Source organism: Esox lucius, chromosome 13 (assembly GCF_011004845.1).
Source record: "Esox lucius isolate fEsoLuc1 chromosome 13, fEsoLuc1.pri, whole genome shotgun sequence".
NCBI lineage: Eukaryota > Metazoa > Chordata > Actinopteri > Esociformes > Esocidae > Esox > Esox lucius.
In genome coordinates this window covers 8,409,401-8,667,964 of record NC_047581.1, presented here as the reverse complement: position 1 = coordinate 8,667,964, position 258,564 = coordinate 8,409,401, and the positions used below count along the sequence as shown (strand labels likewise).

Here is a 258,564-nt window from a genome sequence, read left to right as displayed (position 1 = left end):
AATGCAGAGTGGAGCCACAGGGACCTGTGGGCAGAAGAATATGGACAAGAGAAAGAGGAAAAAGGGCTATTTGTCTGTATTTAGAACGAAGACATACCACATGGCGTGGTCACTGGGATAAAGCATAATACCCTAATGCATATTTATGACTGGCTAGCCACTTAAGTATATTCCTCTGGGGTGAGTTTTTGTTTAGTGATGTACGATTGTCTGAGCGGTAAGCGATAATGTCCTGCGACACAGCAACACAGGATCAGACACTGCAGTACTCAGACTCAGACAGAGCCTCGTTCCAATCCGATTTTCTCCCCATGGTAAGGTTTGGCACAGCCAGCCCCGATTCAGATTCCCTCCAAAACTACATTGTGTACGCTCACTGTAGCCGTCTCTGGGTTTTGGGCTGAGTAAGTGTGAAATCAGAAGTATATAAAGAAACAAGAGAGCTGCCAGAGCTGAATCGAGGAGCTGAGCTGAGCGGAATCGTTCCCTCTGAATGCCGCAGCTCCAGAAATAGCCTAAACTAATCAGAGAGGGTTCTTTTGGGTGATAAGTTTCCAAGTCTTTGAGAACGCTTTCTTCTGCAGCCTTCTCTGCTGCTAATGGTTGGCCTAGATACCACTGTGGCCTTGTGTTCATCTACAATCGGTCGTCCCCACTTCTGTCCCCTAAGAGAAAAGATACACACTGAGAACGTCCCTGCCACCAGGATAAAGGGAATATATCACACCGGCTTCAGCCCCCAGTCAGATTGGAAACAGAGCTGGAACAGTCTAAGCAGGCAACTTTTAGCCTCTATCAAATGTCCCATAAACGCTCGTGTCACAAGCTGTTCTCCAAGGTCTTATGCTGTTGCCATTAAACACCCAATTCAACTGGGTGTCAGGGTTTCATTCGGAGCATGGCCTTGCAGTTTTCAGAACGGATGTGAAAACAAATACTTCACCATGACTTCCTTTTAGACTTGAGCTGACGGGATGTGTAGCTTAAAGAGCTGCTTTGGGCCCGTTCATCTTCCTTGCAGACATTTTTAGGAGCAGCCTGGGATATTGACAGTAGAAATATACATCAACAACATATTTGTCCATGACAGGAAATATCAATGCACAATAGCAGACCCTAAATCACTAAAGCTATGTCTGACCAACAACCATCAAACAACAAATCCATTGTTCTCATGCCCTCTCCTGGTCAAGGGCCAGGAGTTCATTACGTGTGAAGGTTGGTACAGAAGGGGTAATGGAGAATGGGCCGATCAGACTGCAACTATTTTCCCGGAGTAAAAGAAAACCTTTTCTCTCCTGCCATCACAAAGGTAGGATGCGGCCAGCATTTATATTGGCTGCATTGCACAGCTACTGCACAGCATCAGTCTACTGAAGTCAAACTCAAATCAGAGTGGATAACTCTACTCTACTAACTCTACTCTACCTTTATCAAACCCTTTTTTTAAAAAAGGGTTTGATAAAGGTTCTTTAGAAAGGGCTGATTTAAACCCTTTTAAATCTGTGGAGTAAGCCCTGTTGCGTTTGTTAAAATAGTGTGTGAGCAGATGTTAGTGGTTAACTTTACATTTTAAACTTATTACACGATAAAATGTACTATTAATTTCTACAGTGTTTTGTTGAACTTCTCTTATAGGACTCTTTAAAGGATCCATTGCAATATTGAGGAATTGTGAGACATAGGCTAAGAATTACTTTTAGATAAGTATGAAATCATGTCTAATTTTAGAATATTGTCATTTAAGTTCCTCCTTCCCTTGCCTTGCCAGTAGGATTCAACACCCTCTCTCTCTCTCATTTAAAGCATGAACACCTGTTTATTGTTGCCAATGTCCTCACCTGTGTTCCTTGATCACCATCCATATTTAAGTTCCTCCCTCCATATTTAAGTATTTTCTGGTCATTATTTTGTGTCCTGTTCAGTTGATACATTTTGTTCTTGAGTCTTGTTTTGTGGTTTAGAGTTTCGTAATTAAAGTCCTCCTTTCTCCCTGCACATGTCTTTCCCCACCCCATTTGTGAAAATTATTGTTCAAGTTAACCTAAATCATGGTTAGATTGTCTAATTAGTTAGACAATCTAACCATGCATTGTCTAACTAATTGTATAACTACGCACCAATAAAATGTAGTTTGACATGTTTAAGTGAAATTCATATGAAGTGTTCAGCAGAAGAAAAATGTAAAAAAAAAAAAAGTAAATTTTGCATGTGACCGTATCTATTTAAAGTGTGGGATTTATCAATATGCTTGCTTGTGAAATTTCATGAATTTCCACACAGCCATGACCATGCTTACAAATAGTGCCTAGTGGTGGAATTAAGGAACTGCCTCTGAAACGTAGACAATCAGTGTAGAAAACATATTTTTTAAATGTGCGATTTACAATTCCTTTCACGTCACTTTCCTGTAACATTTCTGAACAGGCTGTGGTATTTAAGGTAATTTGACTACAACAGTTAATTTGTATTAATAATAATCCATTTATATACAGTACAGCCATTTGTAGCCCATGCAAAACCATTGTTGAATAATGATCAGTCTGAGATAATTAAAAAATGTAGTTCAGGTCTGGATCAGGTCTATTCAGCATTGAATATCTCTAAGGGAAGCATTCAAAACGAAATAACTAATGCCTAAGCAGGTGGACAGATGTGTATTTTAGACACACTAAAATATTAATTGTGAAGAAAGTGGACCTCATTGCCGATGTCTGCAGTTGCACAGAAATTGGACAGAATTGTGAAGGCAGCAAACACATTTTCGGATCTGTGAACTAAGCATAATCAGCCCATGTTTTAGGTATAGGCTCCTTTCATTTGCAACATCTAAAGAAAGTAGAAGTGTTTAGTAGATTTCAATTTCTTTGATTTGTCATATGTATTATGAAATTACAGACTCATTGTATGCATGTATGTACACATTTTTGTACTAAAAATGTCTTACAAAAAATAAAACAGTGTATGGTTTGTTACAAAATCTGGTTGAAATACTTTGTTTGAGAGTGGTCACATTTCTTCCAACCCCCATGTCCACGGAACCTGGTTATGTTCTGTCACTGACACTCTGCTGTCACACACTCAGGATTGCGGCTTCACAAGTTGTACTGTATACATGCATTTATGTATGTTCGTTTGTTTTGCCTGACATAAATACAATTGATGTCTTGTGAGTATTCATCTTGTATGCAACCATCCATACCGATGCCTTAAGAAAGATACCCATTTTGTTTTGTGCAGAAAAAGTCACAATTTTGTCTTCAAAGTTATTTTGGATTCAGAAAATTGAACAGTTGTATAATCATTCTAATTCTAATATAACCACAATGTGTTACCTTTATTTCGGTGATATGTAACACCACTGGTATGTTGTTCTGTTTCTAGGGAGACCCAATAATACCTTATGTTTTGGAGTTGATTAGATATTATTAATTTTGATTAATGAATGGATTCATAGTGGGAGAATGTTTTTAAGACGTTACTTTCTGTTGATGTTACAGGGTTCTCAATGATAACATGATTGACACAGATCTCTATGCCAGAATACAGGAGGCAGAGAAAGATATCATCCAAACAAATGCCCTGTGTGTGTGTGTGGCAAACTCCTCATGAACACCTGATAGGTGTCCTCTCTGTCCAACAAGAGGATTGGTGTTAAATTACCTCCTCTGTGTAACCTCCTAATTTACAGATAAGCCACTCTCTTTGGCCCTCTCTTTATTCACCCTCCATAGGTTTCAGTTTGAACTCTTATACATTGTTAAGCTTACTGTGATTACATTTCAAGACTATAATATCCCATGTTCAATGCCCAAAGGAACTGTCCAAAATCCCTTTTTGAGAGAGATAGAGGTCTATTTTTGTATTGAAGCCAACATCTTAATTTAAGTTAATAGAGTATATAGAATTCTCTGGGTCAATAATATAATCTAACTTTGTAACATTGGATGCCAACAATCTCCATAATTTTAATAACCTATTTTTAATGTAGGTATGTTCTGTATATTTAAATATCTTATTTTATTTCAATTATTTGTATAATTATTCTAGTTATTTGAGTTTCAGTGAAAGTGGTCAGTCAGTTAATATGGGATTAGAACAAATATAAATAATCTAATGATATTCTGAAAGTATTTTCTTTTGATGTATCAAATGATGCAAATGAATTCGATCAAATTGCCTACTGTGCATTGACTTCTTCTTTGTTTAAAAAAACGTATCCACTTCCAAATCACACTATTGTGTATTACGTTGGCTAACTGTAGGACTTAAAGAGAAGAAAAATGTAGTATGTTATATTTAAGGAAATGCTCTGATGGATATAGGAAGAAACCTCTAAAGGTGAAAGGATTCTTAGGTTAACCATTTACAAGAAGGACCATTTCAGTTTAAAAGGGATTTTGGTAGAACCCGCCAGGGGAAGATCTGGGACAAAGTGTTCAATGATAAAGAAGTTCATGGTAGAAGTCTTTATAGAAGTTCTTGGTAGCACCCATTATACAGAGTTCTAGGCAGACCCCTTAATTGTGAGTTCTATGAAGAACCATTTAAAGGAAGATCTTTGTTAAACCGAAGCTAGAGCTTGGTCCGCATTGCCGGCAGTAAGTCAGATTTGTTCCCAGTGCATGTTGGACTCCGGCAGGGCTGCCCTTTGTCGCCGGTTCTGTTCGTAATTTTTATGGACAGAATTTCTAGGTGCAGCCAGGGGCCGGAGGGTGTCAGGTTTGGGGACCACACGATTTCGTCTCTGCTCTTTGCGGATGATGTTGTCGTGTTGGCCCCTTCAAACCAGGACCTTTAGCATGCGCTGGGACGGTTTGCAGCCGAGTGTGAAGCGGTGGGGATGAGAATCAGTACCTCCAAATCCGAGGCTATGGTTCTCAATCGGAAAAGGGTGGCTTGCCCACTTCAGGTTGTTGGAGAGTGCCTGCCTCAAGTGGAGGAGTTTAAGTATCTAGGGGTCTTGTTCACGAGTGAGGGAAGGATGGAACGGGAGACTGACAGAGGGATCAGTGCAGCTTCTGCAGTAATGCGGTCGATGTATCGGTCTGTCGTGGTGAAGAAAGAGCTGAGCCGCAAGGCGATCCTACTCTCACCTATGGTCATGAGCTTTGGGTCATGACCGAAAGGACAAGATCCTGGATACAGGTGGCCAAAAAGAACTTTCTCCGCAGGGTGGCTGGGCGATCCCTTAGAGATAGGGTGAGAAGCTCGGTCACGCGGGAGGAGCTCAGAGTAGAGCCGCGAGAGGGGGGTCAGCTGAGGTGGCTTGGGCATCTGTTTCGGATGCCTCCGGAACGCCTTCCTGGGAAGGTGTTCCGGTCCCGTCCCACCGGAAGGAGACCCCGGGGAAGACCTAGGACACGCTGGAGGGACTATGTCTCCCGGCTGGCCTGGGAATGCCTCTGTGTCCCCCCGGAAGAGCTGGAGGAAGTGTCTAGGGAGAAGGAAGTCTCGGCATCTCTGCTTAGACTGCTGCCCCCGCGACCCGGCCCCGGATAAGCGGAAGATGATGATGATGAGGATCTTTGTTAAACCCTTCATGCAGTTCTACTAAGTACCCCTTTGGGGACAAATGAAAGATATATGGTTCTATTTACATTTTTAATACTTATGGAATCACGTGTTATGTTTAATATTTCTGTATTTTCTTCAAATATTAGTTGCAATTCATGTTTCCCTCGAAGAATGCTACTTCGGTCTAAAATCTGTTTATAATACTGATTGCTTGCATATAAATTCATTAAAGATTCCTGTTGATAGCTGTAGATTTTTTCCAAGGTTTTAGTGTCAAAAAAATGTTTACTCTGAAAATTCACTGTCCGATAATATCTGGCTGCATCTAATTCGAGGACCAGCAGAATTTCACTGCTCAAAAGCTCTGTGCCTTAGCGTATCAAACCAACAACACCATGGAGCAACAATGGGAAAATGACAAGATTTTCCACATTAACTATTGCAATGTCTTTTACAATGTTATTTAATATTCCCAAATCCATCAAAGTTGTTGAATCATGTGAAAATATGTAATTTGGTCATATAAACAAAAACCTTAGTAGCTAAATAATTATTTGAAATATTAATGTGAGTTAAACATTGCATGACAATATCTTTTCAGTAAGATATATTTTTGCCATAAATAAAATACATTTTATGAACGATACCAATCACTGTATTTCCACTTCTCATTTATTTGTTTGATAAGGGTAGCTTAATTGCTGTGGAAATAAATGTTTACAGTTCAATTATTGTTTTACTTTCATGCCAATTCATTTTTTTTATTAAAAGATGTTCCACACCCCCTGTCAAAAAAAAAAACATCCTGCCACCTCTGCATGCCAGTTCTTGTTTGAAGTGCTTCTCTGGTATTTGGGGAGTTTCCGACGTTAGAAAGCAGGAGGAGAGGTAGGGGCGATATATGTGGATGTGTGTGAAAGTGGAGAAGAAAAATGTTTTTTTAAAGAAAACAACTCCCGGTGAAAGACAAGCAGCAGCGAAGCAGGCACCCCAGTACTTGACTCTAGATTTTATGCCTCTAAATAAAGCAAAGGTTTGCAGAAGTTTTAAACACTTTGAAGCCATCAGAGCAAAAATATGAAGTGGAAGACATGTTTTTGGTGTAGTGTAAATTAGCATAGATGAAGTGGTATGTGTAGGTGATTGCAGTTCTGTTAGCACAAGTGGGTCAATTAATGGATACTGTTATGATTATTAAATATTTCACTCAGACCCTTGGAAGTGTGGCGATCATGTTAACTGCCAGTTATTTCATGTAAACAATACAATGATCAACTCAAATTGATAACAATGGATCCACCAATTGTCCATTTAAATAGCAAATGTTAAGCATGTATGATTGACAGGGCTGGCCCTCACCTTCCATTTAAAGGTTTAACAGGCAAAGCATTGACTGGCCAATGGCTACTACCACTGGTGCACATATTTTGCTGCAGCATATGTTTGAGAAAGACTCTCTCCTCTACCTTTCTCCACCATCTCAATAAATAAATAAAGCATACATTTGGGATGCACTGACATATCAGCCATCTTTAATAATCTGCTTTAAATTGGCAGATTATTTCTGACTAGTTTTGCTTTTGTTTGATTGGGTGTTCAACATGCTCCAGTACTTTTTATTATAAATTCAATATTGTGTTCAACTGTCCAATTGCAAAACTGAATAATTTATTCTGTTTTGCAGTTTTGTTGATAAAGTCTATTGTTATTAAAAACATTTCTAACCAGTAAATATATCATGTAAAGAAAGAGAATGTTTATTAATTATGTATCATATCAAAATGCATACTGTTTTTATTCAGTTTTTAGGATTGAATTTACATTTGTTAAAATTAGAAGCACCATCAGAAGTAACATTTATTATATGCTTATGGACACAGGTAGGCCTACATAAATGACAAAACATGAATAACATTAGCTAGTTATCTAAATCTCTGAAGTGACTAAAACGCAAATATTAGCCAACCGCAAACACAACTAAAATGTATAAACAAACAATTATGGGAGGTGATAGTAAAAAGCACTTGAATATGGATTGTTTTACATGACAATTAATAACACAAAAACACAAATATACCTAAAAAGGAAACTCAGAACTGCCCTCCAAGAACTGCCACCTTAACGTGGTGGAGGGGTTTGAGTACCCGAGTGACCCTAGGAGCTATGTTGTCTGGGGCTATATGCCCCTGGTAGGGTCTCCCAAGGCAAACAGGTCTTAGGCGACGGGTCAGACTAAGAGCGGTTCAAAACCCCTTAATGAAGAATACAATTTTGAGTACCGTGACGTCGCCCGGTATGGCGCAGCCGGGGCCCCACCCCGGAGCCAGGCCCGGGGTTGGGGCTCGAATGCAAGCGCCTGGTGGCCGGGCCTTCCCCAATGGGGCCCGGCCGGGCCCGGCCGGGCTCAGCCCGAACGGGTGACGTGGGGCCGCCCTCCCGTGGGCTCACCACCCACAGGAGGGACCATAAGGGGCCGGTGCAAAGAGGATCGGGCGGCAGTCGAAGGCAGGGGCCTAGACAACCCGATCTCTGGACACGGAAACTGGCTCTAGGGACGTGGAATGTCACCTCGCTGGCGGGGAAGGAGCCTGAGTTAGTGCGTGAGGTTGAGAGGTTCCGATTAGAGGTAGTCGGGATCACCTCTACGCACGGCTTGGGCTCTGGAACCACACTCCTTGAGAGAGGATTGACTCTTCACCACTCTGGAGTTGCCCATGGTGAGAGGTGGCGGGCTGGTGTGGGTTTGCTCATAGCTCCCCAGCTCTGCCGCCATGTGTTGGAGTTTACCCCGGTGAACGAGAGGGTCGTTTCCCTGCGCCTACGGGTCGGGGATAGGTCTCTCACTGTTGTTTGTGCCTACGGGCCGAACGGCAGTGCAGAGTACCCGACCTTCTTGGAGTCTCTGGGAGGGGTGCTGGAAAGTGCTCCGACTGGGGACTCTATTGTTCTACTGGGGGACTTCAACGCCCACGTGGGCAACGACAGTGACACCTGGAGGGGCGTGATTGGGAGGAACGGCCCCCCTGATCTGAACCCGAGTGGTGTTCAGTTATTGGACTTCTGTGCTAGTCACAGTTTGTCCATAACGAACACCATGTTCAAGCATAAGGGTGTCCATCAGTGCACGTGGCACCAGGACACCCTAGGCCGCAGGTCGGTGATCGACTTTGTTGTCGTCTCATCTGACCTGCGGCCATATGTCTTGGACACTCGGGTGAAGAGAGGGGCGGAGCTGTCAACTGATCACCACCTGGTGGCGGGGGAGGAAGCTGGACAGACTCGGCAGGCCCAAGCGTACTGTAAGGGTCTGCTGGGAACGTCTGGCCGAGTCTCCTGTCAGAGAGATCTTTAACTCCCTCCTCCGGCAGAGCTTCGACTGGATCCCGAGGGAGGTTGGAGATATTGAGTCCGAGTGGACCATGTTCTCCACCGCCATTGTCGAAGCGGCCGCTCGGAGCTGTGGCCGTAAGGTCTCCGGTGCCTGTCGAGGCGGCAATCCCCGAACCCGGTGGTGGACACCGGAAGTAAGGGATGCCATCAAGCTGAAGAAGGAGTCCTATCAGGCCTGGTTGGCTTGTGGGACTCCTGAGGCAGCTGACGGGTACCGACAGGCCAAGCAGGGCTGCAGCCCGGGTGGTTGTGGAGGCAAAAACTCGGGCCTGGGAGGAGTTCGGTGAGGCCATGGAGAAGGACTATCGGCTGGCCTCGAAGAGATTCTGGCAAACCATCCGGCGCCTCAGGAGAGGGAAACAGTGCCCTACCAACGCTGTTTATAGTAGAGGTGGCCAGCTGTTGACCTCAACTGGGGATGTCGTCGGGCGGTGGAAGGAGTACTTCGAGGATCTCCTCAATCCCGCTGACATGTCTTCCATTGAGGAAGCAGAGGATGAGGGCTCAGAGGTGGACTCGTCACCCGGGCTGAAGTCACAGAGGTGGTCAAGAAACTCCTCGGTGGCAAGGCACCGGGGGTGGATGAGATCCGCCCTGAGTACCTCAAGTCTCTGGATGTTGTGGGGCTGTCTTGGTTGACACGCCTGTGCAACATCGCGTGGTGGTCGGGGACAGTGCCTCTGGGATGGCAGACCGGGGTGTTGGTCCCTCTTTTTAAGAAGGGGGACCGGAGGGTGTGTTCCAACTATAGGGGATCACACTTCTCAGCCTCCCCGGGAAAGTCTATGCCAGGGTTCTGGAGAGGAGAATACGGCCGATAGTAGAACCTCGGATTCAGGAGGAACAGTGTGGTTTTCGTCCGGGCCGTGGAACACTGGACCAGCTCTATACCCTCTACGGGGTGTTGGAGAGTTCATGGGAGTTTGCCCAACCAATCCACATGTGTTTTGTGGATTTGGAGAAGGCATTCGACTGTGTCCCTTGCGGCATCTTGTGGAGGTTACTTGGGGAATATGGGGTCCTGGGTCCTTTGCTAAGGGCTGTCAGGTCCCTATACAACCGAAGCAGGAGCTTGGTCCGCATTGCCGGCAGTAAGTCAGACTTGTTCCCAGTGCATGTTGGACTCCGGCAGGGCTGCCCTTTGTCGCCGGTTCTGTTTGTAATTTTTATGGACAGAATTTCTAGGCGCAGCCAGGGGCCGGAGGGTGTCAGGTTTGGGGACCACACGATTTCGTCTCTGCTCTTTGCAGATGATGTTGTCGTGTTGGCCCCTTCTAACCAGGACCTTCAGCATGCACTGGGACGGTTTGCAGCCGAGTGTGAAGCGGTGGGGATGAAAATCAGTACCTCCAAATCCGAGGCCATGGTCCTCAGTCGGAAAAGGGTGGCTTGCCCACTTCAGGTTGGTGGAGAGTGCCTGCCTCAAGTGGAGGAGTTTAAGTATCTAGGGGTCTTGTTCACGAGTGAGGGAAGGATGGAACGGGAGATTGACAGACGGATCGGTGCAGCTTCTGCAGTAATGCAGTCGATGTATCGGTCTGTCGTGGTGAAGAAAGAGCTGAGCCGCAAGGCGAAGCTCTCGATTTACCAGTCAATCTACGTTCCTACTCTCACCTATGGTCATGAGCATTGGGTCATGACTGAAAGGACAAGATCCCGGATACAGGCGGCCGAAATGAGTTTTCTCTGCAGGGTGGCTGGGCGATACCTTAGAGATAGGGTGAGAAGCTCGGTCACCCGGGAGGAGCTCAGAGTAGAGCCGCTGCTCCTCCACATCGAGAGGGGGGTCAGCTGAGGTGGCTTGGGCATCTTTTTCGGATGCCTCCGGAACGCCTTCCTGGGAAGGTGTTCCGGTCCCGTCCCACCGGGAGGAGACCCCGGGGAAGACCTAGGACACGCTGGAGGGACTATGTCTCCCGGCTGGCCTGGGAACGCCTCGGTGTCCCCCCGGAAGAGTTAGAGGAAGTGTCTGCGGAGAGGGAAGTCTGGGCATCCCTGCTTAGACTGCTGCCCCCGCGACCCGGCCCCGGATAAGCGGAAGAAGATGGATGGATGGATGGATGGAAACTCAGGAAAATTAAGGGTACACGTAAATCACACAGTTTCCTGTGACTCCCAGAACAGTCTCAAGAGCACTGAGGAGATACCAGGAGACGGACCATTACACTAGGAGCTGGACAGGGCCATAGAAGGGCATGAACCCAGCAGCAGGACCGGTATCTGCTCCTTTGTGTGATGAGGAACAGGGGGATCACTGCCAGAACCATACAGTGACCTCCAGCGGGCTACTGGTTTGCATGTTTCCAACCAAACTGTCGGAAACAGACTGCATGAGGGTGGCATGAGGTCCCAATGTCCTCTAGTGGGACATGTGCTCACAGCCCAACATTGGATTGGCATTTGCAAGAGAACACCAGAATTGGCAGGACCACCATAGGCGCCCCGTTCAGGTTCGCACTAAGCACATGTGACAGATGTGAAAGAGTCTGGAGACGCCGTGGTGAACGTTATGCTGCCTGCAACGTCACCCAGTATGACCGGTTTAGCGTTGGGTCAGTGGGAGGCATATCCTTGGAGGGTCACACAGACCTCCACATGCTAGCTGACTGTTGTTAGTTACCAGGATGAAATCCTCAGACCCATCATCAGACCTTACGCTGGTGCAGTGGGCACTGGGTTCCTTCTGGTGCAGGACAATGCCCAGCGTCACGCTGTTCCTGGATGACGAAGGCATTGATGCCATTGATTGGCCCTCATGTTCCCCAGACCTGAATCCATTAAAGAACCTCTGACGTTACATACAGTATCGGCATCCACCAAGTGGCGCTACTGAATGTCAAGGAACTCACTGAAGCACTGATCCAGGTCTGGGAGGAGATCTCCCAGGACACCATCCACTGTCTCATCAGGAGCATGCCCAGAGGCATGTGGCCATACACATTACAGTTGCTGTGATGAAATTCACACAGGTTGGAACAGCCTGTGATTTCAATTGTTTACTTAGATTTATGGGGGGTGGGGGGCAAGGGGGGCAGTCACCCCCTGGCACCCCCATGTCAGAAAGAAACTTTGCAAATGTTCCCTCTAGGATGCCCCTATGGTAGATAAAACATGATAAGGTGCCCTCTATGATGCCCCTATGGTAGATAAAACATGATAAGGTGCCCTCTAGGATGCCCCTATGGTAGATAAAACATGATAAGGTGCCCTCTAGGATGCCCCTATGGTAGATAAAACATGATAAGGTGCCCTCTAGGGTGCCCCTATGGTAGATAAAACATGATAAGGTGCCCTCTAGGATGCCCCTATGGTAGATAAAACATGATAAGGTGCCCTCTAGGATGCCCCTATGGTAGATAAAACATGATAAGGTGCCCTCTAGGATGCCCCTATGGTAGATAAAACATGATAAGGTGCCCTCTAGGGTGCCCCTATGGTAGATAAAACATGATAAGGTGCCCTCTAGGATGCCCCTATGGTAGATAAAACATGATAAGGTGCCCTCTAGGATGCCTCAAAGGGCTAGAAAATGTGATACAGTGCCCTAATGGACACCCTTCCAAAGGAGAAATTGTGATGCAGTGCCCCCTAGGATTCCCCTATTTGTGAGGAATGTGGTTAATGTGCTTGTGACAAATAGAAGGACCCGGGTACCGAAATGGCCAGTCTGCAGTCCAGATCTTTCACCCATAGAAAACATTTGGCACATCATGAAGAGGAAGGTGCGACAAAGAAGACCTAAGACAGTTGAGCAACTAGAAGCCTGTATTAGACAAGAATGGGACAACATTCCTATTCATGAACTCGAGCAACTTGTCTCCTCAGTCCCCAGACGTTTGCAGTCTGTTATAAAAAGAAGAGGGGATGCCACACAGTGGTAAACATGGCCTTGTCCCAACTTTTTTGGGATGTGTTGATGCCATGAAATTTAAAATCAACTTATTTTTCCCTTAAAGTGATACATTTTCTCAGTTTAAATATTTGATGTGTCTTCTATGTTGTATTCTGAATAAAATATTGAAATTTGAAACTTCCACATCATTGCATTCTGTTTTTATTCACAATAGTACAGTGTCCCATCTTTTTTGGAATCAGGTTTGTAGACTGAGAGACCATTTAAAGGCCTTTGCAGGTGTTTTGGGTTAATTAGCTGATTAGAGTGTGGCACCAGGTGTCTTCAATATTGAACCTTTTCAAAATATTCTAATTTTCTGAGATCATGAATTTGGGGTTTTCATTAGTTGTCAGTTACAAGTTTCACTTTTTGAATGGAATTACTGAAATAAATCAACTTTTTGATGATATTCTAATTTTATGACCAGCACCAGTATATACACTGCTACATTTTTTTGAGGAACAATAAAATCACACAACGGGTCTCGATGAACAAATTATATTAAAGATCAAACTCTTTACTGTACATTGTTGCGGACAAAATGACGTAACAACGGTCATTGGAAATCAAAAACAACAACTGATTGAGGGCTGGATTGAAATCACAGGCTGTTCCAACTTGTGTGAATTTCATCACTGCAACTCATAATGTGACATAAAGGGCACTTCATCACATTTCCTCACAGATATGGGCACCCATGAGGAAGGGCACCCAGAGGGCACTTCATCATGTTATTTTTCACATAGGGACACCTTTCGGAGAGCACTTAATAGAGAGGCGAAGGGAAGGAAAAGACATGATAGAAAAAAGTGTACAAGCAATAGGGTTAACCGCACCCTGGAGAGAATTGTGAAACAAAACCCATTCAAAAATGTGGGCGAGATTCACAAAGAGTGGACTGCAGCTGGAGTCAGTGCTTCTAGAACCACCACGCACAGACGTATGCAAGACATGGGTTTCAGCTGTCGCGTTCCTTGTGTTAAGCCACTCTTGAACAAGATACAGCGTCAGAAGCGTCTCGCCTGGGCTAAAAACAAAATGGACTGGACTGCTGCTGAGTGGTCCAAAGTTATGTTCTCTGATGAAAGTAAATTTTGCATTTCCTTTGGAGATCAGTCCAGTCCAGTATAAAGTTTCCACAGTCAGTGATGGTTTAGGGTGCCATGTCATCTGCTGGTGTTGGTCCACTGTTTTCTGAGGTCCAAGGTCAATGCTGCCGTCTACCAGGAAGTTTTAGAGCACTTCATGCTTCCTGCTGCTGACCAACTTTATGGAGATGCAGATTTCATTTTCCAACAGGACTTGGCACCTGCACACAGTGCCAAAGCTACCAGTACCTGGTTTAAGGTCCATGGTATCCCTGTTCTTAGTTGGCCAGCAAACTTGGCTGACCTTAAACATATAGAAAATCTATGGGGTACTGTGAAGAGGAAGATGCGATACGCCAGACCCAACAATGCAGAAGAGCTGAAGGCCACTATCAGAGCAACCTGGGCTCTAATAATAACTGAGCAGTGCCACAGACTGATCGACTCCATGCCACGCCGCATTGCGGCAGTAGTTCAGGCAAAAGAAGCCCCAACTAAGTATTGAGTGCTGTACATGCTCATACTTTTCATGTTCATACATTTCAGTTGGCCAACATTTCTAAAAATCCTTTTTTTTTATTGGTCTTAAGTAATATTCAAATTTTCTGAGATACTGAATTTGGGATTTTCCTTAGTTGTCAGTTATAATCATCACAATTAAAAGAAATAAACATTTGAAATATATCAGTCTGTGTGTAATGAATGAATATAATATACAAGTTTCACCTTTTGAATGGAATTACTGAAATAAATCAACTTTTTGATGATATTCAAATTTTATGACCAGCACCTGTATAGGCAATCAAAGACAAATACTAACTAGAAGAGTTTTGGTGATATAAACTGTTTGAGGACTGGGCACATAAATAGTAAATAGGGGATCTTGCTACATTACAGATATAAATAATAAAGGCTTCTGCACAGGTTGAGTAATAAAAAAGGTTGGTGTAAAAGGCTGTCTTGGGATATCACACCGCAAAAGAGCATCTCATCACACATCCATAGAGAATCCATTTAGAATTAATTAAACAAAACACAATGAGTAAATGGGTATTAGACCCTGTTTATCCAGTACTCTTAACACACACCTACTTTAATAAAACTCAACCCTAGGTCAAGTAGCCTATTCTCCGTTCTCTCTGTTATCATTTCAGCTAGCCAGGTAGCTAGCTAGCTATGTCTAAGTATTAACTAAAGAACAATTATATGTAAATACACAGAGTAGACCTTATTAAAGCATTTGGTGTGGTTTTTTGAATTTCGTGGTGCCTTGGATTGGTCTCTGTAGGACCTACAGAATGTAAGAAAATTACTAAACCGTTATGGTTCAACTGAATCTAAAAATGTAGTTGAACAAAGCTCTGGCTGTCAGTGGCAACTCGAAGGATGAAGAATTGCAGGTGTTTCAGATTAATAAAGAGTATTGTGGTGTTGGGCTGTCAGATTCAAAATAAAACTCAGCCCTGAATCAAATTGTATGCGAAGAATAATCTCAGAGGAAAGGAAACAGAGTTTTCACAATAATGTTGGCCACTTCAGAGCCTCAAATATTTAACTTTGACAGCAACAATTACCTATTGATAGAAATTACTTGGGGTTTACATAATGTGGTTTCTACCGTTGTGGGGCTTTAAGTTACTTTAGTCAATCGAATGAATTGGAAATTCCTTCAAGTTATTTTAGTTAAGGTTGGGTTGGTGAAGTGGAGTAGAGTGGGCAAAAACATTTGTATTGTTACTTGAAAGTGTGACACCCGGCATTGAAGGTCTTATGGGCCTCCTTGGTGTTATAACTCACAACTAAATGCAAATGAACCTGAGCAAACCGCAACAGGCCGTACAAATGTAAGCACTTTTTAATGCAAAGATAATACAGTGCATACATCACCCAGCCACAGCGCTCATTAAAAGTCAATCACCTCCTAAAGAACGTGGCACACAGAAACGCACTATTCTCTACCCATTTACCCAAAGTTTGTGTTCCGCCTAAGTGTTCATCAATCAGCCTTAAAATGATACGTCTGGTCATTAGTGTTTGTGAGCGCTGGGTATTGTGATCTCTCTCTTTCTCTACACCTCTCTCCTGGTCTCTTTCTCTTTCCATGTCTGATTCTCTCTCTCTCTCTCTCTCTCTCTCTCTCTCTCTCTCCTCTCCCTGTCTCTCTCTCAAATCTCTCCCTGTCTCTCTCTCAGCTTTTAAAAAACCCATACCACATCTGTCCCATGTATCTTCCCAGGCGAAATTAGACTGACCGACTGTTACGCAACTCGCTGTCAGAGAAAAGTTTGCCCTAATGGAATTTCCCCAGCCCTAAGCTTGTGGTTTGGGATTTGTAAGAAAAAGCAGCAGACAGGCACACATTCCAAATACTAAAACACACCTCAGGGGTAATTTTTTCTTGATGGAGCATGTTTACCCTTTAGCTCTGTAAGGTTTTTGGGGAATCATAAAAAAAGTACCAGACAGTGATCCATCCAGAATTCTAATTACATCTCTGTCTGAGTTTAAAGTTGTGAAAATCAGGGCAAATTTCCCCTTCCATCAGTTAGCTGTTTACACAGACCTTTAGAAGGGAGCCATTTTGACACAACATCTTCAGTTTGCAGGCTGAGATGTTTTCCTCCTGGCAACCCAGTTATGGGACTGTGAGGAGCTATCAATAGGAAATTAGCAGGAATAGAAACTTTGTTCTTGAGCTACCAATTGTTCTTGAGCTACCAATTCTTACTTTCAAAACCCTCTACAAAACTTGAAGTTCAGCAAGACATGTAAGGTGAGTTTAAATCAAGCCGGGACTAATGCAATTAAATCTTTGTCCAACCACTTTGGTCGTCATTGAGACAATTGAAACCTTTCTCACTATCTGGGTTCTCCTGTCAATAAAACTGTAAATAAAAAAGTGTGCTCACAATGGACTGCATTCCCTTCACGTAACAGAGACTTTCCAGAACTTTTTCTAAAGTGTTTCACTCTCTTATACATTATTGTTGAGTCAAGGCCTTGCTATGTGCTTCTACTGTATATGGAAATAGCTGAAAATCCCAATTTCCCCTGTCTCAAATCAATTATTCCCAGCTGCCTCTTGGGAAATTGAGTTTTGGCAGTTCCCTGATTGGATTCTGAGAGGCTGATTCTAAGAGGTAGAATCTGCCTCCCCCATCCACCCCTACCTCACACTGCCTCCACAAGCGTCTTCCCAGCCTCATCTCTTCAATGAGTGCACACCGCTATGGTAGACGGTTCTCCGAGAAGTCTGCAACAGCAGATATGAGACTCGCGCAAAGTCTTCCTCCCGGAGAACTGTTGTAATCCCTAGCTGACTAGCTGAAAACGTGCAAATAGTGAATAGCGTTAGGCTTGAGAGGTGCTGGGGAAGCTTTTAGGGGAGGCCGGGAGTAAGGCACAGTAACAGAACGATCCAGCAGCACCATTATGTAAAAGGTCTCAGCCAGAACACACTGTAAAATCACACCTTCTGCAAGGAGAGGTACATATGAAAATGTTCAGTACACAGAAGTGCAACATATTAGACTGTGTGTGTGTGTGTGCATGTGCTTTGATGTGGGCATGTCTGGGCATGTATCCTGCATTTCCTGCATCTGTAGCCTCTATCCCTCCAATCTTGGCACATGCTTTCCTGCTCCCTTTTGGCAAGAGAGCTTGTCCACAAGTTTCAAACTATTTGCATACCCCTGATCCTCTGCCAGTGGTAGAAAGAACAAGTGGAAGGCCAGTATGTGCATCTTCTACCAGATCCAAGTGCTTTCCCTTTATTATGTAAGAGGCTCCTGCAAATTTATTTATCCCACAACAACTCATACCCTGGGTAGACCGGTGTGGAGGTTGCGTTCCATTGGCTGCACTCGGGTTTCATCTAAATATAACCACTACACATCCAAGAAAAAAGATTTTATAAACTGCTTGCTTCTCATTTCTCTGAAGTATGATTCAATCTAGATAATGATTTTGCTCTTGCTACCTGTAGTGGACATCAAAAGGGGAAAAAGCGATATATGAATTTTAATCATGAATTCAAACTTTAATCATGACTCACTGTGTGTTTGGTTTTGAGGTTCAAGCTTCCAGCTATCTAGTCAATAAAATGTGAATGCTAAAGTTAGGAGAAATGCACTCCGAGATCTTGAACATACCAAATGCGTTGTTTATTAATTTGATTTGTAACAAATCATATAAACGACCAAAAAAAGTATATTCTTATTGTTTGTATAATGTTTTTCATATGTCCAAATATATAATATGAAATGGCAAGGATGTTACTCACAACTGGTCAAAGTTGCTCAAAAACTCTGGAGTCTATTTTTAATTGTCTTTCTACAGACTCGTCTCCACTGAGCCATTTAGTACCACCACCTGAATACAAAGCACATGGCTTGCTCCAAACTTCAGTGTATGTGTGTGTGTGTGTGTGTGTGTGTGTGTGTATATATGTGTGCACGCATGCATGTGCACGCATGCATGGGGTTGTTCCGCTTTCTGTGACTTAATACTAACTTAGCATGTGCAGTGGGTATAGAAAATACCCCCCCCCCCCCCCCCCCTTTAAAATAATCAAATTGTATTGCTTTGCAGCCTGAAATGAAAACGGACAAAAAAAAAATACAACTTTACAACTTATAACATCCAAGTGAAAGATATTATACCAACTTGTCAGAAAATAATAAATTACAAATAAAAAAAAGAATCTCTGAGTTGGATAAGTAATCACCCCCCCAACCAGGTGTAGTTAATCACCTTCTCAATAGCACACAAAGCCAATTGACTGTCAGCTGTGATCAGCTGTGGTCATTTTGATTAGCTCAGCATGAAACAAGCTTTTCCTGAAGCATTTCAGTCCTTGGTAGTGCAACTGAAGAAAACAATCAACTATGGGTGGCAAGGCATTGTCAAAAGATCTCCGGGATAAAGTTGTGGACAGGCACAAGTCAGGAGATGGATACAAAAAAAGGCTTTATCAGTGCCTAGAAGCACAGTGAAGTCTATTATTAAGAAGTGGAAGGTATTTGGTACAACACAGACCCTCCCTGGGTCAGGACGTCGCTCCAAACTGGATGAAAGAGCCAGGAGGAAACTGGTCAGAGAGGTTACCAAGAGGCCTCTGAAGCAGTTGCAGGAATTCATGACAAAGAGTGGTCATTGTGTGCATGTGACAACAATATCACAAATTCTCCACCAATGTGGTTTGTATGGGAGGGTTGCAAGAAAAAAGCCACTCCTCAAGAAAGGCCACATGCAGTCACGACTGAGCTTTGCCAAAACGCACCTTGAAGATTCTAAGGCCATGTGGAAAAAGGTGTTTTGGTCAGATGAGACTAAAAATGTTATTATTTGGCCTCAATGCCAAACGATATGTCTGGTCCAATATAGCTCATCATCCAAATAACAACATTCCTACAGCTAAGCATGGAGGTGGTAATATCATGTTATGGGGTTGTTTCTCTGCAGCAGGGACTGGAGCACTTGTCAGGATAGAAGGAGTAATGGATTGGGCAAAATACTGTCAAATTCTTGAGGAAAATCTGCAGTTCTCTGCCAGAAAGTTGTCAATGGGAAGAAGATTTACCTTCCAACATGACAATGACCCAAAACACACAGCAAAACTGACAACACAGTGGTTGAAGGAGAAAAAGGTGAATATCCTTGCATGGCTTAGTCAGAGCCCGGACTTAAACCACATTGAAAATCTGTGGAATGACTTGAAGACAGCAGTTCACAAACGGTCACCATCAAATTTAACTGAACTTGAGCAGTTCTGCAAATAAGAGTGGTGAAATATTGCAACGTCTAGATGTGCAAAGTTAGTAGAGACATATCCCAACAGAATAAAGGCTGTAATTAAAGCAAAAGGTGGTTCAACAAAATACTGACACAAGGGGCGTGATCCTTTTTCCAACTCAGTGATTGTTTTTTTTGTTTTGGTGTTATATCTTTCACTTGGATGTTATAAGTTGCACTGAGTAAATACAGCTAAATGAAACAAAAACTGTGTCTGTCTTCATTTCAGGCTGCAAAGCAACAAAATGTGATTATTTTAAAGGCGGGTGATTCTTTTCTATACCCACTGTAACTTGATCTAAGCCTCTTAAATGTTAGTACCCCAGATCTAGGGTACTAGAACCTTAGAACCTTTCAAATATTGCAGTAGTTGCTTATCTTCCCTCTCCGGCAGAGTAGAACATCTCTGCTATTGGTCTCACAAACTTTAATCGGCAAACAGACTTTTATGACCCATCCCCTCCTTAGCATGTGTCTGGGCTCATGCTGGCACAGCATGTCAAAGTTTCATTCGCAATGAAGCCAGACACTCAATCGATCATAGGGACATATATTTTGGATGCCTGGGACTTACCTTAATCGATCCAGCCATCTGAGGCGCCATCTTTATTGGAAAGTTGAACACTTTTCTCTTAAAGTGTAAGCTCTAGTTTCGTCTGTGCTTGAGATAAAGTGTCCAGTTTGGTACCAAATGAATTGTTAGGTTTTTCTAACCTCAACCAGCCTATTGGCAATGTTATTTGATCATGTATGACTGATAAAACATTTCGATTGCGTAATTACGCATGGATACCTTAGTTTCGTGAAACGTTCCGTTATCCTTGAAGCTAATGCTAAGTTAGCATCTTTATCGATCATCATTGTGCAATAGGTCGAAGGTCGCATGAAAAGTCACTGGGATGAGAATGTTGTGTTTTTATTGTAAATATTGGGTTTCTATACTAAACAAATAGCATTTAAAACATTACAGATCTATATAAAACAGTGGAATTATGTAATTTACAAATTTACATTTGAAGTAAAGGGACACTTGGAAATGTTTTTTTTTTGTTTTTTGTTGTTGTGTGTTCTAGTTTGTGCCTGAAAACTTTCTTTCTTACAATCTACATTCGGCTGAATTCCTCAATCTACCATGTGTATTTTATACAGAATACCTTCATGGTGCATGTCCTGACAACATTTGTGGACATAAACTACAGTTATAATGGGCAAGGGCCCTATAGGCAGAATTCTCAATTTCTTCATTTACATTCAAGAGGCTAGAAATGTAAGTGTAACAGAAAAATAATTTGGACATTTAGCAATGCGTCATCCTGCAAAGGGTTTTTTCAGCATAACCCAACCCTACATACCACATACACACACGTTTCTGCACAGCATGACATAGCTAGCATTGCCAATGCGAGAGAAAGTTACTGGGCCATAAAGAAAGGCCAGGGAGATGCTGGTGATTCATCTAATTTCTAAATTTTGATGTGGCTTCCCTGAGCTGGCCTTCTGCTGCTACTGTAGCACTCATTTATTTACATTCACATTTTGGTCATTATCTAGAGTGACTTACATACAATATTGATTGCGTACATTTATGCAACCCCCTTCACTCTCCTGTGGAATTGGGATTTGATGTGTAGACTATAAGGAAGAGTGCCCCCTACTGCCCCTCCAACACCACTTCCAGTGATCTGTGGTCTCCCTCCTTCCACCAACCCTGCTTAGTTTCAGAGGCATATCAGCAGAGGGATGCAAAGTGCTGTACTACACTACAAATGTATGAATCACTGCCGTAGGGTTTATAACCCTGCGAATAAAATGTGCTGTTGCTCTTCATGAGTGGCAGAGGTGCACACTGACAGACAGTCCAACTCTAAGTCGTGGAGGTTTAGGCACAAACAGAAACATTTTCAAAACTTAATGTTCCCCTTTACTGTCTCCTCAGTACTTTTGATCCAATAGAAACAATACATTGCAAACCAGTCCAAATACACTGCTCCGAAAAATTAAGGGAGCATGTAATCATCACAGTATAACACCAAGTCAGTTAAACTTGAGGGATATACACTCACCTAAAGGATTATTAGGAACACCTGTTCAATTTCTCGTTAATGCAATTATCTAATCAACCAATCACATGGCAGTTGCTTCAATGCATTTAGGGGTGTGGTCCTGGTCAAGAAAATCTCCTGAACTCCAAAATGAATGTCAGAATGGGAAAGTAAGGTGATTTAAGCAATTTTGAGCGTGGCATGGTTGTTGGTGCCAGACGGGCCAGTCTGAATATTTCACAATCTGTTTAGTTACTGGGATTTTCACACACAACCATTTCTAGGGTTTACAAAGAATGGTGTAAAAAGGGAAAAACATCCAGTATGTGGGAGTCCTGTGGGCGAAAATGCCTTGTTGATGCTAGAGGTCAGAGGAGAATGGGCTGAATGATTCAAGCTGATAGAAGAGCAACTTTGACTGAAATAACCACTTGTTACAACCGAGGTATGCAGCAAAGCATTTGTGAAGCCACAACACACACAACCTTGAGGCGGATGGGCTACAACAGCAGAAGACCCCACCGGGTACCACTCATCTCCACTACAAATAGGAAAAAGAGGCTACAATTTGCACGAGCTCACCAAAATTGGACAGTTGAAGACTGGAAGAATGTTGCCTGGTCTGATGAGTCTCAATTTCTGTTGAGACATTCAGATGGTAGAGTCAGAATTTGGTGTAAACAGAATGAGAACATGGATCCATCATGCCTTGTTACCACTGTGCAGGCTGGTGGTGGTGGTGTAATGGTGTGGGGGATGTTTTCTTGGCACACTTTAGGCCCCTTAGTGCCAATTGGGCATCGTTTAAATGCCACGGCCTACCTGAGCATTGTTTCTGACCATGTCCATCCCATTATGACCACCATGTACCCATCCTCTGATGGCTACGTCCAGCAGGATAATGCACCATGTCACAAAGCTCGAATCATTTCAAATTGGTTTCTTGAACATGACAATGAGTTCACTGTACTGAAATGGCCCCCACAGTCACCAGATCTCAACCCAATAGAGCATCTTTGGGATGTGGTGGAACGGGAGCTTTGTGCCCTGGATGTGCATCCCACAAATCTCCATCATTTGCAAGATGCTATCCTATCAATATGGGCCAACATTTCTAAAGAATGCTTTCAGCACCTTGTTGAATCAATGCCACATAGAATTAAGGCAGTTCTGAAGGCGAAAGGGGGTCAAACACAGTGTTAATATGGTGTTCCTAATAATCCTTTAGGTGAGTGTAAATCTGTCCAATTAGGAAGCATAAGCGATTGGGAATCCGTGTCACCTGTTTTGGTGCAAATGAAAGTCACAACAGGTGCACCGGAGAGGCAACAGCAAGACAACCCCAAAAAATTGAATGGTTTTGCAGGTGGTGGCCACAGACCATTGCTGTCTCCTTATCCTTCCTGACTGATTCTTCTTTAACCCTTTGACGCGTACGATCACACCAGTGTGATCAGGCTAGAGTGGTCCCTGAAGCGTACGATCACACCAGTGTGATTAGAACGTATTGTTTAGAACGCACCATTAGCACGCCTAGGTACAAGTAACGTAACAATGGCTGGTCAGACCATGCTGTTATTTACTCACATTTAGCTCAAACAATGTTTATAATTTTATTTCCTGATTGTAATTGTTTCAATACCACACTATGATATTAATCAGGTAGCAAGCATTCAAATCTGGAAAAGAAGTGTTACTTACGTACCAACAAACAGCCAACACTAATACACAAAAACGTATGATATTAGCGACTACTATAGAGCATCTTAACATTTCCTGGAAGAGCTGACAACCGATCAAAACCATTACAATAACCCTCTAAAAGTTATGTTACCCATTGTGGGCACCGCTATGCTTTCTATATAGTTTATTCATTTTTACTGCACTAAATTACAGGTCATGCTTTGTTAGCTAGCGGTTAGCTGACGTTTGCTAGCTAGCTACAGTTACACATCAACCAGTTTTTTCAGCTCTTTGAATTCGAGTCAATGAGAGAAGCTTGCAATGCAATGTATGTAGTGTTCCTTACCTGGCAAGGTGACTATTCAAATTCTGGAACTCTGAGTGAGTACTGAACTAAAGCGCAAAACAACTAACGCTGGGGGGCCGTTAAGGAATATTTGAAACTCACGTGTGAAAAGGCTAGTTTTGCTAGTGTCCCTGTCACTACTGGTAGCATGAGTCGAAACCTGCAGCCAATTCAGGTTGCACAGGCAGTCCAGGTCCATCCAGGATGGCACATCCATACGTGCCATTGCAAGAAGGTTTGCTGTGTCTCCATTGGTGCCCAATTTTCTGGGCATGTACAGAGTGTCTAGGCATTTCCTGGATGACGAATGCATTGATGCCATTCACTGGCCCTCACATTCCCCAGACCTGAATCCAATTGAGAACATCTGGGACGTTATTAATTGGTGCATCCGACACAGACTGTCCAGAAGCTCACTGATGCAATGATCCAGATATGGTAGGAGATCCACCAGGACACCATCGGCCATCTGTGACGGGGACTCGCGAGGGAGACGCACGCTCTCTCTCCCGGCGTGGTGTTCGGCGTGCGTTGTCACCAGCCTTCTAGTCACGCCGCCCCTCTTCCCACGGCACTGTCATGTCTTGTTATTGCACACACCTGGTGTCCATTCCCTCGTTAGGTAACCTGTATTAGTTCCTGGGCATCTTTGTGAGGTATTGTTCTATGTTTGGTGTTATGTACCAGTGCTTGTTGACAGCACCCCATATTTGCACTTTCCCCTCCTTTTGGGGTTTATCCATGCTATTTACTTTGATAAAAGCATTAACTACCTACCTTCCTGCGCTTGGCTCCTTGCTTCCCCTGCACACCATGACGACACCCGTTCTGACACCATCTCATCGGTAGTATGTCCAAATGTGTGAGGAGGAAATGTGGCAAAATGTCCTCAATGTGCAAAAAAGTAATGAAGTGCTCTCTGGGTGCCCTTCCAGTGGAGAAAATGTGATGCAGTGTCCCCATGGGTGCTCCTACTATATGTTTGAGATGTGATTAAGTGTCCTAGTGGGTGCCTTTCCAATGGAGATCATGTGATGCAGTGCCATGTAGGCTGCCCTATATACTAGAACATTTCAATAGGATTGAGGTCAGGGCTTTGTGATGGCCACTCCAATACCTTGACTTTGTTTTCCTTAAGCCATTTTGCCACAACTTTGGAAGTATGCTTGTGGTCATTATTCATATGGAAGACTCATTTGCGACCAATCGTTAACTTCCTGACTGATGTCTTGAGATGTTGCTTCAAAATATCCACATAATTTTCCTTCCTCATGATGCCATCTATATTTTGAAGTGCACCAGTCCCTCCTGCAGCAAACCACCCCCACAACCAAGGGCATAGGAACAGGGGAGGACAGGGGGAACAAGTCCCCGCCAATGTTTGAAGCAGATAAATTGGTCCCCCCCAAAATAATGACATTTAGCAAGCATTTTAAATGTCCCCCCAAATACGAAACTAGCTCCTACGCACTTGCCCACAACATGATGCTACCACCCCCATGCTTCATGGTTGGGATGGTGATCTTAGGCTTGCAATCCTCCCCCTTTTTCCTCCAAACATAATTTTTGTTACATTAGACCAGAGGACATTTCTCCAAAAAGTATTATCTTACTACGTCCCATGCGCAGTTGCAAACCGCAGTCTGGCTTTTTTATGCTGGTTTCAGAGAAGTCACTTCTTGCTTGCTGAGTGGCATTTCAGGTTATGTCAATATAGGACTCGATTTACTTTGGATATAAATATATTTTGGATATAGATATATTTTGTACCTGTTTCTTCCAGCATCTTCACAAGGTCCTTTGCTGTTGTTCAGGGATTGATTTGCAAAGAGGCGCTGAGTTTGAAGGTAGGCCTTGAAGTATATCCACGGTTCACCTCCAATTGACTCAAATGATGAGAATTAGCCTACGGCACAGTCAACATAGTGCATGTAAACTTCTGACCCGCTGGAATTGTGATATAGTGAATTATAGGTGAAATAATGTAAACAGTTATTGGAAAAATGTCTTGTGTCATGCACAAATTAGATGTCCTAACTGCCTTGCTTAAACTATAGTTTGTTAACATCTGTGGAGTGGTCGAAAAATAAAACAGTTTAAAATCTTAACCAGGGTTTGGAACTATTTTACCATAAATACACACATTTCTGTGCGTTGGTATCCCACCACATGCAGCTGGTGCCCTTTTAAAAAAAATTGCCCCCGCCCCTCAGACAGCCTGAGTCCACTGCCTCAATTGGTTGGTGATTTTGGTTTCCATTGACCATTGTTATGTCATTTTGTTCTCAACTAATTACACAATGTGCAGTAAAGATTTGGATCTTTAATATATATCCTTCATCGAGACCCAATGTGTGATTTAAGTATTCCCTTAATTTTTTGGAGCAGTGTATTTTAGGTAGCACCAGACACAGGTTTTAGTCAATTTCCCTCTGGAGAATAAGGCATATATTGTATACACTATTCATATTAGTGTACATAACTTTAGATTCAACAACATGTCAGTCGTTGTTTTGTTTGGTTTAGGTACTTCAATAAATAGGCAGTAATGATACTGAGTCTGTCCTGCTAATAGACACAGGCTGCTTTTACAGTTGGATTTCAATCCGTTATTTCCCCACTAATTGATGTTTTTCAAATTGGATCTGATTGGTCAAAAGGCAAGTTAGAAACTGTAAATCGGGCTGTTCGTGTATATGCAACCACTGTGACATAATCAGGTGCAGTAAAGCTATTCTTACACAGGCAGGCCAATTGCATATTTCTGGCAAATGTGTTGATCTGATCGATCTAAAGACCAATTTGTGGGAAAGGTTCAGAAATGGACTGTATGTGTAAATGAATACAACCATTGTTTCTGAGCTGATCTTTGAAGTGACTAACAACCCACTCATCTATGAATCCGCTGCAGTTACACATTATGTATAGGAAAAACAAGGGCAATCGCTACCACTACTAATTACAACAAATAGTCTCATTTTGTTTCCCAAATGAATTCAAGCCTGAAGCTTGCCATATGATATTCTTAGCATTCTGCATTAGGCCTGTGGGATTCCAAAAACATTCTTATTTTTCTCTCGCCTTGTCTCTGTCTCTCCCTCCTCTATTTGGCTGAGCACAGCAGCCGACTTATGTGTTTATTGTTTTCTGTTGACCCACTTACCTTGAATAGAGCTTGTATGTTGTCTATGGACTGTAGTGACTCAACAGTATGTAAAGTATTTCAGTGGCCACAGTCAAATAAATTGTTTAAATGCTTTACAAAGAGCCCCAGTCAGATTTAGAAGGGGCAACAAGCTATTTGCGATAAATCACTGAATCCACCATAAGCCTCACAGATCTGTCCTTGAATAATTTAGTGATGGAGCATGTGAAGGAAACTGAACTGCTGGATACAAACGGACGGAGTCGAAACGTACACATCCAGTTGTTGGACGAGAAGACATTTGGTGCTCAGGCGGTGCTCTGATTTGTTGACATCCCAGTCACCACGGCAAGACTTCCAGGGCCTGGTTTTGTCCAGTTGTACGGTGAGGTGCGGCAAGGAATGACATAGGTCAATCACAGTTGGTCCAGGACAGAGAAGCGCGTGTGGAACGTCGACGCATGGAGGGGGAATGTCGATGTTCATGGCTCTCCACTGGGTCAGAGCGGAAAAACATTTGATTACATCATTGCTGGTGTCTGCGCGGGTATAGAAGTGTTGAGAGTTCTCAGCTCTCCGTTCAGGCTGTTAAAACAGTTAGGACCCACATGAGTACCACACAAGGCATGTAACCGTGCGTCTCACAGTCCTTAAATGATTATGTATTATGTATTTTATTATGATGAATCATGGTTTCAGCAGGTCACTGGTGTAACCCTATTGTGTTTGTTCCGGTTTATTACTGTAATTAATGCCCAATCGGATATTGATTGTAATGTTATGTATGTTTCCATGAACTGTGCACTTAAAAATATATTTGAATATGTATTACGCTTTGTTATATTCTGTTTGGACCCCAGACAGAGAAGCTGCTGCCCAGACAGCGGCTGATGGGGATCCTAATGAATACTGCTGTAAACACAAATCAACACTTGTTAGCCGTTAAAAACATAGCCAACAGAGGAAAGTGAAAGCCCTCTGCCTTCAAAGACACTCTGTGCTTTGTCCCCAGCAGGCAGAGGCTGTCTGATGCATATTCAGGGGAATGGAGGGTGCCCAGCTGGGACCCAGGTGCCCTTGTTGTGAACGGAATCATTGACTTTTGGCGGGCTGGAGGCGATGGCACCAAGTAACCTATCCAGATGGATGAGAAGACTATTCATTCGCCCATTTGTTTGGCACCTTATTAGTCCTGCACCCCGATATTTTAGTTTTTGCTCACAGCACCCAATAATAATAAGCCATCCGATTAATCTCAGTCTGTTTTCTCATGTTTGCTTTCCTCCTTGGGTGTCCATCATCCATCTGTCATCTAAAACATATATTCTGCTTAACTTGAGGTTTGGGTTTACTCTTCTGTAGCGCCAGATAATTTAATTACATTTTATCTGTTCCAGTACACCCGGATCTGGTACCCGGTCCACTTCCACTACAATCCCATGCAACCTGTGTCAATAACTGACAAGTGTTCACATCCAATTATCTACACAGATGGACTCAGAGCTGCTTCCTTCCTAGTCACTGGAAATCAGCTGTTCAATCTGTGCTGCATAGTAATATTACATAACTGTAGCTCAGTACTATAGAAGCTAAACTCTCTGGGGCGAAAATATTACCCAACAGGGTTTTAGGTTGTCCCTCTAGAATAACTCTTTGGTTTCAGGGAAAACCTTTTTTTGGTTCCTGGTAGAACACTTTGGGGGTTTCAGGTAGAGCATATGTGTTAAAGAAAAGGGTTTAACATGTAATCCAAAAGTGCAATCTGGAAACAAAAACGGTTATTTCTGATACCAAAAGAAGGGTTGAGCTAGAATGTGTTTACACAGGCAACACTATTTTGATATTTTGTTTCTAGTAATTGGAGGAAATGTAACCAAACCAATCAGACCTCTCACATCAGACTTTTTTCAGAGTCAATCTGGTTGGTCTACAGTAGTACTCTCTGTTTTGTATACATAGTTCCACATTTTTATTTTCAAAACCTATCTATACTATCTTCGGTAAATAGGCTCCTTTGTGGGGAATATTGATGGATAAGTGTTATGTATATTATGTTTGGTCTTTTTTAAGCCGTCATGGCTGATGAGTCTTGACTCTTGCAACATACATCTATGTTGCAAAAACTATTGAAAGAAATTAACAAGAAAACAATCAGAACTTGGCTGTCTTGTTTCATGATGACAGGGGTTTGCATCCTGGTTAGATACCTTGGTGATAAGGTCACACACCTGAAAACTTAGTTGTGGAGGTATAGTTGGGTAATACATTATTTCAGTGCTTTGACAAGAAAAAGCAATAATCCGGAACGAATTGGAAGGGGAGAAAAATACGTTCCATTGTAGGAAGGGTTTTAGATGGAACCCGAAACAGTTATTCAAACATTTACCAAGTGTTAATTTCATCAGCTATTTCATCAGGCCTAAACATGTATTTAATTAAAAAAAATGTATTCACTAAAATGTGACTGCTAGTCATTTTAGTCATTTTTTTCAATTAAATAATGAATATTTAGGGTACAATACCTCTTAATTCTATCATGAGAGCAATTATATAGCCCCGTCCAGCTACAGTTGACCTACACTCTCCTAAAGGATTATTAGGAACACCATACTAATACTGTGTTTGACCCCCTTTCGCCTTCAGAACTGACTTAGTTCTACGTGGCATTGATTCAAAAAGGTGCTGAAAGCATTCTCTAGAAATGTTGGCCCATATTGATAGGATAGCATCTTGCAGTTAATGGAGATTTGTGGGATGCACATCCAGGGCACAAAGCTCCCATTCCACCACATCCCAAAGATGCTCTATAGGGTTGAGATCTGGTGACTGTGGGGGCCATTTCAGTACAATGAACTCATTGTCATGTTCAAGAAACCAATTTGAAATGATTCAAGCTTTGTGACATGGTGCATTATCCTGCTGGAAGTAGCCATCAGAGGATGGGTACATGGTGGTCATAAAGGGATGGACATGGTCAGAAACAATGCTCAGGTAGGCCGTGGCATTTAAACAATGCCCAATTGGCACTAAGGAGCCTAAAGTGTGCCATGAAAACATCCCCCACACCATTACACCACCACCACCAGCCTGCACAGTGGTAATAAGGCATGATGGATCCATGTTCTCATTCTGTTTACACCAAATTCTGACTCTACCATCTAAATGTCTCAACAGAAATCGAGACTCATTAGACCAGGCAACATTCTTCCAGTCTTCAACTGTCCAATTTTGGTGAGCTTGTGCAAATTGTAGCCTTTTTCTCCTATTTGTAGTGGAGATGAGTGGTACCCGGTGGAGTCTTCTGCTGTTGTAGTCCATCCGCCTCAAGGCTGTGCGTGTTGTGGCTTCACAAATTTTTTGCTGCATACCTCGGTTGTAACGAGTGGTTATTTCAGTCAAAGTTGCTCTTCTTTCAGCTTGAATCAGTCGGCCCATTCTCCTCTGACCTCTAGCATCAACAAGGCATTTTCACCCACAGGACTGCCGCATACTGGATGTTTTTCCCTTTTCACACCATTCTTAGTAAACCCTAGAAATGGTTGTGCGTGAAAATCCCAGTAACTGAGCAGGTTGTGAAATACTCAGACCGGCCCATCTGGCACCAACAACCATGCCACGCTCAAAATTGCTTAAATCACCTTTCTTTCCCATTCTGACATTCAGTTTGGAGTTCAAGAGATTGTCTTGACCAGGACCACACCCCTAAATGCATTGAAGCAATTGCTATGTGATTGGTTGATTAGATAATTGCATTAATGAGAAATTGAACAGGTGTTCCTAATAATCCTTTAGGTGAGTGTATGACAGTAGTCTAATAAAACTAAAACAACTAAAACCTTTTAAAAACAGACCAAATTAACAATGCATTATAGAGAAAACAGAAAAGGAACCAGGCAAGCCTAGTTCAGCCATCCCGCAATTAAATGGTATAAATATTATTGCCACCACCGGACTCAAACCCAGTTCGCCCACATGATAGGCAGTGTCCTTAACCACTTTGCCCATGGTCAGTATAGCATCTGGACATTTTATCATTTTGTCAGGCATTAACCTCACGTCAAGGTTGAATATTTTGACAGACACCATGAACATAGTGTTAAGCTGCCTCACATTTCTTATTAAGTTTACCTCCACCACAAATAGCATCTATGAATTGTATTGCTTTAGCCACTGGCCGTTTTATTAGCCAGTAATAGCCTTACTAGTATCTACTAACATACTACTTGGAATTGTCATAAGAATTGAACAATTGCAAGCGAGACTAAAGATGAGCTACACACTGCCAAAGCTTTTTCATTTCATGGCACAAAAACATTTGTTTTTCTTTCATTCGTGAATTACATTGATACAATAACTATAGATATAGGTGATGATAACTTTTTCGTCGGGTGAAAAGACAAAAGAATCGTGGAAACCAGAGGCGGAGCTTCAATGGGTGCGATGGGTGCGCGGCACCCATGGCAGCCAATCACAGGGGCCCCCAAGAAGTTTATCTTAAAGTTGAAAAATTATAGCAAGTAGAATAAAATTATATTATGATTAATTTGCAACATATTATTTAGTTGACATTGAAGCCATAAACATATATAAATGGGCGAATTAATAGTTTTTATGATTCCGTAATGTATTTCAACCAATCTGTGACCGCGCGTGAGTGTAACTGAACAGTGGAAAATTAAGTAACAAAACATAAAAATGGAAAGTAGATATGTCTCCCAAGAAAAGCTAGCAGCAAAGTTTTGTAACTGCCGGGATGTTTTGTTGTAGCCTAATAACAAGCTTCTGTTTATTATGGTACTTGAAATGTACATACATTTTTGGGGGAATAGTATTAAATATTTAAATTATGTGCCTATCTTTTAGGCATACTATAACATGGCTACTGAAGGTTATAGCTAGCGAATTGTTTGTCTATCCAGAAACAAATATGAATGCATAATTTGCAACCTATTGTTTGCAGGTCCGCGTCTCTAACCATCACGCTATTTAATAAGGGTCTGTCAGTCACATTCGCTCTTCTTGGCCGGCTCCGCTGACACGGTCCAGCAAAAAAGAAAACATTTTGGAACATTAAACCACTAAGGAATAATTCACAACCACAAACAACAGCAACATGGTGTACTGGCCCTATGAAAACAACTTTGGTAAAACAAATATTTGCAGTGTGTAAAGTGGATTCTTCATTCTTGCAAGCCTTCTTCCCCAAACTGGATGATAACACTGTGGTCCGGGTAAAGTGTGGGCACAGCCAAGGTCAAAGGAACATTGATAGTTCTAACATTCCTCAAGGAGATTCTGAGAACCATAGACAGTTTGTAATCTCCACCTCATATACCCAGAACCCAGGCTGGTTTTCTTGAAATAAAAAGATGGATGTTCATATGACATAAGAACATTCAATGATAGCCTAGTAAAGAAATCCACAAAAGAAAGTGGAGAAAATTGTCCTTCAAGATGAAAATACCTCAGCTCTGAGTGAAAATACCTTATTCATGCTCTGTGTTTCCTCTCTCATCCACAGGATCCTCACACCAGAGAGCGTGTGGGTTAGAGGTTGTTTCCACCCTCGTGGTTCTATAGAGAGCTGTGCTGTATGAGTCAGAGCTGTTTTCTCTCACAGTGAAAGGAAATGGGATGGGTAGCTGTAATCACCCATTACATACAATGGGCTACCCTGAGTGTGAACTGAATATCTAAATAGCTGGTAGGAAAAGGGGCTCCAATACATCACGATAATCACTAAGACAATGAGACTTTTTAAATTTTCAAAAAATATATTTAAAATGTCCATCAAGGCCTACAACCATCTGAGATTCATTTAAACCTTCCGAGGTGTGTTTTCCTTTTTATTTGTTCAGTTTACCTTCTGACTGATTGTGGCATTGGTTATACAAGCAATATATTTTTTTAGAAAGATTAGTCAACAAATTGTCGAAGATGTGCAATCGTAAATCCCTAAAATAGAGGTGAAAATGTATTCAGCACCACCCAAGGTGGTGGAATATATGATTGGAGAGATGCCTTGGCGTGAGCGATTATGGTGGTATGGGCACCTGAAAGCTAATTATGGTCGTTAGACCGACGAGCAGTCTCCTCTGAGCATGCTGGCTCTGGCTTACATCCTGAGCGGGGAGTGTGATAACAAAGAGAAGAGGTGAGATGCTTGGGAGGACACATGTCCTGGTCTTCAAGTCTCCCAAATCTGCTCAGAAATGCAATAATGAAACAAGGTCATTATCATGAATCAACGATCACGAAATTAGAAGAAAAAATGGGATGAAAAGGAACAAGGTTTCAAAATCTGGCAAGAGGAAATTAAGTCTGAGTCGGCAGGGAAACTGCATTCCCTTCTCCTGCTGTGCTCAGCCTTTGTCTGGATGTGCTGCTTGGTGCAATGGGAAACAGAGGGACAGTGAGAGGCTAATGTATTTCTGCCTGTCAGGAGATCTCATGCTGCTGTCTAGCGGAAAGACAGAAATGGCTTTTCATTAGAATGAAATAGCACCCCTGCCCGTGTCTTACCTTGAAAACGTCTTCCCCATTCCCCGTTCCAGTTCTTAGAGGAGATTAGAAAGGCCCAACAGCCTCCCCATAGACTGAGGTAACATAAACTATCGACCTAACATCCACCCATCTCTCTCTCCCTCTATCTATCTACCTACCTAACAAGGAATGCCTGAAGGATGTGGCAAAGTTCTCATTAGGTTAGACTAGACTTTATCCAGGAGGATTTTTTATCATGGTCAAAGAGATTTTGCATGATTGTTCCAAGGTTCTATATCGTGAAGCTTTGCCCATAGGGGCTTCGCTTCTATTGGTTTACCCTCTCTGCCAATCGGCAGTCACTGAAAATTGAAATATGCAAATAGCACTGCTCTAGGCCATCTTCCCCATGGCTATAAAAGCAGTGCTCACACCCCAATCGGCCTCCCTTCTTTCTTCACGAGAAAGTTTGTTTATGCGATCTGGTGATTTTCTACAAAAGTCAAGGATGACTTCACCTTCTTCCGCCGCTGGAGCGGCTTTTTCGATGACGGCACCTCGGCCGCTGGCTTCACTGTCAGCCTGCCGTTGCGACGAGCTGGACCTGGCCATGGACACGCACACTCTGTGTTGAGCGTGTTTGGGGCCACAGCACGCTCGTGAGGGTGCTTCAGGGGAGCCCTTATGCACCGCCTGCTCCGTCCTCCCCTTGTCGGTGAGGATGGAGCGGCTGGCATATTTCACTGAGGAGGTCCCACTCGCTGACGTCCTCTCTCTCCTCTCCAAGGAGGACTCCTTTCAGGAGTCGGGGGCGCCGGCTGAGAAGACCGGCCTGGTGACGGCTCCGCCCACCTCTGGAACTGCTCCCTCCCACTCGGCTGAGCGGGAGCGGCGGCGTTCTAGCTCTTCCGCTTCCTATTCGGAGGAGGTCGCCACCCCTGTGTTGACCCCCCGGCAGTGGCCGGTGCCTGCGCCAGAGGAGGGGGATGACCTGTTTGAGGCTGCCCAATGGACGCGGGCCCGCCACACGGAGCCATCGACGGCGCCAGAGGTCCCCTCTCTGCGTAAGTATGCAGAGGAGGTGTGGAGTGTGCCTTTTACGACCAGGGGGACCGTGAAATCTCACCTCGCCTTCACTGCTTTGGAGGGGAGGTTGGAGACGCTGAGTAGGGGCATTCCGCCTCTGGAAACCTCTCTGGCGTCCTCACTGGTTCCAGGCCTGAGCACCTGGTCTGACAAGCGCCCCGCCCTGCCTTCAGTGAGGGACCGTCTCTCCACCAGCCTGGCGGAGAAACAGTACGCTCTCTCTGTGCAGTCCCTTGCGGCCTGCAATAATGTGGGCCTCTTGGCTGCGGCTGTGGCCAGGATGACGGAGGGCCGCACCTCTTTGTCCCCGGCTGAGGTCAGCAAGGTGGCGCATGCTTCGGCAGCCATCCTGAAGCTGACCCAGGCCAACTCCCTGTCGGCTGGCAGGGTTATGGCTACGTCAGTGGTGCAGGTCCGGCACTTGTGGTTGGCCTTGACGTCCCTGAAGGAGCCGGAGAAGGTTCCTTTCCTGAATGCTCCGCTTCAGGAGGATGCCTTGTTTGGTGCAACAGTCACCAAGGCTCTGGTGCGCCAGAAGAGGGAGAGAGAGGAGCGTCTCCGTTTGGGGCCCCTCTTGCCCGTCCCCTCCTCATCGGCGGCATCCTCTGCTCCTCCTGAGGCTTCACGGAAGCCATGGGGTCGCCTACGCCGCCGGCTCAGCATCGCCGTGCCAAGACAGCGGGGTCAGCTGAACAGGACGCGTCCTGCACAACAGGAGGTGAGGGAACCTCGCCCCAGAGGGCGTCCCCTCCTCCTCCTCCACGCCAACAGGCCGACGGGGGTCGTAAGGCTCCGCCGTTCAAGAAACGGCGTGCATGACTCTTTGAGGGGGAGTGTCCCTCGGACGCTTCCCCACCGTGTGCGTTTGGTGGGGTGCTTTTCTTCTTGTGTAAATAAAGCTGTGTGTTCACTTTATTTATCTTTGATTGAGCCTTCATTGCAGACGGCCAATGTAGGCCTGGGTATGGTTAGCGAGCGGGCTTCCCACCCTCAGTCTCTATCTGAGGTTGGGGATGTCCGGCTCCATAAGTCTGTGACCTCCCTCCCGGTTGACCCTGAAGGGGCGGGCTGGGATGGGGGTCTGGGCAGTTTTCCACTGGACAGGGCAGACTTTTCTGCCCGTCCCTCTGTGAGGTCAGGTCAGCTATGCTCGGTTGCGCCGCCTGCTGGAGCCTCTGTCTCCTTGGTTACAGCTGTAACCGGTGGAGAGACGGACGCCTCTCCCTTTCGGGGTGGCCCCGCCTTGGGCGGGTTGGCTGTTTATGGACAGCCCTCCATTGGCGGTCGGGGCAGAGGACGCGTACAATCAATGGTTGACCACGGCCCCTCAGCTGTGTGCTCGCCCACTCTATCTGTTCTACTCAGAGTGGCGTTGGGTTATGCACTCTGCCGGGGAGGCTGGACGTGACGCTGAGAAAGGGGTACGCGCTGCATTTTCACTGTCAGCCTCCCCCGTTCTCGGGGGTCGTGGAGACCGTCATGACATCTCCTCTGAAGGTTGCGGCCCTACAGGGGGAGATTGCGGACCTTCTGGACAAGGGGGCGGTGTTCTTAGTCCCGTTGGGGCAGAGGGAGAAGGGGCTCTACTCCCCTTACTTCCTGGTCCCCAAAAAGGCGGGGGGCATGCGACCGACTCTGGACCTGCGCGTTCTGAACAAGTGCATGTCAAAGCGACCGTTTCGCAATGCTCACGACAAACCGGGGATTTTTGCGTCAGCATCGATTTGAAGGATGCTTACTTTCATGTTCCTGTTCTGCCGCGCCACAGGAGGTTCCTGCGGTGTGCCTTTCAGGGCCAAGCATACGAGTACACGAGGATTCCGTTCGGGTACACGTTGGCTCCCAGCACATTCACCAAGTGCGTAGAGGCTGCATTGGGACTGTTGAGAGGTCAGGGGGTCAGGGTTCTGGCCTACCTGGACGACCTGTTGGTTCTGGCACACTAGGCAGAGCAGGCCAGGGTCCACACGTTCCGGCTGGTGACTCAGCTCACTCGCCTGGGCTTTGCGGTGAACTGGAAGAAGAGTGCTCCTCAGCCCAACCGACTGGTAGTGTTTCTGGGTCTCCAGTTATCTACACTCTATATGAGGGCTCGGGTGTCGGAGGTGCGGAGAGAAGCCACTCTGCGGGCCTTGGCACATGTCCAGCCGTCACGCATGGTGTCGGTGTACGCCATCACGTCTCTCCTGGGTTTGATGTCATCAGCCCACAAAGTGGTCCCGCTGGGTTTGCTACACATGAGAGGCCTTCAACGCTGGTTTGCACGCCTCCGTTTGGACCCGGTGCGTCACCGGCGTCGTTTGGTCAGGGTCCCGGACTCTCTGGGGCAGGACCTGGCATTTTGGAGGGACCCGCGCACTCTGCTATGGGGGGTTCCTATGGGCAGGGTGTTGGTTCGAGTCCGGTTTTTACGGACGCATCCTTGATGGGCTGGGGCGGGACATGTCAGTCCCGCTCGGTCAAGGGCGTGTGGCCTCCTTCGTAGCGCCACATCAACTGGCCAGAGTTGGATACAATCCAGGCCGTGTTTCTGCACTTCGCACCGGTCCTACGTGAACAGGCAGGGCGGGGTCAGATCTCTACCGCTTCACCTGTTGGCGGTGCAGATTTGGGAATGGGCTCACGTGCCCCTCAGATCTTTGAGGGCTCTTAACATTCCTGGAGAACTCAATGTGGGCGCAGACCTGTTGTCCCGGAGGGGTCCCCGGGACGACGAGTAGCGTCTTCACCCCGACATTGTGGCCGAGCTCTGGAGGCGCTTCAGGAGGGCGCAGGTGGATTTGTTCGCGTCCTGGGAGGACAGGCCCCCGTTGGGCGTGGAGGCGTTGGCTCATCAGCCGTGGCCGAAAGTACTGTTGTACGCGTTTCCCCCTCTGCAATGCATTCTCCCAGTCATGTCTCGGGTGCGGTCGGAGGGGTTGTCGCTCATTCTGATTGCCCCCTTTCACCCGGGTGCCCTGTGGTTTGCGGAGGCGGCCCAGATGGCGGTGGGGACGCCGTGGCCGATCCCTTACCACCAAGGGGCGTTGTCGCAGGCGAACGGATCGATCAGGGCATTCCCAGTGCAGGGTCAGCTGCTGCGGGCTTGGTTCCTGAGAGGGCCAGGCTGCTGCACCAGGGTCTGACGGTGGACGACCATTCAGGGCGCGAGGGCAGCCTCGACATACTCTAGCCAATGGGGTATCTTTGCCTGCTGGTGACAGGGCGAGGGGGTTGACCCCCCCTGCTGTGACGTGGGCAGTGTCCTGGCGCTCCTGCAGAGTCTCTTTGCGCAGCAAAGGTCCCCTGGCACGCTGAAGGTGTACGTATGTGCCATTTCAGCGTGTCATGAGGGTTTCAATGGCGTGTCTGTGTTTAGTCATCCCTTGGTTAAACGGTCTCTTGCCGGGTCCCGCCATCTCCGGCTGGTGGCCCGGCGGACGTTGCCTCAGTGGGATTTGGCGTTGGTTCTGGAGGCGCTGTGTGGCGCACCATTCGAACCTATTTACCGGATACCATTGAGAATGTTGTCCCTTAAGACAATGCTTTTGTTGGCTCTGACCTCTGCTAAGAGGGTCAGTGACCTTGTGCCATTAATGGTGATGGCAGCAGGGCCGTGTTGCTTCCTAAACCGGCTTTTCTGCCCAAGGTGACCAAGGTGTCTTTTCGCTCCATGAGGATGGTGTTGTGGGCGTTCTCTCCCCCTCCCCATACTGGTGTGGGGGAGGAGAGGTTGCATCGTCTGTGTCCGGTCCGCGCGTTGGCACAGTATGTGCAGCGCATGGCCAGGGTGCGGACCGCGCCCCAACTATTTGTATGTCACGGTGGCCCCAAGGTGGGCCAGCCGTTGTCAAAGCAGTGTCTGTCTCATTAGTTATCTGGCCTACAAGTCACGTAGTGTCCCTACGCCTGGTGGGTTTGGGGCCCCTCCACACGCTGAGTGGCGGTCTCGGCCGCGCTGTTTAGGGGCGTGGGGGTGGAGGACATTTGCACTGCCGCGTCCTGGGGGACGCCGTCGCCGTTTGTCTGGTTTTACTTGCGTGACATGGCCGCGGGCACGTTGGCCAACTCTGTGCTCGGCATGGCTGATTCTGGGGTGTGAGTTGGGTCTGTTGAGCTACTAGAGCGGCTCATTTGACATGGGGCCGTTCGCTGCTCCGGGGTGCCTGTGCGCTTTTGTGGGGGACGCTCGCTTTTTGTGTGCTTGAGTGTCCGTTTGTGCGCCAGGCCCGGGTCTCGGCGTGCTCTCTGGGCTGGCCTCGGACGCTCCGTTTCAGTCGAGACTGATTGAGGAGGTACCAGTTGGGTTGGTGTTGTGTGTGCATTCGTTTGGGGCAACTATGGGCGACGCTCCACTCATAGAATTGGGGAACGAAAGTAACCATCGGAATATTCTCTGGGATGTTTGTGCTGTTCCCTTTTAGCATCCAGGACAGCATTGAGGGTAATTTTAGGAACATGTCTGGTTCTTTTAAGGATGATCTCAGGCCTTTTGTTTTAATAGTCCGCAGGACATTCTGATAGAGTCGCAAGGGAACGTTCTCTGAGGGCTCTTCATGTTGTTTCCCAGTATGTCACCGTGGACAGTGTGAGAACCTTTTCAGGATGTTGTCAGAACTTTCATTTCACTACCCATTTTACACATAACATTCCATTCATTAAGCAGATGCTCTTTTCCAGAGCACAAAATACATTTGTATTAACTGTCCCGCTCAGAAAGTCTGATTTTTCACCTTGCTCATTTGGGGACTCGATCAATCAACTTAATCACTAGGCTATGTGCTACCTAGCAAACACAAGTAAAAAGTATGTTCCCAATGTGGGCAGTGTGTTGTATTATAGTCACAGCATGAGCATTTCCAGTGGTTCAGTACACTTAATATTTTAAGCACAACTGTTTCTGCTGACAATGTTAAGGTACTGAATGAACAGAGTAACAGGAGAGACATTAGATATTATGTTGAGATCCTGATATTTTCTTCCTAAAGGCAGCAAGATTGTGTATGTCTAACAAGAAACCCACTGAGTTTAATCTGGACAGATTTTGTCACAAGTTAAAACTCTCGCTTCGCTTATTCCACTCTGGCTGCTGTCAGTGCGTGCACCTTTCTCCTATATCACCCTTCTCCTCTGCACACTCCACTGGTTTCTGGCTGAAGCTTGCATCCACTTACTATAAGTCGCTTGGATAAGAGCATCTGCTAAATTACTAAAATGTAAATGTTCATAGCCGGAAACCGTGACTGCTCTTGCCAAAATCATTCAGAAGTTTTGTCCAATATTACTAGAGCTGCATTTTTCTATCTTCAGCGGATTTATAGACATTTTATTAAGTTAAATGCTATTTTCAACTAGTGTACTTTTGAGTCACTGTTTTTTTGTTTGATAACAATGTTTAATTTGCCATGCTCGCTAACATAGCTGATAACTTCATCAATTACTTCATCACGACTAGACAATTCTCAAAGGCACATGAAAAACAGAAAATGAGTAAGCTAATTAGAAATGTGCTTCCAAGGTATGCTGCAATTGTGTGTGTGTTTGTGTGTGTGTGCCTGTGACTGCACGCAGCAGGTCTGTGTGTACTTGTTTCCTTACCTTTTTTCAGAAACAAGATTCTCCAAAATGTCCTAACATTACATAATTACAAGACAATTCTTAAAGGTCAAGGGTTAGGGACATTTTAAAATGCTTTTGTAGGCATATGGGTAAAGTTTAGGCATTGCGGTTAGCATAGAGATTAAGGTAAAGGATTCAGGTTAGCATAGGGATTAACGTTTAGGATTGGGGTTAGCATAGGATTAAAGGTTAAGGATTGGGGTTAACATAAATTTTAAAGTTTGGGATTGGGGTTAGCGTAGGGGTTAAGGTTTAGCATAGGATTAAAGGTTAAGGATTGGGGTTAACATAAATTTTAAAGTTTGGGATTGGGGTTAGCGTAGGGGTTAAGGTTTAGGATTGGGGTTAGCAATGTTTAAGAATGGGGTAAAAGTTAAGGTACATAAGGCTAAAAATTAAGGTACCTAAATAAACAACAAGGTTATTGGGGTTAAGGTTAAATTAGGGTTAGAGATTAGTTTAGGAACAATAGGTTTTTAAAATAAACCAGAAAAGGAACCAGGCAAGCCTAGCTCAGCCAGGCCACTATTAAATGTGATAAATATTGTTGCCCACAGTGGACTCGATTCTGGGTCTCTCACATGAGAGGCAGTGTTCTAAACCACCATGCCACAGTGATACGCTGTTTCCCACTGTCGTTATAGAATCTCAACATTAGATAATTTTGTCACGAATTAACATCTCACCAAGATTGAATATTTTGCAAAACACAATTAAGCATTGTGTTAAACTGATTAACATTGTTTTCACTGTGACAAGATTCAAACGTGGGACCCATTGTTTGAAGGTCCGCATGTCTAACCACTACACTGTTTGACGTCAGTCGGTTAGTCGGTCGGTCCTGTTATAGTGTCCTCCATACATTGACAAAAGGCAGTAAGTGATATTTTTATTGTAACAGAGAGAGAAAGACACATATTGTGCATGTCAATCATAGTCAAATCCATCTTAGTAAATTCTGGACTGTAAATCAATTTTAGATTGATTCTAAACTCAAACAGTTCTAATATTTGAAGGCCTTATAGAAAAATTATAATAATAATATCTGCATTTATTATGAACTTGAATATGTTTGCTGAAGAAAAAAGAGAAACACCCAAAATTGTGAAAATCTGCTTTGGTGATGTTAGCTTGGTTAGCAATCTGACAGTTACATGAAAATAAAAGAGAGGGGGTAGAGCGAGCGTAGGGAGGATGGATTGTTAGAAAGAGTGAGAGAGAATGATGAGAGAGTGAAAAAGGAAAAAAGGTGGCAGAATAAATCAAAATGTCAGAGTCCACAGAGATCTCCAGTTATCTATTCATACATCATCTCCTATTTGATGTGCGGGTTAGAGAATGTACTGTATTACCTTATTTACACTTATTTAAACTAATTCCAAATGTTGAGGTTGAGGGCAGATCACTATAGACCTTTTCTCTAACCTCTGATATCTGACAGGACCGTTGGCTATGAAACATCCATTGTTTTAGTATTCCATGACATTTACCTAAACTTGGGTTCATATTTGTATATGGCTTTCAGGTTTTAGTTGTATCAGCAAAATTCAACCAACAATACAAATGTAACTGTAAAATTGTAGCCCAGAGCTAATTACCACTAAACTACTAGACAAAATGCAGGAACTACAGTAGTCTGTTTTTTTGTTTTTACTGCAATTTTGAAGTTGCTGCAAAAATGATTTCAGGCACAGGCCGTACACCCAAATGTTCTCTCCCTGCTAACCGTCCAACACACAGAAGAAAAATGATTAGGCTTTTTCAGCTCTGTCTGGCATCATGCAATATGCAGATTATGGATTTTTTAGATCCATTTTGTGTAAATGGTGCTCTGAGGATACCACAGTACTTCCTGAATGGGTGTGCAATGAAAATATACAACATCCTCTTTTCAAGATAAGACAGTATTTTCTCTATTACCATTGGAAAGTAGAGTAGTGGAGAAAGATATTGGCACCCTTGCATATTTTTCAAATAACTCACAGCTGGTCTCTCAAAAAATGTTGAAATAGATCTCCATTTTTTATTTCACTATTGATATTACAAAAGCTTTGTTTATGATTAAGAACTTAATATATCTGTTAAATCAGAAAATGAACAGAATTGGCTTTAACAAAATGATTGACATCTGAAGTGATGTCTAATCAGAACTATTGGGGACTGGTTAGTTATGTATAGCATCTTCATACCCATATGGGGAGATGTGAGCAGAGTAGACTTTTAGCAACTAGTGTCAAGATTGTAACTCTGTCTATGTTAATTATCGACTTAACAAGTTACTAAACTTACACTAGCGTTCAAAAGTTTGGGATCACTTAGAAATGTCTTTGTTTTTTGAAATAACATCAAATTGATCAGATATACAGTGTGGACATTGTTAATGTTGGAAATTACTTTTGTAGCTGGAAACTGATGATTTTCAATAGAATATATATGTAGGCGTATAGTGGCCCATTATCAGCAACCTTCACCCCTGTGTTCAAATGGCACGTTGTGTTTGCTAATCCAAGTTTATCATTTTAAAGGCTAATTGGTCATTAGAAACCCTTTTCAGATTATGTCAACATTGCTGTACTGATTTAAAGAAGCCATAAAAGTGTCAATCTTTAGACTGTTTGATTATCTTCAGTATTAGCATTTGCGTGTTCGATAACAGGCTTAAAATTGACAGAAATAAAGAACTTTCTTCTGAAACTCGTCAGTCTATTCTTGTTCTGAGAAATAAAGTTTATTCCATTCGAGAATTTGGCAAGAAACTGAAGATCTCATGCAATTGTTTACTACTCCCTTCACAGAACAATGCAAACTAGCTCTAAACAGAAAAGAAAAAGGAGTGTGCTACTGTGCAATAGGATAAATACATTAGAGTGTCTGGTTTGACCCACAGGTACTCTACTGGCAGTTTCATTAACTAGTACCCGCAAACACACATCTCTTTGGAACACAGGAGTGATGGTTGCTGATAATGGGCCTCTGTTCACCTATGTAGATATTCCATTGAAAATCAAGTGTTTCCAGCTACAATATTCATTTTTAATATTTACAATGTCTACACTGTATTTGTGATCAATGTGATGTTATTTTAATGGACAAAAATGTTGCTTTTCTTTCGAAAACAAGGACATTTCTAAGGGACCCCAAACTTTTGAATGGTAGTCTAACTAAAGCCGGAATACCCTTCGAATGATCTCTGTAGTGTCAGAGAACAGCCTTTGCCTGAAATAACTGCAATCAAGTGCCTACTGTAGTCAAAGATGAGTTTACTACTACTACTACTGGCAGTTTGGCCCACAATTGTGGCCCATTATGGTCTAAACAGCTCCAGTTCCCACAGATATGAAAGGAGCCTTGCAACCAGAGCACATGAGCGGAGTGGAGCGGTGAGAATCTCAGCTCATCGCTCACAGAACTGTTCACCCCTCCGCTCCCCCGCTCAAAGCCACATCAGGCCACTCCGCTCATTATCGCTCAGCGCTCAATGCATTTGCTTCGCGCTCCACTCAAATCGCCCCCCGCTCACACCAAAAAAGGAATAAAATCTACATGTAGATTTCCCTTTTAGCTCAGACCACAACCTTTTTTTAAAATGCTACATCCAGTTCTCTTTTTCTCTCCTTTGTTATTGTTGGGCCTTTGCGCACAGTGAAGAAACTTTTGAATTCCTCAACCGTTTTCTTTTGTTTCTGCTGCTCCTCCTCTCGCTCTATTAAATACAAATTCACAGACGACACAAATTAAATAAAACAAACCATTAGGCCTACTTGAATGACAAAACGAATGTGTTTGAATATTACACTATATTGACAAGTTAAGTATTCAATTTGCTAACCTATTGCTGTCTTCCCAGCGTGTTCACGTAGCACACTTTCGTGTTTTCGAGAGATGTCTTTTTAGATTCCAAAATGAATCTTTACTTACAAAAACGATGTCTCCACATTCGTTTTCTTGTACCACATTATCATTGTTAGTTTGTTTTATTTTAATACTACACCTGGATGACTTTTCTTTTTTAAAGTACTTTTTGAACTCCATTTTGTCTACTGTCTGTTGTACTGTGTGTTGATGACTTTGCAAGACACAGATGGATTCTGGGTCAGGCCCGACTGAGCATGCTTAGGCTCGCGTTTGAGCGGAGCGGGAAATAAGACGCTCGCTCCGTCCTTTTAAAAATGCCGCTCTGCGCTCTGTCCAAAATCCGCCCGCTCCCGCTCAACTCCGCTCACATGCTTTGCTTGCAACTGCCATTTTCAGATCTCTCCACGCGTTGTCAGTGGGATTTGGATCTGGACTCATTGCTGATCCCTTTAGAACACTGCAGGTCTTGAACCATTCTCGGGCACTTTTCGAAATGTATTTGGGATCATTGTCTAGCTGAAAGACCCATGACCTTGGACAGAGAGACCCTGCATTCTGACACTGAGTTCAACTTTATGTTCCAAAACGCCTTGGTATTTTCCTGATGGTGCCAAATGTTTAAGCCCATCTGTGTGCTTTTGGTCTCAAAGCTCTAATTTGGTCTCATCTGTCCACAGGAGACTGTGCCAGAAAGATTGTAGCTTGTTTAGGCGTGTTGCAGTCAAGCTTGCTTTTGTATCTGCATCAGAAGTGTGTCTCCTACCATGACCTTATTTTACTGAGTTGGCAACGGGTGGTGCAAGTTCACATTGGCATAGCTGTCTGATTGTCTACTTGAATCTTTCACATAGGCGTGACTGTCTGATTGTCTATTTGAATCTTTCACATTGGCATAGCTGTCTGATTGTCTACTTGAATCTTTCACATTGGCATAGCTGTCTGATTGTCTACTTGAATCTTTCACATTGGCATAGCTGTCTGATTGTCTACTTGAATCTTTCACATTGGCATAGCTGTCTGATTGTCTACTTGAATCTTTCACATAGGCGTGACTGTCTGATTGTCTACTTGAATCTTTCACATTGGCGTAGCTGTCTGATTGTCTACTTGAATCTTTCACATTGGCGTGACTGTCTGATTGTCTACTTGAATCTTTGACATTGGCGTGACTGTCTGATTGTCTATTTGAATCTTTCACATTGGCGTGACTGTCTGATTGTCTATTTGAATCTTTCACATTGGCGTAGCTGTCTGATTGTCTACTTGAATCTTTCACATTGGCATAGCTGTCTGATTGTCTACTTGAATCTTTCACATAGGCGTGACTGTCTGATTGTCTATTTGAATCTTTCACATAGGCGTGACTGTCTGATTGTCTACTTGAATCTTTCACATAGGCGTGACTGTCTGATTGTCTACTTGAATCTTTGTAGCAGTTGATTGAGTTGCTTACACCATTCGAACAATCCTTCACTGTGATCTCACATCCAGTTTTCTCCCGGGGCCTCGTCAAGTGAGGTTGGTTGCAGTAGCATGGGCCTTAAACTTCTTGATAACATCATACACGGTGAAAACAGGAACATCAATGTCTTTGGGGATGGCTTGGCTAGAGACTAGTGTCTGATGTCCATAGAAAATTATCTGGTTTTCTCTTCTCCTTGCCCATCGCAGGACTCACAGTGAAACAAAACAGTTTCCACTATTCAAACTAGTTGAATTAATGGTTTTCATGTTATAGACACACGAGACTCACAACAGTTCAATTCCAAAGTAAAGTAGAAACCCCTGTTTGAAATCTAATTATTTAGATTGTAATTACTTGTAGAAGGTGACAATGATATTGTCCTGGTCATTTTATTGTGAAACAAGATATGATTTATTGCATGTGGATACCAAAAGATTTCAAGACAATATTGTACATTATTTAAATTGAGTACAATGGTACTTTTGGCCCCGATTGTTCATTTTTTAAGGAGGTTAGGCTACATTCAGGATATGTTGGTATTAATTGGTTATGGGTTATGAGTTTGTTTTGGTTGAAGAAAGATCATATCTTCAGATGGGTGTAACATGCAGTGACAAACCTTCAGCATATTCTCTCTACGGATGGTTTTGTATGATTTCTCTTTAATCCTCTGAGCCTTTCTCTGTTTGTGCTTTGTCTTTTTAGTAGCCATACCTTGTCATTAAAGACTTGTTCTATGTAATCATTCATTTTTCAACGTTAATTAAATATTTGCCTTTGACAGACAACTCAGATCAATTCTCACAGTAAATTCATTAATTTACATTGCTTGCTTGTACATCTATATACTCTACCTTTTCTAATCATTGGAGTCAGATTACTTTTTAATAAACTTTGTTCATTAATTTGCATAGTCATATATGGGTCACAAATGAGGTCCGCACTGTTATTAAATAATATTGGACTAAAGTAACCCATCGTTTTTTCTATTACAAAACACAATGGAGACAGGGTATTTGGCTACGCAGTGAGCATGCATTCATTTATCAAAAATGACCATCGTACTTTTGACTTTTTTTTTTGCTTGCTATGGTAGTATTGCATGTAGAAAACAAAAAGCACAGTTTTTTTCCATCAGGAGTGCATGTTCAGCACTCGTCCTGTATTTACTATTCACTCCGCGAATGACTCCTACACCATCATTAAGTTGGCTGACGACTTGTCCCCAGTAGGCCTGATCCAGTGACGACAAGGTAAGAACATCACTACCAGTTTCTCTTTAGGTGCCTGAAAAGATCTATCCTGGTAATTTATAACCAGATCTATTCAGAACTCAAAGATTTACACATACTAGACTCTACCCAAACATTCTTATGATCCAACACACAAACACACACACACACACACAAATCCTGTTAACACAAACGCACATCCACTCATCACATATTGCTACTGCATATTACAACCCCATTTTCAAAAAAGTTGGGACGCTTGTGTAAAATGAAAAGAAAAACAGAATGCAATGATGTTCAAATCATTTAAACCATATATTCAATTGAAAATAGTACGAAGACAACATATCAAATGTTGCAACTGAGAAATGTTACTGTTTCTTGAAAAATATATGCCCACTTTCATTTTGATGCAATCAATACGTTTAAAAAAAGCAGGGACAGGGGCAACAAAAAACTGGAAATGTTGTGTAACGTTAAAAAAAAATAAACTGGTGGAACATCTCACAACTAATTAGGTTTATTGGTTATCAGTAACATGATGGATATAAAGAGCATCTCATTTAAGATGGACTGAGGTGAAGTAAAAAACGGTCTAGTTTTTTGGAATCATGGATGCCATGTCCTCCGGACTAAAGAGTAGAGAAACCATCCGGATTCGTTATCAGCGCACAGTTCAAAACCCAACATCTGTGATGGCATGAGGCACATTAGTGGCATGGGTGGCTTGCACATCTGTTAAGACACCATTAACGCTTAACAATACATATAGGTTTGGAGCAACATATGGTGCCATCCAGACAATGTCTTTTTCAGGGAAGGCCTTGCTTATTTTAGTAAGACAATGCTAAACCACATTCTGCATGTATTACAACAGCATGGCTCCGTAGTAAGAGTCCAGGTGCTAAACTGGCCTGCCTGCATTATAGACCTGTCACCCACTAAAAACATTTGGGTGCATTATGAAACCAAGAATATGACAAAGCAGACCCTGAACTGTTGAGCAGCTGAAATCCTATATCAAGCAAGAATGGGAAGACTTTTCACTTTTAAAACTACACCAACAGGTCTCCCCAGTTCCTAAACTTACAGAGTATTTTTAAAATAACAGGTGATGCATCACAGTGGTAAACATGCCAGTCCCAACTTTTTTGAGACGTGTTGCTGGCATTAAATTCAAAATGGGATTTTCCAAAACCGTAACATTTCTCAGTTTCAGCTAAATGTTTGTTGTCTACTATTTTCAGTTAAATATAGGGATGATTTGCACATTGCATTATGAATTTATTTGCATTTCCCAATGTTTTTGGAAACAGGGTTGTATGTTTCTAAGACTACCCCAAGCTACAGTGGGTATAGAAAAGAATCACCCCTCTTTAAAATAATCACATTTTGTTGCTTTGCAGCCTGAAATGAAGACAGACACAGTTTTTGTTTCATTCAGCTGTATTTACTCAGTGCAACTTATAACATCCAAGTGAAAGATAACACCAACATGTCATAAAAAATTTAATAAAAACATAATCACTGAGTTGGAAAAAGGATCACCCCCTTGTGTCATTATTTTGTTGAACCACCTTTTGCTTTAATTACTGCCCTTAGTCTGTTGGGATATGTCTCTGTAACCCCTACCTGCACCTGTCACCTGAAAACTGGTGCTAAATATCAAATAGGAAAATGAGGGTTGACTTTAATTCTAGATTCGATGAGGAGACTGCTGAGCTTCACCTGCCTAATTGTTGATTTAGAACTGTGATATCTACCCCAAATAACACACACAACAACAGACTTACAATTTTAGGGGAAGTATATTAAACTCAGTAAATCATAAATCCTTCACAACGCAATATCTCAACAAGGTAAGTAAATTAAAGTGAATACCGCACTATAATACTTCAGTATCTATATCATCAACTCAATGTTGGATTCACAATCCACAGTTATTTTAAGTACCTCTGTTGATTTTTATATTTTGGACAAAAAAAAAAAAAAAGCCTCTGATCTCAGGCATGCAATAAGAAATGTTCCCGAAAGTTCAAATTAATAAAATGAATAAAAAAAAATAAGAGTGAGGGAAAACATGAGTGCGCTCAAAGTCCTACCACCCTCTTCCACAGTGAATGTCCAAGGTGAGTATTGCAATGGTAAAGATATGGAGATGTGGACGTGGATGATCCCTTTTCCGAAGGTGAGTAGCAACCAGGATGGAGATGCAGATGGATGACAGCAGAAGATGGTGGAGGAACCAAGGACTGAGGACCCAATTGAAGGGCTCTAAAAAAAAACAGCCAGGCAAGATAATTATTAATCTAATCCACAAAAAGGTCCTTTTGGATATACTAAAATAAATGTACTGCTCTACATTGCCCATTTTACTTCGTTTTACATGAATTCTTAATAAGCATCATAACTCACAGTATACATAACATGAATTCACATAAACATTTCAAAAAATTGTTTCCTTAATAAACAGTTTATACTGTAACCTATTTACATTAATTTTACATCACCCAAAGAATTAAACCCACTTATCAATCAATCAAATTTATTTATAAAGCCCTTTTTACAACAGCAGTTGTCACAAAGTGCCTTACAGAGACACCCGGCCTTAAACCCCAAGGAGCAAACAACAATAGTGTTGAATTTCAGTGGCTAGGAAACCTAGAGAGGACCCAGGCTTAGAGGGGTGACCAGTCCTCTTCTGGCTGTGCCAGGTGAGATATTAAGAGTCCAATTGGAATAATAAATACATTTCTCTGGGCTAAATCCAGAGTCTATTTGATTTTAGACTAGGTCAGAAATATGACCAGGTGGACAAGTACAGGGACAGCAAAGGGCCCCCCAAACCAGGTAATCCGCAGGTGTGGACCAGGACCTCATCTCCTCCTAAAATTTAAAACTGGAGGAGACTGAGAAAAGTTAGTAGTGCATTCCTCATATCCCCCAGCACAATAATATAGCAGCGCAACACCTTGGAACCTTGGAACTCAAAAGTTTAGCTGCATGACATTTCTGCTGGCCTAACACTAGCTCAATACCTAATTAGCCTGCACCAAGCAGTTATCAAGCATTTCACACACAGTAATAATTTGAATAACAACACAAGATTCATAAAGCACATAAACACAGGCTTCAGACATCAAAGCTTATCCCGACTGGTTTTAGTGAGAGTACTAGGCTCATCTTTACGTTTTAAACAGCGTGTAACACTTTGCTAGCGAGTTAGCATGCTAATGTAGCATGGCGATCATTACTCACCGGGAAATCAATTGTTTATAACTCTAACAAGTTCTACGGCATCCTACTTGAAGTCGCAACTCATCAATCGCCTCTCCTACATCCGTGTTGAACTTATCTGTCAGTTTTCTGACATCTGACCTACTTTTCTCATCTACACACACCAAGCATCAGTCGAAGGGAATGCGCAGAGATTGGTACCCAGGTAAGATGAACACTACTATCGGTTTTTGCACGCTGAAAAAAACACCTAACAACTGCCTGTTCAATAAAAGGTACAGTAACACATATACAAGTTATAATTTAACTTAAGCTTAGGAAGAACTACTTTTGGTGCTTTCTTCTCATGGAAAATAATAATACATTTATAGTTTTAAATTAGGGAGACATTTAGAACAAAAACACATTATATGCAGCTAAATTCTTAGAATAAATTAGAAATAACCTGGGGTTTAACTAACCACGGTTACATCTCTACTAACTTTGCACATCTAGACGTTGCAATATTTGACCACTCTTCTTCACTCTTCAAGTTCAGTTAAATTTGATGGTGACCGTTTGTGGACTGCTGTCTTCAAGTCATTCCACAGATTTTCAATGGGGTTTAAGTCCGGGCTCTGACTAGGCCATGAAAGGACATTCACCTTTTTTTGCTTCAACCACTGTGTAATCAGTTTTGCTATGTGCTTTGGGTCATTGTCATGTTGGAAGGTAAATCTTCTTCCCATTGACAACTTTCTGGCAGAGAACAGCAGATTTTCCTCAAGAATTTGACAGTATTTTGCCCCATCCATTTTTCCTTCTATCCTGACAAGTGCTCCAGTCCCTGCTGCAGAGAAACAACCCCATAACATGATATTACCACCTCCATGCTTAACTGTAGGAATGGTGTTATTTGGATGGTGAGCTGCTTTGGATATTCGGCCAAAAAATTCAATTTTAGTCTCATCTGACCATAACACTTTTTCCACATGGCCTTAGAATCTTCAAGGTGCGTTTTGGCAAAGCTCAGTCGTGACTGCATGTGGCCTTTCTTGAGGAGTGGCTTTTTTCTTGCAACCCTCACATACAAGCCACATTTGTGGAGAATTTGTGATATTGTTGTCACATGCACACAATGACCACTCTTTGTCATGAATTCCTGCAACTGCTTCAGAGTTGCTGTAGGCCTCTTGGTGGCCTCTCTGACCAGTTTCCTCCTGGCTCTTTTATCCAGTTTAGAGCAACGTCCTGACCCAGGAAGGGTCTGTGTTGTACCAAATACCTTCCACTTCTTAATAATAGACTTCACTGTGCTTCTAGGCACTGATAAAGCCTTTTTTTGTATCCATCTCCTGACTTGTGCCAGTCCACAACTTTATCCCGGAGATCTTTTGACAATGACTTGCCACCCATAGTTGATTGTTTTCTTCAGTTACACTACCAAGGACTGAAATGCTTCAGGAAAAGCTTGTTTCATGCTGAGCTAATCAAAATGACCACAGCTGATCACAGTTGAAAGTCAATTGGCTTTATGTGCTATTGAGAAGGTGATAAAATACACCTGGTTGGGTTTACAAGTCATTTTTTTCCAACTCAGATGATTATTTTTTCTGACAAGTTGGTATTATATCTCTCACTTGGATGTTATAAGTTGTAAATACAACTGAATAAAACAAAAATAGTATTTTTCCATTTTCATATCAGGCTGCAAAGCAACAAAATGTGATTATTTTAAAGGGGGGCGATTCTTTTCTCTACCCACTGTACATGTACATTAACCTACACTACTTTGTACACTTGAACATCGACTCAGGATTAGCACTCTACGTGCAATATAGAACGTAGCTTAGCTGAATAACATTTTCTTACATACTGTATTAATAATTGAGTCATTACAACAAGGTTTTGTACATAGTCCCACCATTTTAGGGTGACAATTGTGTTTAGGAAGGTTATGTAAAATACAGTAGTCATGTTTGTACTTTGCATATTCTCTGCATGCAATGACGGCTTGAAGTCTGTGACCCATAGACACCACCAAACAATCTGCATTGTCTTGGTTGATGCTCTACCAGGCACCTTCAGTTGCTGCTTTTTGCCGGACCGCGTAAGCGGAGCCGGCCTGGAAAAGCTAATGTCTCTGACTGACTGACTAAAATAAAACAGTTCTTGTGGATATTAGGATTTGTTCAGGCTAGACAAAAACTTCGCTGGCAACATGATTCTCTCTTCTTTTAACTTGACAAAAAAGTCTAATTAGCTAAAATGGCCAGTGGCAAAAGACGATTTGTTCAGGAAAGACAAAAACCTTGCTGGCTACAACCTTCAGTAGCTATGTAATGGGAAGCCTAAAATAAAACTGTTTTACTGTTATATTGCGACCATTTCTGATGGATTTTCAAATTATGTCTTAGGATAAACAAACACTTCGCTGGCTACAGAATTCTCTTGTCTTTTCACTTGATAAAAAAGTCCATTATTGTCACGTATATTGATACAATAATTATTGGATCAATGTCATTCACGAATGGCTTATAAGCTGTTAATTCAGTCAGTGACAAAAGCCATACAGTTCATAGATGCTATTTGTGGTGGAGGTAAAAACGTTAATCAGTTTAACACAATGCTTAATGGCATCTAGCAAAATATTAATTGCTAATAAGCTTTTAAAACGGCCAGTGGCAAAAATTCATACAGTTCATAGATACTATTTGTGGTGGAGGTAAACTTAATAAGAAACGATACTCAGTTTAACACAATATTTAAACTGTTAGTAATGGTGTCTAACGAAATATTCAAATTGGGCGTGATGTTAATGAGTGACAAAATTATATAATGTCAAGAGGCTATACTAAAACCCAGCAAATGTACAGCTCTTTGGTGTAGACACCGCCTATCACGTGGGAGCCCCGAATTGTGGCTCTGTATGCCACCACAATGGATTTGAAATAAAACAACCGAGATGCAAATGAAGTGCAGACTTTCAGCTTTAATACAAGGGGTTGAACAAAAATATTGTATGAAACACTTTCCTGTTCTTTTAGGTGTGTTTCATGCCATCCTGTTTTTCAGGCTAACTAAAGTTGTTTGCATCTTGCTGTATGATCTGCTGGTGACGTTTTTAGCGGATGGTGTTGACATTACGTAGCTCCTGCATAATGATTCTGGTCTGCCTGACAGTTGTTTTGTCTTACTATCTTCATTATGCTGAGAACTCTTTGGTTCTCCACTGTAGAGGTCTTCCTTGCTCTCCCAGGTAATTAGCAATTTTTTAGCTCAATAGTGTTTTTAACATTTTGGCAATGTCTCTGACCAATTTTTGTAGTTTGGACTAGCATGTGAAAACAATGTGACTGGAGTTTTCTCCTTGTAATTATAATTGGAGGGCCATTCAAGTTTCGATCTAGCATTCTGTGTTGACTAGCATCTCTTTGTGAACTTTTTTTATTTTAACATGTAACCAAACCCAATCCTTCCCACTTGGATTAGTAATTTTCAAGGCTTTTGTATAGACACATTTGTATAAATACACAGGTTTTATTGAGCCGTCATACCTAGCCATGTATCAAAAGAAGAGGATTATTGTTGTCTTTGCTGCATCTCCGGAGCGTTAGCCACTGAGTTCAGCAAATCCTACTAGCCCGGCACTAGCATGGGAAGTAGTCTACTACTGCCTGGTTCAGGAGGTTCGCCATGAAGATGCACTTTTCAGCAGGATTTCAGACTGTCCAAACATCAATTTGATCAACTGTTGGTGCTAGTGGGACCCCGGATTACAAAGATGAACACCCATCGTCGGCAGACAATTTGTGCTGCTCAGCGCCTCGCTATTTGTCTACGTTAGGCTAAATATGTTCACATGTTGAACGAAGGACCCACAAGACCCTCCCTTGTTTATGAAATACTCTAATTCCATTGGATAAACGACTCGTGTTAGCCGGATTCATTTGCATAATATTGATCGTGGCATTCCCGAGAGGCTTTGCACAACCGTCACCGACGCCTTGACACTATTCATAATAAATGTATTGTGTCCGTCAGAGGCAGCGGGCCCGCCAGAACAGTGGACATGCACCGTAAAACTAGCAAGTATAGAGAGTACAGAGATATTGTTAGAATATATGTGTCGCCATCAAGTAATTGTCTCTGGTCCCCTCCCAGCGAGGGGTAGTGATGAGATCTTCAGCAGACTCGCACAACTCAATTCCTGGCTAAAAACAGCATTTCTGCCCATCGCAGGACTCTCCCAGAACTAAGACCAAGCCTGATCTGTAGAAGAGCAACACACTCCATCCTAGCTGGAGTGGTGCTCTTCTTTTATTTAGGAACAGAGACACAAGTCTCACTCCTTTAGCCTCACCATGAGATAGGGTGCAGGACAGGATGCAGACTGTTAGCTAGCCTGTTAGCATAGTGGAGTCTGTTGATAGCATAGCCAGAGCAGTTAGCATATTTTTGAGACTGTAACTCAGTCCAGGCTCAGAAAAGTAAAACAAGCCAGTGCTAACAATAGCAACCTTATTAAGATAAAGCCATCCACCACCTCGGTCACAAATACAAATTATTATATGATCGTGCATCTCAAAATGAGTCTCATTAATCTTAGATCCCTTGCTTCATAAACAATTTCAGTAAATGAATTAATCAGTGATTATAAACTGAATGTAATTGGCCTGTGTGAAACCTGGCCAAAGCCAGATTAATGTATAGCTCTAAATAAGGCATCTCCTCCTGGCTGCACTAATGATCATATCCCCAGTGCATCTCCCAAAAAGGGGGGGGTTGCTAATATTTATGACTCAACATATAAATTTACTCTGAAACACATCACATTCTTTTGACGTTTTACTCTTGAAAGCTAACCAGGCTGATAAATCATTTTTTATTGCTACTATTTACAGGCCCCCCGGGCCATACACATGTTCCTCATTGAGTTTCCAGAATTCTTGTCTAACCTTGTAGTCGTGGCAGATAATATTCAAATTTTTGGTAATTTAATATTCATATGGAAAAGTCCAATGACCCTCTTCAAAATGCCATTGAAGCCATAATTTACTCAATGGGATTTGTCCAACATGTCTCAGCACCTATCCACTGCCACAATCATACCTTAGTCTTTTTCTTTATATCTATGAACTGAGCTATATAAATAAACTTGCCTACTTGCTTGTTAGCTAGACTTAGTCTTGTCATGAGAAATCGATATGGATCTAATAATTTTTTATCATAATCCTAGAATATCAGACCACTGTCTTACTACATTTACCGTTACAACAAGAAACCCACTTTCTCTGACCCAATTCTCGGACTACCAAAATATTTTTTGATACCCTTCCAGGCTTGCGGTTCGATGCCAGAGTAAATAAATCTGCAAATGATTTTATCTAGGATCTAAACTCAACACTGTGAAATACCTTAGATATGGTTGCACCACTGAAAACAAAAGAAATGCGCAACAAGAAACTTGCTCCCTGGTAGACAGACATTACTGGAGCATTCTAGCAAGCCTCAAGAAGGTTGGAGCGAAAGTGATGCTCAACCATTTGGAAGTATTTAAACTAGCCTGGAAAGACAGTATAGTGTAATACTGAAAAGCACCCATCTGCTTGATCATCTTCTTTCTCCAACCTGATTGAGGTGAACAAAAACAATCCAAACTTTCCCTTTGACACAGCTGCAAAGACAAAAAAGCAATGCTCAAAAAGTGAAGTGGGTTTTCACTTCAGCAGTAATTAATATATTATATATAGTAATAATATATAATTATTTAATGAAAAGATCATTACCATTAGAAAACAAACAACAGACTCCTCCTTAAATAGGTATAGTCATCAACTGCTATCAATGCGGACACTTGCATTTTTTTATCCTCTGTTGTTAGACACATTCACCAATGGTCAACAAGACCTGATTCTAACTAAACTACTTAAGGAGTTACACCTAGGTAGGTCAGCCAATGTGAAATATAATTCATTGCTCCCTATCCTGTGGATCCGTACCAAACTCACTAAAAATAGCAGAAATAAAGCCTCTTCTGAAAAATTCTAATCTGGGTCCGGATATATTAAACAATTATAAGCCAATATCAAACCTAACGTTCCTCTCAAAAATCCTAGAAAAAGGCGCTAAATAAATGCCTTCCTGAAGACAATAACATTTATGAAATACTCCAGTCCAGTTTCAGACCCCATCATAGCACTGAGACTGCACTGGTGAAGATGATAAATGACCTTCTAATGTCTTCAGACAAAGGTTCCCCATCTGTCCTATTGCTTCTTGATCTTATTGCTGCCTATGACACCATTGATCATTCCCTTTTCTTGGAGAGATTGGAAACCCATATTGGGCTATGCAGACACATTCTACTATAGCGTGGTTTAAATCTTATTTATTTGAAAGATATAAGTTCATATATGTGGATGGCATGCCCTCTGACAAATCGAAGTATATTTTGGAGTTCCTCAAATCTCGGTTTTGGGACCACTGTTGTTTTCACTATATGCTGCCTCTGGGTGATGTCATCCAGAAACACAATGTACATTTTCACTGTTATGCTGATGACACACAGTTATATATTTGGATGAAACATGGAGAAGCCCTAAAATGAGTTACTTTGGCGGTGTGTTTCAGATAAGAGGAAGTGGATGGTGGATAACTTTTTGCATTTAAATTCAGGAAAAACAGAAATGCTCGTTTTAAGACCCAAGAAACAGATCTCACAGTGAAACTCGACGGTTGCATGGTCGTATCCCAAAAAAGTGTGAGAAACCTTGGTGTTACTGTACCCTTGACCCTGATCTCTCCTTTAATGAACATATACAATATATCTCAAGAGCTGCTTTTTCCATTTTCAGAACATTGCAAAATCTGAAACAAAATCTGAGCCTTTTTTAAAAAACTGATGCAGAAAAATGTATCCATGATTAGATTACGGCAATGTTCTTCTCTCCAGTTACCCTGATTAATCAATAAATAAACATCAATAAGTCCTGACCACGGCTTCTAGAGTCCTAATTAGAATGAATTAAAAAATATGAACACATTACTCCAGTATTTGCCTGTCTACACTGTTAAGGCAAGGGCTGATAAGATTTTATTGTTAACCTATAAATCAATACATGGATTTGCTCCTACTTACCTTGCTGAATTGGTCCAGCCTTACATACCTACACGTAACCTATGATTGCAAGATGCAGGCCTTCTAATTGTACCTAGAATTTCTAAACAAACAGCCGGAGGCAGGGCTTTCTCCCATAGAGCTCCACTAATGTAGAACAATGCTGATTCAGTGCAAACCTTCAAATGTCTACTAAAGACTAATCTGTCCAGCATGGTCTATGATTAAGTATAGTCTGGTCCAGGGGTGTGAAGGTGACAAAGGCTTGATACTGTCCACTCTTGCTGTCTTCCCAGGCAGGCTCTCATCTCCCCTGGGATGCCCTCTCTCCAGTGCCATTCAGGGATGGAGTCACTGGCTTACTGTTGTTTCTCCTTTGCGGCCTCGAGCAATGGGAGTTAACTCTGTGGGCGATACTCGACTCTCTTTCAGGATGGTTGCGGTTGGTTGGTGTCCCTTTGGCTGATGCTTTGCAGTGTGGGTGGATTGACTTCCTGCCTGTTGGGCACTGTCCAGGGCCTACCCCAGATCCCACAGTGTCACTGGACCCCCCTGTCTCAGCCCCAAGGTTGCTGTAACACTGCTGTGTTTTAATGCCTGGGGAGTAGGGTCAGTTCTCCCTCTCCATTGTAAATCCTTGTTAATCTAAGGAATGCTCTAAACTTTCTTTCCTACTCTGTCTAAACATACAGTAGGAAGAACAAGTATTTGATAACCTGCAAAATCAGCAGTGTTTCCCACTTTCAAAGCATGTAGAAGTCTGTAATTTTTATCATAGGTACTCTTCAACTGTATAATCTAAAACAAAAATCCAGAAAATCACATTGTATGATTTTTAAGTAATTAATTTGCATTTTATTGCATGGCATAAGTATTTGATACATCAGAAAAGCAGAACTTAATATTTGATACAGAAACCTTTGTTTGCAATTACAGAGATCATACGTTTCCTGTAATTCTTGACCAAGTTTGCACACACTGCAACAGGGATTTTGGCCCACTCCTTCATACAGACCTTCTCCAGATCCTTCAGGTTTTGGGGCTGTCGCTGGGCAATATGGATTTTCAGCTCCCAATAGAAAATATTTTCCACTTCTTAGTTGCCCTGGCTGTGTGTTTTGGGTTGTTGTCACCCATCTTCAATGCTCTTACTGAGGGAAGGAGGTTGTTGGCCAAGATCTCGCGATACATGGCCCCATCCATCCTCCCCTCAATACGGTGCAGTCGTCCTGTCCCCTTTGCAGAAAAGCATCCCCAAAGAATGATGTTTCCACCTTCACAGTTGGGATGGTGTTCTTGGGGTTGTACTCTTCCTTCTCATTCCTCCAAACACGGCAAGTGGAGTTTAGACCAAAAAGCTCTATTTTTGTCTCATAAGACCACATTACTTTCTCCCATTCCTCCTCTGGATCATCCAGATGGTCATTGGCAAACTTCAGACAGGCCTGGACATGCGCTGGCTTGAGCAGGGGGGCCTTGCGTGCGCTGCAGGATTTTAATCCATGACGGCTTAGTGTGTTACTAATGGTTTTCTTTGAGACTGTGGTCCCAGCTCTCTTCAGGTAATTGACCAGGTCCTGCCGTGTAGTTCTGGGCTGATCCCTCAACTTCCTCATGATCATTGATGCCCCACGAGGTGAGATCTTGCATGGAGCCCCAGACCGAGGGAGATTGACCGTCATCTTGAACTTCTTCCATTTTCTAATAATTGCGCCAACAGTTGTTGCCTTCTCACCAAGCTGCTTGCCTATTGTCCTGTAGCCCATCCCAGCCTTGTGCAGGTCTACAATTTTATCCCTGATGTCCTTACACAGCTCTCTGGTCTTGGCCATTGTGGAGAGATTGGAGTCTGTTTGATTGTGTGGACAGGTGTCTTTTATACAGGTAACAAGTTCAAACAGGTGCAGTTAATACAGGTAATGAGTGGAGAACAGGAGGGCTTCTTAAAGAAAAACTAACATGTCTGTTGGACCCGGAATTCTTACTGGTTGGTAGGTGATCAAATACTTATGTCATGCAATAAAATGCAAATTAATTATTAAAAAAATCATACATTGTGATTCCGTCTTGATAAAAATGACAGACCTCTACATGCTTTGTAAGTAGGAAAACCTGCAAAATCGGCAGTGTATCAATTACTTGTTCTCTCCATTGTAGGAGGACATGAGATCTGGGACCACACATCCAGAGACCCAGGCTCGAAAAATGTGTAGTTTCCCCCGTCCAAAGTCCTCCTGGTTGTCAAGAAGATACCTGACGATTCCAGCTACCACTCTGCTGATCATTCCTGCACCCCAGATTGTCCCTGTCCTTGTACATCTGGTCCTGCTTTAGGGACTATAGACACACACCACATGCATGTATTAATTACCACAATTTGTATTTTTAATGATCACCCAGCACAGCCAGAAGAAGACTGGTCACCCCTCTGAGCCATGTTCCTCTCTATGTTTCTTCCTATGTTTTGGCCCCATTTAGGGAGTTGTTCCTAGCCACTGTGCATCAACGCTGTTGTTGCTTGCTCCTTGGGGTTTCAGGCTGGGTGTTTTTTAAAAGTGATTTGTGACAACTGCTGATGTAAAAAGGGCTTTATAACTGATTAATCTGATAGGTCAAAAGAGTAATTAGTGAAAATAGATCTGAAATTGAACTGCCTGTGCTGTTTAAACAGTCATGTGGACTGGAATCCTTGACATTAACTTGATCAGGCAATCAGTGATTCAAATTAAATTCTATGCAAAATAGGTTACTTTGAAATAAGAGGCACTCAACCAAAAAATAGAAAACTCAAATAGAAAACTGCATATCAAGCTGAACAATACATTTAGCAGACGCTGTGATCTAGTAGTGATTGCAGACTTTTTTATACAATACTGAACTACAATGACAGTTTTTTTAAGCTGACTTGAGTCTTCAAACAGCACACAGTGATAAGGTATATAATTTTGTTATTGTTTATACTGCTCTGTGACCCATCTCTAACCATACCCACCTGCCCACTGCATAGTACTGCCTCTCAGGGACCTTGTTGCACTATTCCATTGTACTACTTGTCTAACTCGGGAACCTCATTGCTGCTATCCCTACATTTCAGTTGTACATGCCACCTTGTACCTTCAATTTGCTTGGTTGCACAGTCAGAATTGCCATTTTTACTTGCATTTGCCTCATTGCAAAACTATTCATTCCCACTTGTACATACATATACTTAATACTTGTAAATGTGTACATTTTCTGCCCCCCCCTATTTGCCTTCATTGCTCATTTAGAATTGTCATTTTGCAATGTATTTGCTCTCATTCCACTTGTAACATACACTTAACACAATACAGTACTTGTACATTTCCTGCCCTCTTCTATTTGCACTTCTGGTTAGATGCTAACTGCATTTTGTTGTACTGTACTCATACTGTTCCATGACAATAAAGTTGAATCGAACCTAACCAGTGGAGACATGAAAGGATTTTCTAACATTCAAAGGGTTTAATATTTTGCTGATTTCTCTTTAACGCTGCAGGTCATGTAGCCATTTTTACGCAGTGTGCAGTGCGTTTCTGCTCAATTCTGTGAGAAACATGTCCCACATGAATATGTTTGAATATCAAGGCTTTAATCAAGTGAAGGTAGCCTGCAACTTTTCTTTTATTTAACACAATTAATGTAATATTTAATAATAGTTCTGCTATTCCTCATAGTTGCTTTTGAATAAATAAAAATATCTTTTAACTGTAGCTTTGTAGACAATCGTCTGGATTTTTCTGCAAGTCCTTCTTCATGTTTTACTCTGACTACAGAAAGCTGTTTGTATTATTATTTTTTTTAAATCTTTTCTATCTTTGTAGAAACACTGTGTGGTTGTGACTAGTACTGAGACTGTTACAATGTTGATTGTCTTATTTGGTTGTGATAGTGTCATGACCACACCACCAGTGCCACCACCAACACAACCGGTATCTCCCTACAGACCTTCTCCACGCCCGAGACGGTCAGAGTCCCCAGTCTACTTGATCCACCACGGATCTTGGCAACAACACTCCCAACACTCCACAACAGACACTATACACCCTGGACTTTAATGCAGCTAGTGTGTTATTGTGCACAGGTGTCTGGTATTTCCCATCGGGAGGTGTATTTAATGTGTTCTTTTTTCTGCTCAATGAGCAGTATCGTTTGTAGTGTAGGTGGTTTTGCTGTTCTCTAGTTGTAGCAATCATACTTACCTGTCCTGAAACATCTCACCTTGTTTAGCTATTTCCTTTGTTTTTGTGTGAGTTCTTGTTTTTGATTGGTGTTGCTTCCCTGGTTAATAAATGCCTGTGGCTGCTTCCATCATAGCAGATAGAGAAGGTAGTTCTGTGTTTTTTCCTCCAGTATAATAACTTAAAACAGCATTACATATAGTAATTCCCCCCACCAACTCCAAGGAAATCGTATAACCGCTTCCTGATTTCCCATGTTAAAGATTTAGGTAGATAATATACATTTTAAACACTATCCTCTTTATAATTCAAGAATGTTTCACCTACCATGATGAACAGAAATGTATTAATATTTTACAACAATTCATATCTGCAGTTACAAAGCCTTGCTATATACTCGCTATATATATACGCTATATACTGTGGGCCCTGGATCATCCACTGTCCTCCCCACCTTTCTAACTTGACGCCATCATGTTGCTGCTGTCATTGTAACATTCGGTCCAACTTTACAGTGGATGTTTGCTAAGGGCACATATTGCTTATTTTGATCATGTTTTGCTTTTCTTTCCTCTTCTGAGTGGTAGATATATCTATGTTACATTTTTATGAGTTTATGCATTATGGAATGATTTATTAAATTAAGATGTTTATCACTTCGATGTCAACACACTGTACGCATTCTTTTAACTAAATAGTATATAGCAAGTATATAGCAAAACAATATGATTTTATTTTGCTTGCAATAGTTTTTTTCAATGATAAAAACAAACATTATGGTGGGCCCCTCTGATTGGCAGCCATGATTGTCGCGCACCCATAGCTCTAACCCTCTTGGTGCTGGTATGTGCAGTTTTATTTGAAGGTTCCTACTCACCAATGCTAACCAGGCACGGTGCTACACTGGGCCCGGGGGGCTATAGCCACATTACATCTGCGTAGCCTTATTATTTCTTTATTTTTTTAATCAAAATGCTTATAAGCAGATAGAAAGATGGTGGTGGTTATGGAAAAAAGGTCAAGAAAGAAAGCAAATAGTGGCAATGCCGGACAGGAAAATGGAGAGTTAGAGAGGTCAATGAAAGTATTGGCAAAATCACTTACAAAAATGGGTGAATCCACATACAAGTTGTAATGGTGGTATGTATAGTTTTACTTGAAGGTTCGTGCTCCACAATGCTTTGGTACAGACCCTGTCTGACCAGCAATTGGAGAATAAACACATACAGGGACCCCTAGTCTTCACACTGGGCAGTCATTTCAGATTTCTCTCAATCTTTGACCCTATTGTTGGAAAAAGGCTCATAAATAACCATTTCACTGTATATCTACACCTTTTGCTTGTGATGCATGTAAGACATTTCTTCAAAGCGATCAAAGGATATCTTTTTTTAAGTTTTTGAACCAATTAGCTCTGTGTTTCTATTGTTATTTTATGGGAGCCTTCTTTGATCATATTTAAGGCACCAATAAATGTGAACTACAGTGTATATAATGTGCAGTGATTCACCGCTGTTCTTTCTGAACATTTAAATTGCATTTTAGTAATTAAACATTATCCAGACTGCCTTACAGTGAAAACATTTTCTTTCTGGTCCCCCATGTGAATCAAACCCACCACCCTGGCATTCCAAGCATTGCTCCACCAACTGTCGCACTGAATTAATTTAACCAAAACAATTTACACACACACACTGTATCATTTCATCATTTTGTGATTACAAGCACATACACACACAGAAAGAAAACCACACAGACACATACAGTATGATTGGACAGCTGTTGGCTTGGAATCGCCCCAGCATAACAATCACTGCTACATCCTTGTACACTCACTGACAGATGCTGCTGGATAATAGAAATCCTGCTTTTCAAAATGTCAATTTGTGTTCTATATAGAACATATACCGAGCACTGAAGTTAACTGTTATTTATCAAGATTTTCTCCCAACCCAAGGATGCGAAATGGCAAGGACATTTTCATACTAGCCCAGACTCCCCATACATAGGGCCCCCGTGTATCTGCAGAGGACATGATGCCAAGGAAACGTTATATATTGGAGCATACTCATTCAGGGCCTTTGTTCCCAGTATTCATAGTCGTCAACTACTAAAATATTTCATCTGTTGGTCACTTGCCGCCATTCATCCTGCGGGAGCACACAATGCAGTAGCCATTAGAAACTAAAAAAACATTATTTTACTAACATTTGATACATCTCCATTCTATTTCTTTCATCAAAGTGACTAGCTATCACGACAACGAACACAGTGCCCAAACATAGCGGCAGCAACCAACGGTGCAATGAGGAAGTTGCCTGTCCAAGCGAGTGCACATGCGTTTCAATTTTAACGAGCTCCGCATCCTGTTGTAGTCATTGGTCGCCTCATTCAGGTGCACTTGGAGGTTCACCACCGAGAGAACGGGTTAATGCGGATCACAGAAACACCTTCTGAAACCCAGCCAGAGTGTATGCTTCAGCCACGGATTTCTGTAAGTTCAATACTAACATTGCATGTAGTTAACTAACCTGTTTCAGTGCCACTTGCAGTATATACTTTGGGAAAACTTTATTTTGAGAGACCCAAAGGTGTGCTTGTGCTTGCTATCTACTAACACTAACCCTTACCTATATCCTAACACCAACCGTTATTCTACCTTAACCCTTACCCTAAACCTTATTCAAAACCTTACCTTAACCTTAGCATGCAGTTGTTTCAACCGATAGTTTATGCAAAGTTTGTTAAAAGTTTGTTGATAGTATTACTATCTATAGAACATCTACAGATGGAAATTGGGAGTATGTAACCCATACTTTTAGCTACATTTATTTAGCTAATGAGTGTTTAAAATTAGGTATATTTTTTATTGCCAAGTTCTTGACTATTATTGTTGTGGGAAAAACGCACAGCTGGAGGGCATTATTTGATCTGTCACGTAACAGACTCCACTGTCTTACCATTCTACGGAGAGTCTCGTCTGCAAAGGCCTGTGAGCTCACTGACATGTTGAAAGGGCCAAGACAGATGAGAAGTAGTGCCATGGGATATTCAGCCTAGGCAGATATTCACCACCTCCAAACTGGCCCTGAGCCCAACCTCACCAGGCCTCGCTTTAGACCAAATCCAACTCGGTCTGGCTCAAACCGGCCTAGCCCAGCAGCGCAAAAGGGGCAGGCAGTGTGGTCAACAGCATCCTGTGGCCCCAGGTGGTCCAGCTGTGGGCCAGATGTAGAAATCGAACATCTGTCACACATGACAGTGGGGTGGGCTGGTTGGCAACTGAGGCAGACAGACTGTCATGTCTGGTCACCGAAGTGGCAATGATGAAGGTACTGAAATGTGGAAGTGAAGAAGTGTGTGTGTGTGTGTTTGTGTGTGTCGGAGCATTCACTCAGTCTCACACCTCAACAGGTGTCGCCTCTCTTACTTTCCACCTCCTGGCCATCCCAGCCAGAATAGCAGACACATCTCATTTATCCAAGTCACCCGCTAATTGCCCTTCCCTTCAGGTAAATAAACCAACCTGTCACATCATCATGCTAACATCTACCGAAGGATGTGTTTGCCCTTTTGCAACACCTTGATGGCGTTTCATCGGCTCTCATGTCAATACTCTCAATTGGAAAAATTACAATACGCAGGGAGGTCACTAGGCCTATTAAAATATGAATTACACCCCCTCCCCTGAAATAAATCAATATATCAGTCAATATACTTTCTCTGTGATTTCTTTTTTTCGTCAAACTTTCCATCACATCTAAACTTCTTACAAATTCTATAGAACTTGTATAGAATCATGTTCATTTGGCAGCATGTTCGGTTGAGTTTGATGTTTTGAACGTAACCAGCTGTATTCGTGTAATAGCAACTATTTCTAGTGGTTGGAGAAGTAAATCCTCTCAAGTTCAAAATGTAATAGCACTGAAAAGCAATGGTAGATTTTGCTAATTAATATAACCTTTCAGCTAGCCCTCCACCATTATTTTATAGAAATGTATGGAGGTCAAAAAAAATATGAGATGGTAAATATGTCATGTATGTAAATTGTTTAGACAAGTTGCAGTTCATGAAATTCGACTTGCGCGACAGAACAGATGTCATGTAAGTGATCTGTCTTTTTTTTCTCTACCAAGTGGCAAGAAAGCTAGCTTCAAATTTCTAGTAGACACTTCAGAGAAGACTAAGATCTGTCATTTTTAATAAAAATAAAAATGTATTATCATGTAATTCAGCAAAATAGTAAGGTGGCCAATAATTGGGGACAGTGGCCGATAATAGGGGGTCATATTTTTTAGCAACAACACTAATCTTCTTCTGAAAATATGAATATCCCATTAGTGAAATCTCGATTAGAAACAGAATATACTGTATGTAGATGTTCATTTACTCTAACTATAGTTGACAATAGTATTTTGGCTACATACAGTAGTATAGTCATTTATGTGGCTTTTGTTGGTGATGGATGGATAAAGACAGAGTGGACTTTCATTTATTTCTTTAGATAGAATTTAAGTCATATTAGATCAGTATCTAACACAAAATATGAGACAGGTATACTTTTAGCCAACCTTGACCAAAAATAAGATTTTACACCCATTGTTACTCTAAAAATGCCCAGACCCCCCCACCCAAACGAGGCTTCGCCCCCCACCCATCCATGATTTTCTAGTGATGTCCCTGACCTGACGACAGGAGACCCAGAATCATGTATTTCTTAGTGGTAGATGCTAAAATGTTTGATTCTGACTGTTACCACTCCAAAGGAACTGGCAATGTTTATACTTGTCATGTTCCATCTGTGTGTGTGTATGTGTGTGTGTGTCTGTGTTGGGAGACCGTATTTCCCTCTGTGATGATGAAGCTGGATTTACTGCTTTGTTTAACCCCTTGTCCCAAGATGATAGATCTTCTTTTAATGTGTTTAAACTGTATGGCACAAACACAGTCCAATTCTCAACTTCAGATTGAGCCCCTTTGATGTGGGAAAACATAATTAGAAATGGATTTCATGAAAGACAGCATTCAATTCAAACAGAGTCAATTACCCCTCAGAGGGTAATTTGTGACTGAATACATGAAAGACCTTTATTAACCTTGAATATCCACCACATAATTCACAGTAATTTATTCATATCAATCCTCATTATAATAGCAGGCAGGTGTTATAATTAATTCAATTTTTTAAAATCCATACAAATTATATTGCACTTAGTGCATGGGGTGTATATAATTAAAAGATGAATGTGGATGGGTAACTGAAGCCATAACAACCTAAGGGGAGGCTGAAAGAATTACAATAAAAAAGTTAGTAATAATGTATGATCTTTTACACAAGATGTCCCTGGCCCCATCTCAGTTCATTTCCCTTTCCACAGATACAAATGATTTAATAACAAGAGCATGTCTTGGTACATGACAGTTAGCCTTTCCTGCTCTGCCAGACACCCAGAAATTGGGTCGTCAGGTTCACTTGGGGTGATGATGTCTCATAGTGATTTTTTTGAAATTCTTTGGCACTAGGGTTGGAAAATGTGTGTTATCATCATTTTATTGAACGTTCAGGTTAACAGTACTTTGAACTTTCCGTATTAGAATCATAGAAGCTTAAATTTCTTTAAAAAGAAATGAATTCATCTTTGATTACATCACTAACCATGGTCACAACTGTGTTTTTAATCAGTAAAATCATGTAATTAGGTACATTACATATAATCCCAATATACTTGGTCACCTATGAACTCATAGGCCTTTGTCATGACTTGTGTACATCCTTGTGTGGCATGAACAAAAACAGTCCTTCTATTTTCATTTGATTGTCAAAAAGTCGCTACCCACACATGTTTGATGAATGAAAAGGGACATCTGTTACAAAAAACGAAATGTGTAATGACATTTGACAACAGCCACTTGCATCACTACACTTTCAGCCTGAATTGATGCATTCACTGCCATGCAATATTTAGCGTTCTTGTCAAACCACAACATTTCAGAAGTTATACTGTCCATTTTCTAGTCAATTTGCTCATTTTAATGCAGCTGATATGTGGTAATGTGAAATAATGATGTAATTTTATTTAGTTTTAATTATTGTTAATGACCCCCAACTGTTCCATTCGGTGGGATGCGCGAACCAGTGCATAACACCATGTTCTCAACACCGATTGTGTGAAAGAATAATGAGAGGGAGGGATGAAAGAGTGAAAACACGAACTTTCCGACTGCTGCAAGGCCATTACATAGTATCTTGCAACTCTCTGGACCTTCAAAACATCACTGAGACCTCGTCGCCCCTACTGAGCCTAAACGACACCCCCAAAGTAGAAGATCGAAAGTGCCTTTCGTCTGACCTTCTTCTTTAATGTGTTTTTGGAGAGGGAGGCAAGAATAGAGGCTGAGAGGAATTAAGGAAAGTTTCAATGGCAAAGAGCCTATTTGTCAAGCCTGTCTGGTAAATGTGGAGCTTATGGAGACAGGCATGTTGGGCCATTTCCCCTCTCATTTAAATTCCGCCTGCAGAACACCTCGTCCTTGGTCTCCTGCGTTAATTGCCATAAACAGTGAAGACGCAACTCACTCACTTCCTCTGTTTGTTTCGCCTATAGCCTAGCTGTCACAGACAGACAAACTCACCCACACACACAAACTACGCCTATTTCTCATCCGCGTATGTTTGAGTGAGTGACTTTTTTCGCCAGCCGGTTAGTCTGTACACCCACAACCACTTTCTGTCAGCAAATATTTGAATGGTGCCTCTGAGAAGGACTGCTTGGATTGTGTAAGTACAGTGTGGGATCCATAACTGCATTCATGGGGATTCACAAATTAGCACATTAAAGGACATACGGAGTACAATAATTCTGTAATGAATTACATTTGATTAGAAGTAATATTATCTAAAGAATGTGGGGTCCAAAGACAATACGAACAAAAGTCGAGGTTATCGATTGATAAAATGGCTGCAGTCTTCTTCATTTTTCTCCCTCAGCCCACTCTGCATTCCCACTCACGTGAGTGAACGGTGTGTTTGTTGCTTCAGTGGGTTTCCTGATCTGCAGAGGGTGGGTGTCTCTTATTCAGGGTGCTTTCCGTCTCTCTCTCGCCCTCTCTCTTTCTCTCTCATTTTGTCGGGGGAGTTCTGTGGAAAATCCCCATATCTGACTGCCGAGTCATTAAGATTCTGAACACCACCCCAGCTGAGAACTCAGCAGAGGAAATTCTCCTTTTCTCGTTTTCCTCGCCACATCTGTCTCTCCTTCTCGTTATCTGTCTGTTGTTTTCTCATACCTTTCTCCAGTTTTCTGCTCTCTCTCTCTCTCCATTCCCTTTGACTTATTGTCCATCCTTCTTTTCTTTCTTTCTTTCCCTCCCTTTCTCTCTACTCTGCATTGTATAGACACTACCCCCCGACACCCCCCGACACCCCCCGACACCCCCCGACACCCCCCAACCCATGCTTATCATTATTACATACATCATATACCAGACTAGATACATAAAAATATTGCAACGTTTGACTTCTGATAAAAAATTGACAATGTCCAGTCCGCACTGAATTATACAGCACGACTGAAGGTGTGTGTATTTTCTGTTTCAGAGACAGAATCAGGGCTAGAAGTCCTAACAAGGAAAATTCTTGTTAAAAAAAACAACAAATCTTCCTTTTTTAGGGCATTTTGTTTGCTTTTGGGTTATGTTTAGTCAAACTTACAGTTTGGATTAGTGTAAGAATTTGGGTTATTTTTCCGTTTAGGCATTATAGTTTATGTTTGGGGTTACTGTAGACATTGGGTTTCAGTTTAGGCATATGTATAGTTTAGATTTTTGAGGTATATACACATTTTGTTGTGTTATAGACTGAATTCAAAATGTATATATATCTTTTTTGGGCCATCAATCTAAACACTATGCAATCTTCAGGTCTCCTCACAGATGTACAATCCGGTTCAGGTATGTGCTTTGGCTAGACCACTCAAGGACATTCACAGACTTGTCCGGAAGCCATTCCAACATTGTCTTGGCTATGCGCTTCAGATCACTGTGTGAAAAGATTAATGTTCACCCCAGTCTGAGGTCCTCTGCTCTCTAGATCACATTCTTTAAGGATCTCTCTGTATTTTGCTCTGTTCATCCTTCTTTTAATCCTAACGATTCTCACAATCCCTGACGCCGAAAAGCATCCCCATAGCATGATGCTCCCACCCCCTTTCTTCAACATAGGCATGGTGATGAGAGTTACTTTGTTTTTGCCAGACGTAGCACTTGGTATTCAGGCCTAATAGTTAGATTTTGGTCTCAGCAGACCAGATAATCTTTTTCCTCATGCTCTCAGAGTCTTTCAGGTGGCACAATATATCCCTTTTACTTAGGAGTGGTTTCCGTCTAGCCGCTCTACTATCAAGGCCTTATTGATAGAGTGCTGCAGAGATTGTTGTTCTTCTGGCAGGTTCTTCCATCCATCTCTGCAGAGAAACTCTGAGGCTCTGTCAGACTGGCCGTTGGATTCTTGGTCATCTGACAAAGTCCCTTCCTGCTCAATTACTTAGTTTAGCCGGATGGCAAGACCTAGGCAGAGGTGGGTGGTCCCAAACTTCTTCCACAATGATTGAGCCCACTGTTCTCCTGGGAACTTTCAGTCATTTTTATGATGTCATTTATTTTATGAGCTTCCCCATCTATGTCCTGACACAATTCTATGGGCTCTACAGAGAATTCCATGGACATTTCTTTTTTGCTCTGACATTCACTGTAAATAATGGTAGTTTATACAGACCAGTGTGTGCCTTACTAAATCTTGTTCAATCAATTGAATTTGCCACAGGCGGACTCCAATCAAGTTCTACAGCCATAACATGGCAATGTCTGACTACTAATTTACATGAAACATTTCAGTTTTTCAATTTCAATGAATGGGCACACATTTCTAAAATAACTTTCTTGCTTTGTCATTATGAGGTATTGTGTGTGTATGTTCATAAAAAAATATTTAATCAATTAAAATGATGTCTATACCTGAACAAAATGTGGAGAACATGAGGGAGTCTTGTTGGTCTATGGAATATACCGTACAGTGTTTATACATGAGATTGTGAGAATAACAGAAAACCTAATTTGAGTGGCATTGGAGTTTCTTAAACTCAAGTGTGTGTATTTCTTACATATATTTATTTTAACAGTTTAGACAATGTATATAAGATGAGATCATTTGAAAATGTATTCAGATGATTTATGTAAAAAGGAAAATTGTTGACTGTAGTTCAGAGAAAATAAAATGTGCTGAATGAAATAAATTATTTGGGATATTTTATTCTGGAACATAAATATTTTATACTAAAGTAATTCTATTCTTTTTTAATATGTTCTCAAATTAGGTACCTCTATTGACACATTAAATATCTTGGGTAATTTCTGAGGAAAGTTTCAGCTTGTTTGTTGGTCTTTTTGGGATAGAAGTCTGAACATCAACATGAGTAATTGGAAGATTAACAAGTTTGGTTAAAAGATTCAGGTATGGTACGACACTGCTCACATCGAGTCTTGAATGGAATATTTTAAAGATCTTTACTGTACATTGTGTAATTCGTTGAGAACAAAATTACGTAAGAACGGACAATGGAAACCAAAATCATCAACTGATTGAGGACTGGATTCAAACTCACATCGAAAATCGAATTAAACAATAAAAATCACAAGGTGTTCCAACTTGTGTAACTCATCATGGCACCTCATAATGTGACTCAGTAGTGTGTATGGCCCCCACGTGCCTGTAAGCACTCCCGACAATGCCTGGGCATGCTCCTGATGAGACGGTGTCCAGGGGGATCTCCTCCCAGACCTGGATCAGGGCATAAGTGAGCTTCTGGACAGTCTGGTGCGCTACTTGGTGATGTCAGATGACACATAGTGTCCCAGAGGTTCTTAATTGAATTCAGGTCTGGGGAACGTCAGGGCCAGTCAATGGAATCAATGCCTTCATCATCCAGGAACTGTCTACACACTCTGGTCACATGAGCCCGGGCATTATCAAGCACCAGGAGCAACCCAGGGCTCATTGCCCCAGCGTACGGTCTGATGATGGGTCTGAGGTTTTCATCCCAGTACCTAACAGCAATCAGGGTACCGTTGGCTAGCACATGGAGGTCTGTGCGTCCCTCCAAGGATATGCCTCCCCAGACCATCATTGACCCACTGCTAAACTGGTCATGCTGCATGATGTTTCATGCAGCATAACATTCACCACAGCGTTTTCAGACTCACATCTGTCACATGCTCAGTGTGAACCTGCTCTCATCTGTAAAGAGAATGTGGCGCATGGACAGTTTGGTCAGAAACATGTACACCAGAATCCCGCTGGAGGTCATTTTGTAAGGCTCTGGCAGTTGTCCTTCTGTTCCTCCTCGCACAAAGGAGCAGATACCAGTCCTGCTGCAGGGTTGATGCTGCTATGGCCCTGTCCAGGTCTCCTCATGTAATGGCTTGTCTCCTGGTATCTCCTCCAAGCTCTTCAGACTGTACAGGGAGACACGTCAAACCTTGCAACGGCAGGTATGGATGTCCTGGAGGAGCTGGACTACATGTACAACCTGAATGGGCTGCAGGTATCGACTCATGCTACAGGTAGTGACAAGAACACTAGCAAAATGCAAAACTAGAGAATAATCTGTCTGGAAGGATAAGGACAGAGCAACTGTCAATGGTCACACCTGCAAAACCATTCCTTTTTTTGGGGTTGTCTTGCTTTTGCCTCTCCAGTGCACCTGTTGTCACTTTCATTTGCACCAAAACAGGTGACATTGATTCACAATCACAAGCTTCCTAACTGGACAGACTGATATCCCTGAAGTTTAACTGACTTGTTGTTATACAGTGATGATTACGTGTTCCCTTAATTTTTCAGAGTACTGTATTTGGACTGGTTTGTAATGTATTTTTTCTATTGGATCAAAAGTATTGAAGAGAGAGTAAATGGCAACATTACATTTTGAAAATATTTCTGTTTGTGCCGAAACCTCCTTGACTTAGAGTTGGACTGTCTGTCAGTGTGCACCTCTGCCACTCATGAAGAACAACTACACATTTAATCGCATGGTTATAAAACCTACGGCAGTGATTCATACATTTGTAACATTTGTAAAGGGTTTATAAAGGCTACGGATATAATTACCTTATTACGGGTTATTGAACAATTTTTGAAAACACTGTTAGACACTATGTCTAAATGGTTCTAATTGTTAATAAGCTAGTTAATCACATTTAAAATAAAAATTGTAAGAACTGTTCAGTGCGTCAGTACTTTCCTCCAGTTGTTACTTATTAATGCTGTTTTTACTAATCCTTATTCTATGAACCCTTTCACATCATCATGCAATTTTATTTTTATTGGTTAAATAGTTGACATTAGTAACTCGGTCACTTTTCACAAAGGTTTGTTTTCATTAAACACACAAGAAAGTGTTTTTCTAATTTAAAAGACAGGCAATCAAAACGGAACACTGATAAAAATGATTTGAAAAACAGTATGAAAAGAAACAAAACTTCAGCATCAAAGAAACACCAGAGAAACTAATATATAATATAATTCAAAAGCTGCTGGTGTTTTCATGTTGCAGTTTAAAAAATGATGTGTTATCATATCTAAGTTGGTTTCACAGCATTGTCAACACAGAAGTACCATTGCTTGGTAGAGTTCTCGAAATGAAAAGGTCAAATTATTTGACCACTTAACCCAAATGTACAAGTAATATCTCACAAGTGAAAATGTAGCATGATCATAGTGACTAAACGATTTTTCTGTAATATCTCCTTCCCAAAAAGTCTTATGTTGCGTTGCAGTGAGTGAGAATGGTGTATAATCTAATGATGTTGCATATACTGCTGGTGTACCAGTGAGGGAGGTATATATTTAGACAGACTTTTCAACAGTCAAGGTGGTTTAGAAATGTATGCAAATTTTTGAAATTGTCAGTATAATAAGTAACTGCTGGGTGCCGTCACTACTGTAGCTTAGCGCTATTGGTACTGTTTCTATGCTTATCAGTAGTGATATGTGATACACACCTTATCAACTGAGCGGATGAAGAGATAATGTACCAGTATTCTTAAGGAGGCTGTTCATTTCACTCAGTGTAGCATTTGTAGAGAAAACACAGCTTCTCAGTTGAATATTATATTCCTATCTTCCATTGCAAAGAGTACAAGGCTGACACTAAGGAGAAAAAAACTGTGTGTGTGTGTGTATACAGTGGGGAGAACAAGTATTTGATACACTGCCGATTTTGCAGGTTTTCCTACTTACAAAGCATGTAGAGGTCTGTAATTATTATCATAGGTACATTTCAAATGTGAGAGACAGAATCAACAAAACAAAATCCAGAAAATCACATTGTATGATTTTTATGAAATTAATTAGCATTTTATTGCATGACATAAGTATTTGATACATCAGAAAAGCAGAACTGAATATTTGGTACAGAAACCTTTGTTTGCAATTACAGAGATCATATGTTTCCTGTAGTTCTTGACCAGGTTTGCACACACTGCAGCAGGGATTTTGGCCCACTCCTCCATATAAACCTTCTCCAGATTCTTCACATTGTATGATTTTTAAATAATTAATTAGTATTTATTGCATGACATAAGTATTGGATCACCTACCAACCAGTAATAATTCCGGCTCTCACAGACCCGTTAGTTTTTCTTTAAGAAGCCCTCCTGTTCTCCACTCATTACCTGTATTAACTGCACCTGTTTGAAGTCGTTACCTGTATAAAAGACACCTGTCCACACACTCAATCAAACAGACTCCAACCTCTACACAATGGCCAAGACCAGAGAGCTGTGTAAGGATATCAGGGATAAAATTGTAGACCTGCACAAGGCTGGGATGGGCTACAGGACAATAGGCAAGCAGCTTGATGAGAAGGCAACAACTGTTGGCGCAATTATTAGAAAGTTCAAGATGACGGTCAATCTCCCTCGGTCTGGGGCTCCATGCAAGATCTCACCTCGTGGGGCATCAATGATCATGAGGAAGGTGAGAGATCAGCCCAGAACTACATGGCAGGACCTGGAGAGAGCTGGGACCACAGTCTCAAAGAAAACCATTAGTAACACACTAAGCCGTCATGGATTAAAATCCTGCAGCGCACACAAGGTCCCCCTGCTCAAGCCAGCGCATCTCCAGGCCCGTCTGAAGTTTGCCAATGACCATCTGGATGATCCAGGGGAGGAATGGGAGAAGGTCATGTGGTCTGATGAGACAAAAATAGAGCTTTTTGGTCTAAACTCCACTCGCTGTGTTTGGAGGAAGAAGAAGGATGAGTACAACCCTAGAACACCATCCCAACTGTGAAGCATGGTGGTGTAAACATCATTCTTTGGGGATGCTTTTCTGCAAAGGGGACAGGACGACTGCACCGTATTGAGGGGACAACCTCCTTCTCTCAGTAAGAGGATTGAAGATTGTGGCTGGGTCTTCCAGCATGACAACGACCCGAAACACACAGCCAGGGCAACTAAGGAGTGGCTCCGTAAGAAGCATCTCAAGGTCATGGAGTGGCCTAGCCAGTCTTCAGACCTGAACCCAATAGAAAATCTTTGGAGGGAGCTGAAAGTCTGTATTGCCCAGCGACAGCCCCGAAACCTAAAGGATCTGGAGAAGGTCTGTATGGAGGTGTGGGCCAAAATCCCTGCTGCAGTGTGTGCAAACCTGGTCAAGAACTACAGGAAACGTATGATCTCTGTAATTGCAAACAAAGGTTTCTTTACCAAATATCAAGTTCTGCTTTTCTGATGTATCAAATACTTATGTTATGCAATAAAATGCAAATTAATTACTTAAAAATCATACAATTTGAGTTTCTGGATTTATTAATTTTTTTAATTTTGTCACTCACAGTTGAAGAGTATAATAAAAATTATAGACTTCTACATGCTTTGTAAGTGGGAAAACCGGCAAAATCGCCAATGTATCAAATACTTGTTCTCGCCACTGTATGTGTGGGAAAACAAATGTGCCTGTGTGTGTGTGAGAGAGAGAGAGAGAGAGAGGGTAAATAAGAGTGCAAGAAAGGGATGTTTCTGAATGTAGAACCGTGCATTCATACAACACTGAGGCAGGAGTAAATGGGCCAATGTTTAACCACCCCAGATCCCTCCTGTTGGTAAATCTTAATGAATAGCTGAACAAAACCCAAGGCCACATCTCTCTCGTTAGATTTTAGTTTCCTTCCAATTAGTTCATCCCTGTTTCCGCTGCTTCGTACAAAAACGCTCCCCTCCCAACTGATGTATTTTTGGGGTAAACAAATCTAAATGTGGTTGTTTGAGCAAAAGGAAATAAACCATAATTGTGTGTTGGTACTAGAAGCATTTTACCGTGGGAGAAGATTACGATGATGGCAGAATCAGTTCGGGGAGAAAGGGATGTGAAAAAGCAATGCCCAGAGCTTTTACGTTTCCGGGGGTGTCTTTTTTCCTCTCTCTCTCTCTCTGACACTATTTTTAGAACCAATGTTCGCCATTTATTTTTCTGTTAAAGGATGAAGCAAACTGTCTCTTGAGTACTGACCTATTCGTTCTGGCCGGATTAATGACAGACAAAGTAGATGATAGCTTCACGTTCTTTGTATCTTACAGAAAGCAGTGGTTGCTGTCATTTATTGAAAAAACATAAATATCTCTAGCATGGAGGCATGGAGCTTGTGAAAATTACTTACATTTCCATCTTTGATAAGATTGTTTGGTCGTTCTTGTCACAAGTGTATCCATCTTAAACACAATGACATTGGTTCAATCCATTGACACTGGACTGTATCAGTCATTTATATAGCAGTGGTGAGTCAAAGACGTACAGTATATGTAAATCCTCTGAGTACTGTAAACCGCCATCCAAAATTTTGTAATGTATTTATTTCTGCAGCAAGGCCTCTGAATTGTATATGAGAGGGAGTAGTATGTGTGAGGGAACCATAACCAGCATGTTAGCATGTTGAACACAAACAGCATTTGTGTGTAACTTTGCTGGCACCCTCAGTGTTGCATGAAAATGAAGATAATCAAGCCTCATTATGTTTGCGTTAAATTCATTATATTCAGCTCTCTGCAAGGACAGGCTACTGGAGTGTGTAATAGATGCATAATTGAATTCCCTGTGGTCTCGCTGCTGAGTTTATCCCACCCTTTCCCACTCCACCATTGTCCTCCTATATAATATCACAGTGGAAACAGCTATACTCACACACAGCACCTAAAAAGAGTGAGCTCAATTCTCTCAGGCCTCAAAATTGAATGTAGTCATATAAGCTAAGGCATAGTTAATTTTTTTGTCATATTATCTTGCAAAAAAACACAAGGAGAAGATGCGTCCCAATTTGCACCCTACTTACTTCATAGTACACTGCTTTTCACCAGATCCTAATGCTCCCCAGTCAAAAGTAGTTCACTATAGGGAATTGGGTGCCATTTTGGATGGCTACTTTCAGTGAGGTTTTAACAGCCAGCTCCCATTGTTACGGGATTGAGAGCAACCGAAGAGAGAAATATGGTGTGCATAAATCTCGTCACATGGGGGGTGCAGGATACTGACTAGATCTTTTAACGACAGTGTGAGCACAGTCTGTAGGTGGTGTCATCTCTACTGAATAGTCTGGCTTCAGATGGTGGATGTGGGCCATGCCCCCAAAAAAATATGTGTAGCGGATTTTAGATGTGGACAGTAGTACACAGCATCAAAGTATTTGGGTTTCAATTTTATATTTTTGTCATTTGAGAATGTGTATTTGTATTAATTTAGACACATAACACACAGACACAACTTACATACAACATTTACCTAATACAAACAAATTACATACAAAACACCGACCACATACATACAATTTACATAAAACATTCAGACTGCTTACATACAAAATATAGACCAAATAGTGTGAATACAACTTACATACAACAAATTGACCACATACGTACAACATACACTCACCTAAAGGATTATTAGGAACACCATACTAATACTGTGTTTGACCCCCTTTCGCCTTCAGAACTGCCTTAATTCTACATGGCATTGATTCAACAAGGTGCTGAAAGCATTCTTTAGAAATGTTGGCCCATATTGATAGGATAGCATCTTGCAGTTGATGGAGATTTGTGGGATGCACATCCAGGGCACGAAGCTCCCGTTTCACCACATCCCAAAGATGCTCTATTGGGTTGAGATCTGGTGACTGTGGGGGCCATTTCAGTACAGTGAACTCATTGTCATGTTCAAGAAACCAATTTGAAATGATTCGAGCTTTGTGACATGGTGCATTATCCTGCTGGAAGTAGCCATCAGAGGATGGGTACATGGTGGTCATAAAGGGATGGACATGGTCAGAAAACAATGCTCAGGTAGGCTGTGGCATTTAAACGATGCCCAATTGGCACTAAGGGGCCTAAAGTGTGCCAAGAAAACATCCCCCACACCATTACACCACCACCAGCCTGCACAGTAGTAACAAGGCATGATGGATCCATGTTCTCATTCTGTTTACGCCAAATTCTGACTCTACCATCTGAATGTCTCAACAGAAATCGAGACTCATCAGACCAGGCAACATTTTTCCAGTCTTCAACTGTCCAATTTTGGTGAGCTCATGCAAATTGTAGCCTCTTTTTCCTATTTGTAGTGGAGATGAGTGGTACCCGGTGGGGTCTTCTGCTGTTGTAGCCCATCCGCCTCAAGGTTTTGCGTGTTGTGGCTTCACAAATGCTTTGCTGCATACCTCGGTTGTAACGAGTGGTTATTTCAGTCAAAGTTGCTCTTCTATCAGCTTGAATCAGTCGGCCCATTCTCCTCTGACCTCTAGCATCAACAAGGCATTTACGCCCACAGGACTGCCGCATACTGGATGTTTTTCTCTTTTCACACCATTCTTTGTAAACCCTAGAAATGGTTGTGCGTGAAAATCCAAGTAACTGAGCAGATTGTGAAATATTCAGACCGGCCCGTCTGGCACCAACAACCATGTCACGCTCAAAATTGCTTAAATCACCTTTCTTTCCCATTCTGACATTCAGTTTGGAGTTCAGGAGATTGTCTTGACCAGGACCACACCCCTGAATGCATTGAAGCAACTGCCATGTGATTTGTTGATTAGATAATTGCATTAATGAGAAATTGAACAGGTGTTCCTAATAATCCTTTAGGTGAGTGTATACAATACCACATACAGACAGCTAAAATACAATATGTACAAATTGATCCATACTTACACAAAAAACATTGTTACTTTATCCCTAAACGTAATGAATTGAGCTGTATTCAAACCCCGCAAATGACCTTTGCGCCAAAGCAATCTTTTTTTATTCATCTTCACTTGTTTTCTCTCCACAGGTCTTATTGAGGTAAATTGAAACCAGCAGAGGAGCAAATTCCAGAACAGTCCATCTTGATGAAATTCCCCAGCAGAACAAACTAGCCTGGCCACCAAATGCCACCCTATTCCCTCCCTAGTGCACTGGTTTTGACAGCTGTTTAGTGGGACACTTCAAAGTGAACAGGGTGCAGTTCGGGATGTTGTCCTAGTCTCTGGTTTCTGGCTCTCGCTTTCAAGCTGACAGGTTCTGGTATTGATAGGCCTTGATGAAACAGCTGCCTAATTAAATTCACGTGGTAATGTCGTCCCTTTGGTATCCACACCACCAAGTGGGGGGGTCTGCGGAAGATGATTTTACAGTTTTCCACCCTAAAGGCATGTGAAGATAATTGACTTTTCAGCACCGTCTCCCTCACTTCTGACAAAAACAGTTGGTTGAGCCATCCAGTATTTCCGTATAGGCTAGCCTGTGCAAGGAAGGGCATAATGGCCTTGGGCACAGTTTATAGGTAAACAGTAAGTAGCAATTCTCAGAAGTCAAATAACTATGTTGTCTATGTTTTTCTATGCTAAAATGCTAAACCACAGTCAGACATGCGATACCTATTGGGTGGCTGTATGATCAGTGCATGTTTCCAAGTGCACTAATTTATCTCCCATCTCAAAAGCTTCAATGGCATTAATGCGCCAGATGCTATTGTTTAAACAATAGAGGAATGTCTGAAGGGGCGGTCATTCAGGAACAATTATTTCCTCAGTGGAGCAGCAGTGAATTAACTTCTGTTAAACATTTCGTAAGTGGCTTTTCAGAGCAATATGAATGAACGTGTTTGCTTTTGTGCAAACATTTTCTTTCAGATCCCATTGATCAATGTGTCAGATAGGACTGTCTGTGTACACAGGAATGTCAGATCTGTGACTAATTGCAATCTTTTTTCCAAATTAGCAAAATGAAAGGCTCATTATATAGAATGTTTGCACTGTAATATAAAAAAAATATGAATTACACAATATCTCTGCAGTAATAGTAGAATGTTAGTCTTTAAAGAGGATATCCCAAATGTTCTCCCACTGTGTGGACCTGTGTAGAAACAGTGCATTCAGCTACTTTCACTTCTGGTTAATCAGCATACAAATGCTGGAAAAAATATATTTGGGGATATTTAGATGGCTTGTTTGCTCACTTGAATAGAAATGTTGTGAACTGTTTTGTAGTTAATCAACCAGGACAGTGATTTTGCTCCTCTCTGTCCACCACTGGAGAGAACTGTGTGTCTTGTTGATTTCAATGGAAGAGAAGGAGGGCACTGCGTTTCCTTTCACCAACAGAAGCCAGTGCACCTTCGGTTAAAGGCTAGAAATTCAGCATATTAAGATGTGCATTTTTTTATATGGCTTTTATATTTCTATTGATTTCATTCCAACACTTCAGTGTGTCAACACATCAGTGTGACGTTCCAACTACTACCAAAGACAACCTCAACAGAAATGGTACTGCAGACCTGTTATAATATGTATGACATAATGAGCAACAGTAGTTCTAGTTCTTTGGACAACAATTTCACAGGTTGGCATCACTCACGTTACACAAGGGGAGGGGTTTTTGCTATTCTTAGCACATATGGACCTAAAAACGTATTTAAGCATCCGACCAATTACACAAAATTGTGGTTTTGAGTAAAGCAATATTTACTATAGTCCCTCCATACACATCCACACATTATACACCGAAACACACACATGAAATTTGTGGAGATGGCTGCATATCGACATTCAATGATTTGCTCCAGGGTATGCTGACTTGTCGGTAATGCTTTAACCAGGCTGAACACACACACACACACAAATACAAAAATGCGCGCGCACGCACACAGACACACACACACACAAATACAAAAATACACGCAAACAGGCAAACAGGTTATAACAGGCCTTAGAGGCAGCTTGTAGCTTGAGACATGAGAGGACTAACAAATGCCCACGCATCAATGGAAACACACAAACAACATTACATCGAGTCTATTCACTCAGCGGACTAACAAAACGTTCTAAACAGAAAAACTGAAACCAAGCAAACAACTAGGCTGCCCGGTGTGAATTGTCTGTATAAGCGGGCACATTTCAAGTCCAAAGTTCCTTTCATAGGATATGTTTCAATGTACAATGATACACCCCCATCTCGTTTACTTTCATGTGTGTATGTTAATAGCTAATACCGTGCAATGATTAATAAATGAAAAGGCATCATTGTCCCAGACATATGCACATCACATTGCATTATTCCCTTTCTCTCTCTGCCTGCATCTGTTTTTCTCTTTCACTCTCTCTGTTTCACTCTCAATCTGTTCTTTCAATACAACTCTTTCCTACCATAAGCAAAAATCGGGACGCTCTTCAGTTCATTGACTTTCAGACTGAGGGAGTTCTCTCCTTTAATGTGAGTTACATTCAGGTGGCACAGAGCAGAATGTCTGCCACTCACACAGAAACCCCAGACAGTTCATAATGAAGTGGCTACATTGACTCAGCAGCGGGAACAAGCCAGTGTACATACGGTTCAGACTCATGACGTCAGCAGAGAGACAGGAGGAGAAAGGTGTGATGAGACAAAATTGGAAAGTTAAAGTCTTGAGTTATAACTAGGTCACTAATCACCAGAGAGAAAACCATGTAGAAAAATGAAGAGGTGGAAATAGTTTGAAAAAGGAGAGACAGGTAGAGAGAAGTGAGAGAGAAAAGAGGAAGCAAAGAGACATCAAAGAGAGAGGGGGAGTGAGACAAGGAGAGAGAATGAGAGAAGCAGAGATAGAGAACAAAGTAAAAAGAGACTGAGAAGCAAAGAAAGACAGAGCAAGAAAAGATGCTAAAAGAGACAGAGAAGCAAAGAGAGTCAACACTGGGTGAGAGAAGTGAAGCAACAGAGAGAAAGAAGCTGAGCGAGAGAGAGACTGAAGGAAGCAAAGAGACAAGCAGAGAAAGACAGTGTCAGGGACACAGAGTGGGAGAGAAAGAGAGAGACGGGGGTGGGTAGATGAAGAAAACTTGGAAATGTGGATTCATGTACAGGAGGAAACTGCGTGTGGCAGAGATGTGGCATTTAGCTGCCAGCCTATAAATAGTCAAATAGAAAGAAACACTTTTGGACCTGACAGTCTGAGTTCTGTTTCCTCAGCTGTTCAGAGCACATGGCAAGAAAATAATTTCTACCCTGTGTGTGTGTGCATGCATGTGTGTGTTTTTGTGTGTGCGAAAATGCATACAAGGTTGCTTGTATGTATTACTTATGTTGAACAGGAAGCCAAGCAAGTGTGCCATAGATGCTTATTGTTTTGCGGCAAGCAGCAGAGAAGAAGGAATAGGTCAGGGAATGAACATGGCTACCTGAAATGATATCACTGGACAAGCACTGCCTTCTGTGGTGCATTCTGTTAATCTATCCGGCAGTTAGATAATACTACACAATCTAGAAATCAACAAATCTACGAACACAGCAAGCTGGTTTACTTGGACTAAAACGTCACCGGTTTCCCATCTGAATCTTCACACACAAAGCTTGCTGGAGTAATTCCAGTATTTACTGTATCAAACCGTCAGTAAAGATTTCCATCGTAGTACTTTAAATGAACTCTGCATCAGAGACTCAAGTCAAATTGCAGAGATGTGTGCTGCAGAGAACTTAAGGCTGTGGTTCTCTTTATCTTGTTTATGGCTGATATATTTGGATCCCCACTGAGTCCAGCTGAATCAACAGATACTATTCCTGGGATCCAGACAAAACAAAAAACAAATTACAACAATCTGACACTAATTTGACCAGAACAGTCACACATATGTAAATTAAAGCAAAAGAGGCATTTCATTAAAAAAAGAAGAAATTACTTAATTAGTCTCCCACCAATCAAAAACCAAGCATGGCACAAAACGACATAATAATTACATATTGTGAACATTCGTACACATTCCCGACAATACCATGGGTGGTACAGCATGAAATGAGACTCTGAGATGTGTCTTCAACATAAAAGTAGATTTGGAATATGCATTTTTCTTTTCTTCTTGGTTTGTGTTCTTCTTCCAACACTCCCAGATAAACAAAATTAAACTGTTCAACCCATGGTGATACAAACAAAACACAAGAATAATGGCTATCTCAAAACTACCATTCGGTACATAAAGCAAAACAGATTGTTTAACCAAACAAATAACACGTAGGTCACCTATCCTTATAGGCTTTCTATTCCTTTCCTGCACAGCAGAGGGGTTCTAGGTTCTGCCTGGCTGCTCTGTATTCTTCAACAGGTAGGTACATCAAGTACAATGTTCTTGAATTCACCATCAACTCCAGCATTAAAGTCTAGTCAAGTCTAGACTCTGCACTGAATTATGGATCAACTCTTCTGATACTGTTCATTGTTGGCTAGTATCTTGGTGGCAAGTCAAGTCCAGCAGTAGCTGTAAAATCATAATATTGGGTTGTGATTTGACCGGCTGAAAACCCAGCATCTCAGGAATTACGTTTATATACAACTAATTTGTAAACCACAATTACCTTCAGTAGAAACACAAAACAGTGGAATTAGCAAACTTAATTCCACAAATTAATGTTCATACTGAACATAATCACAGTTTTAAAATGAGTAGTATATTAACTTAATTCTTGCGCTGTACGGTTGCCTGCTGGCTGTACTGTTGGAGTACCTGGAGGAACATGGTCAGACAAGGGAAACATTGTTTTATTTTGAGTTGTGTTTATTCTTAGGCCAGGATCAGCAGATATAATACTGATAGGGAGGTTCAACAGCCTCGTGAAACACCACGGTAGAATGGAGGGATGTCCTGTAAGAAGAAACAATAACACAATAAAATACTGGGAAAGATAGGCGGATATGTGGACACTGATATGTGGTTGGAGATCGATTGGTTTACTACTGAACGATGGATGGCTAGAGAGGTTGTTTTTCTGTTTTTCTCCAGTTTGGTGGAATGGGGAAATTAGAAAAAAAAACATAAATACAGGGAGAAAATAGCTGCAGAGTGTCCTATCATTTTCACTCACAACCTAAATAGTTTTCAAGGAGCCACAAAGTTTATTAAACCATGACAAAAGAGTTTAAGCCAGTCCTGGCTTAGGGGTAAGGTTTAGGCTTACCCCTAAGCCTAAACCCCTAACAAGAAGTGGGGTTATTATTAGGTTTAGGCACTTGGTGTTAGGCGTTTTAGGTTAAGTTTAGGCTTGAAGGTTATACACAACCTAAGGGCCATGTTAGGCTATGAATTAGAGTAGGGTTAAGGAAACACATATGTATAATCAGTTTTCTGGTCCCAACAAGATGCTTTTAGATTTTCTTAAAAGTTATTTCCTAGAGTAATTGAGGGTGCAAGGGAATTCCATGTGATCATGACTGTGCAGTTGGTTTTTGAATTGGAGTGTGGAGAGACCAATGGTGGCACATCTTGTATGTAAGTGTGTCTAAATTGAAAATATTTGATTACATACACAATTTGGTCTCATCATTACAGTTTAATTTGAAATAAAAACTAGAAAAGTATCAGTCACTCTCATCAACTCTCTACAAAGAAAGATTATGATGAAGTGCCTTCAGAAAATATTCCAGACTCCTCCCTTTCTCCACATTTTGTGCTGTTTTAGACTGAATGGATGAAACACATTTTTGCCATCAATCTACCCAAAATACCCCATAATTACATAGCAAAAACGCATTATATATGCCACTATTTTGAAAATACTTATGTAATGCAATAAAATGCAAATTAATTACTTAAAAATCATACAATGTGATTTTCTGGATTTTTTTTTTAGAGTACACAGTTGAAGAGTACCTATGATAAAAATTAGACTTCTACATGCTTTGTAAGTGGGAAAACCTGCAAAATCGGCAGTGTATCAAATACTTGTTCTCCCCACTGTAGATGCATCCAGGCTTAAGTCTTGATGGTCATAGTGGCAGTACAGTGTTTGTTTGACTGTGTAGTTCTGATGGTCCATCTAATACTTACATTATTCACTAAAGAAAAACGCCAATTGATTACATTTCACAGTGGACACGAGTTCTGATGCTATCTGCTTTAGAGGGTTTGTAAGCTTATCAACCAAAGCAAATAGAAGGTAGGTATTGTTGATATTCTTGATTATTCCTGATAAATGTTGCTGCCTAGTGCTGCATCACTCGAAGTTGAAGCTACAAAGGCTTTGTTTATAGATGTCATAGTGGATTTGAAGTTCAATTTTCCTTCACTTATGTTCTGCTTTCCTACATTCTCTTCTCAGGGGGCTTACCATCATGGTGGTTCTTCATGGTGTTTTCTGTTTGCTCATAGTTTTCTTTACCTTTACCTGTGCAACACGATCCATGACATTCAATATCTTGGTGTTAAAATTTTCCAGGAGTACATCAACTGACTCAGCACTTATTGATGGAGAGATTGCTATGGCCTTCATAAACTGAGCATTGGTACTCTCATTAATGTACCTTTTCTTAACAGAAAGAGTTTACTTGAACATCCAGGATGATCAGTGATTCAAAAAAGACACAAATGATCAGACAGGGCCAAGTCTTTAATCATGACAGAGGAAATATCGAGACCTTTGGAGATCTATAATGGCCTTGAGTGTGCGTACGCTCTTTCACATGTTGAGTAGGATCAAAAGTGTATTAGAGCTGCCTTTGACAATATTGATCACTCACTTCTCTTAGAGAGACTGGAAATCCATATTGGGCTAAGCAGACATGTTCTAATCCATCTTTGGAACATTACAAAAATCAGAAACCTTTATCAAAAACAGAAAAACAAACCCATGCTTTTCTTACTTCAAGATTAGATTACTGCAATGCTCTTCTCTTTGGTTACCCTGATAAATCAATAAATAAACTTCAATTAGTGCTGAACACAGCTGCTAGAATCTTAACTAGAACAAAAAAAAATTGACATATTATTCCAGTACTAGCCTCTTTACACTGGCTGTCCAGAGCCTCCCCCAGATAGGGCCACAGTGTCCCTGTCTCAGCCCAAAGGTTTTACACTGCTATATTATTGTGCCGGGAGAGTAGGGTCAGTTCTCCTTCTCCAATGTAAATCCTTGTAAATCTAAGGAATACACTTTTCTAAATGTTCCTTCTCTCCTGCTCCGTTTAAACTTAGGAGGACATAAGGTCTTGACCCACACCTCCTGAGTACCAGGCTCAAAAGGTTTGTTGCTGCTCATGTTGCAGATCAAAACGATACCTGACGATTCCAGCTGCCACAGCCCACATGCATTTATTAAATAGTACAACTTGAACTCTTAAAGTGTTCACCTGGCACAGCCAGAAGAGGACTGGTCACTTCTCCGAACCTGGGTCTTTTTTAGGATTTTTTCATCATTTTCAGCCCCTCTTAAGGAGTTTTTCCTAGCCACTGTGCTTCAACACTCTTGTCGCTTGCTCCTTGGGGTTTCATGATGGGTCTTTTGTCAAAGCACTTTGTGACAACTGCTGATGTATAAAGGGCTTTATAAATACATGTAATTGATTGATTGAATACATGCATTCATCTCCTCCCGCCTAGACTATTGCAACTTTCTTCTTTCTGGCATCAACTCTTCATCTCTCCATAAGTTACAAATGGTCCAAAACTCAGCAGCCATACTTCTCACCCAGACCAAGTCCTGGTACCATACTACCCCTATCCTCTGGGAATTCCACTGGCTCCCCCGTCCCTTAGTGCATTGATTATATTTTTCTGCTCACCTATAAAGACCTCCATCAGCTTCTCCACCCTACCTCTCTGATCTTATTCCCCAGTACCAACCCTCTCGGTCACTCCGCCCCCAATCCAGCTACAGAGCTTTGGAGACAGAGCTTTCTCTGAGCTTTCTCTGCTCTGCTCCAAGGCTTTGGAACATATTCTCCCATACCATCTTCTTCCGCTTATCCGGGGCCGGGTCGCGGGGGCAGCAGTCTAAGCAGGGATGCCCAGACTTCCCTCTCCCCAGACACTTCCTCCAGCTCTTCCGGGGGGACACCGAGGCGTTCCCAGGCCAGCCGGGAGACATAGTCCCTCCTGCGTGTCCTAGGTCTTCCCCGGGGTCTCCTCCCGGTGGGACGGGACCGGAACACCTTCCCAGGAAGGCGTTCCGGAGGCATCCGAAAAAGATGCCCAAGCCACCTCAGCTGACCCCTCTCGATGTGGAGGAGCAGCGGCTCTACTCTGAGCTCCTCCCGGGTGACCGAGCTTCTCACCCTATCTCTAAGGGATCGCCCGGCCACCCTGCGGAGAAAGCTCATTTCGGCCGCCTGTATCCGGGATCTTGTCCTTTCGGTCATGACCCAAAGCTCATGACCATAGGTGAGAGTAGGAACGTAGATTGACTGGTAAATCGAGAGCTTCGCCTTGCGGCTCAGCTCTTTCTTCACCACGACAGACCGATACATCGACTGCATTACTCCAGAAGCTGCACCGATCCGTCTGTCAATCTCCCGTTCCATCCTTCCCTCACTCGTGAACAAGACCCCTAGATACTTAAACTCCTCCACTTGAGGCAGGCACTCTCCACCAACCTGAAGTGGGCAAGCCACCCTATTCCGACTGAGGACCATGGCCTCGGATTTGGAGGTACTGATTTTCATCCCCACCGCTTCACACTCGGCTGCAAACCGTCCCAGCGCATGCTGAAGGTCCTGGTTAGAAGGGGCCAACACGACAACATCATCTGCAAAGAGCAGAGACGAAATTGTGTGGTCCCCAAACCTGACACCCTCCGGCCCCTGGCTGCGCCTAGAAATTCTGTCCATAAAAATTACGAACAGAACCGGTGACAAATGGCAGCCCTGCCGGAGTCCAACATGCACTGGGAACAAGTCTGACTTACTGCCGGCAATGCGGACCAAGCTCCTGCTTTGGTTGTACAGGGACCTGACAGCCCTTAGCAAAGGACCCAGGACCCCATATTCCCCAAGCACCCTCCACAAGATGCCGCGAGGGACACAGTCGAATGCCTTCTCCAAATCCACAAAACACATGTGGATTGGTTGGGCAAACTCCCATGAACCCTCCAACACCCTGTAGAGGGTATAGAGCTGGTCCAGTGTTCCACGGCCCAGACGAAAACCACACTGTTCCTCCTGAATCCGAGGTTCTACTATCGGCCGTATTCTCCTCTCCAGAACCCTGGCATAGACTTTCCCGGGGAGGCTGAGAAGTGTGATCCCCCTATAGTTGGAACACACCCTCCGGTCCCCCTTCTTAAAAAGAGGGACCACCACCCCGGTCTGCCATCCCATAGGCACTGTCCCCGACCGCCACGCGATGTTGCACAGGCGTGTCAACCAAGACAGCCCCACAACATCCAGACACTTGAGGTACTCAGGGCGGATCTCATCCACCCCCGGTGCCTTGCCACCGAGGAGTTTCTTGACCACCTCAGTGACTTCAGCCCGGGTGATGGACGAGTCCACCTCTGATACCTCATCCTCTGCTTCCTCAATGGAAGAAGTGACAGCGGGATTGAGGAGATCCTCGAAGTACTCCTTCCACCGCCCGACGACATCCTCAGTTGAGGTCAACAGCTGCCCACCTCTACTGTAAACAGCGTTGGTAGGGCACTGTTTCCCTCTCCTGAGGCGCCGGATGGTTTGCCAGAATCTCTTCGAGGCCAGCCGATAGTCCTTCTCCATGGCCTCACCGAACTCCTCCCAGGCCCGAGTTTTTGCCTCCACAACCACCCGGGCTGCAGCCCGCTTGGCCTGTCGGTACCCGTCAGCTGCGTCAGGAGTCCCACAAGCCAACCAGGCCTGATAGGATTCCTTCTTCAGCTTGACGGCATCCCTTACTTCCGGTGTCCACCACCGGGTTCGGGGATTGCCGCCTCGACAAGCACCGGAGACCTTACGGCCACAGCTCCGAGCGGCCGCTTCGACAATGGCGGTGGAGAACATGGTCCACTCGGACTCAATATCTCCAGCCTCCCTCGGGATCCAGTCGAAGCTCTGCCGGAGGTGGGAGTTGAAGATCTCTCTGACAGGAGACTCGGCCAGACGTTCCCAGCAGACCCTTACAGTACGCTTGGGCCTGCCGAGTCTGTCCAGCTTCTTCCCCCGCCATCGGATCCAACTCACCACCAGGTGGTGATCAGTTGACAGCTCCGCCCCTCTCTTCACCCGAGTGTCCAAGACATACGACCGCAGGTCAGATGAGACGACAACAAAGTCGATCATCGACCTGCGGCCTAGGGTGTCCTGGTGCCACGTGCACTGATGGACACCCTTATGCTTGAACATGGTGTTCGTTATGGACAAACTGTGACTAGCACAGAAGTCCAATAACTGAACACCACTCGGGTTCAGATCAGGGGGGCCGTTCCTCCCAATCACGCCCCTCCAGGTGTCACTGTCGTTGCCCACGTGGGCGTTGAAGTCCCCCAGTAGAACAATAGAGTCCCCAGTCGGAGCACTTTCCAGCACCCCTCCCAGAGACTCCAAGAAGGTCGGGTACTCTGCACTGCGGTTCGGCCCGTAGGCACAAACAACAGTGAGAGACCTATCCCCGACCCGTAGGCGCAGGGAAACGACCCTCTCGTTCACCGGGGTAAACTCCAACACATGGCGGCAGAGCTGGGGAGCTATAAGCAAACCCACACCAGCCCGCCGCCTCTCACCATGGGCAACTCCAGAGTGGTGAAGAGTCCATCCTCTCTCAAGGAGTGTGGTTCCAGAGCCCAAGCCGTGCGTAGAGGTGATCCCGACTACCTCTAATCGGAACCTCTCAACCTCACGCACTAACTCAGGCTCCTTCCCCGCCAGCGAGGTGACATTCCACGTCCCTAGAGCTAGTTTCCGTGTCCAGAGATCGGGTTGTCTAGGCCCCTGCCTTCGACTGCCGCCCGATCCTCTTCGCACCGGCCCCTTATGGTCCCTCCTGTGGGTGGTGAGCCCACGGGAGGGCGGCCCCACGTCGCCCATTCGGGCTGAGCCCGGCCGGGCCCCATGGGGGAAGGCCCGGCCACCAGGCGCTCGCATACGAGCCCCAACCCCGGGCCTGGCTCCATCTCTCCCATCTCTGCAGAAATCCTTTATAGTAGCCACTGGGTTTTTGTCATTTCTTGGCACAGCAGGTCTGCCATTCCAGTGGAATCCAAGGCCCTCCTTGTTTGTTATTATTACCCTCACTTGCTTTCCTTATCACTGTCCCTATACAAATTCCTCCTTCCCTAGTGTTTCAGTTAATGGTTGGTCTCGTCCATATGTTACATTGTTTTGTTTTCTTATATTGTTTGATTATGCCATATGTATATTTTCTTTTTTTAAGTCCTCCATTTTCCCTGCACCTATGTCCTGTCTCCTATGTCAACTTTACATGGGTCACCTCCATGACCAAAGTAATCTCCCCGGTTACTTAGTTGGGCCAGACATCCAGCTATTGGAAGTGTCTTGGTGGTTCTAAACCTCTGTGCTTCTGGGAACTTTCAATGTTATAGCATTTTGTTTTTTATAAACCTCACCAGAAATATGCCTTAAATGTACAGAGATCCTTGGTGTATATTGGCCCTGACATGTATTATGTAATGTGGGATATTATGCAGACAGATGTGTCCTAAATAATTTCCAATTAATTGAATTTGCCAGAGATGGACTCCAATTAAGTTCCAAAGACATCTTAAGGACGATGAAATGACAAAGGATGCATCTAAACTCAATTTAGAATGCCATTGCAAAGGGCCTGAACATTGATGTGCATGAGATATTTAGTTTTTCATTTTCAATACATTTGCACACATTTCTAAAAAGGTGTTTTCACATTGAGGAATTATGGCGTAGATTAATGGCAAAACTAGATGTAATAAATAAAATATTTTGTGTGGAAAAAGTTAATCAATCAATCAAATGTATTTATAAAGCCCTTTTTACAACGGCAGTTGTCACAAAGTGCTTTTACAGAAACACCTGGCCTTAAACCCCAAGGAGCAAACAACAGTAGAGTTGAATTTCAGTGGCTAGGAAAAACTCCCTAAGAAGGCCGAATTTTAGGAAGAAACATAGAGAGGACCCAGGCTGAGAGGGGTGACCAGTCCTCTTCTGGCTGTGCCGGGTGAGATATTAAGAGTCCAATTAGAATAATTTATAAATACATGTGGGCTAAATCCAGAGTCTATTTAAATTTAGACTAGGTCAGAAGTATGACCAGATGGACAAGGACAGGGACAGCAACGGGCCCCCCAAACCAGGTACTCCGCAGGTGTGGACCAGGACCTCATGTCCTCCTTAAGTTTAAAACGGGAAAAGACTGGGAAAATTCCTCATATCAACAACGATTTATAGTGGAGAAGGAGAACTTAGTGGGGAAGGAGAACTGACCCAATCCCCCAGCACAATAGTATAGCAGCGTAAGACCTTGGAACTGAGACGGGGGGGTCCGGCGACACTGTGGCCCTACCCGGGGGAGGCCCCGGACAGGGCCCAACAGGCAGGAAAACAATCCAACCACATTCCCAAGCATCAACCAAAGCGACACCCACCAACCGCAACCACCCTGAATGAGGGTAGAGTATTGCCAGCAGTGTACAGCCCAATTGCACAAGTGCGCAACAGAGAGACAACAACAAGCCAGTGACTCTTCCCCCGAAAGGCATTGGAGGAAGGGCATCCCAGTGGCGACGAGAGCCCGCCTGGCAAGTCAGCAAGGGTGGACAGAATAATTTCCCAAAGCACTGTAGTTCTACAAGTATTGTAGAGGGCAATTATTGCTGCTGTCTTTTAAGCTAGCTACTACCTTATGAGTTCTTTCATTACCACACCAGATCATACTTCTGACCATACACCTGGATGAGACAAAATCAGTGCCTAACCAGTGTTTGTGCCAAAAATGCTGAAAATTGTAAAACAGACAATGGACATGAACATCATTTGTGCAGGCAAAAGGTAGCTGTGAATATCAAGCCTTGATGTTTGGCTTTGTATTTGCCTTTGGTGTGTGCTCTAGAAGTCTGTCAACATGATGTCCAATGGAGGTGTCAATGAAAGCCAAGGAATGCAAAAAATTCCCTAACATTGGCAAGACTTGAGACTTACCAAAAACAAGAGTTTGTAACATAATAGAAAAGAATGAAAGCAGTAGATGGCCGAAGAATGCTCACCATAATGATGTAAAAATGTTTAAATGTAAGACAGGCTAGGAACGTTCTTGAGGAATCATTTAAATGTTTACATTTAATTCATTTAGCAAATGCTCTTGTCCAGAATGTATGAATAATTACAATTAGGTCTGGAAATAACTGGACACTGACACAAGTTTTGTTATTTTGGCTGTTTACTAAAATACACTGATCAGCCATAACATTGTGACCACCTGCCTAATATTGTGTAGGTCCCCTTTTGCCGCTAAAACAGCCCTGACCCATTGAGGCATGGACTCCACTAAACCGCTGAAAGTATACTGTGGTATCTGGCACCAAGACATTAGCAGCAGCTCCTTCAAGTCCTTTAAGTTGCGAGGTGGGTCCTTCATGGATCAGACTTGTTATCCAGCACATCACACAGATTCTGGATTGGATTGAGAACTGGGGAATTTGAGAAAAGTCAATACATTTAACTTGTTGTTTTTTTCCTCAGACCATTCCTGAACTATTTTTGCTTTGTGGCAGTACACATTATCCTGCTGAAAGAGGCCAAAACCATCAGGGAATACCGTTGCCATGAAAGGGTGCACGTGGTCTGGTTAGGTAGGTGGTACTTGTCAAAGTAACATCCACATGAATGGCAGGACCCAAGGTTTCCCAGCAGAACATGGCACAAAGCATCACACTGTTTCCACCAGCTTGGCTCCTTCCCATAGTGCATCCTGGTGCCAAGTGTTATCCATGTAAGAGACGCACACGCACCTGGCCATCAATGTGATGTACAGCTGTGCTCATACGTCTGCATACCCTGGCAGAAACTCATTTTGAAAAGGAGTTTATAAAATTCTATTCCTATTCCATACAATATATTAGATTCAACTTTATTGTCTTTGAACAGTACGAGTACAGTACAACAAAATGCAGTTAGCATCTAACCAGAAGTGCAAACAAAAAGATATTTACAAGTATTAAGTATATGTACAGTTCTGCTCATAAGTTTGCATACCCTGGCAGAAATTGTGAAATCTTGGCATTGATTTTGGAAATATGACTGATCATGCAAAGAAACTGTCTTTTATTTAAGGATAGTGATCATATGAAGCCATTTGTTATCACATAGTTGTTTGGCTCCTTTTTAAATCATAATGACAACAGAAATCACCCAAATGGTCCTGATCAAAAGTGTACATAACCTTTAATGTTTGGCCTTGTTACAAGCAAGCAAGTTTATTTATATCGCACAATTCAAACATTGAAGCAATTAAAAGTTTACTCAAATGGAAACAACAAAGTAAATGAATACATCATAATAATACAAAAATACAATAAGAAAACATTTAAAGATTAAAAGTGGGAAGCTATAAGGCTAAACAGTGTGGTTAGGTTTAAGTGCTCAGTCATAGGCACGTGAAAAGAGAAGTGTTTTTAACCTGGATTTAAAAATGGATACGTTTGGGGCACACAAGTTGACACAAACAGGTGAAAATGGCAATTAACGGTGAATTTCTTACACATGTGGCTTTTTAAATTGCAACTAGTGTCTGTATATAAATAGTCAATGAGTTTGTTAGCTCTCACATGGATGCACTGAGGAGGCTAGATACGGAGCCATGCGGAGCAGAAAAGAACTGTCAAAAGACCTGTGTGACAAGGTAATGGAATTTCATAAAGATCGAAAAGGATATAAAAGATATCTAAAGCCTTGCAAATGCCAGTCAGTACTGTTCAATCACTTATTAAGAGGTGTAAAATTCACAGATCGCTTGATACCAAGTCAAGGTTAAGAAAGATTTCAGCCAAAACTGCCAGAAGAATTGCTTGGGATACAAAGAAAAAACCACATGTAACGTCAGGAGAAATACACGCTTCTCTGGAAAAAGATGGTGCAGTTGTTTCAAGGAGCACAATATGATGATCCTTGAACAAAAATTTGCAGCATGGTTGAGTTGCCAGAAAGAAGCCTTTACTGCACCAATGCCACACAATATGCTCGACAACACCTTGACATGCCTCACAGCTTCTGGCACACTGTAATTTGTAGTGACGAGACCAAAAAATTGCTTTATGGTCACAACCATAAGCGCTATATTTGGAGAGGGGTCAACAAGGCCTATAGTGAACAGAATACCATCCCCACTGTGAAGCATGGTGATGGCTCACTGATGTTTTGGGTGTGTGTGAGCTTTAAAGGCACATGGAATCTTGTGAAAATGTATGGCAAGATGAATGCAGCATGTTATCAGAAAATACTGGCAGACAATTTGCATTCTTCTGAATGAAAGCTGCGCATGGGACACTCTTGGACTTTCCAGCATGACAATGACCCTAAGCACAAGGCCAAGTTGACCCTCCAGTGGTTATAGCAGAAAAGGTGAAGGTTCTGGAGTGGCCATCACAGTCTCCTGACCTCAATATTATCAAGCCACACAGGGGAGATCTCAAACGTGCGGTTCATGCAAGATGACCAAAGACTTTGCATGACCTGGAGGCATTTTGCCAAGACGAATGGGCAGTTATACCAATTCAAGGTCTCATAGACAACTATTACAAAAGACTGTCATTGATGCTAAAGATGGCAATACACAGTATTAAGAACTAAGGGTATGCAGACAAAAAAAAAATCTTTGTTGCCATGTTTTGTTTTATGATTGTACCATTCTGTTATGACCTAGAGTTGAATGTGAATCCCATAAGAAATAAAAGACATGTTTTGCCTGCTCACTCGTGTTTTCTTTACATATGGTACATACAGTATATTATTAATTCTACAAGGTTATGCAACATTTTTAGCACAACTGTAAATGCAAACGGGATTCATCAGACCAGTCCACCTTCTTACAACAAACTTACAGACGCAGCCCCATACACAACAAACTGCGATGCACTGTGTGTTCTAACACCTTTTTATCAGTACCAGCATTAACTTTTTCAGCAATTTGAGCCACAGTAGCTCGTCTGTTGGATCGAACCACACGGGCATCAATGAGCCTTGACCCTGTTGCCAGTTCACCACTTATCCTTCCTTAGACCACTTTTGATAGTTACTGACCACTGCAGACCGGGAACACCCCACAAGGGCTGCAGTTTTGAAGATGCTCTGACCCAGTCATCTAGCCCTCACAATTTGGCCCTTGTCAAAGTCACTCAGATCCTTACACTTGCCTATTTTGCCTGCTTCTAAATACAACTTTGAGGACAGCATGTTCACTTGATGCCTAATATATCCCACCCATTGACAGGTGCCATGATAACGAGATTATCAGTGTTATTCACTTCACCTGTCAGTGGTCATAATGTTATGGCGGATCCGTGTATATTCAAGTTAAAGTTCAATAATGAACATGGGCTTAAAGTGCAGTCCCTCACCTTTAATTGGAGGGTATTCACATCCAAACTGGAGGAATGGATGTGGAATTACAGCTCTTTAATATGTAGCCCCCTCTTTTTCAAGGGACCAAAGGTAATGGGACAATTGATTCAAAAGCTGTTTCAAGGACAGCGGTGGGCTATTCCTTCATTATTTCTTCATCAATTAAGCAGGTAAAAAGGCTGGAGTTGATTTTAGCTGTGGCATTCACATTTGGAAGCTGTTGCTGTGAACCCACAACATGCGGTTAAAGGAGCTCTCAGTGCATGTGAAACAGGCTATCCTTAGGCTGCAAAAATATATATATACATCAGCAGGAACATTGAGTGGTCAAATCAATTCTGAGTAAAAAAGAACGCACTGGTGAGCCTTAATAGACAAAAAGGCCTGGACGTCCATGGAAGACAACAGTGGTGGATGATCATAGGATCCTTCACATGGTAAAGAAAAAACCCCTTCACAACATCCACCCAAGTAAAGAACACTCTCTTTACTTGGGTGGATGTTGGCATAGGCATATCATTAACTAAGTCTGCCATGAAGAGAAGACTTCACGAGAGCAAATACAGAGGGTTCACCACAAGGTGCAAACTATTCATAAGCCTCAAGAATAGAAAGGCCAGATTTGGCAAAAAAGCCAGGCCAGTTCTAGAACAGCATTCTTTGGACAAGGTGAAACCAAGATCAACCTGTACCAGAAATGGGAAGAAAAAAGTATGGAGAAGGCTTGGAACGGCTCATGATCCGAAGCATACCACATCATCTGTACCATCATCGATGGATGCAGTGTGATGGCATGGGCATGCATGGCTTCCAATGGCACTGGGTCACTACAGGGTTTTTCCTGCATAGAGGAATTTCTGGCGCCCCCCAAACAGGTTTTAGCAAGCGCCAAAGGAAAATCACCAGCGCCAAAATAAGAATTGAAAACAAAATTGCATTTCAAATCCTCTCCAAACGTGTTGAATGGTAGTGATATCCTCTGACCGACATCATTTTCCCATGTCGGTTATTTTGGTTTTTCCTGTTAATACTTTCCCCTTGAAAACATAATGCCGCATGTGTCGTTACGTGACTCCACCCTGCCCAGTCAGCGGCATGGAAGAAACATGGAGGAGAACTCAAACGTAGGGTCAACTCAGCAAATGAGAAAACGCAGTGTCTGTTGTTTGGACACATTTTGGCTCCAGTAAAGATTACACCTAACAAACTGAAGTCAAATGTAAACATAGAAAAACCATTTCAGCGACCAAAGGTAATACCACTAATCTGTTTCCATACTTGGAGCACAATCATGTTACCGAATATGAACAGTCCATATTGGCTCCAGTAAAGATGACACCTAACAAACTGAAGTCAAATGTAAACATAGAAAAACCATTTCAGCAACCAAAGGTAATACCACTAATCTGTTTCCATACTTGGAGCACAATCATGTTACCGAATATGAACAGTCCATATCTAAAAAAAAAAAGAGATACTGACAAGGCCCCAGCAACAAGTGACTCCAAAAAGCAGGTGTCGATAACACGCATTTCCAAATGATACACATTATGAAGAGGATTCAAGAAGATGGAAAGAAAAATTGACGTAATTTGTTACTGCATTACGAAGGATATGGCTCCCATAGCTACAGTTGAGCACAGTGGCTTTAAACACCTCGTTAAAACTCTCGACAGAAGATACACTGTGCCATCGCAACCATATTCCTAAACTGAACTGCCCAACATGTACAAAACATGTCGTAAAAAGGTAGCTGCAAGAAAATGCATAGATTTCTGTCATAAGGTATCTCATTACCTTTACTGTATGTGGACCGATCATGCTTACTGTCGTGCGTAGTCACACCCCAAAGGCCCATTCTGAGCCAGAAAAAGGAGTGGAACATTCAGCCATGGCCGAGTAAATCACCTGATCTCCACATGATCGAGCATGCATTTCACTTGCTGAAGACAAAACATAAGGGAGAAAGACCCACGATCAAACAACAACTGAAGACATCTGCAGTAAAGGCCTGGCAAAGCATCACAAAGGAGGAAACCCAGCGTTTGAAGATGTCCATGCGTTCCAGACTTAAAGCAGTCATTGCCTGCAAAGGATTCTCGACAAAGTATTAAAAATGAACATTTTATTTATGATTGTGCTAATTTGTCAAATTACCTTTGAGCCCCTGAAATAAGGGTACTGTTTAAGAAAATGGTAGCAATTCCTAAACATTTCATTTTATTTTTTTTATGAAATATTTGTAATTTAAAGCAAATTAAATGAGAACCCATATTCTTTTTTTTGTAAATCACACAACCCAACGTATTGTGATGAGAAAATACATTACAAAAAGTGGGTTACAAGTTACAACACAGAAAAATGACTAAATAGCAGACAAAATGTGTATTTGTTCCACCGCCTGACTAACCTCTTTGTTACATTGTATTTGAGCAACATTGCAGAGAATCTTCGCCAATCTCCCAGGAAAAAAATTAAGATTTGCAGGGACTTTACACTGAGAAGAAATGTGATGTTTCAAAGGAACAAGTTTAAACAAAGAACACTGGCTCAAGACTAGACTTTTGATACTTATGTGAACGCCTAAGTAGTTTGGGGCACTGAAGTCTAACATGTTGAGGAATCAACTAGTTGAAAAATTTGCATATAAAAGACAGAGATAACATGCTGCAAGAAGAGGGATTAACACTACAGAGCTCTCACTATTCCTAGAATCTTTGAAGCAGCACAGGCAGAATCAAAGGTGCTTTTTGATAATTATGGAAAGGCTAAACACAACCATGTAAATATAACTAGAGGAGGACACGCTAATGCTAATAAGAGGCAGAGCTCATAGTGGTAAAAAAGCACTGACAGACGCATGAAATAGCGACACCAGGTGTTACAGATGTGGACAGAATCAGACCCACCTCTAATCGCTAGCTAAGTAAAGGTACATCAGAATATTCCTTGCCAGAAGGAAATGCTGCTAGTCATAGATAGAATATAGGACAGGACACACAAGTTGAATTTGATTTAGTTTTTACCACACATTTACAAGCAATACACAATAATGATAAAACAAAAATTTGTTTCTCAAACTTTGAACTGAACCAATTAAAAAAGAATCTCATGCACATTTTTCAAACCCTTTACTATCACACTTTAATTGAGCTCAGATGCGTCCTGTGTCCTTTGATAATCCAAGAGATGTCTCTACAACTTGATTGGAGTCCACCTGTAGCAAATTCAATTAATTGGACATGATTTAAAAAGACATACATGTGACTATGAGTTCATACACTTCACAATGCATGGCAGAGCAAAAACCAGGCCAAGGGAACTCCATGTAGACCTCCAAAATAGATCTGTGGAGTATATAAAAGGTTCTTTAAAAAATGCTAAAGAATTGAATGTTCCCAGGAGGTTTACAGTGGGCTCCATGATTGTTAAACGGAACCACAAAGACTCTTCCAAGAGCTGGCCGTCAGGTACGTAAGTAACAAAGATCAGAGTCATGGTCAGAGAGGTGGCCAAGAACCCAAAGCCACTAACAAAGATTCAGAGATTTTCTGTGGAGATGGGAGAATTGCAGAAAGAACAACTATCTTTATAACCCTCTCTGCAGGCCTTTATGGTTGTCAATAGACGGAAGCAACTCCTGAGTAAAAGGTATATGACATGCGTGAACAACTCTGAGAGAATGAGGCAACCGATTCTCTAGTCTGATGAGATCAAAATCAAACAATTAGAACTGAATGCATAGCAGTACATCTGACAAAATGAAGGTACCACTCCTTACTTCTCTTTATACTATCCCTGCGGTAAAGCATGGTGGTGGGAACATCATGGAAGGAAGATGCTTTTCAGCAGCAGGGACTGGGAGACTGATCTGAACCAGAGTGCACAGGACCTCAGAGTGACGCAAAAATTCAACCTCCAGCACAACAACAACCTGAAGCACACAGCCAAGACAACACTGGAGTGGCTTCAGAATAGGTCAGTGAATGTCCTTGAGTTACCAAACAAAAGCTCAGGCTTGAACCCCAAAAACAGGAGAAGCCAAAATCCATGTTTGCAAAGCTGGTAGAGAAAAACCCAAGAAGACTTGGGTAGCTGTGATCGCCAAAGGTGCTATTACAAAGCATTGAGAAAAGCAGCTAAATACTTACATGAGAAATTTCGGTTATGTAATTTCTAAATAACACATTAAAAAAATCTTTATAATTATGGTGTATCATATTGTGATACAATTATTTAATTAATTCTGCCTATAACACAACAAATTGTGAAAGAAGTGTAAGAGTCGGAATTCATTGTGCATGGCCCTGTACAGGGTCCAAACTCAAGGGTTTCGGCAGTACAACCAGCAGTTTGTGTGTGTTGCTAAACCAGCTCAAGGAAGAGCTCAAGAAAGCCTGTCCCACTTGGTTACAGAAGCCATTTCCATGGTAAATGCTAGAAAAGGTACACCCTCATTCACATGGGCTATAGCAGCAATGCAGGTGTTGTTGTGGTGCAGCAACTCCTAGCAAACATTGCAATGTTTTATTGCCTTAATGACATAGCTCCCAGCTCTGCACACAGTCATTATCAGAGGTGGGTTACTGTCTTTTTCATTTGTTAGTCATTATGCTACAGTACAATGCAGGGGTGTGCTCTGAATGAAGTATCTAATAGCGTCGCTGGCCAATAGCGTTGTTGTCTAAATTCTCTAGCTAATATCAACATGGCCATTTAGTCAACATATTTTGATGACATGATAAAGGAATCATTGTTTTCTACTTAATGTTTGCCCACTTTTTACATCATATTAATAGCCCCTCATGTAATTTAGACAAAACAGTAAGTAGCCAATTAAAGTAATTAGCACGGATCAAATTTTGACCATCATGGCCAGACGCAGTGACAATGGAGCAATCCAGAAATAGCAGACAAGCTTTCTCAAATTTGCATCTAATATGTTAATGATTTTTAAAGTAAATCCAACAGCCATGTAGGAGTAATATAAACAGTGGTGTACCAGAAAGATATGGGGGAGGGTGTAGTGGGAGATTGGTTTTTGAAGTTTTCGATTCAGCCAATATCTATTGAACCATCAATTTCTGGTAGTACCTTATAGGCTATGGAAGGTACAGTTTGAAGCCAGGGTCCAGAAGACCTTCAGCAAATTTAGGCAGAAGTGTCTGGGAACTAGATAAAGCAACGCACAACCCGTAAATCCAAATCAGAATCTACTGAGCAAAAATATGCCAACACGCAACAACAAACTATTTGTGAAGTGCTCCATTTAAAATAACATTGTTTCCCAATACCCTTTGAAATACAATTTGCTGCTTTTTTAATTTCTGCTTTTGTATGGTGGAAATCTAAAAAGTGATTATTTTAACTGGTGCATGTTTTTCAACAATTAGCATGAATAATTTAGCAAATACTTCGTGTTGCATCTGAATTGTCTTCCTCTTCTTCATAGACATGACATGAATGTTTTACATTTTCAAGAAAAGATTCCTTTGATCATTTGGTATGATCTCTTGTGAATTACTTTAGGCCCTGCCTTATTTAAATTTATTTAATTTTATTTATAAGTGCAATCAAGTTATGATCACTACAACCTAGTGCTACAGATAAAGCTTAGATCATTGTCCAGCCGTGTTGGTGAAAATCCGCTCAATACAGGTTGATGGTATGGTACTACACTTAATAGTAAATGTTCAGGGTGGTAATGTCATCATGTGACTTAGGTTGCAGACACTGGCAACAATAAACAAATAAATATTTTTAATTCACTCAGATAATTGATTTCCTTGTTTCCATCCAAAAACTTTTAACATTCTACCAGTAACAGTACACATATAGGTATCAAATGTGGTAAGTGAATCAATGACTTGTGAGCAGTCACTCATGTGACTCATGTTGAGAAAGGTTGCACTGAAAATTCAATACACAGTTTTTTGCTTATAACTGTTTATACTGTTTGTATTTTTGTTCATGCTGTGCTGTCGCCCATACAGTATGATCAACTAGCATTTTTTGAAATGTTGCTGAATACGGACTTTTACACTACTTACCGGAACGTTTGCTGTGATTCCTTTGCCACCGATTTTCCTTCCATCGATTTGTTTACAAAAACACCAGCGGAGGAGAAAGTAGAGAGGCAAACGTGTCAGTACCTTATGGACAAGATACTGCAATCTGCCGTTACCGAGCATGTTCAATCCCTGGACAAAAAAAATTACGAACCACAGGCACAAATTAACTTTCAGCGGGATATTGCGAACTGTTGTGCTGGCGTTTTTGGAGACCTGGCTGGATCATATGGTGCCTGACTCAGCCATCACCCCAGCAAGTTTTTCCATCTACCGACAGGACAGAACTTGAGTCAGGTAAACATAAAGGCGGAGGGGTCTGCATTGTGGTTAACTCTCGCTGGGATTCGGATGTTGCAGTACATTCAACACACAGTTCACCAGACCTCGAGCTACTAACTGTAAAAGTATGGCCCTTTCACCTTCCACAGGAAGGTACTCTACAGCACTAAACATACCCCCGCAGGTGGATAAAACACATGTGAAGCCCACATTTGGGTAAAACCAATGTGACACAAGACAGATGGCAGCATCTTACCACACCCCTTTTTCCACTATAAGTACTGATGATTGTCATGTATTTAATTAGAGACTCCTCAGATGATTATCCTGTAATCGTTTGACGCGTCTTGTCGTGGAAAATCAAGTCCACAACGACTAAAACAAAGGCACTTCAACTCGGGAACTTGTGAATCCAATAGACTCTAATGAAAATCATACAAGAATGACAGACATCAAAGCCCTTCTGCAGATACACCCAACTTCCAACTTCAAGTCCAGGACCATGGCTTTTATACAAAACTTTTACCAATCACGCCATCTGACTCCCCTGGGGTGGGGCCCTTCTCTTTGTTCTCTGTTTCTTCCTGAGTGTCCTTTATTAAAACAACTAACTCATGACAACCTCATGGTTCATTTTTGGGTCATACTTCCAATGAACTCAAAACGATTGTACATTTTAGGGTCATAACTGTCTAGATACAGGATGATGCTCTATTGAGGAGGCCACTCATGATGGCTCTCGGGACCTGATACACATATCATGACTATTATACACTTCCCTGAGAGCTCACTGTCCCTGTGTGTGTGGGTGGAGTATATCATTCGAGAAGTCATTGTCAGTGCGTCTGGATTGCACATTAATATATTTCATAAAACAAGTGATTATGCATGCATATTGATATATTCATAAAATGTGTGATTATATATGAAGTTTATAGAAAAATCCCTCACAGTCTCTCTATTTGCAAATAAACTGTTGATTGTGCCAAGAGAATTTTGTCTCAGTCCTTACTCCTTTAAATGTTCTGATAGATAGAATTGCCATCACAGTGTCAACAACAAGGCTAATTCCTCCATACACGCAGTCGCTTGTTGTCACACGAATGGTCATTGAGCCAATATATATGAAAACATTACCCTGTCCTTCACGCTTTATGATTCATGTTGTATCTGTACTTTTTCAAAACATGTATTCCGGTTAACCGAATACTATTCGAATAACAACACATACTATTCGGAGAGCAAAATATGGTCCGATGCACATACCTAATAATTACTGGCTATTTTCTTTGGTCATGCTCCCATATTGCCTGCCTCCTTGTCTGTGGAAATGATATAAAAAAAAAAGAAAAGGTATGTCAAACTCTAATGCACCCTCAGGTACAAAAATTACCCTTGGGTACTGACCAAGATGGCGGCGCGTGTACTTTGCGAGGCCCAGTGTCTACTCAGTCTTTGCAAATGAGCAGTAATTTACATAATAGTTCTTTGTTTATCCACTCAGTACAACATAGCATACACCCTATACAGCCGACAAGATTTCCTGGACATTGGAGCCCAATGCACAGAACATTTTTCTGTGCACTGTTCAACCGATCTGGAGTACCTGATGATTAGGCGAAGGCCTTTTTACTTGCATTGGGAGTTTACATCTATCTTTGTTACTGCAGTCTACGTACCCCCGGATGCTAATGCTAAACTAGCAAAGAAAGAACTGCAGGTTGCCATTAGCAAACAGCAGACGGAACACCCAGATGTTGTTTTTGTGGTTGCAGGGGATTTCAACCATTCAAATCTGAAAACAGTTTTCCCATAGTCCATCAAAATGTCTCCAGCCCCTGCAGAGGAGACAATACACTAGACCAGGGGTATTCAAATCATACCATACGGGCCAGAGCCTGCTGGTTTTCTGTTCAACCTCATCATTAATTGGACCCACCTGGTGCCTTAAGTCTGAATACATGTCCCTGATTAGAGGGTTGAAAAAAATGGAGTGGAACTGGCTTTGAGGGACAGATGTGAATACCCCAGCACTAGACCATGTGTATATAAACATTCCGGAGGCTTACAAAGCCATTCCCCTCCCCAATATTGGACAGTCAGATCACCTTTCACTGTTCTTACTCCTCAAGTATTTACCCCCAATTAAAAGTGTGAAACCATTAGTGAGGACGGCCAAAGTGTGGCCAGAGGGTCAGATTCACTTCTACAGTCCCAGTTTCAACACATAGACTGGAGTTTGTTTGCCACTCAAGCCACCCTTGACTCCCATATGAACATTGAAACATATGCTTCCTCCATTCTGTATTACATCAACATCTGCATCAACAATGTCACCACCCATAAACTAATAAAGACCTTCCCCAACCAGAAGCCATGGATAAACAAAGAGGTTCTAATACTGCTAAAGGCACGCAATGCTGCTCTCAGATCCGGCAATGTGGAGGCCTACAGCTCATCCATGGGCAACCTGAAAAGGGGCATCAAGATGGCTAAAAATGACCACAAACTGGATTAAAGGAGCACTTCAACAACACTGAACCCTGACGCATGTAGCAGGGACAACAACTCCCCCCAGGCGACCCCCCCAGACTATCCACCGCTGATGTGTCATCTTCACTAAGCAGGGTGAATCCACGCAAGGCTGATGGTCCTGATGGCGACCTCGGGGGCATGTGCTGGCCAGCTGGCCAAAGTCTTTACTGACATTTAATCTGTCACTGGCCCAGCGGTTGTCCCAACATGCTTCAAGACTGCGACCATTTTGCCAGTGCCAAAGCAGTTGATTGCGTCCAGCCTGAATGACTTCCAACCTGCCGCACTCACCGTTATGTCCTGCCTCCCCCCAACACTGGATCCCTACCAGTTTGCCTACCGGTCAAACAGGTCTACAGAGGACGCCATCTCCACAGCTTTACACTCTGCCCTCACCCACCTGGACAAAACCAACACCTATGTGAGAATACTATTCATAGACTTCAGCTCAGCATTCAACATGGTCATCTCTAGACTGGTCAACAATCTCCATGACCCGGGGATCAGCACCTCTCTCTGCAACTGGACTTTGGACTTCCTAACCAACAGACCCCAGTCTGTCAGGTTAGACAACTTCACCTCCTCCACCCTGAACACTGGTGTTCCACAAGTCTGCATGCAGAGCCCCCTCCTGAACTCATTCTTCACCCACAACTGCATTCCTGTACACAGTTCTAACACCATTGTCAAGTTCACAGACAACACCTCGTGGTAGACCTGATGTGTGACAATGACGAGTCAGCCTACAGGGAGGAGGTCAAGTGCCTGACGGCATAGTGCACTGACAACAACCTGGCCCTCAAGGCAAAGAAAACCAAGGAGCTTGTGGATTACAGGAAGTCTAAAGGCTGCAGTCACGCACCAGTTCTCATTGATGGCACTGAGGTGGAGCATGTGTCCACCTTCAAATTCGATGTCTACATCTGAGGACCTCTCTTGGTCAAAAAGTTGCAGAAGCGCCTGTACATTTTGAGGAGGCTGAAGAAGGCCCATCGGTCTTCCCAGATACTTGAACTTCTACCGCTGCACAATGGAGAGCATTCTGACTGTGCCACAGTGTGGTTTGGCGGATGTTCTGTGGTGGACTGGAAAGCCCTGCAACGGATAGTGAAAACCGCCCAGCACATCACGGGTGCCCAGCTCCCAGCCATCGTAGACCTCCAACCACCAGGCAGGTGGTACCGGACTCTTCGTTCAGCTCATGGAAAGTTTCTTTCCATCTACTGTAACCCTGCTGAACCACTTAGTACTGCCTCTCATGGACCTTGTTGCACTACTCCCTTGTACTACTGGACTCTGTCACTGCCTTGCAAGTATGATAAGTTCTTAGTTGTTACATGTACGTGTCTACCTCTGGAACTTCACTGCTATTATACCTGCATTTCAGTTGCACATGCCACCGTTCACGTTCAGTTTGCCTGCATTGCACATTTAGAATTGCTATTGTACTTAAAAAGCGTTTTTTTCTTTTGCAGAGTTAGTTTTGCCATTTGCACTTGCATTTGCCATTTCCCTTTTACACTATTCATTTCCCACTTGTACATACAGTTGTGCTCAAAAGTGGAGAACTGGTAATATACTGTATGTACCATTTGTAAAGAAAACATGAGTGAGCAGGTAAAACACATCTTTTATTTCTTATGAGATTCACATTCAACTGTAGGTCATAACAGAATGGCACAATCATAAAAAAAACATGGCAACAAATTATATTTTTTTTGTCTGCATACCCTTAGTTCTTAATACTGTATATTGCCATCTTTAGCATCAATGACAGTCTTTTGTAATAGTTGTCTATGAGACCTTGAATTGGTATAACTGCCCATTCGTCTTGGCAAAATGCCTCCAGGTCATGCAAAGTCTTTGGTCATCTTGCATGAACCGCACGTTTGAGATCTCCCCTGTGTGGCTTGATAATATTGAGGTCAGGAGACTGTGATGGCCACTCCAGAACCTTCACCTTTTCTGCTATAACCACTGGAGGGTCAACTTGGCCTTGTGCTTAGGGTCATTGTCATGCTGGAAAGTCCAAGAGTGTCCCATGCGCAGCTTTCATTAAGAAGAATGCAAATTGTCTGCCAGTATTTTCTGATAACATGCTGCATTCATCTTGCCATACATTTTCACAGGATTCCCTGTGCCTTTAAAGCTCACACACACCCAAAACATCAGCGAACCACCACCATGCTTCACAGTGGGGATGGTATTCTGTTCACTATAGGCCTTGTTGACCCCTCTCCAAATATAGCGCTTATGGTTGTGACCATAAGGCTATATTTTGGTCTCGTCACTACCAATTACAGTGTGACTATTTATACACAGACTATTTATACACAGACACTAAAGTCAATTTAAAAAATGAAAAATTCACCTTTAATTACCATTTTCACATGTTACAGACACACAAGGTGACACACACATGGCCAAACATTCAAGGGTATGTAAACTTTTGATCAGGGCCATTTGGGTGATTTCTGTTGTTATTATGATTTAAAAAGGAGCCAAACATCTATGTGATAACAAATGGCTTCATAGGATCACTATCCTTAAATTAAAGACAGTTTCTTTGCATGATCAGAGATATTTCCAAAATCAAAGCCAAAATTTCACAATTTCTGCCTGGGTATGCAAACTTATGAGCAGAACTGTACATATACTTAATACTTGTAAATATCCTTCTGTTTGCACTTCTGGTTGTTGTACTGTACTCATACTGTTCAATGACAATAAAGTTGAATCTAATCTAATGTATGGAATAGGAATATAATTTTATAAACTCCTTTTCAAAGTGAGCTGTTGATCAATTTAGTAATTACACAATGTTATACTGTAACTATTATTGTTACATGCCTCAGTTTAAATGTCTACTAAGTTACTCAAATGTATGTGAATGTTTAAAATATAATTCATTAACAAAGCATACAAGTAGGACACAGACATTTACCTCACAAGCTCAGGAAAAATTCTGACTGGTCCCCAAATTTTGCCACACCACTTTGGGACCTGTGGTGCCACCTCTGGTTTATGGATATCTTCCGATTGAATGAGTTATGGATCATAATAATAAATAGTTGCAGTAGTTTAAGTATTTGGATCCTTTTTCCTCTTTTCAATGAGTGCAAATTGGTAATCATGGGTTATGAAATGTGCGCAACTCACAAACAGTGGGAGCAGTTCATATATGCGGGCCGTGGTCACCACGTCGATGGCGTCTATATTACAGGAGTGTTACATTTTGATCTCTGCATCCTCACTCACTAGGTTGGTGCCATCGTTCTGTCTCTTTTGCCTTAACATCTACAATATTCCCATTGCGTAGTGTAGTAGCTACCTAGATGTTGCTCATGCCAACCAGAGGCTGTTGTCATACAGTTTCTCCCTCGTCAAGAAGACTGATGAGGGAGAGAGTGGCTTACACACACAGCACCATTTATGCAACTCACAGACACAAGTAGAGATTGATATCAGAGCTATAATGATTTGCATTGCCATTTGACCAAATCATCAAACTTGAAAATACAAAAAATACAAAAAACAGATATTCATTATTGTTTGCGTCTGTATGTTTGTCCATGTTTCTGAATTGGGATTACTTTTTTTCTGAAACTTGGAAAAAGAGGGGATAGACAATGGTTGCTTTCATGTGCTATGAGAAGTTATTGACTTTTGTTCCTCACAGATTCTGTGCAGAGCTTGTTAAAGAAGCATTCCAGTCTCATTGAAATGGCTAAGCTCCTCTAAAAACAAACAGTTTTAAAAAGTAATTTTACCCTGTCTGAGACACGCCATCACCTATCAAAATCAAAATGAGATTGTATGAACCAGGACATTTGCCAAACAGGCTAGAATAATTTTTTCCATTAATTAGAGCAATGATTTGTTTGCAAAGTGGGTCTTTCATCTAGGAAGAAAATTCAGATTGATGATCATGCAACCAGAGCGTACCTTTATCAAGAAATATTTTGGACAGCATGTTCTGTGCATTGTCTCCCCATTTTAGGGTGCCAAAAGTATTTGGAAAGATAAGGATTATGTTCAGTGGAGAGAACAAGCATTTGATACACTGCCGATTTTGCAGGTTTTCCCACTTGCAAAGCATCTACAAGTCTTGCAAAAATCCAGAAAATCACATTGTATGATTTTTAAGTAATTAATTAGCATTTTATTGCATGACATACGTATTTGATAAATCAGAAAAGGACCTTGAGATGCACTCCGGGAGCTTGAGATGCTTCTTACAGAGCCATTCCTTAGTTGCCCTGGCTGTGTGTTTCGGGTCGTTGTCATGCTGGAAGACCCAGCCACGACCCATCTTCAATTCTCTTACTGAGGGAAGGAGGTTGTTGGCCAAGATCTTGCGATACATGGCCCCATCCATCCTCCCCTCAATACGGTGCAGTCGTCCTGTCCCCTTTGCAGAAAAGCATCCCCAAAGAATGATGTTTACACCTCCATGCTTCACAGTTGGGATGGTGTTCTTGGGGTTGTACTCATCCTTCCTCTTCCTCCAAACATGGTGAGTGGAGTTTAGACCAAAAAGCTCTATTTTTGTCTCATCAGACCACATGACCTTCTCGCATTCCTCCTCTGGATCATCCAGATGGTCATTGGCAAACTTCAGACAGGCCTGGACATGCGCTGGCTTGAGCAGGGGGACCTTGCGTGCGCTTCAGGATTTTAATCCATGACGGCGTAGTATGTTACTAATACTTTTCTTTGAGACTGTGGTCCCAGCTCTCTCCAGGTCATTGACCAGGTCCTGCCATGTAGTTCTGGGCTGATCCCTCACCTTCATCATGATCATTGATGCCTCACGAGGTGAGATCTTGCATGGAGCCCCAGACCGAGGGAGATTGACCGTCATCTTGAACCTCTTCCATTTTCTAATAATTGCGCCAACAGTTGTGTCTTTTATACAGGTAACAAGTTCAAACAGGTGCAGATAATACAGGTAATGAGTGGAGAACAGGAGGGCTTCTTAAAGAAAAACGTACAGGTTTCACAGTTGAATTGTACTTATGATAAAAATTACAGACCTCAACATGCTTTGTAAGAAGGAAAACCTGCAAAAAGTAATGTTTGCTATTCTGTCACATTCTTTGCATGCAATAATTTTCTTATTTTATGCAAGGAACCTCTGGTCTTTCTAAGAAGGAACATTCACCTAAAATTCTTATCACATTTTTTATACCCTAACAAAATATGGTCTTTCAAGCAATTCCATTCTCTATTTTATTACACACTGGAGTTATTGGAAACAATAATGTAATAAAAAAAAGATTTGGCCTTATATGTTAATTAGCCGGCCAAATTGAAATCTGAAGGATTTAATTGTATGGTTGGTAGTGACTGAGACGAATAAGAATGGGATTGGATAGGTCATGGAAGATCGCAGCCTGGTGTATTGTTTCTAGTCAAACAAGTCCGGGATCCATGGATGACTGGCTACAGAATGTTTACACTCTGCAGATGTGAGATGGCTATCTCTTCTGAAGAGAGGTTACTACACATCTCTTGGAACACTTACCCAGAAGAGCTGTAATGTCCCAGTAAAACTGTCTATAACAAAATGTATTCATTCATTCAGTTTCCCATGAAAGGGTAATTCCATATGGCTCACTGTATTGCCTTTTACAGGGTTGTTGTGTGGAACTGTCTGCTGGCTGGTTTCCAAATTAAAGATGGAGCCCAGACAGCTGTGCTCCTATCATTTAGATAACATTTGGCAATGTATGAGATGTTTCACGACTAGATCTAATTTATTCAATGGGCCAGCAAAGTTCAAATACATGCTAATTCATGTTGGTAGTGAGTTTATGTCACTTCGGCTAAAAGCAATGCATTTTGCAATGTACAAATTAAGTTCTTGCTTACCAAGCTCCGGTTTGTAGGCTATGTAAACAAACATATATTAAAGATGCACTCAGACCCTTTTGTATCATTTCCACCTGTATTGAATGTGTTGCAAATGAGCCAAAATAGGTCCTTGTTCTGTGTGTGCTATGCCATCAAATTGGGTAGTACATTTAATGTGCTTAAGATCCTTGAACGTAAGTCTTCATCGATTGCCATTTATTATTTAATAGTTTAAGTTTACATTCATTCCATGTAAGAAGAAATATGTTACATGTAATTAAATAGACTTGTGGTTGAAAGGAAATTAACCTCTTATTTAGAGGAGGCTGCTTGATTCATAGTCAACTAAGGGAGAAAACTTGTAAACATACGTTAATTCATGACTATAGAGAAAGCATAAATAGTCAGATTCAGGTTGGTTCATAAACAATATTTAGCCATTTCTAAACTCTAAACACCTTCTAAACGTTCATAAAGCTACAAAATGCAAACTGTTCTTTCGGACCTGAATCCCGCTACATTCATTTAGCTTGTCCATCTACATCCAGACAAAAGACTAAAAGCTACTTTCCTGTTGTTGCAACAACTATTTGAGGATTGACTGTCTGTCAACGTATCCAGACACGGTCATGTCTCTTGGGATCCAATCAATAGAAAACTAAGCAGAGGAAAGAGATGAAGCGCCTTGTGTGTCTCACGGTCTCAACCCAAACAACAGAGGTACCAATTACTTCTCCGGTAGCACCTCTGCTCCTTTGCTTGCCCCTTTAGAGCTGCTTGGGCCGGGTCCTCTCTCGTCAACAGGACTCCGTTGTCACGCTCCGAAGAGCCCTTACTTAGATTAATCTCAATAGTTTAAAGTCGCTCCCACCCCTCTTCTCCATCTGAACTGAACTGTAAACACAGGCTAGGTAAATTAAAAAAGGAGGATGACCACCAAAAATGTGCTTTCACCCATTGAGAACAATGCAGATTCAGATGGAGGGGCAAAGAAGCAAGGAGATTAGGCCAAAATAGTGTGATCCAACACAAGAGAGGAAGCCTTCGGGAGATACAATATCGTCTGCGGTCCCACTGATTTTCAACACGACGGACAGGTAAGCTTAAAACTGGGTCAGTGAATCGGGGCAATAGGAGAAAGCACAGATTAGTCCTGACAACTAATTAATTCCCTCCAGACATGCAGCTCAGGGAAAAAAACATGTATGCTACAAATATTTGGGTTTCATATCAGTAGGTCAAGTCGTTAGTCTGAACAGCAGACAACTTTCAGGCAACCGTGATCTGTCACGCCACTGCAAGATGAAGGAGATTACCGCACAGAGAGAGAGCCAGATATAGAATAATATGCAAAGATGATAAACTAATCTCCAGGTAACAAGCAAGGAACACGTCCCTAAGGGTGTAACTTAGTCAGGGCTCAAAGGTAGACATATAGATAATTATTTATTATGACGGGATTTAGAATTATGAGAAAATTATAACCACTCTCCCTCACCCAGCCTGTCCCAAAACAAAATTATCTTCGTGAATAATCTACTATTGCCTTCTCGTTACCGACTTGCAATGTCAAGCACTCATTAGCATTCCAACACAGTGGAAACATATACACAGCTTTCTGGCACCGGAGGCACATTTGACATGGCTGGGAGGAGAGATGAGAGGACGAGAGGGAGTAGGGGATGATAGCTGACAGAGATTGATAATGATGAGTTTGCTCACAGCTGCAACAACCCTCTCAAGAGCTTGGGGTTAAGGTTCTATCTGCAACATGATGATTCTGAGATAATTGTCTTTAAAGTTTCGATCCCTCATCATTGGTTTGAATGGTTTTGGACATTGTATTCTTTTCAACTCAACAAGAACTGGTAAAGTGCTATAGATTACAGAACATTGAACTGAACATGGCATAACAATATTAATCTATGTCTTCTGTATTAGTTTGTATATCTTGTTAGTCAAAGAAAACTAGAATGTGCATAAAATGCTTGTATTTGATAACCAGGTTTTAACTTATTAACTAGTTAGGCTAAATGTAATTGCATCCAACTATGTCATAACTTACATGATTGGCTTTTCAATTTGCTGTCTTGTCAAACAAAACCAATCTTAGATTTCTACAATCATTATATGATTATGATTCCTTCCAACGGTCAATTTTTTTCAGGGATATGTTTTCTGGTATTGTTATGCTTTAACGAACAGAGAGCGTGGATAGAGAAGATGTTTGCTGAAAGCGCAGTGGGCCAGACTGAAACCATAATGCAGCAATACTGCACCAGAGGCAGGAGATTCAACTTTTAGTCTATATCACAAGTCAAATCCATAAAAATTAAATCACAATGAAATGTTTTGCCCACATTGAGCGGTCTTGCTAAAACCCTGGTAACGTCCAGCATTACATTCGACATTTTAGTCACTTAGCAGACACTCTTATTCAGTGCATACATTAGGTGAAACAACCACACAGTTTGGTTGTACGAGCATTTTAATGAATTCATAATTTATTGGCAAAGGTCAGTGCTGGAAATACCATACAAATAATAAACATAAAAAGCTAACAAAACAGCCAGAGTTGGGGGCAGTGGAACTATTTTAAGTACTCTATGAAAACGTGGGTTTTATGATGATTTTGAAGATAGCAGAGACTGTACCTATCTTAGCCTCCAAGGGAAATTGGTTCCACCACTGAAGAGCCAGGGCAGAGAAAATGTTTGACTGCATGGATCAGGAACTGCCTGGATGGGGGGTGACAGCCAAGAGCCTAGATGTGGCTGAACGAAGTCCCTGTGTAGGGATGTATGGTTTGAGCATTGCCTGATCGTAGAAATGTGAAGCTCCTCTTATTGCTCTGTAAGGAAGAACCATCACCTTGAAGCGGATTTGATCTTGAACTGTAAGCCATTGAAGAGTGCAAAGAAGCAGGAGGTTGGGAGAATTTGTGGACGTTAAGCACCGTGCAGGCTGCTGCATTCTGAATGTGTTGCATGGATTTGGTTGCACAGACCAGCGGCCCCAAAAAGATTGAATTGGACTAATCCAGACGTGAGATGACAATTGCCTGGAATAAGTATCTATGCTGCTTTTTAAGTGAGGTAAGGTCGCACTCTACAAATGCTGTAAAACTTTAACCTGCAGGAGCGAGCCACTGCCTCAGTGTTATCAGAGAAAGACAATGTTACGCCGAGTCTCTTTGCAGCTCAGTCTTGTCAAGGTTAAGGTTGAGGTGCTGGGCCATCTCCAAGAGGAGATGTCTGCCAAGCATGCAGAGATGAGTGTTGTCACCACATTGTCGGAAGTGAGGAAGGAGGAAAAAAGTTGGGTACCATCTGGATAGCAGTGATATGAAAGACCTGGTGATGATATGACAGAGCAAAGTGACTTGTTGTATAGAGAGAAGAGGACCAACAACAGAGCCTTGGGGAACACCAGTAGGAAAATGTTACGCAGCAGACACCAATCCTCTCCATGTCACCAGATAGGTAGCGGTCTGCCATGTAGGAAGCAATCCAAGAGTGAGCAGAGCCTGAAATGCCCAAACCAGAGAGGGGGGAAGTAGGATGCTTTTGTTCGGTGTCGAAGGCAGCGCATAGATCAAGGAAATCTAAGATATGAGGGAGAAGCATTTAGGAGATGAGAGAGATTACACGATTGAGGAAAGCAGCTGAGGAGAGTGAACGAATATTGAGGCGGTGTGAAATATTGGAGTGGAGGAGAAAGTGAACTAGACAAAGAAGTGGTCAGACGACTGGAGCGCTGTATAGTGGTGAGATTAGTTGACAGACAGCATTTAGTAAATTAGATTGAGTGCATTGCCTGCTTTATGAGTAGGAGCTGACAAAGAAAAGATGAGCTCAAAAGATGAAAGGAGTGGAATATACAGCTCCAGAAAAAATTATGAGACAATTGCACCTTTTTCTTTCCTTTACAAAAAAGTTGAAAAGGAAAGTTTTGAGTGAGGAACAGAAGGGTTAAAATTAAGAGACTACTGCAAATTGAACGCTTCTGTTCCTCACTCAAAACATAAATTTTTAACTTTTTTGGAAAGGAAAGAAAAAGGTGCAGTGGTCTCTTCATTTTTTCCAGAGCTTTAGAATATAGATGATAACAATGTTGAGCTTGACAGCACGGAAATCAAAAGAGGAATTCACACATACCAAAATGTGAGCAAGAGAATCGGCAGTTTGATGAAACAAGTAGCCCTGTGCTGACACCGTAGCGACCAGATGCTCTTAGATGACGGGAAAACAGAGTCAGATGAAGAGAAGGCAGCCGGATTAGCAGAATCTTCATGGGAAACCCATGTTTCTTTTATGGCCAGGAAGTCAGGAGGGCAAAAGGCAGAGATTAAGTCGGCCTTGTTGAAGGCTTGGCAGAACTGTTTTGTTTCAGCAACAGTTTCAGCCAGCAACACTGACGTTAGACAAGCAGCCGATTAAGAAGCCTTAATACTCACACCAATTTAAATCAGCCAAGGAAGGGACAAACCACACCTCTACTAGCCTGGCCCTGAACTAACCAAGCAAACACTACCAAAGACAAAGCAAATGCTACACAATTTAACACAAATGAACTGTCCTGATACAAGCAAAAACAAACTACTTCTAACTAGCAATACAAAGCCAAAAAAGCATCAAAAAGAAAATGCCACTTAACTTTTTCTGAGTGCAGTAGATCAGCCAAGGTCCAACGATGGCACACAAAGAGGTATCTTTTTTTAGTTGTGCATTAGTTAACTAGGATTCACAACCGCCAAAGTAACATATATCACAATCACATTTAAAACATCACTTTTTGTATTGCTCCTAAATGTAATGTTCTAGCATTTTTAAAGTTAGGAGCAACAGTGCTACCATTTTTGAAAATTATTACTAAATAAAGAGCTGATATATAATAGTTGTGGAAGGGGATTAAGGAAACAGGCAGTTCATGTGGACCAGAGGGATACAATGAGCAATAGAAAGGCCGGAGTTCAAGCTCAAGGGAAAGAGAGGGAAAAGTCGGAAAGAAACATTTATATTCACGAAGTAGTTGATGATAATGATAACTTCTAACCCAGACCTCCTGCCCAAATGTCAGTCACTCATTTATAAGAGGATAATAACTGGCTGCAATCAGAATTCCCTTGAAAAACAACCAAGCAATGCTGCAGTGTCTTGAAGTCCACTGAAGTAATTTGCACACAGAGCCCAATCTTCTGATTTCCAATCCAACTCCTAATGAACGCAGTGTTTATGATTTTCTCCCGGTATTTCGGTTGTCACACACTACAGATTGGGAAGGCAATTTTTTTTACCAGGAGAGGGAATATGAGGACAGAGAAACAGGCAGAGCCCACGGCTTTCCCTCTACTCCGGGAATAGAAAACTCAGACGCAACAACATATTCAACCAATTAATCCTAAAGAGAAGTTGAAATAGAAATTCAGAGAAAGAAAGCAGCGACCTGTTGCCATTAAAAAAGGGCAAACAGTATATTGGCAATAATGTAAATACCACTTATATTAATTTATTTTGCTGTTTGTATTTCAACTATTTTCACATTGTTGAAACATCACGTTAAACCGATTTCCATTGCTAATAAACTTGTTTGAATGGAAAGGGAGCGTATTAGAGTCATTTTTCTTCTGATTTAAAATGATTATTCAAGGCTACCCATCTTTTCGTGGACAGACACAGAGAGCTGTGGATTGGTAGAACATGAACTTGTTACAAGGGACTGCATCTGACAGACAATAAACCAGCAATGATCATTTTTATTGTATGGTTATTTATTATTCTTTCCTCGTTTATTGCTCTCAGAGATGGTCCCATTAACAGCCTTGATGATTTTAATTTTAATGATAAATTATAAACAAGACAACTCATTTTCCAAAGTATGCTTTGTGTAATGCCGATTCAATTCAACAATTACATTTTAATTGAGAAATAAAAAGGTGGAGGAAAAGTTGGAGAAATTGAGAGAGAGGGATAGAGAGATATAAACTCCTGGAGCAGGATAACATTAAATATATAAAAACAGAATAAATAGAACAGACAAATCATTTACTTAAGTGAGGACTTGTTCAATTTCTGCTATTAATCATTATCCAGGTAGATGACATCAGGGGGAAAAAACTAACAGACACTGGAGATTCTTATTTGTTCCTGAAATAGTATTCTTTATTTAGCGTGTTAACATTCTGAAGTGGTACGATGGCTATAGGGTTCCAAGCGAGGGAACGTCTCATGGAAAGGTAGAAAATAAACCAGGTCACAGCCTCAGACTGATAGTATTGCAGGTCTCTGGTTTATCAGTGGTAGTTAGATGAAACAGACAAGTGCCCACAGGACACACTCACCACGCCCACCAGCACATGAGAGGATTTTCATAAATATTTTCACTGTCAATCACAAGTAAAAGTGACATGTCACACTTCAGCCGTCACGCTGACGTGCCACGAGCATTTATCTATCATCAAGCCCTTGGTTCAGTTGGAGTGACGAGACGGCCTCAGGGGACCTACAGGCTGTCTCTCTGCTTTCCCTGGGTGGTTGGGTGACCGGAAATATTATGCCCCCTCTCACCTGCGTGGGGATAGGGTGAGGAAGGTGGGTCGGCTGCTGTCTTTAGTTGCCCCATCATTCTCTACTTGGGGGGGGGGGGGGGGGCTCTGTCACAGAACTGATGCCATGGAGCTATTTCTCTGACCTGGGGTTATGGGCCCGTCGATACGCCTCTCCATCTCTTTACCTAGACAGCCTGTCAGTCACATGACACCCTTGCTTTGGATTACACACACACACACACACTACACTCGGCTATCTAAATGGGGACACACTCATCTGTCTAAATACTTTTACATTTATGCCTAACCCTAACCTAGCACTAACACCTAACCCTAACCAGTAAACCCTAACTGGTAATGGCAACCTTTGCCATAAAGGTAATACATAAGACAGAATTTTAAATAAAAGGAAACAGGAAAAAAGTCTCCATTAGCCACCTTTTCGGATTTAACTACGCTTTGGGACATTTTGTTCCCGTTATACAGAAACATACAAACACATCCAACCCCACATCTGCAGACATGCATGCCCTCACACACACAGTTACGTTTTACTTTTAAGGTGAGGACAAGCATTTAGTACCAAAATAATTGTTTTACCTAACCTTAAACATAAAAGCTGCACAAGGTAACATTATAAAATAAATTCAAATATGAGAAACAGCACTCCCAGTACTTGTCAGAACTCCCAAGCTTTTCTCCAGCTCGAGTTTGATTGACAGTGGTTTATCTTCCTTATTCACATGGATGCACGATCTGGGGAAATGTTTAGACAGCAAAACCGACATTTTACCATCATAGACCCCGCAATTTGCAATGGCAACAGCACGGGTAAGAACCCTTAACTATATAGTTAAGACCAACTAAGGAATGGGGAGAAGTCTTAAGCTAAGAGAAAGGGCGGGGTTGACCCCGTTGTTATGGATTATGGCGTGTTCCATGAACAAGCTTACTTATGCTGCCCAAAGTGATTGGCTGATTGGGGTGGGGCCTGTCAGTGAATTAATCATAGAAATAGTAGAAGGATGTGTCAGGTTGCCATACTGAAATTCAGAGACATTTTGGTATTAAAATAAAAATGTACGGTAAGTGTTACTGTGTTAAACATGAAACCAAGAAATACATACTGACTAATCAAGATATGTTCAGCTATTGTCAGCCCCTTACATGTCTGGCCGCTCGTAAAGAAATGTACGTTCATCTTTGATGGTACAATAATTTGTGCAATTATGTGTTCCAACTACAGCACCAACTACACCAGGCATTGTTTCTTTGTAGTTGACGAATGAGGACACTGAATGATTTGTCGGACGATATGGGGTCTGGCGAGCACATTTATTGTTTGATGTAATATTCTACTGCAGATTAATGCGATATATGTAGTTCATGAGCGCTGCATAGCTGCACTTTCCCTGTGTCCAAGTAGCGTAGAGTTGTCACAACCACAATCTCCGATGTTATTGGGTTGTTTCTGTTTTTTGGGGAAAGTGACAGCATCTCTGACTAGCTCTACTATGATCATAATACCCTCGCAATTAAGGCGATATCTTGTTAAAAGCTCTAAATGTTTCTAAAACATCGACCTGATTAAGAGGTGGATTGCCGGCAGTAGCCCTTATAGGATTGTTTGTGACTTGGTCTTAGTGACTCTTGACTACTCCTAACTTTTCCAGCTTTAGGAGCCGGTTTTAGCGCTAAAACACTTTGCGCTAAAACACTTTGCAAAACAGACCCATTTTTTTAAGAGTTACTACAAAATCAGCAAGATAGGAACTACTTTTAGCCTTAAAATGTTTTGTGAATACAGCCCCTGGTCTCTAGCTGCCATTAGTTTCCTACATTAAGCAAACTTCACTCCCTCTGGCGTACTTATTCTTCATTCAGGTAAAATGCATGTTCACAAAATAAGCCACAGAAGAAGGCCCGCCTCACAGAAGACGACTGTCTGGAACAGGATTTCTGGAACAGAATTGGCTGGAAAGTAGTGGCACGCTCCAAAAAATATAAATTGACATTTCACTGACACTGAGCTGTTTGTGTTGCTAAACAACTCTCAGAGGGACTCATTAGCGTACACAACATGTTTATAGGGGACAAAACTCTTTTATTTTACTGAAGAAAATCCTACCTAGTGTAGCGTTAAGCTCAATAACCTAACGTTTTTGCCCCAAATTAACCTAAGCCTTAATGCCTAAATTTAACCCTAAATCAGTCAGATAAAGTTTTTGTCAAAGGGAGGACCAGCCAAATGTCCTCACTTTGCATCATATTTCTTTCACTATCGTAATGGGTACCTTTGCTTCCCACTAATATAGTAAAACAGGAAGGCACAGAGCTGCAATAAAGTGGAGCATGATAGCAACTACATACATTAAAATGTTTCCTTTTTAAATGGGATTAATCAGGTCTGGGAGACTTATATGTTATTGCAATTATCAAAAAATATGTGTGGTTTTGTTATTTTCAGGGCTGTATAAAGAAACCTCCACTGACAGCAGCGGGGAAGCTGACCATATAGGCCATCCAGTCATTGACAAAATAAGGCTACATGCAACCCTGGTCATTCTTTGAAAAACAATTAAACAGTTAAAAGATTTCATATGCATTTATTTTTCACATACAAAAAAGGTATTTCTAGAAAATGTTATACTGCTTAAAAGGTAACTTCGCCCATGTGAAAGTATTACTTCAAAAAGAAAAAAGAAATGGTCTTCAATGTTCTTGTTTAATGCCAAAAAAATATATAAAAATTCCACACATAAAAATAACTGTTTTCACAGAACGCATTTTGAATCAAAATGTAATGTAATGTGAACTCAAGTTTTATCATAGAGCTATTTAAGAAACATACCCCGCCACTGAATAGGACCAACGGTCAGTGTTTTCCAATCCACACATTTTTATTTTGCAATAAACACAACTAATTCAACTAATAGAAAACTTGATGATGAGCTGATTAGTATCATGAATTGTGTGTCTTTTTGGTCCCGAGGACACCAGATAGCTCTACCATCCTCCCATTTCTTCATCTAGTTCAAAGCACCACCCAGTCAGATTTCTACTTCTCTACCACTGTGCTTTTGAAGGGCAGAATAGTGCACCTGGTACTGTTCTACGGTACTAGAGAACAGTTTTATAGACAATCACTTAAGGCCTACGGAGGCCTCTATGGTTTGATCAGATTTTATTTTACTGTCATGTTTCAGTGGTATTTACCTAGTAACAATAATTATTTAAGTGGTAATGACATTTGTACATAATACGAACTTTACACAACTTAGCAGACTTTACCTTTCTGGTAGTAAATTGTGCATTTGGTGCTTATGTGAAAGTTTCACAAATAAAACCTGAAGTAATTGCAAGGATTACGTTTTAGGTATAGCAGTGTCCTGGAAAATGTGCAACTCATTCTATCTCTATTGGCCTATTCGTACACTTCAGTCCTGACATGTTTTGACAGCTCAAAAGAGTCCCAGGAATGTAGTAATGCAGTGATGAGGTTTCTTCAGAAGTATGTCCACACACCTCAAAAAACTTCCTTGATGACATCTAAAGTTCTTCAAAGTAAGCCACTCTGGTCTTGGTGCTCTGTAGAGTTAGCTGTAAAAGAAAAATATATATTAGATCTTAAAAACACTATTAACATTTGACCAGGGCTACATCAACCCTGGCCTTTTTATTATTGTTTTCTAGCTTCAGTTAGAGACACATTCCAGCAGAGATACCGCCTAGATAGCTACTCCACACAACATTAGCTACATATTGAAAGGTGGAGTCTGGCGAAATGAGCTAACTTCAGCATCGCTGAATAGTTTTTCATGAAATTTGCTAGATATTGCTCTTCTGTCGCAAGCTCGAGCTGGCATGTAAGTTGTCTTCAAATTCAGCAAACTAGGGTGTGAAAGTGGCAGCTGGAATACGTTTTAAAGTGGCAAAGACTGTCATGTGCCATATCCAGTAACAAACAGACTGAGACAGGTCTTTCTATGCTTTAAGGGGATTTTTTTTTAGCAGCCATTGTGTCTGTTTTTGAGATGACATATCCACCCAGGGTAAGGCTTTTAGCACCTCTTGACAGCCTATGTCTATGCGTTCATGCCTTTTGATGGGACGCGTTGATGCATCTGTGTGTTATTCAGATGAAATCCTGACAATAGCCTGACGGAACGCGGACACTTCGTCAGGAATCCTGACATAATGCAGACAATTGTTTACCTCGGGTTCCTTTTGTCTCAAAGTTGAAGAAGACTTTACGCATAGAGAACAAAGAGAGGGAGAGCAATGTCGTTGTGCAGGTCGACATCAGTGTCATCGTACGGAATAATTGGCATTATCCCATTGGCCTGTTAACAACACTCCTCTAGCTGTGATCTGAGGAAGTCATGGTGACTAGCATGTCTTTGAAACACTATCATGAAATGTAGCTGCAAAAGATGTTGGACTGGACAAAACCTCAGGGTTTAGTGACTTGACCACACCACTGGCAGGTTGCTGCAGTAGCTCTGTGGCCAGACAAGCCAGTAACAGGAGATCAATGTTTCGCTAAAATGCTGTGCTAGTTCCAAAGCTAAAAAAAAACTAATTTCAGGTAAGTAAACAGGGGTGACTTCCAGAATATGGCCATATTAGTGTAATGAGTGGGTACACAAGGTTTTGGGTGCAAAGCCGGTGGCTGAACTTGTAGACATGAGCGCTGAAACTCATCAAAATAAACAATATAAAGAATTGTACAGTCTGTTTGCCTATCATGTAACTGATTATCATCCTTTTATTAAAGAACCATGCGAGTAGATTAGCCAGCCACTGGCCTGGCAGTGTGTGTGTGTGCACAAGTTTGTGATGTGGTGTGTCACCATACTGTATTTTCAATTTATCCTAGGCATCATGTTGATGTGAATGCAGACAAAAGAAATTCAAAAAATAATGTTTTTTTTAGTTTGTTGTGTTAATCTATAATGAAAATTCAACAATCTGTCAATAAATATTATCTATTCAATTATGACACAGTCCATAGATATGTACCAGGCTCATGCAATTAACATAATCCTTACCTCCCACTGACTCTAACCAAACCCACAGTGAGTGGGCAAATCAGTGAGTGTGTGTGTCTAGCTGGGATTGAGCTAATGGGTGCAGGCATATGGAAAGTGTGTTGGTGTGTTTGAAAGTACCTGCAGGACCACTCATTAATCCTCTCTAGGAAGGACCTGAGAAATCAGCTATTCCAGTCCTTCTCTCTGCTAACTAGGACGGCATGGCAATGTTTTATTTTTTAAGACCACATTATCTTTACGCTGAAAAAGTAGTACATGCTTACCTTTCCATCACATAAAATGGCTAAAATGTAAATCAGTTGCACCAAAATAGGTGCAAATTATTAGAAAATAATCAATTTGGAAAGGTCCAGTCTTCCATGAAGATTAGTAACTTGGTCTGGTTTGGTCTTAACCATATGGGTGAGTGATACCAGATCATCAAGATCAAAAGACTTATCTCACAATATTATTGATGCACATTAGTCTGGGAGAGGTTACAAAGCCATGTCCAAGCAATTCAAAGTACACTGTCTGACAGATCATCTACAAATGGATAAAATTCAGCACCACTGGTAATCTAAATAAAACAGGTTGTCCAAGAGCCGACTGAAAGATCCTCATCAAAGACTCTAAGAAAAAAGCTAAACACTGCCTTTGAACAGAAAACCCCATACCAACCGTAAAGCATGGAGGTAGTGGCATTATGGTTTGGGGCTGCTTTGCAGCGTCAGGGCCTAAGCCGTGTTTCCAACGCAGGAGCTTTACTAAGGAACTAGGAACCTTTCGAGGAACTCACTGGGTTTCCGCCACAGGGACCAAATTTTTTACCTAAAAAAAGTCCCTGCTCAGGGGGTAGTACTTTCATAATGTACCAGGACTTTGGGGGGTGGGGCTGCAATGCTGAACATTTCAGATTGGAGCAGAGACAAACAGCGAGGAGACGCAGCCCACAAATTAATTGCATTGAGCAATCGTACAAAGGTTTTTGTTACACAGTTTTAAAATGAATATCAGGAGACATTTAATATAGGCATTATTTCATGGTAACCATAAAAGTTGCTACCTTGGTTGGAAATGAATGTCCTAGGTATATACAGTTAGGTCCTGAAATAATTGGACAAGTTTTGTTATTTTGGCTGTTTACCAAATTATATTAAAGTTACAGTTAAATAATGAATATGTGCATAAAGTGCAGTCTGTCAGCTTTAATGTGAGCGTATTCACATCCAAATTGGAGGAAGGGTGTAGGAATTACAGCTCTTTAATATGTAGCTACATATTAAAAAAAGCCACCAACTCTGCCAAGTGTGATTATTCAGATATTGCCTTCTGAAGCATTTCCAGATTTGGTGCAAATAGTTAAATGCTCCTTCAAAATTTCCTTCGAGCTCCTAATTAAATTTTAACTCCACACTAATTTCTGCACGTGATTGGTCTCCAAACCCTATTGTTTGGCAATCCATAATGATAAGGTGTAAGTGAACATTATTCATACTGGGAAATAGTGCTGGAAAAAGCTTAAAAAATGTAAACATGTGGTTAGATGTTATTTCTATCTGTGTTTTGCACATCTGTATTTTGCACCTACATTTTTGCAGATAAATAAAAAATTGTGGAACCAAATATGTGTGTATAGTGTCTGTTAGTGTAAATCTGAAAACAGAAGAACTCCCACATAATGTGTCGTTTAATGCTGAAATATTTATTAAATCCCAACAGATTAAGAACAAAAATATTTTATGCGCGATGGCGCGAATCCGTCTCAGTCATCACGGTCAATCTCCGCAATAGCTCGCAAAATCAGTTTACTTGCTTTAAGTCTAGCATTTCGGGAATTTTGCTACTACTGCTCGTCCCTTTTCCACTGTTTGCAAACCAATAAAGCACAATCAACAGTAGCACAACTTGAATTTCCTCCATGGTTACTGTGCTGTTGCAGTGTCGCATAAATAATAAAAATGCCTGGCGTAGCCTGCAGTGCATACACCAGAGTAAGAACATACATCAGCGGACTAATTTGCCTAATCTTCGCAGGTCTTTAGACCATGGTGGAAATGCACACAACAATGGGTTGAAGGAACCTTTTAGTTCCTTGAAAAGTAGTTCCTGAGACTAAAAGTTCTGGGCACATTTGGTGGAAATGCGGCTCTAGTCAACTTCACACTGAGTTAACCCTCAATTCCATAATGCACTAGATTCTTGAGGAGACTGTGCCATCTGTCAAAAAGCAAAACCAAACATGGATCTTGCAAGTGGTCAATGATCCACAACTCAAAAACAAAGCTACAATAGAATGACTAAAGAAAGAGGGTTTTGGAATGCCTGGGACAAAGCCCAGATCTCAATCCTATCAAAATGCTGCAATGGGACACGAATAGGGCCCTGCATGCAATAAAGCCATTGAAATTCCTCCCAATCAATGTAAGACAGCAGTTTTAAATTTTTACATTCAAAACCTTTCTTTTCAACGTTTTTGGAAAGGAAAGAAAAAGGTGAGGTGGTAAAAAAAAAATCTGGAGCTATATGTTTTTACATGACTGTATATTCAAAATATATAGCTCAGCCCTAGTCTTAAAGCTTTCATTCTCTCTCCCATTTCAACACTTTCAATCAATCACATTTATATTATAAAGCCCCTTTAATGTCAGCAGTTGTTACAAAGTGCTTACACACCAATCCAGCACCTCCTCTTCAGCCCTCCTCTAAAGAGGAGGTGCCCTCCTCTTCAGCTGCTCAGATCACTGTTAAAAGTCTAAAATGTGTACCAGCTCAGATTTTTACCAACACTAAAAGGCACAAACACATCACTCCGGTTTAATAAGCATCACACTGGTTTGCACAGTGTAGTGTGCTTTTAAGTACATTCTCATTTCACACAACCTAGACAGGGTGTTTCCAATGAGATAATCTGCCTACTGTAGGTAAAAGGGCCAGGCATCATTGAGGTTTTTAAATCACTTTAAAGCCCCATCTAATATACATACTCTGAGCTTCAATGTTCTTGATTTAAATGCCTTTTAAATTTGATCGGCCTTTATGTTTAGAATTTATCTGTATTTTTTTAACAGTTCTGAACATACCTCATCAACAATTTATTACACTATTTATACAACTTCCACTGTCATTATCATTGCATTTCCACACTGTGTCATGAGTAGTGCTGTATGATATGAACAGACCTAGTGTCTTGTAGGAACCCTAATTTAGCATACCTGATTGCAATAATGAATGTTAAATTGTAGATTTTGTTCATGTAAACGCTGAAATCATGTCAGACCTTTTTTTAAATGTATTAAGATAAAATAATCCAAATATTCCAGTAAATCAGAAATTTTCACGGAAAAATAAATATGCCTTGGTTCCATAATGTGCAAACCTTTTTCAAAATTGCCTGCATGCATCTGCAAGGCTGTATACATTACTTTTCCCACAACCATGTGGCATTAGCTGTTACAGTCTGATTTCAAAAGATATTTAGTGCACAGCCAACACAGCTCATCACCCAAAGTTACCTACTGTGAAGCATGGTTCTGGCAGCATGTTATTGGACTGCTTCTCTTCAGAGGGGACAGAGGCTCTGGTCAGGATATAGGGGACAATAAACTCCAAATATCAAGATAGTTTGGCTCAAACCCTGCAGCTCTCTGCCAGAAAGCTGAAGTTAGAGAATAATATTTTAACACCAACCAAGGAATGGCTTGCAAGAAGGAAGATCAGTGTCCTGGAATGGCCCAGTCAGACACTGACATAAGTTCTAAAGAAAATCTGAAGTTGGTTGTGTATAGGGGATCCCCTCGCATTTTGACTGAGCTTGACCTCTTCTGAAATTTCCATGAGTGACAGATTGATAGAGATCCAAACAGACACTACTGTAATCCATGAAAATCTGAAATCAGGTTGTTCACAACTGGGATTGGAGAGAAAACCTACAGGATGGTAGATCACCATGAACAGGGATGGGCAGCCTTGCTCTACCTATGATATTACTCTGGACAGTAAGATACAAATATGTGTAGGTTAATTATAGGGTGCTTAAGCATTTAAATGAAAACAAGAAAAAGCTTTCTTTTTTTTGCTAACATATTTGCATTGTATTTGACTATATACCTGTGTTTTCCTGAACATTGTGTAACTCTATGAATGTTTTGTTTGTCAAAAGTGTCCAATGTTTTTGTATAGTAACTGTTTGCCACTTGAGTCATCTATCTATTTATCTCCCTCTCCTGCACGCTGCTTCCCACAATTCCCCCTAACACTGATTGTAAGCCAAGCCCGAAATTCTCAAACTACAACCTCGCTTCACTCTCCTCTCCCCATCTTCATCGCCTGGGCCTGGATAGTGACCAGTAAAGAGGGGACTGCTGCTGGATCATGGCCACACCCTCCTGCACAGCTACCAAACACACACAAACTGCAGTGGCAGAGAAGTCTCAGTCCCCAACACAGAGGATAAACAAACACAGTGATTAAGCCTAGCTAAAGCTCAGTACGCCCAAGGTGCTCTCATCAACTCCAGTGACAAATTGCAGGACTGAAATCAATTAGTGCTACTTTAACAAGTGTATTTCACAGAGACAGAAGCAGGTGGTGGCAGGGGGAGTTACGTGGGTGTTTTATATTGATGCCGAAACACACGTTTCACATCAATAGTTTTAGGGATTTAGCAAAGACTCTGGGGGTTGTAGATAATGGTTCGGGTTGTGAGCTTAATTTGGTTACTCATATTGATGAAAGCGGTTTCAAAATATTTTGGGGAGATTAATGTGATATATAAAATTCCCTTAAATGTATATATTTTTGCCAAATAAAAATAATTCTATTTTGTGTAGAATGATGACAAAACAATAATAATTTCATCAATTTTAAATTAAATCTATAACACAAAATATACAGAAATTGTCTAATTACTTTCCGAAGGCACTGTATATTTAGCTAGTATTGAGTATATTCTCAAGTGATCCTATCTTCTATTAAGATTTCAGATTCCATTGTATGTCTTGGATGATAGTTAAGTATTCTCGGTTCATTCACAACTAAATGAGATTCCAAATCTGTTCTGAGGTCTCAATCTGACAAGTGGACCTCGACTGCATACCAAAAGCCAGTTTTCAACACTTTGAAAGTAGATGGGTGTATATCTAACAGTTATGGTTGAAGTGCGAGTGTATGGTGTGTGAATGGCAGGGAAAACGTAGTGTGGGTTTATATTTGTGAGTGTGAGTTATTTATGACATGTCTATGACGGTTGTTTTATATGAAATGCAAATCTGTGTTAGTAAGCGACACTGGACAAGTTAGCCACAGTTTTTTTAAGTTGGTTTGCTTGATGGTGCCTTTCTTTGAGATAGCCATTTATGTATGGTGAATACCTGTGTGTGTGTGTATACCTTTTTGAAGTTGCTGTGCTTGCTGGTTCCCTTCTCAGTGTTGTCGTTGTGGAGAATGTCCAAGGGCGTCTCTCTCTCCTTCAGCTTCAGAGACTCAATCTCAGTCTTCAGCTCGTTCAGCTGCTCCTGCAGGTGCTTGCTCTTCTCCATGTACTCCACCCTGCATAGGAGAGGAACACAGAAACAAGAACCGCAATCCACCACCTCGTTCATTCGGGCTGAAGCGGAAAATTCTGTCACACTCAAACTTACGTTAAATGTAGTTGATCGGACCTAGAACTAGCGCACCTGATATAACTTGGCAGCTAACTATCAGGCCCTTGGCTTGATTCAGGTGAGGTGGGTTCAGGACTACAAAACCACTTTGAGATGTCTGCGATACCCGAAGAGGTTTGCCAACCCCCCCGCTAATGAATACAACCCTGACCAAGCTCTCTGTGCCTGAACATTAATCTTCCCATTCGACAAGCCTTCATTCTGATTAATGAATATGACACAAAACACTGTAATCAAACTTTAATCGCCTACTAATGGAATTTCACTGACGAGTGACATTTCAACGATATTTAAGATGACAGTGATAAAAACATGAAGTGTACAAAGGTCAACCGCATATTTTAGAATGTGAACAAGTAGAATGTGAAAATGTACTACCAAGTCACTGTTATCCCGACATGTCCTGACACAGTATCCGTTACTGGTAACGAGAGTGCATCTGTTTAAAAAACGTCAACATGCAACGTGCAGCGAGCCACTTCCCTGCTCTAGTTATTACGGAGCACAAAAAACATGTTTCATTCTGATTCGGGGGGGGTGGGATGCATGCGATCAATCACCATCTAATTGGATGGAAGTTGGGAGGCAGGAGAGTGTGAGTGGCCAGCAAGTGGCTCACTTCTCCATCTTGACACAGGGGGGAAGAGACAGCAGGACACTGAGAGAATTAGATGGGGAGAAAGCAGACGCAGACAGCAGGAGATTTGGTTGCCAGACAGAGGAAGAAAACACAGAGTAAGAGACAGAGAGGAGGGAGAGAGAGCAAAGAGACGGTAGGGAGAGAAAGCGAGCAGAAAGAGAGAGCAGAAAGACACAGAGAAGGTTCAGAGAGAAAGAGAGAGTGAAGAGAGAGAGAATAGAAAGATGCACGGGCAAAGTGAGGTAAATCACAGGTGAGTAAAGGAACGACTGCAGAGTGAGCACATCTGATCTGAAACAGAAGGTTGCCCCCCGGTCCCGGAGACAGGGGAGACAGGGGAGACAGGGGAGACAGGGGAGACAGGTCGGCAACATGTCAGTCACTCACTTCTCTTTCTCGATCTCCATGGACAAGCGCTTCATGTCCGTGTCTTTGAAATCGAAGCTAAGGTTCTCTCTGCTGAAGCTCAGTTCCGGAGGCATCGCATGGCTCGGGACAGCCGAAGGCTGGAAGGGGGGGGGGGGGCAGGGATGAAGGATGGGATGAAAGAGGGAAAACAGAAAATTGGGGTGGGGTGAGTAAAGGCAGGAACGGGAAGAGATAGATAAGGACGCAAAAAGTGAGGGTAAAGAACAGGATGACGGAGAGGGGAAGGCAGTAAGAGACATGGATTAACACCTCAGGGCTGAGCAGAGACATGCTTAACAGGCGCGCGAATGACGACGGAAAAAAAATGACCCTGGAATGCACCTTGAGTCACAGTGGCACAGAGCCGCTGTAATGTACAATATAAATGTAAATCCATTGGACATCGCTGTTGAATGGGACCCTGTGTGAAGAGAACGGACGAGGCTAATCTTTCAAATCCATCATTTTCACACAGGAAATACGGACCAGGAAGATATGGGTCATTGATTTTCCAACGATGTTTGAAAGGAACCATTTGAGTTCAAATGATAGCCCGCAACAGCTTACATCTCCACTGGCATCCCAAGGTAGGAGTGCTTATCTAGGGATCCACTTAGCCTTTTAAATCAGAGCGAATACCAGACGGAACATCACCCTAGACGAGCGCTCAATCGGAGTTGTTGAAGTATTATACTATAGCCTGTCGTGTACTGTAATTTGTGACACTGAGAAGCAACATAACGTATGGGGAGGTGAAGTGTCCAGGGTCTAATGTGCGCTAGGTGGCCTAGTGCGCTGGTGCAGTCAGTGGCGGCAGGCTGGACGCAGAGCTCATGCACACGGTCAGTTACAGAGGTGTGAACGCTGCCGGGAATCGATCCCACTCTTTTACGCAACGGCCGACGTACAGACGAGGGCGAGCTGTTGTGGCAACAATGCGGTCTGCGACGGCAGTTTTCTAACGCCCTCTTGTGCGGAGACGTCGACATCGGTGACAGGGACGGGTTTAGCATCCGCCAGACAGCAAATGGCTGACCTGCCGACCTTCATGAATGTCACAGTTCAGCGAGGCGAATGGCTGACCTGCCGACCTTCATGAATGTCACAGTTCAGCGAGGCGAATGGCTGACCTGCCGACCTTCATGAATGTCACAGTTCAGCGAAGCGAATGGCTGACCTGCCGACCTTCATGAATGTCACAGTTCAGCGAGGCGAATGGCTGACCTGCCGACCTTCATGAATGTCACAGTTCAGCGAGGCGAATGGCTGACCTGCCGACCTTCATGAATGTCACAGTTCAGCGCGGCGAATGGCTGACCTGCCGACCTTCATGAATGTCACAGTTCAGCGCGGCAAATGCGCCAACCATCACCTCGGAGCTCTTGGGTTGGTTGAACTTAAATTACTCAAAAGAAAATTGATCTGATGTGAAATCAGGGATGGGTCAAAGGTTTTCTGACACTGTGACACTGTTCAAGGCTTCAGTTGTTGCTTGCTCTTTGGGGTTTCAGGCCACGTATCTGTAAAATCACTTTTTGATAATTGCTGTATAAAAAAAGATTTCATTGATTAAGGTCAGGAGGGTGAAACTGAAATTGAGGGATCCTGAATGCGTTTTGAGGAAGTCCTAGTGTCCCCTGTCAGTGCCCTGAAATGTATTTAAGGGACATGACTAGGTGTAAATGTAAACACCATTCCTCTCTTACAAAATTCAATTAGTGGATGGAACTTGGTAGGAATGATGAAATGGATTGTATCTGGATAATGAAACAACTGAAAAAAGACTGTATGAGCTTGTTTCAGAGGGCTGAGTCCATTGTTTTTACTTATTTGAGGCCTGGTACTTTCATGTAATCTATCCAGATAATATCATAAAATGTCTGGGGTTTTAGGTGATTAATCGGTTGTAAAAACTTTCAACTTAGGTAATAATGGGACCAAAGGTTTTTTTCTAATGGAGAAAAATAAATTGATTGTTTAATAACCCTTCTTTTTCTCCATTTGTTGATATAAAGACAATTATATCAACAAATTCACCACTGAGATTATTGTACCTATTCAATGTGTTAAAACAATATAACTAGCAATTTAGAGGAAAAGACAATGGGAAATGTGTTTTCAAGCATTTCAATTGGTTTCATTTCACCACCATCAAAGGGGCGGAACATGAAAGCCCTATGGCAGATCCTGGCAACCAAAATCTCTCTGTAATTTTCTGGTTGATAAAATTCTTCCCAGTTCACAAAATGTCTGTTTATGTGAGAATATACCAATGAGTAGTGTAGGGAATTATGTGCAGTTTAACTGCTGTAAAATATAAAAAATAAGCTTTTTTCATGTCTTTTTAGTTGATCTAAAAGTTACAGAAAAAACACTTAAGTGCAAGTGGTTAGCAGGGATGGGGGGCTGTGTGTGTGTGTGTGTGTGTGTTACCGAGTAGGCAGACTTGCTGGTGATCTCTAGCAGCTTGTGTTTGGCCCTCCTTTCAGACTCCCTGGCTTCCTGCAAATCTTGCTTCAACTGGTCAGCCTCCTTCGCTCTGCACGAAGGAAAGTGGGCAGCAAAGAGGGGGGAGGAGACAACGAGGGGAGAGGAGACAACGAGGGGGCAGGCCGTTTTTTAGTAAATAGCAATCTGGGAAAATCTATCCCTATCACATTCATTTTAAGACAGGAAGGCACTGAAAAGCAGATGCTGACCCCACAGCATGTTTTCTATAAGAGGTAAAACAAAAATCAAGTATGGCAGTTGTGTGCATGAGTTTCACCTCATTAATTATATCGGTGTTGAGGGAACAACACTGATCAGTCCGTTTATCTGTAATTGTCTAGAGGAGGAATTGATCGCCTAGCGCCAACAATTATCGAACACAATTAGTTAGTCTGTCAATGCCCTGGAGAAGTCTACATATGAACAGAAGCTCTGTGGCTGTGTGTCTCTGTGGCTGTGTGTGTGTACGTCAATTTATGTCCAGCCTCACAACCAAGCACATAGAAAGCTAAAGGTTATCTAACCGTACAACAACACAAAAAGATCAGTGGTTACAGATGCATTCCGTTGTCCAATTGAGCACCACACATTCAGGCCTTCTAATTAAGAGCTATCCTCATGCACATACAGTTGTTTTTCTTTTTGTTCACCCAAAGAAATTCAAGTTCATCGACGTCGACCGTGCGACTCACCTCCTCTCGGACTCATCGGCCATCTTGAGGGCCATCATCTCCGCTTCCAGCATCTTCTGCTCCATGAGTCTCCTCTCCTCCTCTGAGCGGATTGCTGTCAACTTGATGCGCTGCATCTCCGCCTCGGCCTCGCTGGCCTTCTGGGACAGTAACTTGGCTTCCTCCTCAGCTATCTGGGCCTTCTCGGCCAACAGGTCAGCTGTCTCTTCGCTACGCAGCTACGAACAAACATGACAACTCATAAGCAGACGTAACCGCTTTATAAGCATTCATAAAGCAGCTGTAAGGACATAACCCCTTCATGTGCTTATTCTCTCCTCATTAGGTTTGTATCGGTGTGTATGGGTACACAATCTCCCCATTACATACTTCCAAAGAGAGATGGAAATAGATAAGGCCTTCATACGTATTTTATAAGCTGTTAACACAAATTGTTAAAGCAGCTACTTGGGCTCTCCCCATTAATGGATCTGCTCAATATGGGATTGCATTAAGGACGGTAAGGGAGAGACATTTGCAGCTCATGAACCACACATTTGCCTTAGGAGCGCCCCCCTGCGCACTAAATCAAACCCGATTGATGGGCGGGGTGATAGTCCTTAAAGCACCACAACCCGACGTTGCCCAGTAAACCATCCATTCTCCTAGTGAAAAGTCTACAGTGCGCCGCGTCTGGGGAGTACTTCACCACTGGTCTCACCAGAGCATCGTTGGCCATGTGGGCTTCGTCTTGAAGCTGCATCAGTCTCCTCTCCAGCTCGTCCCTGGCTCTCTCAGCCGCCTCCCTCAGATGCTTCTCCCTCTCGAGTCGCTGCCTCTCCACCTGGAAAAAGAAAGAGAGTGTCAGGTTCAGGGTGTGGTTTAATATTTGAGAGGATTTACCAATTGTGCTTCCTGAGAAAATAGCAAGAAATTACAGGGCTTTCTTTTTTCTCATTAAAAACAAAAGTGCTATTTAGCAAAGAATTGGACATGATCAAACACAGCTACACACAAAGAAATATAGACATGGATCAAAGCTCTCTCAAAGTCACTTTGGTTTTTCAGTAATGTAGCTTAGGTTTCTGAAGAGCATTGTATGTTCTTTTGCCAAATATTAAAATATTATAAGACAATCTGGCTATAAGCAGTCTACTGAAATGGCATTCATTTCAGCCTACCTTTGACTGAGAGGAGCAGCTTCCTGTATAAAGTTCATGGTGGTCCATACTTAATGATAACCTGCTTATTGTGGTGATTTCAAGTGAGAGAATTATCTGATACTCCAAAAATCTAACTGATCTAGCGGAGATTCACAACCACAAAAAGTGCTGTGGTTTATCAACTAGATGCAAATCTAAACCCACACCATGACTGCTGACTGAAGTACATAGAGTAAACGAGAAGTCAATCAGGTACACCTATGTTCAACAATTCCACAGTAACTCACACTGTATATAGACATCATTATAATTCACCAGTTTCTTAACGTTTTCTATACTGGAGGAAAGTAGAGGGTTTACGGGGGTCAATCCCAGTAAATCTAGGTATCCCGGTTCCCTTTGACAAACACTAGTCCTTAAATATAACATGGACATCTCACAGAGAGAAACGGGTCAAAGTTTAACAAGGAACAAGAGGGAGAAGAGAGAGCAAGAAGAGGAGCATGGAGACATTCGGCCATTTGACCACCTCCACGTATCTCCCAGGAACCTTTCTGCTCATACCCGTTTCCTGGCTCTCTCCTCTCGGGCCTGAGCCTTCATCTGCTGCACCTCCAGAGAGTCCACCCTCCTCCTCCTCATGAACAGGTCGTGGTTCCCCATGCACAGCTGTAGTATCTACAGAGGGACAATTCAGCTGGTTCGAGTACGATTAAGAGGCAAGAATCCAGCTCTCGTGTGATAATCTGAATTTACGGCCATGTTCAGTCCACGTTCTTCTCTGTACTTACCAACTTGTTGACCCTCAACATGGAGGAGTTGAACTTGAACGAGTCTGTTTTCTTGTCCAGTGGCTTAATGGCGAACTGGATCAGACAGATGACAAGACACATGAAAACCTCATGTTAAAAGGCTACACAAACGATGTGGACAGAAGTAATACTTTTGGGATTGGGGGTCAGTTCCATACTGATTCAGTCAACCCAACAGAAACTGAATTGAAATGCCTCTTCACTTCCTGATTGACTTGAAACGGAACTGACACCAACCCGTGTCACCATTTCAGAGGCGGCTACGTTTTAGTACCTCTTTGTCGCTGTAGGAGATGTTGCGGATCTCATTCCAGGGAAAGGAACACTTGGGCGTCAGCCTGTTGTCTGGATCGTAGATGTGTAAACCTAGAGCGTCCACCCCCAACAGAAGATCCGTTCCCTTCTTGTTCTGGGGAAGACAAAAGAACAGATTGATGAAGGACAAAGGAACAAATCGAAGAAAGAGCCGAAGAAACAATCAAAGAAAGATGGATAAATATATTAGCGCACGCAGCCTGATGAAGAACATCTCATTCCATGTTATTTATTCACCCAGGATAGTCTGCCCCGCGATTCAGTCACACTTGCCATTATTTTCCAGGAAGTGTTAGGCGATGGAAGACACAAAGCCTTTTGTATTTACTTTGTTCAGAACACCAGCTAGGAAACTCTGGGATGACCTGACTTCACCCTAATATACGTCTGTGTTCCAGACAGACAACCAGTTGCTCTCCTTCATGCTAATAAACACCAGCTGCGATTAAAAAGTAGGGCTCTTTCCCGACTGTTCTTCTCTCCCTGTCAACAGCAGTCTGCCAGAGAGGCATAAGTGGCAGTTGGTGGTGGCACAGTCTGGCAACTCAATTCATTAATCCCCTTTATTCTGAGAAATGGTACCTGTGGGACAAGGTAAATCAGTGCTCTTGGTTTTGTTCTGCTAAGACTTTAACCTAAAGTAATTACTCACAATGAGTAGGTTTGATGATTACGTGGAAATGCCCGGGGCCTGGTTACTCAATAGCCATTGTACTTATGCTTACAGGTTTTTTCTGCGAAGGATGTAGTGTACGTTTCTCAGAAGTATGTAATAAAGAATAATGAACTAAATAAAGATTTGGTACATTGCTGAACATTCATTTTTAGGCAAGTATCAGGCAGCCTACAAAAAAAAAAAAACATAGAATATTTGATTGCAGTATTGTTATATTATATAGTCCTAGGCTACGTTTCCCTATACTTTAATTGAGTCATCTTGGTTTTTATTTGATTTTTTTTTTGGGAAACTTTGTTTTTGCTCTGAACTTTGCTGTAAAGTTCAGAGACAGACAAACAGCTATTGATTTAAAATGTAGTGTCTTTTCTGTGTAAGAGAGATCCGGGAAGGCCAAAAACAGTATCTAACGAGGCACTTAGCCGTTCACTGGGTGGTCTGGGGCAGCTGTTAAATAACAAGAGTTTTCAAGTGCAACTATAATAACGATGGCTTTGGGAAACAGCTATGAGATTTAACAAAGCTCCTACACAGGCTATAAAGATGCACTTAAGCCTTGGGACACATTTAGGGAACAGAGCCCTGGTCTTTTAGAGCCAACACTGATCACTTCAGTAAAGCTATATCATTTCAAAAAACGGATGGAGCTATTAAAGAACACCATGGTGATTCATGATATATTTTACTAGTGGCAGTAATATTGCAGTAATCAATGGTAACTTCTTGTATCAGCCTCACATAAAAGACTGTTAGAGATGGCTCTGGGTGCAGAGATTACTTTCATAAATGCACAATCAATTTCTCACTTATTTTAGGATCCATATATAACCTCCTGAGGTACAAATATGTATAGAATTCAACTTTCACCTTGTTTCTTCAATTGCCTTTCTTCAATTACCTTGCATGATCTCCAGAGAATGAGGCACTGCTATTGGCTTACTGGCGGATGAATCATCCCAGATGATGTTTCTCATACCTTTCCAACGTTTCTACAGGCTTAGTGTGTGGGCTTAACGTCTCTCTCTAATGGGAAACAAGCAGAGTCTTACCCTGATGGGAAAGTAATTGATGCCGTACATCTCCAGGTCCTGAGCTATTTTTAAGTACTCCATCTCAGCATCTTCCCTGGGCCAGGAGGAGAGAAGATGATGAGATCAGAACAATGTGTGTCCATTAGAGGGAGTGTGTGGATGAGACAGAAGGAGAGTATGAGAGAAGATGATGAGATCAGAACAATGTGTGTCCATTAGAGGGAGTGTGTGGATGAGACAGGAGAGTATGAGAGAAGAGCAAAAAGGAGAAAAAGAAAGAGAGCAAAAGTGGAGGGAGAGAGAGAAACACAGAGAGCGAAGGGGAGAAAATGAATGTCCTGTTTTTATCTTTCTATTGATTTGTCATCATGTGTCAGAGTACTCTTATGGAAATACTCTCTAGAAGTGGATTTCAGAGAAATATCTGCAGAGGGTTTCACAGTAACATAGAGGACATGGCCCTGAATGCACTCGCAAGGTCAGGCACAAAATAATATAGCTGCTGCCACAATCGGCCGGTTACTTTGGAATATTATGGAAGCGGTATCCAATTCAAGCGGTATCCTTTTTTATCCTTCCAGGTCATTGGATCAAACACTTCTTCTAGCTTAGCTCCAGTACAAAAAAAGAGAAGATGAATGTCAGACATTGACGAATATCAAGGCATAATTTCTAGCCGATGCTCCTCTGAAGTGCCTGGCAAATAAAGGCTAAGCTCCATCCTCAAGGATGATAAGTGTGCGTTTATGCTAGATGTCTTTGGTGCTAACCCTACAGTGGTTCTCAACCTTTTTTGGGCCAGGGCCCCCCTATCCTTTATGCAGGTCCCTTACTGCCCCGGATCAAATAAGATGCAGGCTAATTGCCCTGAATATTAATAATTACTATTGTTGTTATGACTATCATTGTTGTTGTTGTTATTATTGTTGTTGTTACTATTATTATCATCAAAAAAGCACATCACTGAATGACAAACAATAGATGTATTAGTTTCCCAGGGAAACAAACAGCAGCAGATCAGAAACAGCTAGTATTTTAACATTCAAATTTTAATTAAACAACAGACAATCAGAAATGCCAAACAACAATCATTCTCATTCATTGTTCCAACGGAAAACAAGCTGGCACTTATCAAGGGGTAAAAGCAGAAGGATTTACTTTCAAAGGAAATAAGTTAGAAACCTTTGAATGTTAGTGAGAGCCCGGCGCCTGGTTGTATTGCAGTCCTGTCAACAAAGCCACTTGTATTGAATAGTGTTTTAATGTGTGTCTGGATGCTGGATGCTAATTTGCTTTCGGGGGATGTCCGACAGAGGAAGATCCCTCTTGTAAATATGTAACCACTGTAATAACGAGGTGTTCACGGTGTATCCCTCAGAGAAATGAACGCTTTTAAGAGAAAGAAATGTGTCCACAAGTTTACACAGTAAACACCACGTGGGTGAAATTTTATACATGATATTCTAACATCCCATTCCTGTGAAGGCAGCACAGAGCTGTGCCACAAGAAGCTCACAGAAACACCGAAGAGAAGAAGAGTTACGATACACTGTCTCGTCTAGTCACAGTGGCAGATTTTTATGTTGCAGACCACATTTTTTTGCAAATAATTGAAACTTTAAACTCGTATTGTTGAGAATCTTCGGTGTAAACTCGCATTAAAAGAAACACCCCCCAAGGGCACCTCAACACTCCCCTTTCCAAAATATTGCTTCCAGCGCCTCCCCGTCATCCTCTGAACGCTCCCTGGTAGGCAGTACTGCCCTGTCAAGAAACACTGCCTTAGAACATAGGCCTAATTCTAAAATGACTGTCATATAGAATCAGGGAAGAAAGACACTAAAACAGGATATGAACGTGGCATCTTTACCTTGTCCTGCCTCTATGCTCAGAATAACAAGCAGTGATTCGTTCTTCCCACATCTCTGGAGTCATCTGGTATAGGTTGATCACCTTAGAAAACAAAATGGAGTCACAGCCATTGTCAATGCATGTAATCCACAAAACCAGCAACGTCATTGACACTATTTTGACCATTCCTGGCAGAAATAAAAACATTAAGATATTGACATAAATGTAAACAAATCATTAGAATAACATTTTTCACAGCTCTAACCTCCAACCCCACCCCCATCACTCACCCTTTTCGGTAGGAGTTCCTCCTGAGCCAGAAAGCCTGGTTTGTGGACGTTTGGGTCATAGTCACCATACTGCCAAGTCAGGACAGAAAACTCAGTTTAAAGGACACAGTGTGGTCATGGTAAGGTCGAGGTAAAAGCCATTAGACATAATACAATAATGTCACAACATCCCCATCCGTTTCTGGCGTGATCGACGTACAGATTCGTTAACTTGCAGCACACGCACAAAAACATGCAGCATAGTTCCCTGGGCGTCAGGAAGTGGTGTCATTAAAAAGAGTCATTAGGAAGTGTCTCAGGAATGACTGATAGTTCGTCAATGCACCAAACGGTCTGAGGGGAATAATGACAGACAAGACAAGAAGAAAATGTAGAATACCTTCAATGGTTTCCTCAAAGTTATTTGCTGATGTGGATGAGGGATAGTGTGCTAGTAACTTGATAACACTGCACGTGTTCCACACACAATCACATCTGTCGTCAGACCGTAGACTAGAACTAGTTGGCTAGAACAGAAAAACACTCCTGTGAGGGCAGGAGTAACATGTTTATGTTCTTGACAGTCTTTTCTCTGGAACTTTCTCTGAAGCCAAACAATTAAGCTGACATGGGACCGTTGGCCAGCGACAAGTCACACAGATGGAAGCAGGGAGACCGGGAGCTACCAGCTTTCAGACGGTGGTACAATAGGCCACATGAAATGGGTCTAAAATGGCAGGAAACTGTTGGGGACCGAATGACAACCGCCACCACCAACCAGTCAGCTCTCGTCACCCGGTACTGATTGGAGCCCTTTACACAGGCAGCTCAATTGAGTGGAAACACCGCTGATTAGAGTTTCTAGTCTGTAATTAGGGAATCATGGCAATTAGCTAATCCATCGTGAAAGAGGAATTCGTTAGTAGGAGTATTTCAGGTGTGTTTTGGATCCCAATGTTTTGAGACATCAGTTGTTGTATCAAGGGTTTGATGTTAGCGTATTTCAATGTACACTAAAACAAACCTAATTAAGACCCGCAGTAAATCGAAAAACACCCCTTTACTAAGGTCCACTAAAAAAAGATACAATTACCCCAGAAAATCATTCACGTCAGTTGCCAGGATCGGTGACGCAGAGCGGTCGATTGTCTTGCTGGCCAACTCTGTGTAAGGTAATGTATTCACACAATACGGTTAAAATGCAGACTGCCCGTTGTGTCACTGGCTCTTTCCACTCCACTAGCCATCCTGTTCTCTCCTCTCATTCCGTTACCCTACAGCCAGTGAGCTGCATTTTTTTGGAAGCTATTGCTTGAAATTCCCTGTCAACACATCTCCAGAGCGAGAGGCCCAGCAGAATACCAAACGGCAAAACAAGTATATTCTGCAACGCCTAACAGAATGACATACAGTACGCACCCGTGAGTACACATACACGAGCACTTATGAACACAAATTCGTACCAACGCAAATGTTTTGCACATGCAAAAAAACACCAAGTTTATAAGCATACTGTAAGTACACACCTACACGCACCTTTCTGCTTCCTCTAATCCCTTTTTTTGGTCTTCCCTCTTTAAATGTCTCTGTTCCACGTCTCTTGCATGCTAATGACTGTCTCCTCTGCAAGGCTTCCCACTGCTTACGGTGTTAAGTGGTATCTGTTCTTATAGAAATCGGATTACAGATCCTAAGTCGGTACGATTGCTCTTATCTCAACCTGCCTTCGGCTAAACGATGCCAGGAAAAATCTCTCTTCTTGGCCTCCCAAATGGCGAGGCGTTCTGAGCCACTGCATCACGGTACAGTGTGTGATTACCACCCGGGATGTTATCAGGGTTGTGGCGTACCGGCCGTGCCTGGGAGCCGCCGCAAAGGGCAGTGCAAATTGAGCAAACAGCATGATAACAAGCAGAGTGGCATGGCGTACTTAGTATCGGAGGATGTGTGACTTCATCTTCAACTCTACGGAGCACGTTAGGAGTTGAGGAGGTCATAACTCTGAATTTGCATATCACAAAACTGGAAGAAAACAAGGCATTATTTAAAAACACCCCCCCCCCCCCACACACTCTCACACTGCCCTCATTTTCCTTATAGAGAATGTGTCTCCCCCAATAAGCACACACACGCATGTCCACATCACCCCCATCTCCTCTCCCCTCCTGTGCCCCTCCTTTAACTTACTCCAGTAGAGTGACATAGTGAACTCCCAGCGGATCCTCCGGCACAACAACACAGAGAGAAAGACTGTCTGCCAGGAATCTTTCACCAACATACCTACAGCAACTCTCTAACTAGGATAATCAGAGAGGTCTGATAAGACAAGCAGATTTACTGATTGGAGGGGCAGAGTTACTATACTAACCTTGGCCTGGACAGCATAAGATGCGAGCAGCACAGAGGCTTCAGGAGGACAGTAGATCTCCTCTTCCAGGATCTTTCTCCTTACCTGAATTGTACAAAACAAAAGACTGATTGATCAGATTTACTGCATTTTTTACTTCCTTATTTTGCAGGTTTTGGGCCTCCACTGACAACATTAGAACATAAAAACCTTGGTTTTATTTCATTTTTGTTCAGCCAGATAAGTGACTGAGAAAACGCAATTTCAACAGCAGGCTATATCACCGGTATGTCATTGCCTGACGAATCATGCCGAAACGAATCTCACTTCCCTATCCTTTCTAAAGATATTCTGTCCGAGACAACACCAAACATTACTCAGCTGCTATTGGATCATCTCTTAAAAATCCTGGTATCAAAGCTAATGGCTATCTCAGCCACACTACTTACCGTAAGGCAGTGGCTAAACTGGCCTGTTGATTTCATAATTTCCAACTGCTCAATGGATGATCCAAAAACACAAACTACTGAATGCTGAATAAATGTCAGCCACACAGTCACATGGGAACTCATTAGTCCTTGAGCCAAGGACGGTAAACTTAATCCAACTGAAGTTCTTCTGAACATACTTAAACAGCTCTTAGAGATTTAACTGAGTAGTAAACATTGCATGAAGATGCAAGTGCAATTTACAGATGCCCAAGAAATATTGGTCCAGCGCTGAAATGTATGAATGTCCCTTCCAGTGATCTCCCCTGACGCCGTAGGCTAAATGGGTAAGTGCTCTCAGTTGACATACCTGGTAGAATAAGGGTTAAATAAATCGATTCCAAGCACCATCTATCTAAGCCCAATATAACCCTTCTAGTTAATTCAATTCCGCCACCAACTAACACAACAGGGTGTAGGGGCCTAGGTCCGAAGGCACAAAGTGAGCTTCAGTCAGAAAATGGCAGAGGGGAATCAACCTCCGGAACTGCTGTTTAGAGATTCAAGATGAGTTCATTTGCAAAACAATTCATGCAGCCTGGTGTGTCGTGGACTAACGAGGGGTCTATGGGACGAGGAGACAGGGCTAATTTCTGGGAGCTGAAAGGCAGGCGGGCAGGCAGCTGCTCCCATCTGCTTTGCAAATGAGGGTGGTCGAGGAGGGAGTTACCATACAGGAAAAATAATAGGGTCCAGATAGTTTTTGGCTTGTGAAATATAAAACAGACATATCGGCCAAACCATGTATTTTTAATGCACTTTCAATACATGTTTTATTAATGTGTGAAATATATTATTTGGCCAATTTTACAGGTCACTTTTTTTCAGATTTTGTTCCATGAATGTTTGAGTGCTGGAACCGAGCGAGGAGATGGCCAGAGGAGAACAGGCAGTGCGGCTGAGTCCCAAACGGAACACAATTCCCTATGAAAGTCCAGTGGTTTGAACCAGAGCGGACCCCGGTCAAAGGTAGTGCACTACAAAAGGGAACAGGTTGCCATTGGGGAAGCAGCCTGAGAGACAGGAGGCTGATGGTTTGTGATAAGCCTTAATCCGGCTGTCATGCTCATGACACAATCTGAACAGGGGAGCCATGCTCCCACATCATGGGAATTAATGAGAGTAATAAGGAGACAGGCTTTTACAAGGCGTTTAGTCAATGTATTCTTGTCCCTTTCCTTTTTGTAGCATCCCTTTTAATTGGATGTTTTTGTTGTCGTTGATTTGTCTCAAAACGGTTCCCCCTATAAAACCTCAACTAGTCTTAGGCTAAATGCTTTAGGAGGCATTGATGTCTGAGCCTGTTTTACTGTTTTACATCACATTCTGAAATAAATACCTGCCGGCATGAGGACAGGCAGGGGGCATTGCTGTTTTTACCACTGCAACAAAACCAGCACAATGGACATATGATGAAACCGCCTGCAATAGGGAAACTGATTCCCAAGAAACCAAATCAAGTGGGCCAATAACCGGAGCTCTTAAAACCTAATTGGTAATTGATAAATACGGCCAGTTGAATTGGACAGCAGGGAGGCCATTGTAACAAATCTCATCTCGTCTGTGGGGGATAAGGGAATTGTGGCTAAGGCCCAAACGGTACACTCTTCCCTATGTAGTGCACTAATTTTGACCAGAACCACAGAGCTCTGGTCAAAAGGAGTGCACTCTACAGAGTGTGAGGTTCGGGATGTGAAGGGCTGTGTCAGGACTGGGTAGGATTTCCCCAACGTTTCAGAGCAGGGCTGAATAGGGCAGTGGAAATATGCTGTACAATGATTCCACATGGCTGAATACAATCAGAGAGGGACAATAGAAAAGTGTATTACAAACTTAGAGGGCTCAGTTGGCTCTCCACTGACAGCCTGCTCATTTCAGTGGAGCTCACTGGTCAGTAAAATACCTGCACAACTAGTAATATAGTGGAGTATCATTATCTTGATGGGCTAAATGGTTTATTTATAGAATGGGTTGTGGAATTTGTTTAGATGAAAATAGCCTGGGATTTGTTTAAATGAAAAACACACATTAGTGAGTTGGTGAAGAAGCTAAAGATTATAATGTTTCTTTGCTGACAGGAAAAGATCATGTCAGCATAGATAATATATTTATGGCTGATGCGCCATATATGCATGCCTCATCTTCTGTACTGAAATCTCTGGATGCAGTCTATCCTTCTGCCTGGTTTTATTGCTGGTGCAAATTTTCACACACATCACTGTCTTTTGTTTTCTTCAGTTGGCTTGGAGTTACTCTCCTCTACAAGGGCCAGACATTGGTTGATATATAAACTTTCTTACAATCTACCAGACAAAATGATTTGGAAGAAAATCTGTTACCAAACACGCTCTTCACATCCACTGCTAAAAACAGCCACTGTGAATGGCACGATCCCTAATCGGGCTCACCTGAGAGAGGTGCTGCTTTCTCTAGTGTCTGAGTGCAAATCAAGCGCTTTAATGTGCAAAACACTTAAAGTTCTCTAATAGGACTACGATTCTCACAAAAACATTCAAGAGCTTTTTAAAAGTTACCTGAACTGACACATGTGAGCACTTCTGAGAGGATAAAAACGTATCTATAATCTCTTACAGTGAGGCCAGGCCAGCCTCTGGGAGGACTGGGAACAAATGAAAAAGGCTCACTATTTTGACAGACAGTAAAATAATCCAGCAGTAACTGTGTCCTAACAAGCATGCCAGTCTGATTTTAAGTTACCTTGAAACTTAGTGCACTACCTTTCACCAAGTAAAGCACCATGTTGGGAATACGAGATACCATTTTAGAGGCCGAGAAATTCTTTTGTGGTGTCAGATTTTGAAAGCCAAAAAGAAAAGATCCATCAGTCAGTGTCAGTGAGGATATATCTTATCCCCTTTAAGGTTAGTTTTTTTTTATCAGTGTCAAAGGAGATGGGATATAACAATTGTTCAAAAGGAAAGTATTGAGGTTGAGAATCTTTCATCAGATGTATTGTGTTCATCACAAAAATTATTGGTGAAAAGCCAGCCAATGATAGTTGTTGATTGTATTTGGTTATAAATACATTTATTGCAACAAGTTTGTACATGTACCTATTGAGTTGCCTTCTTCGCATGTTCTCCCAAAAGAAGGAAGAAAAAAAATACAGGGAAAATAATATGTTTGCGGGTAATTTGTGTCTCGCATTATCACCTGAAGAAAGAAGAGATGCTGAGTGATATCCTGTACCAACTCCTCCTCTGCGTTCTCGGGGTAAAACTTAGCCAGGAAGTGAAGGGTGACTGGATCTTCTTTGGAGACATCGTGATCCAAAACCTGCCATGCAAGACAAACCAAATCAACACATACCACCAGCAGTCATTATCATCACAACTCCATTACTGGAGGATGACTTTGATTGTCAACCTCAGGGTCATTCCTGGAAGATGTAAGGCTTGATCTCCATTTGATTCAGTTTGAACAAACAATGTGATGGAGACTGAGTGTCCGTCTGGTGCTAAGATTTACCTTCTTGTCCATTTTGATCCAGGCCACAGTGTCTTTGACATCGTACTGGAGTCCAAAGAACCACGTCTCTCTCAGTCCCAAAGCCCGACACACCAGATCAAAAAGATATTTTCCTGTCGATTTTACCTGAAAAAACAGCAACGTCAATTGATTTTGGATTAAATATAGGACCAGTCCCATAATGTACAATTCATATGCTCTGGTCACTTTTTATGTACATTGATATACAACAGCATATTTAATTGTATCCATTTATAGGCACTACAACACATATATTTATAATATTTAAGATATTCATACTGACATATTCTCATTTATATATTATTTGAAATTGCTTCTAATCACCACTATTTTTTTTTCTGTTATTATTTTTGCTTTACATATTTATGAATTACTACATAGATGACAAGTAACATGTCGAAAGAATTTCATTGTTTAGAATCACACATGTTATTCGGTGCACTCGACAAATGAAATACTTTGACCATATGTGAATGAATAACTGACAAAGCAAAGTGTGTACGACATGTCAGAGTGAAAGACAAGTCATACAAGTCATATCAGCCCGTCCATCTTTCCTAGGCTCAATTCCAGGCAGGGGGTCAGCTAAAAGACAGCTTAAAGCTCAGAGAAGCAAATCAGATACACATTCCTCTTCAATTAAAAAAAGCTTTCATCTCTGACTGCTTAACTATAAAGCGCACTAATAGCTAAGGCCTACTCTACCAGTACCATCATTCATTGCCAAGGAGAATTAGCTCACTGGGATGAAAAGAAATCCAAGACAATTGAAATACAGTCACGGTCAGTTTGACTACATTTCAAATACCCCGGACCTAAAATGTCAAACAACATAAATTATTACTATTTACCAATCATATCAATGATTCATGAATCATATCAAAGAATTACCACCTAGTCAGTTATCATAGCAAACCTGCAATTGGTATTATGTGGTATTAACAATTTCCAAATGTGGAAGTATCCAGGCTCCCTCCCCTTTAAATATGGGTTATTATTATTATTATGAATTATTTGGCTCTAAGCAATGTTAAGCCAATGTTAAGCAAATTGCAAAACAGGCACTGAAAGGCATCAAGGACAACAACAAAAAAGTATCTGCCTATTCTATATGGTATATATGCATAGGTATTAGTGCAAAGCCAATCAATGCACCTTTGATTGGATTCTGGTAACAGTGTACACTTCATTACCGCACCTCCTTTTGCTGCTTCGATTTTGTAATGAAGTGACCTTAAAGGGAATCACAGAGGCAGGACATCAATCTGCATCCTGTTGTTTCTTATTGAGCCTAATACCAAGTAAACACTGTGATGGCAATTTCATCGATCAGAACTCCTAAAGGAGTAAAGACAGAGACAATTCTTTTGCACAATTAAGTTTATTTGCAAAAAGAGAGACACGTCAAATGCTTACAAACATAATCATCCGAGGGGTCTCTAACTTAATACATGAACAGTTTGTATTTATAGAGGAAAAAGGAGTGTGGTAAGATGCTGCCCATCTGTCTTGTCAATAAAAAACATTCCCTTTGTTCTGTCAATACCTAGGCTTCACACAAGGGGCAAGCTGTCCTCCCCCACATGGGTAACCTTCTCAACTCCTGAGGAGTCACAATGCCTGGACAAACAACAGATAGACACTAAAGGGTTATACAGATTTACGAGTAACTAGTACGCTGTTGCCGGTCAAGGATGCCCCCTAGGCAAATACCAGATCCCTCTCTACCACATTCCTTTTCTTATCCAAACATGGGGACTCAGTACCTTTAACTAGTAACCCATTTATACATGTATAGGACCAAGTATACATCAGTTAAAGAATTTCCACAACACCTACTGGATTTTACACTGTGAATGATTCCTTTATAGTGGATGAGTCACACTTCTCCAACAGCAGACATTTATTCTGTAGATACTGACTGCCATCTTGTGGTAATGTACATGACATGGTTCGCAATGGTTAAATTCCGGGATGTAATCAACCCATCAATTAAATGTATTATAAAGCCCTTTTTACATCAGCAGTTGTCACAAACTGATTTTACAAAACACCCAGCCTGAAACACCAAGGAACCCTAAGAGGAGTCGGAATTAAAAAAGAAACCTTAACACTAATCTCTGGTGTACAGCAAACACCAGAAAAATAGAATGATTTAAAAATAACAAAACATTTATTTTAGTAGACAATGTATGCAGTAGTGAATGAAAGTTTGTGAACCGTTCAGAATTGTCTATATTTCTGCAATTAATTGACATAGATTGTTTTCAGATTTTTCAACTGACGTTCCCTAAATAGATCAAATGAATATATACTGAAACACATAAATCACACATCGGGTCTGGATGAACAAAATATATTAAAGATAAATTAGTTGAGGACAAAATGACATGACAACGGTCAGTGGAAACCAAAATCACCAACCGATTGAGGGCTGGATTCAAACTCAAAGCAAATAATTGAAATCACAGGCTGTTCCAACTTGCGTAAATCTAATCACGGCAACTCATATTGTGACTCAGTAGTGTGTATGGCCCCCACGTGCCTGTATGCACTCCTGATAACGTCTGGGCATCCGCCTGATGAGACGGCAGATGGTGTCCTGGGGGATCTCCTCCCAGACCTGAATCAGTGAGCTCTTGGACAGTCTGTGACGATACTTGGCAGCATTGGATGCACTGGTACATAATGTCCCAGAGATACCTAGTTGGATTCAGGTCTGGGGAACATGAGGGCCAGTCAATGGCATCAATGCCTTCGTCATCCAGGAACTATCTACACACGCTGGCCACATGAGGCTGGGCATTGTCCTACACCATTAAGAACCCAGGGCCCACGGCATCAGTGTAAGGTACCGTTGGCTAGCATGTGGAGGTCTGTGCAACCCTCCAAGGATATGCCTCCCCAGACCATCATTGACCCACCGCCAAACTGGTCATGCTGGGTGATGTTGCAGGTAGCATAACATTCACCACGGCGTCTCCAGACTCTTTCTTGTGCGTCACATGCTCAGTGTGAACCTGCATTCATCTGCGAAGAGAACGGGGCGCCAATGGCGGACCTGCCAATTCTGGTGTTCCCTGGCGAATGATGGTGGGCTGTGAGCACAGGTCCTACTAGAGGACATTGGGCCCTCATGCTACCCTCCTGAAGTCTTTTTCTGAATGCTTGGTCAGAAACATGCAGACCAGTAACTCACTGGAGGTCATTTTGTAGGGCTCTGGCAGTGCTCCTCCTGTTCCTCCTCACACAAAGGCACACACCTATCCTGCTGCTGGGTTGATTCCCTTTTACACTGGGATGATTGTGTTCCCTTATTTGTTTTGAGCAGTGTATTTGGACAATAATTATTATTTTTTTGACTTGTTCATCTCTTTACTGACCAATCTATACAACATACATTTTATTTGTGGGGAAAAGAATGTACACATAAATTGGCTTAAAAAGGTGTGTTAAAATAGTGAAATGTTTACTAGTAGGTATGAACACATCCTTGCTCTAAATTTCCATAATTCCCCATTTCATAAAATAATCGTTGACAGTGATGAGTTGTTTGCTAAGGTAATTTGATTTGTCACGAGTACAAAGTAGTAAAAAGAAAGTCTCAAAATGTAATTGCATGTTTGCATAAATCAAAACCCAATGGCCGGGAGGATTCTAAATAATCAGGTTGGAGGCAGGTAATCCTTGTTTACAGGGCAATTTATCTCACCCGCAAGTTGCAGCTGCATATAGGGTATAAATTGTAAATTGACAACATTTGAGAAAGAAAAACAGTACATTCTGATCCCTGTACCACTATCAAGATTGTGAAGTATAAATAACTTTTTGAAGATGTCACAGAAACAAAATAATCCTCATTTGTAAATACCATAACCCCAAATGAATCATGAATAATAACACTTCAAAAAAACTAGAGGTTAGCTTGTTTTGTTGCAACCTCAGACAGTCATCTAAATTACTTAAAAATCTGTTGTTTTCAGAGAAATTTCCGGAAAACAAGGAAGGGGAAACAGCAATCCCTGATCATGTCTACATCTGCATTTCCCATCCTTCTCTCGCTGCAGCTCAGCCTTTACGGTGCATCTCTTCTTCCTTCTGAAGTAACCCGGCAGCCTCTTCCGGAAATACTTCTAGGCAAACTTGGATGCATCATCCACAGCCAGCTCAGAAATTACCTCCTGGACAGGCAAATCCTCCACCAGGAAGCTGGAAAGGATCAATACTGATTGGGCTGGTACAGCGCTTACCCAACCCTTTCCTCACCATCCCTATGGTCAGTACCTCTGTTGCAGATATCAAAATGCTCACATCTTGGGTAAACCGAGAAGGACCTGGCCATCCCGGTGTACAGGCTGGACAGGTTGACCCCAGAGGCCACCCATGTGTCTCTGGGGGCAGAGGGGATCTCCATGGTTTGGCTCTCGGCAGACGAAAGCTTTGAGACCATGGTAAGCTCTTCTTTCTCAAAAAGTAGCTTTGCAGCCTCTAGCAGTGGAACTTGGCCTGCTTGTGCGCTGCATTCCCGGACAGCTCAGCAATCACCTCCCGGAGAGTCTCCCCGGGAAAAATGTTATACAGCTGATCACACAGCTGTATAAATCCATCGATTAGTATGAGACTACACTGTCTATGTACTTAGATAAACCATTACCTGGGCCATTTGAAATGAATGAGATGGATACTTTTATTGTTGTTTGATTGGCAAAATCCACTGTGTTATACCTGACTGGTAAGTCTTGCTAGCATGACTAAGCTAAATCTTGTTTTCTACCAAGAAAATGCATAAAGGCATTTCCGTGATTGATCAATGATATATATGACAAACATTTTCTATTCTGATCTACACATTTCACATTTACGACCAATTTACTAAAAAATTTACATTGAGAAAAGGTGACAGGTTTGCATGCCTGCAATTACATTAACAAGTTATGAAATACTATTACAGTTAATGAACACATCATTTGTAATTACCCCTGTAGCCTATGTGGTAAAACAAAATTCCCAGAGGCGGAAAGGTTGAACATCTGACCAGTAACCAAAAGGTTGCTAGACCAAATATTCAAGTAGGTACGAGGGGGGGGGGGGGGGTTAATAATTCTGTCCCTGAAGCAACTAACTGGAACTGCTCCCAAGTAGGTTTTTGCATGGAAAACATGGAAAAGTAGTCAGTCATGTTTAGGCTACCTGGAAAAATTAAAAACTAAGTAAAGATGACCTTTGTTTCCAAATGGAAAATATGACCCTGACACCAGTATGTCCAAATGGCACCCAATTCCCTATATTGTGTTCTAGTGTTGACCAGGGCCCATGTGGTCAAAACGCCTGGAGTGCATAGGCAATATGATTCCATTGGGATACAACCTGATGGAAAGCCTTAAGGTCAGGGTGATGTCATATGTCATCATGTTCAGAGAAAGCATGAGCTGGCCAACTACATAATTCATTGTTGTGTTGTAACAAGGTCGCAATCAAACATTGCAGTAGACTACACAAAGGAGGCACAAACCTCACAGCTGCATTCCATGTCTGCATCCATTGTGGTGATCCTGACGTTGAAGTTCTTCGCTTGTTTTCTCCTTAATGAGTTCAGTCTCATTTTGGCTGCCAAGGCACTTGCCATGTTGACAAACCTTCGATTTATTTATGTACAAAACTAACTAGCGTCTAAAATGAGTTGGATGCGCACAACGGTGTCATACGATTGTCCGTTATCCCATTCTATTCGAAGAGCATTTCTATGAGTGGCATTTTATTTTATTCAGTGTAATTACTGTTGTACACTCGAAGAACGTGAGGCTTGCTCCGAAACACTGACAAGCATATTTAGTTATTTAAGTCCGCAACTGCAGCTTCAGTAGCTGTTTACTGAGTACAGATTTGAAAACATAGCTAGAATGAGACATTTTATTTACTCGAGAATTATACAACATACTTTACTGTACTCCCCCCTCCCCTGTTTAACAGTACTGTATTAATAATACTGTACCACGCGTTAACTTTAAATTCCAGTTGTTTAATATAGGCTTTCCGTTGTAACAAGAGCACCATTATCGTACTTGCTAGCTAGTAGCTAGGAACACCTTAACAAGCTTCCTCATTCACTGAGGGGGCGGTCTAAACAAATCGATCTGTAATTTGATTGGCTTACTCTTCCTTGGTTGTGAATTGTTCATTCAGCGCCATCTTTTGGTAGCAGTATAAGAAATGGTGCCCTTTCGGTCAAGAGCAGTCAACACGCATTCCGAATCACTGAAGTGAACTGAATCATTCAGTACAGTTCATAAGATTCGAATAATTTGAATCACATTTATGAATATTTGTCAAAGCTTTGAATTCCATCCCAATCTTATGATACAATAGTAGCACACTGTTTACTGTTTCATGCCTAGGATTCACAAAAATAGAATTAACCTTGTATATTAACTTTATTTTTTTAACTTTAAGTCAAAGAAAAACCGAAGTGTCTTTTTGAACAATCAAATTATTGTGACACAGTAAGAATTAAGAATTATATAAAGCAAAAATATAGCAAAAATATACATAATGTAAACTAGAAGCAAGTTTAAAGACTGTAGAATGAGGATAAGTATTGAATATTATGAAGTGTAATATGCCTATGATTGGTACATTAAAATATTCTAATGTACAGTAAATGTACATAGAAAGAAATGAGAGCATTTGGAATGGTCATGTGTTCAACATTATCATAGATAAGTGTTGCTTGTTGAGGAGCCCAATGGCCTCAAGGAAAAACTGTCTGTGAGTCAGGAAGTGCATGCCCTGATTCTCCGGTAGCATCTACCAGATGGCAGCAGTATAAACAGACCAAAGCCTTGGTGGCTTTAGTCAGTATGTTAGACATACTGAGGCACTGGGTGTGGATTTCTGGTGCAGCCTTAGAATGGTTTTCATCCTACCTGTCCAATAGGAGGTTCTATGTCTCTGTGTATAACTACGTCTCTTAATTTTTTTCTGTTAAATATGGTGTGACCCAGGGGTCGGTCATGGGACCTATTTTATTTTTCTTATATATGCTTCCACTGGGACATGTTATTCAGAAACACAGTGTCTCTTTTCATGTTTATGGTGATGACACACAGATGTACCTCCCTGTCAGATGCACAGACCCTGGAATGCTGAGTTCACCAACCAACTGCCTTCGGCATGTCAAAAATTGGATGTCAAATAATTTCCTCCAGCTGAACTCAGACAAAACAGATATCATGGTCATTGGGTCTCAGCAGATGGCAAAGCAAATACTGCCATCTGCTGTTTCCCTAGTGGAACTTATCAACCCTGTTGCAAAATTTTTTGGCATCTGGTTTGATAGTAATAACATTTTCGAACAGCACATCGTGTTTTTACCATCTTAGAAATATATCAAAACTACGATCGATATTAACTTTTAAGGACACTGACACCATTTTACATAATTTTATTTCATCACGGCTGGATTACTGCAACAGCCTTTTTACTTGTTTGACCCAAAAATCTATTGATCAACCCAAGACTGTACAGAACTCAGCTGCCAGACTTTTAACCAGAACCAAGAAACATTATCACATCACACCTGTTTTGGCTTCATTACACTGACTCCCAAGATGTTTTAGAATTTAACATTTTATTGATTACTTTGAAGGCTCTTCTTGACCTCTCTTCATGTTATGTCTCTGACCTTTCAGTCCCATATACACCAGTGCATACCTTGAGTTTTCAGTCGAGACTCTATTCCAGAGTCTCGACTGAAAACTAAAGGGGACAGAGCGTTTGTAGTCAGGGCCCCGAGGCTCTGGAACAGCCTGCCCAAGGACATCAGGTCAGCTGAGTCAGTGAATTCCTTTAAGGCCTTCTTAAAACATACTTTTATAGGAGAGCCTTTCCTGATTTTAACTGACTTTATTTTATTATATTTTCTTTTAACTGTAACTGTAGCTTTTAAGTAGTGTTCTTGCTTTTATCATGTATCTTGTTATTTGCTTTATGTGTATTTTATTGTCCTTGCATCGTGAAGCACTTTGTAACATGATTTCGAAAAAAGTGCCTTATAAATAACAATTATTATTATTTTTAGTTGTGTGCAGCATAACTGCTACATGCAGCTTCGTCATTTTTAGTTTGGGCTCTGGGCTCTACTCACTGATCTAAATTCACGGATCTAAGAGCCCTGCTCGATTTATACTCTTCAATCATATCCGAAATGTATTTGTGGCCCAAAAAATTCAGTGATTTGTAGACTAAAAGCACAACTTTAAAATATTTTCTGTAACTGACTAGAAGCCAGTGCAAAGATGTAAGAACCGGAGTGATGTGCTCGGTTCTCTTCTGCATAAGTGCATTCTTCTTACGGTGTCTTGGAAAAACAACATCTGACAATCATAATAAGTACATTTTGCTTCACTGAAGCCATTAGTTGGCAAAGTCAGTGCCAGTGAAATCAAAGTTAAATGCTTTTTTCTCCGGGTGGTTACATTGGGGTTGAGATACCTACATTTGTGCACAGGCCATGTAACAGATATTCTATTTAACAAAGAATTGTTGAAGAGAAGCATTTCGGAGAGAGATGTGTAGTGCATTCTTACAACTGACCACTTGTCTCTAAGTTTTAAACACCATGTCAACTAAACTTCAGGGATTTCAATCTGTCCAGTTAGGAAGCATAAGCGATTGTGAATCAATGTCACTTGTTTTGGTGTGAATCAATGTTACTTGTTTTGGAGGATAGCTGGACAGGTCCATAGAAGTGCATCAACCCAGCAGCAGGACAGGTTTCTGCTCCTTTGTGTGAGGAGGATCAGGAGGAGCACTGCCAGAGCCCTACAAAATGATCTCCAGTGGGTTACTGGTGTTCATGTTTCTGAGCAAACTGTCAGAAACAGACTCCATGAGGGTAGCATGAGGGCCCGACGTCCTTTAGTGGGACCTGTGCTCACAGCCCAACACTGTGCAGCTCGATTGGCATTTTCCATTCAGCATGACCGGTTTGGCGGTAGATCAGTGATGGTCTGGGGAGGTATATACTTGGAGGATCCCACAGACCTCCGCGTGCTAGCCAATGGACCCCTGACTATTGTTAGGTAGTGGGGTGAAATCCTGAGACCCATCGTCAGACCTTATGCTGGTGCAGTGGGCCCTGGGTTCCTCCTGGTGCAGGACAATGCCTGGCCTCATGTGGCCAGCAGTGTAGGCAGTTCCTGGATGACAAAGGCATTGATGCCATTGACTGCCCCTCACGTTTCCCAGACCTGAATCCAATTGAGAACCTCTATAACGTTACGTATTTGTGCATCCAACGCCGCCAAGTAGCGCCACAGACTGTCCAGGAGCTCAATGATACTCTGATCCAGGTCGGGGAGGAGATTATCAGGACACCATCCGTCCTCTAAACAGGAGCATACCCAGACGTCAGGAGTGCATACAGGCACGTGGGGGCCATACACACCACAGAGGCACATTATGAGTTGCCGTGGTGAAATTCACGAAAGTTGGAGTAGTCTGTGATTTCAATTGTTTACTTTTTTTCGATCTGAGTTTGAATCCAGCCCTCAATCGGTTAGTGATTTGGTTTGCACTGACCGCTGTTACAATATTATTCTTAACAAATTACACAATGTACAGTAAAGATGTTGTAATGCTTTTTAATATATTTCGTTCATCGAGACCTGATGTGTGATTTAAATGTTCCCTTCATTAGTGTATAACAAAGCATGTGAAAAGTAAACGTATACTGTCATATCCCATATCCCTAGGATATAGGCTACATTTCGGATCCGATGAAGACCTCTAAGAGGAGTCGTAACATATTTCCTTCCACAATTATTTTAGAAATTATAGTTATTGTAGTTATTGTAACATCTGATAAGTGTTAAGCATTGGTGATAAAAGAGTTTTCATTCCGACTTCATAGCAGCCTTAAGCTTTGTGATTCTAAAAAAACATACAATAGGTCATATGGGTAAATTTAAACCGTCTTAAAAGGCTTCAGGTTAAAACCTGCATATACAGCTGTGGAAAAACAAAATCTTTCCTTTCCAAAAAAGTTGAAAAGGAAGGGTTTTGAGTGAGGAACAGAAAGAGACCACTGCAAAATGAAAGCTTCTGTTCCTCACACATAACTTTCCTTTTAAATTTTTTTGGAAAGGAAAGACAAAGGCGCGGTGGTCTCTTAATTTATTCCGGAGCTGTACTACTTTAATTTGGTAACACGCAATATGCTCCTTGGTAGTTCCACATTATTCTAAAGTAGTCCATTAACGGGAACCCTTCGCTGCAGAAGAAATGTATGGCAAATACAATATAAGTATAATATAAATGTAGATTGTATTCTACATGGTAAATGATAAATGTTGATAAATGTGCAATATGCAGTGAATCAGTCAGGCGATATTGAATGAATTCCACTTAAGGAGAGAGGCTCTGCTCCATGACCATAACACAAAAGATTAGCTTTTGTAATAGCCTGAGGCTTGGAGCCTCTTCTTGATGAGGTGGCTGACCAATATCTGAGGACGTTGTTCATAGGTTTGGAGAATTTCGCTGTTCAACTGGTCACCTTTCTGGCGGTCCAGTAGTGTCACACACACCACAGCCGCTTGAAAGGGACAATATACATGAAATAGAGATGAATAATTTACTCCATGTCACTCATTGGCATGACAACAATGAAACCGGGGGTTGGCTCAGCAGCACAAAAAGATTTAGGACCAGACAAATCATGTACTAGCATGTGTCTGCACTCAACTTGTTTGCATGCTCCAAAAACATTTCAATGCAAGCCCTTAAAAGGAAAACCATCTAAAATATATACATATATAATTTATAAATATTTATTTTAAATATATATCTTAAAATCATTACTAGCAGTGACTAGCAGTACCTTTCAGGCCACTCAGTTTGCACATGGCAGCAAATACAGAGGACTCCATCTCGATGTTGCGAACTCCAGACTCGTATGCTTTAGTCAGGTACTCCTGTTTATCCTTTTCTGTGTAGGAGCAGAAAGCTCCATCCAGACGTGCTTGGCCTGGAGAGATAAAATAAAAAAGTAGCAATTAATCACTCACTCTAGTAAGGTGGGCACATCAACATTACACAAGTCTGTGCCACCACGCCCAACTATTTTATGGGCATGTCAAAATAACATGTACGGTTAGGTCCGGAAATAATTGGACACTGACACAAGTTTTGTTATTTTGTCTGTCTACCGAAATATATTCATGTTACAATTAAATAATGAATATGGGCTTAAATTGCAGTCTCTCAGCTTCAATTCGAGGGTAATCACATCCACATTTTTAGGATTATTATAATAATTTTTTTAAAGATTTTATTGTTAACCTATAAATCAATACATTGACTTGCTCCTACTTACCTCGCTGATATGATCCAGCCATACATACAGTGGGGAGAACAAGTATTTGATACACTGCCGATTTTGCAGGTTTTCCTACTTATAAAGCATATAGAGGTCTGTAATATTTATCATAGGTACACTTCAACTGTGAGAAACGGAATCCAGAAAATCACATTGTATGATTTTTAAATAATTAATTTGCATTTTATTGCATGACATAAGTATATGATCACCTACCAACTAGTAAGAATTCTGGCTCTCACAGACCTGTTAGCTTTTCTTTAAGAAGCCCTCCTGTTCTCCACTCATTACCTGTATTAACTGCACCTGTTTGAGGTCATTACCTGTATAAAAGACACCTGTCCACACACTCAATCAAACAGACTCCAACCTCTCCACAATGGCCAAGACCAGAGAGCTGTGTAAGGACATCAGGGATAAAACAAGAAGCTTGTTGAGAAGGCAACAACTGTTGGCGCAATTATTAGAAAATGGAAGAAGTTCAAGATGACGGTCAATCCCCCTCGGTCTGGGGCTCCATGCAAGATCTCACCTTGTGGGGCATCAATGATTATGAGGAAGGTGAGGGATCAGCCCAGAACTACACAGCAAAACCTGGTCAATGAACTGAAGAGAGCTGGGACCACAGTCTCAAAGAAAAACATTAGTAACACACTATGCTGTCATGGATTAAAATCCTGCAGCGCATGCATGGTCCCCCTGCTTAAGGTCCATGTCCAGGCCCATCTGAAGTTTGCCAATGACCATCTGGATGATCCAGGGGAGGAATGGGAGAAGGTCATGTGGTCTGATGAGAAAAAATTGAGCTTTTTGGTCTAAACTCCACTCGCCGTGTTTGGAGGAAGAAGAAGGATGAGTAAAACCCCAAGAACACCATCCCAACTGTGAAGCATGGTGGTGGAAACATCATTCTTTGGGGATGCTTTTCTGCAAAGGGGACAGGACGACTGCACCGTATTGAGGGGAGGATGGATGGGGCCATGTATCGCGAGATCTTGGCCAACAACCTCCTTCCCTCAGTAAGAGCATTGAAGATTGGTCGTGGCTGGGTCTTCCAGCATGACAACAACCCGAAACACACAGCCAGGGCAACTAAGGAGTGGCTCTTTAAGAAGCATCTCAAGGTCCTGGAGTGGCCTAGCCAGTCTCCAGACCTGAACCCAATAGAAAATCTTAGGAGGGAGCTGAAAGTCCGTATTGCCCAGCGACAGCCCCGAAACCTGAAGGATCTGGAGAAGGTCTGTATGGAGGAGTGGGCCAAAATCCCTGCTGCAGTGTGTGCAAACCTGGTCAAGAACTACAGGAAACGTATGATCTCTGTAATTGCAAACAAAGGTTTCTGTAGCAAATATTAAGTTCTGCTTTTCTGATGTATCAAATACTTATGTCATGCAATAAAATGCAAATTAATTACTTAAAAATCATACAATGTGATTTTCTGGATTTTTAGATTCCGTCACTCACAGTTGAAGAGTACCTATGATACAAATTACAGACTTCTACATGCTTTGTAAGTGGGAAAACTTGTTCTACCCACTGTACCTTCACGTAACCTTAGATCGCAAGATGCAGGCCTTTTAATTGTACCTAGAATTTCTAAACAAACAGCCAGATGCAGGGCCTTCTCTCATAGAGCTCCACTACTGTGGAATTAGCTTAGAAATGCAAACTCAGTGCAAACTTTCAAGTGTCTACTAAAGACTCATCTCCACAGCATGGTCTATGATTAAGTGTAGTCTGCCCCAGGGGCGTGAAGGTGACCAGAAAGGCTTGATAATGTCCCCCCTTGCTATCTTGCCAGGTGGGCTCTCATCGCCACTGGGATGCCCTCCCTCCAATGCCATTCCATGGGGGCGGAGTAACTGGCTTGTTGTTGTCTCTCTGTTGTGCACTTGTGCATTTGGGCTGTACTCTGCTGGCAATACTTGGTCCTCATTCAGGGTGGTTGGAGTTGGTGGGTGTCCCTTTGGTTGAAGCTTGGCAATGCGGGTGGATTGATTTTCTGCCTGTTGGGCCCTGTCCAGGGTCTCCCCCGGATAGGGCCACAGTGTCAATGGAACCCCCTGTCTCAGCCCCAAGGTCTTATGCTGCTATATTAGTGTGCTGTGGGAGTAGGGTCAGTTCTCCTTCTTTACTATAAATCCTTGTTGATCTAAAGAATGCATTTTCAAAATGTTCTCTGTATCCTGCTGTTTTTAACATAGGAGGACATGAGATCTTGGCCCAGACTTGAGGAGTACCAGGCTTGAAAGACCCGTTGCTGTCCCTGTCCAAAGTCCTCCTGGTTGTGTTACAGACCAAGACGATAACTGACGATTTCAGCTGCCACTGTGCTGACAAAAACACAACCCCCCCTTCCCCGTGTTGTCCCTGTCCTTGTCCATCTGGTCATGCATCCGACCAGGACTAGGTGTAGGTGTTTTTATTAAAGCACTTTGTGACAACTGCTGCTGTAAAAAGGGCTTTATAATTAAATTTAATTGATTGATTGATTGATTGATTGATTGAAATTGGAGGAAGGGTTTAGGAATTACAGATCTTTAATATGTAGCTCCCTCTTTTTCATGGGACCTAAAGTAAATGGACAATTGACTCAAATGCTGTGAACTTATACTGTTTTAACATTGCCCTGGTATTCAATTTTAGGTTTTGTTGGATCATACATTTGCGAGATAACGTTTACTACGCTTTGTGTTTCTGCTGGAATAAGTGGCAGACCGAAATCCATGCAACAAACACTGTCGACACGGCAGGCTAGTCTTGCTAGCAAACTTTCAGCAATGGCGGAGGATGGGGCTGGTGGCAAGGTGGAAGATATTGTATCCATGCCTCAACTTGTGTCTGAACTAGCTAAGCAGAGGTCTGTTTTAACGGATGATATCTCCATGTTGATTCAAGGGTCGCTAAAACCACTCTAGTCTGCTGTGGATGCTATATGTGACACTGTCAACTCGTTTCAATCCAGGCTAGCATCAACGGAGGCTATAGCTGGTGAGAACTTCGAGTGCTTGAACTCTGCTGAAACTACTATAAATGCGTTGAAGGTAGGCAATCAGGAATTATTAGATCTGGTGAATGACCTCGAAAACAGAGCACGCAGGTCGAACCTGCAAATTGTGAACATTCCGGAGGGCAGCGAGAATGGCAAAGATCCAGTTAAATTCATGGAAGAACTACTTAGGGAATGTCTGGGTTCGAGTGTTTTCGCTGAGCCACCTAAACTGGAGAGAGCATAGATCCTTGGCTCCTAGACCAGCGCACAGGAAGCCTGCTAAAGAATTTGTGGTGTGTTTTCGAAGCTTACAACAAAAATAAACAACACTGCGTTGGGCAAGGAGCCATGTGGTTAAGTTCCACGATGCTAACCTTTGGTTTTATCCTGACCTGAGTGCTATCTTGGCGAAAAGACAGGGCTTTCCACGGAGTTAAACAGACAGTGTATGAGAAAGGAGTGAAATTCCACCTGGTGTATCCAGCCCGCCTGAGAGTGATTCTGGGGGATGAGACGTTTACCTTTGAAACACCTGACGAAGCACAGGCATTCTACAACAAGCGCATTCGGTCCATCCAGTGAAGGGAGGTGATGGACTAAATATGTACTCAGAGGACTTGACCTACACTGCATGTTAACTAGGTACTCTGCTGTTAATTGATGAAAGCACACTCACTTTAATTAGGTTGTAAAATGTATGGCACTTTCATACTGATGCAAATTGACAGATGTTGGGACTCTTGTAGATAACGTAGTTCTTAAAGGATGTTCACCGGTAAGGCGTCTTTAGCGAGCCTGCAGTTTATCCCATTTTGGGATCTAGACATAGGCAGGTCACACGCTATGGGTTTCAGTTTATGTCTTTGTTGTATGGGGTGTGAGGGGTTTAAGGGTGTGGGGAGGTACCTCGTTTTCACTGTGAGTCAGTTTTGTTGAGTACTTGTAGCTGGCCAGTTTTGAGTTGGTTATGGATAGTAGTAGGCTCAATCAAGACTTGGGTAAAGCTGTCAGGTTTATAAGCTGGAATGTCAAAGGGATGAATGGACCTGTGAAACAAGCAAGAATATTTGCACATTTTACATTTTTAAAATGTGAAATAGCTTTTTTGCAAGAAACTCACTTATTGGTGAGAGATCAGCTCAGATTAAAGAAAACATGGGTGGGCCAATTATTTCATTCAGGATTTAGTCATAGGTCTGGGGCTATCCTGATACATAAATAAGTTACTTTTAGCCCAACTAAGGTAATAGAGGAATCACAAGGGCAATATGTTATTGTATTAGGGTCTTTATATTTTAAACCTGTCGTACTGGTGAATGTATATGCTCCTTTTTTCAATGTAAATATGCCCACAATTGGTGCAGTCAGTAGAGCAGAATTGGAGTTCCCTGTCTCGCACACCGAAATTGCAGATACAATTAGGACCATGCAAAATGGAAAGGCACCAGGACCTGACGGGTACCCAGTTTAATTTTTAAAGACATTTTCGGGGCAACTAATTCCACTTTTGCTTGAGATGTTTAACTAATCAAAAGCTAATGGTACTTTGCCCAGGACACTGACTGAAGCTTCCATAATTTTACTGTTAAAACCAGGGAAAGACAGAAAGGAATGTGGGTCATATCGCTCTATTTCCCTCCTTAATTGTGATATCAAAATATTGGCAAAAGCACTCGCACTCTGTTTGGAAAAAGTAATGCCAGAGGTGATCTCCCCGGACCAAACAGGTTTTATGACGGGACGGCACTCTTTTTCAAATGTGCGTCGCCTTCTAAATGTCTTGTACTCACCTGAGTCCAGTGCAGTGGCTGAAATGGTCATCTCTCTGGATGCCGAAAAAGCATTTGATAGGGTAGAGTGGAGTTTTTTGTTTGAGTGTTTGAGTAGATTTGGTTTTGGCCAAATTTTAGATCTTGGATTGAGTTTCAATACTTCAGCCCAAAGGCATCAGTAATCACCAATAGGAATCATTCCAAATGATTTTCCCTGACGAGGGGAACACATCAGGGATCACCAATAAGTCCAGGCTCTAATTATTGAATCTCTCTCTATTGCGCTTAAGTCAAAGCCAGAAATAGGTGGAATTCATAGATGGGGATTGACCCATAAGTTATCTTTGTATGCAGATGATTTATTGTTGTACCTATCAGACCCTATACATTCTGTTCCCCATGTTTTGAATATATTGCAAGCATTTAGTATTATCGCTGGTTATAAATTGAACCTAACTAAAAGTGAGTGCTTTCCTATAAATGCCTTGGCCCGGTCTCTTCAGGACTCAGAATTACCCTTTTGTATGACCAGAGATGGGTTTAAGTATTTAGGTATTAACTTGACGCAAATCTTTCCTGAGCTATACCATAAAAACCTTACTCCATTAGTCAGCCTGATTTTCAGAGATGGAATGCCTTTAATTTGTCATTGGCTGGTAGGATTAACTGTATTAAAATGAATGTTCTGCGCAGATTTCTTTATCTTTTTCAGTGCCTCCCAATTTATCTACCTAAATAATTTTTTCAATCTATCGATAGGTATATAACATCATTTATTGGAGCTGCAAAGGCTCCTAGACTTCAAAAGAGATTCCTTCAAAGACGTCGTTCCAGCGGAGGCTTGGTTTGCCAAATTTACAATTTTACTACTTGGCAGCTAACTGCCAGAAAATACTTTATTGGAGTCAGTCATCAGATATGGTCTGGTGTGAATCTGAAAATAATTCATGTCTTTCAACATCACTCTCAGCTTTGGTAACTTCTAAAATCCCTCTGGCTATTTCAACACATACTTCAAATCCACCGGTCATTAATACCTTACGTATTTGGCAACAATTTAAAAAACATTTTCCATTCAAGCCCCAATTTGCCATAATCATTCATTTATTCCGGCTGGAATAGATGCAACTTTCTTGCAATGGAACAGGCAAGGCCTTGTCAGAATTAAAGATTTTTATAAAGATGGTTTATTTGCTCTCCTGCTCAAATCATTTTAGATATCTTCAGATTCGCGACTATATTCATAGTAATACGACAGAATTTCCAAATGAACCAGATTCATCTGTCTTGGGGGATATCTTGGAAGTGTCTTCTAATTTAAAAGGACTTATTTACAGAATTTATAACATCATCACTTCCCATGGTGACGACATTCTGGATAAGATTAGAGCAAAGTGGGATGATGAACTAGGAGAGACAATACCCGATAGTATATGGGAGGAAGCTGTGCGTAGGGTCAATGGGACTACATCCTGTGCTCGTCTAAGCTTAATCCAGTTTAAAGTTTTACATAGTACGCATTTTTCTAAAGCTAAATTGGCAAAAATATTTCCAGGCATGGATGAAAATTGTAGCAGATGTCACAGCGCTCCAGCAACCTTGACCCACATGTTCTGGTCATGCCCACGCTTGGATACATTTTGGTTGGAGGTCTACAAAACGCTATCTTAAGTTATAGAAACAGAATGTGAGCCCAATGTGTATACTTCAACTTTTGGAACGGTGCGGACATACCATATAGGGCTTGCTAGGTATAAAATCTACTTTGATTACCAGGTGGCAAATTCTTTTACATTGGAAATCACCATACCCACCAAAAGTATCTGTATGGCTGACTGATCTTATGATGTATCTGAAATTGGAAAAGATAAAGTATGCCCTTAGAGGATCCAATTGCCTCTAAGGGTAATTGGACCCTCTAAGTCCCTTCCTGGGATTCCCTAATAACATGTAAAGCACTAAGACAGTTTGATGGTTGAGGCCTAAAGAAGTCTACATTATTGTTTTATGTACTGTAACACCCCTGGCCGGGATGCTAAATCAGGAGTCGGAGTCAGAGGTAAAGAACAACAGGTAGAATTTATTTACCCTAACAAGACAGCTGTGCGGCCACTGTGTATGCCAACAATACCTGTTAACACACAGGCTCTTGACAAACTCTCCTAAATCTGTAGCTATCTAAGACAAGTATCCCACGTCACGGTTCTCTCACACACAGGAGTGGAGCCACAAGAGAGAGAGATGCTTGCCAAAACCCCACCTTATATAAGCTATGGCCTGGGACCCCTGGACCCACCCCTGCTGTCCCCGAGCCCCCGGGGATGCCCTCCTCACTGCAGGACATCCCACCAGGTAAAACAGCCCCACCTAACTGTCAGGCCCCGCCCCCTAATGAAACATAACTGAGCAACTTAGAACAGCACTTTAAATGAACACAGGGTCGCTACAGTACTAATGGTTTGTTTTTGTGTTTTTGACGGGTGTCATACTGAGACGCACAGTGGTTCTGATAAGGGTGTGTGGGAGGGTGGCCAGTGGGGTTTTATTTTGGAAATGAAAAAGTAAAACAAATGTATTTCCAGTAAGTATGTAACTTGGTTGTTTTTAATGAATAAAAAAGAAGCGCTCAGTGAAAGTGAAACCGGACATTTTTAGGCTGCAAAAACAAAATCTATCAGAGAGATAGGAGGAACATTAGGCATTGCCAATGTTCACAGTTTGGTACATTATGAGAAAGAAGGAACGCACTAGTGAGCTCTGCTACACAAAAAGGCCTGGGCGTCCACGAAAGATAACAGAGGTGGATGATCATAGGATCCTTTCCATGGTAAAGAAAAACCCCTTCACAACATCCAGCCAATATCATTGTCCAAGTCTGCCATGAAGAGAAGACTTCACGAGAGCAAATACAGAGGGTTCACTACAAGGTGCAAACCATTCATAGGCCTCAAGAATAGGCCAGATTTGCCAAAAAACATATAAAAAGGCCAGCCCAGTTCTGGAACTTCATTCTTTGGACATTTGAAACTAAGATCAACCTGTACCAGAATGATGGGATGAAAAAAGTATGAAGAAGGCTTGGAACGTCTCAAGATCCAAAGCATACCACATCATCTGTAAAACACGATGGAGGCAGTGTGATGGCATGGGCATACATGGTTTCCAATGGCACTGGGTCACTATTGTTTATTGATGATGTGACAGAAGACAGTAGTAGCCAGATTAATTCTGAAGTGAATAGGAATATATTGTCTGCTCAGATTCAGACAAATTTAGCAAAGTTGATTGGACAGCGGTTCACTTTATGATGGGCAATGACCCAAAACATACTGCGAAAGCAACCCACGGTTTTTTTAAGGCAAAGAAGTGGAATATTCTACAATGGCCAAATATATCACCTGATCTCAAACCGATCGAGCATGCGTTTCACTTGCTGAACACAAAACCTAACCTCCTAAGACCTGAGCTTTGATAATGTATGCATTTTTTATTTCTCTTAGCTATTTCGGATTAGTAGGATCTGATATGTATAATATCTAAGCATGGCGCAGACAACTGTCCTCTAATAAGGACAATAGGTTTAAGTTAAGCAGAATGAAGTGCATGGTGCAGGAAGCCTAAAACATACAGTGGATATAAAAAGTCTACACACCCCTGTTAAAATGCCAGGTTCTTGTGATGTAAAAGAATGAGACAAAGATAAATCATGTCAGAATTTTTTCCACCTTTAATGTGACTTATTCATTTGAAAAACAAACTGAAATCTTTGAAGAAAAAGAAAAAATACTCACAATAACCTGATTGCATAAGTGTGCACACCCTTAAAATAATATTTTGTTGAAGCACCTTTTGATTTTATTACAGCACTCAGTCTCTTTGGATAGGGGTCTGTTAGCATGGCACATCTTGACGTGGCAATATTTGCCCACTCTTCTTTGCAAAAGCGCTCCAAATCTGTCATTTTGCGAGGATATCTCCTGTGCACAGCCTTCTTCAGATCACCCCACAGATGTTCAATTGGATTCAGCTCTGGGTGGGCCATTCCAAAATGTTAATCTTCTTCTGGTGAAGCCATGCTTTTGTGGATTTGGATGTGTGCTTTGTGTCATTTTCGTGCTGAAAGGTGAACTTCATCTTCAGCTTCCTAACGGATGCCTGAAAGTTTTGTGAAATTGCCTGGTATTTGGATCTGTTCATAATTCCCTCCACCCTAAATAAGGCCCCAGTTCCAGCTGAAGAAAAACAGACCCAAAGCATGATGCTGTCACCACCATGCTTCACTGTGGGTATTGTGTTCTTTGGGTGATGTTCAGTGTGGTTTTTGCGCCAAACATACCTTTTGGAATTATGGCCAAAAAGTTAAACCATAACACATTTTCCCACATGCTTTTGGGGGACTTGATGTTTGGTTTTGCAAACTTCAGCCAGGCTTAGATGATTTTCTTTGTAAGAAAAGGCTTCCGTCTTGCCACCCTACCCCATACCCCATTCATATGAAGAATACGGGAGATTGTTGTCACATGTAGCACACAGCCAGTACTTGCCAGAAATTCCTGCAGTTCCTTTAATGTTGCTGTAGGTCTCTTGGAGTCCTCCCTGACCAGTTTTTTTCTCGTCTTTTCAGCAATTTTGGAGGGACTTCCAGGTGTTGGTAATGTCTCTGTTGTGCCATATTTTCTCCACTTGATGATTCCATGGTATATCTAATGCTTTGGAAGCTCTCTGTGGACCATGGATTTTGCTCTGAGATGCAACTAAGAAAATCCTACAAGAAAAGCTAAACTTTATTTGTGATTAATCAGAGTCACTTTAAACGATGGCAGGTGTGTAATGACTTCTATTTAACATGAGTTTGAATGTGATTGATTAATTCTGAACACAGCCACATCCCCAGTTATAAGCACACTTATGCAACCAGGTTATTGCACATTTTTTCCCCCTTGAAGATTTCAGTTTGTTTTTCAATTGAATTGCTCACATTATAGGTCACATTAAAAGTGGAAAAAGTTGTGACATGATTTATCTTTGTCTCATTCTTTTACATCACAAAACCTGGCATTTTCACAGGGGTGTGTAGACTTTTTATATCCGCTGTAGTGTCCTCATAGCGAACACATGGTCTCAGGAGGTCATTGCAGAAATACCCACAAACAAACAACAACTGAAGACAGCTGCAGTTAAGGCCTGGCATCACATAAGAAGAAACCCAGTGTTTCATGTCCATGCATTCCAGACTTCAAGCGGTCATTGTCTGCAAAGGATTCTCGACAAAGTACTAAAAATGAACATTCTATTTATGATTGTGTAAATTTCTCCAACTACATTTGAGCCCCTGAAATAATGGGACTGTGTATGAAAATGGTTGCAATTCCTAAATGTTTCATACAATATTTTTGTTCAACCCCTTTCATTAAAGCTGAAAGTCTGCACTTCAATTTTATCTTGGTTGTTTAATTTCAAATCCATTGTGGTGGCGTATAGAGCCAAAATTATGAACATTGTGTCAGTGTCCAAAAATTTCTGGACCTAACTGTAGTCGACGAGAGCGCTAACACATCTGGCAACGCGCTAACACACCAACACACAAAATGCAGGCTCACAGATGAAGAGCAAAATTCTCAAGTAGGGCAGAGGTCCTCACCCACCTTCATAGAAGTCCAAGGTGCACATGGTGTTGCCTATGACCGTGTTAAATTGGCCCAGTTCATTGCTATACTGCAGCAGTTCTTCGGCCAGACCTTCATCCAGGTCTGTGCTTCGCACCACCGTCTTCCCCAGAATGATTTGCTTGAACCAGGGCAGAAAGGTGGCATCTACTGGCTGCTTGGTGACTACCACCGTGCCTGGCTCAAGACCTGGAGGAAGAATCATGATGTTATGGACATACTTCAATCATCAGAATCATGACATTATCGCTGTCAAAGGCCTTCATTAAAATCATGACATCATGGTCATCAACGTTTTTTTTTAGAATCAAGATGTTATGGCGGTCAACAGCCTTTATTAGAATCAAGACGTTATGGCTGTCAAAGGACTTCATCAGAATGACGTTATGGTCGTCAACAGCCTTCATTAGAATTATGACGTTATGAACGTCAACAGCCTTTATTAGAATCATGATACTGTGGCCATCAATGGCCTGTAGGGACTACCAAGGGGCACATTGCGTGTTACAGTGTTATTAGTTTCCCTTCAGTAATTTAACACTTAGAGATAAGACATTTAACTGACACTTACCCAAAACCATTCAGTCATGTGTGCATATGTTTTACATTGGGTGTTCCAGTGAATCTGACCCAATATACTTTCATTGCCATTGTCGTGATCTACTAAGCTACAGTGGGATTCATGTGTTGTACAACATCATGAGGGAACAGACCAAAACTCAAGGGACTTGAGAAGATCATAGGCAGAACATGTGTAAATGTTAAATGCTATACCTAATCCACCTGATGTTCCAATGCGTATGATAGTCACATCAGTACAGTGGGCGTGGTGGAGGAGCTTGATGAGCTCATGTAACATGATGGCAATGGAGGGGATCCCCATGCCATGCTGGAAAACAGAAAGAGGAAGAATGAGAGAGAGAGTCATAGATGGATTACGTTAAACCACAAAATGTAGCCTGTTGCGTATACCAAGTCGCTACACCTTCTGTCATTTTAAATAAAGTTGTGCTCAAAGGTTTGCATACTCCTGGATAATTGGAAATATATGTACCATTTTTAAAGAAAACATGAGTGAGCAAGCAAAATACATGTATTTTATTTCTTATGGGATACATATTCAACTATAGGTTATAACAGAATAGCACAATCATAAAAAAAACATGGCAACAAAGATTATTTTTTTACTGACCCCTGTTCAAAAGTCTGCATAGCCTTAGTTATTAATACTGTGTATTGCCCCCTTTAGCATCAATGACAATGTGCAGTCTTTTGTAATAGTTGTCTATGAATTCTTGCAGGTGGTATAGCTGCCCATTCGTCTGGGCAAAATGCCTCCAGGTCATACAAATTATGTTTGAGATCTCCCCAGAGTGGCTTGATGATATTAAAATCAGGAGACTGTGATGGCCACTCCAGAACTTTCACCTTTTTCTGCTGTAACCACTGGAGGGTCAACTTGGCCTTGTGCTTAGGGTCATTGTCATGCAGGAAAGTCTATCCCTATTTCACCCCTTATTTCATCTCCCGTATTTACCCCCGATTCCCTATATCAGTGTTTCCCAACCTTTTTTGAGCCGGGGCACATTTTTTACATTTACAAAATCCTAGGGCACACCAACAACCAAAATGACACAAAATGACAATCTAACACAGTACATATTAGATTACCTTTATTATAATACATATAGTTAATAATATCGTTTTTTAATGTGTTTATACTAGGTGGGAAACCTGGGGCTGTTACGATGAACACAAAATGGATATCCTGGCAGTAATGGTAGAAAGACACACACGAAGCTCTTCCTCAACAGCTCTCAGTCTCTCTCTGTTTTTAGCTTTTATCGCAGTCAAGCTTGAGAAGCTCAGCTCACACAGATATGTGGTTGAAAACGGGAGCAATGTCAAAATAGCTTTGTTGGCTAGAATGGGGAACTCCTTGGCAACAGATAACCAAAAACTGTCCAAAGAAGATCAGCAAAGTTTAGCTTTAAACCACGATCTTGTTTCAGTTCAATGAGTTCCTCTTGCTCCTTTCCAGCAACGGATGCTGAGCTGTATGGGCCCAGTCAAGGCATTCTGTGAAGGCTGAATAGAAATAAAATGACAACTTCTCCTCAAGAGTTTTCAAATGTGTGCAAATCACCTCGCACATTGCAGCAGTGTTGCCATCATGCAGTTTCTCGGTGAGTGGGAACATCTCAAGGTTGCCACGCTGCACATGTTGTTGCCAGAGCTGCACCTTTAAACGGAATCCGTTCATATTATCAGTGCTTATAGGCAGGTTTTCATTTTGGCCTTGCATCCGTGTGTTCAGTTCATTCAGATGATGAAATATATCTGCCAGGTATGCCAGCTTTGCACACCACTCATCACTTGCAAGCAGCTTTGAGTAATCGGATCTCTCGTTTGTCAGAAAAACTTTAAGTTCCTCTCGTAGCTCATACACACGGGTCAGCACTTTGCCGGGCGACAGCCACCGGACCTCCGTGTGGAGCAATAAGACTTTATGCTCCGCTCCCATTTCCTTACACAAAGACGCAAATAAGCGACATTTCAAAGGTCACGTCTTCACAAAGTTCACTATGCGCACAACATCATCCAACACAGGAGCTAGATCTGCTGGTAAGGTTTTTGCAACGAGGGCCTCACGGTGCAAAAAACAGTGCGTAACAATAACATCTGTTTTTTTTTCTTTGACCGTATACTTACGAAGCCTTTGAGGCGCCCGACCATGGCTGCAGTTCCATCAGTGCAGACACCTGTGCAGTTTTCCCACGTAAGTCCTCTTTGGTCAAGATATTCCGACGTGACCCGAAATATTTCCTCTCCTGTTGATTTTTCTGGCAGCGCCTTGCAAAATAGGAAGTTTTCTCTAATGGCTTCTCCATCCACAAAACGCACGTTGGCCAAGAGCTGACAATGTCCACTAATATCCGTCGACTCATCAAGTTGCAAGGCATATTTCTTACTGATGCGCATCTTTTCTAAAACAACAGTTTTGATATCCGCAGACATGTCATCAATACGTCTGGCAATTGTGTTATTTGAGAGAGGCACTTTAGCTATCTCTTTGGCCGCGTCAGGGCCGAGCATCTCGTTTACAATGGCTTTACAAGCTGGCAGTATTAATGTTTCTGGCACAGTGTGGGACTTTTTTGATTTAGCTACAAGTTCAGCAACAAGGTAGCTAGCTTTGATGGCTCTCTCGTTTACCTTTGTGTTTTTTCAAAAAAAAAAAAGTTGCCTGTTTCTCATTGTTTGTACGTAAGCATACAAAATAGTCCATCGGCTTGTTTGAACGGAAGGGTGTTTCGTTTGGAGATGGCGTTTAAGCTTGCTTGGCACCATGGCGTTATTGGATAGCTTCTCACCACACACCAAGCACAGCGGAGTCGGTGCCGTTGCATTCCCGATGAAAGTAAATCCAAATGAAAGATAGCTTTCGCTGTATTGCCTCGAGCTCATCGTCTTTTTTTTTTCGACCACTCATACTAGGGCCTTCATCTGGGTCCGAATTTTGTCCAGGGCTCTGTTCGGCATTTGCATTTTCTCTTCTCAAAAACTTCTCCATCACTGTCACTTGCTCGTCTTGCTGTGATCCCAAACTGCCACTGTCATGTGTCGCGACAAGGATGACCCTCCTTAAAGGGGAACCAAAGCACTCACAAAGTGTATAGCTAGTAGGCAAAAACCCAAAGCATGAAGAACAGTTTTTTTGGGAAATATTTGTTTTCTGTTTTTTAATAAATGCGTTTTTTTAATCTGCCACACTTTATTACAGCACAGACACCCGACAATTGTTAATTAGGTGATATTAGATAATTTCCCACGGCACACCTGACGATCTCTAAAGGCACACTAGTGTGCCGCGGCACACTGGTTGGGAAACACTATATAGTATATGGGAAAACCATACATTGTACTCAAGATGGCAGAGCAGCTGAGTCACTCAAAGTAGGAAGCAACCTTGCCATCAATATCTCATGAAGCCACAATGGAAGTTGCTGTGACGAGAACTATGAATTGGACACCACAACATTAAAATGGAGGGTGGATGGGGTTGACAAAGGATGACATTTGGGATGGGGTGAGCCATTGGCATAGTAGTGCTGTATTCATTCCCGATCACGTACGCTGACAGAGAGCACAGGGCCAATCTTGTACATGGCAAAGCGATCAGATCCAGCACAGATGTTGGGGTACTCAGACTTGGCATTCTCCAGACCCAGCTCTCCAGCAATGTACTCTATGAAGGACTTCATTCTTGAGGGACTGCCCCCCACACAGACAAACTATGGACACAAGAGAAGCAAGTGAAGATGTTAATGTCCTGGGGCTGAATTGATACGTTGATTGACCTAGAAGGCTGCAGTCTGGACACAGATTTGGAGATCAATTAAATTCAAGTTCAAACTCCTCTGCATTACTGCACTGTTTAAATGTAAATGTCATTGCATACATATTTCCACTGAGCTACAGGACTGAAATTATGTAATATGATTTCTGTGTGATAAATGAACACAACTCTTTTTGATTCTGATGCTGAATGTTCATTTATCAATCCAATCTTGCTAGTAGCTTAGTGAATCAATCAGTAATGTCATTACCTTGACATCTCCAAACATTGCTGGCAAGTCGTGAGTAGAGGTCCCAAGGTTAAAATGGTAGAGATTGTCCTTTTTCATTCCATCCAAATGTGGGTTATGTACATACACAGTGCTTTCACTAAGACAAAATAATCATAAAAGGAAATTAAGACAAGTCATATACCATAGTCCTAAACCTCTGGGGCCAGTTCATAACGTTTTATACACAGCGTAGGACTGCTGAGGTGAGATCATTAAATTAAATACACAGGATAATGGGATGATGAGAGACACCTGGCGGGGGCGGACCACAAAGACACCACAGGAGGAAGGAATGAGGGCGTGACAGGATCCTATGATAAGCACTCCTACACACAGGAATATGGGCCCTGGTTTTGAATAAGGTTGACAAAATTGCACTTTACTATAATGTCATCAGTATTGTGTAAGAATCATGTTACAGTAAATGATGCAATGTTTTTGAAAGATGTGGGGAAACAGTCTCTATATGAGCTTCTGTGTAAGAATATCATACACACCGATCAGCTATGACATTATGACCACCTGCTTAATATTGTGTAGGTCCCCCTTTTGCTACCAAACAGCCCTGATCCATTGAGGCATGGACTCCACTAGACCTCTGAAGGTGTGCTGTGGTATCTGACACCAAGACATTAGCTGCAGATCCTTTAAGTCCTGTATGTTGCAAGGTGGGTCCTCCATGGATTGGACTTGTTTGTGGAATTTGAGGCCAAGTCAACTCATTGTTGTGTTCCCCTAACCATTCCTGAACCATTTTTTCAGGGCACATTATCCTGCTGAAAAAGGCCAATGCCATCAGGGAATACGGTTGCCATGAAAGGGTGCACATGGTCTGCAACAATGCTCAGGAAGTTGGTTTGTGTAACATCCACATGAATGGCAGGACCCAAGGTTTCCCAGCAGAACATTGTCCAAAGCATTACACTGCCTCCGCCACCGGCTTGTCTCTTTCCCATAGTGCATCCTGGTTCATCACTTTTCCTTCCTTGGACCACTTTTGATAGGTACTGACCCCTGCAGACTGGGAACACCCCACAGTTTTGGAGATGCTCTGACCCAGTCATCAAGCCATCACAATTTGGCACTTGTCAAAGTCGCTCAGATCCTTACGCTTGCCCATTTTTCCTACTTCTAACACATCAATTTGAGGACAGAATGTTCACGTTCTGCCTAACATATCCCACCCATTGATAGGTACCATGATAACAAGATTATCAGAGTTACTCACTTCACCTGTCAGTGGTCATAATGTTATGGCTGATAGGTGTATGTGTGTGTGTGTGTTCGTTCTGCTGAGAAAGATGGAGTCAGTCTACTATTAAAAGTGAAAGTGAAATAAAAACCTAGGGACATTGTGACTCATTTCTTATTTTCATATTGTTCTAATTACATATGATTTTATGTCCCCTGTAGCAGATGTCTATTCTTTTGAATGTCACAGGTTTAACAACAACTGTGAACAAATATCTTCTCACCTCTCGCAGCATGTATCATTCTTCTTATCAGTAAACCCAGGTCCTGTTGCCATTTTCCTTAAAAAAAAACAAAAAAACAGTAAAATTACTAAAATTACTATTTATTATTTTACAAATTTAAAGACAAATACTATCTTTACTACTGTAGACCCATCAGCGATACTAACAGGGATTTCTTAGGATGTTCAGTATTTCCTGGCAAGGGAATTCTACACAATACCAAGGTGTATTTCTATGTATGGGTAAACTGATTGTACATGTATAGACGCATCTTACCTTTCCATTCCTGTGGCTGGATGGTTCACTAATCTTGCGTTAGATATCAATGTTATCCCAAAAATATATTTGCACTGTAAATGTGTTATTGAATGCAGGCACTGTGGCTACTGAATGAATCACTGCGAACATCAGACTAACTCATGAACGTCAACATTTCCACAGTGGAAGGAAGAAAACCAACCACTGTAACACACAGGGAATGTAATGGGAAGATCTCAATTACAAACGGCTCGCATCCTCCCTCAAGTCCCACCCCTTGACCATATCTACAAATGGGTTTATGAGAAGGTGGCAAGAAAAGGCCTCTAACATAGAGATTCAGATTCTCCCATGATCTCAGGTTTCGATATTATGTGGCGTACATTCTACGCTTTTCAAACAGGCAGTACAGTCCAGATGTTTGGCACTTGATCATTTTAGTTATGGGCATTCTGAATCACTAAAGTGAACGGCATCATACAGTACAGTTATTTTAAAAGAATCAGGTCATATGAATCACTGATTCATTTAATTAATCTTTGTCCAAAATTCAATTTATATCTCATGGTGGGACCTTATTGTTTAATCTAATAGCACTTGGTTTTATGTTTCCAGCCTAGGACTCACAAAAATAGTAATGTTACCGAATTAACCCTGTTTATATTTTCACCAAATTATTCAGTCTTCAGAAAATAATATCACAAGAAAATATAGTAGGACGCAATGAACAACAGCAATACAAATGTAATTCACCATGCATGTTTGGTTTCTGTTAGTCAAGGAGCATGCACATCTTAGGCTGCAATGAAAAACCAGTGCAATCATATCCTAATGTTTCCTGCAGAGCCAGAGGCACTCTGGTAGGGGAGACGGGGATGGTTGTCACACTTTTCTCTCTTGCCAGTATTTCTCAGCACCAGTATTGGTCCAAAGTTTTAGGTCTTGGGTATGAATTAATATCACTTTTATCAACAAAACATGATTTATTATGAAGTAATAAGCCATGAAATACACTTTCATGTTCTTGGTTTTGTCATGTTTATCTGAATAATCCTACACTCTCAAATATGTTGCAAATAGAACAAATACAACGACCATAGAAAAAAAATATATTTATTTGATTCAAGTTTCTAAGTTTAATTCCACATGCACTGTTATAGACCTACATTTGTGTGAAGGCCATGTAACGGATGTTCTCAAGCGGTCTACAGTCTTTAACAAATTAATTAAAGAACAACATTTAGTGGAACAGAAAGGGAAAATCGCACATTTTGGAGTGAGATACGTAGTGCGTTCTCACGTAGACCACTACTTTTTAAATTAAAAAATTTAACATAGGCTAAACCATGTATTTGACTGGACAAACTATAACAAACTTATGTGAAAGTAAGTGTTAACTGTTGAATCCCATGGGTGATTTGGATAAGAATTTCGGGGATACAGTTCGGCTCAAATCCAATCAGCGTCTTGTGAAAATGTTGAAAATTTCATAATGAATGGGCCAATGTATTACTTCAAATCTGACATACATATAATTTATGAATTGTCTATGAAAATATACCTCTCAAAACATTGACAACAATTAATATTTGTTCATATTTAAGAGTGATTTCAATAAAAACATGGGTATTAAAACAGGTTCCAAGGTCAAAATTCTGAGAAAGCAAATGAATGAAAATAGAATACATATTGCCTTATAGCTCAAAAACTATTGAATGTGCAACAGTGAAAACAGTGAAAGCAGAAGGACATGTTCAGGAGAGTGTGTAGAGTAAGACAAACCTGTCCAATCATGGGGAATAGTGTGCTACATCTAGCAACACAATATTTTCCACACCCTATTTAGCCCCCAATGCAAAGCACTATAATAGACTGTATGTGGGATACATATTGCCTCATACAGAAAAAAACTATTCGCTGCTTCATACAGAAAAAAACTGGAACTTTCGTAATTTGGGTTTTATTGTGTTTGATGAAATTAAAACTTTGAAGTCACACAGGCTATACATATATTTTTTTTTTCCACAAAAATGTCCCTCAAATATTTAACCAATTGGGTCTAGGAAATGTCCCCCTCAAATATTTAGTTTCTCAAACTTTGATCTTATAGGCTACTCCAAATAATGAGCTGTCAAAGCTTTTTATGCGATCCCAAAAACAAATAGTTGAAAGCAACATATAAGCTCTTCTTCAGTGGTAAATTAACTTCCATTTCTGATAACGTATGGAAAAGCATTGCTCAATTTGGAAAAATTAAACTCATGCGACACACTTGCCATACCGCATCCAAATCTTGCCGAGTACCGTAGATTTGGATGTGGTAGATGGGGTGTGACATCTTCAGGGTTGATCATACGGCAGAATACCCCGGTACCACCAGAGGTGTTGTAGGGATATTTTCATAAAATGTTGTTATTTCACATTAACCTGATGAAGAGTAGATAGAATGTCTCATGTGATCACTTGTATATTAATTGAGTGTTGTTATCTCATATTGAGGACAGAAGGACCTGTAGCTTGTCCTTGACTCTCTTGGCAAAATCTTGGGAGAATGAGAGAAATCACGTCACAATCACGCCACCAACAGTGGTTTGGGGGACGGATCCCAGAGGGTTGGTGGAAGATTGGAGAAGGATCCATCCAGAAATTAGCATAATGGGAGGGGCTAATATCATTGTATAATCATACTGTATAAAAGTGCGTTTCCAAAGTTTGGCAGTCGGTTGTTCTGCAGACCAACGTGGGCTTACAAAGCAATTCCCCTCCCCCACCTGGGACAGTCTGATCACCTTTTACTGTTCCTACTCCCCAAATATTTACCCCTAATTAAATGTGTGAAACCATCAGTGAGGACAGTGAAAGTAGGTCAGAAGATGGGTCAGAACAGGTTCTACTCTTGTTTCAACAGGAACAATAGAGATCCAGCTATTTAAGCTGAGCTCTCCCCGGATGACCTCCCCCTATCCATCGCAGAAGTGTTGTCTGCACTGAGCAGGGTGAATGCACGCAAGGCTGCTGGTTCTGATGGTGTCCCCGGGCGTGTGCTCAGCATGAGCTGAGCAGCTGGCCAAGGTCTTTACTGACATTTTCAAACTGTCACTGGTCCCCATATGATTCAAAACCACAACCATTGTGACAGTGCCGAAGCAGTCGACTGTGTCAAGCCTGAATGAATTCCGACCTGTTCCACTCACCTCAACAATCATGTGCTTTGAAAGACTAGTTCTGGCCCACCTTAAGTCCTGCCTCCCCCCAACACTGGATCCCTACCAATTTGCATACCGATCAAACAGGTCTACAGAGGACGCCATCTCCACAGCTTTATACTCTGCCCTGACCCACCCGGACAAAACCAACACCTATGTGAGAATACTGTTCATAGACTTTAGTTCAGCATTTGCTACGGTCATCCCCTCTAGGATGGTCAACAAACTGGGCTTTGGACTTCCTAACCAACAGATCCCAGTCTGTCAAATTAGACAACTTCACCTCCTCCAGCCTGATCCTGAACACTGGTGTTCCACAAGGCTACGTGCAGATCGAGCCCCCTCCTGTACTCCCTCTTCACCCACGACTGCGTTCCTGTACACCAGACCTGGGCAAGATAAGGCCTCCGGACCGGATCTGGCCCATTTAGTCATTCTATCCAGCACGCGATACATGCAAAACATTAAAAATAATACAAAATAAAAATTCTTGACGAGCTCTGCAGATTAATTTATTTATCATACTGTATGTTTAAAATAAGTTGAAACAAGCTATTTGCGTTGCTATGATACATAGGGACCAGCACCACAATCCACGCACGGAAGTTATAATTTGTTCATACTATACGCAATTGATGGCTAGCGATCTCTGGAAATGAGCCTGTCTAAGAAAAGCTGATAACAGAAGCAATGTATTTAAAAAATATTTATTTGCAGATGTCGCAGGTAAAGCAACTTGCTTAATATGGAAAGCACAGTTTTTAAAGAGTACAATTTGCAGTGGCAATTCCAGAGCAAGCATGCGGCTAAATACAAAAAACTATCACCTAATGCTAAAATTCAACAAGCCCAAGCATAGCTCCAGCCTCACTGACGATCATTTTACAGCAGTATTGCACACTGCTTCAACAGAAATGACTCCTGAGTTCACCTCAACTGTCAACGCCCATATGAGGCTCTCCTGTTCTGTGGCATCGTTAGCCCTGAGCGTAAAAATAAAATTCCTGTATGAAAATTAGATAACGGCAATAATACCAACATCTGCATTGCATCAAAATCATCAAAAGTGATTTCATAGACTTATGGCTGCCCTAATAACTGTTGTTAACAATATACCTTATATAATATAGCCTACTCTGTTGAGTTGAAAGTTACTATCTGTTGCAGTGCAGGAAGTCTAAAGGCTGCAGTCACACCCAGTTCACATTGATGGCACTGAGGTGGATCGTGTATCCAGCTCCCAATTCCTGGGTGTTCACATCTCTGAAGACCTCTCCTGGATCCTCAACACCTCAAACCTGATCAAAAATGTGCCACAGTGCCTGTACTTTTTGAGGAGGCTGAAGAAGGCCTGCCTGTCTCTCAAGATCCTTGTGAACTTTTACCGCTGCACAAGCTGGAGCATTCTACCTAACTGTGCCAAAGTGTGGTTTGGCAGATGCTCCATGGCCGACCGGAAAAGCCCAGCAACAGGTGAAAACTGCCCAGCACATCACTGGTGCCCATCTCCCAGCCATCATAGACCTCCAGTACAAGTGTTGTCTGCATAGGGTGCACAGCCTCATCAGAGACATTTCACATCAATGCCACAAACTGTTTGCCCCCATACCATGAGGCAGGCTATACAGGTCTCTTCATTCCCACACCAGCAGGGAACACTAACCATACCCACCCGCTAACCATACCCACCCGCCAACCATACCCACCCACTAACCATACCCACCCGCTAACCATACCCACCCTCTAACCATACCCACCCGCTAACCATACCCACCCTCTAACCATACCCACCCGCTAACCATACCCACCCGCTAACCATACCCACCCGCTAACCATACCCACCCGCTAACCATACCCACCCGCTAACCATACCCACCCTCTAACCATACCCACCCGCTAACCATACCCACCCGCCAACCATACCCACCCGCTAACCATACCCACCCTCTAACCATACCCACCCGCTAACCATACCCACCCTCTAACCATACCCACCCACTAACCATACCCACCCACTAACCATACCCACCCACTAACCATACCCACCCGCTAACCATACCCACCCGCCAACCATACCCACCCACTAACCATACCCACCCACTAACCATACCCAACCGCCCACCACTTAGTACTACTCTGTACTACTGAACTCTGACATTGCTTTGGAAAGTCTGATAAGGACGTTTTCAGTTGTTAAATGTACATGTCTACCTCAGGAACCTCATTGCTGCTATCCCTGCATTGCAGATGTAAATCCTACCTTGCACCTTCAATTTGCCTTCATTACACATTTAGAATTGTCATTTGTACATGCACTTGCCTTCATTGCACATTTACACATCCCACCTATTACATACATTGTTCTTAATTGTTTCACTTGTACATTTTCTGCAATCTTCTATTTGCAATTCTGATTAGACACTAACTGCATTTCTTTGTAGTGTACTTGTACAATTACAATGAAGTTGAATCTCATCTAATCTAATTAGACGCAGTGGTGCAGATGGCTTTCCTATTGAAATGAATGGACTTCTGTCGGAACACATGAAGTTTGCAGTGCCTGATGGAAAGAGGAGGCATACATATATGCTTACACAATTATTTTTGAAATAACCGTTATTCAGGGGATTGTGACATCTGACAAGTGTCACAAGCAGTGGTGGGGAGTTTTCCTTCCGTGCCTTAAACTCGGTGATTATCTTGCGCAAAAGTGATTCACTTCAACCAATCTTCAAGAGCAGTGATTCAGTACACCCAGTTCACTGAAAAGATTCATTCAAATAGAACGAATCGTTCATGATTCGCACATCAGTAATTTAGCTGCAGTCTTCTCTCTCGAGGACGTCCTACTCAGACCAGAATACTACCACCTCCTGGATACATCTCTCCGTAAGAAGTTAATCTTAAAAGGGTGGATACGCTTTTTTCATTAGGCATTATTAATGCCACACTGATACGTGTCAAAATAGTTTATTGGAGTTATACACCATATCAAATAAGGCTGATGGAAAATATCAGAATGTTTAGCTTAAAATATTGATATTAAGCGCAGCGTTGTGCACAGTAGGAATACACGTGAAACTTCCAAAATGTAATTATCGTATTATCGTTCGCGCAGTTTACTTGACATGAATCAAGAGTCAAAGTCTTCAGATTGTCAATTGCACCAAATAACATGTATCTTGTCGTTCTGAGCAGTGGAATAAGTATGACATGGCACGCGACATCTACGCAGTAAAGAAATATGCTTAATGTACAGTAGCAGCAATTACAAAGAGTGCAGATTATATTATAATATAAATATACATTTATGGAAATATCAGTTTGAAATGTAAGAACGAGTGGAGTAATTACGATAAAAAAACATTGAGATAGTTGACAGATTAGGGTAAACCCTTTTCTCCAGGCACCACCATGGTCTTTGCCTGTGCTTACGGTATGGTATGACGCACTTTCAGATGCTTTTTGATGAAAGTGCTTCTTAAAAGAAAACACTGTGAAGCTCTCATTCTAACATTCTCCTATACTATGGTAGTTACCGTCATAACGATATTTTTGTCTTTGAAAAATGTTTTTTTCAGTTTCTGTTTAGTCAGTTAACGTCTCGTCAAGTAGGCTACCACTGAAAAATAGGTATTTTAATAATATTTTCGTCAATATTTTTGATGACAAACACTGGCTGTGCCTCAACATTATCTAGACCAGACTGGTCCTGTGACCATTATTATTATTTTTTTTTTTGGTGTGCTTTCCAAGGGACATCTATCCCACCGGGTCCTGGAGGCCATTTGCAAGGGTCAGGTGGGTGTGTGCATTCCACCAGGGCCATTGTCTCTGGCTGAAGGTTGTGTGGGCATTGCCACACCCTTAGTTCTACCACATTTATGTTATTGCTCCTGACCTCACACATGCTGGGCCTTATCAAGTGTGATTTAATTAATCACACTTAAGCTTGCACACAGCATCTTATCTTTAGAGTGGCACCTCATTCCTTCCCTCAGGGAACAACGGTTATGTTAATAAATAATAGCTATTTGGTCATGCCAACAAGCAGTGTAAAAATTACAAAGTAAAAGTACTCAATTGGGTTCAGCTGTATTCACCACTTCAGGGAAGTATCTAATTAAGATCTGAGTAACTAGGGTAAGGGAAGTTCAAAACTAACCAGTGATCAATTAATTAAAAAGGAAGTGTCTAAATTAAGGCCCCTTGTTAGTTATGAACATGTTTACATGGTCATTTAGCTCTTCCTTTGGAACTTCCCACTTACTTTAACTTTGTACTTTTTACGCAGCATTTGGGCAGCATTTTATTGTTAGTAACTTAAAGTATATCACAAATCAGTCGTTGAAACAATAACAAAGCATAACCCTGCCCCTGATTCTGTGAAAACCTGAAGAATGGCACTTAAGAACATTTATTTATATATAACTTTAATTAATAACCAGATCTATGGATGCAAGTACTGCCCATCCAAATGTCCAAATTATCATTTGACCATGTATTTTTTAAGCTGTTTGTTTACTTGGAACAATGTTTGTAAACAAGCTGATATTTTGGGTTATGATTGGGTCCAAAAATTTTACTTGCTCTTAAAAAAAAGTTATATTCTTGTAGAATCAATGGGTAAATCTGATTAATGTATATGCCCTATGAATTAATGTATAGTTTGAATGTCCAGGTTCAATAGCAACTCAGATATCACCACAACAAAGGCAATAGCACAATCCTTCAAGAACATGACAATGTTTTTTTTTTCCTATCATGTGTCAGGATTAAATTTTTTTGTATTTCTTATGTGGTGCGCTTTCCAAGGGACATCTATCCCACTGGGTCCTGGAGGCCATTTGCAAGGGTCAGGGTCAGACACTATTTCTTCCTTTCAACTGATTTGAGTTGTCAGGTTTTATTCTTCTGTCTGAATCCTCACTAGTTGTAGACTCTTGACCAGTTGATTGTCTCTAAAGACACACAGAAATTATTATTATTATTATTACATTAATTTCCCTTATTTATATAAAAAAAACAGACAGGCATACCCGACATACCATTGTGCATTTCAGGAAGTGGAAGTAGATGAAAAGTCCAAAAAAGCACAGTCCGCTTCGAATAACCAGCATCCACACTCCTTCGCCATGGCCATTCATCCGTGTCACTGTTGGTCTCTGTCAAATACCACAACAAAATTTGTTGTGAGTGCATCATACATGTGTGAATTGATGTGTGCATGCATACATGTTACCTGATAGATGCAGCCGAAGTGGGTTAAGGATTCCCAAAATGTAATGATGAGAGCAGTTTACATTGAGAAAGAAGAGCCATCAAGTAGATTTGATGATAACCTAATGCACTGCTTCTGCACAGTGTCACAACAGGAAGTTTATAAATGACAGCATATAGGCCAACTAACCACTAGCTATCTAGCACACGATGTGGTTGTAAAGTGAAAGAAAACCTGACAGTCTTCAGTCAACCTTCCAACTTGCTCCTTCCCATGTACTGGTATTTTGAGTAGCCTACAGGGTAAACTAAGCAGAAATATGTATTTTAACTGTAAGCAAAGTAAATATAATACAATTTAATATTGATTGTATTGCACACTGTAGACCCACATCTGTACTCTTTTTCCTTTATACCTTTTTCCTTGGGGATATCAAGTCTGATATTTCAATTTATTTAATATTTACTATTTTTTTCCACCTTGAATACACTACATGTTGGCATAACTGTACCTGCAGTGAAATCGAAAACATGACACCTGTAAATGGTACATGACACTGTTTACTCAGTACTGTAAATACACCAACTAAAGCTTAAAAAGCTCTTTTCTGTCGACATATTTGTGTAACTTTATTTGAGAAGACATTATATTATGCTAGTGAAATCTCCATGCAAACATGCTGAGTTTGATTTGCCACCTGAAAGCATTAAAAGAAGTTAGCACATAGATGCTACAATGTTTTATGGGTATTGGACCAATGTTTTCAGAGCAGTATCGTATTGAAGTACAGAACATCCTTTTTAAAAAGATGTACTGAAAATCTAATGCATCTTTTCACTGTTTATTTGTGATGTTTTCAAAAGTGGCATAAGGGGTAAGGAAGGAGCTAATTATTGGCTAATGTACACTCACCTAAAGGATTATTAGGAACACCTGTTCAATTTCTCATTAATGCAATTATCTAATCAACCAATCACATGGCAGTTGCTTCAATGCATTTAGGGGTGTGCTCCTGGTCAAGACAATCTCCTGAACTCCAAACTGAATGTCAGAATGGGAAAGAAAGGTGATTTAAGCAATTTTGAGCGTGGCATGGTTGTTGGTGCCAGACGGGCCGGTCTGAGTATTTCACATCTGCTCAGTTACTGGGATTTTCACGCACAACCATTTCTAGGGTTTACAAAGAATGGTGTGAAAAGGGAAAAACATCCAGTATGCGGTAGTCCTGTGGGCGAAAATGCCTTGTCGATGCTAGAGGTCAGAGGAGAATGGGCCGACTGATTCAAGCTGATAGAAGAGAAAATTTGACTGAAATAACCACTCGTTACAACCGAGGTATGCAGCAAAGCATTTGTGAAGCCACAACACGCACAACCTTGAGGCGGATGGGCTACAACAGCAGAACACCCCACCGGGTACCACTCATCTCCACTACAAATAGGAAAAAGAGGCTACAATTTGCATGAGCTCACCAAAATTGGACAGTTGAAGACTGGAAGAATGTTGCCTGGTCTGATGAGTCTCGATTTCTCTTGAGACATTCAGATGGTAGAGTCAGAATTTGGCGTAAACAGAATGAGAACATGGATCCATCATGCCTTGTTACCACTGTGCAGGCTGGTGGTGGTGGTGTAATGGTGTGGGGGATGTTTTCTTGGCACACTTTAGGCCCCTTAGTGCCAATTGGGCATCGTTTAAATGCCACGGCCTACCTGAGCATTGTTTCTGACCATGTCCATCCCTTTATGACCACCATGTACCCATCCTCTGATGGCTACTTCCAGCAGGATAATGCACCATGTCACAAAGCTCGAATCATTTCAAATTGGTTTCTTGAACATGACAATAAGTTCACTGTACTGAAATGGCCCCCACAGTCACCAGATCTCAACCCAATAGAGAATCTATGGGATGTGGTGGAACGGGAGCTTCGTGCCCTGGATGTGCATCCCACAAATCTCCATCAACTGCAAGATGCTATCCTATCAATATGGGCCAACATTTCTAAAGAATGCTTTCAGCACCTTGTTGAATCAATGCCATGTAGAATTAAGGCAGTTCTGAAGGCGAAAGGGGGTCAAACACAGTATTAGTATGGTGTTCCTAATAATCCTTTCGGTGAGTGTATACGTTTACTTTAAAATGTCTCAGTGGAAAAACTGCTGAAACACGGAAATGCTCTTGCAGCTTAATCTCTCACTTTCCTTTGAGTCGCAGTCCCTTAAGCTCTCTGAAACAGAACAGTAAGATCAGCAGAAGATGCAACACCATAAACTCTTCCATCATCAAACAATATGCCTTTATTAGACACATTATACATCAGAACAACACAATATCACTATACAGTATAACTAAATGGTGAAGGAATTGAGGAAATGTGAAATTGATGAAAATGTGATTGGTACTACAATATTCTAATTTTAGACTTGAAGGGTTTAACTTCCCAGCATTGACATGAGCCGGAAACCTCGGTTCAAATCCAATTAGTCAATTATGCCTGACTGGAATAGTAATAGTTGGCTCACTAACATATATAACTGCCAGTTTTGATAACTACTGTTAACATTATATAATTGACATGTTACAAACACATTTTATTATTTAAAATTAATTGTCGTTTTTTTTATTTAAGTCCATAAGCCATGCCCCGCGATATCAAAGTTCGGCCCTCTGCGACAGAAAGGGGCGGGGCTTGTGGAATGAGGTAATCGGAGTAAACAGTAAAGATGGCGACGTCTGGAGCAGGAGAGAGGTGCTCCAGTCTGAACGGGATCGTTTCTGAGACAGAAACCAAAACATTTACAGACCTACCTGCTGAATTACTCGAGTATATCTTATGCTTCCCTGTCCTCAAGCATGTCGACATTTGCAACGTTTCCTGCAGCTGCAAGCGGTTACACGACGTTTGCCACAGCAGGGGGAAGGTTTGGGGACACCAATACAAACTCAGGTGAACTGACCACATCAGCTTGCAAACGTTAGCACGCCACTGTATAATTCCACTAGCTATATAGATATGGAGCCAGCTAACGCTAAATTACATCTAAATCGTTGTTGCCTCGCTTAAATAAGAGTTGAGTTATTCCAGTACAGTACAGACATGAGATCAGACCGAGGTAGTACTGTTCTGTGTAAGGCAATGCATCTATCAAAAACGGCAGCTGACATTCTGCTTGTGTTAGTGCTGATGCACCAAATCCGACATCACGCAAAGCAGTAGCTATCGTTGTTAGCGACCTAGTTCGCCAGTCAGGCTAGCCAGCTACATTTTTCAGGGATTGTATAATAAGCTACCCAAATGTCTTAGTAATAATGAACCATTTCATTTTAAATGCTGGAAATTATTACTACAGGTGTGTGACACTTTCCAGGAATTGGCTGGCTTGACTTTTCTCTGTTGATCTGAAATACAGCTGATCCCTTGCATTTTAAAATAGCCTAAGGGCCAGACTGTCACACACCTCAAGACTTGAGATATCTGCTGTTACCCTAATCTGACTGCAGTCTCTCTTTCCACGTTGACAGATGGCCAAGATTGCAGAAGCATTACCGCCAGAACAAGTGTTGCGATTGGCTGAAAGAATACAGAACTCGGCACACTGTTGGTCTACAAATACGAAGAACAGTTGTATCCATCTCCAAGAGATTCTTTACTGAAGTTGTGAGTAATCTCATGGTTTGCAAGTGGTCATGGTTAGTCCTTGTCATTCTAACTAGATGTTACTTATGTTGTACGATTGCGTAAAGACATTAGTGACAGATGACTGCTGTCCTAACCCACCACATCATTACATATCTCTGAAATGGCTGAAATGTTCATTTTTATGTGTGTGTGCATGCAGGTGCTAATGCATGTTTGTTTGCGCGGATGTGTGTGTAAGCTTGACTGGCCTGGTTCACACTAACCCAGAGATCTGTAACGCAGCCTTGCGTTGGCCAGGTCCTGGGGGACAGCTTTGCTGAGATCGAATCCCTTGGGGCCCCTGAGCACTTCTGTGAAGACGAGCTGCTCTCCATTCTGAACTCAGACAAGAGGTAAGAGCCAGGGCCATTGCTAACATGTAGAAAGGTAGATTTGTTTCACAGGGTCCATGGCTTAATAATGTTAATGTCGTCCATAAGTGAGGGGTATCTTTCCAGGGGTCGAGGATTTCTGGTAACGGCCCTGGTAAGAGCCAAATACACAGCAAGTCCAGCACAAATAACTTTATTTGGCCACAGGTTCCTCTATATGTGTTAATCCTCCTCTGAGATTTGTAGCAATGGACAATAAAAATCTCGCTCTCGCCTTCTCTCTCATTGACCCTTTTTATTATAATTTGTTTTCTTTGGTTTCACCTCACTTTCCCTCTCTGTCTCACTTATCTTTCTCTGTTTTCCCTCCCATAGGAAAAGCCTAACACTGAAATACTATGCAAAGAAAATCCTTTATTTCCTGCGGCAGCAGAACATCCTGAGGGGTTTAAAGCTGTTTCTGGAACAGCCCGCGGAACGGCAGTCGGCGCTCGAGGGTGAGTCAAGCAGGCGGCTTGTGCCCTGTAGTGCACGCAGAGGAGCTGTCTGTTAACGATCATGGACACACCATGTTCCTGACCTGGGTCCAGTGTGGGCCTAAATAAAGAAAAGCAGACCGCTGAACAAGTGCCTAGCCAATAACAGAACAATACCACCATGTCCTAGTGATTAGTGTAGGAACACCAGGAGAAAACCGCTAGTGGTGTTACGGATCCGGGGAATGATTTGTCTTTAGAAACTAGCAATGTTATTCCCCCAAACCCACAATGCTGTTTTGAAATCCATATGCTTTTTCCCTTTGGTGTGTTAAAAACAAAGTCATAGGAGGTCTGTGGTGTTATAACCAGCTTGTAACCATGTATTTTTTACAGTCTCCTGTTTTGTCCTCTCCTGGTGCAGGAGCCGTGCTAGTGGACCAGTATTGCAACCCATTGACAGATGTGTCATTGGACAGTATATCATCCCAGTTGGATGAGATAACTGACAAGGTCAAGAAGATGCTGCGCATTAAGAATCCTTCTCATCCCAGCTTGAGCCAATCACAAGGTGGGCTGAAGGCTGAGTTGAAAAGAAACGTGTTGGAATGGTCTCTTGGGAAATAATCCATTGCCGATACGAAGCCAGGGGTTCTGAGATTGTCAAACCTTTACCGTCTACTTGATTTTCTGCCTTTGTTGACATGGCATCATTATTTAACCAGATAGTGTGTGTGTGTGTGTGTGTGTGTGTGTGTGTGTGTGTGTGTGTGTGTGTGTGTGTGTGTGTGTGTGTGTGTGTGATACATTGGTACATTTTCAGCACTGCTAATATACTTAACAATGGGACTCTGTGTTCTGTGTAGGCGACTGCTCTCCTGTGGGAGACTTTGAGCTCCAGAGACAGGTTGTAGCTGCGCTCAATGTAGTTCTCTATGAGCAGCTCCAGTACAAAGGCAACGAGTGTGACTACTATAACCCACTCAACTCATACATACACCAGGTAAGAGCTGTCATAGAAAGGTTATGAAGGATATCAGCACCTACATACACCAGGTATGAGCTGTCACAGAAAGGTTATAAAGGATATCAACTCCTACATACAGTTTGGGGTCACTTAGAAAAGTCCTCGTTTTTTAAAGAAAAGCATATTCTTTTGTCCATTAAATGAACGTCAAATTGATCAGAAAATACAATGTAGTAAATTTTTAATGATGCAAATGACTGTTGCAGCTGTAAACAGCAGATTTCTTATGAAATAACTACATCGGCGTACAGAGCCCCATTATCAGCAACCATCAGTCCTGTGTTTCAATGGTATGGTGTCTTCTAATCCAAGATTATAATTTTAATAGGCTAATCGATCATTAGAAAACCCTTTTGCATTTATGTTAACACAGCTGAAAACTGTTGTACTGATTAAAGAAGCAATAAAACTGTAGATTAGTTGAGTGTCTGGAACATTAGCAACTGTGGGTTTGATTACAGGCTCAATATAGCCACAAACATAGAACCTTCTTCTGAAACTGGTCAGTTTATTCTTGAGAAATGAAGGCTATTCCATGGGAGAAATTGCCAAGAAACTGAAGATCTCATACAATGCTGTGTACTACTCCCTTCACAGAAAAGCGAAAACTGGCTCTAACAAGGAATAGAAAGAGGAGTGGGAGGACCCAGTGCACAACTGAGCAAGAGGGAAAAATGCATTAAAGTGTCTAGTTTGAGGAACAGATGTCTCATAGGTCCTGAACTGGCAGCTTCATTAAATATTATGTGCAAAATGGCAGTCTCAACATCTACAGTGAAGAGGCAACTCCGGAATGCTGGCCTTCTAGAGTTCTTTGCAGAGTTGCAAATAAAAAGAAAAGATTTAGATGGGCAAAAGAACACAGACACAGGACAAAGGAAGATTGGAAAAAAGTGGACAGACATCTAATAGTTTAGGTGTTCGGATCACAAAGAAGAACTTTCGTGAAACAAAATAAAAAGATGCTGGAGGAGTGTTTGATGCCATTTGTCAAGCATGGTAGAGGCAATGTGATGGTCTGGGGATGCTTTGGCATCAAATTCAAAGTGGGCATATATTTTCAAAGAAAAAACATTTCTGTTTCAACATTTGATATGTTGTCTTTCTATTATTTTCTATTAAATGTAGGGTTTAAATACCCTTTTGTAAAAACGTTATAAAAGATATTAACTCCTACTTTCACCAGGTATGAGGTGTAATAGAAAGGTTATAAAGGAGAATAACTTCTACATACACAAGATGTGTTCTCATGAAATAATTTATAAATTATATCAACTAGTAGTAGTACCTCAAAGGTAATTTGAATAAAAAAACAACTATTCAGCATGACAAAATAGTTGAAAAGAAAAGCTTTGAGTGAGGAAAAGAAGGGTTCAATTCTGGCTTTACTGGCAGAGTGATGCAGTGAGCGTCAGGTTGCTTCCATCCTGAAGATTTCAAAGACGGCGGTTCATAAGAACAAGGTCAAGCAACAGACATTCGGGACAACAAAGCTACAGACTGGCAGAGGGCGAAAATGACTGTACTGATTGAGATGACATTGGAATGTCACAACATACATAGGATGACATCAAGTGACCTACAAAAAGAATGACAAACAGCAGCTGGGGTGAAGTGCACAGCGAGGACTGTTCGAACCAGGCTCCTAGGGGCAGGGCTGAAGTCGTGCAAAGCTAGAAAAAAGCCCTTCATCAATGAGAAGCAAATAAGAGCCAGGCTGAAGTTGGCAAAAAAAAACATAAGGATTGGACTGTAGAGGAATGGAGTAAGGTCATCTTCTCTGAGGAGTCAAATTTTCTGCTTTGCCCAACACTTGGTCATCTAATGGTTAGACAGAGACCTGGAGAGGCCTACCAGACACAGTGTCTCGCACCCACTGTGAAATTTGGTGGAGGATTAGTGATGATCTAGGGATGCTTCAGCAAGGCTGGAATCGGGCAGATTTGTCTTTGTGAAGGACGCACGAATCAAGCCAAGTACAAGGTTATCCTGGAAGAACACCTGCTTTCTTCAACTCTGACAATGTTCCCCAACTCTGAGAATTGTTATTTCTAGCCGGACAATGCTCCCAGCCAGGAGCCAGTGTATCAAATACTTGTTCTCCCCACTGTAGTAGGTATGAGCTGACATAGAAAGGTTAGAAAGGATATTCTACATACACAAGACATGTGCTCTCATGGAAAAAAAGAAAAAGGATATCAACTCCTAAATTTTTGGTATGGGGTGTCATAGAAAAGTTATAAAGGATATTAACTTCTATATATAGTAGGTATGAGCTGACAGAAAGGCTATAAAGGATATCAAGTCCTACATACTCCAGGTATGAGCACTAATAAAAAGGTTACAAAGGATATCAACTCCTAATTTAAGAGTCATTGTCAGTATAATCTATTATTATTCAGATAAAGAACCTTGAGACTTCACTTTTCAATGGACTAAGTGGCAGTTTGATCCCTCACCTCTTGTTCATGATTTCTGTTCTCTACCTAGGTGCTGCTTCGCCGGACAGGCATCCCCATTAGCCTCTCTGTGCTCTACATGACTCTGGCCAGGAAACTGGGGGTTCAGCTGGAGCCTGTCAACTTCCCCAATCACTTCCTGCTGCGCTGGTGCCAACAACAAAGAGGGTAACAGAAAGAATATGAAAGCAGGAGATGCTGAGGTAGTGGCCAAAGAGCAGAAATGTCTTCAATCACTGGTATCGTAGTACTGCACAGAGATCTTAAAGGGATCATTCAGGTTTTAGGTTTTATTAGTTCAAGATTGTTTGAAATTCAGCATTGCTGGGGGGGTGTTTTACCGAAGAACACACTGTCATTAACAGCAATGACATTAGGTTTAAACACCTTGCTCAGGGACATAACGACTGATGTCTCACTTTGCCAGCTTGGGGGATTCGATCTAGCAACAAAGATAAAATAATGTTGGTTATTACACTGCATGCACAATTATTATGCAAGTGAGTATTCTGATCGTATTATTATTTCTATGCACATTTTCCATATAAACCATATAAATATGAGTGCTCATTGGATTGAATAATTTTCAGGTGATATATATTTGTGTAATGAGGGACTGTGTGGCAACAATGAATAACACCTTATATCAAGGTGTGCATAATTATTGGGCAGCTTCATGACTTCAGGTAAAATGGGCCAGAAAAGAGATTTAATTGACACTGAAAAATCATTCATTGTAAAAATGCCTTTTTAGACAGATGCAACACTCTTGAAATAGCTAAACTGTTGAGGCGTGACCACTGGACACTCAAAGGTTTTGTTGTGAATAGTCAACTGGAGTGCAAAAAATGCATGGAGAAGAAAAGACGCAAAATAATTACAAAATACTTGAGAATAATGAAACGTGAAGCTACCAGGAACCCATTATCCTCCAGTGCCACCATATTCCAGAACTGCAACCTATCTGGAGTGTCCAGAATTACAAGGTGTCAAGTGCTCAGAGACATGGCCAAGGTCAAGAAGTCTGAAAGAAGTCCACCACTGAATAAGATTCACACATTGAAGCGTATAGATTGGGCAAAGAAATAACTGAAGACAGATTTTTCAAAGGTTTTATGGACAGATGAAATGAGAGTGACTCTAGATGGACCAGATGGATGGGCCTGTGGCTGGATCACTAATGGACACAGGGCACCACTTCGAGTCAGGCACCAGCAAGGTGGAGGAGGGGTACTGGTATGGGCTGCTATCATTAAGGATGAGGTAGTTGGACCTTTTTGGGTTCAACTCAACTCCCATACATACTGCTGGTTTCTGGAAGATACTTTCTTCAAGCAGTGGTACAGGAAAAAGTTCTCAGCATTCAAAAAGGCCATGTTCTCTATGCAGGAAAATGCTCCATCACATGCATCCAAGTACTCCATTGCTTGGCTAGCAAACAAGGGCCTCAAATATGCCCTAGGCCCCTTCCTTACCTGACTGAAATGCTATTGAGAACTTGTGGACCCTTCTCAAATGTGAGAGTCAGGGATGACAATATACCTTTTTTGAATTGTTTTGGGAGGCTGTGGTTACTGCTTCAATGAAAGTTGATGGTGAACAGATCAAGAAACTGACAGACTGCATGGATGGAAGGCTCATGGCAGTTATTGAAAAGAAGGGTGGCTATATCGGTCACTGAATATTTTTGAAAGGCCAGAAATGTTATTTAATTTTCATTTTGTGTTACTTGTTTATTGCACTTACACAAAAAACTTAAAATAAACAAGTGAGTTGGAGAAATTATTTCAAACACAATGCTCTGAAAATATAATTGAACTTCAAACCTGAATGTTTAACAAAGTTTTGATCTTGTTTTGATCTTTCTCAGGGGATTACATACAGTGGAGAGAACAAGTATTTGATACACTGCCGATTTCGCAGGTTTTCCTACTTACAAAGCATGTAGAGGTCTGTCATTTGTATCATAGGTACACTTTAACTGTGAGTGACGGAATCTAAAACAAAAATCCAGAAAATCACATTGTATGATTTTTAAGTAATTATTTAGCATTTTATTGCATGACATAAGTATTTGATACATCAGAAAAGAAGAACTTAATATTTGGTACAGAAACCTTTGTTTGCAATTACAGAGATCATACGTTTCCTGTAGTTCTTGACCAGGTTTGCACACACTGCAGCAGGGATTTTGGCCCACTCCTCCATACCGACCTTCTCCAGATCCTTCAGGTTTCGGGGGAGAAGGTCTGGTATCGGGGAGAAGGCCCTCCAAAGATTTTCTGTTGGGTTCAGGTCTGGAGACTGGCTAGGCCACTCCAGGACCTTGAGATGCTTCTTACGGAGCCACTCCTTAGTTGCCCTGGCTGTGTATTTCGGGTCGTTGTCATGCTGGAAGACAATTTTATCCCTGATGTCCTTACACAGTTCTCTGGTCTTGGCCATTGTGGAGAGGTTGGAGTCTGTTTGATTGAGTGTGTGGACAGGTGTCTTTTATACAGCTAACGAGTCCAAACAGGTGCAGTTAATACAGGTAATGAGTGGAGAACAGGAGGGCTTCTTAAAGAACAACTAACAGGTCTGTGAGAGCTGTAATTCTTACTGGATGGTAGGTGAACAAATACTTATGTCATGCAAAAAAATGAAAATTAATTATTTAAAAATCATACAATGTGATTTTCTGGATTTTTTTTTTTACAGACCTCTACATTCTTTGTAAGTAGGAAAACCTGCAAAATCGGCAGTGTATCAAATACTTGTTCTCCCCACTGTATATTACCAATTCTCCAAGGGTATGCAAACTTTTGAGCACAACTGTATATGAACTTGTTGGTCATCCCATTTTCAGGCTGGGTGTTTTGTAAAAGCACTTTGTGACAACTGCTGATGTAAAAAGGGTTTTATAAATACATTTGATTGAAAATATGGAGCCCCCACCCCCCTTGCCACTCTTCAGTGAAGGCTTTCCACAAGTTTTGAGTGTCTCAGTGAGAATCAGCCAAAAGAGCATTTGTGAGGTCAGGCGCTGATATTGGAACAGAAGGCCTGGCTCTCAATCATCATTCCAATTCGCCACTCGAGTTCCTCCACAACAACCTCGTCAAACAATGCTTTTATGGACCCCTGCTTTGTGCACAGGGGTACAGCCATGCTGGAACAGGAAAGGGCCTTCCCCAAATTGTTGCTTCAAAGTTGGAAACACCCAATGGTCTAAAAGGTCTTTGTATCCTGTAGCATTAAGATGACCCTTCACTGGAACTAAGGGGCCTTGCCCAAACCCTGAAACACAGCCGTCATGCAATAAAATGCAAATTAATTATTTTTTTAAAAAATAATGGGATTTTCTGGATTTTTGTTTTAGATTCCGTCTCTCACAGTTAAAGTGTACATATGATAAAAATGACAGACCTCTACATGCTTTGTAAGTAGGAAAACCTGCAAAATTGGCAGTTTATCAAATACTCGTTCTCTCCACTGTATGTATTCCCCTGAGAAAGATCAAAACAAAAATGTCCTTTGTTAAACATTCAGGTTTGAAGTTCAATTATATTTTCAGAGCATTGTGTTTGTTCAACAATAAAATAAATCTTGAGGAATATGATTTGCCTAATAATTGTGCACGCAGTTTAGTCAGATGCTCTAATCGCTGGACTAACTGCTGCCTAAAATAATTGGCTACAGTAAATTTTTTAGATTGGTGCTAATAAATATTTTTTGTCTTATTCCAGTAGCGAGGACATCTATGACTTTGTTTACATTGATGCGTTTGGTAAAGGCAAGCAACTGACTGCCAAGGAGTGTGAGTACCTAATTGGCCACCAGGTTACTGCAGACTACTACAGCGCCATCAGTACCACAGAAGTGCTGCTAAGGATGGTGGGAAATCTGCTCAACATCGGCAAACGAGGGTAAGAGCTGCTCAGGCATGCGATTTCTCTGAAAAAAATCACTGGTTGTTGCCTTCCAGACAGTCTTCCATCTGTACATCCAAAATGTTTGCTTTTTGTTCTATGTTGTCCTCAGGATCTCATTCTTGAGGTAATGTTACGGTGTGAGTTGGTCAAGAATAAAAATCGTACGGTCAACATTCATTGACTGTCAGTCGCTGCACTGATTATGAAGTAACACTTTGCCACTGCGCTTTTTCATTCAGAGAGGGCAACGAGAAATCCTACCAGCTGCTGAGAGACTCTCTCGACCTCTACCTCACTGTGAACCCAGACAACGTCCAGTACCTTCTTCTACAGGCCAGACTCTACTTCCACCTGGGCATCTGGCCCGAGAAGGTTAGGTATCCAAACATGGCATATCATGAGCCCAAGTAACAGCAGATCACATGCAGATCACATGCCTTTAACCTGTCTTTGATGCTGCTTAAGACTTCACAGAAAGTGACTCTGCAAAGACGCTCATTTATTTACAAGCGGTTGACATTTTATAGGAACATTTGCATTTCTGTGATTCGGGGTCTGGGTCTGTACTTTCCATTCTCTACCCGCCTCGATTGGACCTTTTTAATATGGTGCAGTGGACAAGCCATCCCAAGATGATAACGTCCGGAGTCCCACCCTTCTTCCTCCCTCTCCACCAGGTCTTAGACATCCTGCAGCACATCCAGGCCCTGGACCCGTCCCAGCACGGGGCAGTGGGATACCTGGTGCAGCACACCCTGGAGCACATCCAGCACAAGAAGCACCCGGTGGAGCCGGAGGTGAAGAGACGCAGCGTCCCGGAGCATGTGGAGGTGCAGTACAGCATAGGCCTCATCATGAAACACAAGAGGTGGGTCTGACCTCCGACCTGGAGGTTAGTCAGTCAGTAAGCTAGTCTGCCAGCCAGCCAATTAGCTAACCAGCTAGTCTGCCTGCCAGTCAGTCAGCCAGCCAGTTGTTCAATCAACCAGTCATCCAGTCAGTCAATGAAATAACCAGTCATCCAGCCATTTGGTCAGTCTATCCTTTTCTCTTCATTCATCCTTCTAGTTTTTTTCTTCAGTCTACTTCTTTTTTTGCTAAATATGAAGCAATGAGTAGTTAAAAGAAACATTTTTATTACAATCCATGGGGGAGTTTCCAGTGAGATTCAGATATGTCTAGTAATGTCCTTTATTGTGACTGGGATGTCTGTATTTATATTTGTCGGGCGCCAATGTGATCTCACTCTGATGACGTGAATGGCTCTCCAAACCCTCCCGACCAGGTCCGGCTACAACTGTGTGATATACGGCTGGGACCCCAAGTGCACCATGAGCCAGGAGTGGATAACCACCATGAGGGTCCACCAGCTGTCCAGGGGAGCCAACCAGCCCTTTTACAACGTCTTAGTGCAGGACGGAACCTGCCGCTACGCAGCCCAGGGTAGGGCCACGCCCATTTTCACCTGCTCACGTCACCCATGTTACTAGCCAACGGGTCGCGTGCGACTGACGGTGCCTCCATGGTGCCTTTTTGTTGGACGTGTTTTACTTGAAATGTAGAGCCGGAGACAAGTACAGGGTGCTCTCTTTCGATGTGGCGGACTGACACCGATTACAAAGCCAGCAGTAACTCACCTCTGCTTGCTTTGACTGCCTTTCACACGGCCCCATTACATTTCTATTTCCTGTTCATTGCTAGTGTGTCTCACCTTTTCCTCTATTTCCCAGAGAACCTGGAGCCTCATTCATCCCCTCTGGAGATTGCCCACCCGGAGGTGGGTCGCTACTTCTCAGAGTTCCACGACAGCCACTACAACGCCAACGAGGAGTTGCAGACACGCTACCCTGAGGACATGGAAGAGACCCTGGGCACCGTACAGGATCTGTACCACAGACCGACACCCTCCCCAGGGCAGGCATCTGGGCACCAGGAGGGTGCCCAGATCCCCAATGGCCCCTCCCAGGACCAGAAGCTCCAGGACAGCCAGGAGAACCAGGACGCTGTTCCCCTGTAGCTTAGTGTCCACTACAGCTCAGTCATGTCCAAACGACCTCCACCACCTAGTCACTTAATTATATCAGGACATAACGGATGGGTGTAAACAGCGGCTGAATTCAAACTAGCTCATTATAGTTCTGGGTGGAGCTACTCCTAGGGGGTGTTTTTAAATGTGGACCAGCCCCTCTGTCTTCATTTCCATTACTTGATGACATCCTGTCCCTAAACAATCAGGACATGTATTCAAAAAGCATTTCAGAGTAGGAGATCTGATCTGGGATAAGGGGATTGCTATCCATATAATCGTATGCATTCTGATCTAAAAATGTATCGCCTAGAATGCTTCAGTACCTGGGACTGCTGTACCACCACCTGCCAACCGACACCAGTCAAAGCCAAGATATCCCTTTTTTCACCACCTCGAACCATCTTTAGGAAGCCTGATAAACTTCTCCCCTTCCCTCTGTCTTTCTCTGAACTTCAAAATCCATCTCCTTTAGTCAAGAAGAGGTCTTCCCAAACTCGACTAGCTGGTCCTTCTCCCTCCCTCTAACCTCCACATGAAACACTGAAGAAAAAAAAAATACAATATGAAAATGAACTTTACAGTATGAAAAAATATGGAAATAAACTTTACAGTTACAATATCTTGTTCCTTCATCACATTGTTATGTTAAATGATGCACTTATGAAAGGACAACTTTCACATTTCTAGAACGTGTTATCCCTTTTTTTCTGTATATTTACAAGTAAAACATTGTAGGATGTTTAAGGGCTCACAGATGTGTGCTGAGCTGTGTAAAAATTAAAAAAGACTTGAAATCGGAATGAGTCTGAGACTTGAGGAATTCAAATAAATAAAACATATTTCAAGGTTAATTTTGGACTTCTACTGTGTTATTTATAGATCGCTTAATATCACAGATAATGTCCATTAAATATTTATGATGAAATGCAAATTATGCTTTGCTAATAGTATGGTGTCAATAATAGCATTGTCATAAACAGAAAAGTCACCCATATTTACGCTCTGTCTATGCTTGTTGTTCATCCCAAAATATTTTGTCACAGAGATAATTGGTTGTCACCTATTGCTAAGTCATTACTTGTCTTTACAGTGCATGATTAAAATGCTAAACCACTAAACCACCACATATCACAACTGCACTCTGAATGATGTCTCTGCAGTCAGTAATTGCTACAATTTGGCTTTAGAAGTCCATTCAACTGAGCCATAGCCTGACACCAAATATTTAAAATATACATGATTTGGGGAATCGAGCAACACGTAACAAAGGGTAGATTAGTACACACTTTAACCACCCATTCATTTTGTAGGACTAAATTAGTAGCTACTACTATGTTAAATGTTTACAGCTTATAATTTGTCTGTTGTATTCGGTTGACATTCCTACTTTAAATTGACACTTAACAACTAAGCTGTTTTTCCGTGGTCATTCTATAGAAGAAAAAAACAGTTGCCTACTATGAAGATATAATGGTGTTTTCCTGTTACTTATTACAAAGCATCATGATTGGAAAAAGTAAAACTCACAGGAATGAGCTCATGTTTGCAGGTTTGCATCGTGTAATCCTGCCGTATGCACAGGGGTGACTGGTCATTAGGGGCAGGTGAAAATATTAATAGGCATGCTCAGAAATTTAGTGTGATCACTGTAGATCACACTAATGTTTTTCTTTATTTTTTTTATTTTTTATTCTATTTCTATTTTTTTTTTTTAATGAACAATTATAACAATGGATCACAAACAAAACAGGGAAGACAATTTTTAAATGACATTTCACTCAAAAAATATATATTATACAATTTCAAATATTTGACACTTTTTTTGTTAATATTTTTCAGAGTTTTTACAAAGTAGTTGAAGTCACATAAAAAAATATTTAATTTGGGTACTATTAGCATTCATGAATAAAATATTTTGCCAATAAAAATAAATATGTTACCAATATATTCTACTTTATGATTACAATGAGAAAAATAACAAATTACATCATCCAATACAATATCAATATCTAATTTTAGTTTTGAAACCTATATTTATACATGAAATCATAATAAGAATAAACATTCCCTTGTGGATCTAACAAATCACAAAGATAATCAATACACTTTTCATGCCAATTCTTAAAAAAATCAACTTGTTCTTTGCAAGAATGTTTTCATTGTTCCATAGCTTAACTTTATGTGGGGAAAAATTGTGGACAAAGCAAAGTTTCCACGCCAAAAGAGCCTGTTAGTGGAATTTAAGTTTTAAAGGAAGCTTAGAAGGAGAGAGATTGCAGGTGAGCAAAAACTTAAGCCCTCCCACTCTTTTAGAAATATTGTGTGGGATAAAATACCAAATAGTCTCCGGAGAATTGATACAATTCCTTACTCAATTCAGTTTGAAAGTATTATTAACATCGAAAAAATCAAGCATTTCAATACCTCCCTCAGTTTTTTTACCACATTAAACGTGTTTCTTCAGATACTGATGTTTGTTTTTCCAAAAAAACTTAAACAGTAAACTATTGATCTGTTTACAGGTATTCTCATGGATAAATAATGAAAAAGATGGATATATAAGGCGAGCTAGACCTTCAGCTTTTATTAAAAGAACTCTACCAAGAAAAGATCATTCTATTTGAAGCCAATTGTTAAGTATTATTTTAGCTTTTTTAATTTTAGGGAGAAAATTCATATCTTGTCTAAGAGATATTTTCTTGGAGATATGAATACCAAGATATTTCACATTATCTTTAATGGGTCTATTATTCACATAAGTTCCAGAAGAGTCAAATAAACAAATAATTTCACATTTAGGAATATTTAAATTTAGACCAGAAGCTTCTGAAAATGCATTAATTGTTTCAAGAGCCTTACCAACCTGATTTGTATTCTCTAAAAACAGGGTTGTATCATCCGCAAGTTGTGAAATTCTAATCTCACGGTCAAAAATGGACACCCCTTTAATATCAGGATTATTACGAATACTCAGAGAGAGTAATTCAACAACTAACAGAAACAAAAAAGGAGATATTCCACAACCTTGCCTCACTCCCCTATTAATAGGAAATCTATTAGAAGTATCAAATTGTAAAAGAACCGAGCTATTAATGTCCTTATATATCATTTTAACAAATTTGATAAAACTTTTTCCAAAGCCAAACAACTCTAATGTCAAAAATTGAAATTTGTGTTCAATGGTGTCAAATGCTCTGTAGAAATCTAGAAACAATATGATTGCATCCGAATTAATATGATGTGCATAATCTATGAGATCTAAAATTAGCCTGATATTACAGCTTATATGTCGTTTAGGAATAAAACCTGTTTGTGTTTCATTAATTATTTCAGACAATCCGGTTTTTAGTCTTTTGCCAAAAGCTAATGATATAATTTTGTAATCTAAATGTAGTAATGTGATTGGCCTCCAATTGTGAAGTGAGAGAGGATCTTTATCTGGTTTTGGTATTAGGGTGATGAGCCCTTGTTTCATAGAGGTACTTAATTCTTCATTATTAATACAGTCGTAGTACATTCTAAGTAGTGGTCTCTTGATAGTGTCCCAAAAGTGTGCATAAAATTAAATAGTTAGGCCATCTGAGCCAGGGGATTTACCTTTCTTCATAGACTTCATTGCGTTGGTTAGTTCAGTTACAGTAAGGTCCTTTTCACCGTTTTAAACTCATTTGAAATACCTGGAATATAATGTTTTATTTTTTGTAGAAAGGAATTCACATAATTTACATTATAATTTGAACTATATAATTTATTAAAAAAAGAATATACATAATGATTTATTTCAGAGGGGTTTAGATCACAAGAATGTGATGACAGCCGGTAGCCCCACTATAGCGTCATTTCGTATTTCAGATCTGATTGGCTGTCTGTCTGGCGCCAACATTAGTCGGCAAGAAGAGCGAGGAGTGGAGATTGTCTTAGCTAGCTTGTTAGCTTCACAAACGCCAGATAACTTGAGAAAACGAATGAAGTGGATTTCATACTCGAGCACCGGTTTGAATCCCTTAATTTGGAGGAGAAACTTGAAGTAAAGCGACTTGGTGCCCACCAGCCACGGGATATTGTCATCACTCAACTGCTGGTAAAAGTAACCGCTGGTTTAACGTGGAGTGGTTTTTGAAGAAAAAGTGGCTAACGGTTATCATACAAAAGAAGGCACTCCTCTGTTTTCCGCGTCTGCTATTTGGTGGAGATGGTTCTTGGTCGAGGACGGGTTACAAAGATTTGAAACATCTTTCAGAGAGGATTGCAAAACATGAGAGCAGTGGGAGTCATCTGGATAATGCTGTGAAATTGGGCTTACTTGGAAGGGTAAATGTCACAGCCCAAGTTGATAGTGCATACAGGCGCTCCATGAGCAGCAGAACAAACAGGTGGAGGAAAACAGGTACGTTCTCAGTTGGATCATAACGTATTAAACTGTGTGGAAAATGTGAAACCGCACTGATGTCTCCTGTAAATCACAAATGGAGGTTTTTGGAGTTTGTGGAAGTCAAAGATAAAACAGCACTCGGCCTCTCTAATAGCACCACTGAAGCTGGGAGAAAAGCTGATCGCTCAGACTTATGATGGTGCGGTTTTAATGAGTGGAAATGTCCGTGGGGTATAGACGCTAATGAAAGAGACATACCCACATGCCCAGTTTGTTCATTGCTATGCTCACCAGCTGAACCTGACATTGCAGCAACTTTGTTTAGCAATGATGAGCATCCTGAAGTTTTTTTTTTGTAGATTTAACTGCTTTTGCCACCCTTTCCTCTGGCGCTCCAAAACGTGTTGCAGCACTTAATGAGGCAACACAGAGACGCATTCCAAGGCCACCCGCTGTACGATGGAACTTTAAAAGTAGAACTGTCAATGTAGTTTGGGGAAACCGCGATGCGCTGCTCCTGTGTATGGAGGACATAGGCACACAACCAGTATGGGATGAGGCCACCATAAGTGAGGCCTGTCAAAAAAACGTTTCAAGGAGAATGTCCAGAATATGCGGAAGCAAACTGATGAATGGGCTGCCACCGTTCACGATGGAACAGACGAGCCAGGCCGACGAGTATCCAACACTGCGCCGGTGATGAAGGAGGCCTGCGACACAGTCATCTCCCAGGTGGAGCAGAGGTTTTCACAAAGTGACCACCTGATCGCTGCCAAGTTGGTTGACAGCTCGCTCTTCCCACAATTTGTCCAGTCATTCCCTACATCTGAACTTGACTGTGCGGTGAAACTATGGCCTTTAGGAAACAAGGAAAAGTTGAAGTCTGAGCTTCACACTGGTAAGACGGCCATGTCTCTGTTAAGATCCATCCATGAGAACAACCTAGAGGAGGCTTTGAAGAGGGCTTTCCTCCACCTTGAAGAGGGTAAAAACCTTCACTCGCAATACCATGGGACAGCGGCGACTCAACGCATATGCCATGTTGTCCATAAAAGCCAGCTGATTCAGCAGCTACATGACTTCATTCCCAAAGTCATAGATAAGTTTGCCCAGAGGAAGAACCGCCGTGCCACCTTTCTCTTCAAGTGAGCCTTCAGCCTTGTTGAGTGAAAGCATACTTTATCATCCTGCCTTTATGGTGCTGATTCGTGCATTGGTCATATTTTTGCTGGATCTATTGATATAGATGGTCACGAGTGTCATTGTGTCCATGCTTATCTGTTAAGGTTGTTGGCATAGAATGGATCTGTATCCCTAAAAGTTGTCTTTCCGCTTCGTTGTGGCCTTCAGTGGTGTAGTGCTCATTGCTGTTCGCTTATTGGCTGTGAGCTTGGTTGCATTCCTAATTTAGGTTAGTCAATGTGTGTGTGAGAGAAGGAGAGCAATTACACAAGAACGCCTCTCTCTCTCTCCAGTATGTGAAACACCTGGTAGAAGCATGCCGCTCTGTCGGTTGTCTGAAAGGGGAGAACGCGCCTTGGGTTCTTGTGCGTTTGTGCCCAGCCTGCGCTTGCCGTTCACAAGGACCAAGACACTCACATATAGCTTGCATCAACCCTCCGATATGAGGGTCAGTTCAATTTTACACGGTAACAAATCACGAGGCAAATCAGTCTAAAATCCAGAACTTTGACCTTCTTTTGAAAGCTAAGACAAACCATTTTAAGTTAAAAGTTTTGTGGTGCTGCCATATATGATTGTTGTGCTGTGCTGTCTCGTCACACGCTTTCCGGCGGCTACATTACAAAACAGGAAATTAGATTTAAAACAAAAAAAAGTCCCCCAAAACCTAATGGAAGAATTGAAACAATACATGATTACATCGCTATAAAAGCAGTTAATTATCGTATTTACGTTCAAATTTCATTTGAAGTCTGTTAAGGACCTGGGGGGGTGGGGGAGTGGTGAAGTTTTCCGTCTCTTCCACTGGACCGTAACAAAGTGCACTGTCTGACTTCCTCACGACAGCAGAATGAAAAGGGACGAGCTAGTGGAGACGACAGTTCAGTAGGAGCTCCAAACTCAGCAGAACTCATTGTCTCACCTGCGGTAGAGATAGTAGCGCGCTTGTGAAAGGATTTATAAGTGCGCGAGTGTCGCTTTCAGGAATAATAGCAATGGGAGCATCGCAGTCTGCGCGCACTGAACATGAATTCAAAGATCTGGCTGATCGTACTGGATGTAAGTACACTGCAAAGAAAATTATTATCAAGTATATCTTGTTGTCTGGTTAAAAAGTCTAACCGTCCTTAAAATAAGATCAACATTTCATAACAAGCTTAAATTGTATTAGATTATACCACTTGGTTTTATTTGTCTTGTTCCATTGACAAAGTATTTCACTTATTTCAAGCAAATATTTCCTTAAATATAGTTACATTTTCACAAGTAAATGTTTTAAGTGTAGCCTGGGATGTATTATATTCACTTTAATATATACATTATTATAAAATTTAATAAAAAAATAAATTATATACAGAGCATAATCTCGATGATAGAAAACAGCATAAATGGACTTCTTACTTGGTTTCATTGGGCTACTCTCTTAAATCTCTTTGCGACCAGTCTTTCCCTGAATACCAGATAAGACCTGGGGCCATGTTAGGTGAATACCTTGAATATGTCATTTGAATATGGTCAGTTATAACATTTTGATGTGGCCCTGTTTCACTGTAGGTAACACATTAAATGATAGTGCCTCATAAATACCTGCAGGTCCAAACCTTGCCTATAAATGCTTGTCTTGGCCACATGCCCTTTGCTCAATATAAACCAACATTTATGGACAAGCCCTTTGCCTGAGAGACATGAGGATTACCCATGCACACACGAGCCACGTGTAATTATCTAAACCTGCCCGTGTCATTTGTTTATGTCTGTTGTACTGTGTGTTTGCTGAAGCAAAGTTGCTCCATTTGTTTGGGTGTCTTTAGGCGCTGAAGGTGAACCAAGTTCCTTTTTAGTGTTTCCATTAGGCCTTTGTTGGTTTTTATCATGTTGCTCATTGTGTTGTTGGCCTGTTGTTGTTTCAGTTCTGCCCAATTTTAACAAGGTTTAACTCCACCTTATGGGGTAACAGCAGTTTTATTATTTTAGATTTATTCTTCCTTGGAATTTGTTTGTTTAAGATGTGAAATGTTATTGAGCTGTTGCAACAACAAAGTGCCTATGGATTACCATAAAGTTATTAGGACTATGGCTGTAGTGGTTTACTACTGTTAAGTTAGTAATATGTTAGTGTACAACTTTAAACTATCCCCTCTGTTTTTTCCCAGTTTCTCTGGAGCAGATTAACAACCTTAACAAGAGGTTCAGGCAACTGAGCAGTAATAAGGAGACACTAAGGTGTGTACACAAACAGGTGTTTGTAATGGTGTTAATTTTTTTCCTACAATGACCAGCATCTGGGTGTGGTCAGACAGGTTTTCTTCACTCGGGAATGTGTACGTTGTTACCTTAGAAACCAGTTGTTGGTTGTCAGCCAACACCTTTTCTTTACGAACCTCTCAATTCAAACCTGTTGAGTTTTATTCAGGAAAAATAAAATAGAGCCTGCTAAGTCATTTTGAATAAGGGATTGTGGTGGGTATTTGCATACACACACACCAGCACTCAATTATTTGTCCCTGGCAGGTTGCCTCGCATAGTGACAGAGATGACACATGACAGAGATGACACATGACAGAGATGACACATGCCTTCCCCTTTAAAAAGAAACAGTGACAATTTGTTTAGATATCCTATGCTGTACTTCATATAATGCAAAATCATTCTACGTATCCCACAGAAAATAAGATGCAGTTTAACTTTGATTAAAAGAAGAAAAGGACTGTACCATTTGCTCCTAACATTTTGTCTTGCATTTACATGTTTCTCTTTTGTAGTCGAGAGGACTTGGCCAGCATTCCTGATCTAGACAACAATCCAATCCGGTTGCAAATTATTAATGCCTTCTTTGATAAAAGGTGATTATAAAGGCAAAGTGCAATATGGAAATTGTTTGCATAATACATATTTGCTGTCATGAACTGGTATAACAGCGTCATTACATAGCAGAGGATAGTTTTGTTCACAAATAGGAAATCCCTCAGCCTGGGGCAGTCAATTCAATCACATATACTTATAAGTACACCTAATTTAGAGAGTATGCAAGAAATGTATGATGAACTATGCATGTCGGGCCTGGGGACTATAACCTACCAGCAATACGAGTTTTACCTGTAAATGCCTCTCTGCATTTTCCTCATTTAGAAACCTCAGTCAGAGTGAGGTGGGTATCGTTCAGGAGATCGGCTTTGAGGAATTCCTAATGGTGTTGACTCACTTCCAACCGGCCGCCATGGACATAACAGAAGACAACAGGGAGAAACTGAGGAGGACAAAACTGCGCTGTGAGTATGGTTCACTAGTAACATTGCCGTGTCTTGAAGATTTGCGTTAGTGTCCCTACTTGTTGTGTAGGCTTTTGGTCTATGGGCAAATGTGGCCTTAAAACTGACTCGTGCAAGTAACAGGTTTCAAATTAACTCAAAATATTTTATTATGCAGCAGTTTAGTTCAGTAATTAGCCCTTAGTGTAGAGTCTAGGTCGGCCTGGAGTTATCCCAATCTCTTAGGGCCAAATATTCCCCCTAATCATGGTTTCCAACAAATTATAATAATGAGCAACACCATTCGGACCATATCCTGTTCCTGGACAGCCCTTCTGTTGGATGATGGATAGAATATAATAAAATATAATTATACTAGAGCAGTGTTTCCCAATCCTGGTCCAGGTGAACTCAAGGAGTGCACATTTTTGTTTCTGCCCGAGCAGTCACACACCTGATTCAAATTAAAGACCTGATGATAAGTTGATTATGTCAATTTTGTGTGTAAGTGGCAGGGCAACATTTGAATCAGGTGTGAATGCTAGACCCCCTTGGGGTCCCCAGGACCTGGATTGGGAAACACCGTACTAGAGACTACATTTGTGTATGAATATATATACATATATATTGTTTCAGTTCTGTTCAACATGCACGACACAGATGGCAACGGCATCATCACTCTGGAGGAGTACAGACAGGCAAGACTCCCTTTACCATTTTTCTCTTCACAGTATTCTACCAGGCCTGTATTCAAAGCCTGTTTTTATATAGAGTGCTGATCTAGAGTCAAGGTACCCTTGTTTGAGGATGTCCAGGTGGTCACACACATTTCCTAGGTGCTAAATCCTAGATCAATATTGTCATTTATAGGAGTAGTAAAGCAACCTGTGCTACCCAAACTGCTAACACTGTGTTGGCAGTGTGTAAAAGTCACAATTTGAATGCTCAGTTTCTGCAACTGTACACATTTTTGTCACAAGGCAGATGTAAAATAAAGTTTTACCGGTACTACTTAAATTATGATTACATGGTAATATGGTTGTTGGAACAAGGAATGTGTGACTCCAGCTTCCATGAACGCTACAGATTACACACCAGCGTTGCAACTATCTTGATCTGATTACTGAAATAGGCTGGGACCTATTTAACGGTAACAACAATTGGAACAATGCACACAGTACTGGGTATTTTCAGTGTTTTTCTGATTTTACCTGGTGACAAAGGTATTCAGAATTAAGTGATGGTGTGCTTCGATATGTTGTTGGCATACCTATTTATTTACATAACTATCATTAGATCAAGACTGGTATTACGGGTGGACTTGGTCGTGTCCAAATTTAGGTGAGTTTCAGACGTGCAATTACCAAACAGTTACACAGTAGGATAACGGAATGTGTAATAACATCTCTAGTTACAGAAGGAGGAATAACACAGAGTGAATGCAGAATAACACTGAGAAAGTGAATGTGGAATTTCATATGCCTTACAGATGTGTAGTAACTCATTCCACAACAACCGTATTAGCGTTTAGTCGTGGAGTAATACTTATCAAACTATTATCTGCTGTTGTTACAACCATTATGGCCGGATATGGACCCAGTACTGAACCTAGCCTGGGTCCGTATCCAGCCTACCGTCCATCAGATGAGGACAGGGTCATTAAGTCTGAAATTATCTTATGTCAGCACTCCTATTGTGAGGCGCTTTGTAATGATGTGTTTGCACTCGATGTTGACTAGACAGTTGTGCTGTTTGATGTCTAGGCGGTGGAGGAGCTCCTGTCTAAGGCCGGAACAATCGCCCCAGAGACCGTCAAGGCCATCGCAGACGCCGCCATGCTGGATGTGGCGAGCACTACGAGAGGCAAAATGGTAATGGGGTCAATGCTTAAACTCCTTAATGTGCATAATTATTTTTATTGTATAAACCCCTTGATGTTCATCGACTTAAGATCATAGTGTTAATGAAGGATGTGTATATGTAAGATACAATGATAACACTATTGATTACAGTGAACAACACCTAATTTTAGTACATGTGCAAAAAATGGTTCTGCTTGTTTGCGGCCTCTGGCCATGCCAGAAAGCTGCCCTTTATTGTGATTAACCAAAGGTCACTTTGCTTTTTATTGGATAAAGGGGAAGTCTGCAGTTCTAACAATAACATAGTCATTATACTAATGAGGTATAAAGAAAGGGATAATCTGGAAAACATTTACTTAACTGAAATTCATTCAAATTCAGTTTTCTTAAAAAATTCAACAAGTATTCATCATTCATTTAAGTCAGGAACAGATGAAGCAAATGTAGATTGCCTTTTAATTGTTTTTCTTTCTTTCTAGGAACCTGATGAATTTTATGAAGGAATCACATTTGAACATTTTCTTCAGGTATGGTTAAAGTATGTTCAGTACAGGAGAAAACCTCTTTCCCACTTCCCTATATCAAAAGGTATTCTAACTAGCTATTTTTAGACTTGTTTAAAAACATTAATGCCAAATGCCACTTCCCTGTGAGTTAAGCAAAAACAAAATAGTGATTACATCACAGGGAAACTTTGCTTTATAAACTGCTATAATTTATACTTTTAATAGTTTTATTTTCCTTTATTTTCTGTCCACAGATTCTTAAGACCCTCGATATTGAAACAACGATGCATGTTCGTTTTTTAAACTTGGACACTGCAAACATGCGATGTGGAAAATGATTCTCTTCCTCCTTTAAAATGTAGCATTATGTTACAGAGGATTTTAGCAGAATTAAATCTCCTCTGGCATGAGGCCAAATTGCTTTTTTACATTTCTATGCTCAGGGGTGTCAAACATACTACAGGTCTAATCCAGAATGGTTTGAGAAAATATTAATTATATGCAACAAATATAATGGAGGTATTGCTGTTTTGGGCATATTTTGACCACAAGGATATTGCATTTTCACTGCAACCCACTGGACCTTGTTCGAGACTGTATGCGACCCGAAGTCAACACCACTGCACTAACGTTTTGAGTACTGGGAAATAATCTCAATACACTGCGGTACATGTTATGCAAATGCTCAGTATTGTCTACCATCGCATAAACCGCATGTTGGCCATGTTTAAAGCCCTGTCCCAGATATAACTGCATCCATATCAGGGCAGTGTGATGTCTTTTCTGTATTTCATGATTGTCTGACTGTGTCTGTGTATTAACATGTTGTTTGGCAAATGTAAACAGACATACTTTCCATTGCTTTGAAGACTACCTTTGTACACCCCCCTCCTTGCTGACCCATCTGTCTAAACAGCACAGCCATTTTGAATACCTAGCGGTTCACACAACCTGGTATGTGGACCACTGTTGGCAGGCAGGAGTCAGTTATTCTGGCCCAGTGGGGCAGTGAGATCCTACAGGGCGAGAATTTACTCATTCACTAAGCTTCATTATTCATATGTCCTCTTGGGGGAGTCCCACCCTTCTAACCTCTTAAAACTAAAGCAGAACCTCCTGTTTTTACTACTTGTGTTGATTGCATTTATTAATATCTTCATAGATGGACATTGTGCCTTATGTCAAAATAAGCTGTAATACCCTTTGCACTAATTTATACAAATATTTGAATCCTTATTTTAAAATAAAGACATTATTATATGAAGTTGGTGTTGGTGTTACTTGTTGGTTTTTTTGCTTTCATTGCGTTGCCACTGTAGAAAAGCGTTCAGTTTGACTCAAGTAAATACAAAAAGGCAAGTTGGCAGGGGATGAATTTATGAGCATGTACTCTTCTCTAGGTAGAAAACATGATCCAATCTTGAGGTAGTCTCCATTCTGAATTATTTGCAGAACTAAGCAAACCCATTCACAGTCCACGGAAACCTTTAAAAATAATTAAAAATAGGTACTAATTAAAATAAAAACTGGTTTCCACTGTTATGTGTGGTATAGTCCACGTACTGTCTACAGGCCCGGTGATGGGGGGGTGGGGGTGGTGGTCTACAGGGCTGGTGGTGGTGGTGGGGGGGTGGTCTACAGGGCTGGTGGTGGTGGTGGGGGGGTGGTCTACAGGGCTGGTGGTGGTGGTGGGGGGGTGGTCTACAGGGCTGGTGGTGGTGGTGGGGTGGTGGTCTACAGGGCTGATGGTGGTGGTGGGGGGGTGGTCTACAGGGCTGGTGGTGGTGGTGGGGTGGTGGTCTACAGGGCTGGTGGAGATCTACAGGGCTGATGGTGGTGGTGGGGGGGTGGTCTACAGGGCTGGTGGTGGTGGTGGGGTGGTGGTCTACAGGGCTGATGGTGGTGGTGGGGGGGTGGTCTACAGGGCTGGTGGTGGTGGTGGGGTGGTGGTCTACAGGGCTGGTGGAGATCTACAGGGCTGATGGTGGTGGTGGGGGGGTGGTCTACAGGGCTGGTGGTGGTGGTGGTCTACAGGGCTGGTGGTGATCTACAGGGCTGATGGTGGTGGTAGTGGAGTGGTCTACAGGGCCGCTGGTGGTGTGTGTGGGGGGGGGAGGGGGGGTGTCTACAGGGCCTGTGGTGGTGGTCAGTGAGATGGGTGAGAGCCAGACAGAATGTCATAGGGAACGGCCAGGCCGATGTTGTAGTTGTAGCCAGATGACTCCACATAGTTGGACCTGCAGATAGGCAGAACATGGTCCTGGGAGATCGAGTCCTCTGAGAAGTCGTAGTGGCAGATCACCCCCCTGTGTCTGTAATGCGGATGTCACAACAAGACTAAGTTCATAGGATGAAACACAGTGTACATCTATGCAGACTTCTTTCTGTGTCATGTGGTTTAGTCAGTAGTGTTGTGTGTAGATTTGATCGTGTCGGCGGGTATTATTAGTTACCTGCGGTGGGCGGTGAGGTCATCATCTGTGATGCAGGCCCCTCGCGGAGATTTCTCGTCTGGGATGTTGGCCGTCACCAGGGTGCTAGCATTGAACCGAACGTGTCTGACCGGGTGCCTGCAAACAGACAGCAGGAAAATACAACCAACAGCATGTTTTAGGATGGACAATGTGATTGATTTCACTCTCTCATGCCTCACACATCACAGACAAACACCCTTCACTAGGCGCTAAAAAGTGTTAAATCAACAGAGCCACCACAGCCTCCTGTTTGGATGATAGGGACTGGCTGCATTTTGATGACTTTTTTCTGAATAAGTAACAGTGACGAGAAATGCAAGGCACACACATTCTTTGTGGCAACAATAAATTAATGTAGGAAGAGAGCAACGAAACAGACCTGTTGTGCATCTCCCACAGTTTAGCTCCCATCCGCATCTCCCAGACGCAGACCAGTCCCTCGCCTCCACCGCTCACAATCTTCCAATCGTCCGCCTGAACGGAGGTCACACCCATGTGGTGGGCGTACAGTGATATCACTGACGAGCCAGATCGCAGGTCAAACACTCTCACCCTGAAACAACACGGGAACTGATGTGGCAGAAAGTGATGACAGTCACAAGCTTCTGAAGCCATAACATCATTTCTACACTCTTAACTGTTATGTTAAGGCCTATGTACCATTACTAATCATGTGATTAACCCCTAAATTAAGACTTTATTATTTACATTTTTTAACAATGTTGACAATTTTGACTTTGTGGCTATATACTCAAGAGGAAACCCATAAAAATTGAAATTAGAACAATGTAATAGGATCTCCACACGAAAACCATAGTGAATGTACCACCGCCATTTTTCCTAGCCTGGTTCAAGATCTGCTTGTGCTTTTTCTGCCTGTCATCCTTTGGGACGACAATGAGTGGAAAGGTGGGAGCTGGCAAGACAGAACCAACAGGATGAGACTCAGGCCACAAATTTACAAGGTAACTTGGTGAACAATGGACCAGAAAAACAACGAGACATAACGCAAGATCATCAGGGACACAGGCCAACGGACAGGATCATCAATGGCAGGTGGCATCGAGGGGCTCTCCATCCAATTGCATCCGCTCTCTTATAAACAAACGCTTTAATTACTTCAATCACGCTCCGCGAACCAAAGCCACAACTATTTAGCGTGTTATGTGCTGAACGCAGTGTTTTCGTAGCGCTAATAAAACATAGAGGTTTTTTGGATGCGGATTGACAAGCTACGCGTGCAGCTCGGACCTCCGGACCCCCATCTGCCACCATCACTGCTTTGGTTTATTGGGTCCCACCACATAGCAGCCGGCGGATGACTCCATGCTAAAAGCATCCCAAAAGTTCATTACACAAATTGAATTTATTTAGGCGGGGGATGAACCGATTTAATTACCGCCTCGAGAAATTAAATGAATCAGGTTTGCATTGCTAAATGGGCATTTGCGTTGTAACAAAGACATACGTCGAGACATCGGTCAACGGCTCAAATGGCACCCTATTCCCTATGCCATGCACTGCATTTGACCACAGCCCTGGCATGGCGTGGCTCCGTGGGCGTTCGCGCTACAGAGAAGGGGATTAGATGTAACCGTCTGGCCGTTTGCGACGATCATCAATCTAATGTTTGGACGGAGCCCCGGTTTACCCCGGAGCTGCCAGGGGACAAGCTACTTCACATTAATCAGCCCGATCCTTGTTTTCTACTTGAGGGCACAGCAATGGATGAGTGTTATCCGTACCAGCCGGACTTGTACCCATGACATGGACCGCCATACAGCCACGTGTCATATTAATGTCCCGTCGGTGTCAACAATGGCAGGTTGAATGCTACACTTGCTAACTATTGGATGTTTTTACCACAGACTTCATATGAGATTACCTTTGATTCAATCAGGCGGAAAGCCAGTTAAGCCTCAAGGGAGACGAGGCAGGCGGGCTCATTTTCTTTCCTACAGGCACGAGACCACCCGCACGAACGTGGCAACAGCCCCATCACTCCCTCTGCACCCCCACCCCACCCCACAAGACTTCCTGTTTGTTGGGCAGATAGATCCGGTCGTATTCCAGACAGGCCCGGCCTTATTGGGACCCACATTTGCACCCTGGAATGATCTGGAAAGAAAGTGCTAGAGAGAGAGAGAGAAAGAGAGAGACCACTCATTCCGAGAGGAGGTGGAGGAGTAAAGAAGGAAGTCGCATTAGGGCCCTGGCTTTTGGCCATCCTAATGGACAGCCAGAGCAGAGCCTGCCTTCCCATCTCTCCGCCGGCCCATTGTGCCCGGCCCCTTGGCCTCCCTGCGGCACATTAGGCCGGGCCAAACCAAGGTCTGGGCCAAGTTGGCCTCCGACCGACGCTGTACTAGACTACTTCATCAGAGAGAGGGACAAAGGTAAGAGTCTCTAGCTCCGTCTGCGGTTCTATCTGACCGGGGGGGGGGGGACCTCTGTGGCCAACGCATGCTTTCCTTGCTTTTGGAAATTCGGTGCCGAAAGCAGCAGCGGGAGTTTGATTGGTAATGGTTTTGCCAAAAGCGCCGTTCTTTCACCTGCCAACCCGTGGCCCGCTGTCAGGGACAAGTGCAGATGAGGAAGGCCCTCTTTTGTGTCCCTTTCTTCTTCTCACACCGAGCCAGGTTGCAGATGTGGTGTGTGAGAGAGTAAGACAGAGACTGTTTGTTAGAGAGTACCGCAGCTGAATGGAGAGGCCACTGGGCAACTGTGTCCGTCTCCCTGATGTCTACCATACAAATATCCCCGTGTGATGGGCTGGCTGCACATAATACACCCCCGCGCGCACACACACACACACACACACACACACACACACAGACACACAGACACACACAGACACACACAGACACACACACACAGAAACTACACACAGACACAGAAACTACACACAAACGCTCCCTCTCTCCTTCTCCTTCCAAACGCTTATTACATCAGCCTTCTCTTTCTCCGTCTCGTTTTCATTCTCGCTCGCTCTGTTGCTTTCATATAATGCCTTCCCGATGCTTTGTTTTCTGAAGGTTAGCCAGAGGAGGTGCGGAAAATTGCTTTTCTTTACACAACTTTCCAAACACCTGCTCCCCACTCTAGTAGTCTGCTTGTACCTCTGGGTTCCAGTGTTCCTAATCAGGTGTGATTGTGTTGTGATCAACAGAACTGCCTGGGACAAAAACCCAAAGGTTTACCCAAGGGAGACACTGGCAGTACTTTGGTGATAAAATCTGTCAGGCAAAAGTATGTGTGACCAATTTTTAACGACTAAGCGTGTGTGCATTTGTGTGCCATGTTTCTGTCTGTTTTTATGTGGGGTGTGTGTGTGTTGTGGTCTAGTGTCTGTGCGACATGTGTTGTACCTACAGCTGTAGTGGTGAGAAACGCAGACCCGTACCTCCTGTCTTTGTTTCCACAGACGAGCAGGTGAGCGGGGCTGTCTCTCAGGTTGATGCAGGAGAAGTCCCCCGCCGCGTTCCCCACAGATACCTCCGACTGGCCCGTATCGAGGCTGTACACCTGGATCTGAACACACACAATGCCAGAGAAAGTTGACTCCTCCACTGGCTACCGTTGTCGCCACTTGAATATAAACAGAGTCAAGGCATAAGAACAGCAAGTCATTTGGCAAAGGCTAATTTTGCTACTGACATGCCTATTTATCCTGCATCCACAGATGAGCACATTCAATATACAGATGGAGTTGTTCGGTAGCAACTTGAGCTGAGTGGGAAAGCCATAGTGAACTAGGCTAAATCCAGCCGCGGCAGAATCTGACAATTTTGTTGTCACATGCACGCACACGCATTGGCAATGTCTGGGAGCTAATGAATAATGCATGCCATTATGAATCTCCCAAGATGCCTTTCAGAAGTGTGGCAAATTAAAATCCCTTTGAGAATGTCTGCCTGATCTGCTAAACTCATCACTTTATATCGCCTAACATTTAGACAGGAATTCAGTGTGCTTTTATCAGGTAGGCAACAGACAACACGTCGTCACAGCCACTGGACTATAGTTTAAAGGTGTGTGTTCTTTCAGAGGAAGCAAGTCTCAGTCTTATGAAAACCTAACCCTGGGATACAATGCCATCGAAACAACCAAATGGCTTTCTAAGAGGTGAAGATTCTTAAAAGGTTTAGTCCCTAAATCTGTTTAAGAATGGGACATAGTATGAATAAGGTTTTCCATAAATGGAAACAAATGTAGCCTTAGGCGTTGGTAGAGTTTTACTGTATCATTTATAGAAGTAATGACTGTTAAATGTGCTTCCACCAAATAATAACTGGTTATTACACAATAAACACATTTACCTTATGTATTTCCTAGTCATTTTGTAATAGAAATGTATAAAAATCTCTTTCACTTTCAAAACGTAGAGTACGATCTCATTCTACACATTCCCCGGCCCAAATGGCTGTGCAGTAGCACAAGGTTACATTGTTGCTTTCAGTTTTTGATCTAAATGCAAGTTCTAACATTATTAATATGAATATGTCACTATAACCTAACAACCCTAGGTCACAACCTTCAGAACAGCATATCCATTTGCTACTTACTGCTTAAGGGTAAGTTAGAACATAATGTGCAAAATGGGTTTCTGATTCATGGACATGACTCAAAATAGATGTACTCAGTAGAAATGACTAGAAAATAACAATTATTCTGAGATAAAATTAAGTATGTACATTATAAAATTAACTTAAAAATATGCAGGTCGCTGCATTCACTCCACATTTTTGTTATAGACTTAATTTAGGATTGATTAAATATACAGCCGAATTAAAGAAAACTCAATAGATTAGTGGTAGAACATAACGAATACAGATGCTTCCATACAGCCTTTGCAGTCCCCAGATCTCAACCCAACTGAACATCTATGTGAGATTTTGAGGCCTGAGGTTACACCTTACTGTGACACTTTGTTAATTTGTCACCTCTTTTCTGCAATTAAGCAAAATGCAATGCCCCATAATGACAAAGTCAAAGGATGCCAATTTAGCTCAAATGCATCCTGTGTCTTTGCTGTGATCAGAGATGGGGAGTAACGGATTACAAAAAAACAGTAACTGTAATCTGTTACGTTACCAACTAAAATATTGTAATCGGAGTACAGATACTTTTGAAAAACAATATTATTACTTTTGGATTACTTCAATTGAAAGAGTGTGCGTGAAATAATTAATAATTTAATGTTTTAAAAACATTGTTATTTGAATCAAAATAACAACTGAGCGCCTCAGCTGTTGTGTGTGTGATCATCATGCGCGCAAACTTGGACGCGCATACGCAGTTTAGTGACTGATAAAGCGCTAGTTGAAATGGTAAAAACAGTGTCTATCTATATTAGCAGACTCATTTAAAAGTGATTAATTTATCTACTCAGCGCATTCTCAGAACAATTATAGGCGATAGGCCTACCTCGTGGTATATATTAGTTCAAGTGTAATATATTATATAGTTCAGTTTTCAAGTTTTATTTGTCAAATGAACCGAACAACACAGCCGAGAAGAGTTGCACTGAAAAACTCAGAGAGAAAAAGTTTTTGAAGATTAGGCAACTATTTGTTGGCTGTAACATGGGCTGCCTTCAAGATAAAACATTATATGGAATTAATCACGATATTTAAGGAGAAAAGGTGTGTTGGGAAGCTCTCTGCCGAAGGATGATGATATGCATTTGACGCAACCACCTGAACTCCGTCCATACAGGTAGGCCATGTGATTCTGCTTGCTTTGCCTCTCAGAATATTGCATCCATTGGTTATCATTGGCTGCTGACAACATTGACTTAAAGCTAAGAGTGCACTTGTATAATCACAGTTTATTTCTATCATTTGAAAATCAATTGCTGGTGGCCCTAATCATGTTATGTTCACGCGGATAAAACGTATTTGTGTGCGTTCGCGTGCCTAGGGTGTCTCCAGCGTTTTGACAATGTTAGTGGTTGTGGTGAAAAACCTCAGACAACTGTAGATTACGTGCGAAAAGCTACGGCTATCTTAATTTTTATATACAACAATGTCAATACCCTTTTAGAGAACTCAATTTCTTTTTCAACAGTGTTTTGAAGCTATTATAAACATAAATAAAACAAATAACGTTTTTGGGTTCAGATTAACGGCCAGATTCTGGAAGATTGAGGGTTATTGGATAAATTAGAACAACTGAATATCTAACAACTTGAGCGTGTAATGTAGAGATGTAGCCCAATCATACTGAAGTAGAATGCAATGGTTTAGAAACCCTTTCCAAAGGCTGTTCAAAACCCATAAGTTAAAATGCAAATTCCGTTTTTGGCCAGCTATGTGAACTTACTATGTAAAACACTGACTGATCCCGCAAAGGGTGTACAACTGGTTATAGGCTATTTCTATTTGTTTTCTAATGCCTCAAAGTAATCAGATTACGTTACTGATTTTGAGTAATCTACAAGTTACGTAAATGATTACAAAAGTGGACAGGTAACTTGTAACTGTAACTGATTACATTTAAAAAGTAACCTACCCAACCCAGGCTGTTAGAACTCAGTCCACCGGTGGAATTTACTGGACATGATTAAAAAATCCACATACTCATCTACAGTGGGGAGAACAAGTATTTGATACACTGCCGATTTTGCAGGTTTTCCTACTTACAAAACATGTAGAAGTCTGTAATTTTTAAATAATTAATTTGCATTTTATTGCATGACATAAGTATTTGATACTCATAGGTCCTTGAAGAAGACCTGTACACTCTTAAAGAGGTTATCCGACTTGGGGGAAGATTAATCTCTCAGCATGACAACAACCCAAAGCACATAACCAACACTATGCTAGGGTCTGTGAATGTCCTTGAGTGTCCCAGACAAAGCCCAAATTTCAATCCCATTGAACTGTGGGGAGACCTGAAGACTGCAGTTCAACAACACTCCCTATCCAGTCTGACAGAGCTTGAGAGAATCTGCAAGGAAGACAGGGAGCAACTGCCCAAATCCAGCTGTGCATAGCTGGTAGAGGCATTCTCAAGAAGACTCAAAGCTATGATCTCTGCCAAAGGCACTTCTACAAAGTACTGAATGAAAGGTCTGAATGCTTAAAAGCTATAGAGAGATATGCTGGACGAAGTCAATAAGATGAGGAAGGAACAAGAACGCCTAAGGCCAGTAAAAGAGCTGCTGAGCAAGATAGTGGAAACTGGGGCCTCTATCAATGTACAACACAAGCAATAGAACCTAGGAAAAAAAGAGGAAGTGCAATTTCAAACCGAGAAAAGATAGAAGTCAAGATGACAAAACTGAAGATGCAAAACCTACTGCACTTGGCAAAGGTAGGTGACAGTGGAGAACACATGGCAAATAGCAGAGAATGAAAGTGTGAGAAATATGCTGAAGAAACTGAGAGGAAGGGCAGCAGACAGACAAACTCTGGAAGACAGCAAAATAAGAACACTAATCTCTGCCGAGGCAGGGAAGGTGACAGTGGAGATCAAGAGACTGTTAGCTGATGACAAAAGCAAGAAGGAGAGGGTGAGAGAGAACAGATGGAACCTCATCATGAGAAAAATATCTGGTTCAAACCAGGAAAAGAATCAGACTATGAGACTATCATATCAGACTATCAGACAAAGTGCAAAAGGGGAGATGGGTGAAGGCTGGCATACAAAGCCCCAAAAAATTCTGACAATGTAGACGTGTAAGCCACTAGCATGTACATCAACATTTTCCTCCAGCATGTATATTCAAAACTCTGTACTTTCTGTCCCGAGGGGGGTCTGAAAGTATCTGAAACTAAAATTACACTTCCCCTCCATGCCAACAAGGAAGCGTCTCATCTCATCAACACAAGACATTTGACTATAGAATCCGGCTCCAATGACGTTTAGCTTAGGTTTTTCAATAGATAACCTGAATGTGTCCAAACTCACATAATTAAAAGAAATTCACAGCTGTAATGGTTGCTGTAGTTGCTTCCATAAACCGTTAACTCTGTGATTCCCGTTAGACATGTCATTTTAAGGCAGCTTTAGACAGCAAAATATAAAGGCTGTGTAACTGGTGTGTAGGACATCACTAGTCACTGCATGTAACATGTTTCTGCATGTACTGATTTCCATCAGCCTATCAATGCCAATCTTCATTCCGACATTTAGATGTCTACAGATTAACCCACCTATTCCAGTACATTCCCATTCTCATATTTCCTTTTGCAATACATCCTTCTGTTTTACTGTAAGGTCTTACGAGGGTCTTTTAACCGCTCTATTTGTACCATTACAACAGAGATTGCTTTAAAGGCAAATACAGTCATAAATATAGTCACGTTTTCCTTGATTGGTGTTGGTTTATCAGAGGTCTTAATACCGTTTGTAGGTCCATCTGGACACAGCTGCGTAAATAACCATTCCAGAAACAGACTCCAAAAATAAGACACCAAAGAGCAGCACCAAAAGAGATTAGCTATTGATTTTATTTCATTGTAGCAGAACATTACGTTTTCTTACCAAAAACAGCTAGAATAAAACTCAAAGACACCAATTCATAGTTTGTCCTCCATTCCCATAAAAAAACATGTTTAAATGTTCTTAAAATGATGTAATCTGGCTATTATAATTGGTCAATTAGTGGCATGAGCTGTTATCTTTCAAAACAACATGGAAAAAAACTAGCCGACGGTCAGACAGGGGGTGGGGGTGGTGAATAAATGAGGCACTAGATAAGGACATTAAACTGAGGAGAGAAGAGAGAAAGAGAGGGAGGGAATGGATGGGTAAAGGACTGAAACAGAGAGACAGGCAGAAAGAAAGAGAGAAAAAGAAAGAGAGGGAGGGAATGGATGGGTAAAGGACTGAAACAGAGAGACAGGCAGAAAGAAAGAGAGAAAAAGAAAGAGAGGGAGGGAATGGATGGGTAAAGGACGGAAACAGAGAGACAGGCAGAAAGAAAGAGAGAAAAAGAAAGAGAGGGAGGGAATGGATGGGTAAAGGACGGAAACAGAGACAGGCAGAAAGAAAGAGAGAAAAAGAAAGAGGGAGGGAATGGGTGGGTAAAGGACTGAAACAGAGAGACAGGCAGAAAGAAAGAGGGAAGGAATGGATGGGTGAAGGACTGAAACAGAGAGACAGGCAGAAAGAAAGAGAGAAAAAGAAAGAGAGGGAGGGAATGGATGGGTAAAGGACTGAAACAGAGAGACAGGCAGAAAGAAAGAGAGGGAGGGAATGGGTGAAGGACTGAAAAAGAGACAGGCAGAAAGAAAGAGGGAGGGTAGACAGGTGGAAGGAGAGGGGGGAAAGCAGGCAGCATGATGTAAGGCTTGAGAAGGTGCCAGCTGTTTTGTGTCTCCTATTTGGGCCAGGCAGCCTTAATTGTGAGCTGGCCCGGAGCGGAACCAGCCAAAAATCACACACGCGCGCGCACGCACGCACACACACACACACAAGATAAGGAGGGTACGGGAGATTTCTGCCTGTCATCAGCGTTTTTGAGGGAATTTGATTAAAAAGCAGGTCAAAGCAGCAATGATACGAAGTAGCTGTCACCTGCAGGAGACGACAGCATGTGTTGGCTTGTCTAGTGTGGAGTCAGAGGGTTAATGAGTCTGGTGCGTCTGATTCCTAGTGGGATTTTTATACAAAAGGAAAACGCATCTATTATTATCTACTATATCCTAAATGGATCCCTCGACCAATCCCTTTGTTTGGGAATTAAAGGAAAATGTCTTTTAACTATTCTCAAATGGATGCATTGTTCAAGCAAATACTTTTAAATGGAAATCTGATGTAGAAAACAGTCTAAGAGTTCAAAGGTAACCATCATCAGCAACTCAGACCTGCTACAACTTGATCAAGACCATTGCATCAACAGAAGATGCCGCACTTTCTCCTAAACATGTCATGGCTCTGTGGTGGGAAATCTATGTAACGGGTGTATTCTATGTCTAAGCCGTGGTTTGGCCCGCTCCATCAGGTTGGCCTGCGGGTACAGGGGACCAGGAGCCCAGCAGAGCACCGAGCAGATGCCCAGACCCCCAGGTCCACTGGCAGGGGAGATGGAGCTGTAATGAGGACCTGGAGACTGACTCACACAGACTGACCATTGTAGACATCAGACAGACAGACTGCAAAACAGACATACACCAGGCAGACAGACAGACAGGGGCCAATAGACACACACAAACACATTAATACATTGAACAACAAGGCCAATTAGAGGACAGAAAAGCAGACAGACGTGATTTGACCTTGATCCACTACAAAGACAATCCGTGTCAACATACAAAAAAAGCAAAAACAAGCTAATACAAAAGCAAAACAAATTCAGATTGATGACTCACTGCTCGGTGTGAGGGAGAGAGATAAAAACCCTGGATGCCAGCTCCGTTTTATTCACAGCTTTTAATTACGGCATATGTCTTCTCACGAAATGACACATTTGGTCTCGCCAGAGTCTTTTGGCAATTCTTACTTCCCTCTTCACAGCGGGAAAATGTTGTCAGAAACACTCGGAGACGGGTAGACTTGTTAAAGCTGATTAAAAGTTTACATTTTTAAGTTAAATCAGGAAAGGGAAGAACATGATAATCATGAATTGGCATAATTCAGAGAGGATGAACTAGCTTGCTAGCTCTGTAACGAGGTAAGGAAACAAAAGATAAGTCAAAGCTAAACCGGTTAACAATGTTGCTACCCTAACAATGAACGGTTGTCTACAACATTTGTGATTTTTGAATATTTAAAACATATGAATAGTGAAACAATGCTGGATTTATTTAATTACGGAATTAACAGACTGTTCAAGAGACAGAACCCCCGGAAAGCAGCAGGGCCTGATTGTGTCTGTCCATCCACCCTTAAGAACTGTGCAGATCAGCTTTCTGATGTGTTTACTAACATATTCAACACCTCACTGGAGACATGCTTCATCCTGGCCTGTTTCAAGTCCTCCATCATCCCAGTCCCCAAGAAGCCAAGGATCACAGGACTTCACGACTACAGACCCATCGCCCTGACCTCTGTGGTTATGAAGTCATTTGAGCATCTTGTGCTGTCCCACCTCAAGACCATCACCAACCCTCTACTAGACCCACTGCAGTTTGCCTACAGAGCCAACAGGTCAGTGGACGACACAGCCAACATGGCTCTTCACTTAATCCTCCAGCATCTGGACTCCCCTGGAACCTATGCCAGAATCCTGTTTGTGGACTTCAGTTCCACATTCAACACCATAATTCTTGCTTTGCCCCTGGAAAAGCTATTTTAAATGGGAGTGCCCGAGTCCGCATGCAGGTGGACCACAGCCTTCCTGTCCAACAAGAGGCAACGTGAGGCTGGGAAAGCACCTTGTCCAACCCCCTGACCGTCAGCACCAGCTCCCCCCCAAGGCTGTGTCCTGTCCCCACTACTCTTCTCCATGTGTCCTGTCCCCACTACTCTTCTCCCTGTGTCCTGTCCCCACTACTCTTCTCCCTGTGTCCTGTCCCCACTACTCTTCTCCATGTGTCCTGTCCCCACTACTCTTCTCCCTGTGTCCTGTCCCCACTACTCTTCTCCATGTGTCCTGTCCCCACTACTCTTCTCCCTGTGTCCTGTCCCCACTACTCTTCTCCATGTGTCCTGTCCCCACTACTCTTCTCCATGTGTCCTGTCCCCACTACTCTTCTCCATGTGTCCTGTCCCCACTACTCTTCTCCCTGTGTCCTGTCCCCACTATTCTTCTCCATGTGTCCTGTCCCCACTACTCTTCTCCCTGTGTCCTGTCCCCACTACTCTTCTCCCTGTGTCCTGTCCCCACTACTCTTCTCCATGTGTCCTGTCCCCACTACTCTTCTCCATGTGTCCTGTCCCCACTACTCTTCTCCATGTGTCCTGTCCCCACTACTCTTCTCCCTGTGTCCTGTCCCCACTACTCTTCTCCCTGTGTCCTGTCCCCACTACTCTTCTCCCTGTGTCCTGTCCCCACTACTCTTCTCCATGTGTCCTGTCCCCACTACTCTTCTCCCTGTGTCCAGTCCCCACTACTCTTCTCCATGTGTCCTGTCCCCACTACTCTTCTCCCTGTGTCCAGTCCCCACTACTCTTCTCCATGTGTCCTGTCCCCACTACTCTTCTCCATGTGTCCTGTCCCCACTACTCTTCTCCATGTGTCCTGTCCCCACTACTCTTCTCCCTGTGTCCTGTCCCCACTACTCTTCTCCATGTGTCCTGTCCCCACTACTCTTCTCCCTGTGTCCAGTCCCCACTACTCTTCTCCATGTGTCCTGTCCCCACTACTCTTCTCCATGTGTCCTGTCCCCACTACTCTTCTCCCTGTGTCCTGTCCCCACTACTCTTCTCCCTGTGTCCTGTCCCCACTACTCTTCTCCATGTGTCCTGTCCCCACTACTCTTCTCCCTGTGTCCTGTCCCCACTACTCTTGGGAGGCAGGCTGCAATGCATCATCTGCTTTGCAGAAAGGGTGATTGGCAGCAACCTGCCTTCTCCACATGACCTACACACCTCCAGAACGTGGAGGCAAGCGGCAAAGATTAGGGCTGATCCCTCTCATCCTGGTAATGGACTATTCAGTTCTCTCCCCTCTGGCAGAAGGCTGAGGTCTATCAGGACCAAAACCTCCCACCACAAGAACAGTTTCTTTCCTACAGCAGTAGGCCTCATGAACATGCCCCCGGAACCAAATTGACTATAACCCTCTCCCACATACACACACAACCCCTCAACTGGAGAAATCTATTACCCCTCATCAAGTACATAAACAACCCTCAACTGGACAAAATCTTGTAACTTACTGTAACAAGATGGTTGAGGGTGTATTCAAGAACGCCAACATCCACTAGAATTCTATGTTTGTGTTAACTTTAGTTTCATTGCTGAGCCCGTGGCCCGTCAAATTTGTGTTCTGTTCTCTACAGATACACTTATTCAATCATTAACAACTTATTTTCTGATTCACCCTAGACAGTACAACACCTGTCAAACTTTCAAACTCATACCTTTTTTACCACCACCGCCGCCGCCACCGCCACTTACTTGGCAATAAAAAAATTTTTGATTCTGATTTAGATTTTAGACACTTCAAATGCCAGAATTTACTTTTGACGTGTTGTGTAATATAACCATTTAATTTATCATTCTGTTTACCTGTAACCTTGCGAAGAAACACAAACATATCACAAACTTTTCTATGAGGCCACCAATGACATCTCCTTTTATTGGAGTACAATTTCCTTTGTTTCAGCTGTAACCTTGAGACAAAGGACCATGGCAATGTTATCCCCCAAATTCTATCCACGCTTCTCCGTGGCACGCGGAGCTAAAATAACATAATCAGCAATGAAACAGTTCAGTGATGTCAGGTGCAGAGTCTGCCAAAGATCTGTCTAAACATCACGCTCCATTTGGAGCTGGTCCCCAGTCACTCGACTAATTACTTAAGTACCAGCATCTGTGCCTAAACAAAACGTCCAACTTTCAGACGCGTGCCAGAGAGAGCCACCAGTTTTAAGTAAGTGGGTTTTTGAAACAATCGAGATGTGCATTCTGTCCCAAACGCACGCCGAACCACTTCTTTTCGTATCGATTCGCTATGACATTTACTTAAAAGCATGACAACGATTTACAATGCGCGGGGCTAATGCGGAGCGCAGCCAAATTGGATCCCTAGCCGAGTATTGTCTCTGGGGTATGTAATCTGTAGAGGGTTAAATAAAGGGACAGACTTTGGTTAGAAGGGTCCTTAGAAGTAGTCTGGGAATAGATGCAAATAGCTGCTTCTTTGGGAACATCAGAGTAAACGTGGTTTATGTGTTTGTTGTTAAGCGAGTAAATGTGACACTACAGTAATTAGGAACACGGCCCCGCAGGAGTCGTTCAACTATTTCTACACCCACAATCCCTGGCGTGATTCCACCTATCTGTCCCAGGGTCCCCAGGCTGAGGTGCACAGCCCCGTTGGGTTTTCAGAGACTCCAAACACGAGGACTGGTGCATTGTTTTCGAGGTGACATAATATACTGGCAATTTGTATAAGTCTTACGTTTAAAACCCTGTAAAGACTGCGCGTGAAAGCAAAACACAAGGACGGACGATTTGTCAACGTAAACGTTTTGGAATTTCGTTTCGGCTTAGCCTTGGCTAACTACATTGTCCTCTTAAAGCAGAACAAAAGCGAGGCTGAACTCCTTCAGTATCGGACGAACAACCGTGAGAAAACAAAGTGGAACTGGTCCTACCTTGTTGCCTCCGTCGTTCATGGCCCAGCCGCTGCTCTTGACCCCCAGGGCGGCGCGGGAGGCTGAGGCATCCAGACAGGTGACCGGATGGCCGTAGACGGTGTGCAGCACCCGGGGCTCCTGGTACTCGGGGGCCAACAGGTACACTGTCTCCCCAGCGGACAGGGCCACCAGGGGGCCAGAGTCCCCTCGTCGCCCCCCAGACCCTGGCACCAGGACCATGGACTCCACCTGGGACCAGAGTCTCTGTTAGAACAAGTTAGAGCAACTTTATTCGGCCTGCTTACAGCTGTCAAAGGAAAGGTCGCGTTGTTATTGAACTGGTACCGTGAGTAAGGGATCGACTGGGACAGAGCGAGGGTTGGAAAACATCAGGAATCACAAAAGCAGACTAGTGGAAGACACCCAATCATTCTACCAGGGTATCGTAATCCCTGAACAAGCATGCTGCTTTTTCAAACAATTTAGAAAGACAGAGAAAAGAGGGAGAGAGAGAGGGTGTTGAGGAGAAAGAGAGACATCGAGAGACAGTATTTAGGAGCTAAAGAGAGACAGGCAGACAGTCTGTAGGAGAGACAGATAAAGAGACAGTGTCTATGAAAAAGAGACAAATGTACACCCACAGGTTTGGGCAGGGTTGCCTGGCAGAGGGTCCTCCAGTAGCCCCTGTCATCAGGCTGGTCCAGCCGGACGTCTAGCCCAGCAGCAGTGGCCAAGGTGGGGCTGTCTGAGCTTAGAGACAGGGTCTGCACCCTTCCAGGGACCTGGAAGTGGTGGACGGGCTCCTGTCCTGTCTCGGTGCTCCACACGTCCACACACCCTACGCCGGAGCCCAACACACAGTTAACTGGCGACCAAAAACCTCTATCACCATCAACCCGGCCATTCGGCTCAGTGCAGGACTTTTGTTTTGTGTTTGCCCTAGCACTACACAGCCGATTCGAACAAGCAATTCGAGCTGATTCTTCATGTGTTCATTAACTGAATCAGCTGCGTCGCGCCAGGGCAGAAACACTAAAACGTGAACCTTGGCTGAGTTTGGGAAACCCCTTTCTTTCACACCAACAGGTGGCGCCCTTCCATTCAACTGAAAATTAGTCTAGCCAGCGAGTTTGCCGCTGGGTTGACCAGAGAACTGAGGTCGCCCCAACTCACCGTCGTCATAGGCAGCCGCAGCCACACCGTCGTTCACACTGACATGGCTGACGTGAGGCCGAGGGGTGACGTCGACCATCGCGGGGCTGGGCCTCAAGAACGAGGCTGCCGAGTCCCAGTGGAGGGTGTCCCACAGTCTGACGTCACCTGAAGTGTACCTGAGAGGCAAACAGTATATATAATATAGTAGATGCCCCCAGCATTGAAATGACAAGCATGTTTAAGAGGCATGGGGGACGTTCTTTCCCAATCTGCAAGAGACTAACAAGACTCCTTGAAACTTTCACATCAACACCAGCACTATACGTCACTCAGAACTGTTCTCCCTGGGTCAAGATACATGCATGAAGTGGATCACAGTAAAATTCTACACCACAATATACAGTGAGTTCATATCCCATTATATTATATACTCACAACCTGTAGCATATAAACGTATGCCAAGAAAACACAGATTGGATGTATTCTCTCTGTTTTCCAACACTATAAGCACCATTAAAGTGAAATTCTGTGTTGGTGCAAATGAATAAAGGCAATTCTGATGTCATTTTATGGGCGTAGAGTCGGTTCAAAAGGATCAGGGACTCTGTAGACCGAAGGCCTGGCAGCGAGAAGCCAGCCTTTCCAGGGGGTGGGTATAGCGGCAGCTGAGTCCTTCGCAGCAGGCCCGGGACAAGACGCGACCACCCCAGCCCAAACGCCAGATGCCCTGGGCTCCCTCAGACACGGAGAGCCCCTCTGGTTCTGGAGCCTGGATGTGGTTCAGGAGGGGCGCTGGGCTGGGCTGCGGAAACAGTGCCGCAGAGAGGACCACCACCGGGCTGCCAGATGAACACTCTGAGCTAGCCAGCTAACGAGGGCACGGACGACGGCGGGGTGGTAGCTAGCGTTCACGCTGTCATTCACAAGCTGCGCTCGCTTAAAGAGCGTGGGGGAGGGTTCTCAGGAAGGCAACGACCGGCACACACATGCCATAATTAGTGCATCATCCTTCAGCCAAGAATCAACAGAAGCGAAGGCCTCGTCTGGCACATTCCCTCCTGCAAATCATCAGCAGAAACTTCTGACGTATCAATACCGGGCAGGATGCGATCGGTTCGCCAACTGGAATTACAAGTCAGAGAAATCTCACATAGTTGTTTGCCTAGCATGCGGCAGAAAACAAACAGGTCCTGTAACACTCAAGCCTGTCTAATTAATTGAGGAATATTGGAAAAATCTGTTGTACAAAACACCTAGTGTGAAGAGATGAACCCAACAGCATCTGCACCAGCAGACAGCTATCGGCCTGTATGTGTTATTCTCTAATGAGCCAGCGTTCACTGGGGCCTGGGGAGAATTTAATCAGACTGGCCCCTGGGGGCCCCGGCTTGACGCAAACTTTACCAGATCTGGTTCATATCACACTATTTACAATTTAGGAATTTAGCAGGCACTTATTCAGAGCAATTAACAGTAGGACAAACATTTTGTCACAATTTTCGTACTGAATAACCTTACAACGCTGATGTTTTTAAGCGTCATGCTTTACCAACTGAGCCACCTTCCTGGAATAACCCTACTGGCCCCAGCAGTTTTCAGGTAAGTCCCTGCCGGTCACAAACCGTTTGCTTCTATTTTTACAGAACATTTTGCAACTGAAGAAATGTAGTACAACAGAATAATCTGAATTACCCTCCCCATATATTGATCATCCATGCTAGACCAAAGAACGATGGGGTCGTAAAGAAGTTAGATTTCACATACAACTTTAATTGTAAAAGTCACTGTCCAAATAAAATAATTTATCGAATAAGGTTAATAAGTCACAAATCAAAAATAATTTGTATAATTATTTTCCTTCAGGGAAATAAATATGCATTCATTAATTATAGAACAATGTATGTTGATGTTTGCAACAAGTGGTTGCTATTTTAGTAGAAATATTTCCAAACTGTCCAATTTTCCTAGATAATGAATTGTTGGAAACATTGTTGGAAAAAGCTAAAGTGAACAGGAGTGTTCATAGGGCGGTTATAAATTGTACTTGGAGCTGTACCTCACAAAGACCTGGTTGGTTGTCATATTCAAATATTTATTTAATCAATATCAAAACACATAAATACTGGCATGTATAAGTCCCATCTAAATGTCTGGATTCCATTAACTTTGTGTCTTATTATGCAATTGTGTGCCTGCTGTAATGAAGTAAACCTTTGATGGAATTGTTTTATTTATTACTTCAGTCTCTTACTTTATTATGCCACTGTTGCATTCATCAGGACTGTACCATTCTGATAATGGAGATCCTAAATACATACTATAGATATTTCTGAACAACAAGCACTTAACTGGTGAGGATTGGAACATCTGGGCGGAGATACTGACAGCAACTGAAGCTGTATACATCTGTATTTTTACATCTACATGTTGACTGGTCTTAAAGCGTAACGATTCAAGAAGAAAAAGGCTTGTTCACACTGCATCTTCTAGGGACAAGAGCCTCCTAAGTATATTTGCTCTACTATTTAAATTATGCAAAGTTAACCTAAATTGACCTTTGACCCTAAAAAAATGCTTTAAACCAGGGGTGTCAAACCGGTTCCATGGAGGGCCAAGTGTCTGCAGGTCTTTGGGTTTTCCTTCAAATTGGTTCCCAGGTCAGACCTGAACAACCAGGTGGGGGTAGAAATTAACCAATTAGTGAACTAATTAATCAATCAGGTACAAGGTGAGAGCGAAAACCTGCAGACACTCGGCCCTCCGTGGAACCGGTTTGACACCTGTGCTTTAAACATTTGAATGGTAAGTGACAACAAGCCTAATTTGGTGTATTACCCCATATTTAGTTTAGTCTATCGTGGACGAAAGCATGTAGCAAGCAACAACTAAAAGCAACAGTTTTACAAGTTGGCTGACCAATCACTTCTGAAAATCTTACCCAGCGACAACATAGCCGCAACAGGAACTGACATCGCACAGCACCTTGCCCAGCTCATACTGCAGTTGACTTATCGACCCCACTCGGTTCTAGGGATAGGAAGACATGGAAAGCATTTTCTGAGCTCAATGCTTTGACCACTGAGACTGTAATGGTCCACGTCATTAGATTTCCACACACATTCTTATCTAAGTCAACACACGTCTGAAAGGGAAGCCCTCCTCTCACGTCTCCAACATGTAGGCCCCACTTTTTGTCAAATAAAAAAATGAAGACTGTGCGTTTCATTCTCAGTGAGACGAAAAAGCAATTCCAGCTGTTCGGGACGGACCGTGTAACACATGGTAAATGTGGCTGATGTTTCCTTATGGGGTGTTGCATCAGGACAGGAGATTGAAAAAAACAACCAGAAATTGAAGCATAGTCCCATATACAGAACAGGAACTGTAAGGTTGGGCTACTACCACTTTGCTGTACACATTTAATCTCCACTTCCTACTGGCCTAGGAAACGCTGCATGTGCAGTAGTAAAGTATGTTTACCTATAATTGTATTTATGTTGTAGGGAGATCCAGTGATTTATGTCGTAGGGTGGTTCAGTGGTTTATGGTGTTCAGGTGGTTTATGGTCCAGTGGTTTATGTTGTAGGGTGGTCAAGTGATTTATGGTTCAATGGTTTTTAGTGTAGTGTGGTCCAGTAGTTTATGGTTGTGGTTTATGGTGTAGGGTGGTCCAGTGTTTTATGGTGTACTGTGGTTCAGTGGTTTATGTTTCAGTGGTATATGTTATAGGGTAGTTCAGTGGTTATGGTGTAGTGTGGTCCAACGGTTTATGGTTCAGTGGTTTATGTTGTAGGGTGGTCAAGTGATTTATGGTTCAATGGTTTTTAGTGTAGGGTGGTCCAGTGGTTTATAGTTCAGTGGTTTATGTTCTAGGGAGGTTCAGTGGTTATGGTGTAGGGTGGTCCAGTGGTCTCAGTGACTTTCTCTCAAAATATAACCATGGTAATGTTTTAACATTAAGGCAAACTGAGCCCCCTACCTTCCAGTTGGAGCGCACAGCGTTCTCAGATCTCCTACAGTCACGGAGCGTGCTCTTCCAGCAGGGGGAGTCAGAGACAGAGGCACTGCTGTGAAAGCCCTCCTTCTGACACATTTTGAACCACAACACCTCATCCTCTGCCAGGACCCCCCACGCTTTGCTCACCTGGGGAAGAAGCAGAGAGGACGTAATGAATATTGAGTGATCAATGTCTCCTGTAGTCTGTGTTTGAGAAGCTTGGGGAAAAACATGGTGGGGCCTATATTAAGACCTGGAAAAGTTAACTAGGAGTTTTATGTTACTGATGGGTATTCTGTACCTGAGCACATCGCCCCAGCTCTTTCCGACTGAGATACTGAAAGATCTTCAGAGCTAACTCGTAGGGCAGCTCAATGTCAAAGAAGGGAATGTCATTTGTCTCATTCTGCAAATAGAGCAAAACCCGGGTAAAATTGATATCCAGAAAATGGCTAGTGGTGGGCTATCTCCAGAAGATTACTCTTACCAGGTCTTGTATGAACTGATCAACCAATTTGTCACCCTTGTTTATTTTCCTCTGAGGTTGCTGTTGTAGGGACGTGCTACACGCGTTAGTCAAACTATGGTATTGTCTTTTCCTCCGAGACCGCTCTTCCTGCATCCTCTCCAACAAGGGACTGGTCCTTCCATCGAGCAAGCCCTCGGCTATCGACACATACTCGGGTTTGTCCTCTTTTTGAGGTTTTCCTGCCGACAAAACCGCCTCGTTCCCTCCCTTTATTCTCCCCTGTAATGCTGCATCATGTCTTATTTTTAGTAAACTTCTGTTCTGACCAAAATCTTCAAAGTATCGTTTTAATTTAGAGTCTTCCCGGCTTGTTTGGCCAGTTACGTTAGAACTCGAATCCTCTTTGATTTTATGCGTCAATTCTTGCTTCCAACACTCTCTGAAAGCCAGAAGTTCGTTTTCAGCCATGATCATCTAGCATAGTTACTGTAACGTTATAAAAACATATTTTGTTGTTGTTTTCAGAAATAACAAAGAAGTATGTTTACATATTTAGCGCCTGGCTAGTCGTGCTAAAACTAAACAAACACCCACAGAAGTCCTACTCCAAAAACTGTCCGACTAGAGGGACTATGCGGTCGAAGTGGTTCCGCAATCTTTAATTCCTCATGGTTAATTATAGGCGCTGCAGTGCCTGTTGTGGATTATTTTAGGTTTTCCTTTTAAAATAAAGGATACAAACACTTATACTTACATGAACATACATAATTTTCAAGTAAAACGTTGTAATCACGATTGTTTATAATTTATACTTACTGAGGCCGAATCTAAACATCGTACTGTATTGTATGTATTTGAAATCCTATGATTATTCAATTAGACATCCATATTCGCCCCTCCTATTAAACACAGATTCGTCAGATAAGATGAGAAGAGGGTTTTCACGACTGAGTGAAAAGATGATGTAAACCTCTAATACCATGTGACTCTTTAATCATGAATAATACAACACAGGGAGAGAAATAAACAGTCCAGCTCTTATCCGGACAGTAAAGACGATACTTTTCTATAAGCGCGGATCAGAGGAGGGGACAGGGACAGATAGAAGATAGAGTGATTTTTAGAGAAGATGTGTTGGCTCCCGATAGACGAGCCTCTGCCTCTACCCGGCGACTCGATGATCTGTGCCCAAGGACCCTCACTATGCACCGGGATCCAGTCCCTTGCCTCTCGCCTCAGGAGGATCGGAGATGAGATGGATAAAAAGTGGACGGTTGGATCTGGAGTTAACAGATATAACAAAAGACTTGAGTTAAATAGAAAAATACAGTTTCAAGGTGTTGTAAGTACAGCAATACAAATAACCGTCCTCGTGCTCTTTGTCAGAAAGCGACACCTGTAGGTGCGCATCTCTTCGACCACAAAACCGCCAACAGGTAAGCTTTACAGGTGCGCATCACATTTGGCAGAGTAATGCAAATATCCCGGTTAAGATGCACTATTATCGACTTTTCACAAATTGTTCAGTGTGGTAATTGAGAAGATGGCGTTATTAATATTGCTTGCAAGATTTAGTTTATTTACAATTGTGTATATTAATCAGTATTACTTATGTTAATGTATTTTGTCAATCATTAACACTAAATACATCGTGCAGATTTTCTGAATATGATTGAAAAATGTTATGCACTAAAAACAATGCATATTGATGTACTGTAGATGGTGCCTTCCGCCTCAGGATCGTGAGGAGTGAGCTGTCAGAATATTTCAATGGAGAACAAGGATGCCAGCCGAGGTCCTGAGTACGCAGAAAAGACCGCAACACAATAAAAACGGCGGGACTGCTGGTAAACAGGGGTTTGTAAAAAGGAAAATCAGACTGAAATCAAATAGCTTACATTTTGTACTTTGTTAACTAAGAAAAATGTTGTGCATCTGAATTCAGATGATATAATATCGTAAGATTGAGTAACCCCTTTCCTCGTTATTTTTGGGAACGTGGGTATAAAATGCATCACTACGTAAATAAATTTTTCATTGTTTTTTCTCCAACGTATTTTATTTTTTGACTCTGTGCTTTGAATTCAGTGGGATTCAACACACACCTGTTATATAATCACATTTTGTTTGGCGTTTCTTCCGAGTAAATAATGGTGATGTCATCCTCCCCTGACGGATGCAGAGGAAAAACTCACTCATCTTGCCTAAGCGCCTGTAAACATGGATGACCACTTGAATTATCGATGCACTATATACGATTTAAATTACTTGTGTGAAATAGACTGTCGGTATGCAGAAAAGAAAATACATTTAAGAATGTTTGTACTTTTTAGTTAGCTTTCCTCATGTGATGGGCAATCTTGAAATGTTGCTCAATTAAAACGGTCTTTTTATATTCCAACTGCGCTAAGGATGAACATCACTTTTGATAGTTGTTTTCTACTGTCATTTCGTTTTATTAAGTTGTTAATTCTGTTTGCTGTTTCAATATTGACAACTGAATAGCGAAGAAAAGTAAACTGTTTTTAAACTACTGAAATGGTGAAACGGCCTTGCGTTCGCAGAATTGTGTAGAAGTGTTAAGGCAGATAATGCTGATTGGAACAATGCAAGAAAGGGTAGCGATTCACGTTTACCGTACATAAGCTGTTTTATACATCGCACAAACTGTAGTTCAATTGCAGTGCTGAATGTGTATTATAAAGAATGTGTTCTTTACATGCTAAGTAATATTTATTACATTGTGAATCCTGTTATCACTTAAGGTTTATACAATACGGATTTAAAAAATAAAATGTTTTTATGCCATCATCTGCGTTTGAGAGAAAAGGTATACAGAAGTAATGTGTACAACACAGTGAAAGCAACACAACATGCTACTTTTTAGAACATGTTGATAGATTATTTCATTGTAACACTGCTGTAGGAGTAAGGGCTTCAGACTAGAACATAAAGAAGCAAACATTCAACATCATTACTGAAATAGGAAGCCTGTACATTATGATCAATACTACAAAACACTGCGGCAAAATGAACATTGAGGTACAAAACGTACTTGAATTGAACCTTCTTCATATCACAAGGCTTCATGGAGAAGTGAGGCGATATGGATTAAGTGTGAAATAGATGGTCACTGACAATCTACAGAAGGCATATTCAATCTAATGAGTTGGTCCTCCCGGGTGACGTCCGGTGCATGGTAGGCATCAAATCTAGTAGATCTGGAAGTGGCCAGAGGTCGTGCCGTCCTTCCAACAGCGCAGGGTCTCTATGACCGCCGTGCGACACAAGGGGCACGTTCTCTCACGGTCAAACCACAAACACAGGCACTCTTCACAGAAAACATGCTAAAGAGAAAAACAGACAAACAGGTTTTCCAGTTGACATTTTAGTAATTGAGAAGACAATCTTATCCAGAGCCACACACTGCTTGCGGGTCAGTCATAATAAATACATTTTCCTTCAGTGAAGTAGAGCTCTGGAAAGTTAGTGCTAGGAAAAGACAACAGCAAGTGTTATTTTTTTGTTAGGCGCAGCTTGTAAAACTTGTAAAGTTTGAAAATGTAACCCAACACAATTAAATGACCAATGACAAGCTATTCAATACAGTATTTATGTGAGTGGCTCTAGTGTTCCGGGTCCGCTGCTCCCCTGTGGCATGACATCATGGTGTTACTAGAAATGCTCAGTTTAACAGGAACTACAACAATGTTGCTATCCTTTAATTATCTAATGTAATGTATTACAGGATATGTAGTCGCCCTTTAGGACACTAGATGATCACAAGGTCTGTAATTATCTCAAGCTGTGGGTTTGGCCTTATCACATGCACAGTCCATTAAATAATTCAATTAGAAAAAAATCCTTAAAACCTTACACATAAACCATCAACTTAGTGAATACCATTCAACATTAAATATACTCATATATTGTATTATTTCAATGTGTATTTGATGTTTTAGCGTCGCACTGGTGGCAGATTTGAACAGTTACAGAGTAAATGACAAACATTGCTGTCATTCTGTCTTTCCAAGAGAAAGACAATAAGGACGCACATATAACAAATTAACATCACACTATAACCTATTCAAGTATAAATCACCAAAGTTATGCTAAACGGTCATATATTTGCAGTTAATTAACAAAATGATGGAATATTCTGGAAACTTTGGGAAAATTACAAGTAGCTTTGCAACCCTACTTACAATACGAAAGCCTTGCACTGAAACAAAAGAACGGTTGTTAAAAACTAAACAGACCTCAATGTAACACAGAACTCTCATCCATGAGCAACACACTACTATGACACAGGTTCAAATGTCCCCTCACCTGACAGAGAAGTGCAATGGGGTCTCTGAAGTCACTCTGACAAATGGCACACACATCTCCTGCCTCACTGCATTGCTGGCTGCTGGCTCTCACACCGTAGCTCTGCAACAGGTGGGCATGGTTCGCAAAGGCAAAGCTTGTGTTGACAGTGGTTGTCAAACACCTCCACGAATTTTCCACATTTTACTCTATTTGTATTTTTCCTTTATTCATACAGGGAAATCAAGCATAGACCTAGGTCTCTATCGTGGTTATGCACAGTTTTACAGGAATATTTGAAAACATACATACATGAATAAAAATGGTAATATATTAAATACACATACATTAGGAAAAGTAATAATAGTTAACAATTAAAAGGTTATTTGTCAAACATTTAAATTTCCTCTTGGGCACTAAATACAATGATTCCCTAATCTGGTCCTCGATTATCCTCAAAAGCAGACACTGTTGTAGCCTTTGACAAGCACACCAAACTCAACGAGAGCCTAAACATTTGTTGACAAGTTGAATCAGCTGTGCTTGGCTGGGGCTACAATGAAAACAAATACTGTTGGAGCTACCCAAGGACAGAGGTTAGGAACTACTGCACTTGAAAATCAAGCTTAAGGCTTGATGTTCCAGCCCACTGAATTATATATGACAAGTTTGCACTAGTAATAAAATAAATTTCAATATCAATGCTGAAGTAGGCATATATAGCACATCCCCATAATCTAACACTGACAATGAAACTGGCCCTTAAAATGTCTTAATAGCTAGCAACCAAGACTCAACAAGCCAAGAACTTGATTAACAGAGTTGTGCGAGATAGTTCAGGGCTGCATTGTGAAACGGGCCCAGGGCTCCCAAGGAGATGTTTGAGAACCACTATTCTAATGCGGTGTATAACATGAAACGGTATAAAAGACTTACCTGAGCGCTACAGAGGATCGCTATGGCCTTGCGAATGGCTGACACTCGTCCGCAGAGGTCAAACGACTGCAAGGTAACAACATCACAATATCAGTTGCATCCGTACAGGGCCGGAACAAAAGCCGGTCCAAACACACTGTAAATACATTAACTACAGGGAATTTATCCTTACCACACAGTACCAGCATGATTACTAATTGAATATATTGACTTGCGAATCGTTTGTCCTATTGACCCAGGAGTTCATAAGTAAAGGATCTGAAATATTGTTGAGTGTAGTGAAGAAGAGTGAGAGTAGGTTTTTGTTGTTGATTGGCTATTTGTTGATGGGGGCGTACATTTAGGCAACTGCTTCACAGCTGCTTTATTTGTGATCAGCAGTGATATGTTAAAGGCAGAATGAGGAAACTTTGGACAGGGCTCATTTTTAAGAAGTGTGTTTCAGGACGATCCTGGCCACTGAAATGGACGTGACCATTTGACTATACACTTTAAGCCTTATTCATCATTAATTTCTGGTGCATAAAACACCCATTTCAATTCCAGAAGTACATACGCTTAAGGAGCATGTTGAGTAAAGGCTGGGATACCTTGCAGAGGCTGTAGATGATGATGAGTATGGCTCCTAGGAAGTAGCTGGTGGACGGGTCCTCTCCCATGATGTACTTGTACCACAGCTGGATGGGAACAAGCGCCCTGAATAGCTGACTCAGCTCCTCAATCACCAAGTAATACTTCCCCTGCCACACACACACACACACACACACACACAGGATATGACAGGCTAACCGAGGTGAAGGACTGGTGCTACACAAACAGATAAGACAGTGCACAAATAGGAAAGTCCCGTCTTTTAAGATAAAAGCCCAAAGCGGAAAACAAACAGAGATAAGGGTCTCTCTAGGCAAGGTGTGGGAAACTAAATCTAAACCAATTTAATCCTGCCCGCAACAAGTATCAGTAAATAAACTTAAGAGTTTAAAAAAAAAACCTGAATGAGAAAAACTAGATAGGAAAGTATGTATGTTGAAGTACGAAGAAATCATAAAGGACCTATACATTTTTTCAGAACCACCATTTAATGGACCACTAATTGATTTTGACAAACAAATTATAAGGCGGAAAAATGGATGTGGGGCCTTCTTTGAAATGTGGCCCTGAAGCCAAAAATCTTGCTTGCCCTGGTTCAAAGCAGCGCCGAGAGCTTTAAAGCAGCACGCTCGGCTCCAGCCAACACATGGACGCCATCCAGGGCTCTGCAGGCTGCTGCTTCAAAGCAGCACGGGCCGTTTCCCCACCTTCAAGGGAGGCTGGCAGCCGATCGGCTCGATCCACCTGCTACCCAGTAAACGCACAGCTTGGCCAACCTGCAGGGCAGCCATCTTTTTCTCTGAAAGTCCTCCGCCTTGCTCTCTCTAACTGGTGAAGAGAAAGCCTCTTCAAAATGAAGAGTTGCTCTTGCTGCAGCAGAGTACTCAAAGTGAATTGGGAGGTATGTGTGTGTTGTGTGGGGCCAAACACTAACAGGAAATTGATTCCCGGTGGCACTGCGTTATCAAAGTCTGTATAATGGCTCTGTGGATATCACCTGACAGAGATTAATCACTCTAGTTTGGAGACTGTGTAGCAAAGAGCCCGGGGGTAGTAGACAATTCATCTATCCTCATTGTCCCTTCTTGCCCCTACTCTTGGCCGACCACACACACACACACACACACACACACACACACACACACACACACACACACACACTGGAATGCAGCCAACAACTCTGCCACAGCAGCCAGTGCCAAAGCATTCTGGGACTTGTTGTATATTTTGTTTCATTAGTAACGCTGACCTCTCAACTTACCAATCAAAGCCTAACCAGCATTTAGGGAACACCGCCGCTATGAGTTATCCCCCGTAGCGGCTAAAAGCACGTTTTCATTAAATCTTGCTTAAGGTGGATGCATGGCTATTAGAAAATACATTTCCCTTGAGTGGAAGTGCACTGACAGTGCCAAACAAATCTAGCCAAGAAAGCTTGTTAGAATAGTTAAGCAAAGTAAATCAAGTACATTCACAACCTTAAAAAAATTTAAGTGTACTTCATACAACATGTTAACCTTAAAAATATGGGAAACATTCTAGTATACTATCAAAATATAAACAGAGAAAACAATTTCAACAAGTAATACATTCACAGAAAGATAGGCATCAAAATGATTGACATCCCTAAGTATTCTCATAAACAGGTGATCTGCATTTAAAAAAAATATATATATTCAAATATCATATCAGTAGTCTTAAAGAACTTTACTTCAACCTTCCCTAAAATCTGGACATAGGTCCAATGAAAAAATAAATGTAAAAAAGCAACATTGGTAACCTGTCTGAGGACAACTTGCCACTACACATAGTGAGTAAGATGGTTTGGGATACAAAGAAGAATTCAGCAAATCAAGGTTGTGGATGTTTGATATTCTGGGGCTATTTCACTTCCACTGGTCCTATGCCTCTTGTTAAGGTCAACTGCATTACAAACTCCACAAAGTACCGGAGCATTGTTCCCAAACATCTGGTTGCTTTTGCCAGAAATCTGCAACTTGCCCACAACTACTACATGACGCTGGTAGAGAGAATGCAAAGTGTGTGCAAAGCTGTCATCAGGCCAATGGGTGACTACAATATACAGTGGAGAGAACAAGTATTTGATACACTACCGATTTTGCAGGTTTTCCTACTTACAAAGCATGTAGAAGTCAAATTTTTACCATAGCTACTCTTCAACTGTGAGAGACGGAATCTAAAACAAAAATCCAGAAAATCACATTGTATGATTTTTAAGTAATTAATGTGCATTTTATTGCATGACATAAGTATTTGATACATCAGAAAACCATAACTTAATATTTGGTATAGAAACCTTTGTTTGTAATTACAGACATCATACGTTTCCTGTAGTTCTTGACCAGGTTTGCACACACTGCAGCAGGGATTTCGGCCCTCTCCTCTATACAGACCTTCTCCAGGTCCTTCAGGTTTCGGGGCTGTCGTTGGGCAATACGGACTTTCAGCTCCCTCCAAAGATTTTCTATTGGGTTCAGCCACGACCCATCTTCAATGCTCTTACTGAGGGAAGGAGGTTGTTGGCCAAGATCTCGCGATACATGGCCCCATCCATCCTCCCCTCAATACGGTGCAGTAGTCCTGTCCCCTTTGCAGAAAAACATCCCCAAAGAATGATGTTTCCACCTCCATGCTTCACGGTTGGGATGATGTTCTTGGGGTTGTACTCATCCTTCTTCCTCCAAACACAGCGAGTGGAATTTAGACCAAAAAGCTCAATTTTTGTCTCATCAGACCACATGACCTTCTCCCATTCCTCCTCTGGATCATCCAGATGGTCATTGGCAAACTTCAGACGGGCCTGGACATGCGCTGGCTTGAGCGTGCACTGCAGGATTTTAATCCATGACGGCATTGTGTATTACTAATGGTTTTCTTTGAGACTGTGGTCCCAGCTCTCTTCAGGTCATTGACCAGGTCCTGCCGTGTAGTTCTGGGCTGATCTCTCACCTTCCTCATGATGATTGATGCCCCACGAGGTGAGATCTTGCATGGAACCCCAGACAGAGGGAGATCGATCGTCATCTTGAACTTCTTCCATTTTCTAATTATTGTGCCAACAGTTGTTGCCTTCTCACCAAGCTGCTTGCCTATTGTCCTGTAGCCCATCCCAGCCTTGTGCAGGTCTACAATTTTATCCCTGATGTCCTTACACAGCTCTCTGGGCTTGGCCATTGTGGAGAGGTTGGAGTCTGTTTGAATAAACGTGTGGACAGGTGTCTTTTATACAGGTAACGAGTTCAAACAGGTGCAGTTAATACAGGTAATGAGTGGAGAACAGGAGGGCTACTTAAAAAAAAAACTAACAGGGTTGTGAGAGCCGGAATTCTTACTGGCTGGTAGGTGATCATATACTTCTGTTATGCAATACAATGCAAATTAATTATTTAAAAATCATACAATGTGATTTTCTGGATTTATGTTTTAGATTCCGTCCTTCACAGTTGAAGTGTACCTATGATAACAATTACAGACCTCTACATGCTTTTCTAAGAAGGAAAACCTGCAAAATCAGCAGTGTATCCAATACTTGTTCTCCCCCCTGTAAAAGGTATCCTGAACAGTTTTTAGTTGCTACATGGTTCCATGTGTTATTTTACAGTTTTTATGTCTTTCTACAATTCTACAATGTGGAAAATAGCCAAACTATTGACTGGTACTGTATAATACACACACACAAGTTTGTATGGCTATCCTCATGGGGACCAGAAAATAGAAATTGCATGCTCCCTTGCCCTAATCTTAAACCTAAACCTAACCATAAGCCTAACCCAAACCTAACCCTAATCTTAACCACAATAAAGTAACATTTATGCCTAAACTTTACCTGGATGTAATGCCTAACCTTAACCCTAAACTTAACCAACAACACCTGGACCTTAAAGAAACCCCAATTCTAACTCTAAAATGAATTGTAAGTTGGACGCTAAACCTAAACCCTGAGCCGGAAATTTACTTTTGCCTCATGGGGACCGGTGAAAGGTCCCAATGAGTCAAATTTTGTCTGGTTTTACTATACTCATGTGGACATTTGGTCCCCATGAGTATAGTTATACGTAACACAAACAATTCCTGTACGCCTCCATCGGTGCTTACTTGCACGTTTGTGCTTGTGAGATCATTAATGATTTCTTCACTGGGTGGAAGCAGAAGGGAAAGGTACGAAGCAGAATGATTGGCTGATGTGTGGCCATGACTTCATGGCCTGAAAGTAGGCCACTTGGGCCTGGATCAGGACACTGTTTGGTTGAGGCATTGGGAAGGCATGAGGACAGCGGTTGAGCCGATCGTTGGTTGGTTTATTGACTGCGTGGCGAAGGCAACCACAGCAGCAGAGTGAGAAGGACTCAGGAGCGCTCACACACGCGCTCGCACACACGCACGCACACACACACACACACACACACACACACAACAGTAGTAATGGTTCAGCCCCAGGGAGAGATGACCTCACCCATGATCCCTCCAGGGAGAAATGAGCTCAGTGTCAGCAGCCTCACTCTCTGATTGGTTTGTTTATTAGTCAAATCAAAATGCACTCTGTGACCCCCACGGGCAAAACCTGCAGGCGGACAAAACAGCCACAGATAGAAAGACACACACACACACACACACACACACACACACACAATCTATCTGTGTCAACAGATTCTAAGCAAAACATTCACGTTGATGACACCATCAACACATACCCACACAGTGTCCCCAAAGACACACAGTGCCATCCAGATGTATTCAGACCACTTCACTTTCTCCACATTGTCTTGAGTTATGGAATGTATTCATAAATGTTTTAATTTACATCCATCAATCAACACAAAATACCCCAAACTAGCAAAACCAAAACATGGTTTTAGAAATATGAGTTGTTTTTTTCCTACTTCATGGCTTTGTTTTTGCTCTGACCAGCGCTGTGAAGTGTGAGACCTTACATGGACAACAAGTGGCCTCCAGAGCTGTAGAGACTGAAGGATGATCACAGGACACATTTGATGTGACCTCAATATGGAGTGTCATGGCAAAGGGTCTGAATATTTAAGTACATAAGATATATCAAGTTTTCCATTTTCAATTAATTGGCACATACTTCTAAAAATCTGTATTTTAGAGTATTGTGTGTACATTGATGGCAAAAAACATAATACATTTAAAATTAGGTACATAACAGAACAACATATGGTGAAAGTGGTCTAAATATTTTTGGATGACACTGTAAGTGAAACCCAAATGAATGTAAAATACAGAAAAGCTGCCACGCTAAGGACACATGGAAATCATTGCGAATATTAAAAACACAAACACCGGCTCTTACTCTAGATTTGAAGGCCAGGAAAATCTTGGGCAGAAACAGGATGAGGCATTTCAGGCCGATGGTGCAGTACTTGAGAACAAAATCAGTGATCCCCACCACCCAGATCAGGTCAAAGAAGTCATAGCTGTTGATGTGGGGCTTTGCAAACACCAAGCTGAAAGGGAAAGGAGGAACAGCAGAGGTGAGACATCAGTCCTGTAACTACAGAGATGGCTATCAAAAACCAAGATACAGTGGATATAATAAGTCTACACACCCCTGTTAAAATGTCAGGTTTTTGTGATGTAAAAGAATGAGACAAAGATCAATTGTGTCAGACCTTTTTACACTTTTAATGTGACCTATAATGTGAACAATTCAATTGAAAAATAAAGAAATCTTTGAGGGGGAAAACAAAAAATTTAAATCTTACAATAACCTGGTTGCATAAGTGTGCACACCCGCTTATAACTGGGGATGTGGCTGTGTTCAGAATTAACCAATCACATTCAAACTCATGTTAAATTGAAGTAATTACATACCTGCCATCATTTAGAGTCTGATTAATCAAAAATAAAGTTCAGCTTTTCTAGTAGGATTTTCCTGACATTTGCTTAGTTGCATCTCAGAGCAAAAGCCATGGTCCACAGAGAGCTTCCAAAGCATCAGAGGGATCTCATTGTGGAAATATATCAGTCAGGAGAAGGGTACAAAATAATTTCCAAAGTATTAGATATACCATGGAACACAGTGAAGACAGATATCATCAAGTGGAGAAAATATGTCACAACAGAGACATTACCAAGAACTGGACGTTCCTCCAAAATTGATGAAAAGACGAGAAGAAAACTGGTAAGGGAGGCTTCCAAGAGGCCTACAGCAACATTAAAGGAACTGCAGGAATTTCTGGCAAGTACTGGCTGTGTGCAACATGTGACAATCTCCCATATTCTTTATATGAATGGGCTATGAGGTAGGGTGGCAAGACGGAAGCCTTTTCTTACAAAGAAAAACATCCAAGCCCAGCTGAATTTTGTAAAAACAAACATCAAATCTCCCAAAAGCACATGGGAAAATGTGTTATGGTCTGATGAAACCAAGGTTGAACTTTTGGCCATAATTCCAATAGGTATGTTTGGCGTATAAACAACACTTCAAATCACCTAAAGAACACCATACCCATAGTGAAGCATGGTGGTGGCAGCATTGTGCTTTGGGGCTGTTTTTCTTCAGCTGGAACCAGGGCCTTAGTCAGGGTGGAGGGAATTATGAACAGTTCCAAATACCAGGCAATTTTGGCACAAAACCTTCAGGCGTCTGTTAGAAAACCGAAGATTGAAGAGGAAGTTCACCTTTCAACACGACAACGACCCAAAGCACATATCCAAATCCACAAAAGCATGGCTTCACCAGAAGAACATTTTGGAATGGCCCAGCCAGAGCCCAGACCTCAATCCAATTGAACATCTGTGGGGTGATATGAAGAGGGCTGTGCACAGAAGATGTCCTTGTAATCTGACAGATTTGGAGCACTTTTGCAGTGCTGTAATAAAATCTAAAGGTGCTTCAATAAAGTATTAGTTTAAGGGTGTGCACACTTATGCAACCAGGTTATTGTGAGTTTTTTATTTTTCTCCCTCAAAGATTTCAGTTTGTTTTTCAATTGAATTGTTCACATTATTGGTCACATTAAAAGTGTAAAAAGGTCTGACATGATTTATCTTTGTCTCATTCTTTTACATCACAAGAACCTGGCATTCTTACAGGGGTGTGTAGACCTTTTATATCCACTGTATGTGATACCTATCTACTCTATTATGGTGTAGAAACGGTCAAGGATCAACATAAGATGGAGCACCTGAAATGAACAACCACACTTCATAGGAAGCCCAACAAAAGAGACAGGAAATTATAAATAAACGCAAAATGAATACTCACAGGACATGTAGGCACAAGGTAACATGAGCCTAAAGACAATGAAAATCATATTACAACAACATAAAGGATATAAATTAAATGATGAATAAATTACCACACGCACACTGTCTACATGCAGATCAGAAAAAAATGTCTAAGCCAATTGTCCTTCAAAAGCACTAGGTCAAATGGTTACACTTTTAGCAGATGCCTTACACAAAGCTGTTAATGGAAGAAATTAGGGTTAAGTGCTCAAGGGCACAACGGCAGAATTGTTCATCTTTGCGATTTGACCCATCAACCATTTTGTTACTGGTCCAATGCTCGAACCAATATGATACATGCCGCCCAATAAATAGGGGGTGGATGACAATGTAAGATTTTCAGAGCCAAATTAACATGGTTCCCCCTTCAGGCCCGGATCTATAGGGGGACAAAGCCGGGCATTGCGCCTCCCAGATAGACTCTTTGCCCCCCCGGTTTTGTCACCACATAAACACTGCAAATGGTATATGAATTAGATGTGCCCTTCCATTGATAAAAAAATGCCCCCTCAGTGGAGCTGGGCCTGTCCCCCTTACCTGTTGTACAGCTCCTCAGCACTAAATGTATAGTAGAGGTATATTATGTTTCCGGAGAGGAACAGGATCATCCACAGAGCTACAACCACAGACCTATCCTCCTGAAATGCAGAAAGACAACTAGCAAATCGGCAAACACCTTATTAATTACTAACATGTATATTCCCACCAGCAGCTGAGCTGGAACCAAGTCTGGCTGTTTACATAGGCTTCATAACCCTTAAGGCAAGTACTAAAATGTCTATGGATGTACAGTTATATCAAATGTTTATGGAAGTGTAGTTATTATCAAATGTACGTTCTTTGGACCAAAGTTGTGTAGAATGCTGGGAAATTACCCGTAGTGACACCTGGTGCTTGAATGTTGAATTGGCAAAGGCAAATGTGCTGGCCATCCCGACACACACCCCAATGCCTACCGAAAAAGTCACCAGTCACACACACCAATGTAGACTTTCCAAATGTTCCAAATATTTTCCCCAAATTACCAACACCGTTAATCACCATAAATATACAACTAGCCAGTAGCCAAGAGCATTTAGTATGAAAACTCAGATAATAGGCATTAGTAGGTTACAAAAACATAACCGGTGTAGTTGTTACCGCCCAGGTATAACAACAGGAGTCTGTTAATTTGTAGCATAAAACCTAGTCTTACCCAACTTGTGCTGAAAACACACTTTAGCTAGGAGAATCAGGATGAATGGGAACCCTCTCTGCAGCCAGGTGACCACAGACTTCAGCTCCGACAGGGCTGGTGCAGGTGTAGAGGGGTCATCCGAGGCCTCCTCCCGGTTGCCGTGCCTCTCTCCAGCCCCCGCAGCGGAGTGCAGGAGGGAGCTACGGTGCTGGAGTGGCTGGTGGAAGTGATGGTGATGATGGTGAGGGGGTGGGCAGGGGAGGTAGGGCCCACCCTCCGAGCGATGTGCCCCCCCCTCCTCTCTGGAGGAGGCGGTCATCTGGATGAAGACGTCCGGGGGAGTCCCCAGAACCAAGCCACCTGTTTGGAAGTTAGCCGAGGGCACACCAGAGCTTGAGGGAACTCCGACCCCAACCAGTCCAGAAAAAAGCTGCTGGGGGGAGGTTGGTGAGTCAGGTTTCAGGCAGTCGAACACACCTCCTTCGTCCAGGCTGCTGTCTGAGCCCAGGGTTTGGCTACGACTCCTGGAGAGCAGAGACAGGATGAGCTGCATCTTTTGACGGTTCAGAGACTGTCGTCTATTGTCTATTTCTTGCATTGCCTTTCAATGGACTTGCCTCCTGAAGTTAGCATGTTTTATCTACAAACTGAATCCTCTTTGGAGTACACAATTTCAGGTTACGAGGAACCTGCCCGAGAGGCCCGTGTCCTAGAATGTGGGATCAAACCTTTCAGAGGGCATGCCATCCGTGTTACTGCTGTGTCTTCTCTGCATGGCACATCCAGTTCATCCCCATGTGATTCAGGCCTGTGGTGGGGTGTAGACAGACATGCAGACAATGAGCGCAAAGCAGAGGGGAGAGGATCCATGTTATGCTAGCGTTTTATTGCAACATTATTAGCTAGCCGCAAATAGCAAACTAATGTGGCACGGGCACCAGCACAGTAAATAGGTTTACTAGTTTCTCTATTGTATGGTTTCTATGCATAATTGATAATTCATGTCTGCAAATAAATAGTTGATCTCACCTGAATCATCATTTTGCTAATTACTCTCATTCCCTAGTCGCACACACCCCCACGGCTGCCCGGTGCCTTGCGACGATATTGTTCCGGTATGACGTCAATGAAATCGTAATTCGACCAATCAGCGTTTAATTTCTCACCACACCACATCCGTGTTTGGAAGTTGTTTTGATGGTTGTCAGACGTAATGGGAAAAACCTTTTGTTTATTTTCGATGCTTTATCGCTAATTTATCTGAAGTGGACATCAGCAATATATGTTATTTGAATAAGTATGGTGTAGATTAATAGCTAACTAATTAACGCGTTGTAACAGGAATATGCATCTCAAAGCAGGACGGCTAATTCCAACGTCAACGAACTATATTGCCAATGCTGGATGAGAGAAGCTAGTTGGCATAGCATCACATTAGCGTTATAGCTTTTCTGTAGGCTGACAGAGCAGACTATATCCCAAAGGCAAGCTAATATTTATTTTGTAGCTAGCTACTTAGGACTATCGAAGAGCACATTTACCGCCCATGTGTTCAAAGCTAAGTAATTAGCTTTACGTCGTCTTTAAAACAGCTAACTAGCTAGCCAGAAAAATGGGTTAGGTTGTGATTGTTACTACGGTCAGTATACCACAGTAAACGTAAAAGTAAAAGGATTTCCAAACTGTCATTACTAGCCATACACCCCAGGTGAACTTCAGGTGTCTAGCTTACAGTTTGTTTATATCGATCTTACCAGTTCGCATTATTGTACATCAATTAATCTGGTTTGGACTGGGTGGTCGCACGGGTGCCCTAAGAACGTCATGCCATGGTGCTACGAAGATTACTAAGAAAACGTTGGGTTCTGGGTGTGGTGTTTGGACTGTCTTTGATCTACTTTCTAACCAGCACCTTGAAACAGGTGGGTAAAGTCTTGACATCTCAGATTTGTGACTAGTGATGTTGCTCAAGTAACTGGAAATCAGGTGTGCTTTATATGTCTGGGCACATGGTGTGTGATATCCAGGTCAATTTTTTTTAGTCAAACCAACCTTGTATTGTGAATCTTTTGACTTCTGGCCATACGAGACATGTGCAGGGTATATTGTGTTATGCAGGAAGAGAGGACCAAAGCAAAGGGTCTGAATATTTAAGTACACAAGATGTATCAAGTTTTCCATTTTCAATTAATTGGCACATACTTCTAAAAACCTGTATTTTAGAGTATTGTGTGTACACTGATAGCAAACCAATTTATACATTTAAGATGGTGAAAGTGGTCTGAATACTTTTGGATGGCACTGTAAGTGAAACCCAAATGAATGTAAAATACAGAAAAGCTGCCACACTAAGGACACATGAAAAACCATTGCAAATATTAAAAACACTTAAAACACCGGCTCTTACTCTAGATTTGAAGGCCAGGAAAATCTTGGGCAGAAACAGGATGAGGCATTTCAGGCCGATGGTGCAGTACTTGAGAACAAAATCAGTGATCCCCACCACCCAGATCAGGTCAAAGAAGTCATAGCTGTTGATGTGGGGCTTTGCAAACACCAAGCTGAAAGGGAAAGGAGGAACAGCAGAGGTGAGACATCAGTCCTGTAACTACAGAGACGGCTATCAGAAACCAAGATATGTGATACCCGTCTACTTTATTATGGTGTAGAAAAAGTCAAGGATCAACATAAATGAACATGAAATGAAATGAAAAACCACATTTCTAACTTCCAAACAGGTCAAACCAACCTTGTATTGTGAATCTTTTGACCTCTGGCCAAACGAGACATGTGCGGGGTATGTTGTGTTATGCAGGAGGAGAGGACCATAAGAGATCGCAATCTCTTAGAGGCCAGAGACCAGGACCACCGGATCCCATGGAAGATCAGGTTTACCCTGGGCAACAGCAGCCGGCAGATTACTCAGTGCCGGAACTCAATACAGGGCAAGAGCCTACTTACAGATGAACTGGGTGAGTTATGAACCTACCTGTCCTGTTATACAACAGCCATTGGCGTAAGTCATTGCTACCAGCCGTCACAGGAACACTTCCTTTGAATTTAATCCTCATGACACAAGCCTGTTGGCATCACATGCAGTGGCAGCTTTCAATGTCAAGAATGTTCAAGGTTTGACTGTTGATGTGCTGGGTATATTCGGTGATTGGAAGGAATGAGGAAAATCTTCAGTTTTCTGTTGGTTTCTGATGTAGCACGTTTAACGTCTTATTGACACGATGCTGACGGGAAGGCAGCATGTGGAAGTTGGCTTGAGGTGTCAGGTGACATGCCTTTTTTCCAGGTACAGTGCCCTATTATGGTAACCTGTTCCCAATTAACCTCAGAAAGAAAATGTCTTAATTTCAGTTGGACCCTGGCAGGCTTGTCCTGGCCTGTGTTCTAAAGAACACTGGTTTGCGTTTGGACTTGCCCAAAAAAATTTAAATTAAATAAATACTCTGAATGTTGCTACTACACATTTTATGTAATTGCCTGCAATTAAATGACACCCAAATCACTGTGAATGACAGACAATTTTAATAAGTCAAATTATTAGCCTACAAACACTAAATGCAGCACATGCTGTGCATACAAATCGAGATTAAATTATCTGAGGCCCACTGATGATGGTATTAGCCTACATATTATTATAATTATGATAATATGACCAAACAATGTAGAGATCCAAACAAGTGTTGTATGACCAATCAACATGTGTACAAGTAGGCCTGTGATTAAATAACACCGGACCATTTCAAACAGTGTAAACAATTCTGATTACATTAGCAGAAAAAGCAGGTAATCTGTTGTAATAAAATCCTGCCATTACAACCTTTATTACCACACTGGAGAATGTTACAAATATTTTATGTACTGTTGATTTATCCGACAGGTGATTCAGAAGTTTAATCTAAGCTGTGGATGATTAAATAATTTAGTGAAATAATCCCTAACCCTATTTAACAATTAGGCGGATTATTGTATTTGTCCTGTTTCACACGTGAAAGCTGTATTATATGGTTGTGTGAATTTGGGATTTCCATTTTTCATAAACCCTGAGAAACCATTTGGCGAGTGGGACCATAGCTAGGGCGTCAGCTGTGATTGACAGTGCCAGCAGACCCTGAAGCTATTAGAGTTCAGATGCAATGCCAGAAGGTGTGAGTTCAGTTCCCAATGAGGACCGGGTCGGAATTGTATGCACTCGCTACGGTAAGTCACTCTGGATATAGGCGTCAGCTAAATGACAACAAAAGCCCTTGCTCAAGCGCAATCTTTTCTGTCTGGTTTGCTCATTTTGTGTTCCGATGTGTTCCAGGTTATGTGTGTGACAGGAAGGACCTGCTGGTGAATGGTTGCTGTAACGTCAACGCCCCGAGCTCCAGGCAGTACATCTGTAAAAGCTGCCTGGCCAACGGCTGCTGTAATATCTACGAGCACTGCGTGTCCTGCTGCCTCCAGCCCGATAAGGTAATAATAATAATACATTTTATTACACGTGAAGGACACATCTCAAAGTGCTACAGGTGCACAGATAAAAACACTAAAACATAAGAAAAGTCAAACAGTATAAATTATATTAAGAAAATGCAATAGAAAAGAAGTAGGTCTTTAGTTTATTTTTAAAAACCTCTAAAGACTGTGGCGACCTCAGGTGGTTGGGGAGGGAATTCCACAGTCGAGGCGCAGCCGCCTGGAAGGCCCCATCTCCCATAGTGCGGAGTTTGGACTTGGGGACCTGGAGTGTGTGGCTGTCAGAGGAACGGAGATGTCGGGTTGGATTATGCCTTTTGATAAGTTCTTTGAGGTATAATGGTGCACTGCCGTAGACACACTGATGGGTTAGGAGACAGATCTTATACTCAATCCTGAGCCTAACAGGAAGCCAGTGGAGTTTATAGAGGATGGGTGTGATGTGCTCAGTTTTACGCACCCTCATCAGGACCCTGGCAGCGCAATTCTGGATGTACTGCAGTCTCTGAAGGCTCCTGCCAGGGATCCCGATGAGGAGTGCGTTGCAGTAGTCAAGTCTGGAGGAGACAAGGGCATGGACCAACTTCTCTGCATCAGAAAGAGAGAGAAAGGGGCGAAGTTTTGAGATGTTCCGGAGGTGAAAGAATGCACTCTTACAGATAAATTGGTTGTGGGTGTTAAATGATAGGTGGGGGTCGAATCGAACCCCCAAGTTTGTTATAGAGGATGTAAGAGGAATATCATGGCCAGAAAATGAGTAAACGTTCAGGGGGGAGGATCGAAGTTGGTGTGGGGTCCCAATGAGGATACCTTCAGTTTTGGAGCTGTTTAACTGAAGGAAGTTATCAGTCATCCAAGCCCTCGTCTCCTCCAGGCAAGCAAGGTAAGGTAACCGGCACAATCTTGTCAATCTGTGGCAGCGTTTTTTCCAAATTTCAATTTACTGCTGTTTTATGCACTTCTGTTGGATACATGACGTCTGTGCATTGCTATCTGACAGCTGACTCAAAATGATTTCCTGTTAACCTTTAGCAGTGGTTAGGTTATGACTAATTTGATGCAAGAATTTGCAAGATTTTGATTATTTTGATTATTTTTTTCAGCTAATTCTATGGTGTCAATCATGTTACTTAAAACAATCTGCCACTGTGTGTTGCCTGAGCCAGCCAACTTTCATTTATGGAATGGTTTTCCCAATTTTGTAATGTTTTTGCCCTCGCTGAACAACCCCTTTTTCAGCAACCTCTGCTAGAACGTTTTCTGAACAGAGCTGCCGATGGCTTCCAGAACCTTTTCACGGCCGTGGAGGACCACTTTGAGCTGTGTTTAGCCAAGTGTCGGACTTCGTCACAGGTAGGTTGATGTGTGTGCGCGCATTAAAACAAACACAGATGTGATCACCAACATCTTTTCACATAGAGATACCATACGTGATTTATGCAAAGCTAACGCTTGACTTTCCCCTATCCATCCCCACCCCCGCAGAGTGTTCAACATGAAAATACCTACAGAAATCCTCAAGCGAAGTACTGTTATGGAGAAAGTCCACCCGAACTCCTGCCTATATGATCGTTTGGTCCTCTGAGACCTTCAAGACTGAAGAGACAAACACAAGGTTAAGAGTCAAGCCGCGCATCTTTGTGCTACTTGACAGTATTCTCTTCTTCTGGTGTCCTCATACTGGCCTTACATAACAGCCTTACAACATTCGGTGCCACAGAAGGCAGCAAGATCACCAGAGCTGCGTGTTATATAGAGGGAGTTGGGGATACTGTAATGGACATGTGGGACTGTTGGGATAAATGCGAGAAGTTGTTTCTCTGAATAACACAAGTGGAGCATCACAACACGGGACAGATACCGGACCGGAATTTTGCCATTTTATTTACACTTCATAAGTGCATAGCTTCAAATGCTTCATAACTTCATCAGTGATGATCATCAGCTCTCATTTGCTCACCAGTTGTGATTCGCTCCCTGCTGCTGTTGTTCCACATCCCGTTTGTGTTCAAGGCACGCAGCAGAAAGTGTTTTAAAACATTGTCAATGGAAAGCTAGAAGGAGGGTTGGTTAAATCCCTACATGTTTCAGTTGATTATTTTCTGTGTGTGAAGTTAACGAGCCATGTTATAACGGTTTTTATTTGAAGCCTCTCTTATGTACTGAAGGACCATAATTCTTGAAAACCTAAGTAAAAAGAATGTATCATAACTTTTGCATGTAGTCTAATATGCATGTGGATGGACAGGCTATTAAATAAAGTGACTCAGCTTACGTTGCATTGTTGAGGTATTGTATACAAAATAATTATTAGAAAATGTATTTTCATTGAATGCGACAAAATGAAAATCTTTGTTTTCAAATCTTTGTTTTCACATTAAATGTTTTTGGGGAAACACTTGGACAGTGTGACTTATCATTGTATCTACCCAGATATTGACATGTGCACTGGAGATGATCAACACAAATAGCTTCACCTGTGAGGGGTCATAATGTTTTGGCTCATCCATGTATATATACCCTTGAATACAATGACTGCAGAACAGTTAGGCTGTTTTCACATGGGCTCTGGTCAAAAGTAGTGCACTGTGAAAGGAATACAATGCCATTTCAGAGTGAGACTAGCCAAAACTGGGTTGTTTGGGATGCAGAGTAGCCCTCAGCCAATTGTACTTTTCCATTTTGTTCTTAGCCCCAGGCTGAAATAAATCCACATGGGAAACGGCTGGAGCTAAACAATTAATCATCCTGAAAGCTAAGGCAATCGAAGTCTTGGTTGTAATTAGAAAATATATGAAGGTCCTGATTAATTTTCTTTAATAGAAATGTGATTAATTACGGTCACATGGGAAAGGAAACATTGCATCTTTCCACTAACTATGCAAACAGTTTAAGTTAGGCCAAACTATTCTCACTGTCATCCATATTCTTATTGCATCATTATTCATACAGAAATCTGCCAGTACTGGAGTTTTATTTAGGACCAACTATTATCACATAATGACATTGTCACCCAAATTAGTATTGCATCTTTATTGTAATACAGAAGTTTGATAGCCCTGATACAATCAGTTCAGTAATAAAAACAGAAATGCTGTTTTTATGGGGTCAATATGTATTTAATTCACAGGTATTTGATAATGTGCACTAAGAAAAAAATGCATATTTGAAATTGAAATTTCATGTAATTTTATTTTTTAAATTACAAAAATAATAGTTGTATTAAATATGGCCAAATAAATAACATTTTAAATATAAATTACCAAAATTCACTGAATATAATGATAAAAAGTAACAAAATGTAAGTAGAATTGTGCCAATACTACACTCTGACCTGATCCTTTACACCAGGACTACGCACTTTAGATTTTGCCCAAACCAGAAAGCGCTGGGACCTCTCCAACAGAGAAGTGCTCCACTGCTTCCTCTGAAAGAGGGCCTCTTGTGGTGGCATCTTGGGGTGGGATGGCTCTTGGGTGCAGTTACCGATGGTTTTCTTCAGACATGCAGAGAGCCTCCCCACCGTGTTAATGGAATGCATCAAGTCATCATGAATTGTTGTTTGATATGGGTTCATATTCTTTTGGTCACTGAGAATTTCTTTTAGGGCCTTAGCCATGAAGTCAAGCCCACACTGAACTTTCTCTTCTGGGGAAGAAGAGTTACTGTTGATGTCCAGGTCTGGAAACCTCATGGGCCAATATTGGATGTTTGGTCCATTGGCTTTTTCCTGGGGAAAAGGTATTTATAAAAAAAAAGATGTATTATCATGAAATGTCTAAAATACATTTGTACGTCAATATTTATTTTCAGTCATTATTTAGTATATTTTACCATATGATCTGAACAGTAAGAGGAAGTAGTTAAAATATGAATAGATGCACTATGTAACAAATAAGACCCAGATTGGGACCTACAGGATTATAGTTTGCAGATCTTTGATAATATGATCATCCTGCTGTTGTGGCTGACCATGCCAACTTGTGGTGTTTACAAGGTTTCAAATCAGCTTGAAAACTGCCAAAGGTTCTCCTAGCCTCATGACATAATATGTAGAATAGCATGACACAAAAAAATAAAACAATGTGGCGTTCGGTACAATAATCCGGCTATGAAAAAGGATGTGTTCAGTTCCTACCCGGATCGCATACACTCAGCCGATGTCTGCCCTCAATGTACTGATAATGGCTTTGGTTAAAGGTGCATTTTCAGTGGTATAGTCAAAAGATGTAGCTACTTACATAACTGATTAGGGAGACAATGACGAACATTCTAGTGAGTTCGGTTAGCTCTCTGGCCTTGCAGCCTAAACCTCTGCCCGTGGGTGGATGCTCTATACGGGCAAAAGCGTTGAGAGTGGCGGCCACCAACAATATGCAAAGTGCTTTCAGAAGTCCTGAGAAAAGAAATTCACGCAAAATAATTTTTTAAACAGTACTTACAACACTCTAACATGATGTTTGTTACTATTTTGTGCAACCTAATTAAACGTGTTTCACTGTAAATGTGATGAGTATAGCTGTGGACACATTACCTGCAGTTGACTTGTTATAAAAAATCATACTTGTCATTGTCTTTTTCTTGTGTATGTTGTGTTCAGTATCTGAAGAATGAATGGCCCAGCCAAGTTGCCTAGCCCAAGTGCGTGGCCACAGTCTTATATTAATCTTGCTTCAGTGGAAAGACGACATTTCTTAGTGTTATCACACTATAGGTGGAAACTGATGGGAAAGTTAAATTGGGATCCTTTTATGGTAAAGAAAAGAACACTGTGAGTTGTCTAAACTATTTACTGAATCATCTTTGTAATTTTTACTCAATTTACCTGTTTGTCAACCTGACAACGGAAAGTTTATGTGCAAGAAAGTGATGCAAGCATTTGATGATAGCAATAGACAGATCAGATCAGGCTGAAGATATGCGATGAGGTTTGTGAACAGTCATTCCATGCTTCATAGCTTCAGTTCTATCAAATGTATTTCAAGTATTAAAGGCAGCGGTTTTCATCAAATCAAGTTGTGTAACAATTGAGCAGGGTTGGTTAAGTTACTTTTTAAATGTAATAAGTTACAGTTACAAGTTACATGTCCATGTAACTTTTGGATAAGTCAATCCCAGTCATGTAATCAGATTACTAATTAGTTTACTTCTGTATTAAGAGGCCTTAGAAGACAAACAGGAATACAACCAATTGAACACCTTTTGTGGGATCAATCAATGTTAGAGTTTATATAGCTGGCCAAAAACTAAATTGGCATTTTACCTTATGGGCAACGGCACCCCAATAAATCTTTCATAGGGGTGGCCAGATGAGGCCACTGAAAATCTTGGGGTGGCACACCAAAACCAAAAGCCATAACTACATTTCAGAAATTCTATTACACTGTTTTAGTATATAGGCAAGTTGAAAACAATGTTAGTACGAGAGTACGAGACACATACCGATGTACATTAGTTACTTATTTTACAGTTAATGTTACTAATTAGCTGTGTAATGTGCATAGACTAAAATGGGATAGTTAACATTTTGAGTTTCACAACAATCCTTTTTCAGTGTGTTATGCATCTGCATATACATGTGTTAGGCAATTTATTATCATAAACAATAATATATATTTTATAATAGTTAATGTGAAAGAAAGTAAATGCATAGCCAGGCTGGACAGATCGCCAGACAGAAGATGAGACAAGGTAAGGCCAGCCTGGTTATGGCATTTGTTATTTTCTTTCACATTAACTATTATAAAAAATATACATTATTTCTGTAAAGTCCAAGGGTGTCCCTTGCACAGCTTTCGTGCAGAAGAATGCAAATTGTCTGCCAGTATTTTCTGATAACATGCTGCATTCATCTTGCCATCATTTTTCACAAGATTCCCTGTGCCTTTAGAGCTCACACACCCCCAAAACATCAGTGAGCCACCACCATGCTTCACAGTGGGGATGGTATTCTTTTCACTATAGGCCTTGTTGACCCCTCATCAAACATAGCGCTTATGGTGACCATAAAGTTCTATATTGGTCTCGTCACTCCAAATTACAATGTGCCAGAAGCTCTGAGGCGTGACAGGGTGTTGTCTGGCATTTTGTAACCAGGCTTTTTTGTGGCATTGGTGCAGTGAAGGCTTCTTTCTGGCAACTCAACCATGCAGCTCATTTTATTCAAGTATCGTCGTATTGTGCTCCTTGAAACAACCACACCGTCTTTTTTCAGAGAAGCCTGTAGTTACCTGTGGGTTTTTCTTTGTATCCCGAGCAATTCCTCTGGCAGCTTTGGCTGAAATATTTATTGGTCTACCTGACCTTGGCTTGGTATCAAGGCTTTGGATATCTTTTTTATATCCTTTTCCATTTTTATAAAGTTCCATTATCTTGTTACGCAGGTCTTTTGACAGTTCTTTCCTGCTCCCCATGGCTCAGTATCTAGCCTGCTTAGTGCATCCATGTGAGAGCTAACAAACTCATTGGCTATTTATAAACAGACACTTGTTTCACCTGTGTGTGTCACCTTGTGTGTCTGTAACAAGGTCAAACATGCAAGGGTATGTACACTTTTGATCAGGACCATTTGGGTGGTTTCTGTTATCATTATGATTTAAAAAGGAGCCTGCACTCTTTTCTTAAAGTCAATTCCGTCAGCCGCCAATGATGACGCACTTTTCTGAAATCCATAGCAAGCCGAACCACATGGCCTACCTGTGTGTCGAGGTAAAGTTTGTTTGATATTTGATATTCGAAAACCTGAGATCAGGTCTTGTTTTCCCCGACTCAGCAGTGACGCCGACTGGGTGGAACAACCAGGAATGTTGTCCCGGGCCCAGGCCTTAATAATATAATTATTCATTTGTCAGTTTGTATTAGTATTCAGTACTATCGAGAAGGTTAACAATTATTATACAGAAGAATTGCATTGATAAAGAGATTCATGTTTTTTACTCTTTGCGTTTTTTTATACAGCATAATGATTAAACCTTTTTCTGTAAAAATGGTTTGTTCTACCAACAGCCAATCAATGATACCCTAACACCTACAGCCAATCAGAGTGATATGCTAACACCATTCATTAAAAAATAAAGTGACGTGCCAGTGGATTGCCATTTTATCATTTTTGGAGCATGCCGCTACTTCCCAGCCAGTCCCTTTCCAGCCAATCGCCTAAAGCATTTTACCTGGATGATATTATATATAGCATAAGGAGCGAAGTTTGCTTAATGTAAGAAACTATATGGCAGCTAGAGACCAGGACGTCAGTTCCTCCCTTGTCTACTACAGCACACACAACGAAAATGGCTAAGGGAAAAGAACACTTAGACCAATTCTCTGAAGCTAGCTACCAGGAAACCTGAATTAACATTAGCAAGGTTAAGAAGCACGTCATAGAACTCTTAGTTAGCAGTTTTTTTGGAACAGGTAATTCAGTTTTTCATATTTTTATTCGTAACGCGATTCTCTATCGGGCATTGGTGCAGAATCGCTTTCTGATGGATGAGTAATTGCAAAATGCTGTAATTTTTCTTTTATGAAAAAATCCTGCAGAATGTAGCCTAAAGAAATTTTCAAATGTAACCAATATATTTGTTTAACTACAGTACTGTAGCTATCTGGCTAAAACATTGCCACCATGCAACCAGAACTAGGAGCACAGAAATGGAAGGACAAATCTAAAAGGGAATGTCTAAATATGTGTAGCAGTTCAGTAATGGCTGATTTGGACTGAGTAGGTTCTTAATTGAAAATATGTGACAATTCATTTCCTGTGTTGAAAACAAAGGAATTTGAATGTGGCTTAATTATGAATTAAAGCAATTAAACAATAAAACATTTATGACAAATTTTTTGGCCCGTGGTTTGGGTCCTAAATGTTAAATTCAGTCCCAGGCCCTGTCGGTGTCCCTGGACGCAGCCACACTATAACCTGGTGTATCGAATAAAGTATTATACAGCGGTCTGCTTATGGTTAGGGAAGTTAATAAATTACATGCCTCAAAGTTATTATTTTAATAGCTTTTAACCATGTGGCTTAGGAACCCCAAACCACTTTCAGATTGTTCAGAGAGGACACCCACATGCATATACAGCCATTGGTATTATTATAATTTTTTTGTATTTTTGAATATCCAATATCAAACCAACTTTACCTTGGTTACCTGTATGGATTTGAAATAGCTGCATCAAATGCAAATAATCATCCTTTGGCAGAGTGCTTCCTGACACACCAAATATCGTGAAGAATTCCATATAATGTTTTATCTTGAAGGGAACGCCATGTTACAGCTATCTGAGAAATAGTTGCCTAAACACTTGAGGTGCACAACTTTTATTTGGGTTCAAATAACAATGTTTCTAAAACATTACATGAAAAAAACATGCCAAGTGTAATGATTGTTTTGCGCACCTATTATTTTGCAATTTAAGTTATCCAAGAAGTATTCACACATCTGTAATCTGATTACAATTAAGATCCTTACTGAAATAATTTCCCAGTGGTCTAAATTGCCAAAATGAACCATTAGTCCATATAAGATAATACTGAATAAAGTTTCAGATAACATTTTCTGGATCATATGGAACCCATATTTCGCAGAAGATTCTTCTAAAGTCAGTAAAGGTTTCTACATAGCCTGCTTTTGTCTGAAAGTGTACATACATTTTTTTGACAATTCAAACATAGTTCAGTTATGCTTTTCTAGACACCTTCCTACACACTTCCTAAGACCATTACATACAGTGGGGAGAACAAGTATTTGATACACTGCTGATTTTGCAGGTTTTCCTACTTACAAAGCATGTAGAAGTCTGTAATTTTTATCATAGCTACTCTTCAACTGTGAGTGGCGGAATCTAAAACAGAAATCCTGAAAATCACATTGTATGATTTTTAAGTAGTTAATTTGCATTTTATTGCATAACATAAGTATTTGATACACCAGAAAAGCAGAACTTAATATTTGGTACAGAAACCTTTGTTTGCAATTACAGAGATCATATGTTTCCTGTTGTTCTTGACCAGGTTTGCACACACTGCAGCAGGGATTTTGGCCCACTCCTCCATACAGACCTTCTCCAGATCCCTTCAGGTTTCGGGGCTGTCGCTGGGCAATACGGACATTCAGCTCCCTCCAAAGATTTTCTATTGGGTTCAGGTCTGGGGACTGGCCAGGCCACTCCAGGACCTTGAGATGCTTCTTACGGAGCCACTCCTTAGTTGCCCTGGCTGTGTGTTTCGGATCGTTGTCATGCTGGAAGACCCAGCCACGAGCCATCTTCAATGCTCTTACTGAGGGAAGGAGGTTGTTGTCCAAGATCTTGCGATACATGGCCCCATCCATCCCCCCTCAAAACTAACAGGTCTGTGAGAGCCGGAATTCTTACTGGTTTGGTAGGTGATCAAATACTTTTGTTTTAGATTCCGTCTCTCACAGTTGAAGAGTACCTATGATAAAAATACAGACCTCTACATGCTTTGTAAGTAGGAAAACCTGCAAAATTGGCAGTGTATCAAATACTTGTTCTCCCCACTGTACAGTGCTTTGCAAAATTATTCAAACCTGATTCCATATTTCTACTGAATTACAAATGACACATTGAGATATTAATTTAAAACACCGACACTCAAATTATTGTAAGCTGACATTGTTTTTATATTGGGAAATCTTTGTGAAGTAAATGTTAAAACTGAAAATGTTTTCTTGGATCTGTATTCAACCCCTGTGCTGTGGAATCCCAGTTTACACAGATGAAAGAAATGAACCACCTATGAACCATTAAAGATGCTGTCACATTTTCTGAAAAAAAGTGATTGGCTGATTAGGGAAGGGGTACAAAATAATATCAAAGTGTTTGAATATAACAGTGAGCAAATTAATAATCATCTGCATCACATCACCCAGGCACTGCCAAGAAAAGCCTGTCCCCAAAACTCAGCACTCAAACAAGGAGAGTGCTGAGAGGCTCATAATCACTTTGATGGAGCTAGTCAGTGAAGTGTTCAGTGGCTGGGAGTAATGGTGCACCAGTCTACCATATCACAAGCTCTGCATAAAACTATCCTGTACTGGAGAGTGGCACAAAAGCTGTTACTCAAAACATACCATCTGAAAGCATGAGGGTGGCCACGCTGTGATGTGAGAAAAGGTTTTTGGGGTCAGAGACCCAAGAGCCTTCAAAAGAACTTCAAGAAACACCATCCCTACAGTGAAGTATGGAGGTAGCAGCATCTTCCTAGGGGGGGGATGCTTCTCATCAGCAGGGACAGGATATCTTGTTAAAATTGAAGGAAGAATGGGTGGAGGAAAATATAGGGAAATACAATAAAATAACCTACTACAGTCCGCTAAGAAACTGAAGCTCACTTTTCAGCAGGAAAATGATCACAAGCTCAAGGCCAAAAAAGGTGAATGTCCCTGTTATTTCGGCCAATGGACCTGCATCATCTACCTGTGGTCGGGGTTGACGTGCATCATCCACCTGGGGTTGGGGTTGACATGCATCATCCACCTATGGTCGGGGTTGACATGCATCATCCTCCTGTGGTCAGGGTTGACATGCATCATCCACCTGTGGTCGGGGTTGACATGCATCATCCACCTGTGGTCGGGGTTGACATGCATCATCCACCTGTGGTCGGGGTTGACATGCATCATCCACCTGTGGTCAGGGTTGACATGCATCATCCTCCTGTGGTCTGGGTTGACATGCATCATCCACCTGTGGTCGGGGTTGACATGCATCATCCACCTGTGGTCGTGGTTGACATGCATCATCCACCTGTGGTCAGGGTTGACGCTCATCATTACGGTCGACGGGCACGCGTCTCCAGCGTGTTCATTAACTCTTCAATTCCACCTTGTGGTCCAACATTATCAGCACCCCCTACTCAAAAGTTCTTCCCGCCGCTGTCCCACAAGTGTCGTCCAACCATCCTGATCAACCTGGAGCTCATCTCAAGGGCTAAGGCAAGACTACAAAAAATACAGGGCCAAATGGGGTAAGTCCAAAAATACTACAGATAAACTCTGTGACAAATGCTCGGTATGTAGTCAACACATACAATACCTCACAATTGACCAAGAAACAAACTGAGGATTAAATGCAAAAACTCAAACAGACACAGGTGAGATGAGTCCAGGTGATTATGGCGGGACGGTGCAGTTGTGGAACACAGGATGACAAGGAGACTGGGGGTGTGCAGGTAAGAGAACCAAGACGTGGAGTGATCAAGGTAAGTGTAATGAGTGAGACTGGGGGTGTGCAGGGGTGTGCAGGTAAGAGAACCAAGACGTGGAGTGATCAAGGTAAGTGTAGTGAGTTGGTCCAGGGTGTGCAGGTAAGAGAACCAAGATGTGGAGTGATCAAGGTAAGTGTAGTGAGTTGGTCCAGGGTGTGCAGGTAAGAGAACCAAGACGTGGAGTGATCAAGGTAAGTGTAGTGAGTGAGTCTGGGGTGTGCAGGTAAGAGAACCAAGGCGTGGAGTGATCAAGGTAAGTGTAGTGAGTGAGTCTGGGGTGTGCAGGTAAGAGAACCAAGGCGTGGAGTGATCAAGGTAAGTGTAGTGAGTGTGGAGGTGGGAGCTGGGTGGGAAGGCAAGGGCGTGCTGCGTTCAGATGCTGGAACAGGGAGTGACCGAGACCTGACTGCAGGCCTCACACTACTGAAGCATGCCTTTAATTTAGTGGAAATCAGCATCAACATATTGAAGTCTAGGTAAAAGTATCAAGCACATGACGTCTATGTGAATATATTGTGTTTAACTGAGGGACAATTAGCCCCTCTGATCCCATCTTCTCTTCTCTCTCCATCCCGTGCTCTCCCAGCCTCCCTCTTTTTCTATATAATAATAAAGATCAAGGTGTTTGTATCTTTCCTAAATCTGAGAAGAATTAGAAAACTCATATTTGACCATAGTGATGGCCAAACAAGGCTTCATTAGCGTTATTTTAGCAGCCGGATATTCTGCTGGCAGCACTCAGGTTTTCTTTATCACAATAAAAGCCATCATTGAAATGTACACAGCAATATAGTTAACAATTTAGTCTGAAAAAATAACAGACAAGAACAATATTGGAACGGACATTAAACATAAAATTTACAGACTAGATTAACTACACTCACCTAAAGGATTATTAGGAACACCATACTAATACTGTGTTTGACCCCCTTTCGCCTTCAGAACTGCCTTAAT

At 41.9% G+C, this 258,564-nt stretch overlaps 7 protein-coding genes and 1 long non-coding RNA gene across 23 annotated transcripts; 4 read left to right on the top strand and 4 right to left on the bottom strand.

The window, feature by feature from the left end:
• Positions 1-119,484: 119,484 nt before the first annotated feature.
• Positions 119,485-149,802, bottom strand: nf2a (neurofibromin 2a (merlin)). 3 transcript variants are annotated; one of them, XM_013132759.4, is made up of 16 exons: positions 149,162-149,754; positions 143,629-143,754; positions 143,314-143,436; positions 139,673-139,756; positions 137,326-137,394; positions 137,055-137,137; positions 135,203-135,278; positions 133,437-133,571; positions 133,142-133,216; positions 132,915-133,028; positions 131,909-132,031; positions 131,209-131,426; positions 130,460-130,565; positions 128,006-128,124; positions 126,703-126,862; positions 119,485-119,879 (listed from the first exon to the last, which is right to left on the bottom strand). In XM_013132759.4, the coding sequence occupies exons 1-16, from the start codon at positions 149,273-149,275 to the stop codon at positions 119,829-119,831; spliced, it is 1,776 nt and encodes a 591-aa protein (XP_012988213.2). In that variant the 5' UTR covers positions 149,276-149,754; the 3' UTR covers positions 119,485-119,828. The 3 variants fall into 3 exon arrangements, 1 of the variants encoding a protein (XP_012988213.2); XR_004576693.1 differs by lacking the exon at positions 128,006-128,124 and having other exon boundaries at positions 149,162-149,757; XR_004576694.1 differs by lacking the exons at positions 119,485-119,879; positions 126,703-126,862; positions 128,006-128,124; ... (6 more) ...; positions 135,203-135,278; positions 137,055-137,137 and adding an exon at positions 137,705-137,850 and having other exon boundaries at positions 137,371-137,394; positions 139,235-139,756; positions 149,162-149,802.
• A 3,960-nt stretch (positions 149,803-153,762) lies between these two features.
• On the bottom strand, positions 153,763-172,029 carry LOC105024688 (uridine phosphorylase 1). 2 transcript variants are annotated; one of them, XM_029124554.2, is made up of 8 exons: positions 171,839-172,029; positions 171,563-171,619; positions 170,067-170,184; positions 169,593-169,751; positions 166,231-166,345; positions 165,436-165,645; positions 154,529-154,675; positions 153,763-154,243 (listed from the first exon to the last, which is right to left on the bottom strand). In XM_029124554.2, exons 1-8 carry the CDS (start codon positions 171,844-171,846, stop codon positions 154,095-154,097), a joined length of 963 nt encoding a protein of 320 aa, XP_028980387.1. In that variant the 5' UTR covers positions 171,847-172,029; the 3' UTR covers positions 153,763-154,094. The 2 variants fall into 2 exon arrangements, with proteins under 2 accessions (XP_028980387.1, XP_010893077.1); XM_010894775.5 differs by lacking the exon at positions 153,763-154,243 and adding an exon at positions 158,925-159,064 and having other exon boundaries at positions 154,597-154,675; positions 165,432-165,645.
• Positions 172,030-177,848: 5,819 nt separating this feature from the next.
• fbxo21 (F-box protein 21) lies at positions 177,849-195,017 on the top strand. 5 transcript variants are annotated; one of them, XM_020052879.3, is made up of 13 exons: positions 177,849-177,915; positions 182,880-183,197; positions 183,773-183,908; positions 184,173-184,282; positions 184,637-184,758; positions 185,162-185,308; positions 185,604-185,740; positions 188,255-188,391; positions 191,952-192,131; positions 192,377-192,509; positions 192,815-193,005; positions 193,423-193,580; positions 193,868-195,017. In XM_020052879.3, exons 2-13 carry the CDS (start codon positions 182,974-182,976, stop codon positions 194,152-194,154), a joined length of 1,962 nt encoding a protein of 653 aa, XP_019908438.2. In that variant the 5' UTR covers positions 177,849-177,915; positions 182,880-182,973; the 3' UTR covers positions 194,155-195,017. The 5 variants fall into 5 exon arrangements, with proteins under 5 accessions (XP_019908438.2, XP_010893073.2, XP_010893075.2 ...); XM_010894771.4 differs by having other exon boundaries at positions 177,882-177,937; XM_010894773.4 differs by lacking the exon at positions 177,849-177,915 and having other exon boundaries at positions 182,319-183,197; positions 184,188-184,282.
• A 5,500-nt stretch (positions 195,018-200,517) lies between these two features.
• tesca (tescalcin a) lies at positions 200,518-206,592 on the top strand. The gene is made up of 8 exons (XM_010894768.4): positions 200,518-200,779; positions 201,874-201,943; positions 202,483-202,563; positions 202,850-202,989; positions 203,605-203,666; positions 204,732-204,839; positions 205,310-205,357; positions 205,591-206,592. Exons 1-8 carry the CDS (start codon positions 200,716-200,718, stop codon positions 205,672-205,674), a joined length of 657 nt encoding a protein of 218 aa, XP_010893070.1. The 5' UTR covers positions 200,518-200,715; the 3' UTR covers positions 205,675-206,592.
• Positions 206,593-207,361: 769 nt separating this feature from the next.
• On the bottom strand, positions 207,362-228,269 carry fbxw8 (F-box and WD repeat domain containing 8). 4 transcript variants are annotated; one of them, XM_010894767.5, is made up of 11 exons: positions 227,645-228,251; positions 227,459-227,563; positions 227,140-227,304; positions 226,099-226,187; positions 223,179-223,336; positions 222,647-222,843; positions 222,024-222,254; positions 211,214-211,341; positions 208,190-208,363; positions 207,790-207,906; positions 207,362-207,648 (listed from the first exon to the last, which is right to left on the bottom strand). In XM_010894767.5, exons 1-11 carry the CDS (start codon positions 228,098-228,100, stop codon positions 207,483-207,485), a joined length of 1,986 nt encoding a protein of 661 aa, XP_010893069.2. In that variant the 5' UTR covers positions 228,101-228,251; the 3' UTR covers positions 207,362-207,482. The 4 variants fall into 4 exon arrangements, with proteins under 4 accessions (XP_010893069.2, XP_010893068.2, XP_019908535.2 ...); XM_010894766.5 differs by having other exon boundaries at positions 222,024-222,269; positions 227,645-228,250; XM_020052976.3 differs by lacking the exons at positions 207,362-207,648; positions 207,790-207,906 and adding an exon at positions 209,696-209,942 and having other exon boundaries at positions 208,251-208,363; positions 222,024-222,269; positions 227,645-228,269.
• Positions 228,270-228,602: 333 nt separating this feature from the next.
• rnft2 (ring finger protein, transmembrane 2) lies at positions 228,603-243,026 on the bottom strand. Of its 4 annotated transcripts, none has more exons than XR_829069.3 (10): positions 242,940-242,982; positions 241,929-242,718; positions 241,609-241,685; positions 241,271-241,371; positions 238,794-238,947; positions 233,461-233,610; positions 232,871-232,936; positions 231,956-232,057; positions 230,682-230,973; positions 228,603-228,906 (listed from the first exon to the last, which is right to left on the bottom strand). XR_829069.3 is itself a non-coding variant. In XM_010894765.5 (10 exons), exons 2-10 carry the CDS (start codon positions 242,683-242,685, stop codon positions 230,839-230,841), a joined length of 1,338 nt encoding a protein of 445 aa, XP_010893067.1. In that variant the 5' UTR covers positions 242,686-242,718; positions 242,940-243,026; the 3' UTR covers positions 230,240-230,838. The 4 variants fall into 4 exon arrangements, 3 of the variants coding, with proteins under 3 accessions (XP_010893067.1, XP_034152254.1, XP_012988216.1); XM_010894765.5 differs by lacking the exon at positions 228,603-228,906 and having other exon boundaries at positions 230,240-230,973; positions 241,929-242,434; positions 242,639-242,718; positions 242,940-243,026; XM_034296363.1 differs by lacking the exon at positions 228,603-228,906 and having other exon boundaries at positions 230,240-230,973.
• On the top strand, positions 228,895-230,435 carry LOC109616534. The gene is made up of 2 exons (XR_002197704.3): positions 228,895-229,062; positions 229,346-230,435. It is a non-coding gene; the product is annotated as an uncharacterized LOC109616534 (long non-coding RNA).
• Positions 243,027-243,074: 48 nt separating the features above from the next.
• Positions 243,075-248,787, top strand: spring1 (SREBF pathway regulator in golgi 1). 3 transcript variants are annotated; one of them, XM_010894763.3, is made up of 6 exons: positions 243,075-243,549; positions 243,668-243,832; positions 244,726-244,882; positions 246,229-246,380; positions 247,623-247,736; positions 247,869-248,787. In XM_010894763.3, exons 2-6 carry the CDS (start codon positions 243,740-243,742, stop codon positions 247,950-247,952), a joined length of 600 nt encoding a protein of 199 aa, XP_010893065.1. In that variant the 5' UTR covers positions 243,075-243,549; positions 243,668-243,739; the 3' UTR covers positions 247,953-248,787. The 3 variants fall into 3 exon arrangements, with proteins under 3 accessions (XP_010893065.1, XP_019908435.1, XP_010893066.1); XM_010894764.2 differs by lacking the exon at positions 243,075-243,549 and adding an exon at positions 244,323-244,498 and having other exon boundaries at positions 243,744-243,832; XM_020052876.2 differs by having other exon boundaries at positions 243,075-243,832.
• The last annotated feature ends 9,777 nt before the right edge of the window (positions 248,788-258,564 follow it).

Coding starts and splice junctions, on each gene's coding strand:
- rnft2 (XM_034296363.1), bottom strand. CDS start 242,508: ATGCAAGAAATAGACAATAGACGACAGTCTCTGAACCGTCAAAAGATG. Junction 238,948..241,270: donor GCTGAGGAGCTGTACAACAG/GTAAGGGGGACA, acceptor TTTCCCTTTCAG/CTTGGTGTTTGCAAAGCCCC. Junction 232,937..233,460: donor TCATCTACAGCCTCTGCAAG/GTATCCCAGCCT, acceptor GTTACCTTGCAG/TCGTTTGACCTCTGCGGACG.
- spring1 (XM_010894763.3), top strand. CDS start 243,740: ATGGTGCTACGAAGATTACTAAGAAAACGTTGGGTTCTGGGTGTGGTG. Junction 243,833..244,725: donor TAACCAGCACCTTGAAACAG/GTGGGTAAAGTC, acceptor TGTGTTATGCAG/GAGGAGAGGACCATAAGAGA. Junction 246,381..247,622: donor GCTGCCTCCAGCCCGATAAG/GTAATAATAATA, acceptor CCCCTTTTTCAG/CAACCTCTGCTAGAACGTTT.
- nf2a (XM_013132759.4), bottom strand. CDS start 149,275: ATGGCAAGTGCCTTGGCAGCCAAAATGAGACTGAACTCATTAAGGAGA. Junction 139,757..143,313: donor AGCATCTCTTCTTTCTTCAG/GTGATAATGCGA, acceptor TGTACAATTCAG/GTAAGGAGAAAGATCCTGGA. Junction 135,279..137,054: donor GAGCATAGAGGCAGGACAAG/GTAAAGATGCCA, acceptor CTCCTGGCCCAG/GGAAGATGCTGAGATGGAGT.
- tesca (XM_010894768.4), top strand. CDS start 200,716: ATGGGAGCATCGCAGTCTGCGCGCACTGAACATGAATTCAAAGATCTG. Junction 202,564..202,849: donor AATGCCTTCTTTGATAAAAG/GTGATTATAAAG, acceptor TTCCTCATTTAG/AAACCTCAGTCAGAGTGAGG. Junction 204,840..205,309: donor GCACTACGAGAGGCAAAATG/GTAATGGGGTCA, acceptor CTTTCTTTCTAG/GAACCTGATGAATTTTATGA.
- LOC105024688 (XM_029124554.2), bottom strand. Junction 170,185..171,562: donor AATGATACATGCTGCGAGAG/GTGAGAAGATAT, acceptor ATTTTGTCTTAG/TGAAAGCACTGTGTATGTAC. Junction 154,244..154,528: donor CAAACTGAGTGGCCTGAAAG/GTACTGCTAGTC, acceptor GTCCCTTTCAAG/CGGCTGTGGTGTGTGTGACA.
- fbxo21 (XM_020052879.3), top strand. CDS start 182,974: ATGGCGACGTCTGGAGCAGGAGAGAGGTGCTCCAGTCTGAACGGGATC. Junction 192,132..192,376: donor CTCAACATCGGCAAACGAGG/GTAAGAGCTGCT, acceptor TTTTTCATTCAG/AGAGGGCAACGAGAAATCCT. Junction 193,006..193,422: donor CTCATCATGAAACACAAGAG/GTGGGTCTGACC, acceptor CCTCCCGACCAG/GTCCGGCTACAACTGTGTGA.
- fbxw8 (XM_010894766.5), bottom strand. CDS start 228,100: ATGATCATGGCTGAAAACGAACTTCTGGCTTTCAGAGAGTGTTGGAAG. Junction 223,337..226,098: donor TGCGGCTATGTTGTCGCTGG/GTAAGATTTTCA, acceptor TTTGCCTCTCAG/GTACACTTCAGGTGACGTCA. Junction 207,907..208,189: donor CTGTGGGAGATGCACAACAG/GTCTGTTTCGTT, acceptor GTCTGTTTGCAG/GCACCCGGTCAGACACGTTC.